Source organism: Tachyglossus aculeatus, chromosome 6 (genome assembly GCF_015852505.1).
Source record: "Tachyglossus aculeatus isolate mTacAcu1 chromosome 6, mTacAcu1.pri, whole genome shotgun sequence".
NCBI lineage: Eukaryota > Metazoa > Chordata > Mammalia > Monotremata > Tachyglossidae > Tachyglossus > Tachyglossus aculeatus.
Window position 1 is genome coordinate 39,433,052 of NC_052071.1, and position 247,239 is coordinate 39,680,290.

Here is a 247,239-nt window from a genome sequence, read left to right on the forward strand (position 1 = left end):
AGTAAGCGCTTAACAAATACCATGTTAAAAAAAAAAAATGGTACTGGTCACCTCAGTCCCTAAGGAAGCTAACTCCCTAAAATGCGATGTGGGCTGCAGAGGAGCTGAGACCCGTGAGTCTCTCACTGGCCACACAAAATAATAATAATAAAAATTGTGGTATTTAAGTGATTACTATATGCCAGGCACTGAATTAAGTGCTGAACTTAGCTGCGGTAGTAATCGTGGTATTTGAGCACTCACTAGGTGATAACATCAATTTTATTTATGTGCTTACTATGTGCAGAGCACTGTACCAAATGCTTGGGGGAGTACAATGTGGTTCTTTGTAAAGTGTTAGCAGAAGTGTGAGCTCTGTTCCCGGCCCAACCAGGGAGACTGGCTTTCCAGTGGCAGAGCCAGATAGAAGAAGACTTGGCCTCTGCAACACTGATGGACAAAAAAAGAGCGGTTACATCTCTCTCTTGGAGCTCGGGGAAGGTGGGATTCATTCATTCAATCGTATTTATTGAGCGCTTACTGTGTGCAGAGCACTGGACTAAGCGCTTGGGAAGTACAAGTTGGCAACATATAGAGATGGTCCCTACCCAACAGCGGGCTCACAGGGCCCAGAAAATTCTGGGAGCTACTCCCTGAAGAGAGTTACTGGGAAGGAGGCTTGAGGGCTTAGCCCCTGTCATGGCTACTGTCAGCCAAGCCCTTCTTCAGCTGACTTTTGAGCCCTTTCACCCTCCCCAGGGCTGTCTTTCAGTGCCCTTCTCCATTCCCTGCTTTTCATTCAATTCATTCAATCGTATTGAGCGCTTACTGTGTGCAGAGCACTGTACTAATCAATCGTATTTATTGAGCGCTTACTGTGTGCAGAGCACTGTACTAAGCGCTTGGGAAGTACAAGTTGGCAACATAGACAGTCCCTACCCAACAATGGGCTCACAGTCTAAAAGGGGGAGACAGAGAACAAAACCAAACACACTAACAAAATAAAATAAATAGAATAGATACGTACAAGTAAAATAGAGTAATAAACATGTACAAACATATACATATATACATATGTATACATTATATATATATACATATATACTAAGCGCTTGGGAAGTCCAAGTTGGCAACACCTAGAGACGGTCCCTACCCAACAGTGGGCTCACAGATTAGAAGGGGGAGACAGACAACAAAACAAAACACATTCTTTCTCAGGTCTCTCCTCTGATTTTTTTAATAATAGTAGCAATAATAATTGTGGTATTTTTTCATTCATTCAATCATATTTATTGAGCACTTACTGTGTGCAGAGCACTGTACTAAGCACTTGGGAAGTCCAAGCTGGCAACATATAGAGACGGTCCCTACCCAACAGCGGGCTCACAGATTAGAAGGGGGAGACAGACAACAAAACAAAACATATTCTTTCTCAGGTCTCTCCTCTGATTTCTTTAATAATAGTAGCAATAATAATTGTGGTATTTTTTCATTCATTCAATCGTATTTATTGAGCGCTTACTGTGTGCAGAGCACTGGACTAAGCGCTTGGGAAGTCCAAGTTGGCAACATATAGAGACGGTCCCTACCCAACAGCAGGCTCACAGTCTAGAAGAGGGAGACAGACAACAAAACAAAACATATTAATAAAATAAATAGAATAAATATGTACAAATAAAATAGAGTAGTATAATTTGTTAAACACACTGTTCTAAGTGCTAGGATGGATCATCAGGTTGGACACAGTCCCTGTCCCACAAAGGGCTCACGGTCTTAATCCCCATTTTACAGGTGAGGGAACTGAGGCCCAGAGAAGTGAATGACTTGCCCAAGGTTACAGCAGACAGGTGACAGACCTGGGTTTAGAGCCCACTGTTGGGTAGGGACTGTCTCTATATGTTGCCAGCTTGTACTTCCCAAGCACTTAGTACAGTGCTCTGCACACAGTAAGCGCTCAATAAATGCGATTGATTGATTGATTGACTCCGGGGCCTGTGTTCTATCCACTAGGCCTCTCCGCTTCTCTGAGCGGGGACCGCGACTCCCCTCTGAATCCAAGGCTGTGCAGTCCCATGCCCCCATCCTAGGATATTTGTGGCCGCCAAGACGAGCAGTCCAGATTACAGCGGAAAAGCCCTGGACCTGAAGATTTCCATTTCCGAACCTCAACCCCGGTTCTGTCTTCCCGCTCCTTCAGCAAGCCAAGATTGCCTCGAGTAAATCCATCAAGGGCATTTGTTGAGCACTTACTTTGTGCAGAGCACTGTACTAAGCACTTGGGAGAGTACGGTAGAGTTTGTAGACACAATCTAGTGGGGGAGAGGTTAAAATAAACGAAGATAAGGGAAGCAGAAGATAAGGATATAGTCATGAGTGCTGTGGGGAAGGAAGGGTGAGAAAAGAAGAAAGCTCAGTAAGCAAAGGCCTCAGTAAGGAAGCAGTGTGGCCTAGTGGATAGAGTACAGGCCTAAGAGTCAGAGGATCTGGGTTCAAAACCCGGATTCACCACATACCGGCTGTGTGACCTTGGGCAAGCCACTTCTCTGGACAATGGGGACTCATTCTGCAAAACGGTGATTCACTTCTCTGCAAAATGGGGATTCAATAACCTGCTCCTCCTACTTAGACTGTGAGCCCCATGTGGGACCTGATCATCCTGTATCTATCACTGCGCTTATTACAGTGCTTGGCACATAGTAAGCACTTAACAAATACCGCAGAAAGGCCGGATATGAAATGTTCTGCAGATGGAAGAAGCAATAAACCGTTAGGGGCAGACCCGTGGAGGTGGGAGAAAAATTGAAAATAAAGATCATTTCAGCCAAAATACCACTAAACTTCCCTCACCCCAGCTCCCTTTGTTCTGGGTCCGTCCCTGCTTTGGCAGCGTTTCTGCACGGATCTCCAAGTTGATTGATTCATTCATTCAAGTTGTATTTATAAAGCTCTTTACCGTGTGCAGAGCACTGTACTAAGCACTCGGGAAAGTGCAATACAAGCATAAACAGTGACATTCCCTGCCCACAGCAGGCTCACACTCTGGAGCGTTGAAGACTGACATCAATACAAATAAATAAAATTATTCCACCCACAGTGCTCTGCAGCAGAGCCCCTTCCTTCCTCTCCCCCTCGTCCCCCTCTCCATCCCCCCATCTTACCTCCTTCCCTTCCCCACAGAACCTGTATATATGTATATATGTTTGTACATATTTTTTACTCTATTTATGTATTTATTTTACTTGTACATATCTATTCTATTTTATTTTGTTAGTATGTTTCGTTTTGTTCTCTGTCTCCCCCTTTTAGACTGTGAGCCCACTGTTGGGTAGGGACTGTCTCTATAGGTTGCCGACTTGTACTTCCCAAGCGCTTAGTCCAGTGCTCTGCACACAGTAAGCGCTCAATAAATACGATTGATTGATTGATTGATTGAAATTCCCCTCAGGGCGCATTTCAACATGTGGTACAAAGAGCCCACAAACAGTAACAGAAATGAACAGGCCCAGGGTAATATTTTAGACTGTGAGCCCACTGTTGGGTAGGGACTGTCTCTATATGTTGCCAATTTGTACTTCCCAAGCGCTTAGTACAGTGCTCTGCACATAGTAAGCGCTCAATAAATACGATTGATTGACTGATTGATTGATAGGTGTGTCCAGGTTACTGGAAAGAAGTAAGGACTGGAAGTTAAGCATAATAACAATAATAATTGTGGTATTTGTTAAGCGCTTACTATGAGCTGTACTAAACGCTGGGGTGGTTACAAGCCAATCGGGTTGGACGCAGTCCCCGTGCCACGTGGGGCTCCCGGTCTTAATTCCCATTTTACCGATGAGGGAACGGAGGCCCAGAGAAGTCAAGTGACTTGCCCAAGGTCACACAGCAGACAAGTGGTGGGGCCAGAGCGAGAACCCGTGACCTTCTGACTCGCAAGTCCGCACTCTATCCGCTACAAGGAGCGCTCTGAGGCAGCTTGGGGCCAGCAGCCCTACTTCCAACGGTCGATAATAATGATGGCATTTGTTAAGCGCTTACTATGTGCAAAGCACTGTTCTAAGCGCTGGGGAGGATACAAGGTGATCAGGTTGTCCCACTTGGGGCTCACAGTCTTCATCCCCATTTTACAGGTGAGGGAACTGAGGCCCGGGGAAGTGAAGTGACTTTCCCAAAGTCACACAGCTGACAATTGGCGGAGCTGGGATTTGAACCCATGACCTCTGGCTCCAAAGCCCGGGCTTTTTCCAATGAGCCACGCTGCTTCTCTAAGTCGATGGAGTTTATTGAGCGCTTACTGTGGGCAGAGCGCTGTACTAAGCGCTTGGAGGAGTACAATATAACAGAGGTGGTAGACTTGTCACACCGTGAATCAGAATAAGGGCAGATCGGGCCCGGTGCCAGGAATGCATGCAGTTGGGTAGGGACTGTCTCTATATGTTGCCAATTTGTACTTCCCAAGCGCTTAGTACAGTGCTCTGCACATAGTAAGCGCTCAATAAATACGATTGATGATGATGGTAGAAGAAAAATTCCCAGAAGGGGAATTTCATGAGAGCCCCTGCTGTCTGCTGATAGTTTGGTCATCAGCCGCCATGGCCCTGCTCTGTCCGTCTATCCCACCTTGGGGCTGTGTGCCTGTTCTCTCCTGCCGTGGGTGGTTGGACACCTTTGGAAAGACCAGTTGCTACAATCAATCAATCAATCGTATTTATTGAACGCTTACTGTGTGCAGAGCACTGTACTAAGCGCTTGGGAAGTCCTAGTTGGCAACATATAGAGACAGTCCCTACCCAACAGTGGGCTCACAGTCTAAAAGAACTGCTACAGAGAAGCGACATTCCGAGAAGCAGCCCGGGATTTGGAGTCAGAAGTCATGGGTTCAAATCCCGGCTCCACCCACTGTCAGCTGGGTGACTTCGAGTAAGTCACTTCACTTCTCTGGGCCTCAGTGACCTCACCTGTAAAATGGGGATGAAGACTGTGAGCCCCTCTTGGGACAACCTATGTTTGGTTTTGTTCTCTGTCTCCCCCTTTAAGACTGTGAGCCCACTGTTGGGTAGGGACTGTCTCTATATGTTGCCAATTTGTACTTCCCAAGCGCTTAGTACAGTGCTCTGCACATAGTAAGCACTCAATAAATACAATTGATTGACTGATTGATAACCTGATCACCTGTATCCCCCCAGCGCTTAGAACAGTGCTTCACACATAGTAAGTGCTTCACAAATGCCATTATTATTATTGTTACCTTTTTTTTTTTTTACTTCCAGGTGGTTGTCTGTGAGTGTGGAACAAGGAGAGAATCTGAAACTGTTACCACCAAAGCCATGCAGATTGAAAAACATCGGCTCGTTTAAGAGGTTCTGGAAAAATGTACACAAGAGGGATTTAGATGATCTATATCTTTAATACCAAAGAAGGCCTCTAATACCATTCTGCCAAGCCTCCTGTTGGCACTATCAGGTGACTGTATAAATCTTCGATCTGACCAAGTGACATTTCTTAGATTTTTACGTGTGCCAGAATGGCAGGGGCACTATCAGGTGACTGTATAAATCTTCGATCTGACCAAGTGACATTTCTTAGATTTTACATATGCCAGAATGGCAGGGGCACTATCGGGTGACTGTATAAATCTTCGATCTGACCAAGTGACATTTCTTAGATTTTACGTGTGCCAGAATGGCAGGGGCACTATCGGGTGACTGTATAAATCTTCGATCTGACCAAGTGACATTTCTTAGATTTTACGTGTGCCAGAATGGCAGGGGCACTATCGGGTGACTGTATAAATCTTCGATCTGACCAAGTGACATTTCTTAGATTTTACGTGTGCCAGAATGGCAGGGGCACTATCAGGTGACTGTATAAATCTTCGATCTGACCAAGTGACATTTCTTAGATTTTAACGTGTGCCAGAATGGCAGGGGCACTATCAGGTGACTGTATAAATCTTCGATCTGACCAAGTGACATTTCTTAGATTTTTACGTGTGCCAGAATGGCAGGGGCACTATCAGGTGACTGTATAAATCTTCGATCTGACCAAGTGACATTTCTTAGATTTTACATATGCCAGAATGGCAGGGGCACTATCGGGTGACTGTATAAATCTTCGATCTGACCAAGTGACATTTCTTAGATTTTACGTGTGCCAGAATGGCAGGGGCACTATCGGGTGACTGTATAAATCTTCGATCTGACCAAGTGACATTTCTTAGATTTTACGTGTGCCAGAATGGCAGGGGCACTATCAGGTGACTGTATAAATCTTCGATCTGACCAAGTGACATTTCTTAGATTTTTACGTGTGCCAGAATGGCAGGGGCACTATCAGGTGACTGTATAAATCTTCGATCTGACCAAGTGACATTTCTTAGATTTTACGTGTGCCAGAATGGCAGGGGCACTATCAGGTGACTGTATAAATCTTCGATCTGACCAAGTGACATTTCTTAGATTTTTACGTGTGCCAGAATGGCAGGAGCACTATCACGTGACTGTATAAATCTTCGATCTGACCAAGTGACATTTCCTAGATTTTACGTGTGCCAGAATGGCAGGGGCACTATCAGGTGACTGTATAAATCTTCGATCTGACCAAGTGACATTTCTTAGATTTTTACGTGTGCCAGAATGGCAGGGGCACTATCAGGTGACTGTATAAATCTTCGATCTGACCAAGTGACATTTCTTAGATTTTACGTGTGCCAGAATGGCAGGGGGCAGGGGGGAAGCGTTCATTCCTGTCTACACCTCCCACCATCCAGGTGATTCAACTGGGCAGCAGCTGTGTGAAAAAGGAGCCGAAGGGCAGTGCCGCAGATATAAGGATTGACTCGACATTTCCAAGAGGGATTTGGGATTGGGATTGGAGTTGGTAAGCCATATTGAGGAAGAAGGTTTGCTTTGTTTGGCTCTTAGTCTGTCTCCATTTTCAGGACAATCCTATCTGGGGGGGCTTTCCCCCAATCCCTCCCCCCCCCCCCAATTTGTTTTTTTTGAAGGCAGGGAGCGTGACCACCAACTCTGTTACATGCGTGGCTCAGTGGAAAGAGCCTAGGCTTTGGAGTCAGAGGTCATGGGTTCAAATCCCGGCTCCGCCACTTGTCAGCTGTGTGACTTTGGGCAAATCACTTAACTTCTCTGGGCCTCAGTTACCTCATCTGGAAAATGGGGATTAAGATTGTGAGCCCCCCATGGGACAACCTGATCACCCTGTAACCTCCCCAGTGCTTAGAACAGTGCTTTGCACATAGTAAGCGCTTAATAAATGCCATTATTATTAGTCTATCAGGCACTTGTGCAGTGCTCTGCCCACAGATGTGTTCACTTAATACAACTGATTGATTGAGAAGCATCGTGGCCTGGTGGAAGAGCAACGGAGAGTCAGGAGGCCTGGATTCTAATCCTGCCTCTGCTGCTTTTTTTTAAATGCTATTTGTTAAATGCTTACTATGTGTCAGTGGGGTAGATACAAATTAATCAGGTCAGATGCAGTCCCTGTCCACCATGAGGCTTGCAGTCTAAGTTAGGAGGGAGAACAGCTATTGAATTCCCATTTTACAGATGAGGAAACTGAGGCACAGAGCTATTCAGTGACTTGCCCAAGATCACGCAGCAGGCAAGCAGTGCTTCCCAAGCGCTTAGTCCAGTGCTCTGCACACAGTAAGCGCTCAATAAATACGATCGAATGAATGAATGGAAGCAGTGGAGCTGGGATTAGAGCCCAGGTTCTCTCATTCCCGGCTCCTTCCTGCTTGCCTGCTGTGTGACTTTTGGCAAGTCACTTAATTTCCCTGTCTCAGTTTTCCTCGTCTGTAAAATAGGGATTATACCCATTCTCCCCCGTTCTCTAGGCTGTGAGCCCCATGTGGACCAGGGATTGTGTCCAACCTGAGTATCCTGTATTCCAGCATCTAGAGCACCGTGTTTAGCATATATAATAAGCCTTGAACAAATACGGTAATAATAATTATTATTATTATAAATGAGCAAATACCACCATAATAATAATAATAATTATTATTATAAAACCTCTTCCCTCCTCATCACATACAGTGTGGCTCCGACTAATTAGAGTGTCCCCCTTCCACTCTGTACCCCTAAACCCGAGTCCAAGTCCGAGGGCCCTCGCATGGGAAGCAGGGTGGCCTAGTGAGTAGAGCCTGGGCATCAGAAGGACCTGGGTTCTAATCCAGCGCTTAGAACAGTGCTTTGCAAATAGTAAGCGCTTAACAAATGCAATCATTATTATTATTATAATCTTGGCTCCACTACTTGCCTGCTGTGTAAACTTGGGCAAATCATTTAATAATAATAATTACAATATTTGTTAAGCACCAGGTATTTGTTGTGTGCCAGGCACTGTACTAAGCGCTGGGGTGGATACAAGCAAATAGGGTTGGATGCACTCCCTGTCCAACACAGGGCTCACAATAATAATAGTATTTGTTAAGTGCTTACTATGTGCCAAGCACTGTTCTGAGCACCGGGGTAGATACAGGGTAATCAGATTGTCCCACATGGGGCTCACTGTCTTAATCCCCATTTTACAGATGAGGTAACTGAGGCACAGAGAATTGAAAGGTCACACATCAGACGAGTGGCAGAGCCGGGATTAGAACAATCTCAATTCCCATTTTACAGACGAAGTAACTGAGGCCCAGAGAAGTCAAGTGACTTGCCCAAGGTCACACAGCAGACGAGGGGCGGAGTAGAATTAGAACCCGTGTCCTCAACTCCCAAGCCCGGGCTCTTTCCACTAAGCCATGCTGCTTCTTAATTTCTCTGGGCCGCAGTTCCCGCATCTGTAAAATGGGGATTAGGACTGTGAGCCTCAGGTGGGATAGGAACCGCATCCAACCTGATTAACTTGTGAGAAGCAGCGTGGCTCAGTGGAAAGGGCCCGGGCTTTGGAGTCAGAGGTCACGGGTTCAAATCCCAGCTCTGCCAATTGTCAGCTGTGTGACTTTGGGCAAGTCACTTAACTTCTCTGCGCCTCAGTTACCCCATCTGTAAAATGGGGATGAAGACTGTGAGAACCCCGAGGGACAACTTGACCACCTTGTAACCTCCCCAGCGCTTAGAACAGTGCTTTGCACATAGTAAGCACTTAATAAATGCCATCATTATTATTATTATTATCCCTTTTGTGTCTATACTTGACACACCCGCCTAACCAACGCCATCCTTAAGATGACCATTGGGCGGCACCACTCAGACGGGCCGCCCAACTGCGCAACTGCGACCGCCTCCGTGCGTCATCGACGCGGCCCCGAGCGTTTCTGGGACTTGTAGTCCTAGAACGGCTCAACGCTGGCCAGACTACATATCCCAGAAGGCTGTGGGGCCCCGGCCCGGAGGCGGGAATCCGGCCTGAGGGATTTGGTGCCCCCTGCTGATGCCCGCCGGGACCTGCAAGTCCCCTGGTAATGATGGCAGTAAGAGTAATAACAATAATAATGGCATTTGTTACTATGTGCTTAGCACTGTTCTTCCCAAGCGCTTAGTACAGTGTTCTGCACACAGTCAGCGCTCAATAAATACGACTGAATGAATCCCCCTCTCCATCCCCCCATCCTACCTCCTTCCCTTCCCCACAGCACCTGTATATATGTATATGTGTTTGTGCATATTTATTACTCTATTTATTTATTTATTTATCTTATACATATCTATTCTATTTATTTTATTTTGTCAGTATGTTTGGTTTTGTTGTCTGTCTCCCCCTTCTAGACTATGAGCCCGCTGTCGTGTAGGGACTGTCTCTATATGTTGCCAACTTGTACTTCCCAAGCGCTTAGTCCAGTGCTCTGCACACAGTAAGCGCTCAATAAATACGATTGATTGATTGATTGATCCCCCCCGCTTCACGTCCTTCCCCTCCCCACAGCCCCTGTATATATGTGTGTACAGATTTATTATTCAATCAATCAATCGTATTTATTGAGCGCTTACTGTGTGCAGAGCACTGGACTAAGCGCTTGGGAAGTACAAGTTGGCAACATCTAGAGACGGTTCTACCCAACAGCGGGCTCACAGTCTCTTATTTATTCTACTTGTACATATTTACTATTCTGTTTATTTTATTTTGTTAATATGTTTTGTTTTGTCGTCCGTCTCCCCCTTCTCGACTGTGAGCCCGCTGTTGGGTAGGGACCATCTCCATATGTTGCCAACTGGGACTTCCCAAGCGCTTAGTCTAGTGTTCTGCACACAGTAAGCGCTCAATAAATATGATTGAATGAATGAATGAATGATGGCATTACCATCATATATTACCTATATATATGTTTGTACATATTTATTACTCTGTTTATTTTACTTGTACATATTTATTTGTTTTATTTTGTTAATATGTTTTGTTTTGTTGTCCGTCTCCCCCTTCTCGACTGTGAGCCCGCTGTTGGGTAGGGACCGTCTCCATATGTTGCCAACTGGGACTTCCCAAGTGCTTAGTCCAGTGTTCTGCACACAGCAAGCGCTCAATAAATACAATTGAATGAATGAATGATGGCATTACCATCATATAGTATCTATATATATGTTTGTACATATTTATTACTGTTTATTTTACTTGCACATATTTATTCTATTTATTTTATTTTGTTAATATGTTTTGTTTTGTTATCTGTCTCCCCCTTCTAGACTGTGAGTCCGCTGTTGGGTAGGGACCGTCTCTATATGTTGCTGACTTGGACTTCCCAAGCGTTTAGTACAGTGCTCTGCACACAGTAAGCGCTCAGCCAATAGGATTGAAGTTTTGTTTTGTCGTTTGTCTCCCCCTTCTAGACTGTGAGCCCGCTGTTGGGTAGGGACCGTCTCTAGATGTTGCCGACTTGTACTTCCCAAGTGCTTAGTCCAGTGCTCTGCACACAGTAAGCGCTCAATAGATACGATTGAATGAATGAATGAATGAATAGGGACCGTCTCTCTATGTTGCCGACTTGTACTTCCCAAGCGCTTAGTACAGTGCTCTGCACACAGTAAGCGCTCAATAAATACGACTGTATATGTATATATATATGTATATACACACATATATATGTATATACAGACATGTGTGTATATATATATATATATATATATATATGCATATGTGTGTTGCCAACTTGGACTTCCCAAGCACTTAGTACACTCAATAAATACGATTGAATGAATGAATGAATAATAATAGACAATAATAATAATAACAATAATAGTAATAATAATAATGGCATTTGTTAAGCGCTTACTGTTGTCTACCAACAAACTTGGCATGACTGACTCCATCTTGTGCATACCAACAGTAACCCTTTATTTTGTGCAGCCCAAAAGCACTCCAGTGTTTGTAAAGTAACATTAACCAAAGTGGCTTCTCTCCCTCTGGAATGTCCCCATCCTGTGTTGACCGTTATCTCCTGATAACAGCTTGTAAACAGGGATTTTAACACTAACCAAACCATGACAAACAAACGGTTGTACTTTAACTTGGGATCTAGGAATGCCAAGACCTCACTTAGGGCACTACTCTCAGGAATCCTTTGTGTAGTTCAGATTTGAAACCCAGTAAAAGAGGAAGAAGCGGCTGGGATGGGGGCTGCTTGTCACTCGTACCTCTCCCGACCACTTTCCTTCTTTCCTGCTCTATCTGAACTCATGTCTCCGACTCATTTTTCCTCTCTGCGTACACGAACCCTGCGGCTGATATATGTATATATGTTTGTACATATTTATTACTCTATTTATTTTACTTGTACATATCCATTCTATTTATTTTATTTTGTTAGTATGTTTGGTTTTGTTGTCTGTCTCCCCCTTCTAGACTGTGAGCCCACTGTTGGGTAGGGACTGTCTCTAGATGTTGCCAACTTGTACTTCCCAAGCGCTTAGTACAGTGTTCTGCACACAGTAAGCGCTCAATAAATACGATTGATTGATTGATTTACACTGATTAACCTATTTTCCACCCTGTTGTCCACCAGCAGACTTGGCATGACTGACCCCATCTTGTGCATACCAACAGTAACCCTTTATTTTGTGCAGCCCAAAAGCACTCCAGTGTTTGTAAAGTAACATTAACCAAAGTGGCTTCTCTCCCTCTGGAATGTCCCCATCCTGTGTTGACCTTTATCTCCTGATAACAGCTTGTAAACAGGGATTTTAACACTAACCAAACCATGACAAACAAACGGTTGTACTTTAACTTTCTCCATCCCCCCGGCTCTCAACACTCTCTGCTACTCTCCCATCCTTCCCAGCGGTATCCTCAGAGGAACTCTCCTCCCTCCTCTCAAGTGCTACTCCGGCCACCTGTGCTTCTGACCCCATTCCCTCTCATCTTATGAAATCTCTCGCTCCATCCCTTCTCCCCTCCTTAACTACCATCTTCAACCGCTCACTCTCCACTGGTTCCTTCCCCTCTGCCTTCAAACATGCCCACGTCTCTCCCATCCTAAAAAAAACCCTCTCTTGACCCCACCTCACCTTCTAGTTATCGTCCCATCTCCCTCCTACCATTCCTTTCCAAACGCCTTGAACGAGTTGTCTACACGCGCTGCCTAGAGTTCCTCAACAACAACTCTCTCCTCGACCCTCTCCAGTCTGGCTTCCGTCCCCTTCATTCCACGGAAACTGCGCTCTCAAAGGTCACCAATGACCTCCTGCTTGCCAAATCCAACGGCTCATATTCTGTCCTAATCCTCCTCGACCTCTCAGCTGCCTTTGACACTGTGGACCACCCCCTTCTCCTCAACACGCTATCTGACCTTGGCTTCACAGACTCCGTCCTCTCCTGGTTCTCCTCATCTCTCCGCTCGTTCTTTCTCAGTCTCTTTTGCAGGCTCCTCCTCCCCCTCCCATCCTCTTACTGTGGGGGTTCCCCAAGGTTCATTGCTTGGTCCCCTTCTGTTCTCAATCTACACTCACTCCCTTGGTGACCTCATTCGCTCCCACGGCTTCAACTATCATCTCTACGCTGATGACACCCAGATCTCCATCTCTGCCTCTGCTCTCTCCCCCTCCCTCCGGGCTCGCATCTCCTCCTGCCTTCAGGACATCTCCATCTGGATGTCCACCCGCCACCTAAAGCTCAACATGTCGAAGACTGAGCTCCTTGTCTTCCCTCCCAAACCTTGTCCTCTCCCTGACTTTCCCATCTCTGTTGACGGCACTACCATCCTTCCCGTCTCACAAGCCCGCAACCTTGGTGTCATCCTCGACTCCGCTCTCTCATTCACCCCTCACATCCAAGCCGTCACCAAAACCTGCCGGTCTCAGCTCCGCAACATTGCCAAGATCCGCCCTTTCCTCTCCATCCAAACTGCTACCCTGCTCATTCAAGCTCTCATCCTATCCCGTCTGGACTACTGCACCAGCCTTCTCTCTGATCTCCCATCCTCGTGTCTCTCTCCACTTCAATCCATACTTCATGCTGCTGCCCGGATTATCTTTGTCCAGAAACGCTCTGGGCATATCACTCCCCTCCTCAAAAATCTCCAGTGGCTACCAATCAATCTGCGCATCAGGCAGAAACTCCTCACCCTGGGCTTCAAGGCTGTCCATCACCTCGCCCCCTCCTACCTCACCTCCCTTCTCTCCTTCTACTGCCCAGCCCGCACCCTCCGCTCCTCTTCCACCGCTCACCTCCTCACCGTACCTCGTTCTTGCCTGTCCCGCCGTCGACCCCCGGCCCCCGTCCTCCCCCGGGCCTGGAATGCCCTCCCTCTGCCCCCTCCGCCAAGCTAGCTCTCTTCCTCCCTTCAAGGCCCTGCTGAGAGCTCACCTCCTCCAGGGGGCCTTCCCAGACTGAGCCCCTTCCCTCCTCTCCCCCTCGTCCCCCCTCCATCCCCCCATCTTACCTCCTTCCCTTCCCCACAGCACCTGTATATATGTATATACGGTTGTACATATTTATTACTCTGTTTATTTATTTATTTATTTATTTTACTTGTACATTTCTATCCTATTTATTTTATTTTGTTGGTATGTTTGGTTCTGTTCTCTGTCTCCCCCCTTTTAGACTGTGAGCCCACTGTTGGGTAGGGACTGTCTCTATGTGTTGCCAATTTGTACTTCCCAAGCGCTTAGTAAAGTGCTCTGCACATAGTAAGCGCTCAATAAATACGATTGATTGATTGATTGATTAACTTGGGATCTAGGAATGCCAAGGCCTCACTTAGGGCACTACTCTCGGGAATCCTTTGTGTAGCTAGGATTTGAAACCCAATAAAAGGGGAAGAAGAGGCTGGGATGGGGCTGCTTGTCACTCGTCCCTCTCCCGGGAGGTGAACGGGCAGGGAGCCACTTTCCTTCTTTTCTGCTCTATCTGAACTCAAGTCTCCGGGTCATTTTTCCTCTCTGCGTCACCACCTTGGGTACACGAACCCTATTTTGCACCCTACTTGTGGATAACAGTAACTATTACCTGTATATATGTCTATCAATCAATCGTATTTATTGAGCGCTTACTGTGTGCAGAGCACTGGACTAAGCGCTTGGGAAGTCCAAGTTGGCAACATAGAGAGACGGTCCCTACCCAACAGTGGGCTCACAGTCTAAGAGGGGGAGACAGAGAACAAAACCAAACATACTAACAAAATAAAATAAATAGAATAGATATATACAAGTATATATGTATGTACGTATTAGTCTATTTATTTTACTTGTACATATCTATTCTATTTATTTCATTTTGTTAATATATTTTGTTTTGTTCTCCGTCTCCCCCTTCTAGACTGTGAGCCCACTGTTGGGTAGGGACCCTCTCTATATGTTGCCAACTTGGACTTCCCAAGCGTTTAGTACAGTGCTCTGCACACAGTAAGCGCTCAATAAATACGATGGATTGATTGATTGATTGATGTGCAAAGCACAGTTCTAAGCGCTAGCTCTAGTCCTCCCTTCAAAGCCCTACTGAGAGCTCACCTCCTCCAGGAGGCCTTCCCACACTGAGCCTCCTCCTTCCTCTCCCCCTAATCCCCCTCCCCATCTCCCCCGACTTACTTCCTTCCCCTCCCCACAGCACCTGTATATATTTATATATATATATATATATATGTTTGTATAAATTTATTACTGTTTTACTTGTACGTGTTTATTCTATTTGGTTTATGTGTTTTGTTTTGTTGTCTATCTCCCCCTTCTAGATTGTGAGCCTGCTGTTGGGTAGGGACCGTCTCTACATGTTGCCAACTTGTACTTCCCAAGCACTTAGAACAGTGCTCTGCACACAGTAAGCGCTCAATAAATACGATTGAATGAATGAATGAATGAATGAATGAATGAATGAATGAATGGGGAAGATACAAGGTGATCAGGTTGTCCCACGTGAGGCTCACAGTCATCTCCATTTTTTTACAGATGAGGTTAACTGAGGCACAGAGAAGTAATGATGGCAGTAATAGTAATAATAATAATAGATAATAATAATGACATTTGTTAAGCGCTTACTATGTGCAAAGCACTGTTCTAAGCGCTGGGGAAGATAAAAGATGATCAGGTTGTCCCACCTGGGGCTCACAGTCTTCATCCCCATTTTTTTACAGATGAGGGAATTGAGGCCCAGAGAAGTTAAGTTACCAAAGTTGGTAAAGTTAAATAAAAAGGTGAGAAAAAGAGACGGGGCCCATGATGGACAGGGGAAAAAAAATATCCAGGCATAAATGGACAGAGGATCAAAAAGGAGGGAAAAGCAGAAAAAATGGGAGGGAGAACTTAAAAGTGATGAGACATGGGAAACGAGAAAAGACTGTATTCATGGCCAGAGCCAGCATCTGGCAGCTATCATACGTGGGGCTCTGCGCTCCGTTATTTTCATCATTTTTGCTAAAATACTGTAATTTCGGCTTAACCTCAGAATTAGGGGAGGTACACAAATTTTGCCCAGATTTCCCAAAAATGCAATAAACGTACAAATCTCTGAAACTGAAAACCGCCGCAGCCGGCACCCTCCCAGAGCGGACTTGTAGAAACACCATCTGCACACCAGCTGGGGTTAGGAATTCAATAATCTGTCGGTCAACCTCTCTGGGCTGATTCTGCTCAGTCTCTTTCCCCAAGTTCTTTCTCTACCTCCCATCCCCTAAATGTGGGTGTCCCACAAGTCTCCGGTTGTTGTTTTAATGGTATTTGTTAAGGGTTTAATACCGGTCACTGTTCTAAGCGCTAGGGGTAGATACAGTGAATTAGGTTGGACTCAGTCCCCGTCCTCCATGGGACTCACAGTCATCATCATCATCAATCGTATTTATTGAGTGCTTACTGTGTGCAGAGCACTGTACTAAGCGCTTGGGAAGTACAAGTTGGCAACATAGAGAGACGGTCCCTACCCAACAGTGGGCTCACAGTCCAAGTAGGAGGAAGAACAGGAGAACTGACTTGCCCAAGGTCACACCGCAAGCTAGTGGCAGAGCAGGGATTCGAACCCAGGTCCTCTGACACCCAGCTCTTTCCACTAGGTTATGCTGCTGCTTTGTTCTTTTTTTTAATGCTACTTGTTAAATGCTTACTGTGTGCCAAACACTGTATTAAGCACTGAGGTAGAGACACCTGTATATATGTATATATGTTTGTACATATTTATTACTCTATTTATTTATTTATTTATTTATTTTACTTGTACATAGCTATTCTATTTATTTTATTTTGTTAGTATGTTTGGTTTTGTTCTCCGTCTCCCCATTTTAGACTGTGAGCCCACTGTTGGGTAGGGACTGTCTCTAGGTGTTGCCAATTTGTACTTCCCAAGCGCTTAGTCCAGTGCTCTGCACATAGTAAGCGCTCAATAAATACGATTGATTGATTGATTGATTGATTGGTTTTGTTCTCTGTCTCCCCCTTTTAGACTGTGAGCCCACTGTTGGGTAGGGACTGTCTCTATATGTTGCCAATTTGTACTTCCCAAGCGCTTAGTCCAGTGCTCTGCACATAGTAAGCGCTCAATAAATACGATTGATGATGATGATGATGACCACCTTCTCCTCATTTTACCGTCTTTCCCTCAGGGAGCTTATCCACTCCCGTGGCTTCAATTCCCACCTTCATCTAGATGAATCCCAAATGTCCCTTGCTGACCCTACACTGTTGGGTAGGGACTGTCTCTATATGTTGCCAACTTGTACTTCCCAAGCGCTTAGTACAGTGCTCTGCACACAGTAAGCGCTCAATAAATACGACTGATTGATTGATTGATTGACCCTGACCTCTCTCTCTGCAAACTAGCATTTCCTCTTACTTCCAGGACATCTTTACGTGGACAATTTGCCAGCGCAAATATGTCCAAAACTGATCTCTTCACCTTCCCTTTGACCTACCTTTCCCATTACTATGTTGCCAACTTGTACTTCCCAGGCGCTTAGTACAGTGCTCTGCACACAGTAAGCGCTCAATAAATACGATTGATTGATTACAGTTGATAGCTCGCCTCTAGACTGTAAGCTTATTGTGGGCACCGAATGTGTCTGTTCTATTGTGTCATGCTCTCCCAAACACTTAGTACAGTGCCCTGCCCACAGTAAGCACTCAAATACAACTGACTGATTCAGAACACCTCCATAGCCCCATTCCTTAAACTCCTTGATTCCTCCCTCTTCACCAATCATCATTCATTCAATTGTATTTATTCAATCAATCAATCAATCAATCATATTTATTGAGCGCTTACTGTGTGCAGAGCACTGTACTAAGCGCTTGGGAAGTCCAAGTTGGCAACACAGAGAGACGGTCCCTACCCAACAACGGGCTCACAGTCTAGAAGGGCTCACAATCCCATATTCAGTCTGTCATAGAACCTGTGGGCTTTTCCTTCATAACACTTGCAGAATCCACCCCTTTCTCTCCATCTGCCCAATAAGTACTATGAATTGATGACACTCTGCCTGATTAGTGGTATTTATTGAGGACTTACTATGTGCAGAGCACTGACCAGGATTGCTTCTAGGGCCAGGAGGAAATCATTCATTCATTCATTCATTCAATCATATTTATTAAGCGCTTACTGTGTGCACAGCACTGTACTAAGCGCTTGGGAAGTACAAGTTGGCAACATCTAGAGACGGTCCCTACCCAACAGCGGGCTCACAGTCGAGAAGGGGGAGACAGACAACAAAACCAAACACACTAACAAAAGAAAATAGAATAGATAGGTACAAGTAAAATAAATAAATAGAGTAATAAATCTGTACAAACATATATACAGGTGCTGTGGGGAAGGGAAGGAGGTAAGATGAGGGGGATCACTCAATCAATCGTATTTATTGAGCGCGTACTGTGTGCAGAGCACTGGACTAAGCGCTTGGGAGGTACAAGTTGGCAACATCTAGAGACGGTCCCTACCCAACAGCGGGCTCACAGTCTAGAAGGGGGAGACAGACAACAAAACCAAACATACTAACAAAATACAATAAATAGGATAGGTGCAAGTACAATAAATAAATAGAGTAATAATAAATAAACAGAGTAATAATAAATAGAGTAATGATAATAAGTTTCCCCCTTTTAGACTGTGAGCCCACTGTTGGGTAGGGACTGTCTCTATATGTTGCCAATTTGTACTTACCAAGCGCTTAGTACAGTGCTCTGCACATAGTAAGCGCTCAATAAATACGATTGATTGATTGATTGATTGAAGTAGAGCAATAATAGAGTAATATAAATAGAGTAATAATAGAGTAGTAATAGAGTAATAATAAATAGAGTAATAATAGAGTAATAATAGAGTAATAATAGGGTAATATTATAGAGTATAGAGTATACAGAGTATATATAGAGTATATAGAGTGTATAAAGTATATTATAGAGTAATAGACATCTATCCTATCTGTTTACTTGTTTTGATGCCTGTCTCCCCCCTTCTAGACCATAAGCCCTTCCCCGCCCTACCTCCTTCCCTTCCCCACAGCACCTGTATATTTGTATATATGTTTGTACGTATTTATTACTCTATTGATTTATTTTACTTGTAGATATCTATTCTATTTATTTTATCTTGTGGACTGTGAGCCCACTGTTGGGTAGGGACTGTCTCTACATGTTGCCAATTTGTAGTTCCCAAGCGCTTCGTACAGCGCTCTGCACACAGTAAGCGCTCAATAAATACGATTGATTGATTGATAGACGCTCAGTAAATACGAACGAATGACTCAGCAAAAAAAGGCGGCGACGCCCCCTGCTGGCTCAGCGGGGCGTGGGGGGGGGGGAGTGCGCAGGCGCCGGCGCCTCGCCTCTCTATGGTCGGTGGGTGGGCGGGAGCGGTCCTCCGGTCTCTATGGTCGCCCGGGTGGGGAGGGGCGCCGTATATAAGGAGTGCGCAGGCGCGAGGGGCCTCTCTTTTCCTTCGGCGAGGTGAGTGAGATGGCGGCGGGGTCGTCGGGGCCTTGCGGGTCCCTCTCCCGGACCACCCGTTCGCCATTGACCGCGTCTTTGTGTCCGTTCTTGCGTTTCAGCTCCCGCTGCCGCCGCCGCCATGGGCCGCCGCCCCGCCCGCTGGTGAGTGAGGCCGCCGGGCCCCCGCTCCCGCCGCACGCGCCCTCATCTCGCGAGAGCCTCTCCACCCGGGCCCTCATCTCGCGAGATCTTCTCCACCCGGGCCCTCATCTCGCGAGATCTTCTCCACCCGGGCCCGCATCTCGCGAGATCTCCTCGGCGGACGGGGCAGCCACGGACACGCTGGCCTCCTTCATTCAGTCATTCCGTCAACCAGTCGTATTTAGTGGGCGCCTACTGTGTGCAGAGCACTGTACTAAGCGCTTGGGAAGTACAAATTGGCAACATAGACAGTCCCTACCCAACAGTGGGCTCACAGTCTAAAAGGGCAAATTTTATCTCAGCACTCTTAAGTCATCTATTTTAAACCCTCCTAGGTATTTACAATCTTTTTTCAACTCTCGTACCAGAGGGAGGATTAGAACCCAGGCCTCCAACCTTTCAAGGCCGTTACTTTCCCTCTGAGCCACCCCAGGCCTCCCTCATTCGATCATTCCGTCAACCAGTCGTATTTATTGAGCGCCTACTGTGTGCTGAGCACTGCACTATACTATAGAGAAGCAGCGTGACGCAGTGGCAAGAGCTTGGGCTTCGGAGTCAGGTCCTGGGTTCAAATCCCGCCTCCACCTATTGTCAGCTGTGTGACTTTGGGCAAGTCACTTCACTTCTCTGGGCCTCAGTTACCCAATCTGTAAAGTCAATCAATCAATCGTATTTATTGAGCGCTTACTGTGTGCTGAGCACTGTACTAAGCGCTTGGGAAGCCCAAGTTGGCAACATAGAGAGACAGTCCCTACCCAACAGTGGGCTCACAGTCTAAAAAATGGGGATGAAGACTGTGAGCCCCCCCATGGGACAACCTGATCACCTTGTAACCGCTCCAGCGCTTAGTACAGTGCTGTGCACATAGTAAGCGCTTAATAAGTGCCATCGTATTAAACCCTTACTATGAGCAAAGCACTGTTCTTATACTACTAATGGTGGCGTGTATTAAGCACTTACTATGAGCACCGTTCTAAGCGCTGGGGAGGTTACAAGGTGATCAGGTTGTTCCATGGGGGGCTCACAGTCTTCATCCCCATTTTACAGATGAGGTCACTGAGGCCCAGTGAAGTGACTTGCCCAAAGTCACACAGCTGACAATTGGCGGAGCTGGAATTTGAACCCAGGACCTCTGGCTCCAAAGCCCATGCCGCTTCTACTAGTTATAATTACTAATAATGATAATGATGGCATTTATTGAGCTCTTACTATGAGCAAAGCACCGTTCTAAGCGCTGGGGAGGTTACAAGGTGATCAGGTTGTCCCTCAGGGGGCTCACAGTCTTTATCCCCATTTTACAGATGAGGTCACTGAGGCACAGAGAAGTGAAGTGACCTGTCCAAAGTCACACAGCTGACAATTGGCGGAGCCGGGATTTGAATAATAATAATGGCATTTATTAAGCGCTTATTATGAGCAAAGCACTGTTCTAAGCGCCGAGGAGGTTACAAGGTGATCATGTTGTCCCATGGGGGGCTCACAGTCTTTATCCCCATTTTACAGATGAGGTCACTGAGGCACAGAGAAGCGAAGTGACTTGCCCAAAATCACACAGCTGACAATTGGCAGAGCTGGGATTTGAACCCATGACCTCTGACTCCAAAGCCCACGCTCTTTTCACTGAGCCATGCTGCTTCTACTAATTATAATTAGTAATTACTACTAATAATAATGGCATTTATTAAGCTCTTACTGTGAGCAAAGCACTGTTCTAAGCGCTGGGGAGGTTACAAGGTGATCCTCCCTTCAAGGCCCTACTGAGAGCTCACCTCCTCCAGGAGGCCTTCCCAGACTAAGCCTCTTCCCCTCGTCCCCCTCTCCATCCCCCCATCTTACCTCCTTCCCTTCCCCACAGCACCTGTATATATGTTAGTACATATTTATTACTCTATTTAACTTGTACATATCTATTTATTTTATTTTGTTAGTATATTTGGTTTTGTTCTCCGTCTCCCTCTTCTAGACTGTAAGCCCACTGTTGGGTAGGGACCGGCTCTCTATGTTGCCAACTTGTCCTTCCCAAGCGCTTAGTACAGTGCTCTGCACACAGCGCTCAATAAATACGATTGATGATGATGATGATCAGGTTGTCACACAGCAGGCTCACAGTCTTCATCCTCATTTGACAGATGGCAGAACTGTTACAGAGAAGTGAAGTGACTTGCCTAGAGTCACACAGCTGACAAGTGGCAGCCCATGGCCTGTGCTCTTTCCACTGAGCCATGCTGCTTTTGCCATACTACTGCTACTACTACTAATAATAATAGTGATGGCATTTGTTAAGCGCTTACTATGTGCCAAGCACCGTTCTAAGCACTGGGGGGTACAATAAAAATAATGATGGTATTTGCTAAGTGCTTACTATGTGCCAAGCACTGTTCTAAGCACTGGGAGGGAGGTGCAAGGTGATCAGATTGCCCCACATGGGGCTCCCAGTCTTCATCCCCATTTTAGAGATGAGGGAACCGAGGCCCAGAGAAGTTGTGACTTGCCCAAAGTCATTCATTCATTCAATCGTATTTATTGAGCGCTTACCGTATGCAGAGCACTATACTAAGCACTTGGGAAGTACAAGTTGGCAATATATAGAGATGGTCCCTACCCAACAATGGGCTCACAGTCTAGAAGTCACCTAGCTGACGAATGGCGGAGCCAGGATTAGAACCCATGACCTCAGACTCCCAAGCCCGGGCTCTTTCCACTGAGCCACTAAGCGCTTGGAAAGTACAGTTTGGCAGCAGAGGGACAATTCCTACCCAACAGCAGGCTCACAAGCTAGAAGTGGGGAGACAAGAGACAAAACAGACAGGCATCAATACTGTCAGAATAGATTCCTCCACCGCAGCCTCCATTCCCAGGCGTGGAGAGATGCCCCACCACCTGACCAGGGTGTCCAAGACCTGAACCTGATCACCCTGTAACCTCCCCAGCGCTTAGAACAGTGCTTTGCACATAGTAAGCACTTGATAAATGCCATTATTATTATTATTAATGAGCCCAGCACCCACCCTCACCCCGTCTTTCGGTGCCTGAGAGCTTTATTGTCATTCGAGCCGAGAAGGGACCCCAAGGGTTGTGGGGGGTCTAATCCCAGTTCAGCCACTCATCAGCTGTGTGATTTGGGGGCAATTAACTTCTGTGCCTTAGTTACCTCACTGGTAAAGTGGGGATTAAGACTAAAGACTTAACACCCCCGTGGGTCAACCCGATAACTTCTTATCTACCCCGGCGCTTAAAACAGTGCCTGGCACATACTAAGCTTTTAACAAATGCCATTATTATTTTAATAGAAGTTTTTTGGCTTATGAGACTTAGTGTGTGAGGATTAGGGATGAGCTTGTTGTGGGCAGGGATGTGTTGTATTGTCCCAAGTGCTTAGTACAATGCTTTGCATACATTAAGTACCCAATAAATGTGACTGAATGAATTAATGCTGTTGCATGATAGCGGTGAGGGTCCACAGCAGATTTTCACCTCCCAGTTTTTGGTTCTTCCTTTCTTCAGCTACAGGTACTGTAAGAATAAGCCGTACCCGAAGTCCCGTTTCTGCAGGGGTGTCCCTGGTAAGTGGGAAAGGGGAGGTCTGGTTTCCTAAACTGGATCCCCGGGTCCCAGTGAGTTGAGCGCCTTGCCTTGGGGTAGGGGGGAATGGGGGACAACCTCTTGGCCAAGTGGTTTTTCCTTGGGTGAGCAATTTTAGAAACTACCATCACCTGAACTTTGATTTGAAGCTATGAGGATAGGGAAGGGGTCTGCTCCGTGTGCCTGCTTCTGATTCTCATCCTTTCCTTTTCCCAGATGCAAAGATCAGGATCTTTGACCTTGGACGGAAGAAGGCGAAAGTGGATGAGTTCCCACTATGTGGCCATATGGTCTCCGATGAGTATGAGCAGCTGTCTTCCGAAGGTGAGGGGCTACTGTCCAAGGGCCGGCCTGTCTGGGCTAGAGGAACCAGAGTTTGACGTGACTGCCGAGCATACGTGAAGCTGTCTAACTCTGCCTGCTGGCTTTACTACAGAGGAGGACGGCGCTTTCATTCCCTGTTGCTCAGGCCTATTGAGGATATTAAGCCAACTGACCTCTGCACTTCTTCCCTTGCAGCCTTGGAAGCCGCTCGCATCTGTGCCAACAAGTACATGGTGAAGAGCTGCGGCAAAGACGGGTTCCACATCCGAGTGCGCCTGCACCCCTTCCACGTCATCCGCATCAACAAGATGTTATCCTGTGCCGGTGCTGATAGGTGAGGGGGGCAGGGCGAGGAGCCAGACCCCCGCCCCGGGCAGCAGTGGTGGGCCCGAAGCAGGGGAAGGCCGAGCTAACCCAGATCTTGGGCCCGGATTAACTTCCCGAAGAAAGGCGCGGTAACTGGCTTTTCTTAGAACGGCCCCAAGTCCTAGCTCCGGCTCCTCGGTGGATTCTTATTCGCAGTCAATTAAGCCGACCGGCCCTTGCCTCCATCGGGGGTCGGTGTGCAATGGCTGCGGACAGCAGCCCTCCTTGGTTGTGTATGCTCCCCGTTCCCTGTATGGGGTGCTCTAAGGGACCTTGGAGACATCCCGAGAGCCTAGGCCGATCCCAGGCCTGCCCCGGGAAACACCTCACGCCTGCGCCTTCTCCCCGCAGGCTTCAGACCGGCATGCGCGGTGCCTTCGGAAAGCCGCAGGGCACCGTGGCCCGAGTTCACATCGGTCAGGTGATCATGTCGATCCGGACCAAGGTCCAGAACAAGGAGCACGTGATCGAGGCTCTGCGCAGAGCCAAGTTCAAGTTCCCCGGCCGCCAGAAGGTAACGTGGGCCCTCCTGGAAGATGCTGGACACCCCAGGGGGGCGGGAGGGGGACGGAGTGGGATCTGAGCTGTTCTGGGGGAGGCGAGATGCCACTGGGATGGGGGCTGGCTGAGTCAGATAGGAAGCGAAGCGAAGGAAAGTGCCTTGCCAACTCCTTATTTTTTTTCCCCATCGAGGTAGGTTAATTGAGTGCTTACTATGTGTAACTGAGCACCTGTTAATGCAGTATAGCTGCGGGAAATAATAAACGCTAGGGAGGTGGTCACTTGTGGAGGCCTAGCCCATGTCCAGTGACTCCTGGGTGGAGTCATTGGCTGGGGATGGGCTGTCCCCATGAGGGGCAGTTAGGCAAGAAGTCCCCCGCAGACAACTAAGCCGACTGGCCCCTGCCCCTGTCGAGGGCCAGTGTGCAGTGGCTGCGCACAGCAAACTCCTCGGTTGTGTACGTGCCCCGTCCCCTATACGGGGCGCCTTAAGGGACCTTGGAGACAGCGGGAGGGTGCCGTGGGAGACGAGGGGCTGACCCCCAGGGAAGACCGCCTAGGCTCACCTCCGCCCTTGACCCCTCAGATCCACATCTCCAAGAAGTGGGGCTTCACCAAATTCAATGCGGACGAATTTGAGGACATGGTGTCGCAGAAGCGCCTCATCCCCGACGGCTGCGGCGTCAAGTACATCCCGAGCCGTGGGCCCCTGGACAAGTGGCGGGCCCTCCATTCCGCCTAACCTGGGATGGGGATGTATATCTTTCCTCCGTGGCGAGGCTTTTGGGGGGTGCACCACTCTCAGCCCCAAATAAAGTTTTGCCTCTGCCCTGCCAGGGTCTGTGTGCTGCTCTATCTGGCTGGGGGTGGGCTGAGGCCCCTGGGCGGGGAAAGGGAGGGCTGCCTTCCACTGATGAATGGACTCAATCTTGTTGCTAACCTGTGGGGTGTGTTCATTGCTTGCAGAGTGTCCAGGTAGATACAGGATAGTCAGATCCAGCACTAGTCCCTTGTGAGGGTCACAGTGAACAGGAAGGGAGGCCAGATATTTTGCCCCTGTTTTGCAGAAGAAACTAAGGCACAGAGGGGTGCCCGTGGTCACACAGCAGAGCCAGAATTAGAATCCAAGTCTCCTGACTGCCAGTCCTGTGCTCTATCCCCTAGGTACTGCTGCTTCTCAAGCATTTTGCATGGCAGAGGAGCTCACTGGGAGAGGAAAAGAGGATTGACTGGTCCCAGAGGAAGCAGATTTTCCCCATAGGACTGACTTGCTCTGTGAAGTATACAAGCACCAATGTCTTGAAAGGGTCAAGGGTCTTGCCGTGGTCACTCTGGTCCTCCTGGGTTCCCCCGGCTCAAAGGGGCTCTTAGCGGACTGAGGTGCTTTTTTACTTCGGAGGGCGAAGGTGTGGTCTGGGGGCGAGGGGACTCAAAACTCCTGGTGCTTGTGGCCTGCGGCTCTCAGCAGTACCTCCACAGGGTAGTGGTCGCTGACTTCAAGAGCCTGAAATGGAGAGGAGAGGGGCCTGAGGATCCCTCTTCTTCAGCCTGTCACTCCGTGCAGGGGACTTCAAGGTGAGATGCAGAGAAATCTGATCCAGCCCACCCCAAACCTTAGCATATGACCCCTCTTCAGTGGCACCTGTGGTTCCTGAAACTGCCCGCTCACCTGCCTTAAAAGCCCCAGGCTCTGGATGGGTGCGTGCCATTCAGTCCCAAACCTTGCTGGTGGTTGGGTTAGGTGCAGAGAGAAGAGCCACCAGGCTGATGAGCGATCTGACTGTACAGCCACTCTTACCTCTTCCTCTGACAGGCCCAGTTGCTTCTTGAAGTTGTACGGTTTGGCTGAGCCAGGGACTATGGCCCGCAGGAGGGCCTCCCCATGCACCACTATCCTGGGGAGCAGGAAGAGGAATGGGCAAAGAAAGGAAAAAAAGCTTTTCTCAGGCAACCCTTCAGTGGGTCCAGGGCCCAAGAGTGAGCAGCTGTCTGAGCTGGGGTAGGGCTGAGGGCTCAGATACTCCCTCCTTTCTGCCAGAATCTAGTCTGGCAGAAGTGACAGTAGCAATTAGCCCAGTTTAGGCAAGCTCCTCGTGTTCAAGGACCCCACCCCTTCAGCTGTGGGGCTCACCCACCCACCTGTCATAGGCACAGTGGGTCTTGGAGCTGACAGTGGTGTCTTGGTCATCCCCGATGAGCCAGTGAAAGCCACGGTGGCTGTGCAGCTTGATGCCCGGCCAGGCCCTGAGGGGCATGTAAGCACAGGCTGCATTCAGATCCCCCAGTAGCATGATGTCCTAGGGGAGGGCAGAGGGATGGTGGCCATGCGGAAGAGGTACCTAAGTGGGGGGAGCAGCATCCTGCTCCTAAAGTGGGGAGGGGGCCTGATCCATTGCCCCAGCTCCACTGCAATTACCTCCACCCTCCAGTGCCGTTTGACCTCCTGGAACACGTGGTACAGCTGGTCTATCTCCCTGGGGGCATTCCTGGGGCAGGTGTGGTGGGAAACCAGCACAAAATCCTGGATGGCTGGAGGGGGGCAGAATGCGTACTCCCTCAGGCTCTGGGAGGATGGGACAAAGAGGAGGAATCACGCCCACCCAGGAGTGTAACCTCAGAGGGGAGACTTGCCCACCTCCCTGGGCCGGGCTCTGGAAGATGGTCCAGTACCCCATGCTTCTTGGGGGTGGGCACCTGTTGTTGGTGAGTGGAAGCGGACGATGAAAGGCTGGCGGGTAAAAGCAGCTGGCTGCTCCGGGCTGGGCTCCGGGTACTGGTACCAGTCCACGACTGTCACCACGTCTGCCCTGGTGAGGGGTGCCCGCAGTCAGCTCCCCACCTGACCCCCAGATCCATCCTCCCCAGGGAATCCCAGGGGATGCCCTTCAGTTGCCATCCCACTTGTTAATGCAGTGGGAAGCGGAAGAATTCAGGGTCCTAGTGCCTGGCACATGTAAGTGCTTAATAAATACCATAAAAAAAAAGGCAAGGCCCGCCTCCAGCCCCCCAGCCCTTCTTCTTCCCACCTAAGTACTCCCCTAGTGTTGTTGGGCTTTTAATAATGATAATATTTGTTAAGCACATACTATGGGCCAAGCACTGTTCTAAGCACTGGGTTTAGGATTGGATAGCTCGCTCCTGCTCTCCTCACCCCCAAACCTTTAAAGGAAGGACTCTGGCCATGGAGCCAGGAGCCGGGGGAAAGACAAAAAGGTAAGGAAGGGGAGTGTCAGGCTAGATGGGGGGTCGGGAGCCTTACCTGTAGATGAAGACGTTCTGCTCCTTGTAGCTGCCGTGACCCAATCTGCCACTCTCCAGGTGGGCATAGTGGTGAGCTGGGTCATGCCTAGCCAGGAGAACACGGCTGCAACCCCCAATCCTGCTCCCCGGTGCCGCTCCGGCCCCTCAACCCCAGCTCCCTTCCCTCAGACCTTCCTCATCCGACCACCAGAATCCCCTTTCCTCTCCTTTCTTCCAGGAGTCACTGACCCCAGGCTCGCCTTAGGATCCTTTCCTCACAACCCATCACCCTCTGCCAGCTCCGAGGGATTCCCTGCTGTCAGGTCAGTCCTGGGAGAAGCGGGGGAGACCTGACTCGCCCCCTCCCAAAGCAGGAGCTGGTCTGGAGTGGGAAGGGCATCCAGGCCCTGCCCCTACTCCCGGTACCTGTTTAGTTGCCTGACCAGGGCAGGAATAGCCTCCCCCTTGGCATCCCGCACTTCTTGGACCACGCAGATGTCACAACGGGCCACAACCTGTGCGCAGATTGGACTCTGGTTGGCCTCCTGGGTCCCCAAGCCATAGACCTAGACGTCCCCACTGTACCGCCTACTCCCTTGCTGGCCGGACAAGCCAAGCTCGGTGCCCTCGGAGCCACCCTGGGGGAGAGGGAGAGGGAGGTCTCACCTTGACCAGCACCCCCATGACCCGTGGCCGGCCTGCCTTGGCTTCCCCGAAGCTCTGGACGTTGAAGGCGCAGATGCGCAGGGGGCCGGCGAGCGGGGCTAGGTGTCCACACAGCAGGAGCAGCAGAGCACCCCTGAGAGGTGCCCGTTGGGACCGTGGGGCCATCGTGCCACTCGGGGCCCAGACCTGCAGGGAAGAGCTGGGTGGCAAGAGGGGCATCAGAGCGGCACCTCTGGGGGAGGGGCCGGGAGAGCCATTTTCCAGACCTCCCCAGCCTGGCTGTGACTCACCGTGGACCCGGTGCTACCGCAGCACCGCGGAAGTTTATAGGTCTGTTAGGGTCAGGAGAGCAGGGGGCCGGAGGATTCCCCTCCGGCACCCGGTGGCAGAACAGGAGGCAGAGTGGAGTGGGCCTGGGATGGGCAGCTGTCTCATCCCTGGGCTGGGCTACTGCACAGTCAGCAACAGTAGCGACTGGAAGCCCAGTCATTGTGGTGGTAATCCAGTGTGTGTGGGTATGTGGGGGTGGGGGGGGTATCAGTGAGGCCCAGACTCCCACCCCCAGCTCTGCCTAGCTTTTTCTGCAGGGGTTGACCAGCACTCGAAAGACAAATGGGGGGCGGGGGGTGGGGGGGATCCTTGGTGGGGGCCAAGGGGAGAAGAGCAGTTCCCTAACCTGGCTGTGCTTCTGGGAAGCATTCAGGGACAAGGGAGAGGGACTCCAGCTTCAGGCCCGCTCAGAGGAAAGTGAAACAATGTGGAGTGGGGGCGGTTGAGAAAGGGGGAGATGAGGTAAACACACCAGAAACAGACATGGAAGTCCTTGTTTATTTCTGGTCAGAGCAACGTGCCCAGAGACCAGGTTCCTGGCAGATGGCTCCCCGGTCCCGTGTCCGGACAGCTGTCCCCAGGATGCTTCCCCTTCCCCGGCCCAGCGGGCTGGGAGAGCTGTTGGCAAGGGGACCTCTTCTCCCCGCTCTCCTGTCCATCTGATCCAACCTCCAGCATCCAGCCACAGCGGAGGCAGGGACAGAGCCGGGACCAGGCCGCGGCACACATTGTTCTAACATCCAGTCTCTGGTGAGCGATCATCGGTTGGCATGGTTCCGTGGCTAAGGAGCAGAGGAGAAGGCCCCCACACCCCTGAGGCTGCAGGGGACTTGGGGTGGGAGGTGGAGGACTCTCAACTCCAGAGCTGGAAAGGGGTCAGTGCTTATTCCCCAGCTTCCTAGTCGCTGGGGGCCCTGACAGCCTTGCCCTCTTCCTTTCCCTCTCACGGGACTGGCAATAAGCACTTAGTACAGTGCTCTGAACACAGTAAGTGCTCAAAAAATACGACTGAATGAATAAATATAGGAGAAACAGGTCAGAGAAGGAAAGGAGTTTGACTCTCAGAGGCTCCTTCCCCACCTTAACTGCAGAGAATGGGGCTCCTGGGGTAATAATTAGGGTTCTTGTTAAGTGCTTACTATACAAAACAACCAGTTTGGACAGAGTTCCCGCCTCACACACAGGGCTGTTTGTCTAAAGGGAGAAATAGTGGGTCCTTGAGTACAGAGGAATCCTGAGCGGGTGTGGGTGGGCCCATTGGGGGTGTCAGTGAGTGGCCTCGGGGCCTGGGACCACAGGCGGAGCAGACCCGATGGGAATCGTCAAACGGAGAGGTACAGCAGAAGGAGCGGGAGCAGCAGGATGCCCGGGCTGAGGTCCCACTGCCTCCCACCGGCTCTGTTCAGCTCCACCTCCACTGGGTAGTGGTCACTAATCTCCAGGGCCTGCGAAGTCAAGCAGGGAGAGTGGGAGGCAGGTAAGTGGGGAGCCTGGACCCTCCACTGTCTCCCCATTTTAGCTTTAACCCACCCTCCGGGTCAGGAAGTTCTTCCATATAACCTCCAGCCCTCCAGCTGCAACTTCTATTTCTTCTCTCCTCCCAGAATGAGCGTCCTCTGTCCGGTTCAAGACCTGTGAGAGGCCTACCATCTCCCCTCAGGTCTTCGTCTCTAGACTCAACAAGCCCAGGTCCTTGAGCTGTCCCTCACGTTTTCTGATTCTTTAACGGCCTCGAGGTCTGTCCGCTGACCCCCAAGTTCTCCTGTTTGACCTGGGGGAGCCAGCAGTAAGCAGGACAGGAGTGAGGGCCTGGTGGAACTGAGGGTAACGGGCAGGTGATCTCTAGTCTTACAGATTCAGCAACCAAAATGTCCATCCCCCCACTCCCTCGGCCCCTGCGGTCCCAGGTTGAGCCGGCGCAGACGGCAGGAACGATCAGCCTCCCTTTGTGGCCCTTCCCACCTCTCTTCCTGTCCCGGCCCCTACCTGCGCCTCGGTGAGCCCGAGCCACTCGGGGAAGTTGAAGGGTGAAGCCCTCTGAACTTGGCTGAAGCAGTTCTCTCCGTACACCAGGATCCTTGGAGCGGGAAGCAGGGGAGGGAGGGAGATGCGGTCACCGTCACTGGGGTGGCTGATCGCTCCCAATCCCTTGGGGGGAACTTCCCGGCCAAGGAACCGAGATCCTTCACTTCCTTAGAGGGCTCCAGTTGTGGGGGTGCTGAGCCCTTTCAAAGTGGCGGGGGTCTGGGAGGGGCAACAGGACTAGACTGTGGCTGACACTCAGCCACTCCCCATCACAGGGGCTAAGTCATCGGGTTCTGGTCACCCCCCAAGCCCCCCTGCCATAACCCTGTTCCTCAGCCAGCCAATCAATTAGTGGTATATTTTGAACACTAACTTGGCGAAGAGCCCTGTACTAAGTGATTGGGAGAGAACAGTGGTTACCAGACAGCACCTCAGCCTTCGAGGAGCTGGGGTTTGGAGCTGGTTAAGGGGTCAGTGGGGGCAGGGATGGTTTTGACGGGGGTGTTTGGAAGGTGAGGGGTCTGATGGATGGGGGGGGCGTTGGGTAGCATGGCTTAGTAGATAGAGCAGGGGCCTGGGAGTAAGAAGGACCTGGGTTCTACTAGTGGCTCTGCCACATATCTGCTGTGTGACCTTGGGTAAGTCACTTCACTTCTCTGTGCTTCAGTTACCTCATCTGTAAAATGGCGATTAAGAGTGGGAGCCCCATGTGTCCACCCCGATTACCTTGTATGTACCCCAGCGCTTAGAACAGTGCTTGGCACATAGAAAGCGCTTAACGAGTACCATAATTGTTACTGGGGAGTTTAGTGGAGGGGGCAGGTGAAGGGGTCTGATGTGGGTGGAAGTGATGGGGTTTAATGGAGGGGGCAGGTGAAGGGGTCTGATGGGGGGGCGAGGAGGGAGCGGGCTTGGTGCGGACGTGGGCTGACCTGTCGTAGGTGCAGTGCGTGCTCTGGCGCACGGTGGTGTCCACCCCGTCGGGAATGAGCCAGTGGAACCCGGGCGTCGTTCTCAGCAGCAGCTCCTCCTGCTGCTTCTTGGTCAGGAACTTGCAGTCAGCATTGAAATCTCCAAGCAACATTATGTCCTGGGGGAGGAGGCTGGGGTCAAGGTCGGAGCCTCGTCCGGGTCACGGAGAGGGGCCGGAGCCCGGCCCAGATCAGAGGTTAGGACCCGACCGGACCCTGGGGGCCAGCAATCGATCACTGAGCACTTACAGTGTGCACAGCACTGTACTAAGCTCTTGGGAGAGTACAATACAACAGAGTTGGTGGACACGTTCCCAACCCACAGTGAGCTGGGAGGAGAGAGGAGGAGGAGGAGATTACTGGGAAGGAGATGGAGTTGATGTTTCCCATCAGAATTGAAGGATGGACCCCATTTCTGAGACGTCAGGTCCAGGAACCTAAATGGAGGAGTTGGTTACAGCACTGCATACGCTCCCTGGTCCCCATCAGTCTCCTCTAGACCATAAGCCCATTGTGGACAGGAAATGTGTCTACCAACTCTGTTGCACGGTACTCTCCCAAGTGCTAAGTACACTGCTCTGCACATAGTAAACTCTCACTGATGATGCTGATGACCAGTGTGGTCTTGGCCCACGATTGCCAGCTACAGCCCGAACCGAGCAGGGCTAGAACCCAGCTCTCCCGATTTCCAGGCTGGTGCTCTTTCCGCTGGATCCACAGCGGGACTAGTGATGATAGTGATGGGAGAAAGGAGTTGTGGGGAGGGGGCTAGGAAATAGGAGAAGAGGGGAGAGGAGGAGTTGAGGGGTAGGGGGAAGGGGAGAGGAGGGATAAGGGGAGACCTCTCTGGGGTCAGAGGGGAGGGGTGGGGGGGAGAATCAATCAATCAATCATATTTATTGAGCGCTTACTGTGTGCAGAGCACTGTACTAAGCACTTGGGAAGTACAAGTTGGCGACATATAGAGACAGTCCCTACCCAACAGTGGGCTCACGGTCTAAAGAAGAGAAGGCTGGGTGGGGAGAGCAGAGGAGAAGCTGGCTTACAGGAATAGAGATGGGGTTTGAGCATTCAGGGAGGATGTGGGGGGCAGTTGCAGGAGACACTCAGAGAATCCTCACAGGTGGGTGCAGCTGTCCGGTTGGAAGAGATCACCCGATCAAGGATCCATCCCAAAGCGAGCTTGCATTTCCCTTTCCAAGATGGCCAACTGGTGTCCAACCTGACGATCTTTTATCTACCCCAGTGCTTAGTACAGTGCTCGTCACATAGTAAGCACTTAACAAATACCATAGGCACTAATATTATTATTTTGACCTAATCAATCAATCAATCCCCTCTCCTCTCACCCCCTGCAGTTCGAGTCCCAGAATCCCCCACGCTGTTTCCCACCCAGCTCCCTCTGCCCCTCCATCTTCCCACCTCTCCCGAGACCCACTCTGACCTCTGTGTCCTTCTGCCGGGTGACATTGAGGAAGACATCGTACAGGGCGTTGATCTCGGCCCCAGCATTCTTGGGCGCCGTGTGCAGCGGCACCAACACCAAGGACGGGAGAACTGGTTGGGGCGAGGAAAGGGTTGAGGCTGAGGGGAGCGAGGGGGAAACCGATGGGGAGGGGGAGAGGCCAGGGAGAAAGGGAGGAGAGGGGAACAGAAAGGCAGGAAAATCCGGGGGCTGGGATGCCAGCTGGGAAGAAGGTTGCTCCAGGACCAGACCCAGGTGTCCTGACCCATAGGCCCTACTTTCACTCATCCCAAATCAAGGGCCTCAGAAGCCAGGGCGGTGAGACGGGGGCAGTGAGTGTTGTGTAGAAAAGGGAAGATTCTCTTCAGCCCCAGCCCCTCCCTAGTCTTGGAATTTTTCCCCGCTCCCAGCTTCCCTACCCGCACACCTTTGTTGGGCAGAGAAAAAACGGCAATGAAGGGCTCCCGGGCAAAGACGTCCGGCTTTCCTGGCTGTTCATCCTGGTACACGTAAGAGTCCAGCACCTTGGTCCTGTCCGACCTGGCTCAGAAGGTGGAGAAGGGTGGGAGGGGAGGAGGAAAGGGAGGGGACAGAGTCAATCCACCTAGGAGGAGGAGGAGTAAAGGAATTGACCGGGCGCAAAGCACTGGGGAAAGCTACAACAGATGCACGAGGCCCGTGCTGGAGGAGTTTACACTCCGCTGGAGGAGACGGGCCCTTTAGGAGGACCCTTCAAGGGCGAGGCTTCAGGGGATTGGTGACACCCTTGTGTCATCATCATCATCATCAATCGTATTTATTGAGCGCTTACTATGTGCAGAGCACTGTACTAAGCGCTTGGGAAGTACAAATTGGCAACATATACAGTCCCTACCCAACAGTGGGCTCACAGTCTAAAAGGGGGAGACAGAGAACAAAACTAAACATACTAACGAAGTAAAATAAATAGAATAGATATGTACAAGTAAAATAGAGTAATAAATATGTACAAACATATATACATATATACAGGTGCTGTGGGGAAGGGAAGGAGGTAAGATGGGGGGATGGAGAGGGGGACGAGGGGGAGAGGAAGGAAGGGGCTCAGTCTGGGAAGGCCTCCTGGAGGAGGTGAGCTCTCAGCAGGGCCTTGAAGGGAGGAAGAGTGTCAACTCTAAAAGAGCGGGGCTAATAGTTCGGGCCAGAGGTGCTGCTGTTCCCTCGCCCTCCCCCCTCTGGAAAATAGCTGTGACCCCATTGGCAACTGGGCCCGTGGTATCTGATGGTCATCGGCCGAAGTCCAGCCTGGACAGGGAGCTCAGCTATACGTCGGCCCCAGGCAGGGCTTAGGTATTTGTTAAGTGCTTACTATATGTCAAACACCGTTCAAAGCACTGGGTTAGGTACAATAATAATAATGGTATTTGTTAATAATAATAATAATAGTATTTGTTAAATGCTTACTACGTGCTGAGCACTGTTCTAAGCGCAGGTAGATACATGGCAATTGGATTGTCCCTCGTGGGGCTCACAGCCTTAATCCCCATTTTACAGATGAGGGAACTGAGGCACGGAGAAGTGAAGTGACTCGCCCAAAGTCACACAGCTGAGAAGTGGCAGAGCTGGGATTAGAACCCATGACCTGGAGAAGCAGCATGGCTGGAGAAGCAGCGTGGCTCAGGGGAAAGAGCCCGGGCTTTGGAGTCAGAGGTCGTGGGTTCATATCCCGGTTCCGCCAATTGTCAGCTGTGTGACTTTGGGCAAGTCACTTCACTTCTCTGGGCCTCAGTGACCTCATCTGTAAAATGGGGATGAAGACTGTGAGCCCCCAGTGGGACAGCCTGATCACCTTGTAACCTCCCCAGCGCTTAGAACAGTGCTTTGCACATAGGAAGCGCTTAATAAATGCCATTATTATTATTATTCTTATGACCTGTGACTTCCAAGCCTGTGCTCTTTCCACTACGCCACGCTGCTTAAGTGCTTACTGTGTGTCAAAAACTGTTCAGAGCACTGGGATAGATACAATAATAATAATAATGGTATCTGTTCAGCACTTACTATGCACCAGGTGCTGTTCTAAGCACTGGGGTAAATTCAAGATAATTGGGTTGGACACATTCCCTATCCCAAATAGGGCTCATAGTCTTAATCCCCATTTGACAGAGAAGAGAAGTGACTTGCCCAGGGTCTCACAGCAGACAAGTGGCAGAGCCGGGACTAGAACCCAGGTTCATCTGACTCCCAAGCCTGAGCTCTTTCCACTAGTCCAGTGCTTAGAACAGTGCTTTGAACATAGACTGTCTCTATGTGTTGCCAATTTGTGCTTCCCAGGCGCTTAGTACAGTGCTCTGCACATAGTAAGCGCTCAATAAATACGATTGATGATGATTTCCAAACCGGCATCACCCTGGCAAGCCAGACTGTTCGATTCCCAAAACCCCATCGGAGGAGGAGGGGTGGAGAGAGAAGCAGCATGGCTCAGTGGAAAGGCCACGGGCTTCAGAGTCAGGGGCTATGGGTTCAAATCCCGGCTCAGCCAATTGTCAGCAGGGTGACTTTGGGCAAGTCACTGCACCTCTCTGGGCCTCGGTTCCCTTATCTGTAAAATGGGAATTAAGACTGTTAGCCCCCCGTGGGACAACCCGATCACCTTGTAACCTCCCCAGCACTTAGAATAGTGCTTTGCACATACTAAGCGCTTAAAACATACCATCATTACTACTAAAATAATTATTAAAATAATAATGTTAATAATCATTCTCACCTGTCCCGCTGTCTACCCCGGGCCCATGTCCTCCCCCGGCCTGGAATGCCCTCCCTCCACACATCTGCCAAGCTAGCTCTCTTCCTCCCTTCAAAGCCCTACTGAGAGCTCACCTCCTCCAGGAGGCCTTCCGAGACTGAGCCCCCTCTTTCCTCTCCCCCTCCTCCCCCCTCTCCATCCCTCCCGGCTTTCCTCCTTCCCCTCCCCACAGCACCTGTATATATGCATATATGTTTGTACATATTCATTACTCTATTTATTTAGTTTATTTGTACGTATTTATTCGATTTATTTTATTTTGTTAATATGTTGAGTTTTGTTGTCTGTCTCCCCCTACTAGACTGTGAGCCCGCTGTTGGGTAGGGACTGTCTCTATATGTTGCCAACTTGTACTTCCCAAGCGCTTAGTACAGTGCTCTGCACACAGTAAGCGCTCAATAAATACGATTGAATGAATGAATGAATGAATGAATAAATGCCATCATCATTATTATTATTATTAGGCCGCACCGCTTCTCTACATGAATTAGGTTGAACACAGTCCCTGCCCCGCATGAGGCTCACGGCCTAAGTAGGAGGGAGAACAGGAGAACTGAGGCACAGAGAAGTGAAGTGACTGGCCCAAGGTCACACAGCAAACGTTTGGCAGAGGTGGGATGGAAACCGAGGCCCTCCAACTCCCAGGCCTTTGCTCTTTCCAGTAGGCCCTGCAGCCTGGCGAGCCCCACGTACCTACCGGTAGATGAAGACGTATTTCTCCATGTAGGTGCTGCGGCCCAGCTGCGGGCTGCTCAGGGAGCTGTACGGGCCGGAGTCCTTGTGAACGCTGGAAGCCGAGGAGACCGAAAGGCGAGGAAGAGCGTAAGACTTGTGGTATTTAGTTAGCGCTTCGGTCAAGCACTGTCTAAGCGCTGGGGTAGATGCCGGGTAATCAGGTTGGTTGGACCCGGTGAGTGCCCGGCCGGTGCCAGGGCGGGGGATTGCCCGCGGTGCGAAGCCCTGTTCTAGGCTGTGAGCCCACTGTTGGGTAGGGACCGTCTCTATATGTTGCCAACTTGTACTTCCCAAGCGCTTAGTACAGTGCTCTGCACACAGCGCTCAATAAATACGATTGAATGAATGAATGAATGGCACAAAGTCGGCCGGGGTCTGCCTGCTTCCCCCAACTGACAGCTCACCTCCTCCAGGAGGCCTTCCCAGGCTGAGCCCCCCGTTTTTCCTCTCCTTCCTCCATCCCCTTCCCCTCCCCACAGCACCTGTGTGTATATCTTTACATATTTATTACTCTATTTTATTAATAATGTGTATACAGCTATAATTCTATTTATTTTGATGGTATTGACGCCTGTCTGCTTGTTCTGTTTTGCTGTGTCTCCCCCTCCTAGTCTGTGAGCCCGTTGTTGGGCAGCGACTGTCTCTACAGGTTGCCGATTTGTGCTTCCCAAGCGCTTAATACAGTGCTCTGCACACGGTAAGCACTCAATAAATACAGTGGAATGAATGAATGAATGCAGTCCCTGACCTACAGGAGGCCGAGACAGGTACCGAATCCCTATTTTACAGAGAAGCTAAGCGACCTGCCCAGAGTCGCACAGTAAACAAGTGGCAGAGCTGGGATTCCTCTAGACTTTCAGCTCATTGTGGGCAGGGAACGTGTCTGTTTATTGTTGTATTAATAATAATAATAATAATAATAATAATGTTGGTATTTGTTAAGCGCTTACTATGTGCAAAGCACTGTTCTAAGCGCTGGGGTAGGTACAAGGTAATCAGGTTGTCCCACGAGGGGCTCACAGTCTTCATCCCCATTTTACAGATGAGGGAACTGAGGCCCAGAGAAGTGAAGTGACTTGCCCAACGACACACAGCTGACAAGTGGCGGAGCCGGGATTTGAACCCACGACCTCTGACTCCAAAGCCTGGGCTCTTTCCACTGAGCCACGCTGCTTCCCCTAATTGTATTGTTCTCTCCCAAGCGTTTTAGACAGTGCTTTGCACACAGTAAGTGCTCAATAAATACGACTGAATGAATGAACGAACTTTGTTTTATTGTAGTCTCCCAAGAGCTTAGGGCAGTGCTCTGCACCCAGTAAGAATTCAATAAATGCCATCTTCTAGACTGTGAGCCCCTTGTTGGGTAGGGACCGTCTCTATATGTTACCAACTTGTATTTCCCAAGCGCTTGGTACAGTGCTCTGCACACAGTAAGCGCTCAATAAATACGATTGAATGAATGAATGGCTTGAGTGATTAGAACCCAGGTCTTCCGTTTCCCAGGCCTGTTCCTTTGTCACTAGGCCACACTCCCCTGGTCCCCCACCACCTCCATTCCTCAGCTCCTGCCACTGGCTCTGCCCTGAGCCCACAATGGTCCAAACTCCTCGGGTTGTTCGTCTATCCCACTTGGGATGTAACAGGATGGTCACCCTGCTCCGTGGCATCTCTGCCTGGCTGAACTGGCACAAAAGGGGCACGGGGGTGGGGGCTGGGGACCCGTGGCAGAAGGGAGAGCTTGGGAGGGTGAGGCTAAAGAATCAATGGTATGAATTGAGCACTTACTATGTGCAAAATAGTACTAAGCGCTTGGGAGAGTACACTACATAAGAATTAGCAGACGCATTCCCTGCCCACAGTGAGTTTACGGTCTAGAGAACTAGGGAGTCTAGCACCCAGAGGGGAGATATTGTACTCTCCCAAGCGCTTAGTTCAGTGTTATGCATCATCATCATCATCAATCGTATTTATTGAGCGCTTACTGTGTGCAGAGCACTGTACTAAGCGCTTGGGAAGTACAAGTTGGCAACATGTAGAGACAGTCCCTACCCAACAGTGGGCTCACAGTCTAAAAGGGGGATTTCCCTAAATTTCCCTAAATGAGGGAAATGAGTAAGGCTGGCTTGGAGGAAGCTTTCATAAGACAATTCATATCTGAAATTCCTTAACTTCCACTTCACTACCCCCTTCAGACCTCCCAAGAATGCAGAACATAAGCGATTTAAAATATTTTCACATTCAGATACTGAAATAATGTAACTAGATGGTCCGAAGTTTTAGATTCATGGGATAAAAAATGGAAACCAGAACTACACCTGGAGAGAAAACAGCCAGTTCAATTGTACACCTGACACGCTAATGTTTAGATTAGTGCAGATAGTTTAAGGTGAAGTCGCATCCAATAACACGAGGGAATCAGTCAACTTTTTCTTAAAAATAGAAGGCAGATGATGAAATTGCACTTAATTCTGAATGAATTCAGAGAGGTCCTATCAATTCCATGTCTTGCTTAGTCAACACTTTCCTCACGGCTTCTTCCAACTCCCCCTTACGAAAAGCGCTCAGAACGAGCACTTGTACATCCCGTTTAACTTCCGACGTTTGGTTACGACAGGTCAGTGGACCATTCCCTTTTACCCTTATCTATCTTGCTGATAGGTGTCGGACTTCTTATCGTCAGAGACGGATAAATATGGTTGACTGACAGACTGAAGGTCCCAGGGTATCTTGTACATATTTACTATTTTATTTATTTTGTTAATGTTGTGCATCCAGCTTTACTTCTATTTATTCTGATGACACCTGCCCACATGTTTTGTTTTGTTGTCTGTCTCCCCCCTTCTAGACTGGGAGCCCGTTGTTGGGTAGGGACCGTCCCTAGATGTTGCCGACTTGTACTTCCGAAGCGCTTAGTACAGTGCTGAGCACACGGTAAGTGCTCAATAAATACGATTGAATGAATGAATGAATCCCCCCCGCCCTACCTCCTTCCCCTCCCCACAGCCCCTGTATATATGTTTGTACAGATTTATTACTCTATTTATTTTACTTGTACATATTTACTATTTTATTTATTTTGTTAATGTTGTGCATCCAGCTTTACTTCTATTTATTCTGATGACACCTGCCCATATGTTTTGTTTTGTTGTCTGTCTCCCCGCTTCTAGACTGGGAGCCCGTTGTTGGGTAGGAACCATCCCTAGATGTTGCCGACTTGTACTTCCGAAGCGCTTAGTACAGTGCTGAGCACACGGTAAGTGCTCAATAAATACGATTGAATGAATGAATGAATCCCCCCCCGCCCTACCTCCTTCCCCTCCCCACAGCCCCTGTATATATGTTTGTACAGATTTATTACTCTATTTATTTTACTTGTACATATTTACTATTTTATTTATTTTGTTAATGTTGTGCATCCAGCTTTACTTCTATTTATTCTGATGACACCTGCCCACATGTTTTGTTTTGTTGTCTGTCTCCCCCCTTCTAGACTGGGAGCCCGTTGTTGGGTAGGGACCGTCCCTAGATGTTGCCGACTTGTACTTCCGAAGCGCTTAGTACAGTGCTGAGCACACGGTAAGTGCTCAATAAATACGATTGAATGAATGAATGAATCCCCCCCGCCCTACCTCCTTCCCCTCCCCACAGCCCCTGTATATATGTTTGTACAGATTTATTACTCTATTTATTTTACTTGTACATATTTACTATTTTATTTATTTTGTTAATGTTGTGCATCCAGCTTTACTTCTATTTATTCTGATGACACCTGCCCATATGTTTTGTTTTGTTGTCTGTCTCCCCGCTTCTAGACTGGGAGCCCGTTGTTGGGTAGGAACCATCCCTAGATGTTGCCGACTTGTACTTCCGAAGCGCTTAGTACAGTGCTGAGCACACGGTAAGTGCTCAATAAATACGATTGAATGAATGAATGAATCCCCCCCGCCCTACCTCCTTCCCCTCCCCACAGCCCCTGTATATATGTTTGTACAGATTTATTACTCTATTTATTTTACTTGTACATATTTACTATTTTATTTATTTTGTTAATGTTGTGCATCCAGCTTTACTTCTATTTATTCTGATGACACCTGCCCATATGTTTTGTTTTGTTGTCTGTCTCCCCGCTTCTAGACTGGGAGCCCGTTGTTGGGTAGGAACCATCCCTAGATGTTGCCGACTTGTACTTCCGAAGCGCTTAGTACAGTGCTGAGCACACGGTAAGTGCTCAATAAATACGATTGAATGAATGAATGAATCCCCCCCGCCCTACCTCCTTCCCCTCCCCACAGCCCCTGTATATGTTTGTACAGATTTATGACTCTATTTATTTTACTTGTACATATTTACTATTTTATTTATTTTGTTCATGTTGTGCATCCAGCTTTACTTCTATTTATTCTGATGACTTGACACCTGTCCACATGTTTTGTTGTCTCTCTCCCCCTTCTAGACTGTGAGCCCGTTGTTGGGTAGGGACCGTCTCTAGGTGTTGCTGACTTCCGAAGTGCTTAGTACAGTGCTCTGCACACAGTAAGCGCTCAATAAATACGATTGAATGAATGAATGAACAGGGGGGTGGCAGGGTAGGTTTGGGGAGGCCGCAGGGGGCCGAGTCCGGGCACGGGGCAGCCCACCTTCTTCGGGTGGGCACTGCCCCAACTCACTTGTTGAGGTCTCTGAGCAGGAGGGGGATGGTGTCTCCCGATGTATCGATCACCTCTTGCAGCACGGTGATGTCACAGCGCGCCAGGATCTGGAGGGCAGGGACACAGGGGTGAGAGGGCTGCCGTCACCCCTGAAACCGGCGGGCACTCACTCGTTCATTCATTCATTCCTTCAATCATATTTATGGAGCGCTTACTGTGTGCTGAGCACTGTATTAAGCACTTAGGAGAGTAAAATACAACAATGAACAGACACATTCCCTACCCACAATGAGCTGTGCTTTAACCACTAGGCCAAGCTTTATACACATTATCCACTAGGCCCCATTGTTTCCTCTCTGTGAATGCCACTGGGCAATAATAATAGTATTTGTTAAGCGCTTACTATGTGTCAAGCACTGTTCTAAACCCCGAGGTAGATACAAACTAATCCGGTTGGACACAGTCCCTGTCCCACATGGGGCTCACAGTCTTAATCATCATCAATCGTATTTATTGAGCGCTATGTGCAGAGCGTAGCTTAATCCCCATTTTAATCTATATGTTGCCAACTTGTACTTCCCAAGCGCTGAGTCCAGTGCTCCGCACACAGTAAGCGCTCAATAAATACGATTGATTGATTTTACAGATGAGGTAGCTGAGGCACAGCGAAGTGAAGTGACTTGTCCAAGATCACAAAGCAGACAAGTGGCAGAGCCGGGATTAGAATTCCCTACCCACAGTGAGTTTACAGTCTAGATGGAGGGGAGACAATTTATTGATACAAATAAATTACAAATATGTGCGTTAGTGCTATGGGGCTGGGAGGGGGAAAGAACAAAGGGAGCGCTTGGATGGCCTGGCCCAAGGGTCCCGGGAGCTGGTTTCAACTAGGAATTTTCTAGCGGACTTGGCTCCTGCTGTTGGCGGATCGTCCGTCCCCATGGCCACCGATCTGGCCCTCTGTGTAAAAGACTGGTTTCTGCATCCACCCTTCCCCCTGTAATCCCTCAGACCCAAAGGACCTGGCACCTTTAGGCCGCAAGGAGGGAGCTTCCCATAATAATAATAATAATGACGGCATTTATTAAGTGCCTACTATGTGCAAAGCACTGTCCTAAGCGCTGGGGTGGTTACAAGGTGATCAGGTTGTCCCACGGGGGGGTGCTCACAGTCTTACTCCCCATTTTACAGATGAGGTAGCTGAGGCACAGAGAATCAATCAATCAATCGTATTTATTGAGCGCTTACTGTGTGCAGAGCACTGAACTAAGCGCTTGGGAAGTACAAGTTGGCAACATATAGAGACGGTCCCTACCCAACAGTGGGCTCACAGTCTAAAAGAGGGAGACGAGAACAAAACCAATCATACTAACAAAATAAAATAAATAGAATAGATATGTACAAGTAAAATAAATAGAGTAATAAATATGTACAAACCTATATCCATATATACAGGTGCTGTGGGGAAGGGAAGGAGGTAAGATGGGGGGATGGAGAGGGGGACGAGGGGGAGAGGAAGGAAGGGGCTCAATCTGGGAAGGCCTCCTGGAGGAGGTGAGCTCTCAGTAGGGCCTTGAAGGGAGGAAAAGAGCTAGCTTGGCGGATGGGCAGAGGGAGGACATTCCAGGCCCGGGGTCGATGGCGGGACAGGCGAGAACGAGGCACGGTGAGGAGATTAGCAGCAGAGAGGTTAAGTGACTTGCCTGAAGTCACCCAGCTGACAATTGGCAGAGCTGGGAGTTGAACCCATGACCTCTGGCTCCAAAGCCCATGCTCTTTCCACTGAGCCACGCTGCTCCCACCACCCACCACTGGGCCAGCCTCCCTGTCTCCCGGTCCTCCCTGGGCCCTCCCCGACCTGTCAGAGATGGTTCCCCAGTCTGTCAGGGTTTGTAGGCGGCCGCTTCCAGAAGCCGGCATCCGTGCCCTCCCGCTGCCCACTGGGGCTGGATGTGCTGGGGCCTGGTCCTGTGGGATTCTTCCATGCAGGGTTTGGGGAGGCTGCCATCCCCTCGCTCTCCTCGGTCAATTCCCAGGGTCCCCCTGCCCCGTGGCCAGACTCACCTTGACCAGGACGTCCAAGATGCTGACCTTGGCCACCTTAGCGAGGGTCAGGCGCTGGATGTTGAAGGCACAGATACGGAAGGAGGAGGAGGAGGAGGAGGAAGAGGCTGGCCCTGTCTGGAGCAGTAGCAGGAGCAGGAGCGGGAAGGGGCCCAGGAGGTGCATAGCTGCTGGCCACAGAGGACATGAGGGGCCAGAACAATTTCCACCCACCCTCCACCCCTTGACTTGATAGCCCTCCCCAGAACAGGGGCAGACCAATAATAATTATTATTATGGCATTTGTTCATTGCTTACTGTGTGCCAGGCACCGTACTACGCGCTGGGGTGAATACAAGCTAATCGGGTTGGACACAGTCCCTGTCCCACGTGGGGCTCACGGTCCCGACCCCCATTTCGCAGAAGAGGTAACCGAGGCACAGAGAAATGAAGCGCCTTGCCCAAGGGCACACAGCAGACAAGTGGCAGAGCCGGAATTAGAACTCATAACCTTCTGAATCCCAGGCCTGTGTTCGAAAATGCTGCTTCTCTAACTGGTCTGGGCTCAGCTTGGTGTCCAGCAGAGGCAGGGTGGCCAGGGAAAGGCCAGCTGTTCAGCCCGGGGCCAGTCCGGCTCTCTGGGGCCCAGGGGGAGGCAGGGACCGGGCCGAGGGTCCCACGGAGGTGTGGGATGAGGAGAAGCCTCTGGAAGGACCAAACCCTAGTCCTGGAAGAGAAGCAGCGTGGCTCCGTGGAAATCAATCGTATTTATTGAGCGCTTACTGTGTGCAGAGCACTGGACTAAGCGTTTGGGAAGTCCAAGTTGGCAACATCTAGAGACGGTCCCTACCCAACAACGTGCTCACAGTCTAGAAGGGGGAGACAGACAACAAAACCAAACATATTAACAAAATAAAATAAATAGAATAGATATGTACAAGTAAAATAGAGTAATAAATATGTACGACCCCGGGCTTTGGAGTCCAAGGGTCATGGGTTCAAGTCCCAGCTCCGCCAACTGTCAGCTGTGTGACTTTGGGCACGTCACTTCACTCCTCTGGCCCTCAGTTACCTCATCTGGAAAATGGGGCTTAAAACTGTGAGCCCCCTGTGGGACAACCTGATCACCTTGTAACCTCCCCAGCGCTTAGAACAGTGCTTTGCACATAGTATGTGCTTAACAAATGCCATCAGAGCCCACTGTTGGGTAGGGACTGTCTCTATATGTTGCCAACTTGTACTTCCCAAGCGCTTAGTACGGTGCTCTGCACACAGGAAGCGCTCAATAAATACGATTGATTGATTATTAAGAGGGGAAGAAGCTTCCTCCAAGATGCCTAGAGAGACGCGGTGTCTAGGGTATGGAGGCGGGGGGGAGGAGACAGACCCCTGGATTTGTACAAAATAGTACATATTTATTACTCTATTTATTTATTTATTTATTTATTTTGCTTGTACATTTCTATCCTATTTATTTTATTTTGTTAGTATGTTTGGTTCTGTTCTCTGTCTCCCCCTTTTAGACTGTGAGCCCACTGTTGGGTAGGGACTGTCTCTATGTATTGCCAATTTGTACTTCCCAAGCGCTTAGTACAGTGCTCTGCACACAGTAAGCGCTCAATAAATATGATTGATTGACTGATTGATTGATTTGGTTCTTCGTGGCCCTGTCTCACTTTCTCCAGGTTGATCCTTCCGACTGTAAGCTCACTGTGGGCAGGGAACGCGTCTCCCAACTCTGCTATACTGTGTTCTCCCAAGCCCTTAGTACAGCGTTCTGCACACAGTAAGCACTCAATAAATACTACTGATTGATTGGCCGATTGATTCCCTGGGAGTGTGAGGAAGGAGGGCCCCATCAGAAAATAAGCTCCCAGATGGCGGGGAGCGCGTATCGTCGGCTGGACTTTCCCCAGCGCTCAGTACAGTGTATTGCACTCAAGGGGCACTCAATAGATAGCATTCATTACTTAGAGAAGCAGCCCTGCCTAGTGGAAAGAGCACAGGGCTGGGATTCAGAGGACCTGGGTTCTAATCCCAAATCTGCTAATTGTTTCAAGTGTGGCCTTGGGCAACTCACTTAACTTCTCTGTGCCTCAGTTTCCTCAACTGGAAAATGGGGATTTACTTTGACTGTGAGTCCCATGTGGGACCTGATTAGCTTGTATTTACCCTAGGTTTAGAACAGAGTTTGACACATAGTAAGGGCTTGACAAATACCATCCTACTACTATTACTAGCAAAATGGAATAGTGAATAGAGCACAGTTCTGGGAGTCAGAAGGTCATGGGTTCTAATCCTGGCTGCACCACTTGCCTGCTGTGTGGAATTGGGCAAATCACTTTATTTCTCTGTGCCTCAGTTACCTCACCTGTAAAATGGGGATTCAGACTATGAGCCCTAGGCGGGACAGGGACTGTGTCCAACCCTATTTCCTTGTATCCACCCCAATAAGAGTTTAACAAATACTTTATCATTATTATTATTACTACTGCTACTACAACTAACCAGGAAGAGGGAGAGACAGGAACCCAGACTCCCCTCCACCCTCATCAACCCAGTCCCCAGACCCACTGTGCAATAACTGAGAAGCAGCCTGGCCTAATGGATACAACATGGGCCTGGAATCCAGAAGGGCCTGGGTTCTAATCCCGGCCCTGCCTCGTCTCTCCTGTGTGACCTTGGGCAAGTCACTTCACTTCTCTGTGCCTCAGTTTCCTCATCTGTAAAACAGGAACGAAGACTGAGCCCCATTTGGACTGTGTCCAACCAGATTATCTTCTATCTACCCCAGCGCTTAGTAGACACTCTCTTCCTCCCTTCAAGGCCCTACTGAGACCTCATCTCCTCCAGGAGGCCTTCCCAGACTGATCCCCTTCCTACCTCTCCCCCTCATCCCCCTCTCCATCCCCCTCACCTTACCTCTTTCCCTTCCCCACAGCACGTGTATATATGTATATATGTTTGTACATATTTATTACTCTATTTTACTTGTAACTATCAATTCTATTTATTTTATTTTGTTAGTATGTTTGGTTTTGTTCTCTGTCTCCCCCTTCTAGACTGTGAGCCCACTGTTGGGTAGGGACTGTCTCTGTATGTTGCCAGCTTGTACTTCCCAAGCGCTTAGTACAGTGCTCTGCACACTGTAAGCGCTCAATAAATACGATTGATGATGATGACGATAGTAAGCATTTAACAAGTACCATTTAAAAAAACCACCTGATAAACCGACTAGCCCAGTTCCCAACCCCTCCCTCGATACCCCCCCACCCCAGTTCCTGCCCCTTCAACCGCCCCCCCCCCCCCCACGCCCATCCCTGCTATCCCAGAAAAGCTGTAATCCTGATAATGATTAACTGGTCTCCAAGCAACTATCTGGGGCCTCCAGATAGAAGCTATGAAGATTGGGGGGTGCTGGGGGGGGGGGGGGGGTAATCGCCTCTGTGGAGTTTCCTTCCCCAGGCAGGGTACCAGCTGGACTTCCCAGTCAGTCGGTCAATCCTATTTATTGAGTGCTTACTATTTGCAGAGCGCTGTTCTAAAGTCTTGGGACACAGTATAACACTATAACAGACATATTCCCTGCCCACACGAGATCCAGTAGGTCCAAGTGAGTAGGAGTAGGGAGGGGGAGGCTTCTTCCTGGGGCTTCCTGGTCCCCTTGTGCCTCAGCTCTCCGTCTCTCCGCCTCAGAGCTATTCTGGGACTCGGTTTCTCCCTCTGGCTCCCTCTTTCAGGACAGCTGCTGCCCATTCCTGAGAGGTCAGGGGGCTGCAGGGCTCCTTGCCTGGACCAGTCACTCCAAACCCCTCAGTCTGTATCCCTCTCCTCTCCCTCCCCCACTGCTCCTGGGACCCCCAGGGGAGGAAATGATGATAATAAGAACATCGATTAAGCGCTGGGACAGATACAAGAAAATCCTATCAGGCAGCTCCTGTCAAAGAGGAAGGAGAACAAATATTTCATTCCCATTTTACAGATAAAGTGAGGCCCAGAAAACTGAAGTCAAGCTCATGCAGCAGGCAAGTGGGGAGGCAGGGACTAGAACAAACGCTTAGTACAGCGCTCTGCACACAGTAAGCGCTCAATAAATATGATTGAATGAATGAATGAACCCAGGTTTCCTGGCTCCCAGGCATGTGCTTTTTCCACTAGGCCCCACGGTGACGGTGGGAAAAGGAAAAATGAAGGGAGGGAGAAAGAGATGTGGTTCCAAGCTTCCTCTTTCGCGGCAAGATCGTTGCAGGCACAGCAAGGGAAGTCGAAAATGTGACTGGGACCTGCCCTGGACTCAGAGAGTCAGTGAGTGAGTGTATGTATGTGTGTGCGTGTGCACACTTAATAATTACGGTATTTATTAAGCGCTTACTATGTACTAGGAACTGGATGTGTTTGTGAGTGGCCGTAAATGTACCTGTGTGTACCTGCCTGAGTAAATTTGTGTGCTGATTCACACACAGATATGCAGAGGGTGGGACAATGATGTGTGTGTGAGAGACAGAAGAGAAAGAGGAAGAGGAAGAGAAAAAGAGAGAAAGAGAAAAGGGAAGAGAGGAGAAGAGGGGCTGGGAAGGTTTGGGGAAGTTGGGGGGTGAAGGTTCCCAGGCCTCTGGAGGTCAGTTTACCCCCAGAAGAGCTGGGACATTTCTAAACCCAACCCCAGGCACCCCAGAAGCTGGGGATGATGCTGGGGAGCACATCCTGAGCTGGGGATCCTCTTCTACCCAAAGATTGAGTCCAGAGTTTGGGGTTTCAGGCTCCAGGGATCTGCTCTGCCAGCCCTGGGGGGGTTCTTGGGAGGAGCCCCTTGCTCACCCCTCCTTTGGCTGCTTCCCAGTAATGGGGGCAGGGAACAGACACACACCTTTTACTGTTAATAATAATAATAATAATAATGGCATTTGTTAAGCACTTACTATGTGCAAAGAACTGTTCTAAGCGCTGTGGGGGGGGATACAAGGTGATCAGGTTGTCCCACGTGGGGCTCACATTTTTAATCCCCATTTTACAGATGAGGTAACTGAGGCTCAGAGAAGTGAAGTGACTTGCCCAAGGTCACACAGCAGGCATGTGGCAGAGCCGGGATTCAAACCCATGACCTCTGACTCCCAAGCCCAGGCTCTTTCCACTGAGCCACAGTGCTTCTCTCTACTTTCCCAAGCGCTTAATACAGTGCTCTGCACACAGTACGCACTCAATAAATACGACTGAATCCAAGGCCCTGCTGAGAGCTCAAGGCCCTGCTGAGAGCTCACCTCCTCCAGGAGGCCTTCCCAGACTGAGCCCCTTCCTTCCTTTCCCCCTCGTCCCCCTCTCCATCCCCCCATCTTACCTCCTTCCCTTCCCCACAGCACCTGTATATATGTATATATGTTTGTACATATTTATTACTCTATTTATTTATTTTACTTGTACATATCTATTCTATTTATTTTATTTTGTTAGTATGTTTGGTTTTGTTCTCCGTCTCCCCCTTTTAGACTGTGAGCCCACTGTTGGGTAGGGACTGTCTCTATATGTTGCCAATTTGTACTTCCCAAGCGCTTAGTACAGTGCTCTGCACATAGTAAGCGCTCAATAAATACGATTGATTGATTGATTGATTGACTGAATGAATGAATGGCAAGTTTCAGCCACTCCCACGGCCTCTCCCGTCTTTTGCCCAGAGTTGCCAGCCACTCTGCCAACGGTGCCCACCAAGCCCTGGGGCGCAAACGTGTCCTCCCCTCCCTCCCTTGCTTTCCCTGAAAGGGGGTTGGTAAGGGAAGGTCCTCTCGTCCCGTCTATGGGCAGGGGGGCTGAGGATGCAGGCTGGGTGGGCCCCGTTTGGGAGGAAGGGGCAGCCTCTTCCTGGACTTCCTGCACCCGCTGGGACATTCCGGGTGATCTGATCCTGCTGCTCTGCCAGGCTGGCCGGGCCACAACGGGGCATGGTTAGGGGCAGGGCTGAGGCAGGAGCCAGGGGAGGGGCAAGGGTAATCGTGATAATAATAATAATAATGATGGCATTTATTAAGCACTTACTATGTGCAAAGCACTGTTCTAAGCGCTAGGGAGGTTACAAAGTGATCAGGTTGCCCCACGTGGGGCTCACAGTCTTAATCCCCATTTTCCAGATGAGGTAACTGAGGCCCAGAGAAGTCAAGTGACTTCCCCAAAGTCACACAGCTGACAATTGGCGGAGCCGAGGTTTGAACCCACGACCTCTGACTCCAAAGCCCGTGCTCTTTTCCACTGAGCCACTTCCTTTGGATTTAGCCACTTCCTTTGGATTTTGGCATTTGTTAAGCACTTACTAGGTGCCAAGCATTGTTCTGAGCACTGAAGAAGTTGGGGCAGGAGATGGGGCATGTGCTGGGGCAGGAATTGGGGCCCAGGCTGGGACAGGGTTAGGGGCAGGAGGGGGGGCATGGACTGGGGCAGGGGCCAGGGCAGGAGTCGGTGCAGGCTGGGACAGGGTGAGGGGCAGGAGAGGGGGCATGGATTGGGGCAGGGGCCAGGGCAGGAGTTGGTACAGGCTAGGATAGGGTGAGGGGCAGGAGAGGGGGCATGGACTGGGGCAGTGGCCAGGGCAGGAGTTGGTGCAGGCTGGGAGAGGGTGAGGGGCAGGAGATGGGGCAGGGTTAGGGGCAGGAGAGGGGGCATGGACTGGGGCAGGGGCCAGGGCAGGAGTCGGTGCAGGCTGGGAGAGGGTGAGGGGCAGGAGATGGGGCAGGGTTAGGGGCAGGAGAGGGGGCATGGACTGGGGCAGGGGCCAGGGCAGGAGTTGGTGCAGGCTGGGACAGAGTGAGAGGCAGGAGATGGGCAGGAATTGGGACCCAGGCTGGGACAGGGTTAGGGGCAGGAGAGGGGGCATGGACTGGGCCAGGGGCCAGGGCAGGAGTTGGTGCAGGCTGGGACAGGGTGAGGGGCAAGAGATGGGGCAGGGTTAGGGGCAGGAGAGGGGGCATGGACTGGGGCAGGGGCCAGGGCAGGAGTCGGTGCAGGCTGGGAGAGGGTGAGGGGCAGGGTTAGGGGCAGGAGGGGGGCATGGACTGAGGCAGGGGCCAGGGCAGGAGTTGATGCAGGCTGGGATAGGGTGAGGGGCAGGAGACGGGCAGGAATTGGGGCCCAGGCTGGGACAGGGTTAGGGGCAGGAGAGGGGGCATGGACTGGGCCAGGGGCCAGGGCAGGAGTCGGTGCAGGCTGGGACAGGGTGAGGGGCAAGAGATGGGGCAGGGTTAGGGGCAGGAGAAGGGGCATGGACTGGGACAGGGGCCAGGGCAGGAGTCGGTGCAGGCTGGGACAGGGTGAGGGGCAGAGAGGTGGGCAGGAATTGGGGCCCAGGCTGGGATAGGGTTAGGGGCAGGAGGGGGGGCATGGACTGGGGCAGGGGCCAGGGCAGGAGTCGGTGCAGGCTGGGACAGGGTGAGGGGCAGGAGAGGGGCAGGAATTGGGGCCCAGGCTGGGACAGGGTTAGGGGCAGGAGAGGGGGCATGGACTGGGGCAGGGGCCAGGGCAGGAACTGAGGCAGGGGTTGGGGTAGGGGCTGTCTCTCTTCTCTCCTCCTCCTCGTCCTCCCCGCAGGACCCCGGCCCTACCTGGGGGTGCCCTTGGGTGGGACGGAGGGCGGGCAGGCGGGCAGGCAGGCCGGTCGGTTGGTCGGTCGGTCCTCCGGGCCTGGGGCGGGGACCGAGGCCGGGGCGGGGGCTGGGAAGGGGGAAGAGGAGGAGGAGGAGAAGGAGGAGGAGGGGCGGGGGCTAGCCACCGCTTAAACCGGCTTCCCCGCCCTCTCTGCCCTCTCTGCCAGCTGCCGGCCCACGCCGGCCCGGGCCTGGGGCTGGCAACCACTTGAGGTTCTTGGGGAGTTGGAAGACATTAAATGATTTTGTGGAAAAATAATCCAGGCAGCAGGGTGAAGTATGGACTGCTGAGCGCTTAGTAATAATAATAATGGGAGCATTTATTAAGGGCTTACAATGTGCAAAGGACTGTTCTAAGCGCTGGGGAGGTTGCAAGGTGATCAGGTTGTCCAACGGGGTGCTCACAATCTTCATCCCCATTTTACAGATGAGGGAACTGAGGCCCAGAGAGGTTAAGTGACTTGCCCAAAGTCACACAACTGGCAATGGGCAGAGTAGGGATTTGAACCCATGACCTCTGGCTCCAAAGCCCGTGCTCTTTCCACTGAGCCACACTGCTTCTATGCACACAGTAAGGGCTCAAGAAGCAGCATGGCTGAGTAGGTTTGGGAGTCAGAGGTTGTGGGTTCTAATCCCGACTTTGCCACTTGTCTGCTGTGTGACCTTTGGCAAGTCACTTCACTTCTAGCGAAGCAGTGTGGCTCAGTGGAAAGAGCAAGGGCTTTGGAGTCAGAGGTCATGGGTTCGAGTCCCGACTCCGCCACATGTCTGCTGTGTGATCTTGGGCAAGTCACTTAACTTCTCTGGCCTCAGTTACCTCATCTGTAAAATGGGGATTAAGACTGTGAGCCCCACGTGGGACAACCTGATCACCCTGTATCCTCCCCAGCGCTTAGAACAGTGCTTTGCACATAGTAAGCGCTTAACAAATGCCAATTATTATTATTATTATTATTATTCTCTGAGCCTCAGCTACTTCATTTGTAAAATGGGGATTGAGACTGTGAACCCCCGTGGGACCTGATCACCTTGTAATAATAATAATAATGGCATTTATTAAGCGCTTACTATGTGCAAAGCACTGTAACCACCCCAGTGCTTAGAACAGTGCTTGGCACATAGTAAGCGCTTAACAAATACCATATTTAGTTATTATTATTAATAAATACGACTGAATGAGTGACCGGAGCGGGGAAAGATAGGAGGCAGGAAGGTCATCATCAATCATATTTATTGAGCGCATACTATGTGCAGAGCACTGTACTAAGCGCTTAGCACGGTAAGGTCAGTGATGAGATGGATGCAGGAGTCAAGGCAGGGTAGAATAAGTGCTCGGATCGGCATAGGAGCAGTTTGAATGGAGAGAAAAGGGAGGATTTTAGGGAGGGGGTGATGGTAAAATGGACAGGCAACTTAGGTGAATTAGTTTGAGAAGTTGAATGACAGGGTGGGGGGAAGAAAAGGAAGCCAACTCTCAGGACCAAACTTCCACAAATAAATCAACCCAGGCCAGATGGAGGGAAGCAAGGATCACATCCCCCACTGACCCTTTCATTTCATTTCATTTATTACTCTATTTATTTATTTATTTTACTTGTACACATCTAATCTATTTATTTTATTTTGTTAGTACGTTTGGTTTTGTTCTCCGTCTCCCCCTTTTAGACCGTGAGCCCACTGTTGGGTAGGGACTGTCTCTATATGTTGCCAATTTGTACTTCCCAAGCGCTTAGTACAGTGCTCTGCACATAGTAAGCACTCAATAAATACGATTGATGATGATGATGATGATATGTGCAATAGCATTTATTAAGCGCTGACCATAAGCCAGGCACATACTAGGAGCTGGGTAAAGTACAGTAGAAATCCCAGATATGGTTCCTGCCCTCAAGCAGCTCATGGGGAAGTCCTGAGGATGCTTGTTTCCTCCAAACACTTTTCCTACTCTGTTTAGATTGAGGCGAAGTGTGACCTTGGGGAAGTCACTGAACTTCTTCATGCCTCAGTTTCCTCATCTGTAAAATGGAAATTCACTGCCTGTACTCTCTCCTACTTAGACTGTGAGCCTCGTATGTGACAGGGACTACGTCTGACTTGACTATCTTATAATCAAAGGGCTTGGCACGGGGTGAACTCTTTATAAATTATTAGAGGCACGGAGTTCTCCTTATGGGGCTTTCCTGGTGATATTTCTGCATTTTATCTCCGGTTCCCTGGAATGGGCAAAACCCTCCATGATAATAATAGTATTTATTCATTCATTCAATTGTATTTATTGAGCGCTTATAGTGTGCAGAGCTTGGAAAGTACAATTCAGAAATAGAGACAATCCCTGCCCACAGAGGGCTTACAGTCTTGAAGAGGGGAAACAGACATTGAAACAAGTGAACAGGCATCAACAGCATCAATATAAAAAAATAGAATTATAGATATATACACTTCAAAACACTGTTCTAAGCGCTGGGGTAGATACAAGGTAATCAAGTTGTCCCACGTGGGGCTCACAGTCTTCATCCCCATTTTACAGATGAAGCAACTGAGGCACAGAGAAGTTAAGTGGCTTGCCCAAGGTCACACAGCGGAGAAGTGTGATTTTTTTTCTGGTCTCCCTCCAGTCCAGAACAGACTGTAAGCTCACTGGGGGCGGGGATCACATCTGCTAACTGTTTTACCATGTCAATCAATCAATCGTATTCAACCGCTTAGTACAATGCTTTCCAAAGTAAGCTCTAAATAAATCTGACAATGAAAAACTGAATGAACTGAGCGCTCACTGTGTGCAGAGCACTGTACTAAGCACTTGGGAGAGTACAATACAACAATAAGAGTTGGTAGATATATTCCCTGCCCTCAACAATGGCACTCTACCAAGCGCTTAGTACAGTGCTCTGCACATAGTAAATGCTCAATAAATACCACTGATTGATAGGGCCGCTCTGATCATCCTTCTAGACTGTGAGCCCGTTTGGGGCAGGGATTGTCTCTATTTGTTGCTGAACTGTACTTCCCAAGTGCTCAGTACAGTGCTCTGCACACAGTAAGTGCTCAATAAATACGATTGAATGAATTGAATGAAGCATCTGCCCCAGTCCCTAGAGCGAGGACTGCAAAGCGTTTAGTACAGTATCTGGAACATAGTAAGCACTTAAATACCATAATTATTAATTATTATTATTATTATTTACTCGGGAAGCAGCGCGACAGTGGCAGGAGCCCAGGCTTGGGAGTCAGAGGTCATGGGTTCAAATCCCGGCTCTGCCACTTGTCAGCTGTGTGACATTGGGCAAGTCACTTTCCTTCTCTGGGCCTCAGTTCCCTCATTCGTACAATGGGGATGAAGACTGTGAGCCCCACGTGGGACAACCTGATTACCCTGTATCTACCCTAGTGCTTAGAACAGTGCTTGGCACATAGTAAGCGCTTAACAAATACCATTATTATTATTATTGTTATTATTCTCTGTGCCTCAGTCCCCTCATCTGTTAAAGGGGGATGAAGACTCTCTCTCTCCTGCTCCCCATCCCCCCAGCCCTACCTCCTTCCCCTCCCCTCAGCACTTGTATATATGTTTGTACAGATTTATTACTCTATTTATATTACTTGTACATATTTACTATTCTATTATTTACTTTATTTTGTTAATTTGTTTTGTTTTGTTGTCTGTCTCCCCCTTCTAGACTGTGAGCCCGTTGTTGGGTAGGGACCGTCTCTATATGTTGCCAACTTGTACTTCCCAAGCGCTTAGTCCAGTACTCTGCACACAGTAAGCGCTCAATAAATACGATTGAATGAATGAATGAATGACTATGAGTATCTATCCTAGCACTTAGAACAGTGCTTGGCACATAGTAAGCGCTTAACAAATACCATTATTCATTCATTCATTCAATCGTATTTATTGAGCGCTTACTGTGTGCAGAGCACTGTACTAAGGGCTTGGGAAGTACAAGTTGGCAACATATGGGGACGGTCCCTACCCAACAGCGGGCTAACAGTCTAGAAGGGGAAGACAAACAAAAAAAAACATATTAACAAAATAAAATAAATAGAATAAATATGAACAAATAAAATAAATAAATAAATAGAGAAGCAGCGTGGCTCAGTGGAAAATCAATCAATCATATTTATTGAGCGCTTACTGTGTGCAGAGCACTGTACTAAGCGCTTGGGAAGTAAATGTTGGCAACATATAGAGACGGTTCCTACCCAACAGTGGGCTCACAGTCTAGAAGAGACCCCGGGCTTTGGAGTCGGAGGTCATGGGTTCAAATCCCTGCTCCGCCACTTGTCAGCTGTGTGACTTTGGGCAAGTTGCTTCACTTCTCTGGGCCTCAGTTCCCTCATCTGTAAAATGGGGATGAAGACTGTAAGCCCCCGTGGGACAACCTGATCACCTTGTATTCCCCCCCAGTGCTTAGAACAGTGCTTGGCACATAGTAAGCGCTTAATAAATGCCATCATTATTTATCATTATTATTATTGTCGTAAGTTGTAGTAGTGGCCGGGTGGTTAAGGCGATGGACTAGAAATCCATTAGGGTTTCCTCGCGCAGGTTCGAATCCTGCCGACTATGTCTCTCCTTTTTTGCTCTCTTCCTCCCTTCAAGGCCCTACTGAGAGCTCACCTCCTCCAGGAGGCCTTCCCACACTGAGCCCCCTCCTTCCTCTCCCCCTCCTCATCCCCCCCGCCTTACCTCCTTCCCCTCCCCAAAGCACCTGTATATATGTTTGCCCACATTTATTACTCTATTTATTTATTTTATTTGAGAAGCAGCGTGGCTCAGTGGAAAGAGCCCGGGCTTTGGAGTCAGAGGTCATGGGTTCAAACCCCGGCTCCGCCAACTGTCAGCTGTGTGACTTCAGGCAAGTCACTTCACTTCTCTGTGCCTCAGTTCCCTCATCTGTTAAATGGGGATTAAAACTGTAGGTCCCATGTGGGACAACCTGATTACCTTGTATCTACCCCAGTGCTTAGAGCAGTGCTTTGCACATAGTAAGCACTTAATAAATGCCATTATTATTATTATATTTATTTTATTTTCATGTTTTGTTCCCTGTCTCCCCCTTCTAGACTGTGAGTCCACTGCTGGGTAGGGACCGTCACTAGATGTTGCCAGCTTGGACTTCCCAAGTGCTTAGCACACAGTAAGCGCTCAATAAATACGACTGTATATATGTATATATGTTTGTACATATTTATTACTCTATTTATTTTCCCTGTACATATCTATTCTATTTATTTTATTTTGTTAGTATGTTTGGTTTTGTTCTCTGTCTCCCTCTTTTAGACTGTGAGCCCACTGTTGGGTAGGGACTGTCTCTAGATGTTGCCAACTTGGACTTCCCAAGCGCTTAGTCCAGTGCTCTGCACACAGTAAGCGCTCAATAAATACGATTGAATGAATGAATCAATCAATCAATCGTATTTATTGAGCGCTTACTGTGTTCAGAGCACTGTACTAAGCGCTTGGGAAGTACATGTTGGCCCCACTGATCAGAGGTGAGGTGGAGACGTGGAAAGGGCCAAAAAAAGAAAAATGTCTTGCCCACCCAAAGCACACAGTGGGTCCGTATAAGAGCAGAAGAGGTCACAGACCTGGGACACTTTCTTTTTAAATGCCATTTAATAGGTGCTTCCTGTCAGTCAGTCAATTAATCGAATTTATTGAGCGCTTACTGTGTGCAGAGCACTGTACTAAGCGCTTGGGAGACTACAGTGAAACAATAAAAACATTCCCTGGCCATAACGAGCTTGCGGTCCAGAGGAGGAGACAGACATTAATATAACTAAATAAATTACAGGCATATAATAATAATAATAATAATAATAATAATGGCATTTGTTAGGTGCTTACTATATGCAAAGCACTGTTCTAAGCGCTGGGTTGGATACAAGGTGATCAGATTGTTCCTTGTGGGGCTCACAGAACCTGATCACCTTGTAAATTAAATTCCCCAGCGCTTAGAACAGTGTTTTGCACATAGTAAGCGTTTAATAAATGTCATCATTATTATTATTATTATTATTGATTGACTGAATGAATGAATGAATATTGTGGGGCCCTTGGAAGCCGCCAGCTCCCGGAGCGACCGTAAAGCGCGCCCGGAGCCGGGTGTCGTTTACGACCGGCCGGAGGAGGGAGATTTGCGACAGAGGGTTGGGGGGGCCGCGGCTCGGGCGCTTTACGGCCAGCCGGGGGGTTCGCGACGGCCCCGCTTTACGGCGGAAGCGGGGGGCAACGGTGAGTGACCTGTGGGGGGCGCTAGGGAGGGGGCGGGTACCACTCCCCTCGCCCACCCCCAGCCTTTGGCGGCAGCTCTTCCCGCCTGGCCGCCGTCTCCTTTCCCTCCCGGGATCCCCGGGGCTACGGGGATAACGGGAATGGGGGCGGGAAAATCCCCTCCTGATCCCGGGCCGACCCCCGGATTCCTGCCCATCGGGATCCTGCCCCGTCTTCAGGTGGCGCCCCCTCCTGGCCGTCGCGGCCGGCGCACGCCCCCTCCGCCCCGGTCGTGGCGCCCCCTCCTGGCCGTCGCGGCCAGTGCACCCCCCCCGTCGCGGTCTATCAATCAATCGTATTTATTGAGCGCTTACTGTGTGCAGAGCACTGTACTAAGCGCTTGGGAAGTACAAGTTGGCAACACCTAGAGACGGTCCCTACCCAACAGTGGGCTCACAGTCTAGAAGACTCTGTTCCTCCCTTCAAGGCCCTACTGAGAACTCACCTCCTCCAGGAGGCCTTCCCAGACTGAGCCCCTTCCTTCCTCTCCCCCTCGTCCCCCTCTCCATCCCCCCCATCTTACCTCCTTCCCTTCCCCACAGCACCTGTAAATATGTATATATGTTTGTACATATTTATTACTCTTTATTTATTTTACTTGTACATATCTATTCATTTTATTTTGTTAGTATGTTTGGTTTTGTTCTCTGTCTCCCCCTTTTAGACTGTGAGCCCACTGTTGGGTAGGGACTGTCCCTACATGTTGCCAACTTGTACTTCCCAAGCGCTTAGTCCAGTGCTCTGCACACAGTAAGCGCTCAATAAATACGATTGATTGATTGATTGATTAGAAGAGTGGGTTGGTCGTGGCGCCCCCTCCTGGCCGTCGCGGCCGGTGCACGCCCCCCCCCCGGGTCAATCAATCAATCAATCAATCGTATTTATTGAGCGCTTACTGTGTGCAGAGCACTGGACTAAGCGCTTGGGAAGTACAAGTTGGCAACACAAAGAGACGGTCCCTACCCAACAGTGGGCGTTTGTATCTACCCAGCGCTTAGAACAGTGCTTTGCACATAGTAAGCGCTTAATAAATGCCATTATTATTATTATTATTATTATTCGAAGAGTGGGTTGGTCGTGGCGCCCCCTCCTGGCCGTCGCGGCCGGTGCACGCTCCCCCGCCCCGGTCGTGGCGCCCCCTCCTGGCCGTCGCGGCCGGTGCACGCCCCCCCAATAATAATAATAATTATAATAATGATGGCATTTATTAAGCGCTTACTATGTGCAAAGCACTGTGAGCCCACTGTTGGGTAGGGACTGTCTCTATATGTTGCCAACTTGTACTTCCCAAGCACTTAGTCCAGTGCTCTGCACACAGTAAGCGCTCAATAAATACAATTGCTTGATTGATTGGGGTGGTTACGAGGTGATCAGGTTGTCCCAAGGGGGCTCACAGTCTTAATCCCCATTTTGCAGATGAGGTAACTGAGGCCCAGAGAAGTTAAAAGACTTGCCCAAAGTCACCCAGCTGACAAGTGGCGGAGCCGGGATTTGAACCCGTGACCTCTGACTCCAAAGCCCGTGCTCTTTCCATTGAGCCACGCCTTAGCCCCAGGCTGGTCCTCTGCCAACATTCATTCATTCAATCGTATTTATTGAGCGCTTACTGTGTGCAGAGCACTGTACTAAGCGCTTGGGAAGTACAAGTCGACAACATAGATGGTTCCTACCCAACAGCGGGCTCACAGTCTAACATCTTTTCCCCCGGGGATGGGGGAGTCCTGCAGGCCGCCGGACCCGGGCCCCCGCTGGGCGATGGGAAGATGCCCCTGAACGTGAAATGGCCTTTCCCTTCCGTGCCTCCGCTGCCCTGGACTCTGGCCAGCAGCATCGTCATGGGGTTGGTGGGCACCTACAGCTGCTTCTGGACCAGTGAGTGACTGGGCCGCCGCCACGGGCGGGGCAGGAGGGAGGTGCCCCCGGATAATAATAATAATGGCATTTTATTAAGCGCTTACTATGTGCAAAGCACTGCTCTAAGCGCTGGGGAGGTTACAAGGTGATCAGGTTGTCCCACGGGGGGCTCACAGCCTTCATCCCCATTTTACAGATGAGGTAACTGAGGCACAGAGAAGTGAAGTGACTTGCCCACAGTCACACAGCTGACAGTTGGCGGAGCCGGGGTTGGAACCCATGACCTCTGACTCCAAAGCCCGGGCTCTTTCCACTGAGCCACGCCTGGATGGCCCCCGGGGGACACCCCAAGAACCAAGCCACCCCCGCCACAGCTCATGTGATTAGGGGCGGGAGAAAGTAGTTAATTCACTCCCTCATTCAGTCGTATTTATTGAGCGCTTACTGTGTGCAGAGCACTCTACTTAGCGCTTGGAAAGCGCAGTTCAGCAACACAGTTCAGAGGTGATGCCACCTCCATCAGGTGTTTTGAGAAGCAGCGTGGCCCGATGGAAAAAGCCGTGTGACCTTGGGCAAGTCGCTTCACTTCTCCGGGCCTCAGTTACCTCATCTGTAAAATGGGGGTTTAGATTATGGACTCTGTGTGGGGCAGGGACTGTGCACATTGGCACAGTTTTCTACCCTGGCATTTAGTGTAGTGCCTGGCACATAGAGCTTAGCAAATACCCCCCCCAAGAAAACTGGGGAATAGAGCCACAGCACTGGTGGGTGGTCAGAGGGCCGGGGTGGGGGGTGCAGGCTCACACAAGTTGGGTGACCCCCGGCTCTGCTTGAGTTGAAGCTGGTGTAAGGTCAACGGAGCTGTAATGGACTCCTCTAGACGGAGCTCATATGGGACCACCCATGTAGTATTTTTGATGTCTTCCCACAGAGGCTTATAACTTTTTATCCCCTGCCCCTTGTTCCAAGGGCACGGATGTGTACCTACTCCATACTACTCTCCTATGCCTTCATTCAGTCGTATTGAGCGCTTACTGTGTGCAGAGCACTGTACTAAGCGCTTGGGAAGTACAAGCTGGCAACGTATAGAGATGGTCCCTACCCAACAGCGGGCTCACGGTCTAGAAGGGGGGAGACAGACAACAAAACAAAACAGATTAACAAAATAAAATAAATAGAATAAATATGTACAAGTAAAATAGAGTAATAAATATGTACAAACATATTTACTATTCTATTTATTTTGTCAGTGATGTGCATTTAGCTTTACTTCTATTTATTCTGATGCCTTGACATCTGACTACATGTTTTGTTTTGTTGTCCGTCTCCCCCCTTCTAGACTGTGAGCCCATTGCTGGGCAGGGACCGCCTCTATATGTTGCCGACTTGTCCTTCCCAAGCCCCTAGTCCAGTGCTCTGCACACAGTAAGCGCTCAATAAATACGACTGAATGACAATGAATGAAAATATACGTATATACAGGTGCTGTGGGGAGGGGAAGAAGGTAAGGCCGGGGGGATGGGGAGGGGGAGAGAAGCGTTTAGTATTGTGTTCTGCCCACAGCAAAGGCTCAGTAAATGCCATTGATTAGTCGACTGGGTGGCAGTTTGGCTGGGGGCAGGAGGGAGACCATTTCGCCCGTCTACATCACTACAGGTCAAGATGTCATCTCCATCTCTTTTTAGTGTCTCCTCTGGGTCTCGTCTCCTTCCCCGTTTTCTCCTTTCCTCTTTTCTTTCCTCCTCCTCCTCTTGCTCTTTTCAGCCAAAGAGACACCCTAGGCCCCATCCCGGTTGGCCTCCCCTTGGCTGGAAGCTCGCCCAGTTAGTCCCAGTTAGACCGCCTCTCCTCCCCCTCCCACCTCCTTATTGCAGCCCCCACTGTCTCTCCCCGCAGAGTACATGAACCACCTCACGGTGCACAACAAGGAGGTGTTGTATGAGCTGATTGAGAACCGGGCCCCGGGCACCCCCCTCATCACCGTCTCCAATCACCAGTCCTGCATGGACGACCCTCACCTCTGGGGTACGCCGGGGAAATGACCCTCCCCCCCAAACCAGAATATCCCTGTCTTCACCCCTTCCCCCTGAATTCCAGCTAGGGCCCAGGCCGAGACCTCTCTAGGCTTTTAATGGGGTGTCGGGGGGCTGGTGGGGGGAAGGACAGAGAGCAACCCAGATTTTCCTTGGCCTATGGTGGGTGTAATGGCTTAAGAAACAGTGTGCTTAGTGGATGGAGCAGAAGTATCTGGGAGTCAGAAACACCTGGGTTCTAATCCCAGCTCCGCCACATGTCTGTCACACTCCGTCACACTTTACTTCTCTGGGCCTCAGTTACCTCAATAAATACGATTGATTGATTACCTCATCTGTAGAATGGGGATGAGTGTGAGCCCCATGTGGGACAGGGGCTGTGTCCAACCTGATTAACTTGTATCTATCCCGGCGCTTAGCATATAGCAAGCACTTAACAAGTACCATAGTTCTTATTATTGTTGCTCTCTGGGATCCTCGGGCAGCCCAAAAGGGTACGCTACAGGTGGCCCGGGGAGGCTCCTCAGCCCGTATCCGGCTGTTGGGCCAGCGGGGCGTGACCCTGAGGGCAGCGGTGTGGGAGAAGTGCCCCCTTGCCCTTCCCTGGCAGCAAAGGATCAGGATTACCAGTGAAGGGGAAGGTACTTGCAGAGCTAAACCAACTTGGGGGGCGGTTGGCGAAGAGGGGCCCAGCTCTGGGACTCTCCTCGCCCTGCGCCTCCTTCCTGTATCCTTCCCCGCTTCCTTCGCACAGGAATCTTGAAGTTGCGACATATCTGGAACCTGAAGCTGATGCGGTGGTGAGTTACAGAGGGAAGAGAACTGGGATGTTGGGCCAGTGGGTTGCTTCCAGTATCTCTGCCCCCTGCCCCTTTGCCGTCCTCACCTCTGCCCGTGAGCCCAGGGAGCTTAGGCCAGACGGACTAGGGAGTGTGAAAAGGATGGGCAGGTGGCCATGGAAACGGGAAGCCCGGGCAGGAAGTGAGGCCGACCTCTAAGGAGACTTTGGTGGTTGGGGAAGACTTCCTGCATCCAGGCTGACTCCTTCAGTATGCACTACCAGGCCTCACTGCTGCTAGAATTGTATTGCTTACTGCAGCTGAGAGTGAGTGCCCCCACTCTCCAGGAGGTCTTGGGTCAGCCATTTGCCCTTGACCCTGCTGCTCCTGTCTCTTGGCGAGGGGCTTCCAGGGCCTCACTGCCTCCTACCCCACAGGACTCCCACTGCAGCAGACATTTGCTTCACCAAGGAGCTGCACTCTCGCTTCTTCAGCCTGGGCAAATGTGTCCCCGTGTGCCGAGGTGAGCCCCTGGAGGCCCCCAGGTTTTCCTCTGGATCCTTCCTAGCACGGGGAGGAGGGTGATTGGGGGAGAGAGGGAAGGCGATCCCATCCTGTCCTGCTTTCTACCCTGCATGCATTTCTTATCTTTTCTCCAGCCCTCGGGACCCTTCCCCAGGTCCCGGGCAGAGGAGCTGGGCCCCCTGGAGAGCTCTGGTAGCCTAGAGATGGATTGTGGGCTTGGGGTGAGGAGAAGGCCGGGTGCATTTGGGGGCGAGGGCTGACGGTACTTTCGTTTGCCAGGGGACGGGGTCTACCAGAAAGGGATGGACTTCATCTTGGAGAAACTTAACCATGGGGACTGGGTACACATCTTCCCAGAAGGTATCGGAGCCAGGAGCCAGATGCGGGGAGGGCGGGGGCCCCGGTCCCTGAGGCCAGGAGGAGGAGGAAGCTCCGTCCCTCCGTTTTTCCCCGTGTGGCGTCCCAGTTCCCTCCTGGTGGGGCGAGCCCCTGAGATTGCTCCGGGAAGGGTTGCCTGTGCCCTCTTCACTCGCCTCTCTGTTGGCAGGGAAAGTGAACATGAGCCAGGAATTCCTGCGCTTTAAATGGGGTAAGTGGATGTGGCCGCTTGGGTCGGGGTGAAGGCAGGAAGGGGCGGACGGTCGCTGCTTCTGAGGAGGGAGGGTCATCCTTCTCCTCCCTTCCCTGCTGTTCTGTCCAGCATCTCCCCCTGCCCGCCAAGACTCACTTCCCTGTAAGCTCATTGTTTGCACGGGACATCTGCTGACTCTTTTGTACACTCCCAAGTGCTTTGCACAGGGCTCCGAACTTAGTAAGTGCTCCATAAATACCACCGATGGATTGGTCTGTGGTCAGTCTTCCTAGTACCAGGAACTCAATCAGTTTGTATTAATTGAATACAACTGTAGCACTGTACTAAGAGCTTGGGAGAGTACAATGTAACTGAGGGGGAAGACACGTTCCCTGCCCAGAACAACCTTACAGTCTCGAGACTTCCCTCCCTGGAGCTGGTAGGTGGGCCAAATTGCTGCCTAATGTCGTTCCCCCACCCTCAGACCAGGCCCTGTCTTGGGACTACTGGGAATGTGCCCCCTCGCTTCCCGCAGCTTGTCACGTCCGCCTCTCCCCCACTCCCACAGACCCTCCCCCCGCAACCACCATCCCTCCCTGACTTACAGGAATCGGGCGCCTGATTGCTGAGTGTCGCCTGAACCCAGTCATTCTGCCTCTGTGGCACGTAGGTGAGCCTCAGCGGAGCGGCTTAAAGGAGGTCTCTGGCGGCAGGGTGGGGCTGAGGGGTGTGGAGGTTTGGGACCCTCCTCCTCTGTCCCCTTTTAGACTGTGAGCCCACTGTTGGGTAGGGACTGTCTCTATATGTTGCCAATTTGTACTTCCCAAGCGCTTAGTACAGTGCTCTGCACATAGTAAGCGCTCAATAAATACGATTGATGATGATGATGATGATGAGGCTGGGACGGAGGACGGGCAGGAGGTTCGAACCGCTGCTCTCGTCAATCCGGGATCTGGGTGATGTCCCGGGGAAGACTGCTGCGTTGCGGGGAAGAGAATGGCTCTTTCTGGAGGAGGAGGAGAGTGGGTGGAGAGGGAACGGGGGGATGTGACACTTACTTTTGTGGGGTGGGGGGGGGGGTGTATTTATTTGTTAATCGCTTACTATGTGCCAGGCAGTACTAAGCACTGGGGTAGATACAAGATAATCAGGTTGGACACAGTCCATGTCACCCATGGGGCTCCCAATCTTAATCCCCATTTTACAGATAAGGTAAATGAGGAACAGAAAAATGAAGTGAGTTGCCCAGAGAGCAGACAAGTGGTGGAGCTAGGATTAGAACCCAGGTCCTTCTGACTCCCGGGCCTGTGCTCTATCTGCTAGGCCGTGCTGCTTACTGTCTAGATCGTTCGTTCATTCATTGTCGTATTTATTGAGCGCTTACTGTGTGCAGAGTACTGTACTAAGCGTTTGAGAAAGTGCAATACGACAGTAAATGCATTCCCTCCCCACAATGAGCTTACAGTCTAGATGGGGGGAGATGTTGCCAACTTGTACTTCCCAAGCGCTTAGTACAGTGCTCTGCACACAGTAAGTGCTCAATAAATATGATTGACTGATTGATAAATAAATGAATGACAGATGTGTACATAAGTGCTGTGGAGCGGAGACGGGGGATGAATGAAAGAAGCAAGGCCGGGTGTCGCAGAAAGGAGTGGGAGACGAGGAAAGGAGGGCTTAGTCAGGGAAGGCCTCTTGAAGGAGACGTGCCTTCAAATAAGGCTTTGAAAGCCGGGAGAGGGATTGTCGGATTTGCGAGGGAGGGCATTCCAGGCCAGAGGGAGGACGTGGGCGAGGGGTCGGCGGCGAGAGAGACGAGATCGAGGAACAGTGAGAAGATAAGCATTAGAGGAGCGAAGTATTTGGGCGGGGTTGTAGTAGGAGAGTAGTAAAGTGAGGTAGGAGGGGGCAAGGTGACAGTGCTTGGAAGCCAATGGTGAGTTGTTATTTTTTTTGATGCAGAGGTGGGTGGGCAACCACTGGAGTTTCCTGAGGAGTGGGGAAACGTGCCCCGAACCTTTCTCTAGAGGAATGATCCGGGCAGCAGAGTGAAATATGGATTGGAGTGGGGAGAGACAGGAGGCTGGGAGGTCTCCCCGCCGGGCCTCTGGCGTTTGACCCAATTTCATTCCCTACCTCTTTGCCCTCCTACAGGGATGAATGATGTCCTCCCCAACGCTCCGCCATACTTCCCCCGCTTTGGACAGGTGGGTGCCAGCCCCCTGGGGTCACTGCGTCTGTCCTAACCTCTCCCACCCCTCAGTTCCTCACCGTCATCACGGCCTGCATCTTCCGCCTCCCCCTGCCCCGCGGGGCACCAGGAAGCGGTGCCGCTGGGAATCCCAACCGGGGAGCATCTGGCTTTGGGCGTGGGTTGCCCTCTTGCACCCATCGTCCCAGTCTCCCCTCTTGTGCCCTCCTCCCCAGCCTTGCCCTCTCACTCACAGAAAATCACAGTGCTGATAGGGAAACCCTTCAGCACCTTGCCTGTGCTGGAGCATCTCCGGGCCGAGAACAAGTCGGCGGTGAGTGAGATTCGCACCTCCCTCCCGTCCCCCGGCGCCGGGGAGGCCGGGATCCCGGGGTTGGGGTTGGCCGGGGGTGATGCCGAGGGATCCGTGTCGTCCCAGATGGAGATGCGGAAGGCCCTCACCGACTTCATCCAAGAGGAGTTTCAGACGCTGAAGACGCAGGCTGAGCTGCTCCATCACCGCTTCCAGTCCCAGAGATAGGGCTGCCGGGGTGGGGCCGGACAGGGCAAGGAGCTCAGAGCCTCCCAGCCTGGCCCCCATTGTCCCCCCGCCCCCATCCCCGGGAGGTGGCGGGAAGGTCGGGGGGCCGTCTTCTTCTCCCCGCCCAGGAAAGAGAACCTCGGCTTCTGGAAGCTGCCGGAGCACATCCTGTTGGCAGCGGGTGTGAGGAGGAGAAGGAGGAGGAGGCGGCGGCGGCGGCTCCCACCTGCAGGAACCCACGTCGATGCCCATCCCTGGTTCATCCCCGGAGGCTGTGCCCGCCGCTCCCTTGGGTGGCCGTGCCCGAGAGTCGGGGAAAACGACATTGAGCTGCGGATAAATGGGGTTTGACGCTTTTAGACGGTTTTGAACATTGTCACGGTTCCCTCCCTTCCCTGTGCAGCGACCAGGGACTATTCCTCATTTTGGTAACGGAGCGGCAGGCAGGTACCCACCGCCCCCTCCCTCGTGTGCCAAGAGCGCTCGCTCCCTATGGAACCGCTCCGGGGCAGCTCCTGAGCGGCCGCCGCTCCCTGGGTGCCCCACAAAAATGGAAGCCCCCTTTAAGCTCCTTAACCCTGTGGCTGGGGCAGGGTTCGCTCTTGTTTTTAATTCTGGTGTCGTGGAGGGAATGGCTGGGGTTGGGAAGACCCCTGAGGCAGACTCCGTGTCCTGATGGCTCAACATCCTAACCGTTTCCCGAGCTGCGATGGCGGGGAGACTCCCGGTAGGCCCGAGGTCTCTGCCGTCAGAGGCCTAGGCCTTATCGAGTCGGTGGCCGCATTGAGCGCTGACCCTCTCAGCGTCACCATCTGTGTCCGGCCAGGGACTTGTAGAACTTGGCTACAGCGCCCTTTTTATTTAGACTTTTGCTCCCCAGAGCCTGGGGTCTTTTGGAGGGGAAGTTTGGGCACAGCCTCATCTTCCTCCCATTGGGTAAGTAGGAGGAGATCCACTCATCAACTGTCGTGCCCCATTTTCCCCCTTAGATCAGCTGTGGATGGCTCTCCTCCCCCACTAGCCCTCCTGAGACCCTGGCTAGAGCACAGCCCATGATTCTAGTGGTCAGGCAACCTCACCCTGGCCCCTTTTGTTCCCCATGTCAGTAGGGCCTTCTGTCCCCTCACCTCCTTAGGAACTGGCCAGGAGCAGAGCCCAAACTCCATGACCGGCCGGGACGCCAGGCTATGCACCTGTTTGATGCCCGTGCATTTTGATACTTTTTCCAATAAAGGTTATGCCCATTCCCTGCTTCCGCTCTCTCCCGCTGCTCCTTATCTCTCCTGGTTCGGGATGGGATGGGTCAGATAGGATGATAGCCATACCTTGTCCTCTCCCGGGAGTGCCAAAAGTCGTAGAAATAGCCTGGGCCTTTATTACTGGGCCAGGTTGCTCGGGGCACTACACAATTTATTCCACAGGCGTCTAGGCCTCTGCATTGCTTGGACCACGTGGGTTCAATTATCCAGTTGAAAGGAAAGTTAGAAATCTAATCAATTGCATGTATCAGTCATTGTACTAAGTGCTTGGGAGAACACAATACAGCAGAATCAATCAACTGTATTTATTGTTATTGTTATTATTAATAATAATTCAGATATTTGTCAAGCTTACTATGTGCCAGGCACTGTTCTAAGCATTGGGATGGATACAAGCAAATGGGATTGGACACAGTCCCTCTCCCATGTGGGGCTCAGTCTCAATCCGCTCCTCTGCCGCTCACCTCCTCACTGTGCCTCGTTCTCGCCTGTCCCGCCGTCGACCCCCGGCCCACGTCCTCCCCCGGGCCCGGAATGCCCTCCCTCCGCACATCCGCCAAGCTAGCTCTCTTCTTCCCTTCAAAGCCCTACTGAGAGCTCACCTCCTCCAGGAAGCCTTCCCAGACTGAGCCCCCTCCTTCCTCTCCCCCTCCCCATCCCCCCTGCCCTACCTCCTTCCCCTCCCCACAGCACCCGTATATATGTTTGTACAGATTTATTACTCTATTTACTTTACTTGTACATATTTACTATTCTATTTATTTTATTTTGTTAATGATGTGCACCTAGCTTTACTTGTATTTATTCTGATGGCTTGACACCTGTTCACATGTTTTGTTGTCTGTCTCCCCCTTCTAGACTGTGAGCCCGTTGTTGGGTAGGGACCGTCTCTATATGTTGCCAACTTGGACTTCCCAAGCGCTTAGTCCAGTGCTCTGCACACAGTAAGCGCTCAATAAATACGATTGAATTAATGAATATGACAGATGAAGTAACTGAGGCCCAAAGAAATGAAGCGATCTACCCAAGGTCACAAAGCAGTATTTATTTTGTGCTTACTATGTGCAGAGTGGGCTAAGAACTTGGGAGAGAACAATACAACAATCAATCAGTCAATCGTGTTTATGTGCTATTACTATGTGCAAAGCATTGTACCAAAGGCTTGGAAGAGCCCAATACAACAGAATTATTCATCCATTCATTCAGTCGTATTTATTGAGCGCTTACTGTGTGCAGAGCACTGTACTAAGCGCTTGGAAAGTACAATTTGGCCACTGATAGAGACGGTCCCTACCCAACAATGGTCTCGAAGGGGAAGACAGACAACAAAACAAAACAAGTAGACAGGTTTCAATACCATCAAAATACATAAATATAATTATAGATAAGAATTAGCAGACACGTTCCCCGCTTCCAACGAGCTTACACAGCAGACATTCCCTGCCCATAATGAGCTTACAATCTAATCTTATTCCTTTATATAGAGGAGAGAGCAGGGAGGCCATGATGAAGGCTGAGAAGCAGTGTGGCTCGCTGGAAAGAGCCCGGGCTTGGGACTCAGAGGTCATGGGTTCTAATCCCAGCGTGGCTCAGTGGAAAGAGCAGGGGCTTGGGAGTCAAAGGTCACGGGTTCTAATCCCCACTCCACTACTTGTCTGCTTGTGACCTTGGGCAAGTCATTTAACTTCTCTGTGCCTCAGTTTCCCTCATTTGTAAAATAGGGATTGAGACTGTGAGCCCCATGCGGGACAACCTAGTTGACTTGTACTCCCCCAGTGCTTAGAACAGTGCTTGGCACATAGTAAGCGCTTAACAAATACCAACATTGTTATTATTATTATTATTATCCTGGCTCTGCCACTTGTCAGCTGGGTGACTTTGGGCCAGTCACTTCACTTCTCTGGGCCTCTGTGACCTCATCTGTAAAATGGGGATTGAGACTTGTGAGCCCCACATGTGACAGCCTGATTGCCTTGTACTCCCCCAGCGCTTAGAACAGTGCTTGGCACATAGTAAGTGTTTAACAAATACTAGCATTATTATTATTATTGTTATTATTATCATCATCATCCCAGCCCCACCACTTGTCAGCTGGGTGACTTTGGGCTAGTCACTTCACTTCTCTGGGCCTCAGTTCCCTCATCTGTCAAATGGGGATGAAGACTGTGAGCCCCACGTGGGACAACCTGATCACCTTGTATCCCGTGGCTCAGTGGAAAGAGCCTGGGCTTTGGAGTCAGAGGTCGTGGGTTCAAATCCCAGCTCCACCAATTGTCAGCTGGGTGACTTTGGGCAGGTCACTTAACTTCTCTGGGCCTCAGTGACCTCATCTGTAAAATGGGGATTAAGACTGTGAGCCCCCTGTGGGACAACCTGATCACCCTGTAACCTCTCCAGTGCTTAGAACAGTGCTTTGCACATAGTAAGCGCTTAATAAATGCCATTATCTCGCCCCGCAGTGCTTTGAACAGTGCTTTGCACATAGCGCTTAAGAGAAGCAGCGTGGCTCAATGGAAAGAGCACGGGCTTGGAAGTCAGAGGTCATGGGTTCAAATCCCAACTCTGCCAATTGTCAGCTGTGTGACCTTGGGCAAGTCACTCCACTTCTCTGGGCCTCAGTTCCCTCATCTGTAAAATGGGGGTGAAGACTGTGAGCCCCACGAGGGACAACCCGATCACCTTGTAACCTCCCCAGCGCTTAGAACAGTGCTTTGCACGTAGTAAGCGCTTAATAAATGCCATTATTATTATTATTATTCCATGTGCCTCAGTTCCCTCATCTGTAAAATGGGGATGAAGACTGTGAGCCCCACGAGGGACAACCTGATCACCTTGCATCCTCCCCAGCGCCACATAGTAAACGCTTAACAAATGCCATCATTATTGTCTTTTAGACTGTGAGCCCACTGTTGGGTAGGGACCGTCTCTATATGTTACCAACTTGTACTTAGAGAAGCAGCGTGGCTCAGTGGAAAGAGCCCGGGCTTGGGAGTCAGAGGTCATGGGTTCGAATCCCGGCTCTGCCACATGTCTGCTGTGTGACCTTGGGCAAGTCACTTAACTTCTCTGAGCCTCAGTTCCCTCATCTGTAAAATGGGGATTAAGACTGTGAGCCCCACGTGGGACAACCTGATCACCTTGTATCCCCCCAGCGCTTAGAACAGTGCTTTGCACATAGTAAGCGCTTAACAAATGCCATTATTACATTATTACATTGTACTTCCCAAGCGCTTAGTCCAGTGCTCTGCACACAGTAAGCGCTCAATAAATACGATTGATTGATCGATTATTATTATTATTATTATACCAATACTATTAACATTGCATCAATATTAATATTACATCGTACTATAATAATAATATATTAATAGTAATGTTATGTTATTAATAACATAATAACATTAATAACATTAATGTAATGTTATTAATAATAATGATTTGCCAATTTGTACTTCCCAAGCGCTTAGCACAGTGCTCTGCACATAGTAAGCGCTCAATAAATCAGATTGATGATGATGATGATGATAATACCATAAAAAGACGAGACGAAGCTTGTGCGCCTGCGCGATCCCTGCCCCGCCCCCCCGCCACCTCGTCCTGAGAGACGGGGGGGAGGAGGCGGGACCAATCGGGAAGACGGACGGGCCGGCGGCCAATCAGGCGGCGTCCTGTCGGCCGGCTGGGGGGCGGGACTACGCCCGCCTCCTCCCCTCAGTGATTGGGGAAGGGGGTCGGCCGCGAGCGGCCGCGGCAGCCAATAGGAAGAGGGGAGCCTGCCGAGCGGCGTGGCGGTCGGCCAATGGGAGGCGGGCGTCGGCGTCGGGGCGGGGTCACGGGCCTGCCGGGCGGAAGGACGGAGGGGCCGGCCGTCAGTCGGGGGCGGCGGCGATGGCGGGCGGCGGGGCCGGGCTGCGGTGGGGCCTCTTCGGGCCGCTGCTGCTCTCGCTTCTCCTCCCGCTCATGGCGGAGCAGCAGGTGCCGCTGCTCAGCTGGTCCAGCTCCAGGTGAGCGGCCTCCCCCGGGCCTGGAATGCCCTGCCTCCCCTCAAGGCCCTACTGAGCGCTCACCTCCTCCAGGAGGCCTTCCCAGACTGAGCCCCTTCCCTCCTCTCCCCCTCGTCCCCCTCTCCATCCCCCCCATCTTACCTCCTTCCCTTCCCCACAGCACCTGTATATGTGTTTGTACATATTTATTACTCTATTTATTTTACTTGTACATATCTATCTTATTTATTTTATTTTGTTAGTATATGTGGTTTTGTTCCCTGTCTCCCCCTTTTAGACTGTGAGCCCACTGTTGGGTAGGGACTGTCTCTATGTGTTGCCAACTTGGACTTCCCAAGCGCTTAGTCCAGTGCTCTGCACACAGTAAGCGCTCAATAAATGCGATTGAATGATTGATCCCCCTCATCTTACCTCCTTCCCTTCCCCACAGCACCTGTATATATGTATATATGTTTGTACATATTTATTACTCTATTTATTTATTTATTTTACTTGTACCTATCTATTCTATTTATTTTATTTTGTTAGTATGTTGGGTTTTGTTCTCCGTCTCCCCCTTTTAGACTGTGAGCCCAATGTTGGGTAGGGACTGTCTCTATATGTTGCCAATTTGTACTTCCCAAGCGCTTAGTCCAGTGCTCTGCACACAGTAAGCGCTCAATAAATACGATTGAATGATTGATCCCCCTCATCTTACCTCCTTCCCTTCCCCACAGCACCTGTATATATGTATATATGTTTGTACATATTTATTACTCTATTTATTTATTTATTTTACTTGTACCTATCTATTCTATTTATTTTATTTTGTTAGTATGTTGTGTTTTGTCCTCCGTCTCCCCCTTTTAGACTGTGAGCCCAATGTTGGGTAGGGACTGTCTCTATATGTTGCCAATTTCTACTTCCCAAGCGCTTAGTACAGTGCTCTGCACATAGCGCTCAATAAATATGATTGATTGATTGATTTTGCTTGTACATATCTATCTTATTTATTTTATTTTGTTAGTGTGTTTGGTTTTGTGCTCTGTCTCCCCCCTTTTAGACTGTGAGCCCACTGTTGGGTAGGGACCGTCTCTAGATGTTGCCAATTTGTACTTCCCAAGCGCTTAGTCCAGTGCTCTGCACACGGTAAGCGCTCAATAAATACGATTGATGATGATGATGATATTTATTACTCTATTTATTTTACTTGTACATATCTAATCTATTTTATTTTGTCAGTATGTTTGGTTTTGTTCTCTGTCTCCCCCCTTTTAGACTGTGAGCCCACTGTTGGGTAGGGACCGTCTCTATATGTTGCCAATTTGGACTTCCCAAGCGCTTAGTCCAGTGCTCTGCACACAGTAAGCGCTCAATAAATACGATTGATGATGATGATATTTATTACTTTATTTTACTTGTACATATCTAATCTATTTTAGTTTGTTAGTATGTTTGGTTTTGTTCTCTGTCTCCCCCCTTTTAGACTGTGAGCCCACTGTTGGGTAGGGACTGTCTGTATATGTTGCCAATTTGTACTTCCCAAGCGCTTAGTCCAGTGCTCTGCACACAGTAAGCGCTCAATAAATACGATTGGTGATGATGATGATGATGATATTTATTACTCTATTTTACTTGTACATATCTAATCTATTTATCTTATTTTGTTAGTATGTTTGGTTTTGTTCTCCGTCTCCCCCTTTTAGACTGTGAGCCCACTGTTGGGTAGGGACTGTCTCTATATGTTGCCAACTTGTACTTCCCAAGCGCTTAGTACAGTGCTCTGCACACAGTAAGCGCTCAATAAATACGATTGATTGATCCCCCTCATCTTACCTCCTTCCCTTCCCCACAGCACCTGTATATATGTTTGTACATATTTATTACTCTATTTGTTTATTTTACTTGTACATATCCATTCTATTTATGAGGCAGGGAGGCCGCCCTGGAGGCTGAGAGTCCGGTCCCGAGGCTGGGAAGCCGGTTAGGAGGCCGCTCTGGAGGCTGGGCGGCCGGCCCCCCTCTGTCCCCATCCGCCTTAACCCCCAGGCCTAGTCTCCCCCTCCCCGCCACCTCCTCCAGGTCCGTAGCCCACCCCCCTGAAGGGAGGAGGCTTAGGGAGCTCTTGGACTTAATACTAATGATGGTATTTAATAATAGTAATAATAATAATAATGGCATTTATTAAGCGCTTACTATGTGCAAAGCACTGTTCTAAGCACTGGAGAGGTTACAGGGTGATCAGGTTGTCCCATAGGGGGTGCACAGTCAATTCCCATTTTACAGATGAGGGAATTGAGTCACAGACAAGTTAAGTGACTTGTCCAAAGTCACACAGCTGACAATTGGCGGAGCCGGGATTCGAACCCATGACCTCTGACGCCAGTGTGGCTCTTTCCACTGAGCCACGCTGCTTCTCTACGCTTACTATGTTCTAGGCACTGTACTAAGCGCTGCGCTGGGGGGGTCGGGGGATACAAGCAAATCGACTCATACGCACCCTGTCACACTTGGGACTCAGTCTCAATCCCCATTTTACAGGTGCGGGAACTCAGGCGCAGAGAAGTAATGTGACTTGCCCAAGGTCACACAGCAGACAAGTGGCGGAGCCGGGATTAGAACCCATGACTGAGTCCCAGACTGAGCCCCTTCCTTTCTCTCCCCCTCGTCCCCCTCTCCATCCCCCATCTTACCTCCTTCCCTTCCCCACAGCACCTGTATATAGGTATATATGTTTGTACATGTTCATTACTCTATTTATTTATTTTACTTGTACATAGCTATTCTATTTATTTTATTTTGTTAGCATGTTTGGTTTTGTTCTCTGTCTCCCCCTTTTACACTGTGAGCCCACTGTTGGGTGGGGACTGTCTCTATATGTTGCCAGCTTGTACTTCCCAAGCGCTTAGTCCAGTGCTCTGCACACAGTAAGTGCTCAATAAATACGATTGATTGATTGATGGCCTCCTAACAGGTCCGGGCTCTATCCACTACACCACGCTGCTTCCCAAGAGGCTTGTGAGATTGGGGGTTTCTCTTGTACAGAACAGCTCGCCGGGCGCTGCCTCGGAAGGTGGGAGCGGTGAGGTTCCCCAGCCTGAGGCCCTGGCATCCTGGGCGGCCCTCCTTCCCTGCCCTTTCCTCCTCCCCTCGGGGGTCCCAACTAACCCGACCACCCCCTGGGCTCTCTTGGCAGCTCCCTCTGGGTCCCGCTGACCAACGTTCACGAAGGTCACATCACCACCGACTCCCAGCTCGCCTCCTACCTGGACCCCGCCTTGGAGAAAGGCCCCCACAATGTCTTGCTGTTCTTGCAGGAAAAGGTGAGCCGGGATCCTTGCCCCGCTCAGGAGCGGAGGGAGGTTGGGGCTGGGTCGTGGTGCTCAAATTCCCTGTTCCTGAGGAGTCAGGCAGTCCTGGCAGGTCTGTATTTCAAACTACCCTTAACATTGGGTTGCTAGCAGATATCAGTAAGTCAGGCATATTTATTGAGTGTTTACTGCTTGCAGAGCACTGAATATAATACAATGTAGTATATATAAATATGCTGAATATAGTGCAACATAACTGACACATTCCCTGCCCACAGTGAGCTTATAATCTAGAGGGGGAGACAAACAATATAAATAAATAAATGTATTAATATGCAGCTGTAGTAAATTAAAGATATGGGGTAGATCTGTAGCTGGGTATCATTCTGAACAACTTTTTTTTTTTAATGGTATTTGTTAAACCCTTATGTGCCAGGCACTGCACTAAGTATTGGGGTAGTTAACAAGATAATCAGGTTGGACAGTCCTTGTCCCACATGGGACTCACAGCTTTAATCCCCATTTTACAGATGAGTTAACTGAGGGACAGAAAAGTCGTGACTTGCCCAAGGTCACCCAGCAGACAAGTGGCAGAGCTGGGGTTGGAACCCAGGCCTGCGTTCTCTCCACTAGGTCACGTTGCTTCTCAGTGACAATGTGATTATCCATAATATTTACCGAGCGCTTACTGTGTGCAGAGCACTGGAGTAAGCGCTTGAGAAACTATAATTGAGCAGAGTTGGTAGCTTACAGTTCTAGCTTACAGTCTAGAAGGGGAGACAGATATTAACACAAGTAAATCATTTTGCGGATATGTACATAAGTTCTGTGGGACTGAAGCGAATACCAAATGGCCAAAGGATACGGATCGAAGCAGGCCCCCGGTCTGCGTCCTCCCCTTCCTGAAAGTAAGGTTCTTCTGGCTCCTTCTCTGGGCAGAAAGAAGCAGTGGTGGGAGGAGACTAATGCCTGGCCCATGACATCGTACTGAATGGGGAAGGGGAATGAAATGGACCATGGACTCGGGGAATTCGGGGGGGTTTGTATACTAAATATATGTTAAGCGGGCCTGTCAACACGGCCAGGTATGCAGAGGCCAAACCAGTAAATAAATCCAGTGTGGCCAGGGGCCTTGGACCATGGGGATGGGGAAGCCTGAAGCCAAGAGAGTGCTGTTTACTGAGTCCTCAGGCGTTTGTCTGGCCGTGTCCTGTTGGGGGGAGATGGGGCTGGAACCTGCAGGAGAGTTCAAGATAAGATCAGCTCCCGGAATTGTCGTGGGAGGGCCTCGATGACCAGTATAACTTGTTCTACACCCTTACCTCTTCTTTAGGGGGCGGGGGTCTGTGACCGTCTGGCTCCAAGGGCAGGTGGCTCTGGTGGGCCGGGCCGTGTGTCGGTCAGTTTGGTCCGGGAGAGGCCCGGCCTGTGCCAGAGAGGCCCAGCCGGGCACTGGGACAGCAGGGAGACAAAGCAGTCACCCGCATCTTGGAACGCTCTGCTCAACTTCTGGTGGGACCTGGGTCTCGATCCTCACTGCTGCAGCTTCTGCATCCTCACCCTGGGCCCCCTTTTAGAAAGCGATGAGGGGCAGCTGGGCCTCGGGATGGCCTTGATCAGCTTGCCGGAACAATCCTCTGGAACTCTGGTCAGATTTTCGCCCTGCAGAAAGTCTGGGAAGTGAGCAGGAGCCTTCGTGATGCTTGGGGAACTAGGCCTTTTGGACGCTTCCCCTTCCCCCCACCTTGCCCCCAACCAACTCCCACCATAGTTCCCTCCCTGGTCATGTGCCCTCCTGACTGGCATCCTCGAGGCTTGCCCAGCTGCTGCACTTCCTCCCGGCCCCTCCTCCCATCCTCGAGGCTTGCCCAGCTGCTGCACTTCCTCCTGGCCCCTCCTCCCCTGAGCCAGCCTCAGCTGAAGGTTCCTCTCCGGGCTGAGCGGGGATCGGGGGGCAGTTTCCTCTTCTCTGGCCTGCCTGATTCATAAGAGAGGGCAGGAGAATGGAGAAAAGGAACAACAAAGCCAATTCCGGCTTCCCCTCCCTCACCATGCACTTCCTTAGGAAAAGTTGGCCGTGGTGATACGAGAAGGGACCAGTTGGAAATTTGAGCTCCCTGCCCTACCAGGCTCCCCACCCACATAGGCGACCCTCACCTCATGATGCCCCCTCCCTCTCCTCCAGCTGAGCGTCGAGGATTTCACGGCATACGGAGGAGTGTTTGGCAACAAGCAGGACAGCGCCTTCCCCAATCTGGAGGTAGGAGGCCCCGAAGGGTTCCTGGCGTGGCTTGCGTCAGGGCCTTCTCTACAGGGTTAGAGGTGGGTTCCTGTTTGCCCCATCCAGTTCCCGTAGACTCTGTGGGGCGGGAGTAGGTAGGTGGCCGTGAGCGAGAGACCAGGCCTCTTGGGGTGGGGATACGGGGACGGGTGGGACTTAATCTCGGAAAAAAGGCCTTCAGTTTGTGCTGGGGGCCAATCAAGCGACCCTTGTGTTGCGCCAGGGCAGGGGAGAGCCTGCGTGCTGGCAAGTTCCGGGGCTGTTTCTAAAGTGTTTTGAGATCCACGGTGGAAAGGGATTTTGGCTTGGGGGATGGGGCGCTCAGATACCGGTCCTGGTGGTGGGTCATAAAGTGGGGGAGCTGTCAGTGGGGAAAGGCAGCGCAGGTGGGAGGGGTGTTGGCGATGATTGGTGGGCAGGGAGGGGAAGCCAAAACTGCTTCCGTTATCCTCGTTCCCCGACTAACTGCTCTCCTAAGCCCGTCTCCCCCGGGATCAGTGACTTAAAAATGGGGGGTGTTGATGGCTTTCTGAGCCAAGACCGTCCTTCCCCAGAATGCTCTGGAGTCAGCGGCCTCCTCCCTGGTGCTGCCTTCTGTGGACTGGTATGCAGCCAGCACTCTGACCTCCTACCTGAGGGAGAAGCTGGGGGTCAGCCCCCTTCACGTGGACCAGGGCACCCTGCAGGAGTTGAAGCTCAACGCCAGCCTCCCCTCGTTGCTGCTCATCCGGCTGCCCTACACCACCAGGTAGGTGCCCGCCGCCCGTCCCTGCCACCAGCCCCTGTGAGCGGTTGGTGCCACGAGGGGCGAGGGAGGTCCTGCCCCCAAGCTTGGCCCGTCGATTGTGGGGAAGGGGATTCTGCCCTCAGGAAGTCTCACCCAGCCTCTGTTTCCCAGCTCTGGTCTGATGGCCCCGAAGGAAGTCCTCACAGGCAACGGTGAGTCAAAGCAGAGAGGCGGCTCTCCTCGCCTCCTTCCCTCGGAACTTGCTGCTTTTCTTTTTCCCCGTCCTCCCGGTCCCCTCCGTCTTCGGGAGTATCGTGGAGGGAGACCTGCTCGGGTCTGAGCCGGGCCATCCTGAACTTTGGTCCCAAACACCCGGGCTTCTCTCCCCATTCCTTTCCCCTGCCGCCGGCAGCTGCTACGGTTCGGTCAGTGTGGTGTCTCCAGTCCCTTCCCTTCCAGTCCGAGGTGGAAGACTGGCTTCTCCCTCCCAGCAGCCCTCGTTATGTGGCGTCTCCATATCCTGGGCACCGATACATGGCGGTGCCAGTAGTGCCCACTTCTGAGCAGAGCTCGCAATGCTCATTCCTCCCAACCAGAGCTGGCCTGGGAGGGAAGGATGGCCCACAGTGCAGGGAAATGGGAGGGGAAGAGGGGGGAGTGGCTGTTTGCCTTCTCTGTTCCGTGACCTTAAGGGCAGTTGACATCTCGAAATTTGGGTCCACAGCAATGTCCGCGGCGGTCCCGGGGATCCGGGATGGGATGGCGGGAGGAGCTGCCGCTACCCCTGGGTAACTGACTTCCTCTCCCCTGCTACCAGATGAGATCATCGGGCAGGTGCTGAGTACCTTGAAGCTGGAGGACATACCCTACACGGCAGTTCTGACAGCCATGAGGCCCTCCCGGGTAGGTTCCTGCTCCCCTCCGCCCTGCCAGAGAGGAAACCAGCAGGCTAAGGGGCAGCAAGGAAGCCTGGACCAACATCAGAAGAAACTCCCAATCGGAAAGGCGGGGCTGAGAAGGAGCATAGCCTAGTGGAAAGAGCGTAAGCCTAGGAGTCAGGGGACCTGGGTTTTAATCCCCGGATCTGCCACTTGTCTGCTGTGTGACCGTGGGCAAGTCGCTTCACTTCTCTGTGCCTCAGTTTCCTCATCCGTTAAATGGGGATTAAGACTGCGAGCCCCCTGTGGGACAGGGACTGTGTCCAACCCGATTATTTTGCAACCATCCCAGCTTTTAGTACAGTGCCTGGCACATAGTAAGCCCCTTAAATACCACAGTTATTATTACTATTACCTCTGCCGGAGACTCCGGCAAGGGGAAATTCCGGGGTGGGGAAGAGGGTGATGGACCTCTTCTCACAGGTGGCCCGAGACGTGTCCGTCGAGGCCGGGGGCTTGGGCCGACAGCTGCTTCAGAAGGCGGAGGAGCCAGAGGAGAAGACCCTCCCACCGGTCATCTACAACGACACGGCTCCTCGCATTCTGTTCTGGGCCAGAAACTTCTCTGTGAAGTACAACCAGGAGGAGAGGGATCTGGCTGCCCTCACCTTTGGGGCCCCGGTCAACCTGACGGGTTCGAGCTGGAACGAATCCAGTGCCCAGTAAGGAGCTGGGGAAGGGCCAGGGGCGGCGGGACCCTGAACGATCAGATGGGCGAAAGGCCCGCTGTGGGGCTCATTTTGCCACGGGGAGTTGATGCCCAACGGGCAGGAGATGTGGGAGAGAGGCGGCAAAGCCCCGTGTGGAAGCGTAGACTGGCAGAGAGGAACTTCCCGTTGGGTTTTGTATAGGCTGAAGACAGACCTCCTCTCCCCGTGTGGCACAGGAGTGTGAGTCTAGGAGTCAGGAGGACTTGGGTTCTCTGCCACTTGTCTGCTATGTGACCGTGGACAAGTCACTTGACTTCTCTGTGCTCGTCACCTCGTCTGTAAAATGGGGATTAAGACCATGAGCCCCATGTGGAACATGGACTCTGTCCAACCTAATTAGCTTTTACCTACGCCAGGGCTTAGTTCAGTACCTGGTACAGAGTAAGCACCCTTTAAAAAAACAGTTACGTGAACAGATATGTGACGGGTGAGGGAGAAGGGAAAAACTGGATTCTTTCCCCCTGAAACCCTGGACTCCACCGTCTTCCAGAGATTCCAGACGAGGGGCCGGTGATCCCCTCTTCAGAGCACGGGGGTGGGGCCGGGAAAGGTCAGCCACTCGTCACTGGAGAGGTTGACACGGGCCCGGCAGAAGCACCCTTTCCTCCGCCCCTTCCATCAGCGTGGCTGTGATCTTTTGCCTTTCCTTCCCTAGCCTCATGTTGACGTACGACAACCTGTTTGGGTCAGTGGTGTCGTTCAGGTGAGGCCGGCGGGGAGCGGTCCGTTGCGGGTGGCTCTGACTGGCGGGCCCCCCGGCCGGTGCCGAAACCCAAACATCCTCCCGCCCCCTCCCAGGTTTGTCCTGTCCAGCCGCTTCTACGAGGTGTCTGCCCGCGACTGGTTCACCCTGGAGCGGCTGGAGATCCGGGCCAACGGCACCACGGCGGTCTTCAACGCCACCCAGGTGACCGGACCCAGCATCTACTCCTTCCACTGCGAGTACGTGAGCAGTAGGGCCAAGCAGGGCGCCCTGCTGGTGCCCTCGTCCCACCCCTCGCCCTGGATGGTGTCCATCGTTGACTTCCAGGTAACGGGGGCCGGGGGGTGGCCCGGCCAGCTCTGAGGGTGGGGAAACACCGGGACCCGGCCTGTTTGGAGGGGCCGGCGGGTGCCTGGAGCCCGGGATCATAGGTCAGGGGCCGGACTCGCCCCGACTCTTCCCTCGGGGTGGCGGGGAGCCCAACCGGCCTGGCGTCCGGCCACCGTCCCTCTCCCGGCTTCTCTTTGGGAAGACGGAGTGGCCAGGTTGCCTCCGGAAGGCGAGACGGACGTCGAGGTTCCAGTCAGCACAGGGGCCCTTCTGCCGGGGGTGGGATATGACAAGTGCTAGGCTGGAGCCAGTGTCTTTCCCAGCCCTCTCTCCGCCCTGCAGATCCAAGGGTTCAACGTCAAAGGCGGGAACTTCTCCTATGCCAGCGACTGTTCGGGCTTCTTCTCCCCGGGCATCTGGATGGGGCTGCTCACGTCCCTCCTGATGCTGCTCATCTTCACCTACGGGCTGCACATGATCCTCAGCCTCAAGACCATGGACCGCTTTGACGACCACAAGGGGCCCACCATCTCTGTGCCCCAGACTGAGTGAGGTGATGGGGGCGGGACCTGGGGAGGGACGGGGGTGGCCTGAGGGGAACGGTCCCCAAGCCCACCCACCCCCCACCCCAGTCCCGTGCCTCTGTAGGGAGTGTTTGGCTTCCCTGCCCCTTTCTCCCTGGTCACCAAACGCCCCTCTTGCTCTCCATTCCACATTTAGCCGTGTTAGTCCAGCCTCCCTCTCCCTCCCTCAACCCTCCCATCATGAAAGGTTAAGCCCCTACTGAAGGGAGACATTGCAGGGTGTTGCCCACGAGGGTAGCCCCTTCCTCCCCCGTTCTTTTCCCCCCAAAGCTTTCCCCAAACTCCCAAGAGGGCGAGAGTGGCCCAACCCGGATCTGTGCACTCTTTCCTCTTGTCCCCTTTTGGCTGAGATTTCCTCCTCTCCCTGCAAACGCTTAGAGAAGGAAAGGGGAACGGGGTGGTTGCTCTCTTCCTGCCATCTGCCTTTGGGGCTGGTGGTCGGGGTTAGAGTAGCTTCGGGGGTCCCAGGCACCAGGGCCCCCCACAGCCTCCTGGCTTCCCGTATCCCAGCAGGGATGAGTCCGGGTGAGAGTGCCTGACCATCACCCCCGACCCCAACCCTGGCTCCCACCCTGTCTGAAGTGTTGCATTGTGGCTCGTTCAAGATGTACACATTCTTTGACCTCACGGTGTCTGTATATAATGAAATTAATTGTCTTTTGGGGGGTGGTCTGGGGGGGGCTCCTTGAAATGATTTCTCCCCCGACTCCCCTCCAGCCTTATTTATTGAGTACCGCCCTCCGCGATCCCCTCCTTTGCCTGCTCCCCGGAATTGTGACTTGCTGTTTACCGTGCTTCGGTGTTGAGAAGCTGCCCCTGCCAATCGGAGTGCCCTTCCAAGCATCCTCTCCTCTCTCCCTCCCACCGCTGCAGCCGGCAGCCTCACTTGGGTGAGGGGAGAATTCATCTTAAGTTGGGGGGAGGAGGAGGGACCAAGTCTCCCAGTCTGAGGAGAGGGTTGGGGTCGATGGAGAAAGGCGCTTTGGGCTGCTGGCAGGGGGAGTGGGGCGGAGAGGTGCAGGATGCCGGGCTTGTTTGTCTCGGGGAAGGGGGGGATGCGGCAGGGCTTAGTGTTTTCAGATAAGGTGGATGTCGGCTGCGGGAGGGGGCTACCTAGACCAGAGGATCCAGCGGCAAGACCCTCCAAGATGCCATGTGTCCCAACTCCTGGCCTGCTTCTGAGGCTCCCCTTCCCCCAGTGCAGGGTGCGGGGAGGAGCGCAGGGGAAGGTTTAGTGGAGCAGCGTGAGTCGAGGGGTATTTGTGTGTCATCTCTTCATTGTATAAATTAAACTGAGGAAATAAAACTGATCACTTTACCTCGTCTTCTCATCCGTCTCAACACTCCTCCCAATTTGGCGGTGCCGGAGGGGGCGGTGGACTTGAGCACCCCCGATGATGTGGGGGAAATAGGGGGCCTGAGCATGGCAGGAATAATGATAATAATGGTGTGCGTTAAGTGCTTACTATGTGTTAAGTGCTGTTCTAAGTGCTGGGGTAGATACAAGCTAATCCCTGTCCCACATGGGGCTCACAGTTTTGATCCCCATTTTACAGATGAGGTAACTGAAGCGTCGAGAAGTTAAATGGCTTGCCCAAGGTCACGCAGCAGACAAGTGGCAGAGTCGGGATTAGAACCCAGGTCCTCTGACTCCCATGCCTGTGCTGTAGCCACTAGGCCATGCTGCTTCCCTGAGAGTAAGGGGCGAGGGGTAGGGGTGGGTTTGGAATCTGTGGGAGGAGGGGCTCCCTTTAAGCCGGCAGGGTTTGAAGGAATTCTTGGAGAGGGAGGGAAGGAAAGCCGCTGTCAAGCCCGAATCCAAGAGTTAACTTGCTTTGTGTCTCCCGGGTGGGAAGGAGTTAAGGCAAAGCCAAGGTCCTGTAGAGCCGGAGCTGGTCGGGACTGGTCCTGGGATGGGAGGGAAGCCAGGCCAGAGGGCTGCTTCCTCTGAGCTAGGATGACGGTGCTGCTGGGCCCGACTGCAGCTGCTGCTATCCAAGGAGGAGTCTGGCCTGCATAACCCTCGTCTCTGCTATCGGGCGGTGGGGCAGGGCTGATCGGGAATATTTATATTTCACAAGCACAACTAAACAGAACGTGGTGGCTAACCTAACGGCCCCCAGCATGGTCTGACGCTGCCCCTTTATTAGGGTGGGTGCCCAAAGAGGTGGGCAGGGAGATGGTCCTGCTACCATTCACTCCTAGGCCGTTCTTTCTGTAAATACGATTGATGCCTGGAATGCCCTTCCTCCCTTCAAGGCCCTACTGAGAGCTCACCTCCTCCAGGAGGCCTTCCCACACTCAGTCCCTTACTTCCTCTCCTCCTCGTCCCCCTCTCCATCCCCCATCTTACCTCCTTCCCTTCCCCACAGCACCTGTATATATGTTTGTACATATCTATTACTCGATTGATTTATTTATTTTACTTGTACATATCTAATTTATTTTATTTTGTTAGTATGTTTGGTTTTGTTCTCTGTCTCCCCCCTTTTAGACTGTGAGCCCACTGTTGGGTAGGGACTGTCTCTATATGTTGCCAATTTGTACTTCCCAAGCGCTTAGTCCAGTGCTCTGCACATAGTAAGCGCTCAATAAATATGATTGATTGATTGATTGATTTTACTTGTACATATCTATCTTATTTATTTTATTTTGTTAGTATGTTTGGTTTTGTCCTCTGTCTCCCCCTTTTAGACTGTGAGCCCACTGTTGGGTAGGGACCGTCTCTATATGTTGCCAATTTGTACTTCCCAAGCTCTTAGTACAGTGCTCTGCACACAGTAAATGCTCAATAAATACGATTGATGATGATGATGATGATGATGATGATGAGTAGGGAAGTTGCCCTGGGAGTCACTGGGGTGGGCGAAGGTGACAGTCTCAACACCTCCCTGCCTGTGGGGTCAAACTGGGATGTCTCCTGCTTTTCCTGCTTTCTTCCTGCTTTCCCACCTCCTGAGTCTTTCAGGGCGTGACCTCTTCAGGAGAGGGGGTTCCTGTGGGTTCCCTGGTCAGAGCCCACCATGTGATTCTGTGACTCAAGTTTTCCTTTCCTCTGCAAGCTCCTTGGGGGAAGGGAATGGGCCTACCGACTCGATTGCACTTTGCCTAGCGTTTAATACAGCGCTCTGCGCACAGTAATAATAATGACGGCATTTATTATTAATAATAATAATAATGGCATTTATTAAGCGCTTACTATGTGCAAAGCGCTGTTCTAAGCGCTGGGGAGTTTACAAGGTGATCAGGTTGTCCCACGGGGGGCTCACAGTCTTAATCCCCATTTTACAGATGAGGTAACTGAGGCCCAGAGAAGTGAAGGGACTTGCCCAGAGTCACACAGCCGACAAGCGGCGGAGCCGGGATTTGAACCAATGACCTCCGACTCCAAAGCCCGGGCTCTTTCCACTGAGCCACGCTGCTTCTTGTTAAGCGCTTACTATGTGCGAAGCGCTGTTCTAGGCGCTGGGGAGGTTACAGGGTGATCAGGTTGTCCCACGGGGGGGGGCTCACGGTCTTCATCCCCGTTTTACGGATGAGGTAAGTGAGGCACAGAGAAGTTAAGTGACTTGCCTAAAGTCACACAGCTGACAATTGGTGGAGCTGGGATTTAAACCCATGACCTCTGACTCCAAAGCCCGGGCTCTTTCCGCTGAGCCACGCTGCTTTTCCAATGTCCAATAAATACCATTGAATGAGCCCACTGTTGGGTAGGGACTGTCTCTGTATGTTGCCAATTTGTACTTCCCAAGCGCTTAGTACAGTGCTCTGCACATAGTAAGCGCTCAATAAATACGATTGATGATGATGATGATTATAATCTGGGAAGCTGTGAGCTCATGTGTGCTACGTGAAAACGGAACTGGAGAGGAAGGAGGGCAAGTAGGAATGTATTCTCTGGACTTTCCAACCTCCGCACCAAACCCCCTCATCCACCCCGTTACCCCTCGACTGCCCCGTTAAATCAACCTCCTTTCCTCGGCCTTTGCTGCTGGCTGAGAGGGAACCAGGATCTCTTTCTTCTAATTGGGGTCTCCAGCTAGTTCCTGTCCATATGTTGCCAACTTGGACTTCCCAAGCGCTTAGTCCAGTGCTCTGCACACGGTAAGCGCTCAATAAATACGATTGATTGATTGATTGTACTTCCCAAGTGCTTAGTACAGTGCTCGGCACACAGTAAGTGCTCAATAAATACGATTGATTGATTGATCAGTGGCATCTGGAGAAGTGGCGTGGCGTAGCGGACGGAGCACAGGCCCGGGAGCAGAAGGTCATGGATTCCAATCCCGGCTCCGCCACTTGTCTGCTGCGTGACCTCGAGTAAGTTACTTTACTTCTCTGGGCCTCAGTCCCCTCATCTGGAAAATGGAGATTGAGAGAGGGAGCCCAATGAGGGACTGCGTCCAACCCGATTCGCTTGTGGGTTAAAATAGAACAATATTTTGTGCAGAAAAGCACGTGTCACTTCGAAGGTTTTCAGAAGCTATTCTTGAGCCTCAAGATTAGTCATGGATTTAGATACAGTATTGCTCTTTATGATATGTTGTCTCGGTATCTGTGTTTGTAATGGGAATGTTTCTGACTGTATCGTTCATTCATTCAGTCGATTGTATTTATTGAGCGCTTACTGTGTGTAGAGCACTGTACTAGAGAAGCAGCGTGGCTCAGTGGAGAAGAGCACGGGCTTTGGAGTCAGAGGTCGTGGGTTCAAACCCCGGCTCCGCCAATTGTCAGCTGTGTGACTTTGGGCAAGTCACTTCACTTCTCTGGGCCTCAGTTACCTCATCTGTAAAATGGGGATTGAGACTGTGAGCCCCACGTGGGACAACCTGATCACCTTGTAACTTCCCCAGCGCTTAGAACAGTGCTTTGCACATAGTAAGCACTTAATAAATGCCATCATTATTATTATTATTATTACTAAGCCCTTGGTAATAGGATAGTATATAGTATATTACACTATAGTATAGCACAGTCTAGAGAAGCAGTGTGGTTCAGTGGCAAGAGCCCAGGCTTTGGAGTCAGACGTCAGGGGTTCGAATCCCGCTCCACCGCTTGTCACCTGTGTGACCTTGGGCAAGTCACTTCACTTCTCTGGGCCTCAGTTACCTCCTCTGTAAAATGGGGGTTTAGACCGTGAGCCCCACGTGGGACAACCTGATCACCCTGTAAATTCCCCAGCGCTTCGTACAGTGCTTTGCACATAGTAAGCGCTTAATAAATGCCATTATTATTATTATTATTACTGTACCCACCCCAATGCTCACTACAGTGCCTGGCACATAGGAAGCGCCCAACAAATATCATCATTAATATTATGTTATACTAAGTGCTTGGGAGAGACACTATCCCTGCCCACAGCAAGCTGGCAGCCAACAGTCATCCTGTTGGCTCCCATTTCCATACTGCTCTTCAGTGAAAAATCATTCGCCCCCCCACCCACCTCCTAGGCCACCCTGCCCCGCCCCAATCAATCAATCAATCGTATTTATTGAGCGCTTATTGTGTGCAGAGCACTGGACTAAGCGCTTGGGAAGTCCAAGTTGGCAACATCTAGAGACGGTCCCTACCCAACAGTGGGCTCACAGTCTAGAAGGGGGGGACAGAGAATCAATCAATCAACGTATTTATTGAGCGCTTACTATGTGCAGAGCACTGTACTAAGCGCTTGGGAAGTACAAATTGGCAACACATAGAGACAGTCCCTACCCAACAGTGGGCTCACAGTCTAAAAGGGGGAGACAGAGAACAGAACCAAACATACCAACAAAATAAAATAGGATAGAAATGTACAAGTAAAATAAAGAGTAATAAATATGTACAACCATATATCCATATATACAGGTGCTGTGGGGAAGGGAAGGAGGCAAGATGGGGGGATGGAGAGGGGGGCGAGGGGGAGAGGAAGGAAGGGGCTCAGTGTGGGAAGGCCTCCTGGAGGAGGTGAGCTCTCAGCAGGGCCTTGAAGGGAGGAAGAGAGCTAGCTTGGCAGAGGGGCAGAGGGAGGGCATTCCAGGCCCGGGGGATGAACAAAACCAAACATATTAACAAAATAAAATAAATAGAAATGGAGAGAGAGAAACAGAGAGACAAAGAGAGGAAGAAATGGAGAAATGGAGAGAGAGAGAAACAGGGGGCAGAGAAAGAGAGGAAGAAATAGAGAAATGGAGAGAGAGAGAGAGGGCAGAGAAGCAAGCCCCAGGCCCACTGAGGGCAAATTCCAGCTTGGCATCTCCGTTAGATATCGGACTCGCCTCCTTTTCCTCTCGGTCCCCTCAGCTAGGCCCCCCCTGCCTCAGTTTCCCTCCCTCCGTTCGGCCCCTCCCCAGCGGCCGAGCATCACCTCCCGGAAAGATGCAGGGGGCGCGGAGGGATCCGTCGTCGGGGCGCCTCACCGGCCCCATCCCTCCCCCTGCCCGGCCCGGGCCGGGGCAACCGGGAGGCCCCGGGGCACCGGGAGGAGGGCATCGCCGCGGCTGCCCCGTCCCCGCTCCCCGGGGGGGCCGTCGGTGGGGAGGGGAGGGGGGAGGAGGGGAGGGGGCCGGGACTCTTTGAGGCGGCGGAGGGGGCGGGCTGGGCGGAGGTGCTGCGGCCGCCATCTTTGGTCCATTTCAGCGGCGGCGGGAGGAGGAGGAGGTGGAGGAGGAGGAGGCGGTGGTGGTGGTGAGGGGAGCCATGGACGAGGAATACGACGTGATCGTACTGGGCACCGGCCTCACGGTGAGTCGGCCCCCAGCATCCCTTCCCCACCCAATTTCAGGGCAAACCTCATCCCTGGCTGTAACCATGGCAACAGGCCCCCCCCCATCCTCTTGCCCCCTGCCCTCCTCCTCCTCCCCCAGTGTGGGCCCTGCGGGTGGCTCCTGGAGGGCTCCCCAAGCCCGCCTTGCCCCAGCTTTTGGAGATGCAAGGAGTTGGGGGGCCAGGAGGGAAGGTTGAGGTCACCCCCCCCTTACACACACACCCCCCCGAGTGTGGCTGCATTTTTTTTGTTGCCCTCCCACCCTCCTCCTTCCCTCTACCTCTTTTCCCTTCCCCTCTGCCACCCCCAGCCCATCTCTGGCCGCTGCACGGTGGGTCCATCACCCAGCAGGTGATAATAATGATGATGGCATTTATTAAGCGCTTACTATGTGCAAAGCACTGTTGACCCTTCCCCTCCCCGGGTAGCCGGGGGGGTGGGGGAGAGCCAAGAGGGAAGGGCCATACGGAGCCCGGCCCCCCCGGGCGATACCATCCGTGCAGCTGCTAACCTTTCCTGCGCATTAGGGTGGGGTGGGGAGGAGGGGAGGGAAAGAATGGCCGTGCCCCTCCTCCTCCCCTCCCCTTCTGGATGCCATCTCCTCTGTAGGCCTGAGGGAAGAGGCCAAGCCTTACCCCTTGCCCCAGATCTGGAGAGGGCATAGCGGGAAGGGCCGTCTCCAGCACCCATCCGGACCTCCTCGGCAGCCCTCCCACCCACCCTTGGGTGAGACCGTTGGGTTTCTCCTTCTTGACAGGTCTGAGAAATGAGGAGGAGGAAGAAGGGGTGGCCTCTAGTATCACTTCCCTCCCTGTGCCCTACCGTAGAAAAATGGAGCCTTCTTGGGGCCCTGGGAAGCCCTGCCTATCCCAACGCCCCTGGGGCCGGGGAGACTCCCTGGGCACCCCCTGGAATAGGAGGCCTTCCCAGACTGAGCCCCTTCCTTCCTCTCCCCCTCGTCTCCCTCTCCATCCCCCCATCTTACCTCCTTCCCTTCCCCACAGCACCTCTATATATGTATATATATTTGTACATATTTATTACTCTATTTATTTTACTTGTACATATCTATCCTATTTATTTTATTTTGTTAGTATGTTTGGTTTTGTTCTCCGTCTCCCCCTTTTAGACTGTGAGCCCACTGTTGTGTAGGGACTGTCTCTATATGTTGCCAATTTGTACTTCCCAAGCGCTTAGTACAGTGCTCTGCACGTAGTAAGCGCTCAATAAATACGATTGATTGATTGATTGAATGCCCCTCTACCCCCGGTCCACACCCGGGCAAGGATCCCACAGGGGCAGAGGGGTGTTGGCGTATATGCGGCTCACCGCCCAGGCCCCCATTTGCCTCTGTTCAAATCTGGGGTAGTGGGGAGTGTGGTGTCTTCACGAAGGACATTGTACGGGTTCTGGGACCTTGACCCCCACCCCCTCATAATGCCCTGCTCCTTTTTTCAGGGGTGGAGGTTCAATCCTAGGAATTCTTAGCCCATCCCTCCTTGGAGGGAGAGAGAGGAAGCCCCAGGGCGGTGTCTTTCTAATTGGCCTCTGTGGGCACTGGTGGCTCTTGCTCTCTCCCTTCCCACCCGCCTCACTCGCTCCCAGGGATAAGATGTCAGAGTCAGAGGGCTGTGTCATCCAGAAACCCGGCTGTGGGCCCTCCCCCCACCCATTGCTTTCTCCCACTTTAACGCCTCTTCCCCCCACCCCCGCCTCTCTGTTGTCCCTCTGGCCTCTCGGCCTCCTCCCCACCCCGGGCCCAGCAGGTGGACTGCGCCTAGAAGGGTTAAAGGGCAGGTGGTGGATGTCGGTGGTGGATTCAGGAGGATGACTCTGGTTAGCCGATCCAGACTGTGGGGACCATCCGTGCGCTGGCCCCTGAGTTAACGGTGACCTGAGCAGGATCTGGGCTGCACTGGTTGACCAGAAGGCTGGGGCCGGGAACAGAACCGCTCGGAGGAGGCGGGCAGGGTGGGGCCCAGGTTGGGCTGTGTCACCCCACCCCTTCTCCTCTCTCCCTGCATTGCTCTCAAGGTCTGCCGGGTCTTCTATCTGAGGAGTGTAAATCGTTGCATCCCGGGCTGGCGGAGAGGCATAAAGGCTCCCGGCCAGGCCCAGCTGTGCTCGGGGATCCCCGGGGATGGGGGGAAGGGGCCGTTTGGGCGGGTGCAATCCTCCCCCCGCCCCAGGCCTGTGACCCCTACTCATCAACTCCCCCACTCCCTTCTGCTTCCTTCCTCGACCCCACCGCCTCTGGCCAGGAATGCATTCTCTCGGGCATCATGTCCGTGAACGGGAAGAAGGTGCTCCACATGGACCGGAACCCGTACTACGGGGGTGAGAGCTCCTCCATCACGCCCCTGGAGGAGGTGAGGCCGGGCCCTCTTGACCCTGAACCCCAAGCCCCCTTTCCGAGTGCAGAGCCCCAGCGGGAACGCGGGTGGGAGCTGAGCCCCTCGGTCCCCTCCGGCCCCCCGAATCCCCTTTGCTTCTAATTCCCCTTTACCTTCCCAAATGGACGGGGGTGGGAGAGGAGTCCTGGTGCCTGGAAGTCCGTGCGCATTCTGAGGAGGGAGGGGTGAGGATGCGGGGAGGGAATCAGTCTCTGTCCCCTTCCCCTGGGTCTCTCAATGCCTTTCGCCCCTTCCTTCAGCTCTATAAGAGATTCGAACTCCCAGACGGTCCTCCCGAGAGCATGGGCCGGGGCCGAGACTGGAACGTGGACTTGATTCCCAAGTTCCTAATGGCCAATGGTAAGAGGGGCCCTGGCAGGGGTGGTTGTGGGCAGGAGGTTCTCTTCCATGAGAGAATTTATTTTATGGTATTTGTTAAGCACTTACTATGTGCCGAGCCCTGTTCCAAGCCCTTAGGTAGATACAAGATAAGTTGGACACAGTCCGTGTCCCGAGTGGGGCTCACCGTCTTATTCCCCATTTTACAGAACGGAGGCACAGAGAATGACGATGATGGTATTTGTTAAGCGCTTACTATGTGCCAGGCATTTTACTAAGCGCTGGGGTGGGTACAAGCCAATCGGGTTGGACACAGTTCCTGTCCCATGTGGGCCTCACAGTCTCAGTTCCCCATTTTGCAGATGAGGTTAACTGAGGCCCAGAGAAGTGAAATGACTTGCCCAAGGTCCCACAGCAGACAGGTGGCAGAGCTGGGACTAGAACGTAGGTCCTTCTGACTCCCAGGGCTGTGCTTTATCCATTAGCCCACGCCACTCGTTGAGGGCAAGGAACGTGTCTGCTAATTAATAATAATAATAATAATAATAATAATGATGGCGTTTATTAAGCGCTTACTATAGGCAAAGCACTGTTCTAAGCGCTGGGGTAGATACAAGGCGATCAGGTTGTCCCACGGGGGGCTCACAGTCTTAATCCCCATTTTACAGATGAGCTAACTGAGGCACAGAGAAGTTAAGTGACTTGCCCAAAGTCACACAGCTGACAACTGGCAGAGCCAGTTCTGTTGTGTTGCACTCTCCCAAGCGCTTAGTACAGTGCTCTGCACACAGGGAGCGCTCAATAAATACGGTTGATTAATAATAATTGTGGTCCCTGTTAAGCGCTTACTATGTGCTGTTCTAGGCACTGTTCTAAGCGCTGGGGTAGATACAAGGTGATCAGGTTGTCCCACGTGGGGCTCACAGTCTCAGTCCCCATTTTACAGATGAGGTAACTGAGGCACAGAGAAGTTAAGTGACTTGCCCAAGGTCAGGCGGGATTAGAACCCACGACCTCTGAATCTTGCCGCATTGATTGATTGGGCGGGATCAAAGGCGGCCAGGCCAAGGATGCAGAGGGAACTGGGAAGGTGGGCAAAGGGCCAGTCCCTGAACTGGGATGATGGTGGGTTGTGCGGAGGGGAGCTTTCGGAAAGCCAGATGGATGGGGAAGGGGGCTGTTTCTCACACCTCCGTTGTGCCGCAGGTCAGCTGGTCAAGATGCTGCTGTACACGGAGGTGACGCGCTACCTGGATTTTAAGGTGGTGGAAGGCAGCTTTGTCTACAAGGGCGGCAAGATCTACAAAGTGCCGTCCACAGAGACCGAGGCCCTGGCCTCCAGTGAGTGTCCCAATCTGCCCCGGCCCCTCGGACACCGGCCGGGAACACCCATCTCCCCTCCAGCCTCTGGGGACTCCCCGCCCCAGGGAGGCTGGGGATACTGAGGCACAGGAAGGGGGGTCGTTTGCTCAGTTGCCCAGTGGCACCAGACCAAGCCCAGAACAGTCGTCGGACCTCCTGCTTCGTTGTCGGGGCCATCTGCCTCTCTTCCTCTGTGCTTGAGGCCGAGAAGGAGCGGGGATTTAAAGGCTTCAGCCCTTTCAGAGTCGTGACCTTTGATTCTCTGATTTGTCTGTCCTCCACCCCCTCCACATACACACATCCCGCTGTTAGAGTCCACTTGAGAAAAGGGAAGTCCGCGGGGCAGGGGAGGTCCTTGGGGCATAGGTTGGGGGGCTGGGGAAGATTCCCGGGGGCAGAGTTCGGGGGTGGAGGTGGGGAGGTGCCCAGCGTGGAGGTCGGGGGGCCGGGGAGGGCTCCCGACTCTCCCATGCCTCCCGCCAGACCTAATGGGCATGTTTGAGAAGCGCCGCTTCCGCAAGTTCCTGGTGTTCGTGGCGAACTTTGACGAGAACGACCCCAAGACCTTCGAGGGGGTCGAGCCCCAGAGCACGACCATGCGGGACGTCTACAAGAAGTTTGACCTGGGCCAAGATGTCATTGACTTTACCGGCCACGCCCTGGCCCTGTACCGCACGGATGAGTGAGCCCGGGGGGCCCGGGTGGGGAGAAACAGAGGGGTGCCCTGGGAGCGGGGAGGGAGGGCTGCTCCTCTGCTTCCCTTTCCTCCTTTCCGTAGCCCTCCACCTTCGCCACTTTCTTTCTCCCCTCTCCTTTTTGTTTTTAAGTGGTACCTGTTAAGTGTTCCTATGCACCAAGCACCGTACTAAGGGCCAGAGTAGATACAAGGCAGTCATATCGAATGTGGTCCCTATCCCCCATGGGACTCACAGCCTAAGCAGGAAGGAGTAGTAGGGTTTAACCCCCGTTTTACAGATGAGGAAACCGAGGCACAGAGAAGTGAAGTGATTTGACCGAGGTCACGCAGCAGGTGAATGGCAGAGCCGGGATTAGAACCCAGGTCCTCTGAGTCCCGGGCCCGTGCCCTTTCCACCAGGCCACGCTGCTTCTCATCCCGTCTCCACCTTCTCCCCGACTCTCGGGGTTCCAGCCCGTCTTCGACCATCGGCCCGCCAGCCTCCTTCCTCCGAGGTTACTTGGAGAGCGGCGGACTTCCCGTTAGCTGGAAGGGAGGGGCTCTGCGGATGGCCTGAGGGCAGAAGGGGAAGAGGAGGTCGGACCACCCTCCTCCCCAGAGTTGCCGGACCGCTAGCCTTCCCCCACAAATTGCTCGCCTCATGTTGCTTGACAGTTATCTGGACCAGCCCTGTCTGGAGACCATCAACCGCATCAAGCTGTACAGCGAATCTCTGGCTCGATACGGCAAGAGCCCGTACCTGTACCCTCTCTATGGCCTGGGGGAGCTGCCCCAAGGCTTTGCCAGGTGAGCGGGCAGCCCTCTCAGGGAAGGCCTGGGTACCCCGAGGCTGCGGGGGGCGGAGAGGGGGCGGTTAGGGCAGGGCCACTGGAGGGGAACCAGGACCCCGTGGGGATGAAGGGGAATTCAGAGAAATACATCCAGTTTGAGGTCCCGGATAAGGAAGAAGGATGGCGCGCCCCTGGCATTATGTCCTCCCTGGGGTCTTCTTCCCCCGCGGGACTCCCTTTCCTCTTCTCCCCAACCTTCCCTTTCCCCTCTCCCTCCCCTGCCCAGGCTGAGTGCAATCTACGGGGGGACCTACATGCTGAACAAGCCCGTGGATGACATCGTGATGGAGAACGGCAAGGTGGTGGGGGTGAAATCAGAAGGGGAGGTAAGCCGGGTTTCTCCCCCGAGGGTCCCCAAACTCAGGTTGCAGTCTCTGTGGAGCCGGAGAGTCAGAGAAAAGATGCTTTGAGTCCGTAGACGTGATCCCTGCCCACGAGGAGCTTGCGGTTTAGAGGAGGAGTCCTGTGGCCCTGTGGAGTCGGCCCCGAGCCTACCTCCACCCCCGGCCTGGTTCCTCTCTCCTACCCCCAGCCCAAGCCGTCACCGTTCATGGACTTGAGTGTGAATCCCTCCTTTCCTCCCTCCACAATCAGATACTCACAGCCTGAGTTGAATCACGTGACTGGGCTCGATCTGGAGTTTTCTCTGCCAGCGGCTTGGGCTCGGAGTCACCGCGGACTTGGATAGGGCCTAGTTCAGAGAAGGGATTCCAGGAAAACTAGGCTTTCATAATGCTTGTGGGAAAGGGAAGGGAAGGGAGGCTCTAGGCTGGGAACTCCAAGGCTGAAGAATGCCTCCCTGGGGCTTGCTGGGATCTGGACCATCTTGGAGATTTTTTTTGCCCTGGAAAGAACTGGGAGGAGGTGGGCAGACGGCTGGGGATGGAAGGATGAATCTTCGAGCTCCCCCAACCCCTCCTCCTCCACATCTGACCGCCCCTTACCCTCCAAGGTACCTGGGTGCAAGTAGGGGTGACCGTTGTTCCCAGAATTTTCCAGCTTTTTGGACCAGGCCCCATAGCCTCACTCATCCCAGGGCACTGACACAACCCGAACACTTCCAAGCTGGGATGAGAGGAGCCAAGTTTCCGAGCTGGGCTGAAAAGACACGATAGCGTGACCTTCTGACCCGTGAGCTCTCTGAAGCCTTACTGTTACTCACAAGGCTCCTCCTGCTTGCTCACTCCCTGCCCGCAAAAAATGGAAAGCTGCCCCCAACAACCCCTGGGCTTGGCCCTCCTCCCCAGGTGGCCCGTTGCAAGCAGCTGATCTGCGACCCCAGCTACGTGCCAGACCGTGTGCGCAAGGCGGGCCAGGTGATCCGTGTCATCTGCATCTTGAGCCATCCCATCAAGAACACCAACGACGCCAATTCCTGCCAAATCATCATCCCCCAGAACCAGGTCAACAGGAAGTCAGGTGGGCAGTGCCGGGACGCTAGCGGGAATGCCAGGTCCACAAGAAGGCTGGTGCGTTGGATGCATTATCGGTACTTATGGAGCGCTTCCTGTGGGTAAAGCCTTGGATGAAGCGCTCTGCAGAGGGCAAGAGAGTTAGTAGACCCTGCCTTCGGGGAGCTTACAATCTAGCTGTGTGCTGGGGACCAGGAGGTTGCCTTGGCGGTGCCAGCTAGTGTGCCCAGTGGGATGCTTGCAGTGGCAACAGGGTCTTGGGAGTAGTGGCTTCTTTAGTGACCTGGGAGAGGCAGAGGCCTGCACTGACTGTCTCCCTATGGCGGGGTGCCCCCCCCCCCCCCCCCCCCCACCAGACATCTACGTTTGCATGATTTCCTACGCCCACAACGTGGCTGCCCAGGGCAAGTACATTGCCATCGTCAGCACCACAGTGGAGACAGCTGAGCCCGAAAAGGAGATCGAGCCGGCGCTGGAGCTGCTGGAGCCCATCGACCAGAAGTGAGGGCCGGGGACCGGAAACCCACACCGGGGGCCGGGGAGGGCGAGGGGCTGGGCATGGCTGGGTTGACCGAGGGACGCTTGCCTCTTCTGTCCCCAGGTTTGTGGCAATCAGCGACCTGTTCGAGCCGACAGAAGATGGATCCGAGAGCCAGGTAACCACCTCCCTTCTTGTTCCTACAGACACCTTCTACATCCTTTTCCCTGGACTACCCTCCTCATCCCTGCCTACCTCCCTCGTTTTTCCCGTTCTTCCTCCAACTCCGACTGGGCGGCCCCTCTTTCAGGGACGGAGTCTTTTTCCTCAGCAAGAACCTGTCTCCTTCAGCCCCAGCGTCCTCCAAATTGGGCTGGGCACAGAGGGAAGGTCCTTGTTTGGTTGAGGTTAACTCCCTCACTTCCACCCCTCCTCTCCAGTCCCCTCCTCTCTCTCCTTTCTCCTTCCTTCCTCCCTCTCCATGCCGATGGGGCAACGCCACCACCTGCAACATGATAACGCTAAATCCTGGTATTCGTTAAGAGCTTACTATGTACCGGGCACTGTGTTAGGACAGCGTGTGAGGGAAGTCGGGTGAGAGGGCAGCAACCGCCCACACACTCCTTTCCGCCTTTGGTGCTGGGGAGGCAAAACTCCCTCCCAGAGTGCGTCTCCTCCACCCCACCCCACCCCACCTTCACCTCGGTCCCCAGGTGTTCTGCTCCTGCTCCTATGATGCCACCACCCACTTTGAGACAACCTGCAATGACATCAAGGATATCTACAAGCGGATGGCCGGGACAGACTTCGACTTTGAGAACATGAAGCGCAAACAGAACGATGTCTTTGGGGAGGACGAGCAGTGATGGCGGGTGGCTTGGCCGCTCCACCCCCACCCCCTCTCCCGGCACCCCTTTCCCAGCCCCCCTCTCATCTTCTGTTTCGGTCTTTCTCAGAAATCCCCGGGCCTTTGCCTGGCCCTCTCCTCTCTCCGCCACTCTCACTTTTCCTCTTTGATGTAGCGGAAGGAGAGAAGGTGGCCTGTATTCATTCCCTCCCTCCCCTTGCTCCTTCCCTCTGCCTGGCTGAGTTCCCCTCTCGCCCATCTCTTCCTTTTTGTTCTCATAGGGCAGCGCTCTTATTCTATTTGGTGACCAAACCCCTCTGCCCTACCCTGTAATCTCCCCTAACTCCCTGGGGCAGAATGGGGCTTGTGATCAGAGGACCAAGGCATCTTCCCCTTTGATTAGAAAGTCAGGTCCCAGAAGGCAGTGGTCTCCATTCACGAGTACCGTCACCTCGCCATTCCCTCCCCACCAACCCCAGCCCATCTGCGATGTGGGCTTGATGGATGGTGGGGACAGATAGCTAGGTGGTCTTCCTTCTTCCCCAAATCTTGTTAAATTGCAACGGCAGCCACTGCCCCCTCTCCCCTCATGCTGGGGCCCCTTCTCCCCATTTGACGCCCCTCCCTTCCATACCCCCAGAAGAAAGCTGGATTCACTGTTGAAAATCAGAGAAAAATTGTGGGGACGGGGGGGTGGTGTTCCTCGGGTTGAGCTCAGCATTGCCTAGCCTTTCGCGGTGCTGCCAGGATCCGGGGGCTTGACTCCTTGGCTCCCCCCGACACCTCCCCTCCTCATCTCTCTCCACCTCGGGAGATTTTCCTCCTGTCAGAGGGAAAGGACTCTCGGCCCCTCTCTGCCCTCAGTGCCCTCTGAGTTTGGGTGCTTTCTGCTGCCCCGAGGGAAGGCGGTAGAGACGGTGTTCCCAGATGGTGGGCACCGTCATCCAGGGCTGCGGGTGCTGGCTGGGGTTCAGGTCCAGTCTTCCAGTCAGTCCCGGGAAAACCCTAGATGGATGCCTGGAGGTGATGGGGCAGAGGTGGATGAAAGGGGAAATGAGCCTGGGGGACCAAAGGTACGGCGGCAGCGCCGCCCTTGGCTTTGCCGCCCCTCAAATTTCCGAGGGTCGAAAAAAGGAATAGTGTGTGTGTACCCCCGCTGGCGTGCTCTTTCTCTTTCGCCCCCTCCCTCTCATCCTGCTAAGGGAGGAGGTAGAAAGTCAGCCGGGTGTGGGATGGTGGCACCAGCTCCTCCATTTTTTTTTCCCCTTTCTTCCCTCTCGTGCCACTTCCGAGCTTGGGACCCCCCCTCTCTTGATGTCGGAGATTTCCTGGCTTCTCAGGCGGAAGCCACCCGACTCATTCCCGCCGGGTCACCCGGATTCCGCCCCTCCACCCTAGTTTAGTCATTTGCCAGCTGCCCCCCACTACCAACTGTAACTCATGTAGCCCTAACCGACCTTTCCTTCTGCTCTGTTCTGAGCTTCTCTCTTGAGTGCTGGAAGATGGGAAGAGGGAGGGAAGAGAAGACGTATTTAACCTTTCCACTCCTCGGACTAGGACCCCTCCTCAATCCCTTCACCTAATTTATTTTAACTTATTAACAATCGGTCCGTAGAATCATCCTAACCCCTTGAGCACAAGGTTGGGAGGGTTGGGGAGGGCAAGACGGCTACTCTGCCCTAGTCCCTTCTATACTGTTTTGAGTTGAGGCTGTTTCAATCTCATTTATCCAATCCTCCCTTCTAGGGATGGGGGGGGACCTGGCTGGGGTCCCGGATCCATAGCTGCTTTCCACCCCAACTTTTCCCTGCCCTTTCCCATTGAAGCATAGTAAGAGTGAATGGGTGATGGTGAGTTTGGGGGTCAGGGGTGGGCTGGCTGCTAGGTACCTGCCCCTGCCTAGGGGTGGGAGTGTGGGGGGGTGGCTGGGGAGGGTGTTTGTATTTTTTTTTTTTTGGGTGGGGTCAAACTGTGTGTGTTGTCCTCTATTCATTTCTGGAAGAGAAAAGGAGAAAAAAAAAACAGGGGTAGGTGGGGAAATGGATACCCTTCCCCCCTCCCCTCCCAAACACTACTTGGGGAATTTTTCTTGCAAAGTGAATGTGTCTCTCCTCCCCATTTACTGTGTATTTGACAAAAAATAAATTACAAATGAAAAAAAGACTGTGGAAGAATGAACGTGGCCCTAGCTGCCATGTGTCCAGGGGAAAAGGACCTCCAGAGTTAGGTGGGGGTGGAAAGAGGGTTGGGAGGGTTGAGGTCCAGGTCTGGGTGGTTATGACTTGGCCCGTGAGGTGAATTCCACGATTACCCCATCACCCACCTCTGACCCCGACCCGGCCCCGCAACCCGTCTTTGAGAGGCAAGATGGTGTGTGGTGGTGAGGGCAAATACTCCTGCTCGCTGCCTCAAACAGTGGTCTTTATTGAACGCTAACTGCGTGCAGAGCACTGTACTAATAAGCACTTGGGGGAGTAGAGTACCGTAAAGTTGGTTGGCATTCATCATTTGTATTTATTGAGCGCTTACTGTGTGCAGAGCACTGTACTAAGCGCTTGGAAAGTACAGTTCGGCAACAGAGAGAGACAATCCCTACCCAACAACGGGCTCACAGTCTAGAAGGCATGACCTCTGCCCTCAAGGATCTTACAATCTAGTGAAATTACATCTGGTTTTCCAAAAGGCACTTCTTGCTTTGCTAAGGTGGCGTCCAGAAGAGCCTACTCTAGAAGGGCAATGATTCCTCTCCCAAATTTGGGCGAGGGGAGGAGGTTTGCCCGATAATAAACAGTGTAGCTCAGTGGGAAGAGCCCGGGCTTGGGAGTCAGGGGTCTTGGGTTCTAATCCCAGCTCCGCCACATGTCTGCTGCGTGACCCTGGGCAAGTCACTTAACTTCTCTGATCCTCAGTTACGTCATCTGTAAAATGGGGATTAAGACTGTGAGCCCATGGTGGGACAACCTGATCAGCTTGTATCCCCCCCAGCGCCTAGAGCAGTGCTTTGCACATAGTAAGCACTTGACAAATGCCATCATTGTTTATTATTTAATAGGAGGGCCAGGGGAGAGGTGAGATGGGTTGGGAGTGAGAAGAAGCAATCCTCTATCCTGGGATCTCCATTCCTGTCATTCATTCATTCATTCGTATTTATTGAGCGCTTAACTGTGTGCAGAGCAGTGTACTAAGCAGTTGGGAAGTACAAGTTGGCAACATATAGAGACGGTCCCTACCCAACAGCGGGCTCACAGTCTAGAAGAGGGGGGCCGGAAAACAAAACAAAACATATTAACATATGTTAATATGTTAACACATGACATATTAACATATGTTAACATATAACATATTAAATACCAACACCATTATTATATGACAAAATAAAATGAATAGAATAAATATGTTGAAAGGTTAAATGGAATGCTGTGCCAAGGTCTCACCATGGAACTACCTATGCCTAATCATTTGATTTATTAACTCAGCGCTTAGAACAGTGCTCTGCACATAGTAAGCGCTTAATAAATGCCGTTATTATTAAAATACCAACATTATTATTAACAAAATAAAATGAATAGAATAAATATGTCGAAAGGTTCAATGGAATGCTGTGCCAAGGTCTCACCCTGGAAATACCTATGTTTAATCATTTGATTTATTAACTCAAGTGCTTAGAACAGTGCTTTGCACATAGTAAGCGCTTAATAAATGCCATTATTATTATTAAATACCAACATTATTATTATATTAACAAAATAAAATGAATAGAATAAATACGTCGAAAGGTTCAATGGAATGCTGTGCCAAGGTCTCACCCTGGAAATACCTATGCTTAATCATTTGATTTACTAACTCAGCGCTCAGAACAGTGCTCTGCACATAGTAAGCGCTTAATAAATGCCGTTATTATTATTATTAAAATACCAACATTATTATTATATTAACAAAATAAAATGAATAGAATAAATATGTCAAAAGGTTCAATGGAATGCTGTGCCAAGGTCTCACCCTGGAAATACCTATGTTTAATCATTTGATTTATTAACTCAGTGCTTAGAACAGTGCTTTGCACATAGTAAGCGCTTAATAAATGCCGTTATTATTATTAAATACTAACATTATTATTATATTAACAAAATAAAATGAATAGAATAAATATGTCGAAAGGTTCAATGGAATGCCGTGCCAAGGTCTCACCCTGGAAATACCTATGCTTAATCATTTGATTTATTAACTCAGCGCTTAGAACAGTGCTCTGCACATAGTAAGCGCTTAATAAATGCCGTTATTATTATTATTAAAATACCAACATTATTATTATATTAACAAAATAAAATGAATAGAATAAATATGTCAAAAGGTTCAATGGAATGCTGTGCCAAGGTCTCACCCTGGAAATACCTATGCTTAATCATTTAATTTATTAACTCAGCACTTAGAACAGTGCTTTGCACATAGTAAGCGCTTAATAAATGCCATTATTATTATTAAATACCAACATTATTATTAAATTAACAAAATAAAATGAATAGAATAAATATGTTGAAAGGTTCAATGGAATGCTGTGCCAAGGTCTCACCCTTGAACTACCTGTGCTTAATCATTTGATTTATTAACTCAGCGCTTAGAACAGTGCTCTGCACATAGTAAGCGCTTAATAAATGCCGTTATTATTATTATTAAAATACCAACATTATTATTATATTAACAAAATAAAATGAATAGAATATGTCGAAAGGTTCAATGGAATGCTGTACCAAGGTCTCACCCTGGAAATACCTATGCTTAATCATTTGATTTATTAACTCAGTGCTTAGAACAGTGCTTTGCACATAGTAAGCGCTTAATAAATGCCGTTATTATTATTAAATACCAACATTATTATTATATTAACAAAATAAAATGAATAGAATAAAGTCGAAAGGTTAAATGGAATGCTGTGCCAAGGTCTCACCCTGGAAATACCTATGCTTAATCATTTGATTTATTAACTCAGCGCTTAGAACAGTGCTTTGCACATAGTAAGCGCTTAATAAATGCCATTATTATTAAATACCAACATTATCATTATATTAACAAAATAAAATGAATAGAATAAATATGTCGAAAGGTTCAATGGAATGCTGTTCCAAGGTCTCACCCTGGAAATACCTATGTTTAATCATTTGATTTATTAACTCAGCGCTTAAAACAGTGCTTTGCACATAGTAAGCCCTTAATAAATGCCATTATTATTATTATTATTTAAATACCAATATTATTATTATATTAACAAAATAAAATGAATAGAATAAATATGTCGAAAGGTTCAGTGAAATGCTGTACCGAGGTCTCACCCTGGAAATACCTATGCTTACTCATTTGATTTATTAACTCAGCGCTTAGAACAGTGCTTTGCACATAGTAAGTGCTTAATAAATGCCGTTATTATTATTATTAAATACTAACATTATTATTATATTAACAAAATAAAATGAATAGAATATGTCGAAAGGTTCAATGGAATGCTGTGCCAAGGTCTCACCCTGGAAATACCTATGCTTAATCATTTGATTTATTAACTCAGCGCTTAGAACAGTGCTTTGCACATAGTAAGTGCTTAATAAATGCCGTTATTATTATTATTAAATACTAACATTATTATTATATTAACAAAATAAAATGAATAGAATATGTCGAAAGGTTCAATGGAATGCTGTGCCAAGGTCTCACCCTGGAAATACCTATGCTTAATCATTTGATTTATTAACTCAATTGATTAATTAATTGATTTATTAGGACAGTTCTTTGCACATAGTAAGCGCTTAATAAATGCCATTATTATTATTAAGATTTGGATTTTAGGAGGAATTGGTTTTTAGCGTCTGTCCCAGGTTGGCGTTGGGCCAAGGCGAAGGGAGCCGCCTCAGGGCGGGGCCCACGCGCGTGCGCGCTCTAACATCTCGCGTGACGTGATGAGAGCGGGAGGTTGGTTTTCCCCCGTCACGTGCCGAGGGGGGGCGTCGCGTGATGATGACGTCACACGGAGCTGTCAGCCGCGGGCGGAAGCGTGTCGGCCCGAGCCGCCTCCGCGTCTCCCGAGGAGCCGGTGTCGGCGCTCCCTTCCTCCGCGGCCCGGCTCCTTCACCGCCGCCGCCATCATGGCTCAGTACAAGGGCGCCGCCAGCGAGGCGGGCCGCGCCATGCAGCTGATGAAGAAGCGCGAGAAGCAACGCGAGCAGATGGAGCAGATGAAGCAGCGCATCGCCGAGGTGCGCGGGGCGGCGGGTCTCCGGCCGCGCATGCGCGCGGGTGTGGTCCCCCTCCCACGCCCGCGCATGCGCAATCTTAGCCCCCCCCCCCCACCAGCCCGCGCACGCGCAATCTTAATATTCATGAGCGCCGCTTGGGAAACAGGGAAGGCGCGTCGTGAATATTCATGTTTGGAGTCATGAATATTCATGTACGGGTTCCTGACCTTCCCCCTCCACCCTCCTTTCCTCCTTATAATAATAATAATAATGGCATTTGTTAAGCGCTTACTCTGTGCAAAGCACTGTTCTAAGCGCTGGGGAGGTTACAAGGTGATGTATATATGTTTGTACATATTTTTTTTTACTCTATTTATTTAATTTATTTGTACATATCTATTTATTTTATTTTGTTAGTATGTTTGGTTTTGTTCTCTGTCTCCCCCTTTTAGACTGTGAGCCCACTGTTGGGTAGGGACTGTCTCTATATGTTGCCAATTTGTACTTCCCAAGCGCTTAGTACAGTGCTCTGCACATAGTAAGCGCTCAATAAATACGATTGATGATGATGATGATGATGATCAGGTTGTCCCACGGGGGGCTCACAGTCTTAACCCCCATTTTACAGATGAAGGAACTGAGGCACAGAGAAGTTAAGTGACTTGCCCAAAGTCACACAGCAGGCAATTGGCGGAGCCAGGATTTGAACCCGTGACGTCTGACTCCAAATAATAATAATAATAAGGGCATTTATTAAGCGCTTACTATGTGCAAAGCACTGTTCTAAGCGCTGGGAAGGTTACAAGGTGATCAAGTTGTCCCACTTGGGGCTCAGAGTCTTAATCCTCGCTTTACAGATGAGGGAACTGAGGCACAGAGAAGTGAAGTGACTTACCCAAAGTCACCCAGCTGACAAGTGCAAGAGCTGGGATTTGAGCCCATGATCTCTGACTCCAAAGCCCGGGCTCTTTCCACTGAGCCACACTGCTTCTCTAATAATAATAATAATAATAATAAATGGCATTTGTTAAGCGCTTACTATGTACAAAGCACTGTTCTAAGCGCTGGGGAGGATACAAGGTGATCAGGTGGCCCCACGTGGGGCTTACAGGCTTCATCCCCATTTTATTCATTCATCATTCATTCAATTGTATTTATTGGGCGCTTACTGTGTGCAGAGCACTGGACTAAGCGCTTGGGAAGTACAAGTTGGCTGGGGAGGAAACAAGGTGATCAGGTGGTCCCACGTGGGGCTTACAGGCTTCATCCCCATTTTATTCATTCATTTATTCAGTCGTATTTATTGGGCGCTTACTGTGTGCAGAGCACCATACTAAGCGCTTGGGGAGTACAAGTTGGCAACATATAGAGACGGTCCCTACCCAGCAGTGGGCTCACAGTCTAGAGCGGGGAGACAGACAACAAAACAAAACATATTAACAAAGTAAAGTAAATAGAATAAATATGTACTAGTAAAATAAATAGAGTAATAAATATGTACAAACGCATATGCATTTTATACATTTTACAGATGAGGGAACTGAGGCCCAGAGAAGGAAGTGACTTGCCCAAAGTCACACAGCTGACAATTGGCGGAGATGGGATTTGAGCCCATGACCTCCGACTCCCAAGCCCGTGCTCTTTCCACTGAGCCATGCTCCTTCCCTTCCCGTGATTAGTCAAATCAATTTGTCGTATTTATTGAGCGCTTACATTGGGCAGAGTGCTGTGCTCAGCCCACGGGAGGGAAAATATAACAGCTATATTATGGCCACTCATTCAGTCATACTTATTGAGCGCTAACTGTGTGCAGAGCACTGTACCAAGCGCTTATTCATATTCATAATGATGATGGCATTTGTTAAGTGCCTACTGTGTGCCAAGTACTGTTCTAAGCACTGGGGTAGATACAGGGTAATCAGGCTGTCCCACATGGGACTCACACTTTTAATCCCCATTTTACAGATGAGGGAACTGAGGCCCAGAGAAGTGAAGTGACTTGCCCAAAGTCACAGAGCAGAAAAGTGGCAGAATCGGAATTAGAACCCACATCCCCTGACTCTCAAGCCTGCACTGTTCCCCCAGTCATGCTGCTTCTCGTGGAGTGGGGGGTGATTCCTTCCCTTCCCCCCTTTTTTAATGGTAATAATAATGGTATTTGTTAAGTGCTTACTATGTGCGAAGCACTGTTCTAAGCACCAAGGTAGATACGAGATGATCAGGTTGTGCCACGTGGGGCTCGCAGTCTTAATCCCCCTTTTACAGATGAGGTAACTGAGGCACAGAGAAGTTAAGTGACTTGCCCGTAGTCACACAGCAGAGAAGTGGCGGAGTCGGGATTAGAACCCACAACCTCTGACCCAAACCCGTGCTCTTTCCAAAGCGTTTACCGCGAACCAGGCACTGTAGTAAGTGCTGGGGTAGATACAGGCTAATCAGACTGGACGCGGTCCGTGTCCCAAACAGAGCCCAGACAAGCAGTGTGGCTCAGTGGATAGAGCACGGACCTGGGAATCAGAAGGACCCGGGTTCTAATTCTCGTTCCGTCACACATCTGTTGTGTGACTTTAGCCGAGTCACTTAACTTTCCTTCGATCTTATGTATTGAGCATTTACTGTGTGCCGAGCACTGTACTAAGCGCTTGAGAGAATATGATGTAACAATAAGCAGACACAGTCTTTCCTGGGCCTCAGTTACCTCATCTGTGAAATGGGGATTAAGAGTATGAGCCCCATGTGAGACAGGGACTGTGTCCAACCTGATTAACTTGTAGCACTTAGAATAGTGCTTGGCACATAGTAAACACCTAACAAGTACCATAATTATTATTGAGAAGCAATATGGCCGAGTGGATAGAGCCTGGCCCTGAGTTCTAATCCTTGGTCCTCCACTTGTCTAAGAGAAGCAGCATGGCTTAGTGGAAAGAGCACAGGCTTGTGAGTCAGAGGACGTGGGTTCTAATCCCGACTCTGCCAGTTGTCTGCTATGTGACCTTGGACAAGCCGCTTAACTTCTCTGTGCCTCAGTTACCTCCTCTGTAAAAGCGGGATTAAGACTGGGAGCCCCACATGGGACAGCCTGATCACCTTGCGCTTAACAAATACCATAGTTATTGTTATCATTGTCTGCTGTGTGGCCTTGTGCCCCTCACTTAACTTCTCTGTGCCTCAGTTACCTCGTCTGGAAAATGAGGATTAAGACTGTGAGCCCTTTGGGGGTCAGGGATTGTGTCCAACCCAGTTACCTTGTATCTACACCCCAGTGCAAAGTATAGTGGCTGGCACATAGTAAGCCCTTAATAAATACTACAGTTATTATTAGATCCTTTTGACTCCCAGCCCGTGCTACACCGACTAGGCCACGCCGCTTCTCAGAGCCCAAGATGTGCCATGGCTTATTCCCTGCCCCTGTGGGCCAGCATTGGAGTTGTGAGGCAGCCGTGAGGACTTGGTGGCATCCCCCGCACAATCTTGTCTGCCTTTCATTTATCTGAAGCGAGGTGACTGAGCAAGGAATTAGTCTGCCGCTGTCCCTACTAGGCTCTCACCTAAAATGTAGTTCAGCCCAATCCGGCGGCAGAGACCCCCAAACTTTGAGTAAAATCAAGGGGTATGTGCCCTTGGGCCCTGCCTCCACCCCTCACCCAAACCCCTATTCTTTCCTTTAAGTCTCACGGCACCACACTAGAAGGACTGCGGTGGGGTTGGGGTTCTCATCAACTTTGAGAGTATGTGGGAAACAAATTTGAACATCAGGTGGGTACTGAGGGGTAGGTAGGGAGGAGGTTCAATCAGAAAGATTTATTGAGCTCCTACTATGTGGCAAGCACTGTACTCAGCGCGTGGGAGAGTACGGTAGAGTTAGTAGACCCCTGCCCTCAGAGCTCACCATCGAGCAGAGGAGACGGACACTGAAGTAAATTACAGGTAAGGGAAAAAAACAGAAATAACCTACTCAACCCAGGGAGAATGAGATCTTTAACCCTTGCTGGTTGGAAGGTGGTTGCGAGAGGAATGGGGGTGAAACCGTTGCAGCGTCCACTGAGCTCAGGGGGCCGGACAGCAGGGCCGCTCCCCGGAGCTGAGCTTGGCACCTGTTCTCCGGGGCCTCCCTACAGGAAAACATCATGAAATCCAACATTGACAAGAAGTTCTCAGCACACTATGATGCGGTGGAGGCAGAGCTGAAATCCAGCACCGTAGGTAAGTTGGGGAGCGCTCTGGTCTGCCCACCAGCTTTGCACCTTTGTGTTCCCCGTCGGAGGCGATGAGCTTTCCTGGCGTTCTGGACTGTGGTAGGCAATTCCCCCGGCCGCGTGTGTCTGGGTTAATAGCACCGATTGAACGCCCGCCGTGTGCGGAGCTCCGTTCTAGGGATATGGGGAATGTATAGAAGAGTTAGAGTGACAGGTCTGAGTTTTCCCCTTCCCTCCCCGATCTCCTTGCGCTCTCTGCTGTATCAGGTTGGTTTCGGATACCTTCGTTTCCCCAGTCAGGGGAGGGTTGGCCGTATTGTGTAGTGATCTCTAGCCTCCGTCGTCTGCCAAATCGTTTGCTCCAGAAGAGCCCTGGATGTAGTTTGGGCTGGTGGGGAGGGGAACAAGGGAGGTGTATATAGAGGACGGCTGGGAGTAGCGCCCAGCTCATCAATCAGTGGTATTTATTGAGCCCTTATTGTGTGCTGAGCTCTGTAGTAAGCACTTGGGCGAGTACAGTATATTAGAGTGGTGCCCTAGAAGCCGAAGTAGCCCCTAGATGGGTCAGCGAAACCTGGCTCCAGCTCCCAGCGAGGCCCAGGGTCTCCCGACCTCCTGTGTGAGCCTGCAGGGACTCCCCACTCCTCCCCACCACCATTCTCAGGTCCCCAACTTCCAGCGCAGAGCCCCAGTTTGGTGCTTGATCATTTAGCATCATCTCATTAATACTAATAATTCTGATACTACTAATAATAGTAATTGTGGTATTTGTTAGGCACTATGTACCATTCACTGTACTAAGCGCTGGGGTAGATACAAAGTAATTGGACGTAGTCCCTGTCCCACACAGAGATCAAGTCTTAATCCCTGTTTTTCAGATGAGGGAAACGGAGGCACCGAGAAGTGACTTGCCTGAGGTCACACAGCAGAGAAGTGTTAGTCAGGATAAGAACCCAGGTCATCATCATCAATCGTATTTATTGAGCGCTTACTATGTGCAGAGCACTGTACTAAGCGCTTGGGAAGTACAAATTGGCAACATATAGAGACAGTCCCTACCCAATAGTGGGCTCACAGTCTAAAAGGGGGAGACAGAGAACAAAACCAAACATACTAACAAAATAAAATAAATAGAATAGATATGTACAAGTAAAATAAATAAATAAATAGGGTAATAAATCCGGCTCCCAGGCTTGTGCTGTATCCACCAGGCCTAGATGCCTCTGTAATCTTCTAGTTGTGTGAAGCTGCTCCCCCTTCTCCTTCCCCCAGCCTGGGCCCCCTGCATCTCCCGAGGGGGTTGGGGCAGTTAGCCAGCATGTCTGGCCTGAGAGGCCGGCCAGCTCCTAGATTTGGCCCTCCCTCCGCGTCTTCCCCTCAGGTCTGGTGACTCTCAATGACATGAAGGCCAAGCAGGAAGCCTTGGTGAAGGAGAGGGAGAAGCAGCTGGCCAAGAAGGAACAGTCCAAGGAACTGCAGCTGTGCGTGTGCCCACCCTTCTCAGATGCCCACCCCTCTCAGGCACCTCGCAGGGTTGTGGGTCCCGCCTTCCTTCTCCTCTACTGCCTGCCCTGCCGGGCTGGGGCCGGAGATGACGTGGGGCAGGTCAGGGCCGGCCCAGCCCGCCTGACCTCAGACTCTTGCCTGCCCTGAGGGAGGGGAAAAGCGTACTGCCCCTTCTCATCCCATTCGATGGTGTTGTCTCGTGCAGCGCGCTTGCCATTCGACCCCCTGAACCTCGAATTTTTCTCCAGAGAGACCGGATTGCAGGTCCCCGCCGCCCCCAACCTCATTTCAGAGCCATGGCATTCTTTTCCAGATCTGTTTCCATTGGGTGGGGGATTCTTCACTTCTGTCTGCTGTGGCCTCCACCACTCGATTGCCTTCAGTGGCGTGCCCCAAGGCAGTTTCCTCACTGGCTTGCTGTCTGAAGCTAGCCGGGGTGGTGGTGGGAGATTGACTGCCAACACAGCTTGGATGCAGTTGTGGATTTGCCTGGGTAGGGGCCTGCTATGTGGTAACCCAAGGCATGGAGACTGGTACTCATTTTGGTGGGAGTCTAGGATTCTTTCCTCCTCTTCTGCTGTCCTCAGGGTCCTTTCCCCTGTGGTTCCATATCCTGCCCTCGGTTTCCTCCTATTAGCTCTGACCTCCCCAGATGGGGGGACAGGACCCTCTGACCCTCTCTCTCTTCCATCAGTGCACTTTTCTCCCCTTCATCTGGGTACTCCTTTTTCCACTTCTGCCACCCCACAGCCCAGACTTCTGAATCTGCTCCAGAATTTTTTGTCCCCACTATTTTTTTTTTCCTGCCTTGTAAATACGTCCCGGCTTCTTTTTCTTCAGGGAATCTCCCTTTGGTCTCTGCCCCTTACCTTTCCCTCCACTCAAATCCTCGCATCTGATCCTAAGTACCCAGAGCCCTCCTCTCCATTCTCCATAAAGAGCACACAGAGGCTTTCCGACCTCACTCTGGGCCTTGGACGTCACCGGTCCTTCGGCCCTGTCAGGGAAGGCATCCCGGGGCCGGGCACTCGGGGATGACCGACCTCGTTAGGGGCCAGCGGGGGTGGGGGGGGTGCCCCAGGGCTGGACGTAGCCTGAGGCCTGACAGGCATCTCTTCAGGAAACTGGAGAAACTGCGGGAGAAGGAGCGTAAGAAGGAGGAGAAGAGAAAGATCTCCAGCCTGTCCTTCACCCTAGATGAGGAGGAAGAGGCCGACGAAGAAGAGGAGGACGACGTAGACGAGGAGGAGCTGGAGCGGGAAGGTGAAGGGAGGCCCCGGGAGCGTGATGGGCTGGGTCAGAGGGGATTTGAGAGGCATGATGGTCAGCCTTCCTCTGGGCTCTGTGTTTCCCAGCAGAGATTCCCACAAAGAAGAAGAAACTGGGGAAGAATCCCGATGTGGACACGAGTTTCTTGCCTGACCGAGATCGAGAGGTAAAGGCATCATGGCCCCTCTTAGCCTCCGGCCCTCCTCCTGCTGCCGTCCGTTTTATTAGCTCCCAGCTAGGCCTAGTTCTGGTCCGCTGGGCTCAGGCCTTAGCCAGGGGACATATGGTGTCAGTATATCAGACCCTGAGGTGGAAGGAACCACCCCAAATCGGTCTGTCCTTGCGGCTGGGACTCTAGCCCCAGCAAGGCTCAAGTTCACACCTGCACCTCCAGAAGTCGGTTGGGGCCAAACCAAAGAAAGAATCGGTGTTGGGCTGGGTAAGGGCTCCCCGTCCGTTAGCCTCAGCTCGGGTTGGATTAGGGAGGGTTCAACCCTGCTCCATCCCATCATTTCAGGCTCCTCAGGCTCCCTTCCTTGTCCTGCTCCAGCTCCCGTTGTGGAGGCATTCACCTGACCATCCCATAGGGAGAGGTGATGAGGGGAGCAGGGGAGGGGGCATGGTGAGGGTCTCTGGACATCTCTGGGCCTACCTCACTTCTGGTCCCCTTGCGCAGGAGGAGGAGAACCGGCTGCGGGAGGAGCTGCGGCAGGAGTGGGAGGCCAAGCAGGAGAAGATCAAGAGTAGGTGACTGGGTGAACTGGGCCTTCCCTGAGGCTGCTGGGGAGTCCCCCTCCTCTGGACCTATTTGCCAGTGGGGTTGGGTGATGGTTTGAGTAGCAGTTCCCGCCCCTTCTCCCCTCCCCTCACTCTCCTGGGGGGTTTCATCATCAAAACACCCCAAAGAAAGGTCTCCCCTGGGCTGGGCTGGGCCAAGGACATTCTCCCACCCAGACCAGTGGGTTTCCACCCTCCTTCGCGGAATGTGTCCCATCTAGAGGGCCCTGAGAAGAGGCATCCCGTGACTTAAGGTTGAGCTCCCAGAGCTGGGCTTGTTCTAATAACAATAAGAAGTATAATAGTTACGGTATTTGTTAAGTACTTACTACATGCCAAGCACAGTTCCAAGTGCTGGGCTAGACGCAAGGTAATCAGGTTGGACACAGTCCCCGTCATTCATTCATTCAATCGTATTTATTGAGCGCTTACTGTGTGCAGAGCACTGTACTAAGCGCTTGGGGCTCACAGTCTTAATCCCCATTTTACAGATGAGGGATCTGAGGCACAGAGAATCAATCAATCAATCAATCAATCGTATTTATTGAGCGCTTACTATGTGCAGAGCACTGTACTAAGCGCTTGGGAAGTACAAATTGGCATCACATAGAGACAGTCCCTACCCAACAGTGGGCTCACAGTCTAAAAGGGGGAGACAGAGAACAGAACCAAACATACCAACAAAATAAAATAAGTAGGATACAAATGTACAAGTAAAATAAATAAATAGAGTAATAAATATGTGCAACCATATATACATATATACAGGTGCTGTGGGGAAGGGAAGGAGGTAAGACGGGGGGATGGAGAGGGGGACGAGGGGGAGAGGAAAGAAGGGGCTCAGTCTGGGAAGGCTGAGAAGTTAAGTGACTTACCCAAGGTGTCACAGCAGACAGGTGGCGGAGCCGGGATTAGAACCCACAGCCTCGGCCTCCCAAGCCCGTGCTCTTGCCACTCTCTGGCTCTGCCCGTTGAGCACTGGTCGGTGGGGGCCTGTCTCCAAGGGATTGTGCGGCCCCAGCATAGACGGGCGGAACCACGACGCAAGGCACCAAGACCCACAGACTTTCCACTGAATCGAAAAATCGGGTCTGAGGTTGTAAGACCAGTCCTCGATAGCAGTTAGATAACCAGGCTGTATTACATAGAAAAACCCATAAAATAAAATCCAGTCACAAAGTGAAAGTCCTTCCCTGGAGTTAAGCCCATGGTTTCTTAAGGTGTTTTCCAAGGTGATTTCCCAGTCCGTGGCCTCAGTGGGGGCAGACCTTCCCAATGCAGGTGGAAGCTAGCCCCTCAAATCCCAGGGGCCTGGGCAGGCAGGAAGGTCGGGAGGCAGGGGGCCTGGGTTGCACTCCCTAGGTGAAGAGATCATATGGGTTTCACTCCTTAGGTGAAGAGATCGAGATCACTTTCAGTTACTGGGATGGGTCCGGGCACCGTCGGACGGTCAAGGTAGGCGCTTGGGCCAGGGTGCCAGGTCGGGTGGCTGGCCAGATCCACACCGATCCCCGGGGCAGCGTCCAAGGCTCCCTCCCACCACCTGCTTGTCTTGGCCCCTCGGTTTCCCCAGGCACCAGACAGTTTTCTGAGGCTGGGCCACCCCCACCGTCTCCAGGATCCCCAGGAGGCGGGCGGGGTGGCATAATCCTGCTCAGGGAGGTCCCCTCTCTCCCCCCACAAACTTATCCTTGCCCTTAATTAGGCCTGACCACCTGAAACATAGGTGGCACCCAAGGAGAAGCCAGAACCTGAGACCCCGTCCTCAGCCCTTCTTCCTGGGGGCTCATTCGACCCCTGGATCTTCCTCTGCTGCTCTCTTGTGTAGATGAAGAAGGGGAACACGATGCAGCAGTTCCTGCAGAAAGCCCTGGAGATCCTGCGGAAGGACTTCAGCGAACTGAGGTGCGGCCTCAGGGAAGGCAGAAGGAGGGTGGGAAGCGTCCCGGCCTGGGGAAGCAGGCCAACCAGGACCCCCGCTCACTGCTCGTCCTCCCTGTTCCCTGCCCCCAGTGATGCTCCCCCACCCCTATGAGTGCCCTGGGACACTGTTGGCCTGGCTACTGGCAAGCCCTTTCCTCTCTTCCCCTATAACCCTCCCAGGCAGCTTTCCTTTCTTCAACACATTCCTGGAGAAAGGGCAGTGTGGAAGCCGAGACCGAGCACCGTTGACTTCTCTCCCTAGGTCCGCGGGGGTGGAGCAGCTCATGTATATCAAGGAGGATTTGATCATCCCTCACGTAAGTGTCCGTGGACGCGCTCGGCTCCCCCGCCACACGAGCCGACTCAGCCGCCCAATCTCTGGAGCCACTCCCCGCCCTGGGAGGGTTGGATTTCGAGCAAGGAGTCGTTCCCCCACCATCTATCTAGGCTCTGCCCTGCTTCGGTTCTCCTCTCACTCCTTCCCAGAGCTCTGGCCAAGGGGTCAGGCAGCGGTGACAGCCCGAGGTCGCGGCCGTGACCCTGCCTTTCCTCCTCCCTTTCCAGCACCACAGCTTCTACGACTTCATTGTGACCAAGGCCCGAGGCAAGAGTGGTGAGTCATCCCAGCGGCCTGGCCCGGCCTGGCCGTTCTCCACTGGCTACCTCCCCTCGTCTGGGTGGAAGGTTGAAAAAAGGTCTGCCCCTTCCCCTCCCAACCTGATCCCTCTCTGTGGATGGGCCCCACCATCCATCTAGCTCCAGTTCATCGCTTCTAGGCCAGGCCCCATTTCTTGCTTAATCGATCGGTGGTATTTACTGAGCACCTATTGTGTGCAGAGAACTGGACTGAGTGCTTGGGAGGGTGCAGTACAACCGGGTTGGAAGGCATGTTCCTTGCCCACAAGGAGCTCATAGTCTGTAGGGGCAGCCTTTGAAGGGACTGGGGGTGTGGAGGCGGGAGAGAGATGCCCCCGACTTGATCCCTCTGCTGGGAAGGAGAGTCTTTTAAGCTCCCTTTCTCGGCTACCTCTGCTGTCCAAGGCTCCCCCGGGACTGCTCTGGGCAGGGAGCCGGACCGTGACGCCCGGTCTGCCGTCTCTCTCTCCGCTCCCTAGGGCCGCTCTTCAACTTCGATGTTCACGATGATGTGAGGCTGCTCAGCGACGCCACTGTGGAGAAGGATGAGGTACGGGGCTCTTAGTCGGGTGGCCGCCGCCGCCACGGGAGCTTGGGGGAGAGGGCCGCAAGGGAGCTAAGGCTGGCGGGAGGCGGCCCAGGCTCGGCTGGCCCATCTCTGGGGATGGTTCTTCCTACAGTCTCACGCGGGGAAGGTGGTCCTGAGGAGTTGGTACGAGAAAAACAAGCACATCTTCCCCGCCAGCAGATGGGAGCCCTACGACCCTGAAAAGAAGTGGGATAAGTACACGGTCAGGACCGGAGGGCGTGCTGCGGGCAGGGGGTGCGAGGGGTGGGCCGCCGCCACCCTGGAGTCCTCTCTGACTCCTCCCCCAGCTCCCCTCCAGCTTTACTGTGGACAGGGTGGGAGGGCTGGGCCAGGGAAGCTGGAGGTCGGTGGGGACGAAGCACCTGCCTTTCCCTCCGGCTGCTCCCCCCGTCCCTCCCTGCCTTGTTCCACTGTCGTGGTTAGGGGCAGGACGGTACTACTGACCACTGCTTCTCACTCACCCTTTTTTTATTTCTCTGTGTCTCTTCCACCCCTCCCTTCCCTCCTTTGCTTTTTCTCCATGCGTGTGCGTATGCCTCTGTTGCTTTCTCTCACCCGCAGATCCGATGAGCTCCTGAGGAAGGCAACAGACCACCGTCCCCCCCACCCTCCCACCTCTGCCCACCCCCGTCACTGCTCAGGCCCGGCAGTGAGGTCAGCCAGCACCCCCCTTCCCCAGCCGAGTGAGATCCCGCAGCCGGCACTGCCGATTCTCAAGGTGGGGCTCTGGGCCTTGCCATTCCCCTCAGTTCCTTGTCTCCTTGGCTCTGCAGAAGCTGTGGGGTCCTCCGGTCAGTGTCCCCGGCTGAGGGGCTGGCCCCGGGGTGGTGGGGAGGGGGAGTTAGGGGAGTTTGCTCTAGGATTCACCCCCACCCAGTCTCTGCTCCCGAGGCCTTGTGATTCCCAAATTAATTATTTAAGAATAAATGGATCTTTGGGTCCGGCGTACGAGTCCAGTATCTAAAACCTAAGCCTTAGCTTGAGAACAGGATGGGTGTGTGCGTGCGCGCCCCCCCCTTTCCCACACTGTTTCAAGCAACGGGGTGTCAAAAATCTCTTCACTATCTCACATACACTGGAAATCTGGGGCTCGGCTAGGCCCAGCTCCTTACCATTCATGCCCAGACTTAGCCCACTCCCAGCCCTTGCCTCTGCTGACCTGGCCAAACCCAGTACCAGCTGTGACTGAGCAGGAGACAGCCAGGAGACACCCCCACTACACACCAAAACCCAGCTGAGCAAAGCTGGTGGAAGCAGCCTTGACTGCCTGTTGCTGGTTAATAATAATAATGATGGAATTTATTAAGCACTTATATATGTGCTAAGCACTGTTCTAAGCACTGGGGAGGGTACAGGGTGATCAGGTTGTCCCACGGGGGGCTCACAGCCTTAATCCCCATTTTACAGAGGAGGTAACTGGGCAAGTCACTTAACTTCAGTGTGCCTCAAAGTCACAACAGCCGACAGTTGGCAGAACTGGGATGTGAACCCGTGACCTCTGACTCCAGAGCTCGTGCTCTTACCACTGAGTCACGCTGCTTCTCAAATGGTTGCCCCATTTGGCTCGGGAACTGAATTCAGTGCCACTTTCACGTGTGGGGTGAGCTACTCTTCCCCTTCCTCCCCAGTGCCCGCCACTATTTAAAATGATAATGGGAGGCCATGCCATCCTGAGCCACGGACCCTGGCCCCGTTCTACTTCTTCCGTCCCTTATCTTGACAGTCGGTGGAGACGCTAGGGGGCGCCAGCATCTCGGTGCCTCAATTTCTCCTCCTTCCCGTCCCCCGTCCCCACCCCCGGGGGAAACTGAGTCATAGGCCGCCACCCCAGGAGCTGGGCATGGGGCTCCGGACACAGGAGAAGCCAAGCTACTTCTCCAATTCCCTCCTGCTCCCCGGAAGACACATTCCGCCTCCTTGCACCCGGGGGCCGACCAACCCTTAACCCCCGTTAACCACAACCTGGGAGGGAGAGGGCTCCACCAGGCCAAGGCCCTCCCAATGACAGCAGGGAGGCAGGACAGGGCCCCTCTCGAGGAGGGAGAGGTCCAGACGGGAGCAGGTCCCTGGCAGATGGGGGACAAAGGATCCCCCTCGAAGACAGAGGGCCAGGGTCAGGGCCTGCTGTCGATTCTAAGACCCCGTCGTCCCCGCCTTGCCCACATGGCAGGCCCCCATTATGGCCTCAGTCCAGGAGCTAAATCCTCCATCCCTTTCTCCTCTCCTTTCTCCCACTCCCAGACGGGGTCACTCTCAGGGGACCTCAGGCAAGACAGCTCCTGCCCTGGTTGGGAGTGAGAAGCAGAGCAAGGGTGAGAGCGGTGTCCTTGTTCTCCTTCCCTGAGGTCTGAGCAGCAGGAATCTTGGCTGCTCCCATCCCCTGGCCTTTGACCCCGCCAACTCCCAGGTTGCCACCATGGGCCCGATTCCAGACCGGTCCGTCCCCGTGTCGGCTTTGGCGTTCCTAACCTGGGGTTGCTTCCTTTCTCCTCTTTCTGGCTAGGCCATCCCTCCCTCTCGTCTCCCTGGCAGTTGTCCCCCAACGTTCCCCTGTCTCCAACCCCCAACACCCTGCTCTCTCTCAGCAGCTGGGGAAGTGGGAGCAGAGCGGGGGGCTCAGTTCTGCCCACCCCAACGTGGCTCAGGCGTCCTCTGCGGGCGGCCCTCGGCTGCCCTCCCCTTTGTGCTGCGGCTCCCCCGGCCACAATGGACTGGCTGTTCTCAGGAGGCCTGCAGACCTTCCCTTCATGAAGAGGAATGCCTCCCCCTGGTTGGGAAAAGGCCCCTCTGTTCCTCAAGCCCTGGACACAGCCTCCAAGCCCTGAGGCTTTTCCCAGCTTCCCTTCTCGGAACTCTGATGTGAGAGACCTTGGCGTCGTATGCAACAATAGTCTTTAGACAGCGGGAGACCAGCCTTCCCCCCTCTTTTCGGCCCCCCCACACCATTCCCCCTCCACCCAGCCCTCCCCGCTTACTCTCCAGCCCCCGGCCCCAACCTTGCTTGGAGGGGGGTGGTCTTCCTTGGCTCCAACCCTCTCCTGGGACCCCTCTCCTGGCTGAATTTACAACCGAGCTATCCCAGTGAGGGTGGGGACGGGCCACCCCTGGGATCTTAGCTCTTTGGAGCCTCTGACAGCACCCACGTCTCCCCGGGGGCTCACAAAGAAAATGGCCATCTTATCTTGGGATTGGGGAGCAACTGGGGACCAGGGCTGCCTCATTCCTGCTCTCATCGCTTTCAGCCCTGTGTGGCCACTTCCTTGAGAAAGGCCCAATCCTCTGGATGCAGGGGGTCGCAGCTCTCTAAGGATGGGGGAGGCGTGGAGTGTATGCCCAGGAGCCCGCTGCTTGTGAAGGGGCATGGAGAGCCGTGCACCCTTCCGGCCCACCCTAAATCTTTGAGCAGTCGGGGAGCAGGGGATGTGGCCCGGGGGAAACCTAGGAAGCTGTCCTGGAAGCAGTGACCCCCGACCCCAGCCCGTCTGCCTCTCTGCCCTTTCCGATTTCTCGTGGGGAGGGCCGTAGTCCCTCACCCTTCTGCCCTGGCTTCACTTCTCAGCCTGTCCCGTCTCAGCCCCACACATTTCCAATCAACCTCTCCCCTCCAGGCCCACTGGGGCTCATTCTTCACTGGGGGCTGTTTGGGGGATTGAGGAGGGGCTTTTGAGAACAAGTCAAGAGGGGGGAAAGATAGAGTTGCTTAAGCTCGGGGCCACGGGTAGGAGGAGTGGGTGCCCCCGGCCCCCCCAGGCTCCAGCTTGGCGGGAGGGAGGCAGAGGGGTGGGGTGGGAATGGGAATAAAGAGGAGGAGACCATGAGCCCTTTCTCCTCTGCTCCCAAGCCGCCCCTCCGGACTCCTGCGTTGCTCCCAGCCAGCTCTCCGTTGACCCTCTCTTCCCCCCCATCCCCCAGCGGCATATGCTGGGAGGAGATTGATGACTTTTTTCAGGGTAATGGGCTTAGCAGAGGGGGGAGAAGCCTTTTAGTCTATATCACTTACCATTGCGGCCAGCTGTTCCCGTCCCCCTGCCCTCTCCTCCCTAGGGCAGGGCCCTGACAGGGCTGGATTGTTACATGCCACTTACCTTTCAACAAAGACATCTGCCTGGGGTGAGGGCGAAGGGGAGCCCCGCTGGAGGGGCCTGATGGGGGAAGGAGCCAAGGCAGGGAAGGACATTCCAGTGCGGCTAGAGGAGTCCAGCCATCGGTAGCCCTGGGCTGTGGTGGCTTCCAGATAATAATAATGATGCCATTTGTTAAGCGCTTACTATGTGTGAAACACTATTCTAAGCGCTGGGTGATAATGATAATAACTAATGATAACTGTGGTATCTGTCAAGCACTTACAGTGCCAGGCACTGTACTAAGCACTGGGGTGGATACAAGCAAATAATAATTATGGTATTTGTTAAGCACTTACTATGTGCCAGGCACTGTACTAAGCACTGGGGTGGATACAAGCAAATAATAGTTATGGTATTTGTTAAGCACTTACTATGTGCCAGGCACTGTACTAAGCACTGGGGTGGATGCAAGCAAATAATAATTATGGTATTTGTTAAGCACTTACTATGTGCCAGGCACTGTACTAAGCACTGGGGTGGATGCAAGCAAATAATAATTATGGTATTTGTTAAGCACTTACTATGTGCCAGGCACTGTACTAAGCACTGGGGTGGATGCAAGCAAATAATAATTATGGTATTTGTTAAGCACTTACTATGTGCCAGGCACTGTACTAAGCACTGGGGTGGATGCAAGCAAATAATAATTATGGTATTTGTTAAGCACTTACTATGTGCCAGGCACTGTACTAAGCACTGGGGTGGATACAAGCAAATAATAATTATGGTATTTGTTAAGCACTTACTATGTGCCAGGCACTGTACTAAGCACGGGGGTGGGTACAAGCAAATAATAATTATGGTATTTGTTAAGCACTTACTATGTGCCAGGCACTGGACTAAGCACTGGGGTGGATACAAGCAAATAATAATTATGGTATTTGTTAAGCACTTACTATGTGCCAGGCACTGGACTAAGCACTGGGGTGGATGCAAGCAAATAATAATTATGGTATTTGTTAAGCACTTACTATGTGCCAGGCACTGTACTAAGCACTGGGGTGGATACAAGCAAATAATAATAATTATGGTATTTGTTAAGCACTTACTATATGCCGGGCACTGTAATAAGCACTGGAGTGGATACAAGCAACTCGGGTTAGACACAGTCCCTGTCCCATGTGGGGCTCACATTCTCAATCCCCATTTTTCCCCAATCCCCTTCTAGACTGTGACCCCCTTCTAGACTGTGAGCCTACTGTTGGGTAGGGACCGTCTCTATATGTTGCCAACTTGTACTTCCCAAGCGCTTAGTCCAGTGCTCTGCACGCAGTAAGCGCTCAATAAATGCGATTGAATGAATGAATTTTTCAGATGAAGTAACTGAGGCCCAGAGAAGTGAAGTGCCTTGCTCGAGGTCACACAGCATGCAAGCGGTGGGTCCGGGATTAGGACCCATGACCTTCTGACTCCAGATCCACCGGCCCGATTCCAGCGGCTGAGCGCCCGCTATCTGATACGGCACCGGTTTGGGGAGAGGCTTGAAGAGCCCACGGGTTGGGCTGGATGGTATCATCATCATCATCATCAATCGTATTTATTGAGCGCTTACTGTGTGCAGAGCACTGGACTAAGCGCTTGGGAAGTACAAGTTGGCAACATATAGAGACAGTCCCTACCCAACAGTGGGCTCACAGTCTAAAAGGGGATGGTTTGGGATGGTATACCTCCCTTCTTCCGTCTCTCCCTTCCCCTCCCTCCCTCCTCCATGACTAACCCAAGAAGAGGGAGCACCCATTGGGTCCCTCCCCTCCTCTTCTCCTCTGTGGGCAGCTTGATGGAGAAATCACATGAATGCCTCGGGCCAGGCAGATGGACGCAGACGGGCTGGGAGACTCCGGAGCTGGAAATAGGAAGGGTCTCTGAGGTTGTTTTTGGACTGGGAACCGGGGTGGTGGCTTTGGGTAGTCATCAATCCCTGGTATTTATGGAGCACTTACTGTGTGGAGGGCAGTATACTAAGCGCTTGGGAGAGAACAATTTTTTTTTAATAATAATAATAATAATGATGGCATTTATTAAGCGCTTACTATATGCAAAGCACTGCTCTAAGCGATGGAGAGGTTACAAGGTGATCAGGTTGTCCCACCTGGGGCTCACAGTCTTAATCCCCATTTTACAGATGACGGAACGGAGGCACAGAGAAGTTAAGTGACTTGCCCAAAGTCACACAGCTGACAAGGGGTGGAGGCGGGACTTGAACCCATGACCTCCGACTCTAAAGCTCGTGCTCTCTCCACCGAGCCACGCTGCTTCTCTTCTTCTTTATGGTACCGAGGTGGTATTCACGTTCCCTGCCGACAACAGACTGGGAGTCTAGTAGTAGTAAAAGTAATTAGGAAGCAAGTGAAGCAGCATGGCTGGTTGGAAAGAGCCCGGGTTTAGGAGTCAGGGGTCATGGGTTCTAATCCCAGCTCCTCCGCTTGTCAGCTGTGTGACTTTGGGCAAGTCACTTCACTTCTCCGTGCCTCAGTTACCTCAACTGTAAAATGGGGATTAAGACTGTGAGCCCCACGTGGGACAAACTGATCACCTCATATCCCCCCTGGTGCTTAGAACAGTGCTTCGCACATAGTAAGTGCTTAGTAAATGCCATCATTAATTAATTTACTGTGTGCAGAGCACTGTACCGAGCACTGGGAGAGAATACCCAGGTGGAAATTAGACATGGCCCCTGTCCCTTGAGGGGCTCCTCACCAACTATAGTCTGAGTAGTCAAAGTAACCGCAGATCCCGGCTCCACTGCTTGTCTCCTGCGTGACCTTGGGCAAGTCATCATCAGCATCATCATCAATCGTATTTATTGAGCGCTTACTGTGTGCAGAGCACTTACTAAGCGCTTGGGAAGTACAAGTTGGCAACATATAGAGACAGTCCCCACCCAGCAGTGAGCTCACAGTCTAAAAGGGGGGTTTCCTTCTCTGGACCTCCGTTCCCTCATCTGTAAAATGGGGATTAAGACTGTGAGCCCCATGTGGGACTTGGACTGTGTCCAACCGGATTAGCTTGTATCTCCCCCAGCACTTAGAACAGTGCTTGGCACATAGTAAGCGCTGAGCAACTACCATTAAAAAAAAAAGAGTGAATAGCCGCCCTGGCTTTGGTATTGTGGGATGGCAGAGTTTTTGAAGAGATACACAGTCCCTGCCCTCGAGGAGCTGACTGTCAAGCGGGAGATCAGTTCTAATAGAAGTTCACAGAGGGAAGAGAAGAAGGATGGGCTACAGGAATGACACTGGCAGAGGATGAAGGGGAGGGTGGATTGGGTGCTTTGGAAATAAGGGGATAGGAGGTGGCAGGGGCATGCCTGCCTGGACCAAGGAGTGGAAGCAGAGAGTGGGGGACGAGGGGGAGTTGAGTGTCGAGGAAGCAGTGGTCTGGGCCTAGAGCCCAGGGCTAGACTGGCCCGGAGCCAGCAGTGTGGAAAGAGCACGGACCTCTGAGTTAGAGGTCCTGGGTTCTAATCCACTTGTCTGCAGTGCGACCTTGGGCAAGTCCTTTCCCTGTGCCTCAGTTACCTCATCTGTAAAATGGGGATTAAGGTTGTGAGCCCCATGCGGGATTGGGACAGTGCCCAACCTGTTTATCTTGTATCTACCCCAGCGCTTAGTACAGTGTCTGGCAAATGGTAAGTGCTTAACAAATACCGTTAGAAGATAAAAAAAAGACTTGGAAATCCTTGGTGGTGAGACCTTGTGAGGATGGAGTCTGCCCTGCTCTGTGCTGAGATTCACTCATTCAATTGTATTTACTGAGTGCTCACTATGTGCAGAGCACTGTACTAAGTGCTTGAACAAGCGCTGGAATGAATCGCATTCCCTCCTCTCTTTCTACTTTTCCTTCTCCCTCCCCCCCATACTGGCAGGCCCCCGCCCCACCCCTCAGCCACCGGCCAGACCCTCAGGCCTCAGCTTCAACTTCCCGCTGCTTGTCCTCTCCACCTCCCTGAGCTATGAGGGGGGCCTCTCCCCTGATGGCGATGGTGTGGTGGCTGGATGGGCGGATGGGCCTCGTGTGCTCACCACAAACAGCGGCAGCCTGATGCGCCTGTCCCCCCCAACCACAGGCATCCCCCAAAGTGGAGGGCGGAGTCATCCCAAAGCCTCCACCCAAGGCTATTTCCAGCCTCCTTCCAGCCTCTGCCTGGGCCTCCTCCTCTGTAATTGGCCTTTCTGTGGGCTCCCCCCTGCAATCTCCCCCGCCCCGGCTGTGCCGAAGGGGCCCAGCCCACAACCCCACAACCCCCTCCCCATTTGTTGTCCCTTTCCCCTCAGCCAGAGGGGATGGCCCAGGGCAACAAAGAGCCCGTCTGCCCACTGGGCTTCAGGGGACATTTCTGGGGACCGGCGGCCAAAGATGAACATTTGGCCGAGGGTTGGACTAGGATCATGGCAGGCAGAGGGGCTGGGTCACTGTTGGGGTGGACCCCTTCCCAGACAGAGCCCCCTCCTTCTTCTCCCCCTCGTCCCCCTCTCCATCCCCCCCATCTTACCTCCTTCCCTTCCCCACAGCACCTGTATATATGTATATATGTTTGTACATACATATTACTCTATTTATTTATTTATTTTACTTGCGCATATCTATTCTATTTATTTTATTTTGTTAATATGTTTGGTTTCGTTCTCTGTCTCCCCCTTCTAGACTGTGAGCCCACGGTTGGGTAGGGACTGTCTCTCTATGTTGCCAACTTGTACTTCCCAAGCGCTTAGTCCAGTGCTCTGCACACAGTAAGCGCTCAATAAATACGATTGATTGATTGATTGATCTGTGCCAGCTAGCTGAGGGCAGGGGAAGTCTGAGCTAACCTGTCAGGGCGTCAGGCAGCTGTTTCGAAGGTGGCAAAGCACCAGACACTTCTGGCTGACCTGGGGCTGGTCCCTTGCCTCTCAGTGTCAGGAAATCCTTACCCTGTGGGCCGACTCGGGGGCACAGGGGTGTGGTCAGCTCTCTGCCCAGCTCCTTGGCTGCCATGCCAAACTAATGGTCTGGCCATGGAGTCAGGCTCCCCATCAACCTTGCCCAACTGCCCCCAGGCCACGTCAGCGGAGCCTCTGCCAAAAGTCATCCAGACTCCCCCCCGCCCAAATTCTTCCAGCCCATAATTAAAAGGACCCAGATTCCCGTCATGTGGACTGGGTCTCGCCACTGAAACCTGGCCCTCCCCCAGCCAGGCAGCCAAGTCCTCAGGGTCAAGGGAGCTGGGAGATGCGGCTGGAACCCAAGTCAGAGCCAAAGCCAGAGCCGGCTGAGGAGGGAGGCTAACCGGGGCCATGGACAGGGCTTCAGGGGGCAAGGTGAAAGGGGCTCAGGTGGAGAGGGCTCAGGAGGAGAAGCTGGAGGGAGTAGGGAAGTGGAAATGTTTGAACTTTTAGACTGTCCCCTTTTAGACTGTGAGCCCACTGTTGGGTAGGGACTGTCTCTATATGTTGCCAATTTGTACTTCCCAAGCGCTTGGTACAGTGCTCTGCACATAGCAAGCGCTCAATAAATACGATTGATGATGATGACGAACAGGACCGGGCGACTGGATTTCAGAATACAACGGGCTGGAGGGTCGGGGGAGGCCTCAGGGGCACACTGCTGCCTTCCCATCTCATCATCATCATCATCAATCGCATTTCCTGAGCGCTTACTATGCGCAGAGCGCTGTACTAAGCGCTTGGGAAGTACAAATTGGCAACATATAGAGACAGTCCCTACCCAACAGTGGGCTCACAGTCTAAAAGGGGGAGACAGAGAACAAAACCAAACATACTAACAAAATAAAATAAATAGGATAGATATGTACAAGTAAAATAAATAAATAAATAAATAAATAGAGTAATAAATATGTACAAACATATGTACATATATACAGGTGCTGTGGGGAAGGGAAGGAGGTAAGATGGGGGGGATGGAGAGGGGGACGAGGGGGAAAGGAAGGAAGGGGCTCAGTCTGGGAAGGCCTCCTGGAGGAGGTGAGCTCTCAGCAGGGCCTTGAAGGGAGGAAGAGAGCTAGCTTGGCGGATGGGCAGAGGGGGGAATCTCTCCCTCTCCCATCTCCCCCTCTCCCTCCCGGGCATCCCGGAGGGCACTGCTCAGGGAAAGGAAAGGCAGAATGAAGGTCTCTGTGTAAGGCAGCTAGCAGAGAGTGAGTGACACTGAGTAAATAAAAGTAATCATCACTGTGGTATTTGTGAAGACTTACTATGTGCCGAGCATTGAGCTAAGCGCTGGGGTAGGTACAGTGCCATCAGATCGGCACAGCCCCTGCCCCACATGGGGTTCACAGTCTAAGGGAGAGGGAGAGCAGGAATCGATCAATCAATTGTATTTACTTTTTCTTTATTATTATTTTTAATGTTATTTTTTAAATAATAATAATAATAACGATGGCATTTTCTAAGCGCAGTTCTAAGCACTGCAGGGGTACAAGGTAATCAGGTTGTCCCACATGGGGTTCACCCATCCCCCTTTTACAGATGAGGTAACTGAGGCACAGATAAGTGTTATATTGTTCTCTCCTAGAGCTTAGTACAGACCTCTGCACAGTCAGTACTCAATTAGGGGAAGCAGCGTGGCTCAGTGGAAAGGGCACGGGCTTTGGAGTCAGAGGTCATGGGTTCAAATCCCAGCTCTGCCACTTGTCAGCTGTGTGACTTTGGACAAGTCACTTAGCTAATCTGTGCCTCAGTTGCCTCATCTGTGAAATGGATATTAAGACTGTGAGCCCCATGTGGGACAACCTGGTCACCTTGTAACCTCCCAAGTGCTTATAACAGTGCTCGGCATATAGTAACCACTTAATACATGCCATTCTTATTCTTATTACTATAAATACCATTGATTAATTGATTGATTTTGGGCAACTACTGCTCTGTAAAAAGGAAAGTCCCCATGCTTAGAAACCTAGCATATGCATATCCTTATCTCCTCCATCAATATGTAGTTAAGGAGGACCACCTCCCTCCACAGAGCACTTCTGTACTTCTCTTTAAGCTCTTGCTTCCCCCTGCCTGTAAAATTTATTTTAATATGAGTCTTCCCCACTAGGTTGTGAGCCTCTTCTGGGCAGGGATCATCAGTTTTCCACACACTTAGTGCAGTGCTCTGCACAGGGTAAATGTTCAATAAATATACTGATTGATACTCCCCCTTTTAGACTGTGAGCCCACTGTTGGGTAGGGACTGTCTCTATGTGTTGCCAATCTGTACTTCCCAAGTGCTTAGTACAGTGCTCTGCACATAGTAAGCGCTCAATAAATACGATTGATGATGATATCCAGAAAACTGGGTTACCAAATTTTTGGTTGTGATAAACATTTAGAGGGGTGTACTATCTATATTCAAGTCACTATGTATATATGTTTGTACATATTTATTACTCTATTTATTTTACTTGTACATATTTACTATTCTATTTATTTTATTTTATTTTGTTGTCTGTCTCCCCCTTCTAGACTGTGAGCCCGCTGTTGGGTAGGGACCGTCTCTATATGTTGCCAACTTGTACTTCCCAAGCGCTTAGTACAGTGCTCTGCACACAGTAAGTGGTCAGTAAATATGATTGAATGAAAGAATGAATGACTTTCTCAGTCACATAGTTGACAAGCGGCGGAGCCGGGACCTCTGACTCCATAACCTCTGACTCCCAAACCCGGGCTCTTTCCACTGAGCCATGCTGCTTCCCTATTAGTTAAACTCTTACTGTGTGTCAAACACTGTTCTAAGTGGTAGGGAAACGTTCAAGCAAATTAGTTTGGACACAGTCCCTGTCCTTCGTGGGACTCACAGTCAAAGTCTGAGTCTAAGTAGGTGGGAGAACAGGAGAACTGAAGCAGGGAGAAGTTAAGCGACTTGTCCAGGATCATCCAGAAAACATTTGACAGAGCTGGAATTAGAACCCAGGCTCTCTGACTCCCAAGTTCATGCTCTTTCCACTAGGACAGTGATGGACGGTCCCTAGCACCAACTAGGGCTTCTTCTTTGAGCACTTACCCGGTGCAGATCGCTATACTAAGCGCTTGAAGGTTTTCTTCACAAGTCTCCGGAGGGGTGACCTGAGGGTGGTTCTGAGAAACTCCCCACTGCCAGCCATGGGATACAGGCTGAGATGGGGGGGGCCCCCTTAAAACGCTTCCATTGCTGACTGCTAAGAAAGGTTGGGAATGCAGTCATAGGGGTCTCGTTTCTGGGAGGGCTGACCACCCTGTCCTTCCCCGATCCAAAGCCTCTCCACTGGCTGCCTCCCCAGCAGGTCTCCATCTCCATTCAAAGGCCGGGGGAGAGATTTATCCTTTTGCTCTTCCTCCCTCCCAACACCAAAGTACTTCTGGACATATCTGTCATTTTATTTACTTATATTGATGTCTGTTTTCCCTACTGTAGACTGTGAGTTCGTTGAGGGCAGGGAATGTCACTGTTTATTGTTATAGTGTACTTTCCCAAGCACTCAGGACAGTGCTCTGCACACAGAAAGTGCTCAATAAATACGACAGAGTGAGAGAATGAGATGTAGAGATGTGGGACTGCCCAGGGTCTGTGTGAGCGGGTGGGCCGTCTAGACCCTTTTCCCCTTGCTTCTGAGCTGATCCTCCTCCAGAGCAATCTGCCTTCCACTTGGCAAGGCCCATCTGGCACAGGATCGGAGGCGCAGGAGGGCAAGGGCAGGCGGGTGAGCCCAGGGAATTGGTCTGGCACGGGCGAGGGGCACGGGCAGAGCTCTTTCCCCTTTGAAAACAGAAATAGTCTTCCGTCGGAAAGGCACTCCTGCCAACTTCCCGTGTTCCCTGCCAGCCTCGCCACGCTCCCTGCCACCAGGCCTGCCCTTGAGTGGGCCCGGACCCAGGCGCTCTGGGCCTCCCGCAGGCTGCAGCCCTGCCCCCTGGCACCTGGTCACACCCCCTGCTCACTCAGCACATGCCAGGACTCGGTAGCCCGGCAGCATCTGGATCCCATAAAGCCCTCTCCGGAGGTGTTGAATTTCAGCTGTTTATGAAGTTGGGATAGGCGGGGAAACCGCAGTGCGGGGCCTGGGCCCCTCCTTTCCCGGACCCCCGGACCCCTCCCCGCCCTGCCCCTCCTCCCCCCAAAACTGGAGGGCAGGAGGCTGCTTGGTCTGCCCACCCTGCTTCCCCTTTCCCCCTGCCCCTCACCCCTCCTCTTCTCCCCATCTGTGCCTTCCTCCTCCTTCTCCTCCTCCTCCTCCCAACCCCAGCTTTGTCTTTGAGTCATCCTTGTGCTGGAATCCCCGGGCTGTTCTTCTGAGGAACCGAAAGTCCGGTGTCCTGAACGCGGGGTGAGAATGGGGCTGGCCGAACAGAAAGCTGGGAAGTTGGTTGGTGGTTCAGGGGGGATGTCCGGAATGAGGAATGGGGACTCCCCAGATGGGGCTCACACTCATCTCTCCAGCCCAAGGACAGCCGTCACCACCTCTGACCCCGGGCCCAAGGGGCTAGGAGCCCCCGGAATTGGGCCTCCACAGTGGTGGCCACCGGGCGAGACCGCTGACCACCTGTGGAGCTGGGAAAGTCCATCCCAAATCAGGCTGGGATGCTGGTGACCTGGATCCCCTACTAAGGACCGCTTGCTGCCCAGGACTCACAAGGCTTAGAGTCACCTGGGGGGTGGGGGTGGGAGGCGGATGGGGAGGATTTTTATTGTCCTCCTGCCTGTCTGTCTGCTGGTCAAGGCAAGTGATTCATCCAGATGGCCACAAGCACCCTTCCTCCCCTCCCCGACCCTTCTAGAGCCAGAACCTGGCTTTCCCAGGTCACCTCCACAGGCCCTCCCCTGCCTGCCCTGATTTTGTTCCCTGGCACTTCATTCACACCCCTGCTGACTCTCACCCACTGCTCACACGCTGACACCCAGCTCTGACGCCAGCCCCCGATCCTGCTGCTGCTCCTGCTGAAAAAGGAGCGGGGGGTTGGGGACAGGAGGGGTGGGGCCTGGGAGTGGGGTGAAGGAGCAGGAGCAGGTGAGGGGGGCTGTGAATGGACAATGCTCCTTTGCAGTTCCTGGCTCCAGTGGTCCTAGCAGGGCGAGGGATGGAGACGGAGCTTCAGGAGCAGCCTGGACCTCATTGGTGGGGGCAGGGTTGGGGATTAAAAGGTGGAAATGCTGCCCTCAGATCTCTCTTCTCCTTTCCCATCCCACAGATCAGGATCCCAAGGCACTTCACCACCCTCTCATCTCTTCCCGCAGGCAGGCAGACAATGGGGGCACCAGGACCCAGGTTCTGCCCTCCCCCATCAACCCAACCCAGCCGCAGCAGCTCGACCAGGAAGGGAAACCCCCAGCTCTGGCCCCGACAGAGAGCAGGGTCCAAGGCAATGCCTTCAAATGGCCCTAAGGTCAAGGGACGAAAAGAGAAGGGACCCGAAGAGAGGGCAGTTGTGCTTCTCTAAACTCCCGCTGACTGGCCTAAAGGGACCTCGGGGGAGGGGGGGGGGGGGTAGGGGAGGGGAAGGTGAGAAGAAGAGCCAGCTACTGCCTGCTGGGTAGGGAAGTGGAGGGTCTTTTTCCTTTTTTTTGCATCATGGGGAGGAGAACAGATAAGCAAAGGTGTTGCGGTGGGAATAGAGTTCTCTTGGACTGTGTGTGTGTGTGTGTGTGTGTGTGTGTGTGTGTGTGTGTATGTGGTGTGGGGGGTTGCTACAGTCTGTGAAAGCCCCACACCTCCTCACGGGTGTTTGCCCTCCCCCCCACCCCGTCCGCTACCCCCCAGCAGCCTTCTGCCTGGCCGGCCTGACTGCTCCTGTCTACTGGCAGGGAGGCTCCCAGCCACTCTGCCTGGTAACTCGAGTTGGCTCTTCCTCTTCTCCCTGAGGCTCCAACAGAACATGGGTGTGGGTGGGGGGAGTTATGGCAGCAGGGAGGTCTTCCCCTTGCCAACCACCACCACCTTGTTATAATCAAATCACTCCTCCACCCACCCTGGGTAGGAGGAGAGTTACACACTCCCCACCCCACCCGCCTCATCCCCAAGAGCTTGGCTGAGTGTGGGAGTGTGTTCCTCTGTATTCAGAGTTGCCCTCTAGGAGCTGCGCCCTCTCTACCCATATTGTCCTCCGGCCCCCAGCCACGATTACCCACCCGCGGCCTGGGAGGCAAAGTGCCTATGGGGGCCTGAGCCCTCCTCAGGGTGGAGGGGAGGTGGGGGGGGGGAGCCGACCCACAAGTTAATTCTTTCCATCTCACTGTGCATTTTCCTCTTTGCACAGCGGGATTGTAGGACGGGCTGAGCCCGCCCTGTGGTTAGGAGGGGATGGGAGAGGGAACTTGCCAGAGGTCTTGTGGCCCCTTTCTCCATTCCAGGGGCCACTCAGCTTCCTTTCGCTGGCCCTGGGAGGGAGTGGGAGAGTTGGGAAGCTTTGGTAGGAGGGAGGACTCTGGCCATTGTACGCCCTTGTACTTCTCTCTAACCATTCCTCTCTCTCTGGGACTGAACACTGCCATGCCTGGGAAGGCCTTTGAATTGGGCTAACCCACCACTGAGCAGCTCCCTCCTTCCCTCCCTCTCTCCCTCCTTCCATCTCCCCTCCTTCCTTCCATCCCCTTTCGATCCCGCCCTCTCCCCCTCCCCTTCCCTTCCTAACACATACTGGGCTGGTTACGTGGGGTAGGATGAGGGGGCATGGGGTACAGAGGAGTCAACCTCTCCCCCTCCTTACATGGTGGTCACCCTGTCACTCCTTCTTCACCTACTCCCACATGCAGAATTCCCCATTGGGGATGGGGGAGGTGGAGGGAAGGAGAAAGCCTGTGGGATGACCCCGGGGTGGGGTTGGGGGGATAGGAGGTGGAGGGGGGGAGAAACTTTGGAATATGCTATCTCTGACCTCCACTAGTGGTGTTTCATGCAGAGGGTCTGCTGGGGGCAGTGGGCAGTGGGCAGTGGACAGGTTAGGGGTGACAGCGTCCAATCTGAACCGGGTTTGGGGTTCTTTCTGGTCGCCATCACCACCTCCCCACTGCTTCCTGGATTCTCCCTTCCTCCCTCTCCCAGAAGGGTCCCAAATTCCTCCCAGAAAAGAAGGAGGGCAGGGGAAAATGGTTCAGGTCTTGGATGCCCTAGGGATATGCCCTTCCACTCACCTGCCTCCGTGGTTACCATGGTAATCCAGCCCCCCTCCCCCCCAGTGAGAAACACAAAAAAGAATCCCTCCGGATGGATGGGGGCTATTGGGGATGATTCTGCTCTATGTCAGTGTGGAGAATGGAGAGGTCACTTTAGCAAGAACCTAAACAACACTAATGTAAATAGGTGGTTGTCCCTCCCATGTCGCCCCCCCCGCCCCCCAGAAGGTTTAGAGGGATGTCTTTATGATCCTTCACACCAGCTGATTTTGCCTCTCCAAGCATAGGAGGATTTAACAATCCTTCCCCCTCCCCTATACCCTTCCCCACCCCCCACCCCAATCCTGCTCCAGGCAACCCCTGGGCTCTTCTTTCCCCTCTCCAGGTCCTCCTGGCCCATGTGTATGCCAGGCAGAGGGGCAGCCCAGCCCAGTGGATCTTGGTGCTGCTGCAGGCTCTGTAGTTCATCTCCCGTTGCTATGGAAACTGGCCCTGGTACGGTGTGTGGTGTCTAATTGAGCTCTCTCTCTCTCTCTCTCTGCTCCCTTATATGGTAGGAGGCAAGGGGAGCGGGAGAGCCCAGCTTGGGGAATGGAGCGGGGAGCACTAGGAAAGGGGGTGCTCTGCCTGGGGAGGGGGCCCTGTCTGGGCTCCTTGAAGGGAAGAGTTTGTGGGCATGAGGCTAACGAACCAACAGCGAGAGGGATGGGAGCCTCCAGGGTTCACAAGTATGTATGGGAGCCTGAGCGGATCTCTGCCTAGGATTGCTGCTAGAGACTCCTACGTACCTAATGGCCCCTCCAGGCCAGAGACTGCAGGGTCTCTCAGGAGGATGTGATTTCTCCAGAGGTGGAAGCTCTAAGGTCTGGGGGGACCTTGTGGACAGAGACCAAAGTGCCGGAGCTCCATTAACTCACGACTCACCCCGCCATCTGAGTAGGAAGGAATAGGAGAGGGTGGAACTTGGATACTCCCCCATTCCTTCCCCACTGCACTTTTGTACATATATCCTTTATTGATTCTAATGTCTGTTTCCCCATGAGACTGTAAGCTCCTTAAGGGCAAGAACTGTGTCTCCCAACTCTACTGTATTGTACTCTCCCAAGTGCCAATGCTCTGTATGCACTAAGTGCTCGACAAATACAACTGATTGATTGAAATCTGGATCTCACTCTCCCTGCTTCCCTCCCTCCCCCTGGGAGGGAGTTTCTATGCCGGGAAACTCACTGAGGAAGAAGTGTTGACTAGTGCTCTGGGAGCAATACTCTCCTTGGGTGAAGAGGGGCTTCAAGGGAGGTAATAACTAGGGTATCTTGAAGGGAGTTATACTCAGGTCACTGGGCATCCAGTCCAGTTCCCCTCCTGTCCTCTTCTGGAAATTTCTCTGTAAGTGCTCTCAGCGACCAGAGAGCCCAGAGAATTGGCCCAGAGAGGCCTGAGCCACTATTTGTGGGAAACCAATGTGGCTTAGCCGAAAGACCACAGATCTGGGAGTCAGATGACCGGGATTTTAATTCCAGCTTCACCACTTCTTTGTTGTGTGACCTTGGTCAAGTCACTTAACTTCTCTGTGCCTCAGTTGCCTCACCTGTAAAATAGGGATTAAGACTGTGAGACTCAAGTGTCCAATCTGATTATCTTGTCTCCACCCCAGCACTTAGTACAGTGCCTGGGACATAGTAAGCGCTTAGCAAATACCATAAAAAACCACTGACTCCTACCCCAGAGCCTCACAACCTCCTTTTCCTTTGCTTTTCTTTGCCCCCCTACTTGCACCCTAGAACATCCCAGCACAGGGACAAGGGACAAAGCAGTCTAGTCTGGGTCCAGCCCTAGTCCTAGGAACCCAGTGATTAAACCCCCCAATTAATATGTGTGTGTGTGCGCATGCGCAAACGTGTGTGTGCATGATCGTGTGAAGGAATGCTTTGGAATAAGATTGCATATCAAAAATACTGGCAGGGGAATTAAGTCTCCCTTCTGTCTGGGCAGCAGGAGCTTGGGTAGGTCTGATGGATACATGTGACACACAAATAGTAATACCTTGAATTCAAAGAGCGTGCTCATTTCCCGAAGTTTTCCACATTACTTATTTCATGTTTTGTCCTCACAACATCCCTGCAAGGTAGGGGAAGCCAGGTGTCATTACCCCCATTTTACAGATGAGGAAATTGAGGCATAGACCCAGGAAGCGACTTGTTTCGAGTCACACAGCAGGCCGGGGTCAGGGCTGGAACTAAAACCCGGGCCCCCTGAGCCCCAGGACCCTGCTTTTTCCATTCTTTTGCCTTCCACGGATGAAAGCGCATAAAGGCAATAGAAATGAGAGTGTGTAGGCAATCAATCCAACAAATGTGTGTGACTGTGTGTTGATGAAATATAGTCACAACCTCAGCGTGTGTCGCCCCGGGAGCCATCTCAGGCTTGGAGCTTGTTGGCGTTTTGACCTGTTTTCATCCCCGTTCTCCCTCACGGTCGCCTTTAGGGCTAATTAGTTGCCACCTCTGAGGGACGTGAGGGTCACTGGGGATCGTGCTTTGGGTACCCAGCGTGGCTCAGTGGAACAGAACACGGGCTTTGGAGTCAGAGGTCAAGGGTTCAAATCCCAACTCCGCCAATTGTCAGCTGTGTGGCTTTGGGCAAGTCACTTGATTTCTCTGTGCCTCCGTTACCTCATCTGTAAAATGGAGATTAAGACTGTGAAGCCCCCTGTGGGACAACCTGATCACCTTGTAACCTCCCCAGCGCTTAGAACAGTGCTTTGCACATAGTAAGCACTTAATAAATGCCATTATTATTATTATTATTACGGGTTCAAATCCCGACTCCGCCAGTTGTCAGCTGGGTGACTTTGGGTAAGTCACTTCACTTCTCTGTGCGTCACCTACCTCATCTGTAAAATGGGGATGAAGACTGTGAGCCCCCCCATGGGACAACCTGATCACCTTGTACCTCCCCAGTGCTTAGAATAGTGCTTTGCACATAGTAAGCGCTTAATAAATGCCATTATTATTATTATGGGTTCAAATCCCAACTCCGCTAATTGTCAGCTAGGTGACTTTGAGTAAGTCACTTCACTTTGTGCGTCAGCTACCTCATCTGTAAAATGGGGATGAAGACTGTGAGCCCCCCCATGGGACAACCTGATCACCTTGTACCTCCCCAGTGCTCAGAACAGTGCTTTGCACATCAATCAATCTATCGTATTTGAGTGCTTACTGTGTGCAGAGCACTGTACTAAGCGCTTGGGAAGTACAAGTTGGCAACATAATAAATGCCATTATTATTATTATGGGTTCAAACCCCGACTCCGCCAATTGTCAGCCGGGTGACTTTGAGTAAGTCACTTCACTTCTCCGTGCGTCAGCTACCTCATCTGTAAAATGGGGAGGAAGACTGTGAGCCCCCCCCATGGGACAACCCGATCACCTTGTACCTCCCCAGCGCTCAGAACAGTGCTTTGCACACCAATCAATCAATCAATCGTATTTATTGAGCGCTTACTGCGTGCAGAGCACTGTACTAAGCACTTGGGAAGTACAAGTTGGCAACATAATAAATGCCATTATTGTTATTATGGGTTCAAATCCCGACTCCGCCAGTTGTCAGCCGGGTGACTTTGGGTAAGTCACTTCACTTCTCTGTGTGTCAGCTACCTCATCTGCAAAATGGGAAGACTGTGAGCCCCCCCGTGGGACAACCCGATCACCTTGTACCTCCCCAGCGTTTAGAACAGTGCTTTGCACGTAGTGATCGCTTCATAAATGCCATGATTATCATTATCAGGCGGTCCAGTGGGCCGGCCCTCACGCCTTTAAATGGCTTCAGAATGAAGGGCCCGGCTTCGGGAATGAGAGGGGAGTCGGAGGGCTGTACCACTTCGAAGGAGGGGGGGACCCCGTGTCTCTAGACCTACGGGCCTGCCCTTTTTTCCGCCTGGAGCTGCAAACGGTTTGCTCGACGGGTTTTCGAGTTGTTTAAAAAAGAGAGATATCGCCGTCGGAAGGGCGGGTTATCCGCTCTGCCTGCGGCTTGGAGACTCGTCGCCTTTCGGTCTCCCCCCTCTTGGCGCGATGGTACCGTCCCGGTTTAAAAGGGGGAGCCCAGCTGGGCGGGCGCAGTGTGGAGGCGGCGGGAGGAGGAGGAGGTTGGGGAGGAGCTGGTGGGCACCGGTGGGCACCGGTGGGCAGCGGGCACCGGGACGGAGCCTCCGGGAGGCTGAACAGGAGCAGGTAGGGCCCGGACTCCGACCTCTCGGGGTCCTCCTCCGACCCCAGGGACTGAGAGACACCCCCCCCCATCACCCCCCAAGGCCCGGGGGAGTGCCAGGTGATGCCATCATCTTCATCATCATCAATCGTACTTATTGAGCGCTTACTGTGTGCAGAGCGCTGGACTAAGCGCCTGGGAAGTCCAAGTTGGCAACATCTAGAGCCAGTCCCTACCCAACAGTGGGCTCACAGTCTAAAAGGGGGAGACAGAGAACAAGGGGTGGCCCCTCACCCTGGGGGGCTGGGAGGGGGTCTCCCTGCCAACCCCGTCCTCCCCCTGGCCCGGAATGCCCTCCCTCCGCACATTCATTCAATCGTATTTATTGAGCGCTTACTGTGTGCAGAGCACTGGACTCCGCTCTCTTCCTCCCTTCAGAGCCCTACCGAGAGCTTTTAGACTGGGAGCCCACTGTTGGGTAGGGACTGGCTCTATATGTTGCCAACTTGGACTTCCCCAGCGCTTAGTCCAGTGCTCTGCACACAGTAAGCGCTCAATAAATATGATTGATTGATTGAGAGCTCACCTCCTCCAGGAGGCCTTCCCACACTGAGCCCCCTCCTTACCTCCTTCCCCTCCCCACATCACCTGTATCTATCTATATATGTGTGTACGCATTTATTACTCTATTTTATTTGTACGTATTTGTTCTATTTATTTTATTAATATGTCTTGTTTTGTTGCCCGTCTCCCCCTTCTCGACTGTGAGCCCACTGTTGGGTAGGGACTGTCTCTATATGTTGCCAACTTGTACTTCTCAAGCGCTTAGTCCAGTGCTCTGCACACAGTAAGCGCTCAATAAATACGATTGATTGAGCGCTCACCTCCTCCAGGAGGCCTTCCCACACTGAGCCCCCTCCTTCCCTCCTTCCCCTCCCCACATCACCTGTATCTATCTATATACGTTTGCACGCATTTATTACTCTATTTTATTTGTACATGTTTGTTCTATTTATTTTATTAATATGTCTTGTTTTGTTGCCCGTCTCCCCCTTCTCGACTGTGAGCCCGCTGTTGGGTAGGGACCGTCTCTAAATGTTGCCGGCTTGGACTTCCCAAGCGCTTAGTACAGTGCTCTGCACCCAGTAAGCGCTCAATAAATACGATTGAATGAGTGAATGAATGAACGCCGGGCTTTCTCGCTTGAGGAGGGGTGGGGTCCCGGTGAGAGCCCCCTCCCCGTGTGTGTGTGTGTGTGTGTGTGTGTGTGTGTGTGTGTGTGTAGGGGAGGGGGTCGCAGGCAGGAAGGGGAGAAGCCGGGGGGTCTTAAAGGGGTGGTTTTCTGGGCTCAGCCACAGGTAGCCGGGGGTCCCTCCCCCTCCTCCCGGTCCAGGGACGGGACGGTGAGACCCCCTCCCCACCCCGGGACCCCTCCCTGAGTGCTATTCCGGGAGACAAAGGGAACCCCTGGGGCTGGGGGCTCCCTCTGGGCCCCCTCCATCATCATCATCATCATCATCAATCGTATTGATTGAGCGCTTACTGTGTGCAGAGCACTGGACTAAGCGCTTGGGAAGTCCAAGTTGGCAACATGTCATCATCAATCGTATTTATTGAGCGCTTACTATGTGCAGAGCACTGTACTGAGCGCTTGGGAAGTACAAATTGGCAACATATAGAGACAGTCCCTACCCAACAGTGGGCTCACAGGCTAAAAGACTGTCCTGGCGGTCGCCCCCCAGCTCACCTGTCTGTCACCATCCCGCCTGCCCTCCCTCCTTCCACCCGGGGATAACCGGGGTCTTGGGGAGCTTAGGGGGGTCCCGGGGGTCTGTTTGGGCCTGGCATCTCGGGGGGCCAGGTAGGAGGGGTCCTTGGGGTCTCCGAGGCCCAGGGCTGGATCAGGGGGATGCCAGAGTGACAGGGGCCAGGAGGATTTATGGAGGAAGGGAGAGGGGGCCCCCCATCTCTGTTGGGACCTTGCCCCGCAGCTGGGGGGTCCTGGAGGGTCCCCCTCCCCAACCTCCTACAAGAAACCCAGCAAGGCCTAGGATTAGGAAAGTGGGGGCCGCAGCGGACAGAGAGGGGGTCCTGGCCATGCCCCTGCCCTTTCCCCCCCTCTCCCACCCCCTGCCCTCTCCTCCCCAGCCCCATCCTACCGCCCAGCGCCCACCCCGCAAGGGGGGCTCGAGGTGGGACGGCTGACTGACAGATTTGATGCCTGGCATCTTGGGCGAAGGGTGCATAGAGGCATGGGTTGGGTCAGAGCGTGTGGATTTGTGTGTGTGTGTGTGTGTGTGTGTGAGGTCTGAGATGTGGAGCGGGTGTCTGTGTGTCTGGAGCGGGTGGGCGCAGGGTGGGAAGACCGTGCATTTGTGTGTCTGGTGGGGTGGGCGTGTGTGGTCGTCTGGGCCTTTGTGTGCAGTTCTGGGCAGAGGGCAGTGGGTTTGTGTGTCGGAACAGGGAATGAGTGTGTGTGTCTGCTGGATCTATGTGTCGGAGGAGAGGAGAGGGGACATTTGTGAGACAAGGGGGTCGGTGGGGGGTTGTTGGACACTTGGGGTGTGAATAGGGAGTGGCCATGGGTGTCTGGAGAGCCATGAGTGACCGTGCCGTAGGAGTGATGTGTGTGTGTGTGTGTGTGTGTGCGTGTTAGGGGTGGGTGAGAAGCAGCGTGGCTCAGTGGGCTTTGGAGTCAGTGGTCATGGGTTCAAATCCCAACTCTGCCAATTGTCACTGTGTGACTTTGGGCGAGTCACTTCACTTCTCTGGGCCTCAGTTACCTCATCTGTAAAACGGGGATTAAGACTGTGAGCCCCCTGTGGAAAAACCTGATCACCTTGTAGCCTCCCCAGCGCTTAGAACAGTGCTTTGCACATAGTAAGCGCTTAATAAATGTCATTATTATTATTAGAACCTGCACATGTACTGTATATTTCTGGAGGGGGGGAGGGGGAAGAGTGTGTGCATCTCAACTGTTGTGAATTGGGGAAGATCTAGAAGCTGTCACATGGTCTTAATACATTGCCCCGCGCACAGTAAGCGCTCAATAAATACCATGATTTTCCCCACTTGGCCCCTTCCTTGGCTTTTTGGGTGTGTGTCTGGGGACCCTCCTTTCCTGCCCCGATCCCCGGAGCCAGGTAGGTGGGCCCCACCTCAGCTTCAGGGGGTCCAGGCCCCGGGGAGCGAATAGCACCGAGCACAGATGAGGGCAGAGAGGGGCACATATGTGGTGCCCAGTTGTGGGGAGGGTGGTTGTCGTTGGGTTCTCAGTGAGGAAAGAGAACCTGGAGACCCTATGGTCTCCCCAGCTGCACCTTGGCCTGTTACTCTGCCTGCAGGGGCCGGTTTTCCAGGTCCAAATTCCTTCTCATTTATTTATGAACTTTGTGGGGAATCTGGCAAAGACCGGGAACAAGGCGGAAGACTTTTCTTTCTTTCTCTCCTCCTTTCTCCCTCTCTCTCCCAGAGGAAGGAGAGTAGAGGGAGGGGGGGCAGGGAGCCGAGGTTCTGACCCAGCTAATAATACACACAGATATATTTTTAATCTTGCCTGAAACTTTGCAGGTTTGTCTCTCGGCGCCTGCCTGCTTCCCGCTGCTTTCTGTTTATCTTGGGAATGATTTTCTCTTTGACTCTGGTGTCCACCTCCCCCCTCCCCCCCGACCAACACACAACCCCGACCCGCTCTCCTGGCCCTGTTTCCAGAGGCTCTGTGCCTGGCTGGCCTCGTCGTCAGGGGTAGAACCGGGGCAAGGAGAGATGGGGAAGGGAGTTACTTATTATTTCCTCCTTGGGAGGCTGAATGCACCCCATCTTCTCCTCGCCTGGCTCTTCACCAGCCTTGCCCTATTTCGTGTGGGCAGCAGAGGCAAGGCCTCTATACCCTGCCCACTGCGTACTGAGAGGCAGGGAGGCACAGTTTTTTAGACTGTGAGCCCACTGTTGAGTAGGGACTGTCTCTATATGTTGCCAATTTGTACTTCCCAAGCGCTTAGTACAGTGCTCTGCACATAGTAAACGCTCAATAAATACAATTGATGATGGTTGATGATGATGAGGGGTGTGTGGCACTGGCCCAGCAGTGGGCATATGGGGACATTATACCTACTAACTATACTGTCCCCTGGTACGGGCTTAGTCCAGTGCTCTGCACGCAGTAAGCGCTCTATAGGTTACCAGTGAGGGACCAGGCCCCATGGACACCAGTAGAGATTTTTTTTTCAGTCCCAATGGGCAAACAGACCCACTCCAGGGTGACTGTTTATCCCCCAGAGGGGAGGCTGGGCCCACCTTGCCCATCTCTGGCCTGTGGGATGTCCATTGCACCCTTACAGGGGGTGACGGGGCCGTGCTTTGTCCCTGCGGTGCCCCTCCACTTCTCTGCCTCGACCGTCCCGTTCTGTGTCCTCACTCTCCTCCGTGATGCCAGGGTGCGTCAGCGGCGGCACCAAGGCTCCCCAGGGATCGCCGAGGTTGGTGTCAGCCCAGGCGGAGAGCCATCTTGAAGAGACGCTTGTGGAGCCAGCGGTGGTCTCCTGAGCGGAGGATTGGGTGGGTCTCGGGACATCGTCTGGGAGCTAAATTCCCTCCTAGCCTTGTCAATCAATCAATGGTATTTATTGAGCGCCTGCTGGGGACAGACCACTGGACTGGGCGCTTGGGAGCCAACAGGAGAGTTGGTAGACACGATCCTGGCCTTCAAGGAGCCCCGTCTCTTGGTCACTTGGCTGGTGGCAGAGGGGCAAAGCAGGGCCCGAGATCCCTATCTTTTTCCCTGCCCCTTGCCCTCCAGATGACGTTTTTGTTTCTCTTCTTGGACACGCCTGCCCCCAACCAGAGAAAGACCTCCAGTGGGACCCCAACAGGTGACCCCCGCTTCCCCTACATGACGGGGGAGGTGTGGGATGTGACCTCCAGCCTGTCATTTCTGGATCCAAGCCTTGGCAGAAGCGGATTGGGCTGGGGCATACTTTTGGCCTGATCCAATAATGACCGTCCTCAGGGCGTTAAGAGGTCCAGAGGTTCATGGAGGACAGCCGTGGGCAGCCGGGAGATGGCAGAGATGGTAGTGTGTCCGGTCGGGGGGATGTGGGAGGGGAGCGAGGACTGAGAGAGTGATGGGCAGGTGAGAGAGGGCGGGGGTGGAAGGAGAGTGTGGGGAGGGAGTCTGGGAGAACCAGGGAAGTTTAAGGGCATGGTGGATATCAATCAATCATATTTACTGAGCGCTTACTGTGTACAGGGCACTGTACTAAGCGCCTGGGAGAGTACAACAGAACAATATAACAGACGCAATCCTTGCCCGTGACAAGCCTACAGTCGTCATGATCTGGGGCTTGGTGGGCTGTTGACCTGCTGTTGGAGGTAGCAGTACACGTATGTACACACGTGTGCCGGGGAGGGGGGGTGCCCAGTCCACTGGGCTGTTTTGGAGGAGAGAGATTAAGGCCCGCAGTTTGAGGGATGGGAAACGGGTGGGATGAGGTCAGAGATTGAGGGTTTGGGCAGAAGCAGAGGAGGAGGCGGCAGCAGTGACAACAAGCTGGTCAGCCTGACTCTAGCCCTTGCTCTGGATTGCTGGGCTGAGTCTGGGGCTGTGGGTACCTGGAATAAGGATATTAATAGTCACTTTGGTATTTGTTCAGCACTTAGTAGGTGCCAGACGCTGTGCTAATCACTGGGGTGGATACAAGCACGTCAGATTGGACACAGTCCCTGTCCCACGTGGGGTTCACAGTCTTAATCCCCATCTTACAGGTAAGGGAACTGAGGCCCAGAGAAGTGAATAATAATGGCGATATTTGTTAAGCGCTTACTATGTGCCAAGCACTGTTGTAAGTGCTGGGGTAGATACAAGGTAATCAGGTTGTCCCTCGTGGAGCTAACAGTCTTAATCCTCATTTTATAGATCAATCAATCGTATTTATTGAGCGCTTACTGTGTGCAGAGCACTGTACTAAGCGCTTGGGAAGTACAGGTTGGCAACATATAGAGACAGTCCCTATCCAACAGTGGGCTCACAGTCTAGAAGGGGGAGATAGAGAACAAAACAAAACATATTAACAAAATAAAATAAATAGATATGTACAAGATAAATAGAGTAATAAATACGTACAAACATATACATATATACAGGTATATATATACCTATATATATAGATGAGGTAACTGAGGCACAGAGACGTTGAGTGACTTGCCCAAGGTCACACAGCAGACAAGTGACGGAACCGGAATTAGAACCCAGGTCCTTCTGACTCCTAGGCCAGTGCGCTATCCACTAGACCACGTTGGGGCTGGGATTGGGTAGGTCCCCCCCCCGCCCCCTCCACCGACACCCGTTGACTACACTGTTCCCCGACCAGGTGGAAAGTTGTGGGAGGGCCTTCGGTGCCCATCCTGGAGTGGGGTTGGGGTGAGGGAAGGGGCACCTCTCTCCAGCATAAAATCACTCTAGATAAGCAGCATGGCTCAGTGGAAAGAGCATGGGCTTTGGAGTCAGGGGTCATGGGTTCAAATCCCAGCTCTGCCAATTGTCAGCTGTGTGACTTTGGGCAAGTCATTTAACTTCTTTGTGCCTCGGTTACCTCATCTGTAAAATGAGGATTAAGACTGTGAGCCCCCCGTGGGACAACCTGATCACCTTGTAACCTCCCCAGTGCTTAGAACAGTGCTTTGCACATAGTAAGCGCTTAATAAATGCCATAATAATGATAATAATAATAATAATAATAATAAAATCACTCTAGATAAGCAGCATGACTCAGTGGAAAGAGCATGGGATTTGGAGTCAGGTGTCATGGGTTCAAATCCCAGCTCCGCCAATTGTCAGCTGTGTGACTTTGGGCAAGTCATTTAACTTCTCTGTGCCTCGGTTACCTCATCTGTAAAATGGGGATTAAGACTGTGAGCCCCCCGTGGGACAACCTGATCACCTTGTAACCTCCCCAGTGCTTAGAACAGTGCTTTGCACATAGTAAGCGCTTAATAAATTTCATTATTATTATTATTATTATGGGAATTAAGACTGTGAGCCCCCTGTGGGACAACCTGATCTTGTAACCTCCCCAGAGCTTAAAACAGTGCTTTGCACATAGTAAGTGCTTAATAAATGCCATCATGTTGTCTGTCTCCCCCTTCTAGATTGTGAGCCTGCTGTTGGGTAGGGACCGTCTCTATATGTTGCTAAGTTGGACTTCCCAAATGCTTAGTACAGTGCTCTGCACACAGTAAGTGCTCAATAAATACAATTGAATAAATGAATCCTTTCTCCCAAGCTAAACGCTCATGCCTGAGCTAACGGAAGGCTTTGGGCTCCAAATCCAATGCTCTGCGCACAGTAAGCGCTCAATAAATACGATTGAAGGAATGAATTAGTATTTATTTATTTTATTTGTACATCTTTATTCTATTTATTTTATTTTGTTAATATGTTTTGTTGTCTGTCTCCCCCTTCTAGACTGTGAGCCCGCTGTCGGGTAGGGACCGTCTCTAGATGTTGCCAACTTGGACTTCCCAAGCGCTTAGTCCAGTGCTCTGTGCACAGTAAGCGCTCAATAAATACGATTGAAAGAATGAATTAGTATTTATTTTGTTCTATTTATTTTATTTGGTGAATATGTTTCATTTTGTTGTCCGTCTCCCCCTTCTAGACGGTGAGCCCGCTGTCGGGTAGGGACCGCCTCTAGATGTTGCCAACTTGGACTTCCCAAGCGCTTAGTCCAAGCACAGTCCAAGCACTGTGTGCCAAGGCTCTGCACACAGTAAGCGCTCAAGAAATACAATTGAATGAATTATTATTATTATTATAAGACTGGGCAGCCTGGGCTTACTTGGGGGAGGGGAGTGGGGTCTGTTGGTTCTGGGGAGGGCACCCCATCACCCACCCCTCTCATGGAGCTGCTGCCAAGGAAGGTGGCTGGGGCAAGGGAGGGTGGGGCTGTCCTGCCACTGGGGGAGGGAATGATTTAACCTTTGCCCTTTAAACTCCCCCCACCCCACCCCCCTCCCGGCTCCAGGCCCTGTCTTTCGTCCAGCCGTCCTCTCCTGATACAGCCCATGGGGGCAGAGAGGTGGGCCCCCAGGTCACCTGAGGGCCAGAAGGGGTCTGCGGCCAGGCCGCCTACGATGCCACTGGGCCGTCCAGGTTAAGAGCAGGGGCAGCTGTGCCCATAGAGTTAATTCTGCTGAATATAGACAAGCTGAACCCTTAAGGCAAGGGAGGAGAGCCCCCTCCACTCTGCTCCCCACCCCAGCCAGGCCCCTCCAGAGCAGCCATTCCAGCTTGGCGGGGAGGCTGTCTTTCCCAGCTCCGTAGCCATCCCCCCCCAAATCAACCCCAGCTCCTCCTCCTCTCCTTCCCCATGCCGCCAACCTCTCCCATCTCCACCAGCCTCTCCAGCTCATCTCGCTTTTCCCTGCCCCAGTTTCGGGGCCAACCCCAGAAGGGGCCAGGGGCTCTTGTTCCTCTGCTATTCCTTCCTTCTGCCTCGAGTGTGTTGGAAGTGGATGTAGGAGAATGGCCAAATGGGCCTTCCTCACTTGGGCTACGGCTTGTGGTGTGGGAGATGAAGGGGCAGTAGAGGATGTTGTGGGGGAGATACCCAGCTGGGTTCATTCATTCAGTCATATTTATTGAGCGCTTACTGCACTTAGAACAGTGCTTGGCACATAGTAAGCGCTTAACAAATGCCATCATCATCATTATTATTATTATTACTGTGTGCAAAGCACTGTACTAAGTGAGAGAGTACAATGCAACAATTCATTCATTCAATTGTATTCATTCATATTTATTGAGCACTTACTGTGTGCAGAGCACTGTACTACTAATAATAATACTAAGCACTTGGGAAGTACAAGTCGGCACCATCTAGAGACGGTCCCTACCCAACAACGGGCTCACAGTCTAGAAGGGGGAGACAGACAACAAAACGAAACATGTAGACAGGTGTCAAAATTGTCAGAACAAATAGAACTAAAGCTATATGCACATCATTAACAAAATAAATAGATTAGTAAATATGTACAATAAAACAGAGTAATAAATCTGTACAAATATATACAAGTGCTATGGGGAGGGGAAGGAGGTAGGGCGGGGGGGACGGGGAGGAGGAGAGGAAAAAAGGGGAGATCAATCTGGGAAGGCCTCCTGGAGGAGGTGAGCTCTCAGTAGGGCTTTGAAGGGAGGAAGAGAGCTAGCTTGGCAGATGTGTGGAGGGAGGGCATTCCGGGCCAGAGGAAGGACGTGGGCCAGGGGTCGATGGCAGGACAGGCGAGAACGAGGTACAGTGAGGAGCTTAATGGCAGAGGAGCCAAGGGTGTGGGCTGGGCTGGAGAAGGAGAGAAGGGAGGTGAGTAAGGAGGGGGCGAGGTGATGGACAGCCTTGAAGCCGAGAGTGAGGAGTTTTTGCTTGATTCGTAGGTTGACAGGCAGCCACCGGAGATTTTTGAGGAGGGGAGTGACATGCCCAGAGCGTTTCTGCACAAAGATGATCCGGGCAGCAGAGTAAAGTATAGACTGAAGTGGGGAGAGACAGGAGGATGGGAGATCAGAGAGGAGGCTGATGCAGTAATCCAGTCGAGATAGGATGAGAGATTGAACCAGCAGGGTAGTGGTTTGGATGGAGAGGAAAGGGCGGATCTTGGCAATGTTGTGGAGGTGAGACCGGCAGGTTTTGGTGACGGATTGGATGTGTAGGGTGAATGAGAGAGCGGAGTCAAGGATGACACCGTGGTTGTGGGCTTGTGAAACGGGAAGGATGGTAGTGCCATTTACAGTGATGGGAAAGTCAGGGAGAAGGCAGGGTTTGAGAGGGAAGATAAGGAGTTCAGTCTTGGACATACTGAGTTTTAGATGGTGGGCAGACATCCAGATGGAGATGTCCTGAAGGCAGGAGGAGCTAAATAAACAATAAGCAGATACATTCCCTGCCCACAATGAGCTTACAGTCTAGAGTGGGGGAGACAGACATTAATATGAATAATTGAATTAGATGTGTACGTAAGTACAGAAGCAGTGTGACTCAGTGGAAAGAGCCCGGAATTGGGAGTCAGAGGTCATGGGTTCTAATCCCGGCTCCACCACTTGTCAGTTGTGTGACTTTGGGCAAGTCACTTAACTTCTCTGTGCCTCAGTTACCTCATCTGTAAAATGGGGATTAAGACTGTGAGCCCCAGGTGGGACAACCTGATTACCTTATATCTACTCCAGTGCTTAGAACAGTGCATGGCACATAGTAAGCGCTTAACAAATACCATTATTATTATTATTATCATTAGCGCTGTGGTGCTACCTTCCATCTCCTCGGGCCATGGGGACTTCTCAAACCCCAGAGTCCCTGAGTTACGCAGCCAGGGGGTGGTGGGGGAAGGGTTATATGTGTGTGCGTGCGTGCGTGTGTGTGTGTGTGTGTGTGTGTGTGTGTGTGTGACATTGTGAAGCCTCTGCCTTGTCATCTGTAATTGGTGACAGTGGCCCAACAGACCAGTGGAGGGAAGGGGACTTGGGAGACTGAGTCTCTTTCCAGACTGGCCAATATTTGGCCAGAGACTCAGAATCGGCTTCTGGGACTCCCAGAGGGCTCTCCAACCTCCTTCCCCAGGCTCCCCCTCAGCCCCTTCAAGAAATAGGGTTGGAGGGGGGCCCAACCGCCCAGTGGATTGGGGGAACTCTGAGCAAGGCGTCTCTCCCCACCCCCCACCGCTCCCCACTGCCTCCCCTCCGGCTTGCGGGGAGCTGGAATGACGGAGGGAGAGAGCTGGGCTCAGTAATGAGTTGATCTCACCAGCCTATTCCCTGGTGGCCCCCGGGATTGATTTACCGCGCTTCTCCATCGACGACGAAGACGACGTTGTCACGGCCACCCGCCCGCCTGCCCCCTGACTGATTGCTGATTCTGGAGAAATCATACAGCCACTGCACGTCCCTCCCCCCCAGCCCCAATCCCACCCCCCGGCCAACCTCCTTTCCCCGCCCCTGCACCATGCCCGATCGGTCCCCGTATCTCCTCCCAGCCCTCGCCTTCTCCTGATCCTCCACACCAGGCCGTCCAGGCTGCCTCCTTTCTGGCCTCTGCCCTTCCCCTGCCCCCTTCCTCCCCTTCCCTCCTCCTCCAGTCACACCTTCTGCCCTTTGTCCACTGTGCTCTGAAGCCACTGAGGTCCCTTCTCAGCCGGCCTGTTCGCCCGGGGTTGGGGGGGATGAAGCGGACGGTGGTGGGAGTCCTTGAGAAATGATCCCAGGCTGGGCATCCCCATCAGGCCGTGCTCCCCGCCTCCCCCAAACAGGGCTCAGGATCTGGATGAATCCGGTGGCCCTGAGACCCGAGCGGGACTTGCAACAGCCGGAGAGCCCGCAGACCCCGCCGCGCTAAAGATGGGGCTGTGGGCCCGGTCATTTTGCCGGACTTCTGCCCCACTGCTGCTGCTGCTTCTGCTGCTGCTGCCGCCGCCGCCCGCACAGCCGTCCCCGGGAGCCCGGGCCGGCGAGCCCTTCCGCGTCTTCTCGGTCTCGGAGACGACGCTGACCCACCTGGCTGTGCACCGGCACACCGGCGAGGTGTACGCCGGGGCCGTGAACCGCGTCTTCAAGCTGTCCCCCAATCTGACGGAGCTGCGGGCCCACGTGACCGGGCCCATCGAGGACAACGCCCGCTGCTACCCGCCCCCCAGCATGCGCCTGTGCTCCCACAAGCTGGCGCGGGCCGACAACGTGAACAAGCTGCTGCTGATCGACTATCCGGGCCGGCGGTTGGTGGCCTGCGGCAGCGTCTGGCAGGGCGTCTGCCAGTTCCTGCGGCTGGAGGACCTCTTCAAGCTCGGGGAGCCCCACCACCGCAAGGAGCACTACCTGTCGGGTGCCCGAGAGCCGGACGCCATGGCCGGCGTGATCGTGGAGCAGGGCGCCGCGCCCAGCAAGCTGTTCATCGGCACCGCCATCGACGGCAAGTCCGAGTACTTCCCCACGCTCAGCGCCCGCCAGCTGACCCGCGACGAGGAGAGCGCCGACATGTTCAGCCTGGTGTACCAGGACGAGTTCGTCTCGTCCCAGATCAAGATCCCCTCGGACACTCTTTCCCTCCACCCGGCCTTCGACATCTACTACGTGTACGGCTTCGTCAGCTCCTCCTTCGTCTACTTCCTGACCCTGCAGCTGGACACCCAGCAGACCCTGCTGGACGCGGCCGGGGAAAAGTTCTTCACTTCCAAGATCGTGCGCATGTGCGCCGGCGACTCCGAGTTCTACTCGTACGTCGAGTTCCCCATCGGCTGCGCCAAGGACGGCGTCGAGTACCGCCTGGTGCAGAGCGCCTACCTCAGCAGGCCCGGGCACCGCCTGGCCCGGGCCCTGGGGCTGCCCGAGGACCAGGACGTCCTGTTCACCGTCTTCTCCCAGGGCCAGAAGAACCGGGCCAGTCCCCCCCGGGAGACCCTGCTCTGCCTCTTCACGCTGAGCGACATCAACGCCCGCATCCAGGAGCGCATCCAGTCCTGCTACCGCGGCGAGGGCAAGCTCTCTCTGCCCTGGCTGCTCAACAAGGAGCTGCCCTGCATCAACACGGTCAGTGTGGGCGTGGGGTGGTGGATTGGGGTCCCCCCTTCCCAGCCCGAGGCCCGGCCCCGGGACTCTCGTCTGGCCCGAAGGAGGCTGCGGGGTCTCTTCATCGGGGGATCTTTGAGTCCCCGAGAGACTGCAGTCACCAAGCTGCTTTGGGGACAGGCACCCAAAGCATGGTCGCGGGGAGGGGAGAGCTTTCCATCTTCAGTTTCCCGGTCAGAGAGGAGAAGGCGGTTCAGTGCTGGGCGCCTGCTTGGGTTCTCTCACCCTCGCGCGTGCTCGTGCGTACCCTCCCTCTCGCTCTTTCTCCGTCTCCCTCCCTTGTGCTGCCTCTCCAAAGCGTAATGTAATTAGACATTGATTTTTCTGGGACGAGGCTCCCAGCTCTTTACGTTACGAGTGGCAATGATCACATCTCCAGAAGGAGCAACAGTTTGCCCAGGGTGGTGGGGGGAGGTGGTTTGGATCCCCAAGGGGAGAAGGGGGATCGGCTGAGGACGGCTCTGATTTGTCTGTGCCCCCTGGAAGGAGGGAGGGTCACTCGACCGGCTACAGGGTGGCCGCGGCCTGGCGGCTGGCTCCATCCTGGGCAGTTGGTGATGCCCTGCCTCCTCCCGCCCTCCTCCTGCTCCAGCCAATGCAGATCAACGGGAACTTCTGTGGTCTGGTGCTGAACCAGCCGCTGGGCGGGCTGCAGGTGATCGAGGGGGTGCCGCTCTTTGAGGACCGCACCGACGGCATGGCCAGTGTGGCCGCTTACACCTACCGCCAGCATTCCGTGGTCTTCGTCGGCACACGCGCCGGCCACCTGAAGAAGGTAGGGAAGGGTGAGGGTGGGGCGCGGAGCCGGCAGGTCCGGTCTCCAGGGAGGGGAACTGCCCAGTTTGGACTCTGGCAGCTGGCAGGTTGGGAAGGGGAGACCTCGATCTGGGGGCCTCTGAAGGCTACCCCAGTTCGCTGGGGCCTATGTGCCTCCTGCACCCCACCTTTCCCTGGCAGGGAGGTGAGCCGACTGGTGCCCGGCTTGGTGGTTTCAGGCCTGCTGGTTGCCTGGTGGCCGAGTGGATGGCGCCTGAGCCTTTGGCAGGCCGGGGAGCGGGATGGGCAAAGAGCTCCGTTCCCCTGCTTCTTCTCCTCAGAGCCTCAGCTCCCCAGCTATCCCCCAGTTTGTCTGCCCGGAGTCTGGGATGCCCCCAGAACTCCCCCGACCAAGCTGAGATGTGGACCTGTTGGAGACCCTCCCTGGAGCCAAGCGGGCTCTGTGGGCCAGGTTTCCACCCATTTCCCTCACCTCCCCAGTACCAGTCCCGGGGCAGGAGGGACCCTGTGGCTCCCCTCTTCTTGGTCTTCAGGGAGCTGCCAGTTCTGTGCTCCCCTTGCCTCCTCCCTGCCTGCCAGGCAGTGGGGGAGGGGACCTCGGCTAAGCATCAACGTATGCTCACACGTGAGTGCACCGGGCCCCCACTCCGTGAGCGTGCTGGCAGGCAGGGGCCCGTGTTGGCACCCTTCCCCTGGCACGGGGCTTGTCCGGATGGGCCAGGAAGTGGGGCCGGGCCCATTTATCGCGATCCTTTCCTGCCTGGCTGGCTCAGGTATGACCGGGCCTCCCCAGGGTGAGGGCTCTCCGTTGGCACCGTGGGCGGGCCAGGGCGGGGAGTGGTGCCTCTCGTCAGTGTTCAACCGTAGCAGTGGCTGCTGCCGAATCTGTTTCTCCGGCAAGCTGGAATGGGGCAGCCTGTGGAGTCACAGGCAGAAAATATGCACGAGTTTGGGGGCTTGGCCCGGGTTGAGTGGAGCAGGCAGAGCCGACCAGGACAGCCAGGGCCCCGGCCCAGCTCGGAAACCTCAGTGAAGGGGAACTGGATGAGGGGAGAGAGGAATCTGGTCCAGCCCTTCCACGGCTTCCAGTATCCCCCAGCTAGTTGCCTGTGCCCCTCCCTCAGGAGGTTCTGCAGACTCAGCCCGGGCCATTTGGGGATTTCTGCTGCCTCTCCAGAGTCCACTTTCCAGGCCGCCCGGTTCTTCTCCCGGATGGTTTCATTTCAGAGGTCAGAAAGTACCTCCAAGTCCCCTTTCCTTTCAGTTTTGCTTGTCTCACTGCCCTGGCCAGGAGCTGTACCCTGGGCTGAGGAGGTGGAAGGGGGGCTGGAAGGGGCTGTCAGATCCCTCCCTCCATCCCTCCCTCCTGGACTCAACCGGTGGTGACTGGGGAGCCCCGGAGTGGTGCTGTGACCCCAGGAAGGAGGGGAAGGATTGGAGGAGGGGAGGAGAGGCTTCCTTGCCACTCGGTCTTTAGAGAGGTTATGACCCCGCCAGATAAAAGAAATTCAATTAGTTAAGAGCAGCAGTCTGGGGTGGGGGAAGGGAAAGGGCAGAGCTTGTTCTCCCGGGTTCAGGTTGGGTCCTTCCCCTCTGCACGCTCTCCCCCCACCACCCCGAAAACAAGAAGTGTATGCGGGGGCGGGGGGCGGAATAGAGGGTTGTTGAGAGCAGAAGAGCTTTGGGGAAAAGGAGGGGTGTTTCCAAAGTTGCAGATTATTCCGTTGCTCTGCCTCCTGACTGGAGAGGGGCAGGGGGCTGGGCACAGGGTCTGTTGCCAGAAGGAGCACCAGTGGAGTGGAGGGGCTGGGGCAGGAGGCTGTAGTCTGCTGTGCTGCTGGCCCTGTTCCTTCACCCTCTCTCCCCTCCTAGCTCAGCTCACCCAGATCTTGGGATCCCATATCGGGGAGGGGAAAACTCAGACCCTGCCCTCCCTTCCCCTCCCCACCCTTATAATAATAATGTTGGTATTTGTTAAGCGCTTAGTATGTGCCAAGTGCTGCTCTGGGGTAGATACAAGGTAATCAGGTTGTCCCATGTAGGGCTCACAGTCTTCATCCTCATTTTACAGATGAGGTCACTGAGGCCCAGAGAAGTGAAGTGACTTGCCCCAGGTCACACAGCTGACAAGCGGCAGAGCCGGGATTAGAACCCATGACCTCTGACTCCCAAGCCCGGGCTCTTTCCACTGAGCCTTACCCCCCCACCCCTCCTTGACTGGCTCCGTAGGGGATCTTCCCTGCTTGCAGGGGCAGAGACTGTGGGTCTCTGTCTCCACATACCCTGTCCCCTGTGTTGCAGTGCATGGGGGTGCAGACGCATAATAAATAGTGCTTAATAAATGCCATTATTATTATTATATACACACACACACAAGCTCGGGGCCCTGCCTGTGGGGCCCAGGAGTTGATCTCGGGGTCACCCCTGTGGGGAAGAAGTCCAGGGACTCCAGGAGATGCTGCGAAAAGCCTTTTCTGTGTCCCTAGGGTGGGAGCGGAGTCAGAGACCCAGACCAATGGTGGGCTGCCCCAGCTCATGCCCTCCTCTCTCCCCCATACACTCTGTGGCTCGGCTCCCTCCTCAGGCCTCTGGGCCCGGCTCCATCTGGGCAGTGCCTCAGGCAACTCTGCCCCTGATGATGATGATGATGATGGTGGTATTTGCTAAGCACTTGCTCTGTGCCAGGCACTGTTCTAAGCGCTGGGGTGCATACAAGCTAATTAGGTTGGACACAGTCCTTGTCCCACATAGGGCTCACAGCATTAATCCCCACTATACAGAGGAGGTAACTGAGGCAAAGAGAATAATAATAATAATAATGTTGGTATTTGTTAAGCACTTACTATGTGCCAGGCACTATTCTAAGCACTGGGGAGGTTACAGGGTGATCAGGTTGTCCCACGGGGGGCTCACAGTCTTAATCCCCATTTTACAGATGAGGGAACTGAGGCCCAGAGAAGTGAAGTGACTTGCCCAAAGTCACACGGCCGACAAGTGCTGGAGCTGGGATTAGAACCCATGTCCTTCCCACTCCCAGGCCCGTGCTCTGTCCACTAGGCCATGATGCCCAGCCTCCCGACTTCACCTGTCCCCCAAATTGGGGTGGTGGGTTGGGGGAGGGGGAAGGAAAGCAGGCAGGAAGGCGCCCTCTCCTCTGCCCACCATCCCACCGTGGGGACAGCGACTGTGCCTGATGGTTGTGAACCTGAAAGTTGGTGTGGGCAGGATGGCCTGGTGCAGACTGGGGGCACGTTTCACACCAGTGACCGCAGAGGTGTCTGGGGCGTGGTTCGTGTGAGGGAGATGGGGCCCGTGACATGCGACCACTGAGTGTGTTTTTGTATATGCAGGCATCCATAGTGCCCAGTGCACAGTAACCATAACGATCGCCTGGTCGTGGCTTTGAGGAAGGCTTGGGTACAGTTGGGCCTGTGGGTTTTTCCAAGTGGGCATCTCCAGACAGGTTGATTTCCACGCCTGGGCTGGGGTGGGGCGTGTTTTGTACTGCTCTTTGGTCTGGTTCCTAGCATTGAGACACTGAGCCCTCACCCTCTCTTGTCTCGCCTTACCCATTTCACATCACTAGCCCATTCCTCACCCTGCAATGTTGGGGCCAAGCGGGGTGGGAGGTGTGTGTGTGTATGTCCATGTCCACCCGTGGTGTGAGACTCCCCCAGCTCCAGGGCCTCTGCTGCATCTGGGGAGTGGAGATGTGGAGACGAGGTTGGAGCAATGCTGGAGTTTTGAATGGGGAGCCAAGGAGGTGGCTTGGGTTTGGATGACATTGGGTGGGTGGAGACGGGAGAGTCAGGGGGCCACTACCCCTTCCCTGCCAGGACTCCTGGATGGCAGTGGGGGCATTGTCCATCTAAAGAGCCACCGGGTGGGCCGGGGAACCTTCTGGTAAACCTCCCCTGGCAGACCACAATGAGGCAAAGAGTCCGGCACTCTCAGCTGGTACCTGATCCCTACGGCCCCTGCCTCCTCCCAGATTCGGGTGGACGGAGCCCAGGAAGCCCAGCTGTACGAGACCGTGCCCGTGGTGGAGGGGCACCCCATCCAACGAGATCTGCTCTTCAGTCCTGACTACCGGTACATCTACCTGCTCAGTGATAAGCAGGTGCGTGAAACGGGGGGAATCGAGGGGAGCCCGGAGGGCGGGGCTGTGGGAGAGAGGAGGAGTCTGGCCTGGAAGACACTCAGTAGATAGAGAGTCTCCAAGAGGTGTGGGAGGGGAGGTAAAGTTTCAGTGAGCAGGGAACGGGTGTTGTATTCCCCCAAGTGCTTAGCACAGTGATCTGCACACAAGTGCTCAGTAAATGCCATCAATTGATGCCCAGGGGGTGGGTTTGTGCTGTTTGGGGAGGCACCCCTGGGCCTGACAGCCGTCTCCCCACAGGTGAGCCGGGTGCCAGTGGAGACCTGTGAGCAGTACCGGAGCTGCGGGGCCTGCCTGGGCTCAGGAGACCCCCACTGCGGCTGGTGTGTCCTCCACAACAAGTAAGGCCCAGCCCGGGGAGCACTGGAGCTGGTTGGGTCGTCACCTTGGGGTGCCCGCATCTGCGGGGCCCGGGGCAGCCCTCTGCCTGCTTCCCTAGAGCCTTCGAGCTGAGGTGGGGCATGGGCTTGGGGACCCCTGGGATCAGTTCCTTCTCCCCACAGTTCCCGAGGGCCTCGGAGCCATGAGATAACATCACCAGCCCCATTCTGGGGTCCCCGTCCAGGGCCTAGCAGGAAGGGAAGGTTGACGGGGGCAGAGACCTGTCTCGGGAGACACCAGCCTAGCTAAAATAACCCCCCGGAATCCCAGTGCGCAGCACCAACCTCTCCCCACTCCTTCAGCTGCTGCACCAAGACCTGTGCCCGTTGTGCCGAGCTCCGGCAGGCTGCCCTCTGGCCTCCCCTTCCAATGGCTCATATCCCCCTCCCAGTCAGTTTCCTCTCTGGACACCGCTACATTCCTGAAGAACATTTTTTCCCACGAGCCTCGGGCACTAGGGGCCAGTGGGCCACACCTCCCTCCCCGCCTGCCTCGAGGAGGAGAGAAGGCAGAGCGGGCAAACCCCTGAGCGGCATGGTATGGTGTTCCTTCTTTGGGGTGCCAGGCACATCTGCACTGGGCCTGGCTGGCAGCTCCCCATCCCCCTCGCTTCCTCTGATTGAAGGTCCAAGACAGCTAGTGGCCTTGACTCTCCCCTCCGCCCCTCTCCCCCAAGAAGCCCTGGCTCCCAGGGAGATTTCCCGGGATGCAGCAAATGGAGCCAAGGGAGCTTGGGGAAGGGGGGGGGGTGTTCTTGGAGAGGGTGGGACTGGTCTCTTAGGCCTTGATGGAAATGAGACTCTCTTCTTCCACCCCTTCCCACGAGAATGGAAGGATCCAGACTTGTAGTGGTTGTCCTGAACTGTTTTTCTGTGACAGAAGACATGTCCATTCCTGAACCCTCAGTCCACCCTGCTGCCCCTTTCCTGGCAGGAGTATCTGCCTTCATCTCCCTCGACAAGAGGCCAGGCCTGGCCTTCTCAGTGGGAGCAGTGTAGAGGAAAGGGGAGACATCCAGTTTTCAGGTAGTTCTCAGTAATAATAATAATAACTGATTTTTGTTAAGCGCTTACTATGTGTCAAACACCGTTCTAAGCGCTGGGGAAGATACAGGATAATCAGGTCAGCCCCAAGCCCTGCCCCTTATAGAGTTCACAATCTAGGTAGGAGGGAGAACAGGGATTGAATCCTCATTTTACAGATGAGGTAACCGAGGCACAGAGAAGTTAAGCGGCTTGCTCAATACCTGGACTAATACCCAGGTCTTCCGATTCCCAAGTCCAGGGTCTTTCCACTAAGCTGTGCTGTGATCTGAAATTTTACCCATTGGTCAGTGGAGTGAGGTGTGTGGGGGGAGGGATCCTTTCCCCTGATTCCAGGGGGGCTGACTGGTGGCCCAGACCGGCGGGGAGCTTCCCTGTTGGCCACCCAAGACTCCTCCCTGCATATCCCCTGCCCCAGCGCCAACTCCTTTCCCTGCACTTGCAGGCAGAAACCCCTCCTTCTCTTCCTCTGCCCTTGCAGTACTGGAGGGGCTGAGGAGAGCTGAGCCAAGCCTGAGGCAGGAGTGAGGGGTGGGAGCAGGGGGTGGGACCCAGGCTTCCCGGGCTGGGAGGGGGCCGTGACAGATTAGTCAGAAGGGAAGCCAGTAGGAACCAGTGAGATTTATGAACTGGCGATGAGGAGATTACAAAGGGCTTTGAGCCTGGACTCCAGGTTGCTTATTGACACAGCTGGGCCAGGCACACAGGAGCGGGAGGCACGTGCCCTAACCTTGCACCCCGCCATCCCTGCTCCCCCCACCCCATTTTCCCACATGCTTCTGGGGGCTCCATCTCCTGCAGCCCTTGCCTGAGGAGGGGCACTGGACCATTGCCTCCAATTGTAGAGCCTCAGAGGGGGCTGAGGAGGGTGAGGGGTGGGGGGAGGCACAACCTTCCTTCTCTGACCGTGCCCGCTAGCCACTGTGTATGTGGCACCTGCTGGGCCTGAGGGGCTCTAGAGCTAACAGTCAAGCTTTCCCTCTCCCCTCCCCCTTCCTCCTTCTCCCCATCTCTCCCTCACTCCTTCTCTCTGTCTCTCCCCCCTCTCCCTCCCTCCTTCTGTCCCCCCCACTCCTTCCTTCTTTCTGTCTCACCTCCTCCCTCCCTTCCTTCCTCTCTTTCTCTCTCCCTCCCTCTCCCCTCTCTCTCCTCTGTCTTTTTCCAGCCATCCGCTGCTCCCTTTGTGGCCAGGAGCCAAAGAGTACGGCTATTTCATCCCGCCTTGGGCGCCTGAGCGGCCATAAATCGCAGCTCGGTGGCCCTGCAGCCCTAGATAGGCTAACGAGCAGTTAATCATGGCGGGGGAAGGGCCAGCCGGCCTCTGCGCCAGGCGCAGAGGTGGGGGAAATTCATTTGGGGGTTGCAGGAAACTGGACATGGGTAAGGGCTTTGGGGCCCACCATGGGAGGGGCTTGAGACTCAGCCCAAGGTAGGGTCTGGGCAGATGTCTCCATCCCTACTGCCCAAGGTATTGGGTTGCTGCTGCTGCCTGTCCCTGATTACCCTGTGGTGTGGGGCTCCTTGCCCCACTCCGGGGCTTGGTGCCCACCCTCAGGGCAGCCTCTCCCCCAGGGAGTTTGGGGGTCAACTGGACTAGGGGCTGCCCCTCTGGCCTTGGGTGAGGGAGTAGGCAGGGCCTAGATGGCCCATGCCCATGAGGGGCCATCTAAAGGTTGGAGCTTGGTCACCCGCGGCAGGGGTGGGGGGACTGGGTGCTGGTGCCCGTTGCAGGGGGAGAGGGCATCAGGGGAGCTGCTATCGCCCACTGGGATGCAGGGCTGTGGCCCTGGCTCAATCCCAAGAGAGCAGGGAGAGACATGGGTATGTGTCTAGTGTGGAAATGCACACAGTAGAAATGCCTGATTTGCTGGCATGGGGATTAATAATAATAATGATATTTGTTAAGCACTAACTATGTGTCAAGCACTGTTCTTAGCGCTGGGGTGGATACAAGGTAATATCAGGTTGTCCCACATGGGGCTCACAGTCTTAATCCCCATTTTACAGATGAGGTAATTGAGGCACAGGGAAGTGAAGTGCCTTGCCCAAGGTCACGCAGCAGATTAGTGGCGGAGTCGGGGTTAGAACCCACGTCCTCTGACTCCTGGGCCCGTGCTCTTTCCACTAAGCCACACTGCTTAACATGGGGCTTCCCTCTCCCCAAGGCTCCCCCTTCCCCAAGTCTCCCCTCCCAGTAGCTGCATTGCTGGATGGAGTAGCCACTGGAAGTCCTCACAAGCAGCCAGGCTTGTGCTAGAGCCTCATGCCAGCAGCGCAGCGCCTCGCCGTATTTCCCCCTCTGAGGGGCACAGTGCCAGGGCCCAGGCACAGTCCGGCTCACTGCCACCTCCCCCTTCCTGTGCCATTCAATTCTCTCTGCCCCCCAAGCCTCTCCTTGTTTCCCAAGAGCTGGGGAAAGAGCCTGCAAAAGGAGGCAGTCTACTGAAACCCCCTTGAACACCCCAGTGCCAGGAGTCCCCAAAGATTATTATTATTATTATCATTATTATAATCAGAGATCACCAGGATCAGGACAGTGCTTCCAGAGGCTTCAGCCTCCCTTCTCCCCCTGACACATGTGGCAGCTGTGTGTGTATGCTTGCACATGCATACACATGCATACATGTGGGTCTGTGTTTTGCTGTGTTGTCTGAGTGTCTCTGCCCTCACCCCTGGGTGACAGGGGGCCTGGGATGCAGTGCATCTTGACAAAGTGAAATCCTTCTGCTTTTTCCCAGCACGAGGAGCCAGCTGTGCCCCAACTCTCCCAACCTGTAGCTTTCCCGTTTGAAATCCTTCTGCTTTTTCCCAGCATGAGGAGCCAACTGTGCCCCAACTCTCCCAACCTGTAGCTTTCCCGTTACCCATCTCTGCTTAGGAGCTTGCTCTCTCCCTCCTCCTCCAACTAACCACACCCAACTGGCAGTCTGCTGGGACCCTGTCCCCAATGGAAATGGGGGTCTGGGGGCAGGCTAGGTACAGTCTCCACCTCCACCCTGGGGCTGCGTCCCTCCCCAGGTGGGCCCCAGGCTGACCCTCAGCCCTAGAGCAGCAGATTCTGGAACAGAGGGGTATCTCTAGATTGTGAGCTTGTTAAAGGCGGAGCATCTCCTAATTCTGTTGTATTGTGCTGTCCCAACCTCTTAGTACAGTGCTCTGCACATAGTAGGCACTTAATAAATACCATTGATTGATCCTCAGGAACCAGGGGGGGCCTCTAGTTCAGTGCTCTGCACACAGTAAGCACTCAATAAATACGATTGAATGAATGGAGGAGCCCGGATCCCTGCGACTAGGTCCAGAGGGCACAGGCCCGGACTGAGGATCATCATCATCATCAATCGTATTTATTGAGCGCTTACTGTGTGCAGAGCACTGGACTAAGCGCTTGGGAAGTACAAGTTGGCAACATATAGAGACAGTCCCTACCCAACAGTGGGCTCACAGTCTAAAAGGGGGTGACAGAGAACAAAACCAAACATACTAACAAAATAAGGAGCTGTCTTGACCCCAGTGTCTGGTGGGTGACCAGCTGTATCTTGCCAGAAGAGGGGGCGGGGCAGGCTGTTCTGGGGAGTTGTCTTGGTGCCTTTCTGGGGGAGCCCAGCCCAGTTCCCTGCCCCTGCCTTGGGGGGTTAGGGGCAGCCAGCCAGCCCACCCTCCACTCTACCCCCACCCCGGCTTTTCCAGTTGTGCTTCCCAGAGCCCCAGCTGTGCACCCTGCCGCCCCCGGCTGGGCCTGGCCTGGCCCAGAGCCAGCCTCTCCTTGAGTCCCCCCAACCCCGCCTGGAGCTCTCCTGCTTCCTCCTGCTAACAAGCGGGGGCCGAGGTGGTAGCGGAAGCACTTGCCTTAATCAAGTCCCCCGGCAGGGTCTTTTAACTGGGGACCTGGTCGCCCGGCACCATGGCCTCCCCCGACACCTCTCCCCCGGGCACACTGATGCCACAGCAGGCAAGAGAGGGCATGAGCACCTGGCTCTCAGATGAGGGATGGGGGAAATCTCTCCCCATCTCCCGCTTCTAGCTGACCCCTTCCTGCTGAGGTGCTGCTCGCTGGGCCCGTGCCAGTGGGAGTTTCTGCCCAGTCGGGCACTGCCAGGTCACCGCTCTCAGAGACCTGGCTGCCACGCCCCTGCCCCCGGGACTAGCTGAACCTGTTTGCTGGTGGAGAGGGCCTCAAGCTCCAGGGGGCTGCGGGGTCCAGTCCCACCGGGAGCAACTCTGCTGCTGGTCTGAGCCCGGAGCCCGGAGCCCGGAGCGATTTCCTCCCTTGGGAGGCCAGGGCTGATTGGTCCGCAATCCCAAGCCCGGTGTCTGCACCCCATCTCTCTCCGGGAGCTGCCGCTGTCTGGGCCTGGCTCCCGTTGCCGTGGCTGGCAGGCTGGTTGCTAAGGACTTGGCTGGGAGGAGAGGAGGGGAGGGCTAGTGGGCCTTGTAGATTGGCTCTTTCCTGGCAGTCTGATGTTGCCATGGTGATGTAGCCCTGGCTCTGACTGGCACCAGCCCAGACCTGGGGAAGACCCTTTCCCTCAACTCCCTCCACTCTCAAACATGAACCCTGACCCCTCCACAATCTCCCCCACCCCAGTGGACTGTAAAAGTCCCGAACCTAGAGAGGCCTGCATCTTAAGGGGAAGAGTTGGGGGCCACCCCCGGGAGGAGACGAGACTGGGAATCGGGGCCCTGGCGGCTCAGTCTGGCCCGCTGTGCCCGCCTGCTCAGGTGCTGCCGGGAGGGGGAATGCCCCAGGGCTTCGGAGCCGCACCGCTTCACCGCCACCCTGAGCCAGTGTGTCCGCGTGTCCGTGCAGCCCAGCAACGTGTCAGTCACTGTGCCGGACGTGCAGGTGAGTCTGGGGGTGAGGGTGGGGATTCCAGGAAGTTTGGGGTCAGCCCCGAGACCCAAAGTGAGGGAGGAGGCTCAAGGCACACCCACCCATGATTATAATCTCCTTGAGAACATAATAATAATAATGATGGCATTTATTAAGGGCTTACTATGTGCAAAGCACTGTTCTAAGCACTGGGGAGGTTACAGAGTGATCGGGTTGTCCCACGGGGGGCTCACAGTCTTAATACCCATTTTACAGAGGAGGTAACTGAGGCCCAGAGAAGTGAAGTGACTTGCCCAAAGTCACACAGCTGGCAATTGGCAGAGCGGGATTTGAACCCATGACCTCTGATTCCAAAGCCCGTGCTGTTTTCCACTGAGCCATGCAGCTTCTCTATAATAATAATGATGGCATTTGTTAAGCGCTTACTATGTGCAAAGCACTGTTCTAAGCGCTGGGGAGGTTACAAGGTGATCAGGTTGTCCCACATGGGGCTCACAGTCTTCATCCCCGTTTTACAGATGAGGGAACTGAGGCACAGAGAACTTGTGCCTTGCCCAAAGTCACACGGCCGACAAGTGCTGGAACTGGGATTAGAACCCATGACCTCTGACTCCAAAACCCGTGCTCTTTCCACTGAGCCATTTCCTCTTCTCCCACTCCCTTCTGTGTCACCCTTAGACTTGGATTTGCATTTTTATACAGCCCTCCCTCAGCCTCACAGTACTCGAGTACATATCTGTAATTTATTGAATTTATATTAATGTCTGTCTCCCTGTCTAGACTGTAAGCTCATTATGGGCAGGGAACACGTCGGCTAATTCTACTGCAGAGTAATCTCCCAGTAAGTGATCCGTAAATACTACTGATGGATTGAAAGGGATCCTCACTTCTACCCCAAGCGCTTCATCCCTTTCTCCACACCTGGTAGCGACTCAGTAAAGGCGATCGATGATGACGATGTTTCCCCCTCCCCAACAGCTGACCGTTTCGGTGCAGAACGTGCCAGACCTGGGGGCTGGGGTCAGCTGCTCCTTTGAGGATGTCGCCGAGAGCGAGGCTGTGCTGCTACCCCACGGAGAGATCCTCTGCTCCTCTCCCTCCCTGCGGGACGTCCCCGCCATCACCAGCGGGCACGGTGAGCAGGCTGGGCGGGGTTCGCTGAGAAGGCGGGTTGACTGGGGTTGGGGGATGTTGCCCTGCCTGAACCCCGCTGGGGTCCAGCGGCCTTGGGGACCGTCCTGCCCACTCGGATCCCCCGGACGTCCGGTGTGCCCCCAGGAGCCACGCGGACTGTCCGACTCCACCTGCGCTCCAAGGAGACGGGGATGAAGTTCGCTGGGGCCGATTTCGTCTTCTACAACTGCAGCCTCCTCCAGTCGTGAGTGCCCACATCCGAGTCCCTGTCGCGCCCAGGCACAGACCCGGGGCCCGGGCTCCGGCCCCGAGGGTGGGTGGGCAAGGGAAGGCTGGGGGCCCTTCCCCAACTTCCTCCCTTATAGATAATACTACTACTACTACTAATAATAATTTTGGTATTAAGCGCTTACTGTGTGCAAAGCACTGTTCTAAGCGCTGGGGAGGAAACAAGGTGATCAGGTTGTCCCACGTGGGGCTCACAACCTTAATCCCCATTTTCCAGATAAGGTAACTGAGGCCCAGAGAAGTGAAGCGACTTGCCCAAAGTCACACAGCTGACAAGCGGCGGAGCCGGGATTTGAACCCATGACCTCTGACTCCAAAGCCCGGGCTCTTTCCACTGAGCCACACTGCTTCCCCCCCGCCAAAAAAAGGCCTACAGCACCCGGTATTCCCAGGCGGTCTCCCATCCAAGTACTAACCAGGCCCGACCCTGCTTAGCTTCCGAGATCAGACGAGATCGAGCGCGTTCAGGGTGGTATAATAATTGTGGCATTTGTTAAGCGGTTACTAAGTGCCAAGCACCGTTCTAAGGAAAATAGGGATTGAGACTGTGAGCCCCACTCCAACCCGATTTGCTTGTATCCACCCCAATGCTTAGCACAGTGCCAGGCACCCAGTAAGCGCTTAACAGGTACCGTTATTATTATTACCATATTATTATTATTATTGAGAAGCAGCGTGGCTCAGTGGAAAGAGCAGGGGCTTGGGAATCAAAGGTCATGGGTTCTAATCCCGGCTCCGCCACATGTCTGTGGTGTGACCTTGGGCAAATCACTTAACTTCTCTGAGCCTCAGTTACCTCATCTATAAAATGGGGATTAAGACTGTGAGCCCCACATGGGACAACCTAATCACCCTGTATTCCCCCCCCCCCCCAGCTATTAGAACAGTGCTTCGCATATAGTAAGCGCTTAACAAATGCTATCATTATCATTACCGGCAAATCGAGTTGGGCACAGTCCCTGTCCCCCATGGGGACAATCTTCATCCTCGTTTTACAGATGAGGTAACTGAGACCCAGAGTAGCGACTTGTCCAAGGTCACACGGCAGACAAGTGGCAAAGCCAGGATTAGAACCCAGGTCTTTCTGATTCCCAGACCCGGGTTCTATCCACTAGGCCACGGTGCTTCCTGTTACAGATGTCTGTTACGTTGTCTGTCTCCTAAAGTAGCATTCCCCTGTGTACTCTGCTCCCGTCTCCTCCTGGCCTGGGATCAGGCCCTGAAGGCTGAAATCCAAGCAGGGAGGAGGCGGGGCGGGGCAGAGCCTGAGGAGGGGGAGTAGAGGAAGGGACCCAGTGCTCTGATGTCGGTATGTACAGAAGGCTGGATTTGGCAGATGCGGGGCGGTAAGAGCAGCTTGAACCTGACCCTGCCTGCTTCAGGGACTTGGTGTCCTCTTCATTCCGCTCTGTGGCTCCTGGGTCCTACGGGGGCTGTGAAGGCTCTCGCCGTGGGGCTGAGGTCACTTGCCCACCCCATTTGGCCCTGGTCTGGCACCAATTTCAGGCCTTTGTTTGTGGTCAGAACTCTTGCCATTCCCAGCATCTGCCAGGGCAATCCTGCCTGTCCTGAGCTGAGGTGCCAGCTTCCTGCAGGGCTTGGGGGGACCCAGCCAGGTCTGGGCCTGCCTCTTCCATCGGCGGCCTCCAGTACCTCTGCCAAGGCGCCTCTCTTCTGCCCCTCAGGAAGGGTCCTTGGCCCCGGGCCGGTTATGTGTGTGGGTGTGGAGTGGTGTTGCCCAAGGGATTTGTTTATATGCGTGTGTGGCGGCGCGGTGGGAGCGGTGTGAGATGTGTGGCTGGGTTGTAGGGGTGCTTGCCTGGAATTTTGCTGGAATGATTGGGGGGCTGTTCCCTAGGCAGTGGATGAATAAGGCTGGGTTATGTTGACAGAACTCCCCCGGGGGAAGGTTAGGGTTAGGGCTGTGGTGTCTGTGTTGCCTGGGAATGTGCACGCTTGGGTTCATTCCTTCTCGTCTCCTCTTTGGCGTGTGCCATCCGCTGCAGCGTCAGTCTCAATTATCTGTGCAGCCGAGTCTCCCTAATGAGGCTGGGGCCGGCCGGCGGGATCCTTCCAGCTGGTGGGAGCCGAGGCGGCAGCAGCTGCTGCTCCCGGCTCCGGCGTGCCTGCCGGGAATCGGATCCACCGGTCAGCCGGGGCCCACCTCTCTGCCCCACCCCACCCCCTGTTCCCACCATGCCCTCCCTCCCTGGCCACCTCCTTCCGGAGGATCTGGCCCTTGTTCCCGAACCACTTGTTTCCTCGCTCTTGCTAAGCACTTGGCCGCGGGTGCCCTACGAACCCGTCCCACTCCTGGGGGGATGGGATGGGATCCAGGGAGGTAACCCCTGCTTCGGCTACCCTGGCCCTGGGGCCCAGCCTCCCTGCCCTGCCAGGAAGGCTTGTGATAAACATGGAAAGGACAATGAGACTGGAAACAATTGTGGGGGAAGCTGAAGGGGGCAGGGGCACTGCAGCAGAGGTCCCTGGGGGATAGAGGTGGACAATGGCACAAGAAGGGCGTGCGGGGGTTGGCTGTTCAAGATGCCTGGGGAACAAGCCAAAAGAGCCACCAGCAGACTGTCTTCTCCCCCGCCTACCCATGCCGCCAGGATACCCAGCCCCTCCACCCCTCGGCACCGGGAATGGCTTTGTGCCCCCCTCCCTTCTCTGTCTCTCTCTCTCTCCTTCCCCCTCCCTCCCTCGCCACCTCTCCTCCCCCTCCAGCTTCCCCCTGCCCACCCCCCAGCCTCCCTCCCTGTGCCCATCTGTGTCTGTGGGGCGGAAGTCTGGCTGGGCCCATCTGTGCCAGTCTGTCTGCCTGCGTGGCTGGGCATCCTGGGGGCCCAGATGGGGCTGGGGGTGGGTTTCCCTAAGCAAGATGCCACTTGCGTGATACCGTCTTTGGAGCCGTGGGAGGGGCCGTTTACCTCAGACCTTCCCCGTCTCACCCACAGCACCAGCGATGGGGTTTGCACCGGGTAGCCGCTCTGTCTGGGGCACCTAGGGTGGGCACCCCTAAACCCAGCCACCGTCCTGCCTGTGTGCCTTGGCTTTGCCAGACGTGACTCTACTGCCTTCTCCTTTACCGCTCTCCCTTCTCTGTCCATCTCAGGTGCCTGTCCTGCGTCAGCAGCCGCTACCCCTGCCACTGGTGCAAATACCGCCACATCTGTACCCATAATGCCAAGGAGTGCTCCTTCCAGGAGGGCCGGGTCAACACTACTGAGGTAGGGGGATCAAGCCCTTGTCGGGCGGGGTGGGGTCTCAGCCGTGGGGTCCGGGGGCTTCCTGCTCTCTCTGCCTCTCTTTCCGTTGGCTCTCTGTTCCTTTCTGTCCCATGTGGTAGTGTGTATGTGTGTCTCCCAGTCTATCAGCATTGGTGGGTGTCTGTGTATGTAGTAATAATAATAATAATAATAATGATGGCATTTATTAAGCGCTTACTATGTGCGAAGCACTTCTAAGCGCTGGGGGGGATACAAGGTGACCAGGTTGTCCCACGTGGGGCTCACTTAATCCCCATTTTACAGATGAGGTAACTGAGGCTCAGAGAAGCTAAGTGACTTGCCCAAGGTCACACAGCAGACAATGTGGCAGAGCCGGGATTGGAGCCCATGACCTCTGACTCCCAAGCCCGGGCTCTTTCCACTGAGCCACGCTGCTTCTCATAAGCATGTGTATGTGTGTGTGGGTGGCGGGGAGGGGGGTGGTCAGGCGTTTCTTTGTGTGTTCCCCTCTGTGTCTTTGAACAGTGGGTGTCTGTGTGTATCCCCCTCAGTCCGGGTCACGTCTGGCTTTCTGTCTAGAAGTGGGAGTCTGTGAATGTGGTTTTTCTCCCTGCCTGTGTTCCTTGCCTGATGGTCCCTTCTGCTTCCGGGCGCCTTTTCTGGCTGGGTCCGAGTCGGTCTGCATCTGCTTCTGGGTCTGAATGGGCAGTGTCTCTCCCCGCCTCTCCTCGCCTGCTTCCCTGTGTCACCTCCCCTCCTCCCCAGCCTTTCTTCTCCGGGCCACTGCGGTAGGTGCATGGAGGTGGCCTTGAGGCCCGGACTAAACCTTGGTGGGTAGCAGCAGTGGCCGGTCCTAAAGGGGCAGTGGCCCCCCCAGCAACCACTGGCAGCCCCTGCAGATGGGCTCCCAGGGGGTGGGTAGCTGACGGGATGGGGGAGGGCTTTGCTGTCCTGGGATGGACAGTCACGGCTTGGAGTAATAATAACTGTGATATTTAAGTGCTTAGTATTGCCAGGCACTGTCCTAAGCGCTGGGGTGGATAAAAGCAATTGGATTGGACACAGTCCCTGTCCCAACCGGGGCTCACAGTCTTAATCCCCATTTTCCAGATGAGGTAACTGAGACATAGAGAAGTGAAGGGACTTGCTTACGGTCACCCAGCAGACAAGTGGCAGAGCCGAGATTAGAACGCAAGTCCTTCTGACTCCCAGGCAGTCAGTAACTCGCAGTCAGGACAGCGGGCGGGCCCCAACTCTGGGATTTGGGAAGCAGTTTCCTCCCACCCCCTGGCCCTCGTGGCTGGGGGAGCCCGGCGGCAGGTGGAGGGTGACAGGTGGCGGGCTCTGGCCCGCTCGGCTGTGCCGGCTCCCCCAGGGCAGCAGGTTCCCAGCCCTTCATCTGTCGTGGCTAAATTTAACCCCGGGGCCCGGCGGGCGGAAGTGAGCTCGGCTAATTGAATTGTTCTTGGACGCAGAGCCAGCTTCCTCTCGGCACTGGCCCTGGCCTCCCCCTGCCCGGGATGCTCCCAGCCTCCCTCCCGCAGCCACTCCCGACAGGCCTGTCCCCTGCTCCCAAAGTCTTGCCCGCCTCTGGGAGAAGACTGGGGGAAGCGGAAGGGGATCGGAGGGGGAAGGGGATGCACCTTGAGCAGAAAGCAGCTGGGCTCTGAGGCATTACCCTGTGCCCCTGGATGGATGAAGGCTTCCCGGGCCCAGCCCCCTCCTCTCCTAGCGCTGCGCCCACCCCATCGCACAGTCGTCGCTCTCAGCCCCAGCGCGGTCCGGCAGCAATTAAACACTCTGGGGTTGTCATGGTGATGGCAGCTCAGCACACGCCGCCTGGCTCCTCGCGCTGTCTGGGGCTGAGCCGGCCCGGGGGGAGGGGAGACTCTGGCTCACACTCGCCCAGAGGCTGGGGAAGAGTGAAGGTGGGGTCCTGGCTTGGCCAGAGCTTCCTCTGGGTCTCCCACTCATCTCCATCCGTTCTGTTCGGGGGTCGGAGTGGCGGAGGTCGGGGACCTGGCCCTGCCTTGCCCATCCCAGGACCGGATCGGCTTCCTCCCACCTTCACCGGGGCAGACTGGACCCCGGCTTCCTCGAGTGCGGCTCTCCCTGCTCCCCCCAAGCCCCGTATGTGGTTCCCCCTATTCCTCCAGGGCCTATGGTAGGAGGGGTTTCATGAGGCAGGGAAGTGTGGGAGAGGAGAAGGAGAGGTGGGAGCTGGCTGCTTCCCCTGCTGTGCCCCACCAGGGCTGCCCGGAGATCCTGCCCAGTGGGGAGATCCTGATTCCAGTGGGCGTAGTGCAGCCCCTCACCCTGCGGGCCAAGAACCTGCCCCAGCCCCAGTCGGGACAGAAGAACTACGAGTGCGTCTTCAACATCCAGGGCCGGCAGCAGCGCGTGCCTGCTGTGCGCTTCAACAGCAGTAGCGTGCAGTGCCAGAACACCTCGGTATGGGACTCTCCTCCCACCCCCACTGGTCCCCTCCCGCCAAACCCTCCATCCTCGCCACGCTCCCTCTGCCCTAACTGGACCCTTCCAACCCCACATCCAGGCCATGTCCCCTCTGCCCTGACCGTCCCCCAACACCGTCAAATTCCCAACCGGGTCCCCTCCATCCTGACCATCCCTCGCACCTCCTCATCCCAACCAGACCCCCACCGTCCTGACCCGGCCCCTCTCCCTCCTCTCCAGTGCCCCTTGCACTATCCAACAGTGGGTATCCAGGCCCCCCGGCAGGATCCTGCCCGGCTGGTATTCTCTGAATGAGGGGAATAATTCATGAGGGGGAAATGTCACCGCACCCCTGAGCTGAGGGGAGAACGTCTGTGAATGTGACTGGGCGGCGAGTCCGTGGGCCCAGGAGGGTGAGGGACTCGGGTCTCTCTGGATGTAGATGTGTGGCAGACGGTTGATGTGAATTCACACCTGACACAGCTGGGAAAAGGGGAGGCTAAGTTGCTAGGTGACAGGATACAGCCCGCCCTTCCATTGCTATGGAAACCCTAGGGTGCGAGGCTCCTCTTGGCCTTTTTTCAGCAGCCTCCTGCAAGCGCATCAACGCCCTGTAGCCTCCAGGAAGGAGCGGGGACCTCTCGGCTCCAACCTAAGCGCTTTCCTGCTTGTGCCCCTGTCCTCCCTTTACGCTGTGTACCTTTCCACTCCCAGCCCTGACTCTACTCCAACCCAGCCCACCCTTCCCCACGATGGGGCCTGTCTCCTCCCTGTTCCCACTGAGCTGGGTTCGGGGCCTGGGTCCTAAAGTCCACCCCCCGGACCTTTGAAACACTACCCCTCTCAGTATTCCTACGACGGGGATGAGCACGGAGACATGACCCTGGACTTCTCAGTGGTGTGGGATGGAGACTTCTATATCGACAAGCCTGCCAACTTCAAAGGTGGGTGCCCTGCCTTCCCTTCTCCCTACCTCACCATTCCCGGTTCCCCAGAACTGACCTCTGCCTCCCGTTTCCCGGTCTCCATTAACCTGGTATTTGTTAAGCGCTTACTATGTGTGGAGCACTGTGCTTAGCGGTGGGATAGATGCAGATTATTAGGCCCCACGTGGGGCTTACAGCACAAGTAGGAAGAAGAACAGGTATTGAATCTCCATTTTACAGATAAGGAAACCGAGGCCCAAAGAAGTGAAGTGATTTGCCCAAGGTCATACGGCAGACAAGGGGAGGAACTGGGAGTAGAACCCAAGTCCTCCAACTCCCCGGCCAGTGCTCTTTCCACTAGGCAACACTGCTTTTCAGCTGTGCTTCCTTGACTCCGGCTTGCTCCCAAAGTTCTCCCAGGCTCTGCTCCCTCACCCCCTTCCCTGCACCCGGTTCCATGTCCTCACCTTCCCAAGCTCCAGTCTCCCAAACTCCTGGGTGCCCACAGTCAGTCAGTAAGTCAATCATATTTGTTGAGCGCTTACTACGTGCAGAGCGCTGTACTAAGCGCTTGGGAGAGTACGAGATAATATAATGGACACGTTCCCTGCCCACAACGAGCTTACAGTCTAGACGGGGAGTCGGACGTTAATATAAATAAATAATAATGAGATAAATACTATGAATAGCAATAACATGACCCACCCCGGCCATGTCCTGTTCCCACAGCCCTCCTGTATAAGTGCTGGGCTCAGCGGAAGAGCTGCGGGCTCTGCCTCAAAGCTGATGCCCGTTTTGAGTGTGGCTGGTGTGTGTCGGAGAGGAAATGCCAGCTCCGAGCCCATTGCCCTGCTCCGAAGGCCAACTGGATGCACCCCAGCAAACGCAACCCCCGCTGCAGTCACCCCCGCATCACCCAGGTAAGACCCCTCCACCCCCGTCTCAGGCAGACCCTGCCACCCTTTGGGAGACAAACTTGGCACCCGGGTTCCACCGTCAGGGGCTTCTGTGACCCAAACCACCGTAACCACCCGAGGCTCCTCCTGGCAACGAGGAGGTCTGCCCGCTTTCTGGGTCACCCCCACCATGCTCCTGAGGGCTCTGGAGAAAGCCCATTAGTACTGGGTTTCTCTGGGGGTCCCTTTTGACACCTCCCGGCCGCAGTCCCACGCAACCAGGACCCTTCTGGGAGTTCCCCTCTCTCTCCAGGATCCCAGAGCAGTAGTCATCACCGAGGCATTTATTGCGCACCCACTTGGTGTGGCTCACTTTACTAGTTGCTTGGGAAATCTAGAATAAGTTCCCCACCCGCCAGGCACTTCCCCTCAAATGGGGGATCTAAAATGATTGGATCGGGGTGATCTGCCCCACCGCGGTTCTGAAGTCACCAGAGAGCCCGGGACCAGCAGAGCACAACCCAAGCCCTCGCTTAGAGGGTCAGTAGAGGGGTGAGGTGGCCCCGACCAGATCTTTCGTGTCCTCTGATCATGCCCCCTCTATCCTTACCTCCTCTTCGTCCAGAAATGAAGGTTGAAAAGTTCTTGCACCTCCAGGGAGAGGTGAGGTCGGGCTGGGGGGGGGGCTTCACCGACTCCCATTTCCCACAGATCCAGCCTGCTACAGGCCCCAAGGAAGGGGGCACCCGTGTCACGGTGTCGGGTGAGAACCTGGGCCTGACATACTTCGAGGTGGCCGTGCGGGTGGCCGGCGTTCGCTGCAACTCCATCCCTGCCGAGTACATCAGCGCTGAAAGGTGCGGGCAGGGCCGGAGAAGCTGGCGGGCGGAGGTGGTGGGGGGCGGGGGGATCCTCGGCTCTGAGTGTCTGTGGTTTGGCTGGTCAGGCCACGGCCGCCCCGCAGCTCCCCGGGGCCTCCTCCTCGGCCGAACCCATTAGCGGAACAGGGCCGGGCACCGCAGGCCGTGGTCCAGACCGCTCTCCCTCCCGCCCGTCCAGTCGGCCAGGAGCCTGCACAGCCGGGAGCGGGGTGGGCTAGGGGATGGGTCGGGGGCTGGGCTGCTCCTCACCCTGCCCTGCTGCCCAGGATCGTGTGTGAGATGGAGGAGTCTCTGGTGCCCAACCCTCCCCCCTGGACCCGTGGAGCTCTGTGTGGGGGACTGTTCGGCCGACTACCGCACCCAATCTGAGCAGCTCTACACCTTCGTGGTATGCATCCCCGGGCATCCTCCCCTCAGCTCCTCTATCTCTGGCTCCCCTACTTTGGGCTCCCTTACCCCGGATCTCCCCGTCCCCCGGTCCCCTGCCACCCCTTCCCCCCAACCCCCAGCTCCCTTCCACCGTCTTCTCCTCCCTCTTCTCTCTGTTCCTCCCCAAGCTCCTTCCCCAACTTTCTTCCCTTTCTTCCTCCTCTCCAACACTCACTCTTCCATCCTCCTTACCTTCTACCCCGGCAGCTCCCCTATTTATCTGCTTTTCCCCTACTCTCCTACTTAGCTGGTTTCCCCCACACTCCCCTATTTACCTGCTTCCCCCCCAGCTCCACTTTCTTTCCATTCCTCCCTGCCCCCCAGCTTCCCCTTCCTTCCGTCACTGCTCCCCTCAGGGCCAGGATGGGAGGACCTGATCTGGGTGGAGGTGGGAGCTGCCCTTGGGGAGCAGAGGCCTCAACCTCCCAGTGGGGTTGGGGAATCAGAGGACTCTGTTCCCTCTCTTGTCCTGGGGGAAGCCCAATCCCCAGCCCCCACCATTGAGACCCCCTCTGCTGAACCCCTTCCTCTGAGCCCTTCCTCTGCGCCCCCTCCACAGACCCCGAGTTTCCACCTCGTGAAACCTAGCCGGGGTCCGGCCTCCGGCGGTACCCGCCTCACCATCTCAGGCAGCCACCTGGATGCGGGCAGCAGGGTGACTGTGGCCGTGCGGGATGGGGAGTGCCAGTTTGTGAGGTGGGTGAGGGCCCTGGTGGGGCTGCAGAAGGGCTATGGCTTGTTCTGCGGTGGGTGGGACGGGAGGGAGAAGGGTTGGATGTGGTTAGAAAAGAGGAAATGGTTGACACAGGCAGGCAGGCTGTGGGCCCCGAGACACTGAGGCAATACGGGCAGAGCCCTTCATGTGGCCCTCAGGGAGGACAAGTTAATAATAATAATAATGGTATTTGTTAAGGCTTACTGTTGTGCCACACACTGTTCTAAACAGTGGTGTAGGTGCAAGGTCATCACGTTAGACACAGCCCCTGTCCCACTTAGGGATCGCAGTCTTCATCTCAATTTTCCAGTTGAGGCAACTGAGGCCCAGAGAATTGAAGTGACTTGCCCAAGGTCACACAGCAAACAAGTGGCAGAGCTGGGATTAGAACCCAAGTCCTTCTGACTCCCAGCCCCTTGGTTTATCCACTGCCTAGTGGATGCTGCTTGCCTGCCGTTCTCATCCAGTCAATCGATCAGTCAATTGCATGTGCTCAATAAATGCCATTGATTGATTTATTGAGAGTTAACTGTGTGCAGAGCACAGTACTAAGCGCTTGGGAGAGTACAATATAATAGAGTTGGTAGGCGTGATCCCTGCCCACAAGGAGCTTACAGACTATAGGGGGAGGCGGACTTTAAAGTAAATTTCCAATGGGGGAAAGCGCCGTGTATAAAGTTGTGTGAAAAAATGCTGTGGGGCTGGGGTGAGTATCCCAGTGCTTAAGGGTGATGTGGAGTTAGGGTTGGGAGTGTAGTGCGCGGGACTGAGTTGTAAGTAGGAAATCGGCGAGGTTAGATCCGAGCGGAGAGCTGATGGACTTCCTTAAAGCTGATGGTAAGGAGTCTCCATTTGGCCTGGAGTTGGATGGACAACCACTGGAGGTTTTTGAGAAGTGGGGATACGTGGACTGAATGTTTTGTAGACAAATGATCTGGGCGGTAGAGTGAAGTACGGACTGGAGTTGCGAGAGACAGGAGGCAAGGGAGGCCAGAGAGGAGGCCGATGCAGTACTCAAGGCAGAATATGAGTGCTTGGACGAGCACGGTAGTAGATTTGGATGGAGAGGAAGGGATGGATTCCAGAGATGTTAGGAAGGAAGAACCAACAGGATTTGGTGACTAGCCGAGTGTGTGGGTTGAATGAGCGAGATGAATCGAGGATACTGCCAAGGTTATGGACTTGTCAAACAGGGAGGGGAGTGGTGCTGTGTGTAATGATGGGAAAATTTAGGGGAGAGGGTAGGATGGGGTTTGGGTGGGAAGATGAAGAGTTCTGTTAAATTGGAGGTGTCGGCAGCCATCCAAGTAGAGATAACCTGAAGGCAGGAGGAAACGCGAGACTACGGAGAAGGAGAAAGATCGGGGCTGGAGAGGTGGATTTGGGAATCATCCACATAGAGATGGGAGATGGGAGCGAATAAGTGTAAGTTTGTTGTGGGCAGGGAATGTGACTGTTCTTATATCGTTCTCTCCCAAGCGCGTAGTACGGTGCTCTGCACACAGTAAGCACTCAGTAAATATGACTGAGTTTTCTGGGGGAGTGGATGTAGATGGAGAACAGAGGGGGTCCCAGACCTGGACTCCCCTCCTATCCTTGCCCACCCCGCTCCCTCCCTCGTGCCCCGGCAGGAGGAATGCCCAGGAAATCGTCTGCATCTCACCGGCCTCCGCTCTGGGCCCCAGCCAGGCCCCCGTCACCCTGAGCATCGATCGGGCCAGCGTCCCCAACCCGGGTCTCTCCTACACCTACGCCCAGGACCCGGCCATCGCACGCCTGGAGCCCGCCTGGAGTATCTTCAAGTGAGTTCCACCTCCTCTCCCCTCTTCGGCTTTCCAGGATCGGGGGAGGGGAGGCGGTGCGGGGGCTGTGGGCGGGTGGCAGGACTCAGAAGGGGCTCACCGGTGTCCTTCCTCCCCGCCTCCGCAGTGGCAGTACCACCATCACGGTGACCGGCACCCACCTGCTGACCATCCAGGAGCCCCGCGTGCGAGCTAAGTACAGCGGCATCGAGACCATCAATGTGAGTCCTCTGGGCTTGACGCTGGCCGAAAACGTGGCTTCCTTGAACCCAGGGCGTATCGCCTACGGGCCAGGCCTGCTCTAGGGGTCGGGCCTCGGTTTTCCCGCTGGCCCCCTTAGTGACCTATCCCCCGTCCCCGTTCCCGGGTGTCTCGGCTGTCCCCCGGCAAGGGCCCGCAGGCATGGTCAGAGGTCACACCCTGTGCGACCTGGCCCCTGACCCCGCGGCTTTGGCCCGCAGACATGCCGCGTGCTGAACGACACGGTCATGCTGTGCAAGGCCCCGGGCATCTTCTTCAGGAAGCCCCGCCCACCCCTGGAAGGCGAGCACCCCGACGAGTTCGGCTTCGTGCTGGACCACGTCCAGGCCGTGCGTGCGCTCAACCGCTCGGCCTTCACCTACTACCCCGACCCCAGCTTCGAGCCCCTCGGCCCCGCCGGCGTCATGGACATCAAGCCCGGCTCCCACATCGTCCTCAAGGTTGGTGGGCCCCGGGGGTGGAGGGGCCAGGAGCATCGGGGCCAGGGAAGCAGCCACAGGTGGGCTGCTAGGCCTGAGGAAGATTCTGCCAAGCACTTAATACAGGGCCCTGCCCAAAGAAAGTGCTCAATAAATACAATTGATTGATTGGATGGGGACCCTGACAGCTTGTGACTCCATCCTGGCACCTCTGGCCATTCTGAAGGGGGGCCTTAGGACATGGAGAAGCAGCGTGGCTCAGTGGAAAGAGCACAGGCTTTGGAGTCAGAGGTCATGGGTTCAAATCCCAGCTCCGCCAATTAGCTGTGTGACTTTGGGCAAGCCACTTCACTTCTCTGGGCCTCAGTGACCTCATCTGTAAAATGGGGATTAAGACGGTGAGCCCCCCGTGGGATAACCTGATCACCTCGTAACCTCCCCAGCGCTTAGAATTGCACATAGTAAGTGCTTAATAAATGCCATCATCAGTATTATTATGTGCTCGTGTCTGTTACATCGTTAGATTGTACTCTCCCAAGTCCTCAGTACGGTGCTCTGCACAGGGTAAGCACTCAAGAAATACGATTGCCTGAGATGGGGGGGCGGCCCTCATGTCTCTGTTCTCTTGGGGGCGGGGCCCGTCCACCTGGTGCAGGGGAAGAACCTGATCCCCGCCGCCTCAGGCAGCTCGCGGCTCAACTACACGGTGCTGATTGGGACGGAGCCCTGCGCCCTCACGGTCTCCGACAGCCAGCTGCTCTGCGATTCCCCCAGCCAGACCGGGAAGCGGCCCGTCACGGTCAGGCCCCGCGGGGGGACTCAGGCGGGGGGTGTGGGGGCATGGTGGCACGCCCTCCCCTCCCCGCTCATCCCGCGCCCCTCTCTCTCCCCGTGCAGATCCTAGTTGGGGGGCTGGAGTTCTCTCCAGGGACGCTGCACATCTACGCGGACAGCGCCCTGACCCTGCCGGCCATCGTGGGGCTGGGGGCCGGCGGGGGGCTGCTGCTCCTGGCCATCGTCGTGGTGCTCATCGCCTACAAGCGCAAGACCCGGGACGCCGACCGCACCCTCAAGAGGTTGCAGATGCAGATGGACAACCTGGAGTCCCGGGTGGCACTGGAGTGCAAGGAAGGTATTGGTCGACCAGCCGGGCGGCAGGAGCACCCCGAGTAGTGGGTGGCGCGGGATGGGGACCATCGCTCCGGGGGGTGGGGGAGACTCCTAGGATCCCTGACAGCGATCTGGATCGGAAGGAGAGTTCTCCACTTCTCCGCTAGCCTCCCCTTATCCTGAGGGTGCTCTGCCCCGCCCCGTGGTGCCAGTGCTTTGCGTACCTAACGTGCTCTCTGCCCTCCGTGCCCCCTCCGCCTGCCCTACGTTCTACCCTCCTCCCAGCATTCGCCGAGCTGCAGACGGACATCAACGAGCTCACCAACAACATGGATGGCGTCAAGATCCCCTTCCTAGATTACAAGACCTATGCCATGCGGGTGCTCTTCCCGGGCATAGAAGAACACCCAGTGCTCAAGGAGCTGGATGTGAGTGTGTCCCATCCCCAGCCCCGCCCCTGCCCCTCTGCCCGCTCCCCGGGGTGACGGTCGCCCTCTCCTCCCACCCTTCACCCCGCAGACGCCGCCCAACGTGGAGAAGGCCCTGCGGCTGTTTGGGCAGCTGCTGAACAGCAAGGTGTTCCTGCTGACCTTCATCCATACGCTGGAGGCTCAGCGCAGCTTCTCCATGCGGGACCGCGGCAACGTGGCCTCGCTCACCATGGTGGCCCTGCAGGGCCGCATGGAATACGCCACCGTGGTGCTCAAGCAGCTGCTCGCCGACCTCATCGAGAAGAATCTGGAAAACAAGAACCAGCCCAAGCTACTGCTGCGCAGGTCTGGATTCCTGGACTCCTGGGTCTCCTGGACTGGGGCGTCCCCTCCTCCTCCAGCTTGGCTTCCGTCCTCCTCCCTCCATTCCCATTCCTCCCCCTCCTTGTCTCTGGGGCGTAGCTGTGGGAGGGGCCGCACATCAATCAATCAATCAATCGTATTTATTGAGCGCTTACTGTGTGCAGAGCACTGTACTAAGTGCTTGGGAAGTACAAGTTGGCAACATACAGAGACAGTCCCTACCCAACAGTGGGCTCACAGTCTAAAAGACATCGCGGTCAGCCCCCTCTTACTTCCCACAGTCAGCCAGCGGGAAGGAGGAGGGTCTGAGGCTGTGGGCCAAGAGACACTAGGAAAGGAGTGGAGTAGGGCCTAAGTCCCCTATGAACCCACAATCAATCAATCATATTTATTCAGTCAGTCAGTCATATTTATTGAGCACTGTACTAAGCACTTGGGAGAGTCTGATATAGTAGAGTTGGTAGACATGTTCCCTGCCCACAAGGAGCTTACAGTCCAGAGGAGGAGTGTACAGGACTGCTTGACACCCCTACCATGCATTCATGACCTGTGGCCAGTTATAGTTGGGCTTCTGGCTTTGGGGGTAGAGATCCTGGCTCTGTCACCTCTCTCCCGCGATCTGCATCCTGCCTCTAGGCCATGATAAGCAAAGGGCCTAAGGGAAAGAGCACATGAATTAATCAGTCGATTGCAATTATTGATTGCTTACTTTGTGCAGATCACTGTACTAAGGACTTGGGAGACTTGGGAGAGTACAGTGTAACAGAGTTTTTAGTCACGTTCCCTGCCCACAACAATCTTACAGTATAGAGGGGGCGACGGACATTAATATAAATAAATAAGTGTTGTGGAGTTAAGGGTGTATAGAGGATGCAGATCCATGTGCAAGGAAGTTACAGGACCAGGGTTCTGATCCCGGCTCTGCCACCTGTTTGCCATGTGACCTTGGGTGAGCTTCTCTATGCTTCAGTTTTCTTATCTGTAAAATGGAAATCCAAAACCTGTTCTCCCTTCTAAGTGGAGTCTGAACCCCATGAGGGATGGGGATCGTGTCGGACCCGATTGTCCTGTGTCCGTCTCAGCGCTTAGTACAGTTTCCGCCACATAAAAAGCCCTTACAAATACCACAATGATTATTTTTACCCCTAGGGGCCTTACATCTGGGCTTTGTCTTCCCCATTCCCATACGGGCCCCTCCCTCGCTTTGTCTTCCCACAATGGGGACTGAGCCCTCCCTGTCTTTGCTCCCTCAGGACTGAGTCCGTGGCTGAGAAGATGCTCACCAACTGGTTCACCTTCCTCCTGCACAGGTTTCTGAAGGCGAGTTCACAGGCAGTGGGCTCCCAGGGCTGGGTGGGGGGTCTGGGGGTCGGCAGCGGGAGGGACATGACAATCGGACATCTCTCCACCAACTTCCCACCCCGGCTGCACATTCGGCTGAGCTCAGGAACCCCAGGCCCAGCATAGGTTGGAGCAGAAGGCAGGGCGAGCTGAGTTCCCTGGCCTGGATAGGGCTTCCCTGCCTCAGTTTCCCCTAAAGGGGCTGTGGGTCCAGTTGAGAAACGTGTGCCCCTGCCCTACCCAGGAGTGTGCCGGGGAGCCACTGTTTATGCTGTACTGCGCCATCAAGCAGCAGATGGAGAAGGGCCCCATTGACGCCATCACAGGCGAGGCCCGCTACTCCCTGAGCGAGGACAAGCTCATCCGCCAGCAGATCGACTACAAGACCCTGGTGAGGGCTGGGTGTAGGACGCAGGCACCTTGTGCCAGACTCTCTGGGGGCATGCAACTCGGTGCCGGGATCTCCTGAGGCCCGGGGAAAGGTGGTGGTCAGGGTCAGCTTGCCCGGCGGGGACGCCCGGGAAGATGGGAGCTGCCAGCCCTCTCCTTCCCTTCCCTTCCCTTGTCCTCTTTTTCCCCCGTCCCTGCCAGACGCTGAACTGTGTGTGCCCAGAGAGCGAGAGCGGCACGGAGGTACCCGTCAAGGTGCTCAACTGCGACAGCGTCACGCAGGCCAAGGACAAGCTGCTGGACACGGTCTATAAGGGCCTCCCGTACTCCCAGCGCCCCAAGGCCGAGGACATGGACCTGGGTGCGAGAAGCAGGCGGGAGCAGGCCTCCTCCCAGCTGCTCCTGAGGGGCCCGGGGACGGTGGGGTTGGGGCGGGGACTGCCGGGACCCGGGGGGGTCAAGAGGAAGCAGAGAGCTTGGGGAGCGGGGCCACCTCAAACCACAGTAGCCATGCAGCAGTCCATCATCATCATCATCATCATCAATCGTATTTATTGAGGGCTTACTGTGTGCAGAGCACTGTACTAAGCGCTTGGGAAGTACAAGTTGGCATCATATAGAGACAGTCCCTACCCAACAGTGGGCTCACAGTCTAAATGGGGGAGACAGAGAACAAAACCAAACATACTAACAAAATAAAATAAATAGAATAGAGTCCAGTTGCTCTCCGATTCAGCCTCGGGGAGTCCCTACGCTTTCCTCCCCTCCCCAAGGGATAGTTGGGGAAATGGCCAGGTCGGGGTGGGCGGAAGCAAGCCGGAGCCTGCCTTGAGGTAGGAGCCCTGAGGAGCTCCCAATTCACTCATTCATTCGATCGTACTTATTGAGCGCTCACCGTGTGCAGAGCACTGTACTAAGCGCTTGAGAGAGTTCAATATAACAGTAAACAGATACATTCCATGCCTACAATGAGTTTACAGTCCGAGGTCGCTTGGGGCTGTTCCAGGTAAGCTTCAGTGTGGACCTGGTGCCCCCAACCAAGCCCACTCCCAAACTGGCGACCGCCTTTCCCAGGGTCTCTCGCCTCTCCCCCAACTTTTTCCCACCTGAGGGTTATCATGACTGCTTTGTTAAATGCTTACTGTGTGCCAGGCACTGTACTAAGCCTCCTGTCTCCTGGCAGTGGTTCAGGTTCTGGGATTGGAGGGGTGAGGCAGCCCGGGCTGTGCGGCCCCGGGGGTCATCATCATCATCAATCGTATTTATTGAGCGCTTACTATGTGCAGAGCACTGTACTAAGCGCTTGGGAAGTACAAATTGGCAACATATAGAGACAGTCCCTACCCAACAGTGGGCTCACAGTCTAAAAGAGGGAGACAGAGAACAAAACCAAACATACTAACAAAATAAAATAAATAGAATAGATATGTACAAGTAAAATAAATAAATGGAGTAATAAATATGCACAAACATATATACATATATACAGGTGGTGTGGGGAAGGGAAGGAGGTAAGATGGGGGGATGGAGAGGAGGACGAGGGGGAGAGGAAGGAAGGGGCTCAGTCTGGGAAGGCCTCCTGGAGGAGGTGAGCTCTCAGTAGGGCCTTGAAGGGAGGAAGAGAGCTAGCTTGGCGGATGGGCAGAGGGAGGGCATTCGTGGGCCGGGGGTCGATGGCGGGACAGGCGAGAACGAGGTACGGTGAGGAGATTAGTGGTGGAGGAGCGGAGGGTGCGGGCTGGGCTGGAGAAGGAGAGAAGGGAGGTGAGGTAGGAGGGGGCAAGGGGATGGACAGCCTTGAAGCCCAGGGTGAGGAGTTTCTGCCTGATGCGCAGATTGATTGGTAGCCACTGGAGATTTTTGAGGGTCCCAGGCCGCCCTCCCCTTCGCTGCTCAGGAGGGACTGGCCAGCGGCCATTCCCTTTCCGGCAGCTCCTCTGCCCGTGTCCGGCAGGGGCTGGGCCGGTGGGGCGGGCGGGGGCAGGGATCAGAGTGGTGCCACAGGGCCGGGCTGCCCCGGTGATCGTGCTGTGCCCCCCGCAGAATGGCGCCAGGGCCGCCTGGCCCGGATCACCCTCCAGGACGAGGACGTCACCACCAAGATCGAGTGCGACTGGAAGCGCCTGAACTCACTGGCACACTACCAGGTGGGTGGCTAGGCCTGGGCCCTCAGTTCGTGCCCCCCGCAGCTCAAGGGCTCTGACCCCACCCCGGGGCCTCATCACCCAGGCATCCCCCTCTGTGGGTGCCAAGAAAGTCCTGGCCCCCAGCCAGTCTCCAGCTGATGAGTCGCCCCCACGATTCACAACCTCCCTCACCCACCCCGAGCGCGTCAAGCGGAGAGCTTGCCGGCCCCTCCCTGCAGGCCCCCAGGAGGTCAGTCAGTCATTTGTATGTAACGAGTGCTTACTGAGGTGCGGAGCACTGTACTAAGCGCTTGGGAAAGTACAGTATAACACTATAACAGACACATTCCCTGCCCACAACGAGCTTACACTCTAGAGGGGGAGACGGACATTAGTACGTAAGTGCTTGGGACTGGGAGAGGAGATGAATAGAGGGAGTAAATCAAGGCGATGCAGAAAGGAGTGGGAGAAGAGGAAAGGACAGGCCTCTTGGAGATGTGCCTCCCCTCATCACCACCCCGAGCCCCAGGCGAACTGTTCGAACTGGCTCCCTGCAGGTGACGGATGGATCCATCGTGGCGCTGGTCCCCAAGCAGATCTCGGCCTACAACATTGCCAACTCCTTCACCTTCACCCGCTCACTCAGCCGATACGGTAAGCCCCGCGCAGGCTGCTAATAACAGCCGTGATAATGGTGATGATGATGATGATAATAATGATGGCATTTATTAAGCGCTTACTATGTGCAAAGCACCGCTCTAAGCGCTGGGAAGGTTGCAAGGTGATCAGGTTGTCCCATGGGGGGCTCACAGTCTTCATCCCCATTTTACAGTTCAGGGAACTGAGGCCCAGTGAAGTGACTTGCCCAAAGTCACACAGCTGACAATTGGCGGAGCCGGGATTTGAACCCTCGGGCTCTGACTCCAAAGCCCGTGCTCTTTCCACTAAGCCACACTGCTTCTCGTGATGGGATGATGATGGGATGCGTGCCAAGCATGGTACTGAGTGCTGGACTAGATACAAGTTAGGTGGGACACAGTCCCTGTCCCTCGTGGGGCTTACAGTCTAAGAAGGAAGGGCAGCAGGTCTTAACCCCCACTTTTTACAGAAAAGGAAGCTGAGGCCCAGTGAAGTGACTTGCCCGAAGTGCAGGCAAAAGTGCTGTTAGCTCTTCCTTCTGCCCCCAGAGCCCTTCCCCATGGGGGTCGGCTCTCCGCCTGGGCCCAGCGCCCTGGGCCACTCTGAGCTGTCCCCTCCCTCGGCAGAGAGTCTGCTGCGCACCTCCAGCAGCCCGGACAGCCTGCGTTCCCGCGCCCCCATGATCACCCCTGACCAGGAGACGGGCACCAAGCTGTGGCACCTGGTGAAGAACCACGACCACAACGACCACAAGGAAGGGGACCGGGGCAGCAAGATGGTGTCGGAGATCTACCTGACCCGCCTGCTTGCCACAAAGGTGAGGGCCTGGCTCCGGCCTAGAGCCGGGGAACCGCCCCCGCCCCGGTCGGAACCCGGCGGGGCGGAAACCACTCCGGGATCGGGCCTGAGGGTGGGCGGGAGACCCCACCGTTGAGAGGGGCGTCCCGGCCCTCGCCCACCCCACAGGGCACGCTGCAGAAGTTCGTGGATGACCTGTTCGAGACGGTGTTCAGCACGGCTCACCGAGGCTCTGCCCTGCCCCTCGCCATCAAGTACATGTTCGACTTCCTGGATGAGCAGGCTGACCGGCGGCAGATCAGTGACCCTGATGTGCGCCATACCTGGAAAAGCAATTGGTATTTCCACCCGCGGCCCCTCCCTTCCCCCGGCGGACCCCGGAGGCCTCGCGGTACCCCGGACTTTTCCCTCCCCTCCTCGCTTCTCCAGCCCTTTCCAGACCTCAGTATGCTCCCGTCCAACTCCGTTGGCCTCGCTGATAACTGTGGTACATGTTTAGCACTCGCTATGTGCACTGTACTTAGCATCATCATCATCATCAATCGTATTTATTGAGCGCTTACTGTGTGCAGAGCACTGTACTAAGCGCTTGGGAAGTACAAGTACTTGGGATAGATCCAAAAAATCAGGTTAGACACAGTCCGGATCCCATATGGGGCTTACAGTTCATAAGTAGGAGGAAATGACTTCTAGACTGTGAGCCCCTTCTAGACTGTGAGCCCACTGTTGGGTAGGGACCGTCTCTATATGTTGCCAGCTTGTACTTCCCAAGTGCTTAGGACAGTGCTCTGCACACGGTAAGCGCTCAATAAATACGGTTGAATGAATGAATGAAAAGTGAGATTTAATCCCCATTTGGCAGATGAGGAAACTGAGGCACAGAGAAGTTGAGTGACTTGGCCAAAGTCACATAGCAGACCTAGTGGAAGAGCCAGGATGAGAACCCACGTTGTCCGAATCCCAGGCCCAGCCTCTTTCCGCTAAGCCACACAGCTTAAAATCCCCCGGAGGCAGGGAGCACCCCCCAACGGCTGCGGGCAGTGGGGGATTTAGAGGAGTTCAATCAATCAATCGTATTTATTGAGCGCTTACTATGTGCAGAGCACTGTACTAAGCGCTTGGGAAGTACAAATTGGCAACATATAGAGACGGTCCCTACCCAACAGTGGGCTCACAGTCTAAAAGGGGGAGACAGAGAACAAAACCAAACATACTAACAAAATAAAATAAATAGAATAGATATGTACAAGTAAAATAGAGTAATAAATATGTACAAACATATATACATATATACAGGTGCTGTGGGGAAGGGAAGGAGGTAAGATGAGGGGGATGGAGAGGGGGACGAGGGGGAGAGGAAGGAAGAGGCTCAGTCTGGGAAGGCCTCTTGGAGGAGGTGAGCTCTCAGCAGGGCCTTGCAGAGACTTGCTGAGGTCACCCCACTCGCCAAGTCTCCGGACCCCTCGCCCGTTCTCCATCCAGGAGCCATTATTCTCCAGGGAGGTGGAGCTGGGGTCAGGTTGCTGGGACCCCTTCCTTGGCCCCTGCCACTTCCCCATCAGCCTGAGGACTCTTCACTCTCTTCTCCCCCACCACCCCCTACCCCCCTTCAGTCTCCCTCTGCGCTTCTGGGTCAACGTGATCAAGAACCCCCAGTTCGTGTTCGACATCCACAAGAACAGCATCACGGACGCCTGCCTGTCGGTGGTGGCCCAGACCTTCATGGACTCCTGCTCCACCTCGGAGCACCGGCTGGGCAAGGACTCCCCCTCCAATAAGCTGCTCTACGCCAAGGACATCCCCAGCTACAAGGCCTGGGTGGAGAGGTGGGCAGTGGGGCGTCGGGGCAGGGCCTCGGACAGGGCTCACTTTTCCCGTCAGCCGGCGCGGCGGCCGACCCCCATGTCCAACCCGCTGGGGTCAGACGGGGCCCGGCAGTGCCGAGACCCCGGGCGGCGGATGAGAAGGATGGAGTCGACGGTGCCAAGTGGTGAACAAAGCTGCCACCCTCACCGGCCGCCTCACTCTCCTGGCAACGTCATGTGACAGCTGGGCCGGCGGGCCCGGCAGACGGCACCCTGAGAGAGCCAGGAAGAGAAGAGGGTTGGCCGCCCTTGGGGCTGGCGCCATCCCTTGTCCCTGTGCCGAGCCGGGCGGGGGCTGAGGATGGGAGGTGGGCCTCTCCTTGCCCTGCCATCCCCTTGACCAAAGACGACCCTGGGGTCGGGGGGCCCCGAGAGACCATTGCAGGGTGATTCCTCCCCTTCCCCTGGGGCAGAGCACGACTTCATCCATCTGCCGTCCAGGCCCCCGGCTCCCCCTTGAAGGATTAAACGAGGTGGGGGTCTGAGGCCTGGTGGGCGAAACCCCTTTGATTTCACAGGGGGCAGGTTTGTGGGGGGAGGTGCCTCTACTTCTCCCTTCGGCTCCGCTACCCCTCACCGTTGCCCCTCCCAGGTACTACCGCGACATCTCCAAGATGACGGCCATTAGCGACCAGGACATGGATGCCTACCTCGTGGAACAGTCGCGGCTCCACACCAACGAGTTCAACACCCTTAGTGCCCTCAGCGAGCTCTACTTCTATATCAACAAGTACCGGGAGGAGGTCTGTCCAACGCCCCCCCCCCCCCCCCTTAGCCCCCAAGTCAACCTCTGCCCGGCCCAAGCTTTGGCCCTGTGGTGGCTGTTCCAGGAGCCACGTGGCCCCCTGACCCCCATCTCCTCCTGGCCTTCTGCAGATCCTCACCGCCCTGGACCGCGATGCCTACTGTCGGAAACATAAACTGCGACAGAAGCTGGAGCAGATCATCAGCTTGGTATCCAGTAACAGCTGAGAGGGGCCGTGGGGGGAGCCAGCCGGTGGCCCCCGCCCTCCAGACCCCCCTCTCAACCCTGGAGCCTGGAACCTGGCCCCCTCCTCTCCGCTTTCCAGCCTCCGGGACCCACTGGCGGGTGGAGGGGGGAACCGGCACCCAGCGCAGTGAGACAAACCTGGCTAGGGGGTGGGGTGGGGAGAGATGTGGGCAGACGCTCCCTCCCCACACCGACTCCTCTCAGCAGCAGGACGAAGCGGGCACCCTCCCCGCCCACCTCTAGGTCTGGCAGAATGTGAGTTTATGGGCAGCGACCCCACCCCCAGGACATTCCCTCCCGCTCCAGACGGATCCCACCAGTGCCTCCGCCTGCGGGGCCTCTGGGGGGATCCGTACTTTGTGCCTTTCTTCCAGGGCCCAGGTGGCTGGGCGCAGCGGCCGGGGGGCCCCGGGGGGACCTGCCTCCCCTCACTTACCTCCAGAGCTGTATTTTCCAACAGCAATATCCTACCCCAGCCTCTAGCCTGGCCCTTTGGTCCTCCTAGCCTCCGCACCCCCTATCCCCTACCAGCTCCTCAGCATGGGCGAACCAGAGCGGAGCGTGGCGGGGGGACCGGGGCCAGGCTTGGGCAGAGTCTCTGAGTGGATGCCCCCAGATCCAGGGCCAGCTGGAGGCTCCCCTGCCTCCCGGGAAGAGCAGGGTTCCCCGGGCAGCAGCCCAATGCCATCAGGAGTTGGGGGCTCCCTCCCAACCTCCCCTTCCAAACCCAGCTTCCATCCAAGATGTGTGAGCGGCAGGCAGGTCTCCCTGCTCCCTGCCCTATTTATGTCTCCTTCATCCCCTCCCTTCTCTATTTATTTAATTTAATCACCCCCTCTATACACACTCCTGCACAGCTTGTAACAACCCCGGAGTTGGGGGCTCAGGTGGGATGGGGGCCCTGGGAGCATCGAACTATGCTGCCTGCCTCTCTCCCTCTCCTGTTTGGCGTGGGGTGGCCGGGAGCCAGGGAGAAGGCTTGGGAGCTTTACCAATCCCCGATGCCACCCCCAGAGGTGCTGAGGGAAGCCCCTTCTCTCCTGTGCTTGCCTGCCTCCACTCCCCTTCTGCCTCCCGGATCTCCTTGCTTGCCCGTGACTCTGGCCGGTGATGATGCCCCCCTCCGCTCCCCACCCTCCCCCGGTGCTGGCTCCTCCCTACGTCCTCTTCAGCAGACTGGTCCTTGGAAACCAGCAACCTAAATGCCCTCTGGACCCCCATGCCCTTGACCCCAGGAGGGGCTTGGGTCTGGGTTGGGGTGGAGGGGAGCTGGTGGTACCGGGGGAGGAGGGTGAAGCGGAGCAGGCCATGGCCCTGGGACTCGATCTAGGGTGGGGGTTTCCCGGGTTTGTTGTCCTCTGGCCACCCGCTGGAGCCAGCTGGCCCCTGAGGCTCAGAGCCTTCAGTCCCAGTGGCCCAGGGCAAGTGAGGTGGGGGTGGGGGCAAGCTGCGGATATTCCCCGACCCAGCAAAGCAATAACACGGAGCCTGGCAAAGCTGCCATTGCCCGCCAGCCTGGACTGAGATAGTTGGGGCTCTGGGTGAGCCTCTCCCCTTCCCCACCCCCTCCCTTGCCAAGGGTCCCATGTCAACCACCCTGCCCTATCTAGCAGCAGTGCCTTTCACCTGCTTTATACCCATTATCTCTGGTAAGGTTGGAGCTGGGGAAACTGAGGCAAGGAGCCTCCCCTATCTCCCCCCTCCCCCAAATCTGCCCAGAGAGGTCAGCGTTGTCTGTTCCCTGTTATCCTCGGCCCCATCTGAGAAGGCCAAGCTGCTCCCCCATTCCCCGCTCCCCAGATTTCTGCCTCAGTTTCCCACCCCCAGGACCCCCCAGCTGGGAAGCAGGAACCTCAACCCCACCCAGAGCCTGAATCTGAGCCGAGTCTGCCGGAGCCGGGCCACTGAGCCGCGCAGTATAGAGGCATACATATATATGTATATATTTTATATATATATATATATGTATACATGTGTATATATATAGTCCATAGAGCTATAAATATTGAGCGAGAGAGAGAGACTAAGAGGCCCCAGAGACAGTTTGTGTTTCCTTGTGACGTATATCGAGTAGTTTCGATGGAGAATTTAAAAAGTGAAAAGAAAATGTGTAAAGGGCAAATCCACCAAAACCCCGGGGTTGGACGAGGTGCTCCCCTCCCCTTCCCCCCTCACCCCCCCGGGGCTGGGACCCTCCGAGAGGGTGTGTGTGCCCAAGCCCCCTGCCCCCTCCCTCCCCATTCGCTCTGGTGTCCTGTGAAGCAAAGGGACGGTGCCTTATTCCTTAATTTATTCAGTCTTGTAGGGATCCGTGTAAATTATTCCTGGATGTAGAAATTCCCTGTACAAAGCGGGGTCCGGCCTGAGGACCGAACCCCTGTAAATAGCGTCCGTCCCCCCCAGCCCGGGGGCTCCCCGCTCCCGGCCGCATGAGCTTTTTATTTTTTCAGTTTCTGATTATTTTCTTTTGCTAATTAAATGCTGGAAACAGTGCGTGGTGTGACCGTTGTCCGGGCCGAGGGCTACTGGATTCTCCTCCACACCAGGTCTGGCTCTGGGGCCGCAGCTGGGCAGGGCTGGGCGCACGGGGCCCGGAAAACGTTCCCGGGGCAGGACCGCTTGTGGCTTCCAGGAGTGGGGCCGGGGTGGGATGGTTTGCGCTCCTGAGCAGGAGCCCATAGTCAAGGTCCGTTTGGCCCCTTATCACCACCCTGGGGGATCCCAGAAACTGGTGGTTCTTCCCGTCACATCAGTTGATTCCCCAGGGTTCAGCAAGCAAAGGCCTGCTTGGAGATAGAGCACTGACCTGGGCCTGTGGGAGGGAACGATGCAAGACAGAGCCCCTGCCCCAGAAAGGCTTCTAATCGCTGGAGGATGGTGGGCTGACAGGCCCAGGAGAAGGCCTTAGCCCCAAGAAACTGTCCAAAATCCTACCCCGTCCTGCAGCTAATACCTGGGAGCAGCCCCAGGTCTATGCCCCCTGAGTCTTTTAGACTGTGAGCCCACTGTTGGGTAGGGACTATATATGTTGCCAACTTGTACTTCCCATGCGTTTAGTACAGTGCTCTGCACACAGTAAGTGCTCAATAAATATGATTGATTGATTGAGGCTGGCCTGCTGGAGGTGGGGGCTCGGGCCGATTCAAGCTTCCCCGGCCCCCGCTCCCACTTTCTCCCAGAAAGGGAATGGTGGTATTTATTAAGTGCTTACTATGTACTAAGCCCTAGGGGAGCTACAAAATTATCAAGTCAGACACAGTCCCTGCCCATATAGGGCTCACAATCTCAGGGGGAGGTTATTGAATCCCCCACTTACAGATAAGGAAACTGAGGCACAGAGAAGTTAAGTGACTCGCCCAAGGTAAGTGGCAGAACCAGAATTTGACTCCAGACCTGGGCTCTTTCCACCGGGCCGCACTCACAGTCACCACCCCGGGGAAGTGAGGAGGGCTGGGCTTTCAGCCTATGTGGATTGGGGACCCTGAGCTGTCTCCCAGGAGGTGGGGGAGGTTAGTGAGTAGGGCAGGTAGGTGACAAGTGTTCCAGGGAGCCCCTTGCACCTTCTATTTCCACAACGCCTCCCGGGGCTGGGCTAGGAAAGGACTTGAGGCTGAGAGCAAAATTCCAGATGAGGAGTTCTTGACATGACATATGTTACCCCAGCCCCACAGCGTAACGTGATGCTATCGCGTGCCCTTTGTGGAGCCACGCTGACTTTACATGATCCTAGGGTGCTTTTTTTTTTTAATGACATTTGTTAAGCACGGAGACACTGTACTAATTGCTGGGTAAATATAAGATGATCGGGTTGGACCCAGTCCCCGTCCCTCATGGGGCTCACGATCTGAATTCCCATTTTACAGATGAGGGAACCCAGAGAAGTGAAGTGACTTGCCCAAGGTCACCCAGCAGACAAGTGGCAGGATTAGAACCCAGGTCCTCTGACTCTCAGGTTCTCCAGGGGGACCCCCAAGATCCCCCTCTTGTGCTGGAGCTCTTGGGGATTCTGGTACCACATCTGAGCCAGAACCCGGATGCCCAGGCAGAGGGAAGCTGGCACAGGAAACCTGCAAGTGGGCATAAAAGTGGTGGTTCTGTGATGGCACAGCGTGGGACGGGGCTGTGCCAGTTGAAATCTGGGCTGGGGGTTGTAAGACCACACAAAGCCCACTTGAGCCTCTAGGAAAGGCAGTTGGAAGGAGGAGGAAGGCGTGTGAGGAGAATGGTAGGGTGAAATGAGGGACGGGGGAGACATGTTAGGAGAATTGTAAGATGGAGGATGCAGGGAGAAGGAGACGCTTTGGGCTGGAGCAGGAGCTAGATTGGGCTGTGGTCGCCTCCCCACCAACACTCTCTCCGGAAAGACCCTCCCCGGCTCCAGAGAGGCCAGGCAAGGGTTAGGGTTAAGCTGAGGGCCCAGAGGCAGGGGATGGGGACCCTCCGGATCAGGGGTGGGAGTGGGGGGCTGAGCCCATTAGCCACTGACCAGTCCTCCGTCCCAGCCATCCCCGGCTCCTCCTTCATCCCTGAGCAGAAAAGGGGGAGTGGGAAGGGGTTGTACAGGGCCTCCCTTCACCACCAAACGAGAAGCCCCTAGTTTGGGGTGGTGGAGAGGAGTTCAGGTGCTTGGTTCCCTTCTGCTTGGCTCCTCTATCTGAGATAGGAGTCTCAGCAAGCTGCCATCTCCCCCCACCCCCAGTCTACTTCCCTTCTGTTCATCAGCTGGGGCCACTTAGCTTTGTCAGCAACCCCGTGCCGCTCACTAAATGAATGATGGTGGCAGGGGAGGGAGGAAGCGGGTGTAGATTCATTCATTCTCCCTCTCTCTCCCTGAATATATAGCACAGCTGCTTCAGGAGGATCGCTAAGCATTTAGAAAACATAGGCTCCTCTCTCCCTCTGCTTGCCCCTTCCTAATTCCCATCTTCAGGCCTCAAGAAGCACTCACCTTTCCTGGTCAATATGAGGCTGGGGAACTGAGGTCCAGGCTCCCTGCAGCTGAAGCTTCGGGGTAGGTGGGGGCTGCAGTCAGGTTCATTCAATCGTATTTATTGAGCGCTTACTGTGTGCAGAGCACTGGACTAAGCGCTTGGGAAGTACAAGTCAGCAACCTGTAGAGACGGTCCCTACCCAACAACGGGCTCACAGTCTAGAAGGGGGAGACGGACAACAAAACAAAACATGTAGACAGGTTGGGGAGTGTCTTTCTCCGGAGAGCTCTGCGAGTCAATCCGCCTGCCTGGGCTGGGTTTGGTCTGAGGCAGGGGGATGGATGACATGGCAGGCAGCCTACCAAACCTCCGGTCGTTGGGTGTTTCTGAGAGGAGTTTGTATTGCCACATCCCATCTGCCCTCCAGAAACTGTGGTTGGGTGGAAATGGGGAGCAGGGGCTGACCGAGGCACTTTCTTCTCCTCTTCTCAGCCTGCCCGGGCCGGGGGCAGCCATCTGGAGGCAAGTGAGCCAGCCAGGCTGTTGGCCAAATGCCTCCCCATGCCAGCCCCGGGGCAAGCACACTGCCCCACGCTGCCCTGGTGTGGCTCTTTTTCCCAGGCTGCATGGGGGCTAATTGGTTCATTAAACCCACTTCATTAGGCTAATGAGCACCTGGATTGGCAGGCTTGTCTGACTTTATCTGCCCTGTCTCCGGGCCCCACCCTGTTTGCTGCCTCAGTTTCCCTTCGACGAGGGCCTCGGGGTCTACTTATACAAGAGAGGGAGCAGCCTCCAGGGTGAGTTGAATTCTGTGTGAGCGGCCTTGGGGTGTTGTCCAGTAACGGTAATCCAGCACCTGACTTCCTCTGTCCCCCTCCTGTTTGATGGAGCCCAATTAGTTTCCCTTGGGCAAGGGGCCTTGCGGGCGAGGAGGAGGAAGTGGACAAAGAATCTCTGTGGCCCCTGGCATGGTGCGCGTGGCATCACTGGGTGGCCAGGCCCTCTAGCTAGGCCCCTGAGGTCCTCCATGCCAGCTCCTTTCACCTGAGAGAGCCCAGCTGGTGCCAGGCCATGGCAGGTAGGGAGGAGGGAGGGGGTAGCTCTGACCCTCCCTCTGCCAGGCCGTCTCTGGCAGAGCCCAGCAGTGCCATCTCCGCTCCTTTATATGGTGGGCAGTCTTAGTGGTCCCGGGACCACCCCCTGCCAACCTGGCAGGGACCAGTCCAGGCCGAGAGCTGCCAGCTGGATACCCCTCTGCCCTGCTGTCTGTCCCTCTATTTATTTATTTATTCTCTATTTATTTATTTATTTATTTGTTTTATTTGTACATATCTATTCTATTTATTTTATTTTGTTAGTATGTTTGGTTTTGTTCTCTGTCTCCCCCTTTTAGACTGTGAGCCCACTGTTGGGTAGGGACTGTCTCTATATGTTGCCAATTTGTACTTCCCAAGCACTTAGTGCAGTGCTCTACACATAGTAAGCGCTCAATAAATACGATTGATGATGATGATGATGTCCCTCATGACTCTAGTCTTAGGGGCTGCCACTCAGAAAAGGAAATGAGGGCTGACATCTCCCATTCCCTGTCCTCCCCCTTCCCTAGCCCCCGGCTTTGGGACTCTTGCTGAGAGGAAATCTGGGAATCTGCCCCGTTCCTGGAGCTCCTCCCTCCTCCAAAGGGAACCGGGACAGAGCTGAAACTACACTGTGAAAGATTTAGGTTAGACAGGCCCCGGGGAAGCTGTGATATCCTCTTCCCACGGGATCTCCTGCCCCCCTCAATCAATCAATTGTATTTATTGAGCATTTACTGTGTGCAGGGCACTGTACTAAGAACATGGGAGAGTATGGCACCATATAGCAGATAAGTTTCCTGCCCACAAAGAGTTACAGTCTGGAGGGGGAGACAGAGATTAATAAAAATAAATATATTATGGATATGTCCATAAGTGCTGTGGGGCTCGGGGCGGGGGTGGTGAATAAAGGGAGCAAGTCAGGACGATGTATAAACAAATTGGGAAAGGAGGAAATGAGGGATTAGACAGGGAAGGCCTCTTGGAGGAGATATGCCTTCAGTAAGGTGGGGAGTGTAATTGTCTGCTGGATATGAAAAGGGAGGGTCTTCCAGGCCAGGGGCAATATGCGGGTGAGAGTTTGGGGGTGAGATAGACTAGATCATCATCATCATCATCGATCGTATTTATTGAGCGCTTACTGTGTGCAGAGCACTGTACTAAGTGCTTGGGAAGTACAAGTTGGCAACATATAGAGACAGTCCCTACCCAACAGTGGGCTCACAGTCTAAAAGGGGGAGACAAAACCAAACATACTAACAAAATAAAACAATATAACAATATAACAAAATAGATGGAGGTACAGTGAGTTGGTTGGCATTACAGGAGCAGGGTGGGTGGGCTGGGTTGAAGGAGGGGAAAAAGTGATTGAGTGTTTTAAAGCCCATGGTAAGGGAGTTTCTGTTGGATGCAGAGGAGGGTGGGCAACCACTGGAGGTCCTTGAGAAATGGAGAAACACAACCTGAACGTTTTGGTAGAAAAATGATCCGGGCAGCAGAGTGAAGTATGGACTGGAGTGGAGAGAGACAGGCAGAAGGAAAGTCAGCAAAGGAGGCTGATACAGTAATCAAGGTAGGATTACTTGAGTGCTTGGTGCTTGGATTAACGTGGTAGTTTGGATGGAGGGGATTTTAGCGATATTGTGAAGGTTGAACCAACAGGATTTAGTGATGGATTGAATATGTGGGCAGGCAGGAGGGGGAAGAAGGAAGAGTCTGGGGGCTTTGCCAGCACTGACAGGGAGATAGCTGGGTTCCAGCTAACCCCCAGGCCGCAGCTGAGGGCCCAGTCGATGAGCTTCTCTGGGCCGGGCAAGGGGGCAGGGGGAGTGGGATGCACCAGGCTGAGGCCCAGAAGGGACCCTGTGGGCCAGCCTGTCTACACTAGGTTAACTGGGTTTGTTGCTGAACTGTACTTTCCAAGCGTTTAGTACAGTGCTCTGCCCACAGTAAGCGCTCAATAAATACGATTGAATGAATGAATGAATGAATGAATGAACTAGGTCTGTTTACTTGTACTGATGTCTGTCTCCCGGCCCCCTCTGGACTGTGAGCCTGTTGTGGGCAGGGATTGTCTCTCTTTATTGCTGTATTGTACTTTCCAAGCACTTAATACGGTGCTCTGCACACAGTAAGTGCTCAAGTAAATACGATTGAATAAATGAGTGGGTCCATTACCCCTGCTTTAGTCTAACCTAAATCCTTCACAGTGCAGCTGCAGTGCTGCCCTCGGCCCACTCTGCCCATCCCCATTGGAAGAGGGAGGAACTCCAGGAGGAAGGCAGTCTGGGAATTCAGGCATTCCCTGACCCCCTCAGTCGTATTCACTGAATGCTTATTGTGTGCGCAGAGCACTGTACTAAGCACTTTTAAAAATGGCATTTATTAAGCGCTTACTATAATAATAATAATAATAATGGCATTTATTAAGTGCTTACTATGTGCAAAGCACCGTTCTAAGGGCTGGGGATCAGCGCTTACAAGGTGATCAGGTTGTCCCACGGGGGGCTCAAAGTCTTCGTCCCTTTTTACAGATGAGGTCACTGAGGCACAGAGAAGTGAAGTGACTTGCCCAAAGTCACACAGCTGACACTTGGCAGAGCCGGGATAGCGCTTGGGATAGTACTATGTAACAATAAAACAGATCCATTCCCTGCCCACAGCGAGCTTACCGTCCCAGAGCCCATGTCTGCTGCGTGACCTTAGACAAGTCACTTCACTTGTATGTGCCTCAGTTCCCTCTTCTGTAAAATGGGGACTAAGAGTGTGAGCCCCATGTGGGACAGGGACTGTGTCCTACCTGACTACTTCGTATCCACTCCAGTGCTTAGAACAGTGCTCGGCACATAGTAAGTGCTTAACAAGTTATTATTAGCCACCCCCATCACTTGGTACAGAGCTTGGCATAAAGTGTTTTAACACCATAAAAAAAAGAAAAAAGATTTGGAGGCATCCAACTCCCAACTTGTACTTCCCAAGCGCTTAGTACAGTGCTCTGCACACAGTAAGCGCTCAATAAATACGATTGATTGATTGATTGATCCTGCAGGAGGTGGAACTCGAGCAGAAAGGCTGTGATTCCCGGACCCCCTGGAACCCGTAAGACCCCCTCAGCCCCACTCCCTCAGGGATGGGGGCTCCCTGCTTCCCGACCCCTTCTAGACTGTGAGCCCGCTGTTGGGTAGGGACCGTCTCTATACGTTGCCAACTTGTACTTCCCAAGCGCTTAGTACAGTGCTCTGCACACAGTAAGCGCTCAATAAATACGATTGAATGAACCCTTAGAGCCCCAGCGATTGCCCCCAGGGCCCAGACCCCTGCAGACCTGCGAGGCCGCCACAGAAGAGTCTGGAAAACGTCAGGATTTTTTTTTTTCCTTCAAGTCGAAAATTTGCCGAGGGAAATGGGCAGAGAGAGGGGATCTGGGAAGAGAGAAAGCTCTGGCTTCCCGTCCGCCCCTCCCACCCACCCCCACAACCTGTAAATCTCCTCCTAGCAGGCTCAGGAGGGAGATCTCCTAATGGGAGTCGCATAGAAGTTCAAACCTGCCTCGTAAAGATGAATTACGACTGAGGGGTCTTTTAGCCTATTATTATTATTATTATATCACTTATTAAGCGCTTACTATGTGCAAAGCACTGTTCTAAGCGCTGGGGAGGTTACAAGGTGATCAGGGTGTCCCAAGGGGGGGGGGGGCTCATAGTCTTCATCCCCATTTTACAGATGAGGGAACTGAGGCCCAGAGAAGTGAAGTGACTTGCCCAAAGTCACACAGCTATTTGGCAGAGTCGGGATTTGAACCCACAGCCTCTGACTCCAAAGCCCGGGCTCTTTCCACTGAGCCATAGGCCTTCAGGCAGAGCAGTGCAGAACAGGGCAGAGCTGTCCCCTTCCCCCAGTTCTGGGGTTGGGGGGGCTCTCGGGGCTGCAGTGAGGGGGCTGAAGCGGCAGGGGGCGCTCGGAGCTGCGGTGATGCAGGACTCAGCCGGCAGGGGGCGCCCGCGGGGGCGATGCAGCGCGGCTAGGGGCTGAGGCAGCAGCGGGAGGGGCTCGGACCTGCAGTGGCGGGGGTTGAGGCGGCAGGGGGCGCTCGCAGCTGCAGTGGTGCAGGGCTCAGCCGGCAGGGGGCGCCCGCGGGTGCGATGCAGCGCGGCTACGGGCTGAGGCAGCTGCAGGTGCTTGGACCTTGTTATCACCAAGTTAACAACCTCATTCGCACCTACTCAGCCTTCCTGTCCCGCCATCGACCCCCGGCCCACGTCCTCCCCCGGGCCTGGAATGCCCCCAATCCCTCTGCCCATCCGCCAAGCTAGCTCTCTTCCTCCCTTCAAGGCCCTGCTGAGAGCTCACCTCCTCCAGGAGGCCTTCCCAGACTGAGCCCCTTCCTTCCTCTCCCCCTCGTCCCCCTCTCCATCCCCCCATCTTACCTCCTTCCCTTCCCCACAGCACCTGTATATATGTATATATGTTTGTACATATTTATTACTCTATTTATTTTACTTGTACCTATCTATTCTATTTATTTTATTGTGTTTGTTTGGTTTTATTCTCTGTCTCCCCCTTCTAGACTGTGAGCCCACTGTTGGGTAGGGACTGTCTCTATATGTTGCCAGCTTGTACTTCCCAAGCGCTTAGTACAGTGCTCTGCACACGGTAAGCGCTCAATAAATACGATTGACTGGATTGATTGACATGCAGTGGCGGGGGTTAAGGCAGCAGGGGGCGCTCGGAGCCGCAGTGACGCAGGACTCAGCCGGCAGGGGGCGCCCACGGGGGATTCATTCAATCAATCAATTAATCAATCAATCGTATTTATTGAGCGCTTACTGTGTGCAGAGCACTGTACTAAGCGCTTGGGAAGTACAAGTTGGCAACATATAGAGACGGTCCCTACCCAACAGTGGGCTCACAGTCTAAAAGGGGGAGACAGAGAACAAAACCAAACATACTAACAAAGTAAAATAAATAGAATAGATATGTACAAATAAAATAAATAGAGTAATAAATATGTACAAACATATATACATATATACAGGTGCTGTGGGGAAGGGAAGGAGGTAAGATGGGGGATGGAGAGGGGGACGAGTATTTATTATTATTATTATTATTATTATGGCATCTGTTAAGCGCTTACTATGTGCAAAGCACTGTTCTAAGCGCTGGGGGGATATAACATGATCAGGTTGTCCCACGTGGGGCTCGCAGTCAATCCCCATTTACAGATGAGGTAACTGAGTCCCAGAGAAGTTAAGTGACTTGCCCAAGGTCACACAGCAGACATGTGGCGGAGCCGGGATTCGAACCCATGACCTCTGACTCCAAAGCCCGGGCTCTTTCCACTGAGAGCGCTGTATTTATTAATAATAATAATAATAATGATGGTATTTGTTTAGTGCTTACAATGTGCAAAGCACTGTTCTAAGCGCTGGGGAGGTTACAAAGTGATCAGGTTGTCCCACGGGGGGCCTCACCGTTTTAATCCCCATTTTACAGATGAGGTAACTGGGGCATAGAGAAGTTAAGCGACTCGCCCAAAGTCGCACAGCTGACAGTTGGCAGAGCTGGGATTTGAACCCATGACCTCTGACTCCAAAGCCCGGGCTCTTTCCACTGAGCCACGGTGCTTCTCTGAGCGCTTAATGTGTGCAGAGCACTGTACTAAGCGCTTATTCGTTCATTCATTCAATCGTATTTATTGAGCGCTTACTGTGTGCAGAGCACTGAACTAACCGCTGAGGCAGCGAAGCTAGGGACTGAGGCAGCAGGAGGTGCGGGACTCATTCATTCAATCGTATATTACAAATTTACTATTCTGTTTATTTTATTTTGTTAATATGTTTTGTTTTGTTGTCTGTCCTCCCCCTTCTATACTGTGAGCCCGCTGTTGGGTAGGGACCGTCTCTAGATGTTGCCAACTTGGACTTCCCAAGCGCTTAGTACAGTGCTCTGAACACAGTAAGCGCTCAATAAATACGATTGATTGGACTGCCCAAGCGCTTAGTACAGTGCTCTGCACACAGTAAGCGCTCTATAAATACGATTGAATGAATGAATCCCCCTCATCCCCTCCCCCCTCAGGCCCAGGGGGTCCCGGGTGGGGTGGGGCCAGGCCTGCGACTGATTTTGCTCCCCCCCGCCCCCTCCCCATAGCACCTGAATATATGTATTTATGTTTGTACGTATTTATTACTCTATTTTATTTTTACATATTTATTCTAATTATTTTATTTTGTTAATATGTTTTGTTTTGTTTGTACATATTTATTACTCTATTTTCTTTGTGCATATCTATTCTGTTTATTTTATTTTGTTAGTATGTTTGGTTTTGTTCTCTGTGAGCCCACTGTTGGGTAGGGGCCGTCTCTATATGTTGCCAACTTGTACTTCCCAAGCGCTTAGTACAGTGCTCTGCACACAGTAAGTGCTCCATGAATACGATTGATTGATTGATTGATTTTGTTGTCCGTCTCCCCCTTCTAGACCGTGAGCCCGCTGTTGGGTAGGGACCGTCTCTATGTGTTGCCAACTTGTACTTCCCAAGCGCTTAGTACAGTGCTCTGCACACAGTAAGCGCTCAAGAAATACGATTGAGTGAATGAATGAATAATACGATGGAATGAATGAATGAATGAGGTGCTTGGGGCTGCAATGGGGGGAGTTAGGCGGTAGGGGGCGCTCGGAGCTGCAGTAATAATAATAATAATAATAATGGAATTTATTAAGCGCTTACTATGTGCAAAGCACTGTTCTAAGCGCTGGGGAGGCTACAAGAGTATCAGGTTGTCCCTCATGGGGCTCACAGTCTCAGTCCCCATTTTACAGATGAGGTAACTGAGGCCCAGAGAAGTGAAGTGACTTGCCCAAAGTCACCCAGCTGACAATTGGCAGAGCCGGGATTTGAACCCATGACCTCTGACTCCAAAGCCCGGGCTCTTTCCTACTGAGCTACGCTGCTTCTCTAATTGTACTTTCCCAAGTGCTTAGTACAGTGCTCTGCATACAGTAAGCGCTCAATAAATGTGATTAAACGAATGAATAATGATAATGATGGTATTTGTTAAGCACTTACTATGTGCCAAGTACTATTCTGAGGGCTGGGATAGATACAAGGTAATTGGGTAGTCCCACGTGGGGCTCACACTCTTAATCCCCATTTTACAGATGAGGTAGCTGAGGTGCAGAGAAGTTAAGTGGTGACGGCTGAGCCGGCAGGGGGCGCCCGCGCGCGCGGGGTGGGGGGGGGGAAATGCAGTGAAGCATCACGGGTTCTAATCCTGAGTCCGCTAATTGGCAGCTGTGTGGCTTTGGGTAAGTCAGTTTTTTTTTTAATGGCATTTATTAAGCGCTTACTATGTGCAAAGCACTGTTCTAAGCACTGGGGAGGTTACAAGGTGATCAGGTTGTCCCCCGGGGGGGCTCACAGTCTTAATCCCCATTTTACAGATGAGGTAACTGAGGCCCAGAGAAATTAAGCTAGCTCTCTTCCTCCCTTCAAGGCCCTACTGAGAGCTCACCTCCTCCAGGAGGCCTTCCCAGACTGAGCACCTTCCTTCCTCTCCCCCTCGTCCCCCTCTCCATCCCCCCATCTTACCTCCTTCCCTTCCCCACAGCACCTGTATATATGTATATGTTTGTACATATTTATTACTCTATTTTACTTGTACATATCTATTCTATTTATTTTATTTTGTTAGTACGTTTAGTTTTGTTCTGTGTCTCCCCCTTTTAGACTGTGAGCCCACTGTTGGGTAGGGACTGTCTCTATATGTTGCCAACTTGTACTTCCCAAGCGCTTAGTACAGTGCTTTGCACACAGTAAGTGCTCAATAAATACGATTGATTGATTGATTGATTGTGACTTGCCCAAAGTCACACAGCTGACAATTGGCGGAGCCGGAATTTGAACCCATGACCTCTGACTCCAAAGCCCAGGCTCTTTCCACTGAGACACGCTGCTTCTCTTCACTTCTCTGGGCCTCAGTTACCTCATCTGTAAAATGGGAATTAAGACCGTGAGCCCCCCGTGGGACAACCTAATTACCTTGTATTTCCCCCAGTGCTTGGCACATAGTAGCGTGGCTCTGTGGAAAGAGCACGGGCTTGGGAGTCAGAGGTCGTGGGCTCTACTCCCAGCCCTGCCACTTGTCAGCTGTGTGACTTTCGGCAAGTCACTTCACTTCTTTGTGCCTCAGTTATCTCCTCTGTAAAATGGGGGTGAAGACTGTGAGCCCCACGTGGGACAACCTGATCACCTTGTATCCCCCCAGCGCTTAGAACAGTGCTTTGCACATAGTAAGCACTTAACAAATGCCATTAGTATCATTATTATTGTTTCTCCCCCAGCTCTTAGGACAGTGCTCGGCGCATAGTCAGCACTTAACAAATACTATCATTATTATTATTATAGTAAGCACTTAACAAATACCAAGAGAAGCAGCGTGGCTCAGTGGAAAGAGCGCGGGCTTGGGAGTCAGAGGTCATGGGTTCTAATCCCGCCTCCCCCACAGGTCTGCTGCGTGACCTTGAGCAAGTCACTTAACTTCTCTGAGCCTCAGTTACCTCATCTGCAAAATGGGATGAAGACTGTGAGCCCACTGTTGGGTAGGGACCGTCTCTCTATGTTGCCAATTTGTACTTCCCAAGCGCTTAGTACAGTGCTCTGCACATAGTAAGCGCTCAATAAACACGATTGATGATGATGAGTATGCCCGTGGGACAACCTGATCACCTTGCATTCCCCCAGCGCTTAGAACACTGCTTTGTACATAGTATGTGCTTAACAAATACCATTATTATTATTATTATTATTAAGACTGTGAGCCTCACGTGGGACAACGTGATCACCTTGTATCCCCCCCAACGATCAGAACACTACTTTGCACATAGTAAGCTCTTAACAAATGCCGTCATTATTATTATTATTATCATTATTATTATTACTATTATTAAAATAGGGGCTGAGGCAGCAGGAGGTGCTTGGAGCTGCAGTGGCGGGGGTTGAGGCGGCAGGGGGAGCTCGGTACTGCAGTGGAGTAGGGATGAGCCGGCAGGGGGCGCCCGCGGGGGGATGCCGCGGAGGCTGCGGAGGGCGCTTGGAGCTGCTGAGACGGCAGGGGGCGCCCGGGGGCTGCAGCGGCAGGGGGCGCTTGGAGCTGCAGTGCGGGGCTGCGGCGGCAGGGGGCGCTTGAAGCTGCAGTGCGGGGATGAGGCGGCAGGGGGCGCTTGGAGCTGCAGTGCGGGGCTGAGGCGGCAGGGGGCGCCCGGGGGCTGCGGCGGCAGGGGGCGCTTGGAGCTGCAGTGCGGGGCTGAGGCGGCAGGGGGCGCTTGGAACTGCAGTGCGGGGCTGAGGCGGCAGGGGGCGTCCGGGGGCCCAGCTCCAATCAATCAATCAGTCAATCAATCAATCGTATTTATTGAGCGCTTACTGTGTGCAGAGCACTGGACTAAGCGCTTGGGAAGTCCAAGTTGGCAACATATAGAGACGGTTCCTACCCAACAGTGGGCTCACAGTCTAAAAGGGGGAGACAGAGAACAAAACCACATATACTAACAAAATAGAATAGATATGTACAAGTAAAATAAATAAATAGAATAATAAATATGTACAAATATATATACAGGTGCTGTGGGGAAGGGAAGGAGGTAAGATGGGCTGGGAGCTCATTGTGGGCAGGGACTGTCACCGATATTATTGTATTAGTTCTTTCCCAAGCGCTTAGCACAGTGCTCTGCGCTCAGTAAGCGCATAATAAATACAATTGAATGAATGAATGAATGAATGCCCACCCCGTATCTCTCCAGCCGGGAGGAGAGAGCCCAGCCCTGCTTCTGCTGCAGTAGGTCTGGGCACTGCTCTGAGGGTTGCGGTTGAGATGATAATAATAATAATAATAATAATAATAATAATAATAATAATGACATTTATTAAGCGATTACTATGTGCTTACTGTTCTAAGCTCTGGGGAAGTTACAACGTGATCAGGTTGTCCCACGGGGGCTCACAGTCTTCATCCCCATTTTCCAGGTGAGGTAACTGAGGCCCAGAGAAGTTGAGTGACTTGCCCAAAGTCACACAGCTGCCAAGTGGCGGAGGCGGAATTTGAACCCATGACCTCCGACTCCCAAGCCCGGGCTCTTTCCACTGAGCCACGCTGAGAGGCGGGCGGTCTTGAGGAAGAGGCGGAGGAGATTTCTCAGGTGGAGGGTCCTGGAAGTGTCAGCCAGTCACTCAGTCAATTAATCCTATTTATTGAGCGCCTACTCGATGCAGACCACTGTACTATGCACTTGGAAGAACCCAGTATAGCAACAGAACAGACACATTCTGGAGGGGGAGACAGGCATAAATATAAATAAATGAATTACAGATATGTACACAGAACTGTACATAGACTGTAAACTAGACTGTAAACTCCTCCTCTAGACTGTAAGGTCGTTGTGGGCAGGAAATGTGTCAGTTTATTGTTATATCGTACTCTTCCAAGCGCTTAATACAGGGCTCTGCACACAGTAAGTGCTCAATAATAATAATAATAATAATGTTGGCGTTTGTTAAGCACTTACTATGTGCAAAGCACTGTTCTAAGCGCTGAGGGGGGATACAAAGCGATCAGGTTGTCCCACGTGGGGCCCACAGTCTTAATCCCCATTTTACAACTCAGAGAATGAATAATGATAATAATTATGGTATTTGTTAAGCACTTACTATGTTCTAAGCACTGGGGTAGGTACAGGGTCATCAGGTTGTCCCATGTGGGGCTCACACTTTTAATCCCCATTTTACAGATGAGGTAACTGAGGCCCAGAGAAGTGAAGTGACTTGTCCGAGGTCACACTGCAGACAAGTGGCGGAGCCAGAATTAGAAGCCACGTGCTCTTTCCAGCAGGCTGGGGCTGGGCCCTTGACCCTTGGCTTAAAAGATGGGGGGGATAGGAAGGCTGGGTGCCAGCCAAATGGAGGCGGGGCTGGGGGTCAGGCTGGGGGCCCCACTCATCATCATCATCATCATCATCAATCGTATTTATTGAGGGCTTGCTGTGTGCAGAGCACTGTACTAAGCGCTTGGCAAGTACAAGTTGGCAACATAGAGAGACAGTCCCTACCCAACAGTGGGCTCACAGTCTAAAAGGGGGTTCTCACTCCTGTGAGAACGGTCAACAAGCATCCTCCCTCCCCTCCCCAGGCGCATGCCCCCTGCTCCTTCTACTCTAACCCCCTTCTCTCCCAGGCGCAACCAGTTGTTTGGGTTGGCTGGGCTCAGGGACAGACCGTCTACCAGCAAGCAGCGCAGCAGAGAAACTGGGAGAGCGGGGCACCAGGGATGGTGCCAGGGAATAAGGAGATGAAGCCCGCAGGGGCTGGATTATTGCTCGTCATAAGTACCCACCGAGCCCTGAGCCCCATGGGTACCGCAGACTGGCAACATATAGAGCCAGTCCCTACCCAACAGTGGGCTCACAGTCTAAAATGGGGAGACAGAGAACAAAACCAAACATACTAACAAAATAAAATAAATAGGATAGATATGTATAAGTTAAATAAATAAATAAATAATATGTACAAACATATATACATATATACAGGTGCTGTGGGGAAGGGAAGGAGGTAAGATGGGGGGGATGGAGACCCCTGCAAACACACTAACAAAATAAAATAAATAGAATAGATATGTATGTTAAATAAATAAATAAATAAACAGTATGTACAAACATATATACATATATACAGGTGCTGTGGGGAAGGGAAGGAGGTAAGATGGGGGGGATGGAGACCCCTGCAAACACACTAACAAAATAAAATAAATAGAATAGATATGTATGTTAAATAAATAAATAAATAAACAGTATGTACAAACATATATACATATATACAGGTGCTGTGGGGAAGGGAAGGAGGTAAGATGGGGGGGATGGAGACCCCTGTAACCTCCCCAGCGCTTAGAACAGTGCTTTGCGCATAGTAAGCACTTAATAAATGCCATCATTATTATTAGTAGTAGTAGAAAAAGCACAAGCCAGAGAGTCAGAAGGACGTGGGTTCTAATCCCAGCTCCACCACTTGTCTGCTGTGTGACTTTGGGTAAGTCACTTCACTTCTCTGTGCCTCAGTTACCTCATCTGGAAAATGGGGATGAAGACTGGGAGCTCCACATGGGACCTAGACTGTGCCCCACCTGAATAACTTGAATCTACCCCAGCGTGTAGAAAGGTGCCTGGCACATAGTAAGTGCTTAACAAATACCATAAAAAAAGGCTATCTGAAGTTCCCAAAGAGCTGCCTTCAAAGCTATCCAGGAGTCAAACCATTGGCCTGGGGACACTGAATAGCAACTTCCTCCAATACTTGTCTCAAGGCAAGAGTAATGGGGGATGCCTTTGTTAGGAACCTGACTCCCCAGAAATCCTCTGAATTTTTTATGGCAGGGGAGGGACACAGGGGAGGGAAGAGAGAGCTGGGAGAGGGGACTAGGGCCTGCCCCATCAAATTCGTAGAATTGTGTAATATGTCCTTTCAAAGTCTGCCTTAAGGTAACTCCTCAACTTTCTTTGTGAATTTTCATAAAAAAGAACAAGGTCTAACATAGCAAAATCTCATTTTACTAAAACCCGTTATCATTTTAGTAAGAACTATTACTTTCTTGAAGGCTTTCTCCCTTCAAGGCCCTACTGAGAGCTCACCTCCTCCAGGAGGCCTTCCCAGATTGAGCCCCCTCCTTCCTCTCCCCCTCATTCCCCTCTCCATCCCCCCGTCTTACCTCCTTCCCTTCCCCACAGCACCTGTATATATGTATATATGTTTGTACATATTTATTACTCTATTTTACTTGTACATATTTATTCTATTTATTTTATTTTGTTAATATGTTTTGTTGTCTGTCTCCCCCTTCTAGACTGTGAGCCCACTGTTGGGTAGGGACTGTCTCTATACATTGCCAACTTGTACTTCCCAAGCGCTTAGTCCAGTGCTCTGCACACAGTAAGCACTCAATAAATATGATTGAATGAATGAATGAATGAAGAATTCAATAGACTTTTCCCCATAAGATAGAGAAACCACTCATTGAGGGTACATATTGGATCCCCCCAGAAAAGTTTGAGAAGTCATCTGTGTTCAAATGAAAGACTATTCCTCTTGAAATTAATTTTATACTTTGAACTATTGCTTTAGAAAGTTCTGGAAGAGTGAAGTACAGAAAAAGAGAATAAAACACACTTCTTTGAGGGCTCTGAGGTCTTGGCTTGAAGATTGCCATTACTTCCCTCTATGAGTTTCTTCACCCATAAAATTGGAACAGTAACAGAATAACTCTTGAATAACACTTACCTATAATGTTCTTTGAAATGGTTACAAATTATTAATATTTGAAGATGTAATTTAAAAGAAACATTAGCATTACTGCAGCACAATTTGGAAAAATTGAGCCACTGATCACAAGTGGGGAGGAATCATTAATTGATTGTCCGAGTTGTTTTACCAAAAGACGTATTAGCTATCATTTTATTGTGACTGATTTGCTGCATTTAAAAAAGGATGATTCTAGACCAATTAATGGTTAGTTACCTTTTTTGGCCCCTCTCAGGGTCGCAACTGGAGAGTTTTCCAGGACTCTACCAGCCTTGATTATGGGACAGAGTGTCAAGCAGAGGCCTGTCCATTCCATTCCTAGCTTGGGCAGTGGCTAGCGAGTGAAAGGCCATCTGCTACAAATCAAAACTGTAGAAACAGTGTGGCTCAGTGGAAAGAACCCAGGCTTTGGAGTCAGAGGTCATGGGTTCAAATCCCAGCTCCGCCAATTGTCAGGTGTGTGACTTTAGGCAAGTCACTTCACTTCTCTGGGCCTCAATTAAAATGGGGATTAAGACTGTGAGCTCCACATGGGACAACCTGATTACCCTGTAATCTCCCCAGTGCTTAGAACAGTGCTTTGCACATAGTAAGCACTTAATAAATGCCATTATTATTATTATTATTATTATTATTATTATTATTATTATTATTAAAACTCACCTGTTCTGGGCAGCAGCAGCAAGCTGAGGGCTGAGACTCAAGTTGACTGCGCGGAAGGAGGTCATGGTAAACCACTTTTGTATTTTTTACCAAGAAAACTCTATGGATACACTACCAGAACGATTGCAGATGGAGGTGGGGCATTCTGGGAGAGATGTGTCCATTGAGACAACAGCATAAGACAAGACCTTTTTTGACAAATAAAAATGTCACTAAATCGACACTGGCAATTTTAAAAAAATTGAAATTTCCACTAGAAAAAAATCCTTCATGTTGATAGAAATTAAAGAATACAACCAGAAAGCAGCGTGAAGCAGCAGAGAAGCAGCGTGGCTCAGTGGAAAGAGCACGGGCTTTGGATTCAGAGGTCATGGGTTCGAATTCCGGCTCCGCCACATGTCTGCTGTGTGAACTTGGGTAAGTCACTTAACTTCTCTGAGCCTCAGTTACCTCATCTGTAAAATGGGATTAAGACTGTGAGCCCCATGTGGGACAACCTGATCACTTTGTATCCCCCCCCCCCAGCGCTTAGAACAGTGCTTTGCACATAGTAAGCGCTTAACAAATGCCAACATTATTAACATTATTATTAGAAATGCCAGGTAAATGCACAGTGTAGAGTAGCAGAACATATTCCAAAATATCAACACGGCAAAAGCCAATGATAAATGCCGTACCACTAGTGATTTTAGTCTTATGATTTGACAAAAAATCTCAAAATCGCCAGTCTCCTAGAGTTTTGAATTTAAAAAATCTTCTTCGTTGTGCAGAGCCCTTTCCTCTCTGCCCCCGAGATGGGGTGCCCCGGGGTGTCTGCCTCCCTCACTCGCGATCGGAAGCCAGCCTTGAGTTGGGCTCAGCTCTTCTGCACTGCTCGGCATGTAATAATAATTGTGGAATTTGTTAAGTGTTTACCATGTGCCAGGCACTGTTCTAAGCACTGGGGTAGATACGAGATAATTAGGTTGGACACAGTCCCTGCTCCACATAGGGCTCATGGTCTTAATCCCCATTTGAGGCTCAGGAAAGGTAAGTCACACAGTAGAGAAGTAGCAGAGCTGGGATTAGAACCTAGGTCCTTTGAATCCCAGGCATAGGCTCTTTCATCATCATCATCATCATCATCAATCGTATTTATTGAGCGCTTACTATGTGCAGAGCACTGTACTAAGCGCTTGGGAAGTCCAAATTGGCAACATATAGAGACAGTCCCTACCCAACAGTGGGCTCACAGGCTAAAAGACTTTTTTCTAAAAGTCTTTCCGCTAAACCATGCTGCTTCTAATAATACAGTATATAATATCACTATTTTGTTATGTAATGAGCATATCATTCATTCAGTCAGTCATATTTACTGTGCACAAAGCACTATACTAAGCACTTGGGAGAGTATAACATATCAGACACATTCCTGCCCACAACGAACTCGCAGTCTAATCATTATACTATAACTATTATTTATCATTATAGTATATTATAAGTGCTTAGTAGAGTGCTCTGCACACAGTAAGTGCTCAATAAATATGATTGAATGATTAATTATATTGTGATTGTATTATAATTAATAACATAATAATTGTTATTACTGTGGCATTTGTTAAGGATTTACTAGTGCTTGGCACATAGTAAGCGCTTAACAAATACCATCATTATTATTATTACTATGTGACAAGCATTGAGATAATGAGGTCGGACATAGCCCCTGTCCCACATGGGGCTCGCAGTCTGAGGAGGGAGTAAGAGGAGGGAGTAATCCTTCCTCTCCCCCTCGTCCCCCTCCCCATCCCCACCGTCTTACCTCCTTCCCTTCCCCACAGCACCTGTATATATGTATATATGTTTGTACAGATTTATTACTCTATTTATTTATTTTACTTGTACATACCTATTCTATTTATTTTATTTTGTTAATATGTTTGGTTTTGTTCTCCGTCTCCCCCTTCTAGACTGTGAGCCCACTGTTGGGTAGGGACCGTCTCTATATGTTGCCAACTTGTACTTCCCAAGCGCTTAGTACAGTGCTCTGCACACAGTAAGTGCTCAATAAATACGATTGATTGATTGATTGATTGATTTAATCCCCATTTTATAAATAAGGATATTGAGGCACAGAGAAGTTGAGTGGCTTGCCCAAGGTCACACAGCAGACATAGTAGCAGAGTCTCGATTCTAACGCAGGTCCTCTGACTCCCAGTCCTGGGCTCTTTCCACTGAGTTTTGCAAGCATGCAAACAAAATCATTCTGGGAGTGCAAAGATGGCAGAGGGGCTGGGAGCACCTTCTCATCGGTCCGGAACCCTGAAAACTTAGGCCACGGCCCAGGCCAGCTCGGCTCTGCTGATTCTGAGTTTTGCAGCGTGGCTTGGTGGAAAGAGCCTGGGTTTGGGACTCAGTGGACATGATTACATGACCTTGGGCAAGTCACTTAATTTCTCTGTTCCTCATTTTCCTCACCTGTAAAATAGGGATTAAATACCCTTTCTCCTTCTTCGTTTGACTGTAAACCCAATATGGGACAGGGGCTGTTGTCTAATCCAATTACACTGTATCTACCTCAGTGCTTGGTACATAGAGTTTACCAAATATCATATTATTATCAATGCCAAACCAACTTGTCTGCAGTGTGACCTTGGGCAAGTCACTTTACTTCTCTGTGCTTCAGTTCCCTCAACTGTAAAATGGGGATTAAGACTGTGAGTCCCATACTAATAATAATAATTGTGGTTTTTTTAAGCATTTACATGGCGGAGTGGATAGAGCACGAGCCTGGGAGTAAGAAGGTCATGGGTTCTAATCCCGACTCTGCCACTTGTCTGCTGTGTGATCTTGGGCAATTCACTTCACTTCTCTGAGTCTGTTACCTCATCTGTAAAATGGGGATTGAAACTGTGAGCCCCACAAGGGACAGAGACTGTGTCCAACCCAATTTGCTTATACCAACTCCAGTGGTTAGTACAGTGCTGCCACGTAGTTAAGTGCTTAACAAATAGCATTATTATTGTTATTATTATTGTGTGACAGGCCCTGTACTAAGCACAAATAAATCATGTTGGACACAGTCCATGTCCTACATGGGGCTCACAGTCTCAATCCCCATTTTACAGATGGGGTGACAGGTCCAGAAAAGTGAAGTGCCTTGCCCAAGGACACACAGCAGACAAGTGGCAGAGACAGGATTAGAACCCATGACCTTCTGACTGCCCGGTGCTTAGAGAAGCAGCGTGGCTCAGTGGAAAAGAGCGCTTAGAACAGTGCTCTGCACACAGTAAGCGCTCAATAAATACGATTGAATGAATGAAAGAGCCGGGGGATTGGGAGTCAGAGGTCATGGGTTCAAATCATCATCATCATCAATCGTATTTATTGAGCACTTACTATGTGCAGAGCACTGTACTAAGCGCTTGGGAGGTACAAATTGGCAACATATAGAGACAGTCCCTACCCAACAGTGGGCTCACAGTCTAAAAGGGGGAGACAGAGAACAAAACCAAACATACTAACAAAATAATAAAATAATAATAATAAAATAATAACAAAAATCACAACTCTGCCACTGAGCTGTGTGACTTTGGGCAAGTCACTTAACTTCTCTGTGCCTCAGTTGCCTCATCTGTAAAAAGGAGAGGAAGACTGTGAGCCCCACGTGGGACAACCTGATCACCTTGTAACCTCCCCAGCGCTTAGAACAGTGCTTTGCACATAGTAAGTGCTTAATAAACGGCATCATAATTTATTATTATTGCCTGGCACATAACAAGAGCTTAACAAATGCCATAAAAACAGCAGAAAACAACAAAAAACCCCACACCCCATTGTAAAGTATTGCCCCTTTAATATAAGGTGAACGGGCCCCGTGGGCGGGGCCTTACTGACCGAGGGGTGACGTCACCCTCCCCCGTCAGCCACGTGACACACGCCAGTCCCACGACGCCACCAATTTGGCAGTCACGTGACGCCCGGCAGTCCCATGACGTCACCAGTTCGTCGGTCACGTGACACTGTCAGGGGCGCGGGAGCCCCCCCGGCAGTCACGTGCTCCGGCCGAGGGGCCCGAGCATGCGCCCACAGCTTCAGGCCCTAAGGCAGTAATAATAATAGTAATGATAATAATAATAATAATAACATTTGTTAAGCGCTTACTATGTGAATTTTATTTTCTTAATATGTTTTGTTGTCTGTCTCCCCCTTCTAGACTGTGAGCCCACTGTTGGGTAGGGATCGTCTCTATATGTTGCCAACTTGGACTTCCTAAGCACTTAGTACAGTGCTCTGCACACAGTAAGCGTTCAATAAATACGATTGACTGATTGATTCTAAGCGCTGGGGAGGATAGAAGGCGATCGCGTTGTCCCACGGGGAGCTCACAGTCTTCATCCCCATTTTACAGATGAGGGAACTGAGGCCCAGAGAAGTCAAGTGACTGGCCCAAAGTCATACAGCTGACCAGTGGCGGGGCTGAGACCTCTGACCCCCATTATTTATTTATTTATTTATTTACTTGTACATATCTATTATATTTATTTTATTTTGTTAATATGTTTGGTTTTGTTCTCTGTCTCCCCCTTCTAGACTGTGAGCCCACTGTTGGGTAGGGACTGTCTCTGTATGTTGCCAACTTGTACTTCCCAAGCACTTAGTACAGTGCTCTGCACACAGTCAGCTCTCAATAAATACGATTGATTGATTGATTGATTCCACTGTGCCACGCTGCTTTTCTGTAATAATGATGATAATAATACTTGGGGAATCTGTTAAGTACAGGGCTCTGCACACAGTAAGCGCTCAATAAATATGATTGAAGTGCTATGTGCCATGCACCATGCACTGTTCAGCGCTTAAAACAGTGCTCAGCGCTTAGAACACTGCTCTGAGCATAGTAAGCGCTTAACAAATGCTATCATTATTTTTTTATTATTACTAAGCGCTGGGGTAGATATAATATGATCAGGTCCCACGTGAAGCTCACAGATTAGGTAGGAGGGGGAACAGGTATTGAATCCCCATTTTGCAGATGAGGGAACTGAGGCAGAGAGAAGTGAAGTGACTTACCCAAGGTCGCACAGCAGACAGACAGTGGAGGTGGAAGTAGAACCCAAGACCTTTCACTTCCAGGTTCATGCTCTTTCCACAAGGCCATGCTGAGATGAAAATGTGCTCCCTAATGCTTTTAAAAGTTTGTACACTTTATTGTGGGAAATCGGTTTTCTATGTATTAAAATCTTTTACATTGTCTTCTTACTTAACTTCTGAGTTCACATCATCCCCCTCTGCTCAGGAGTCGCGGCCTAATAATAACCATGTTGGCATCTGTTAACCACTTATTAAAGCCCAAGCACTGTTCTAAGTGCTGGGGCAGATACGCGCTAATCAGTTCAGACACAGTCTAAATAAGTCAGTCAATAATATCTATTGAATGCCTACTTATGTGCAGAGCACTGTACTAGGCACTTGGGAGGGTACAATATAACAGTATGACACATTCCCTGCCCATATTGAGCTTACAGCACAGAGGGGGAAACAGACATTAATATAAATTACAAACAGGTACTAAAGGGCTATGGGGGTTAGTACAGTGCTCTGTAAGAATAATGATAATAATAATATTATAATAATGGCATTTGTTAAGTGCTATGTGTCGGGCACTGTACTAAGCACAGGGGTGAATACAAGTAAATGGGGTTGGACACAGTCCCTGTCCGACACGGGGCTCACAGTTTCAATCCCCATTTTACAGATGAAGTAACTGAAGCCCAGAGAAGTGAAGTGATTTACTATTCTATTTATTTATTTTGTTAATATGTTTTGTTTTGTTGTCTGTCTCCCCCTTCTAGACTGTGAGCCCGCTGTTGGGTAGGGACCATCTCTATATGTTGCCAACTTGTACTTCCCAAGCGCTTAGTACAGTGCTCTGCACACAGTAAGAGCTCAATAAATACGATTGAATGAATGAATGAATGAATTTACCCAGGGCCACAGAGCAGACACGTGGAGGAGACAGGATTAGAACCCATTACCTTCTAACTCCCAGGCCTGTGCTCTATATCTACTACGCCATGTTGCTTCTCATAGTACGCAGTAAGCACTCAATAAGCATGATTGAATGAATGAATGGGGCTGGAAGGGGGGCGATGAACAAAGGGCTTAGGGTGACACAGAAGGGAGTGGGAGAAGAGGTAAGGAGGAAACCGTTACCTCAGGGAAGGCCTCTTGGAGATGTGCCTTCTATAAGGCTTTGAAGGAGAGGGAGAGTAATTGTCAGATTTGGGGAGGGTATTCCAGGCCAGAGGCAGGATGTGGGCAGGATGAAATGAAGGTACAGTGAGAAGATTAGCATTTGAGGAGCAAAGTGTGTGGGCTGCATTGTAGTAGGAGAGTAGTGAAGTTAAATTAGGATGAAGCAAGGTGACTGAGGTCTTTAAAGCCAATGGTGAGTTTTTGTTTGATGGAGAGGTGGATGGACAACAACTGGAGGCTCGAGGAGAAGGGACACGTGGCCTGAACGTTTTCAGGAGTCTCGGAGTAGAAAAATTATAGAAAAGTAGAAAAAGGATCATTGTTCTAAGTGCTGGGGCAGACACGCGCTAATCAGGTCGGACACAGTCTCAATAAGTCAGTCAATAATATCTATTGAATGCCTACTTATGTGCAGAGCACTGTACTAGGCACTTGGGAGGGTACAATATAACAGTATGACACATTCCCTGCCCATATCGAGCTTACAGCACAGAGGGGGAAACAGACATTAATATAAATTACAAATAGGTACTAAAGGGCTTTGGGGGTTAATACAGTGCTCTGTAAGAATAATAATGATAATAATAACATGGCATTTGTTAAGTGCTATGTGCCGGGCACTGTACTAAGCACAGGGGTGAATACAAGTAAATGGGCAGCAGAGTGAAGTATGGACTGAAGTGGGGAGGCTGAGAGGTCGGCAAGAAGTCTTAGGAGGAAGGAGAACAGGTACTGAACCCCCAATTTACAGATAAGTTAATTGCCCAAAGCCCCCAAGTTGGCCCGAAGGTTCCCAGGCAACACTAAATGCAGGGTATAGAAACAGCCGTCTGCTGCAGGGGCCCCAGAGCCAGAGACGGGGAGAGAGGCAGAGACAGAGAGAGGTGGGGGAGACAGGAAGAGAGAGATAGAGACAAAGAGACACCGGATCAGCCGGGGGCCCTGAGCTGGGACTAAAGGCTGGCTTCCAGGGGCAAGGGAGGGGTGACGGTCATGTTCGGGGAGAGGGAAGAAGGGAATACCTGGAGAGCTCCCATCTCACCTCAAAATCTACCCCCTCCAACTTCCCCTCTGTCCTCATCCCTTCAGACCTCATCAGGCCTTAGAGAAGCAGCATGGCCCAGTGGACAGATCACGCACCCGGAAGTCTGAAGGCCCTGGCCCTGCTACTTGTCTGTGTACCTTTGGGCAACTCATTTAACTTCTCTGTGCATCAGTTACCCCATCTGTAAAATGGGCGTTAAGACTATGAGCCTCATATGGGACATGGACTGTGTCCAAACTGATTAGCTTGTATCTACCCCAGCCAGCAGTTAGTACAGTGCTCTGCACATAGTAATCAATCAATCAATCAATCAATTGTATTTATTGAGCACTTACTGTGTGCAGAGCACTGTACTAAGCGCTTGGAAAGTACAAGTTGGCAACATATAGAGACAGTCCCTACCCAACAGCGGGCTTACAGCCTCAAAGGGGGAGACAGAGAACAAAACCAAACGTACTAACAAAATAAAATAAATGGAATAGATATGCACAAGTAAAATAGAGTAATAAATATGTACAAACATATATACAGGAAGTATATAGTAAGCACATAGTAAGCACTTAATAAGTTCCATTAGTATTATTATTAATATTATTATTACTACAGTGCCTGGCACATAGCATGCACTTAACAAATCCCATAAAAGAGAAGCATAATAGAGAAGCAGCATGGCTCAGTGGAAAGAGCACGGGTTTGGAAGCCAGAGGTCATGGGTTCTAATCCCAGCTCCGCCACTTGTCGGCTGTACGACTGTGGGCAAGTCACTTCACTCCTCTGTGCCTCAGTTACCTCGTCTGGAAAATGGGGATTAAGACTGTGAACCCCACATGGGACAACCTGATTACCTTGTATCACCCTCGGTTCTTAGAACAGTGCTTGTCACATAGTAAGCGCTTAACAAATACCATCATCATCATTAAAAAAAAAAGTTTGCCCCCGCCTTCTTCTCCCCCTAGCTGCCATCTTCAATTGCTCACTCTCCAATGGCTCACTCTCCAATGGCTCCTTCACCATTGCTTTCAACCATGTTCGTGTATACCCTAACCTGAAAAAAAAGCCAGCAAAAAACCCCCAACAACAATAACAAAAAAAACCTCCTTTGACCTGAAGGGCGCTTCCAGTTATTGCCCCAACCCCCTCCTACCATTCCTCTCCAAACTCCTTGAGTTGTCTATACCTGCTGCTGCCACCTCTTATGCGCCAATTCTCTTTTTGACCCCCTCCAATCTGGTTTCTGTCCCCTTCCCTCGATGGAAACTACGCTAAGGTCACCAATGACTACCTTCGTGACAAATCCGATAGCCTCTATTCCATCCCAGTCTTCAACCTCTCTCAGCTGCCTTTGACAGCGGCCCACCCCCTACTCCAGGAAACACTATCTAACCTTGGCTTCACTGTCCTGGTTCTACCACCTCTCTGGTCACTCCTCCTCTGCCACCCATCCCCCAGCTGTAGAGATCCCTCAAGACTGAGTTCTGGGTCCCCTTCTAGTCTTCATTTACATCCATCCCCTGGAGACCCCAATCGCTCCTATGCCTTCGACTACCATCTCTAAGCAGATGATTCCCACATCCCCAGGCTCTGCAATTTCACATTTCCCCTTGTCTTCAGGACATCTTTTCCTGGATGTCCCACTGACACCTCAAATTAAGCAGGTCCAAAACAGAAATCATCTTCCCACCCAAACCCTGTCCTCCCCAACTTTCCCATTACTATAGCACAACATTCATGTCTCCCAAACCCATAACCTTGGCATTACCGACTCATCTCTCATTCAACCCACATATTCAGTCTGTCACCAAGTCCTTCGTTCTACCCAACATCTCCAAAATTTGCCCTTTCCTCTCCCTCCAAACTGCTACCACGTTAATCCAAGTATTTATCATGTCCCAGTTTGACGCTTGCCTCTCCCCACTCCAGTCCAAACTTCACTCTGCTGCCTGGATCATTTCTTTAAAAAAAAGTTCAGTCCATGATTCCCTACTTCTCAAGCACCTCTGGTGGTTGCTCACCCACCTCTGAATTAAACACAAACTCTTTACCGTGGGCTTTAAGGCAATCAGTCACCTTGCCCCCTCCTACCTTTCCTTGTTGAGTTCCTACAACCCAGCCCACACAATCCGCTCCTCGAACGCCAACCTACTCACCGTACTTGGATTTCGTCTGTCTCGCTGCCGACCGCTTGCCCAGGTCCTTCCTCTGGCCTGGAATGTCCTCCCTCTTCATGTACGAGAGTGGGTGATCGACAGATTACCACTCCCACCGCCTTCAACGTTTTATTTAAATCACATCTCCTCCAAGAGGCCGTCCCTGACTATTCAACCCACCTTATGTACTTACATATATATCCATAATTTATTTTAATGTCAGTCTGTCCCTCAAGCTGTAAGCTCTTTATGGGCAGGGAATGTGTCTACCAACTCTGTTGTATTGTACTCTCCTAAGTGCTTAGTAGAGAGCTCTGCCCGTAGTAAGTCATCAATAAATACCACCAAATGACTGATCATGTCTCCCAACTTGATCATCATCATCAATTGTATTTATTGAGCGCTTGGTGTGTGCACAGCACTGTACTAAGCGCTTGGGAAGTACAAGTTGGCAACATATAGAGACAGTCCCTACCCAACAGTGGGCTCACAGTCTAAAAGGGGGTCGCATTCCACTCTCCCAAATGCACAGGTCAGTGCTCTGCACACGGTAAGCGCTCAATAAAAACCGATGATTGATTGATGGATTGAGAGTTTCCTTCCTGCCAACCCCCTGGCTCTCCGTGAAGCCGTGAGCCGGATCCTTTTCAGGAAAGGCTGCGGAGCAAAAAAAGGGTGGGATTGAGGGGAGGTGCAGCAGGAACATTTAACCCACTTTGTCTGAATAGCGGTGGATGCTGCCAGTTTAAAGAGGAACGAGGGAGGGAGTGGCAAAGACAGGCTCAGGCTTTGGCCAAATGTTTATTTCCCCTGGTAGAATCTCATTTCTGAAGGATGAACTGAATGCCATGCGTGACCTAGGCCGGGCCAACTCGTTCGCATCCCCGGCGACCACCCCTCTCCACGGGAGTCTCAGGGGACTCCCTCGAGGCAAGCCCAGCTCCCAGAATTTCCCAGATGCTGCCCTAGAGCCAGGCCCGGCCCCTAGTCAGTCCGCAGCCTGGGAAAAACGGCCCCAGGCTTTCCCCCAGGCCTCCCCTCCTTCACATCACCCAGGAACTCCATCCCAAATGGCCCCCTGGGCAAGAGTTGGGAAGGCCAGCCTCAACTTCCTGGAGGATGGCGGGGAGGAGCTCCAGGCTGGTGTGGACTGGAGCCCCCCCAGGATCCACAGAGCCCTTTGGCCTCAGGGCCCGGCTCCGGGGTGGGGGTCTTCAGCGGGGCACGGGGGGCCCGAAGCGCTCCATGGTCAGCAGCACCAGGCTCAGGAGGTCCAGGAAGGAGCTGATGGACACGCGCAGGATGCGGGCCTCTTCTGCGCTCCAATGCCTGAGGAGATGGGGGCAAGAATCAGGAGGTGAAGGGGTGAGTGGTGGGTGTCGAAATCGGGGCAACCCCAGAGGGAATGGCAACAACAGAAGCAATGTGGCTTCATGGAAAGAGCAAGGGCTTGGGAGCCGGAGGTCGTGGGCTCTAATCCCGGCTCCGCCACTTGTCAGCTGTGTGGCATTTGGTGAGTCACAACTTCCCTGGGCCTCGGTTACCTCACCTGTCAAATGGGGATTAAGACTGTGAGCCCCAGTGGGACAACCAGCACGGCCTATGCGGAAGCAGCATGGCTTAGTGGCAACTGCCCGGGCTTGAGAGTCAGAGGATGTGGGTTCTAATCCCAGCTCTGCCACCTGTCTGCTGTGTAACTTTGGACAAATCACTTAACTTCTCTGGGCCTCAGTTGCCCCATTTGCAAAATGGGGATTAAGACTGTGAGCCCCACGTGGCACAACCTGACTACCTTGTACCTACCCCAGCGTTTAGAACAGTATTCAGCACATAGTAAGCGCTTAACAAATACCATCATTACTAGTATTAATAATAACAATAATGATGGCATTTATTAAGCGCTTACTATGTGCAAAGCACTGTTCTAAGCGCTGGGGAGGTTACAAGGTGATCAAGTTGTCCCACGGGGGGCTCACAGTCTTAATCCCCATTTTACAGATGAGGTAACTGAGGCCCAGAGAAGTCAAGTGACTTGCCCAAAGTCACACAGCTGACAATTGGCGGAGCCGGGATTTGAACCCGTGACCTCTGACTCCAAAGCCCGGGCTCTTTCCACTACGCCAGGCTAGTGTTAAAATGGGATTAAAGTTTGAGCCCCATGTGGGACAGAAGGCATGTCCAACGTGATTACCTTGTATCTCCCCCAGTGCTTAAAACAGTGCTTTGCACATAGTAAGCACTTAACGAATACCGTAATTATCATTATTACCTTGTATCTACCCCAGCGCTTAAAACAGTGCTTTGCACATAGTAAGCGCTTAACGAAAACCATAATTATTATTACCTTGTATCTACCCCACTGCTTAGAACAGTGCTTGGCACTTAGGAAGTGCTTAACAAATACCAACATATTATTCTCTGAGCCCACTGTTGGGTAGGGACCGTCTCTCTATGTTGCCAACTTGTACTTCCCAAGCGCTTAGTACAGTGCTCTGCACACAGTAAGCGCTCAATAAATATGATTGATTGATTGATTGATTGATCATCAGTCCGGGGTCCCTCACACCCTGCTCCGCCCCCCTACCCCAGCCCACTGCCCACCCTGCAGCCCGCAGGCCTGGGTTGCCCTCAAGACTAAGAGGAGCAGCGTGGTCTAGCGGCAAGAGAGCCCGGGCTTTGGAGTCAGAAGCCGTGGGTTCGAATCCCGGCTCCGCCACTTGTCAGCTGTGTGACTTTGTGCAAGTCACATCAATTCTCTGGGCCTCAGTTCCCTCATCTGGAAAATGGGGATGAAGACCGTGAGCCCCTCGTGGGACAACCTGATTACCTTGCATCTACCCCAGCGCTTAGAACAGTGCTTCGCACATAGTAAGCGCTTACCAAATACCAACATTATTATTATTATTATAAGAGTCCGGGGCTTGGGAGTCGGAGGTCGTGGGCTCTAATCCAGGTTGGCTGCCAGTCTGCTGTGTGTCCTTGGGCAAGTCACTTAACTTCTCTGTGCCTCAGTTCCCTCATCTGTAAAATCGGGGTGGAGACTGTGAGCCCCTTGTGGGACAATCCGATGACCTTGTATCTACCCCAGCGCTTAGAGCAGTGCTGGGCACATAGTAAGCGCTCTCCCCTGGCCCTACCCTCTTTCCCTCCCCACAGCACTTGTATAGTAATAATAATAATGATGGCATTTATTAGACACTTACTATGTGCAAAGCACTGTTCTAAGTGCTGGGGAGGTTACAAGGTGATCAGGTTGCCCCACTTGGGGCTCACAGTCTTAATCCCTATTTTACAGATGAGGTAACTGAGGCACAGAGAAGTGAAGTGACTTGCCTAAAGTCACACAGCTGACAAGTTGCGGAGACAGGATTTGAACACATAATAGTAATAATAATAATAATGATGATATTTGTTAAGCACTTACTACTTGCAAAGCACTGTTCTAAGTGCTGGGGGGATACAGGGTTATCAGGTTGTCCCACGTGGGGCTCACAGTCTTCATCCCCATTTTACAGATGAGGGAACTGAAGCCCAGAGAAGTGAAGTGACTTGCCCAAAGTCACACAGCTGACAAGTGGCGGAGTCAGAATTAGATCAACCTGATCACCTTGTATCCCCCCCCAACGCTTAGAACAGTGCTTCACACATAGTAAGCGCTTAATAAATGCCATCATTATTATTAATAAATACGATTGAATGAATGAATGAATTCAATGAATGAGAAGCAGCGCGGCTCAGTGGAAAGAGCCCGGGCTATGGAGTCAGGGGTCGTGGATTCAAATCCCGGCTCTGCCAACTGTCAGCTGTGTGACTTTGGGCCAGTCACTTTCATTCATTCAATCGTATGTATTGAGCGCTTACTGTGAGCAGAACACTGTACTAAGCACTTGGGAAGTACAAGCTGGCAACATCCTTCCCTTCCCCACAGCACCTGTATATATGTATATATGTTTGTACATATTTATTACTCTATTTATTTATTTAACTTGTACATATCTATTCTATTTATTTTATTTTGTTAATATGTTTGGTTTTGTTCTCTGTCTCCCCCTTCTAGACTGTGAGCCCACTGTTGGGTAGGGACTGTATATGTTGCCAACTTGTACTTCCCAAGCGCTTAGTCCAGTGCTCTGCACACAGTAAGTGCTCAATAAATACGATTGATTGATTGATAAAGAGACGGTCCCTACCCAACAGTGGGCTCACATGTCACTTCTCTGGGCCTCAGTTCCCTCATCTGTAAAATGGGGATGAAGACTGTGAGCTGCACGTCGGGCAACCTGATCACCTTGTATCCCCCCCGACACTTAGAACAGTGCTTCGCACATAGTAAGCGCTTAATAAATGCCATCATTATTATTAATAAATACGATTGAATGAATGAATTCATTCATTCAATGAATGAGAAGCAGTGTGGCTCAGTGGAAAGAGCCCAGGCTTTGGAGTCAGGGGTCGTGGGTTCAAATCCCAGCTCTGCCAACTGTCAGCTGTGTGACTTTGGGCCAGTCACGCTCATTCATTCAATCGTATTTATTGAGCACTTACTGTGTGCAGAGCACTGTACTAAGCGCTTGGGAAGTACAAGCTGGCAACATCCTTCCCTTCCCCACAGCACCTGTATATATGTTTGTACATATTTATTACTCTATTTAACTTGTACATATCTATTCTATTTATTTTATTTTGTTAATATGTTTGGTTTTGTTCTCTGTCTCCCCCTTCTAGACTGTGAGCCTACTGTTGGGTAGGGACTGTCTCTAGATGTTGCCAACTTGTACTTCCCAAGTGCTTAGCACAGTGCTCTGCACACAGTAAACGCTCAATAAATATGATTGATTGATTGATAAAGAGACAGTCCCTACCCAACAGCGGGCTCACACGTCACTTCTCTGGGCCTCAGTTCCCTCATCTGTAAAACGGGGATGAAGACTGTGAGCCGCACGTGGGGCAACCTGATCACCTTGTATCCCCAACGCTTAGAACAGTGCTTTGCACACAGTAAGCGCTTAATAAATGCCATCATTATTATTAATAAATACGATTGAATGAATGAATTCATTCATTCAATGAATGAGAAGCAGTGTGGCTCAGTGGAAAGAGCCCGGGCTTTGGAGTCAGGGGTCGTGAATTCAAATCCCGGCTCTGCCAACTGTCAGCTGTGTGACTTTGGGCCAGTCACTTTCACTCATTCAATCGTATTTATTGAGCGCTTACTGTGTGCAGAGCACTGTACTAAGCGCTTGGGAAGTACAAGCTGGCAACATAAAGAGACAGTCCCTACCCAACAGTGGGCTCACATGTCAGTTCTCTGGGCCTCAGTTCCCTCATCTGTAAAATGGGGATGAAGACTGTGAGCCGCACGTGGGGTGACCTGATCACCTTGTATCCCCCCCGACGCTTAGAACAGCGCCTCGCACATAGTAAGCGCTTAATAAATGCCGTCATTATTATTAATAAATACGATTGAATGAATGAATGAATTCAATGAATGAGAAGCAGCGTGGCTCAGTAGAAAGAGCCCGGGCTATGGAGTCAGGGGTCGTGGGTTCAAATCCCAGCTCTGCCAACTGTCAGCTGTGTGACTTTGGGCCAGTCACTTTCACTCATTCAATTGTATTTATTGAGCGCTTACTGTGTGCAGAACATTGTACTAAGCACTTGGGAAGTACAAGCTGGCAACATCCTTCCCTTCCCCACAGCACCTGTGTATATGTTTGTACATATTTATTACTCTATTTATTTAACTTGTACATATCTATTTTATTTATTTTATTTTGTTAATATGTTTGGTTTTGTTCTCTGTCTCCCCCTTCTAGCCTGTGAGCCCACTGTTGGGTAGGGACTGTCTCTATATGTTGCCAACTTGGACTTCCCAAGTGCTTAGTACCGTGCTCTGCACACAGTAAGCGCTCAATAAATACGATTGATTGATTGATAAAGAGACGGTCCCTACCCAACAGTGGGCTCACCTGTCACTTCTCTGGGCCTCAGTTCCCTCACCTGTAAAACGGGGATGAAGCCTGTGAGCCGCACGTGGGGCAACCTGATCACCTTGTACCCCCCCCAACGCTTAGAACAGTGCTTTGCACATAGTAAGTGCCTAACAAATGCCATCATTATTATTAATAAATACGATTGAATAAATGAATGAATGCATTCAATGAATGAGCAGCAGTGTGGCTCAGTGGAAAGAGCCCGGGCTTTGGAGTCGGGGGTTGTGGGTTCAAATCCCGGCTCTGCCAAGTGTCAGCTGTGTGACTTTGAGCCAGTCACTTTCATTCATTCAATCGTCTTTATTGAGCGCTTACTGTGTGCAGAGCACTGTACGTCACTTTCATTCATTCAATCGTCTTTATTGAGCGCTTACTGCGTGCAGAGCACTGTACGTCACTTTCATTCATTCAATCGTCTTTATTGAGCGCTTACTGCGTGCAGAGCACTGGACTAAGCGCTTGGGAAGGACAAGCTGGCACCATAAAGAGCGCTTAGTCCAGTGCTCTGCACGCAGTAAGCGCTCAATAAATACGATTGATTGATTGATTGATAAAGAGCCGGTCCCTACCCAACAGTGGGCTCACCCGTCACTTCTCTGGGCCTCAGTTCCCTCACCTGTAAAACGGGGATGAAGGCTGTGAGCCGCACGTGGGGCCACCCCATCACCTCGCATCCCCCCCCCCAACGCTTCGCACATAGCAAGCGCTCAGCAACCACCACCCTTCCTCTCGTTCCTATGAACGGTTGGGAGGGTCTCGGTGGGCCCCGGGCCCACTCACACGGTCATCTGGCTGCCGGAGACGGCCAGCTCCTTGGCGATGCCGCCCTTGCGGGGCTCCTCGTCGGGGGCCAGGGCGCCCAGGGCGATCTGGGCCTCCAGCGGGCTGGGGAAAGGCACCGTCAACGTGCTAAGTGCGGGATGGATAAGGAACGGACGGGCACGCCGCACGCCGGAGGGGGACCCGACCCCCGACCGACCCCTGACCCCTGACCCCTGACCCCTCCCCGGGCAGGCCCCCTACGCGAGTCCGGGCCCGCGGGAAGGATACAATTGGTGTCGGCGCCCCCCGCTCTCCTCTGGTCCGCCGTCTCCGCTCTGTCCGGGCCCGGACACTGTTGGGGGCCGCTCCTCCTTCTTCTTCTTCTTCTCCTCCTCCTCCTCCTCCTCCTCCTCCATCTCCTTCTTCTCCTTGGCCGCCGCCGCCATGGCCCCCGTGGCTCCGGCCTCCTCCTCCCCCACGCTGCGACCCCGCCTCCCCAACGGCCCCCCACGCCCCTTTTCATTCATTCATTCCTTCCATCGTATTTATTGAGCGCTTACCGTGTGCAGAGCAGTGGACTGAGCGCTTGGGAAGTCCAGGTTGGCAACATCAATCAATCAATCAATCGTATTTATTGAGCGCTTACTGTGTGCTGAGCGCTGGACTGAGCGCTTGGGAAGTCCAGGTTGGCAGCATCAATCAATGAATCAATCGTATTTATTGAGGGCTTACTGTGTGCAGAGCACTGGACTGCTCTCCCCCTCGTCCCCCCCCCCCCTTACCTCATCAGCAATCGTATTTATTGAGCGCTTACTACGTGCAGAGCACTGGACTAAGCGCTTGGGAAGTACAAATTGGCAACATCTAGAGACAGTCCCTACCCAACAGTGGGCTCGCAGTCTAAAAGGGGGAGACGGAGAACAAAACCAAACGTACTAACAAAACAAAATAAATAGAGTAGATATGTACAAGTAAAATAAATAGAGTAATAGAGTAATAAATCTGTACAAACATATATACATGTATACAGGTGCTGTGGGGAAGGGAAGGAGGTAAGATGGGGGGATGGAGAGGGGGACGAGGGGGAGAGGAAGGAAGGGGCTCAGTCTGGGCCCTTCCCCACAGCACCTGTATATATGTTTGTACATATTTATTACTCTATTTATTTATTTTACTTTGTACATATCTATTCTATTTATTTTATTTTGTTAGTATGTTTGGTTTTGTTCTCTGTCTCCCCCTTTTAGACTGTGAGCCCACTGTTGGGTAGGGACTGTCTCTAGATGTTGCCAACTTGGACTTCCCAAGCGCTTAGTACAGTGCTCTGCACACAGTAAGCACTCAATAAATACGATTGATTGATTGACTAAGCACTTGGGAAGTCCAAGTTGGCAACATCAATCAATCAATCATATTTATTGAGCGCTTACTGTGTGCAGAGCACTGGACTAAGCCCTTGTACTAAGGCAACATACGGAGGGCCCGAGCTTCCGGACCCCGCCTCCCCAACGGCCCCCCACGCCCCTTTTCATTCATTCATTCCTTCCATCGTATTTATTGAGCGCTTACCGTGTGCAGAGCACTGGACTGAGCGCTTGGGAAGTCCAGGTTGGCAACATCAATCAATCAATCGTATTTATTGAGGGCTCACCGTGTGCAGAGCACTGGACTAAGCGCTTGGGAAGTCCAAGTCGGCAACATAGAGAGCCGGTCCCTACCCAACAGTGGGCTCACAGGCTAGAAGGGGGAAGACAGACAACAAAACCAAACACATTAACAAAATAAAATAAATAGAATAAAGGGAGACAGAGAACAAAACCAAACATATTAACAAAATAATATAAATAGAATAAATCTGTACAAATGAAATAGAGTAATAAATACATACAAATATATACATATATCAATCAATCAATCAATCGTATTTATTGAGCACTCACCGTGTGCAGAGCACTGGACTAAGCACTTGGGAAGTCCAAGTTGGCAACATCAATCAATCAATCAATCAATCAATCGAATTTATTGAGTGCTTACTGTGTGCACAGCACTGGACTAAGCCCTTATACTAAGGCAACATACGGAGGGCCCGAGCTTCCGGACCCCGCCTCCCCAACGGCCCCCCACGCCCCTTTTCATTCATTCATTCCTTCCATCGTATTTATTGAGCGCTTACTGTGTGCAGAGCACTGGACTAAGTGCTTGGGAAGTCCAGGTTGGCAACATCAATCAATCAATCAATCGTATTTATTGGCTTACTGTGTGCAGAGTGCTGGACTGAGTGCTTGGGAAGTCCAGGTTGGCAACATCAATCAATCAATCAATCGTATTTATTGAACGCTTACTGTGTGCTGAGCACTGGACTGCTCTCCCCCTCGTCCCCCTCTTACCTCATCATCATCATCAATCGTATTTATTGAGCGCTTACTATGTGCAGAGCACTGGACTAAGCGATTGGGAAGTACAAATTGGCAACATATAGAGACAGTCCCTACCCAACAGTGGGCTCACAGTCTAAAAGGGGGAGACAGAGAACAAAACCAAACATACTAACAAAACAAAATAAATAGAATAGATAGGTACAAGTAAAATAAATAAATAAATAGAGTAATAAATCTGTACAAACATATATCCATATGTACAGGTGCTGTGGGGAAGGGAAGGAGGTAAGATGGGGGGATGGAGAGGGGGACAAGGGGGAGAGGAAGGAAGGGGCTCAGTCTGGGCCCTTCACCACAGCACCTGTATATATGTATATATGTTTGTACATATTTATTACTCTATTTATTTTACTTTGTACATATCTATTCTATTTATTTTATTTTGTTAGTGTGTTTGGTTTTGTTCTCTATCTCCCCCTTTTAGACTGTGAGCCCGCTGTTGGGTAGGGACTGTCTCTATATGTTGCCAACTTGGACTTCCCAAGGCTTCGTACAGTGCTCTGCACACAGTAAGCGCTCAATAAATACGATTGATTGATTGATTGATTAAGCACTTGGAAAGTCCAAGTTGGCAACATCAATCAATCAATCGTATTTATTGAGCGCTTACTGTGTGCAGAGCACTGGACTAAGCACTTGGGAAGTACAAGTTGGCAACATCAATCAATCAATTGTATTTATTGAGCGCTTACTGTGTGCAGAGCACTGGACTAAGCGCTTATACTAAGGCAACATATGGAGGGCCCAAGCTTCCAGACCCCGCCTCCCCAACGGCCTCCCACGCCCCTTTTCATTCATTCATTCATTCAATCAATCAATCAATCAATCGTATTTATTGAGCACTTACCGTGTGCAGAGCACTGGACTAAAGGCTTGGGAAGTCCAAGTTGGCAACATCAATCAATCAATCAATCAATCGTATTTATTGAGCACTTACCGTGTGCAGAGCACTGGACTAAGCGCTTGGGAAGTACAAGTTGGCAACATATAGAGACGGTTCCCACCCAACAGTGGGCTCACAGTCTAGAAGGGGGAGACAGAGAACAAAACCAAACATACTAACAAAATAAAATAAATAGAATAGATATGTACAAGTAAAATAAATAGTGTAATAAATACGTACAAACATATATACATATACACAGGTGCTGTGGGGAAGGGAAGGAGGCAAGGCTGGGGGGATGGAGAGGGGAAGGAGGGGGCTCAGTCTGGGAAGGCCTCCTGGAGGAGGTGAGCTCTCAGTAGGGCCTCTCCCTCCCTCTACTCTACTCCCTTAATGATAGCATTTATTAAGCGCTCACTTTGTGCTCCCTTCCCCTCCCCACAGCATAGGTATATACTTGTACATATTTATTTCTCTATTTTATTAATTATTAATTTAATTAAAATTAATTTATTAATGATGTGCATATATTCATCCAATCATATTTATTGAGCACTTACTGTGTGCAGAGCACTGTACTGTGCATGTACCTAAGAGGAGCACTGTGGCTCAGTGGAAAGAGCACAGGCTTGGGAGTCAAGAGGTCATGGCTCCACCAATTGCCAGCTGTGTGACTTTGGGCAAGTCACTTCACTTCTCTGAGCTTCAGTTCCCTCATCTGTAAAATGGGGATTAAGACTGTGAGCCCCACGTGGGACAACCTGATCACCTTGTATCCTCTCCAGGGCTTAGAACAGTGCTTTGCACATAGTAAGCGCTTAACAAATGCCATCATTAATTAATCTATTTTGATGGTATTAATAATAATAAAATACCGGTGGCATTTGTTAAGCGCTTACTATTTGCAAAGCACTGTTCTAAGTGCTGGGGGGCTACAATAATAATAATGACATTTATTAAGCGCTTACTATGCAAAGCACTGTTCTAAGCGCTGGGGAGGGTATAAGGTGATCAGGTTGTCCCACGTGGGGCTCACAGTCTTCACCCCCATTTTACAGGTAAGGGAACTGAGGCTCAGAAACTCAATCGTATTTATTGAGCATTTACTGTGTGCAGAGCACTGTACTAAGCGCTTGGGAAGTACAAGTTAGCAACATATACAGTCCCTGCCCAACAGTGGGCTCACAGTCTAGAGAAGTGAAGTGACTTGCCCAAAGTCACCCAGCTGACAAGCAGCAGAGACGGGATTAGAACCCGTGACCCCTGACTCCCAAGCCTGGGCTCTTTCCACTGAGCCACGCTTGATGCCTGTCTACTTGGTTTGTTTTTGCTGTCTCCCCCTTCTAGACTGTGAGCCCGTTGTTGGGTAGGGATTGTCGCTATCTGTTGCCGAATTGTTCTTTCCAAGCGCTTAGCACAGTGCTGTGCACACAGCGCTGCATAAAAACGATTGAATGGTTGAATGAATGAATGAATGAATGAATGAATTATTATTATTACTCTATTTATTTATTACTCTATTTATTTATCTTACTTGTACATATCTATTCTATTTATTTTATTTTGTTAGTATGTTTGGTTTTGTTCTCTGCCTCCCCCTTTTAGACTGTGAGCCCACTGTTGGGTAGGGACTGTCTCTAGATATTGCCAATTTGTACTTCCCAAGCGCTTAGTACAGTGCTCTGCACATAGTAAGCACTCAATAAATACGATTGATGATGATGATGAATGAATGACCGAGAGGAACCACACTTCCGGCCCCGTCCCACGCCTCCCCTACAGGCTCCGCCCCCAAACCCCGACGGAGGAGGCCACACTTCCGGCTTCGCGCCACACTTCCGGTATCGCGCCACACTTCCTCTGTAAGCTCCGCCCCCGATGGCCGGGCGCGCCCTCACCTCACCTACAGGCTCCGCCCCCAAACTCCGACAGAGGTGGCCACACTTCCGGCTCCACGCTACACTTCCTCTTCAAGCCCCGCCCCCGATGACGCAGGGCGGCCCCACTTCCGGCCACGGGCCACGCCTCTTTTGAAGGCCCCGCCTTCTCCACAGGCTCCGCCCCTCCGCGCCCAGCGCGCATGCTCGTGGCCTTAGTACAATGCTACTTAATAATAATAATAATAATGGCATTTATTATTATTAATTTATTTATTATTCATTTATTATCACTCTATTTATTTATTACTCTATTTATTTATCTTACTTGTACATATCTATTCTATTTATTTTATTTTGTCAGTATGTTTGGTTTTGTTCCCTGCCTCCCCCTTCTAGACTGTGAGCCCACTGTTGGGTAGGGACTGTCTCTATATGTTGCCAACTTGTACTTCCCAGGCTCCTAGTACAGTGCTCTGCACACAGTGAGCCCTCAATAAATACTATTGATTGATTGATTGATTAAGCGCTTACTATGTGCAAAGCACTGTTCTAAGCGCTGGGGAGAGTACAAGGTGATCAGGTTGTCCCACGGCGGGCTCACAGTCTTTAATCCCCATTTTACAGGTGAGGTAACTGAGGCCCAGAGAAGTGAAGTGACTTGCCCAAAATCACACAGCTGACAATTGGCAAAGCTGGGATTTGAACCCATGACCTCTGACTCCAAAGCCCGGGCTCTTTCCACTGAGCCACGCTGCTGCCTACTTCTTAGGCGCTTACTGTGTACCAAGCACTGTTCTAAGCACTGGGGAGGATACAAGGTCCTCAGCTTGTCCTACGTGGGGCTCACAGTCTTCATCCCCATTTGACAAATGAGGGAATTGAGGCCCAGAGAAGTGAAGTGACTGGCCCAAAGTCACACAGCAGACAAGAGGCAGAGCCGGGATTAGTACCCATGACTTCATTCATTCATTCAATCATATTTATTGAGCGCTTATTGTGTGCAGAGCACTGTACTAAGCGCTTGGGAAGTACAAGTTGGCAACATATAGAGATGGTCCCTACCCAACAGTGGACTCACAGTCTAGAAGAAGAATAATAATGGCATTTATTAAGCGCTTGCTATGTGCAAAGCACTGTTCCAAGCGCTGGGGAGGTTACAAGGTGATGAGGTTGTCCCATGGGGGGCTCACACCATTTTACAGATGAGGTTACTGAGGCACAGAGAAGTGAAGTGACTTGCCCAGAGTCACACAGCTGACAAGCGGCGGAGCAGGGATTTGAACCCATGACCTCTGACTCCCAAGCCCGTGCTCTTTCCACTGAGCCACGCTGCTTCATACGAGGCTCGCAGTCCAAGAAGGAGGGAGTGAGGATTTAATCCCCATTTTACAGATGAGTTAACGGAGGCCCAGAGAAGTTAAGTGACTTACCCCGGGTCACACAGCAGACAAGTGGCAGAGTTGGAATTAGAACCCAGGTCATCTGCCTTCCAGGCTCCCTGCTCCTCCTACTAGGCCCTGCTGGTTCTCCCTCTGTCTCGCCTTCTGTCAGCCTCAGCAGGGGGACGCGGGGACGGCTCAGACACCCAAACCACGTGCAGCCAGAGCTCCTTGGAGACACGGGATTCCAGGGGATGCAGAATCTAATCTTTGTTCTGTCTCTTGTCTGTTCTTTCACCTTGGGCTAGTTGTCATCTCTGGGCCTCGGTTTCCTCGTCTGTAAAAAGGGGATTGAGAATGTGAGCCTCACATGGGACAGGGACTGTGTCCAACTCGATTTACTTGTATCCATCCCAGCGCTTAGCACAGTGCCTGGCACATAGTAAGCGCTTGGCAAATACCATTATTATTACTATTACTCGAGGGCTTGGGGTGCCCTGAGCCACCCGTGCCTGGCACAGGACTTGGGGACCCAGGTGGTAGCCGTGTGGTGGGCAGGAGCTACAGCTTCTGACCCCTCCTCCCAGCTCCCCTCCTCTTGCCAAGAGCTTGGTGCCCTAAAAGCAGAGGACTGGCCCTCCTGCCATCCTCTGCAGGAGCCCCATTTCCCTAGGAAACTGTGCCCCTGGCCCTGCCAGACTGGCATGCCTGGGAGCATTTCCTCAAAATGGGAAAAAGATACCCAATCTCTCTCCCTCTTAGACTGTGAATGCTGTACAGGAACAGGGACCGTGTCCAACCCGATTTGCTTTACTGACATTGTCCTCCCCTGGTTCTCCTCCTCTCTGGCAATTCATTCTCAGTCACACTGGCAGGCTCTGCCTCCCACCCTCAAATTGTAGGGTTCCCTCAAGGCTCAGTTCAGGGTTCCTTTCTATTCTCCAACTACACCTTCTCCCTTGAATTACTCTATTTATTTATTATTTATTTTACTTGTACATTTCTATCCTATTTATTTTATTTTGTTGGTATGTTTGGTTCTGTTCTCTGTCTCCCCCTTTTAGACTGTGAGCCCACTGTTGGGTAGGGACTGTCTCTATGTGTTGCCAATTTGTACTTCCCAAGCGCTTAGTACAGTGCTCTGCACATAGTAAGCGCTCAATAAATACGATTGATTGATGGATTGATTGATTGAAGAATTCATTCACTCCCATGGCTTCCAACTACTGTCTCTGCAGAGATGATTACCAAATCTACCTCTCCAGTCCTGGCCTTTCTCCTTCTCTGCAGCCTCGCTCTTCCTCCTGGCTTCAGGACATCTTTATTTGGATGTCCTGCCGACACCTCGAACTTAAGGTGACTGAAACAGAACTCCTTATCTTCCCGCCCAATGCCTGTTTACTTGTTTTGATGTATATATATATATATATATATATAAAATATATTATAATATTATTATATATTATATTGTATATTATATAATTATATATATTATTATACTATATAATATTATATTATAGTATTTTATTATATATAATATTATTATATATTATATATAATTCTGTTTATTTATATTGATGCTATTGATGCCTGTTTACTTCTTGTGATGTATGTCTCCCCATTTCTAGACAGTAAGCCCGTTGTGGACAGGGACTGTCTTTATTGATGAATTGTACTGTCCAAGTGCTCAGTACAGTGCTCTGCACACATTAAGCGCTCAATAAATACGATTGAATGAATGAATGAATGAATGAATGAATGGGCCGTTAGGCCTGGACTCCATTTTGTCTGGCCATGCTGCCATTTCCTTAAAGTGGGCACATCACACAACCTTAGTTTCACCCTGTGCAAATGTGTGCCTCATCTGGGAGCTTGGTATGCCAAAGTCTTGAGGCAGGATGGAACCTTTCCTCCTTTGGCAAGGTCAGGATCCCTGGCCAGCTACACTGAGTAAAAGTTTACTGCTGCTTGTCCTAGAAATATATACCTTGGATCGCGCTCTTTGATCACGTGTGACGCTCGGATGCTGTACCAACTGTCAATAAAGAAAGTGTATTGCATGGAATTGAGTTGGCTTCAACTAGTAGCCAAGCTACTGGGAAGCTTGGCTTGCCTACTGGGAAGCAGCGTGGCTCAGTGGGAAAGAGCCTGGGCTTTGGAGTCAGAGGTCATGTGTTTGAATCCCGGCTCCGCCACTTAGCTGTGTGACTTTGGGCAAGTCACTTAACTTCTCTGTGCCTCAGTTCCCTCATCTGTAAAATGGGGATGAAGACTGTGAGCCCCACGTGGGACAACCTCATCACCTTGTATCTCCCCAGCGCTTAGAACAGTGCTTTGCACATAGTAAGTGCTTAATAAATGGCATCATTATTATTATTAGTAGTAGTAGTAGTAGTAGAGGAAACTCTGCCTGTCAACCACTGTTCCCTACTAGAGCTAGTAGGAATAAACTTGTCTCTCCACTCCTTAAAAACCTTCATTGGTTGCCCATCCATCCCTGCATCAAACAGAAACTCCTTACCTTTGGCTAAAACGTACTCAAATCAGCTCTCCCCCGCCTACCTTACCTTGCTATTCCCCTATTACAGCCGAATACACACACTTCCCTCCTCTAATGCCGGCCTGAATGCATGTACCTCAATCTCATCTATTCCACTGCTGACCCCTTGCCCACGCCCTTCCTCAGACCTGGGACTCCCTTCCCCTTCATATCTGACTGCCCATCACTTTTCCCAACTTCAAAACCCTCCTAAAATCACATCTCCTCCAAGAAGCCTAACCCAAGGCCTCATTTCCCCTACCTTCCCTTCCCTCTGCATCCCCAGGCACTTGTCTGTGTACTCAAGTGCTCTGATGCTCACCCTAGTCCCACAGCATTTATGTCCACATCCTTATACTCTACTCTTTCCCCTCTCTTGTAAGTTATTTTAATGTTTGTCTCTCCCTGTAGACTGTAATTTCCTTGTGGGCAGGGAATGTGTTTACCAACTCTCTATATCGTCCTTTCCCAAATGCTTAGTTCGGTGTTCTGTACACGGTAAGTGCTCAATAAATGCCATTGATTGATTATCTCATATCTATCCCAACACTTTATACACAGCAGAAGCTTAGTTAAATGTCTCTATTGGATTCTCCCCCTAAATGAAGACTAAGGACAATGCCGGGAAGCAGGGAAGGGAGGACTACAGCCTGACAGACAGTACTCCATCACCATAATAACTGTGGTATTTGTTAAGTGCTACTATGTGTCAAGTACTGTTCTAAGCGCTGAGGAAGAGACAGGATGATCAGATCAGACACAGCCCCTGTCCCACATAGGGCTCACAATGTAAGTAGGAGAGAGATCAGGTATTGAATCCCCATTTTACAAAGGAGGTAACTGAGGCACAGAGAAGTAACATGACTCCTGGAGGAACCTGAATTAGAACCCAGGTTCTGTGACTCGTGGGCCCATGCTCTTTCCACGAGACAAGGCTGATTCTCACCATAGTGTTGAGTCAACCTTTCAGAAGGAAATAAAAGGTGAGGGAAAAGTTGGCTCAAAAACAATGGAAACTTTACACAGAGAGGGTTAATGACTGCCTGACTTCTGTCACAATGGAAAACAAAAAAGTCTTTTAAGGCTTGCTTCAATCAGCCTGATTTCCTAAAATGACTGGAGGCTGTCCCAACTAAGGATGGGCATGGGAGAGAGCGGGTGTCATGAAAAAGCCGATGGCTTTTTCTCAGAAGAAGGAATGGGCTTGGATGAATTTCACCCTGGCCATCTAAGAACCCTGAATCCTAGTACTGCGCATCCAGGAAAGTCTTTATTTCATTTAACTGTGCATCAGATTATTTATTTTGATTACTCCAGTTGTAAAAATGCTTATATCTGCCCCCCATCACTAGGGTGTAAGCTCCTTGTGGGTGCGGATATGTCACTTTTTTGAGCTGTGCTGGCCGAGCCCTTAGTACAACGTACTGCTACCAGAGGCTGCTCAATCAGTCGATCACTCAAGGGCAGTGCTCTGTACTAAGTGCTTAGAAGAGTTTAACAGAATTAGTAGATAAAGTCCCCGCCTTCAAGGAACTTATACTCTAGCAGATCGATCAGCCAACCAATCAATCGTATTTATTGAGTACTTACCTTATGCGGAGAACTGTATGGGAGAAGCAGTGTGGCTCAGTGGAAAGAGCCCGGGCTTGGGAATCGGAGTTCATGGGTACTAATTCCGGCTCCGCCACATGTCTGCTTTTAGACTGTGAGCCCACTGTTGGGTAGGGACTGTCTCTATATGTTGCCAATTTGTACTTCCCAAGCGCTTAGTACAGTGCTCTGCACATAGTAAGCGCTCAATAAATACGATTGATGATGATGATGTCTGCTGTGTGACCTTGGGCAAATCACTTAACTTTATCTGAGCCTCAGTAACCTCATCTGTAAAATGGGGATTAAGACTGTGAGCCCCATGTGGGACAACCTGATCACCTTGTATCCCCCCGCCAGCACTTAGAACAGTGCTTTGCACATAGTAAACTCTTAGCAAATGCCATCATTATTATTATTACTAAATGCTTGGGAGAATACAATATAGCAGAGTTGGTAGACATGGTCCCTGTCCTCAATGATCTTACAGTCTAGAGGGGGAGATGGGCATTAAAATAAATTACAGAAATGTACATAAGTGCTGTGGGGTTGAGGGTGGGGTGAATAAAGGCTACAAATTTATGGGCTAAGGTGACCCAGAAGGGAAGGGGTAGGGGAAAATGAGGAATTTGTTGGGGAAGGCCTCTTGGAGCAGATGTGAACTACTACCCACTACCACCTAGGAATCCTCAGAGGAGGATAGGCCACAGCCCGGAGCAGGAACCCAGAAGAGTTGGGTGTCTTCAGAAAGTTGACGTCTCAGTAATTTCTGGAAGATGTGAGAAGCAGTGTGGCCTAGTGGATGGAGCCCAGGCCTGGGTATCAGAAGGACCTGAGTTCTAATTCCGGCTCCACCACTTGTCTGCTGTGTGACGTTGGGCGAGTCACTCCACTTTTCTGTGCCTCAGTTACCTCATCTGTAAAATGGGGATTAAGACTGGGAGCTCCACGGGGGACATAGACTGTGCCCCACCTGAATAACTTGTATCTACCCCAGTGCTTAGTAACTGTACTAAGCACATAGTAAGTCTTAATAAATGCCATTACAAAAAAACCCATAGATTCCACCCCAGGGCTGAGGCTCTTCCCCTCAGGACCCAGGCCTGTCTGCTCTTAGTGGAGATGTGGCGGAGAAGCAGTGTGGCTTAGTGGAAAGAGTATGGGTTTAGGAGTCAGAGGTCATGGGTTCTAATCCCAGCTCCGCCGCTTGTCTGCTGTGTGACTTTGGGCAAGTCACTTAACTTCTCTGGGCCTCGGTTACCTCATCTGTAAGATGGGGATTAAGACTGTTAGCCCCATGTGGGACAACCTGATTACCTTGTATACCCCCCAGCGCTGAGAACAGTGCTTGGCACATAGTAAGCGCTTAACAAATGCCATTATTATTATTATTATCATGTGGGGTGTGAAGGCCCACAGGAGAGAGCCCCAGGACCCTCTGCCCTGTTTATCTACACATATCCTTATCTACCAGTATCCAGTTATCCTTTGGTTCAGAGATGTCGAAGCTGGTGGTGAGACTGTTTGCAAATGGCAAACTGAAACTCTTGCACCCTTGGGCCACGTATATACCACAGTACGCCTTTCCCGGTCGCTCTCATTCGGAATAAACATTGCCCAGATCGTGGAAAGTGATATATCTTACTCCCAGTTTTTACAGTAGCAGTGATGGCTTGCATGGGGCCATCCACACTCCCTGCCAAGAAGCACGCCTTGTGAGGCAGCTGGTAAGGGGAACGGACGCAGCCTGAGGTCACAGAACAGAATCTCTCTGAAGCTTCGAAGGCAGTAGACACCACTAAGCCCTCACCCCCCGGGTACAGAATAAGCAGATTATGAGGGAGCTGGGAAAAGAAGAGGGCAGAATGGCATAGAGCACAACCAATCATCATCATCAATCGTATTTATTGAGCGCTTACTGTGTGCAGAGCACTGTACTGAGCGCTTGGGAAGGACAAATTGGCAACAGGCTCCTCCTCCCTCACCCCCACAGGACCACTGTGGCCTTTGAAACAGCACGGCGTAGGGGCTAGAGCACGGGCCTGAGAGTCACAAGGTCACGGGTTCTAATCCCGGCTCCGCCGCTTGTCTGCTGTGTGACCTTGGGCAAGTCACTTCACCTCTCTGGGCCTCAGTTACCTCATCTGTAAAATGGGGATTGAGACTGTGAGCCTCACGTGGGACAGGGAATGTGTCCAACGCGATCTGCCTGTATCCGTCCCAGTGCTTAGTGCAGTGCCCGGGGCATAGTAAGCGCTTTGCAAATACCATAATTGTTACTATTATTTGAGGGCTTGGGGTGCCCTGAGCCACCCGTGCCTGGCACAGGACTTGGGGACCCAGGTGGTAGCCGTATGGCACAGGACTTGGGGACCCCTCCTTTCAGCTCCCCTCCTCTTGCCAAGAGCTTGGTGCCCCAGAAGCAGGGGACTGGCCCTCCTGCCATCCTCTGCAGGACCCCATGTCCGTATGTTTGGTTTTGTTCTCTGTCTCCCCGTTTTTAGACTGTGAGCCCACTGCTGGGTAGGGACTGTCTCTATATGTTGCCAACTTGTACTTCCCAAGCGCTTAGTACAGTGCTCTGCACACAGTAAGCGCTCGATAAATACGATTGATTGATTGATGGATTGACCCTAGCACACTGGCATGCCTGGGAGCGATGCAGGAGGCACTGCCGGACACGGGGGCCTCCCCATTTTCTGTCACCTCTCTTTCCTAACCAGCTTGTTTTTCGGTTGTTTTCCCCTGTGGCTTGGCACGGCCCAGTTTACCTCCGGTGACCATCCGGAGGGTAAACAGCCAGAGAGGAGAAGGAACCAGAGCCGCTTCAGAGAGGGGACAACAGGGCCGAAGCCACCGGCGGGAGACGGGGGTGGAGTAACGGCAGGAGTGAGGGAAGGGTCCCCAGTTCGGGGGGACGCGAACATGGGGCGGCCGAGGTAGACGCGGGGTTGACCCCGGGGGGCTGGAATGCCGCCCGCTCTCAAGGGCGCTCATCACCTCCTGTTCCCGGGCCTGGTCACCCCTGCTGACGCAGGCCCCCGCTGCCCTCTGACCCCGTGTGTGTTTGAAGTTTGCGAAACCTCGGCCGAGTCCACCTGGGGGGTAGGGGGAAAGAGGGACGGGGGAAAAACAGCTCCCGAGGCCAGTGGGGGGGGACGAGGGAAGAGAAAAGGAAGCGACACCCCCCACCGCCCCCGTCGCACCCCAAATACCCCTCCCGGACCCCCGGGCCCTTCCGAGCCGGCGGTGGGACAGGGCACTCAAGCAGGCTGGATGGGGGGGGGGGTCCTGGGACCGACCCTGGGAACCCCGAGGAGGGAAAGGCAGGGGGTGGACCCGGGGGACCCCAGCACCCAAATCCAAGGTGTGCTGGCAGGCACCGCCCACCCCCTCCATCCTACCCAACCCGGGGAGGCCTTGCAGCCTTAGGTTAATCATTCCCCGGGCGCCGAGCTTTACCAGGCCTCCAAGGGGAGGGAGAGGCACAAGTGGTGAGGAGCAAAGGCTGAGCCTGCCAACAAAACGATTTCAGGGGCCCAGGGATTTCAGGCCTCACTGCCCCCCGCCTGCCCGCACCGTGACAGTGAGTTATCCGCTGCTTCACCTGGGCCCCGGGCGGCCTGGTGATCGGGCAGGGCTGGGAACAGGACTCTCGGGGTCCCCAGTGAGGGGTTTCGCCCAGAGGCCGCAGCTCCCGTCCCCCAGTTTATGCCTCGGTTTCCCCGCCAAGGTGGGAGGGCGACGGCCCTTGGAGGACAGGAGGGCTTCAGGATGACCTCCGCCCTCTCCCCCGGGCCCAGGTCCACAGAGCATAGAGTGGGTGGCCTCCGGGACCCAGCGAAAAAGTTGCAGCAGGGCAGGAGCCTGGCGGAATCCCACGGACACTCCCCTGTGCCCGCGTGGCTTTGGGAATTAGACCGGATGCGGGCAGAGGGTGGGGGGAAGCTAGGCTCCTGGCTCTGGGAACCAGGCAGCTGCGAAAGGAGAGGCCCTTGTCCACCCCCCCCTTCCAGCTCCTCTCCCGCCCCAGCCCAGATGCAGCCCCAATCAATCGTATTGATTGAGCGCTTACTGTGTGCAGAGCACTGTACTAAGCGCTTGGGAAGTACAAGTTGGCAACATATAGAGACGGTCCCTACCCAACAGTGGGCCCCAGCGCTGGGCCAGACAGGGAGGGCCCTCTCCTGCAGACTGGGAAGGCCTTAGGTGGCCCCGGGGCAAGTTACCTCTTTCTGCTTCCATTTCCTAGGGGAATGGGTCCTCTTAGGGGGGGAGGTGATGGGCACCCACTTCCCCTCCCCATAGTGCCCATCATGCCACCTGTTGTTCCCCCACCTGCCGTGCCCGCCCTTGCTCCCGCAGGTGCCCCCCGAGCCAGCCGTCCGATGCGCTACCCCAGCGACAGCGAGACTGGCACGATGAACTGCCTCTGCGCGGCGGGGGTCCCGGCCCCCCTGCCCGCGGGCCCGCAGGACCCCTCCAGGGGCAGCCGCCCCCAGCGCCCCGACTCCATCCTCCAGTTCCTGCTGTCGCAGGCCGCGGCGGGCGGGGGGCCCCCGTGGGGGCCGCCCCGGGAGGGGGTCTGGGAGGCCGGGGAGGCCGCCCCGGGCTTCCAGCCCACCCTGGACGAGATCGAGGAGTTCCTGCAGGAGAAGATGAGGCCGGCGGAGGCCCCGGCCCCAGCGCCGCCCGGCCCGGCCGCCCCGGTTGTGGGCTGCGTGCCCGTGCTGGTGCAGCTCCGGCCGGCCAGGGACGCCAAGGGGACGGGGGTGTTGCCGGGACCCCCGGATCTCAGGGTCACCCGGGTGCTGCTGCAGCTCCAGAGCTTCGCCCTGCTGCCTCCGCCCGCCGCCTCCGCCGCCCCGCCCTCCCGCCAGTTCATCCGCATCGCCCCGGTGCCCAGCCAGGGTGCCCAGAGCGAGCCGGGGCCCGGGGCCCCCCGCCTGCCTCGCCTCAGCCCGGCCGAGCTCCTCAAGGTGCACAGGTGTGGCCACCCGGGCTGCGGGAAGGTGTACACCAAGAGCAGCCACCTCAAGGCCCACGGCAGGAGGCACACGGGCGAGAAGCCCTTCGCTTGTACCTGGCCCGGCTGCCACTGGAGGTGAGTGCTCACGGAGCGGGGCAGGAAAGGGCAGGGCAGGGCAGGGGGTGAGCGAGCGAGCGGGCGCTGCCCACTAGCAGGAGAGAACGGGGCACTGGAGGTCAGTGCTCACGGGGCAGGGCAGGGGGCAAGGGGACGCTGGGCAGAGAGGGAGGAGGGAAGCAGGGTGTGGCTTCATGGGCAGAGCCCGGGCATCAGAAGGACCTGGGTTTGGATCCCAGCTCTGCTACTTATCTGCCCTGTGACCTCGGGCGGGTCACTTCACTTCTCCACGGGCCTGCTCCCTCCTGTGTAAAATGGGGACTGACCGTGAGCTGCATGTGGGAGATGGGCAGCGTCCAGCCTGATGAGCTTATATCTACCCCACTGCTTAGTACAGTGCCCAGTGTGCAGTGAGTGCTTCAATATATAAAAAACAAAAAGAGGGCATGGGGCCCCAAGAGAGTTGGCACAGGACCCCCGGGGCAGGAGGTGGGGGGTCCGCAGCCCTCCGAGGCCCACCCCCTCCCATAGCCGGGTCTCCCCTCAGATTCTCCCGCTCCGACGAGCTCCTGCGACACCGGCGCTCTCACTCGGGCGTGAAGCCTTACCCCTGCCACGTCTGCCACAAACGCTTCGCCCGCAGCGACCACCTGGCCAAGCACAGCAAGGTCCACCGTTTCCCCCGTGGCCCTCGGCCCGCTCCGCGCTGACCCTAGCCCCCCCCCGGCCCTCCCCCACCCCAGCCGCCCCCAAGGGGAGGCCCAGGCCGCAACTGGAGAGAAGGCGGTGGGGCCCCCGACTGCCCCGGCCCGGACCGCCCCTGGAGCTCAGTCGCACTGACGAGGATATTTATTGGGAAAACTCGGCACACTAAGAACAAGCTATTTATGGAGACAGAGGTGGCCCCCCCCGGGGCCACTCGGGAGAGCAGGCCAGAGATGAGGCTCCGGCTCTCCAGGACTGAAAAGGCTGACTCCAGCACCGAATCCCCCCTCCCTGCAAACAGCGGGAGATCCCTACCAGACCACCTGACTCCTCCTGCCACGTGCCCTTTCAGTGGGCAGGGGCCGGGCCTCCCTCCTAGATGGGGGACTCCAGAAAGTGGGCTTCCTGGCTCCATGGGGGAGGGAGCATGGCGGCTGTTTGTACATTAAAACAGGGTGGCGAAGGCAGTCTTTTCTGCCCCTGCCTTCCTTGAGTCCCTAGGAGGGCTGGTGGAGGGGGCACCTCTGGGGAAAGGAAGGCCCCAGGTTGTCTCGTGACCCTTCTTCCCCCCGGCCCTTCCAGCTTGCTGGTCTGATGCCTGGCTTGCCACCAGGCAGGACCCGCCAAATAGAGTCCGGCCCCCAGCCGCGTGGCCGGCCTTAGCCTCCCCGGGCGGCTCCGGGAACGGAACTGGCCCTGGTGAAGCAGCGGTCGGCCCAGCCAACCCTGGCAGCCTTCCCCTGGGGGAAGGTGTGTGGGTGTGTGCGTGGGCAGGCTCCCCTCCCACACCTTTAGTTGGCTCCCCCAACCTTCTCCTAAAGACCACTTGTCAAAGCCCCTGGATTCCCCAGACCAACACCAACTGGCCACTCCACCCTATCCCCTTCCATCCTGGGCCCTCCAGCCAACTTCGCCTCTACCTGCCCCGCACCCGTCCCATCCCTCCCCCGAGGCTGCCCGAGACCTTGCTTCCAACCCTGCCCTGGCCCCCAGAAGACCCTCCCCACCTCCGGCCCTGGGGCCACCAGTCACGCACTGAGAGCTGGTCACGTAGGTGCCACCTTTAATACTGAGGAGCCATACCACAAAGAGGCCCGGGGACTGGTGGCTTAAAGTGGGTTCGGGAGCTGGGGTGGCTTTGAGTCAGCAGCCGTCCACCCCCGTCCCGCCCGCAGTGAGGCCTAATCCAGGAAGCCCATCTCCACAGCCTCGGCCACGGAGGGGTTCAGCAGGCGGCAGGCCAAGCGCTCGATGTCGTCTAGGCTCAGCAGGCGCAGGTTCCTCTCATAATCCTGGGAAGGGGGAGGTGAAGAGAAGAAAAGGGAGGGAGAAGAGGAGATGTTACAATAGCCTTTGACCTGCTGACAAATTCAGTCTACGACCACTATCCCCCGTCTCTCATCTCTGAGATCAATTAAAGAACTCGACTGAAAAGGAACGTGGCCGAGTGGATAGAGTCTGGGCCCGGGTGACAGGAGGACCTGGGTTCTAATCCCGGCTCGGCCACTTATCTGCTGTGTGAGCTTGGGGTTCAGCACCCTCATCTGTAAAATGGGGATTAGGGCTGTGAGTCCCATGTGGGCCATGGAATGTATCCAACCTGCTTGGCTTGCATCTCCCCCACTGCGAAGTACTGTGCCTGGCACATGGTATATGTTTAACAAAACCCATTAAAATAATAATAATGATACCGACGGCAGAGACAATGGAGCCGTGGCCCGGTCCCGCTGCCCTCCCTTCTACCCCAGGAGGCAGTAGTCAGGGCATTGCGGGGGGGAGGGAGGACTTCCTGCTCCCCCCCCCCCCCCCGCCCAGCCCACACATGCACTCACACGCGCGCGCACACACGGGGGAGGCCCACCTTCTGCAGCTGCTCCAGGACCCTCTCTGCATCGGCGGTGCTGAAATGGCGGGCCAGCACCTGGGCCACCACGCACCACAGGCCGTGGGGCTGCGGAGAGATCGGACGGGCCGGCTCCTCGGGAGACGCCCTCTCCGCAGGTTTGATCACCAGGTTCAGTTTGGAGTCAGGGCCGATGTTGTAGTCTGACAGCAGGTTCTCATCTGCGGGGGCCAGGCTGGCTACTGTGCGGTGGGCACCTCCTCATCCCCCAAGAGGTCCTGCCCTACGTGCTCCCCCCCGCCCCACTTCAGGCAACCCTAGTGGGGCGTAGTTGACAGAGCCCGGGCCTGAGAGTCGGAGGACTGGGGTTCTAATCTGGCTCTGCTTCTTTTTTTTTTAATGGTAATTATTGCTGCGTGGCCTTGGGTGAGGCACTTAACTTCTCGGTACCTTAGTTACCTCAAGTATAAAAATGCAGATTAAATTCACCTGCATCTGGTTTAGACTGCGAGCCGCATAAGGGACGGGACTTGAGTCCAACCTGATTACCTAATATCTACCACAGTGCTCGGCATCTAGTAAGTGCTTAAAACCATTAATAAAAAAAAGCCACCCTACCGAGAGGTGAGTTGCTCTCCCATTACAGCCCAGGCGGCACACTTCGCTCCCCTAACTAAGGCTCACCTTCTCACCGTACCTCGATCCCGTCCATCTCGCCGCCGACCTCTCGCCCGTGTCCCGCCCCCCCTTTCCATAGCTGCCAGCCAATGGCTCTCCCCTCTTCAAAGCCTTACTGAATCTCATCCTCCAAGAGGCCTTCCCTAACTAAGGCTTTTCTCTCACTCCCTTCTGCGTGGCTCCGATTTACTCCCTTCTTCACCCCCTCCCTCGGCCTCACGGCGCTTCTGTACGTAGACGCGGTTTCCGGGTCAGTCCGTGCCCGTCCCTGTGGGCGGGGAACCCGCCTACCCTGCCTGTTCCGCTCTGCACGCGGGGTCTAAGCGCTCTCGCTCAAGAGGGCTGACGGAGAGGGGCCTCGGTGCGGCGGGGTACCTGCCAGGGCCTTCCCCTTGTAGAGCAGGCGCTGCTGGGCGACCGGCACGTTCAGCTTCTCAGAGACCAGGCGCTTCAGCGTGGAGACGCGCTCGTCCTCCGACACCTGGGGGGGGGGGGGGGGAGGGGCCGGAGGAGTCGGGTTCCCGGGTTCCCGCCTCCCCACGGCCCCCCTCGGGCCCCGGGCCATCAATCCATCCGACCGTCAGTCAGTCAGTCAGTCAGTCAACCGACCACCCAACCTCGCGGCCGAGCAACCCGTCGCACGTGTTGCCGGGGGCGGGGCGGGGCGGGGCGGGGCGGGGCGGGGACACGACCCCGAGCCGCGGCCGGGGCCTCCTCCCCCACCCGCCGCGCCCCCTAGCGCCGGCCGGGGGCTCCCCCCCGCGCCCCTTAACTGACGCCCGGTGACTCCTCCCCGCCCCCTAGCGACGACCTGGGGCTCCCCCCCGTGCCCCTCAACTGACGCCCGGTGCCCCCTCCCCTCCCCGCGCCCCCTAGCGACGGCCGAGGGCCTCCTCCCCTCCACGCGCCCCCTAGCGACGGCCTGGGGCTCCTCCACGTGTCCCTTAACTGACGCCCGGTGCCTCCTCTCCTCCCCGCGCCCCCTAGCGACGGCCGGGGGCCTCCTCCCCTCCCCGCGCCCCCTAGCGCCGGCCTGGGGCTCCTCCACGTGCCCCTTAACTGACGCCCGGGGCCTCCTCCCCTCCCCGCGCCCCCTAGCGACGGCCTGGGGGACGCCTCCTCTCCCCGCGCCCCCTAGCGCCGGCCGGGGGCCTCCTCCCCTCCCCGCGCCCCCTAGCGCCGGCCGGGGGCCTCCTCCCCTCCCCGCGCCCCCTAGCGCCGGCCTGGGGCTCCTCCACGTGCCCCTTAACTGACGCCCGGGGCCTCCTCCCCTCCCCGCGCCCCCTAGCGCCGGCCTGGGGGACACCTCCTCTCCCCGCGCCCCCTAGCGACGGCCGGGGGCCTCCTCCCCTCCCCGCGCCCCCTAGCGACGGCCTGGGGCTCCTCCCCTTGCCCCTTAACTGACGGCCGGTGCCTCCTCCCCTCCCCGCGCCCCCTAGCGCCGGCCGGGGGCCTCCTCCCCTCCCCGCGCCCCCTAGTGCCTGCCTGTGGGCCTCCTCCTCTCCCCGCGCCCCCTAGCGACGCCGTTGGGCTCCGCCCCTCCCCCCGCCCCCTAACGACGGCCTGAGCTTCCGCCCCGCCCCCTAACGACGGCGCGGCCCCCTCCCCCCCCCCCCCCCCACTGACAGAGCCCAGCCCCCCCTCACCAACGACAGCCCTGGCCCCCCCTCCCCCCGCACCAACGGCAGCCCGGTCCCCCTCCTCCCCCCCCCACCAACGGCAGCCGAGACCCCCGTCCCCCCCCCCCAAACGCCAGCCCGGGCCCCCCAACCCCTTCCCCTCGACGCCATCCCCCAAAGACATCCCGAGCCCCCTTCCCCTCGACGCCATCCCCCCTCAACGACAACCCGGGGCCCCCTCCCCCCCCCCCAGGGCCCCTTCCCTCAGCGCCGGCGCGGCCCCCCGATGCTCCCCAACACCGACGGCTCCCCTCCCCTCAACCCCGGCCCGGCCCGGCTCCCTCCCCCCAACCGGGATCCCGGGGACCGAGGCCGAGGCGGGCAGCCCCACCGTCCCGGGCCGAGCCGTCCCCGTCCCCGGGGATCGGGTGACTACTACCTGGAGGACGCACTCGCGGCCCTGGAGGGCCTTCACCGTCACTTGCATGGCGAACGCCCGGGTCCCGACCCGATCCCAGCCGGAGAACCACTGACACACAACCGCACCCTCAGCACCCGAGCGGGAGCCTGAGCGCCAACGGCCGCGCGCCGCGCTTTTATAGGGTTCCAGCCATAGAACCTGGGCCCCCCAAGGGGGGCTAGAGGGGCCCCCGCGGCGCGGACCCTCGCGCCATCCACAGAACTTCCGGCCCAACGGAACCGCAGGCGGCCGAGAGCCGGCGAGAGCCGGCCGGGGCCTAGAGGGGCGAGGCCGCGGGAGGCGACACCGCCCCCTGCCGGCCGGGAGGAGCTCGGGGCTCCCAGGGCAGGGCGGGCCCTCCAGGCCCGACTCGGGCGCATTGCTCTTCATCAATCGTCAATCGTATTTATTGAGCGCTTACTGTGTGCGGAGCACTGTACTAAGCGCTTGGGAAGTACAAGTTGATAACATATAAAGACAGTCCCTACCCAGCAGTGGGCTTACAGTCTAAATGGCGGGGGGGGGTCGGGGCTGCTCTTCAGGAGGTCCGAGGGGAGGGCGTGAAGGGATGAGGCCGATTTTCCATTTTTATTCATTCATGTCATTCAATCGTATTTATTGAGCGCTTACTGTGTGCGGAGCACTGTACTAAGCGCTTGGGAAGTACAAGTTGGCAACATCTAGAGACGGTCCCTACCCAACAGTGGGCTCACAGTCTAGAAGGGGGAGACCGAGAACAAAACCAAACATAGTAACAAAATAAAATAAATAGAATAAATATGTACAAATAAAATAAATAAATAAATAGAGTAATATCCGGACATTTAATAATAAATAATGACGATGGTATTTGTTAAGCGCTTACTGTGTGCCAAGCACTGTTCTAAGCAATGGGGTAAATACAAGGGAAATACAAGTAACTTGTACTTCCCAAGCGCTCAGTCCAGTGCTCTGCACACAGTAAGCGCTCAATAAATACGATTGAATTAATGAAAGGTTATCAGGTTGCTGGTTCAGTCTATTACTCTATTTATTTATTTATTTATTTTACTTGTACATATCTATCCTATTTATTTTATTTTGTTAGTATGTTTGGTTCTGTTCTCTGTCTCCCCCTTTTAGCCTGTGAGCCCACTGTTGGGTAGGGACTGTCTCTATGTGTTGCCAATTTGTACTTCCCAAGCGCTTAGTCCAGTGCTCTGCACATAGTAAGCACTCAATAAATACGATTGATGATGATGATGATGATGATGATCCTATCCCGACTTGATCACTGCATCAGCGTCCTCTCTGATCTCCCATCCTCCTGTCTCTCCCTTTAGTCTATACTTCTCCTTTTAGACTGTGAGCCCACTGTTGGGTAGGGACTATCTCAATATGTTGCCAACTTGTACTTCCCAAGCGCTTAGTCCAGTGCTCTGCACACAGTAAGCGCTCAATAAATACGATTGATTGATTGATTGATTGATGATTGATTCTCTCTGCTGCCAGGATTATCTTTGTACAGAAACGCTGTGGGCATGTGTTGTCCACCTTAGCCGCATACTCCAGCAGAAGCGGCATTGACTGCATTTTCCCTAAAGGCTTAGCATAACCGACTCCACTGTGTGCTCAACGACCAGATGTGGGAGGAATAGGCGGGGGCCTCACGAAAGATCCTGTAATCGAGGAGGGCTGACACTGATCAAAGCGGCTACGCCCTGTCTGAGACGACCCCATCCTGTGTGGGCGATAGTTTCTGCTAACATCTCCTGTTAAAAGGGTGCCAGACTTTCGGGCGCCCGGGAATCGGGGAACCATATAATAATTGTGGTATCTGTGAAGCGCTTACTATGTGCAAAGCGCCGGGGAGGATACAAGGTCCTCTCAAGGCCCTGCTGAGAGCTCACCTCCTCCAGGAGGCCTTCCCAGACTGAGCCCCTTCCCTCCTCTCCCCCTCGTTCCCCTCTCCGTCCCCCCCATCTTACCTCCTTCCCTTCCCCACAGCACCTGTATATATGTATATATGTTTGTACATATTTATTACTCTATTTATTTTACTTGTACATATCTATTCTATTTATTTTATTTTGTTAGTATGTTTGGTTTTGTTCTCTGTCTCCCCCTTTTAGACTGTGAGCCCAATGTTGGGTAGGGACTGTCTCTATATGTTGCCAATTTGGACTTCCCAAGCGCTTCGTCCAGTGCTCTGCACATAGTAAGCGCTCAATAAATACGATTGATGATGACAAGGGGATCGGGTTGTCCCATGTGGGGCTCCCAATCTTAATCCCCATTTTACAGATGAGGTAACTGAGGCCCAGAGAAGTTAAGTGACTCGCCCAAAGTCACACATCTGACCAGTGGAGGCGGCGGGATTTGAACGCATGACCTCTGACTCCCAAGCCCGTGCTCTTTCCACTGAGCCACGTGGGATCCGGGCTGTTGGTCCCTCGTACCTCTCGGGAGGTGAACGGGCAAGCAGTCAGCTTTCCTACCTCTACTGCTCTATCTCAACTCACGTCAGCAGTGTGCGTGGCTCAGTGGAAAGAGCCTGCGCTTTGGAGTCAGAGGTCATGGGTTCTAATCCGGCTCTGCCAATCGCCAGCTGTGTGACTTTGGGCAAGTCACTTCACTTCTCTGGGCCTCAGTTACCTCATCTGTAAAATGGGGATGAAGACTGTGAGCCCCCCTGTGGGGCAACTTGATCACCTTGTAACCTTCCCAGCGCTTAGAACAGTGTTTTGCACATAGTAAGCACTTAATAAATGCTATCATTATTATTATTATGTCTCCGAGTCTGGGCATGTTACTCCCCTCCTCAAAAATCTCCAGTGGCTACCAATCAATCTGCGCATCAGGCAGAAACCCCTCACCCTGGGCTTCCAGGCTGTCCATCCCCTCGCCCCCTCCTACCTCACCTCCCTTCTCTCCTTCTCCAGCCCAGCCCGCACCCTCCGCTCCTCCGCCGCTAATCTCCTCACCGTTAGGCCTCGTTCTCGCCTGTCCCGCCATCGACCCCCGGCCCACGTCCTCCCCCGGGCCTGGAATGCCCTGCTCCCTCTGCCCATCCGGCAAGCTAGCTCTCTTCCTCCCTTCAAGGCCCTACTGAGAGCTCACCTCCTCCAGGAGGCCTCCCCAGACTGAGCCCCTTCCTTCCTCTCCCCCTCGTCCCCCTCTCCATCCCCCCATCTTACCTCCTTCCCTTCCCCATAGCACCTGTATATATGTATATATGTCTGTAATATTTATTACTCTATTTATTTTACTTGTACATATCTATTCTATTTATTTTATTTTGTTAGTATGTTTGGTTTTGTTGTCTGTCTCCCCCTTTTAGACTGTGAGTCCACTGTTGGGTAGGGACTGTCTCTAGATGTTGCCAACTTGTACTTCCCAAGTGTTTAGTACAGTGCTCTGCACACAGTAAGCGCTCAATAAATACGATTGATTGATTGATTGATTTTTCCTATCTGTGTCACCACCTTGGGTTCTCGAACCCTGCGGCCGATTTACACCAGTTAACTTATTTTGCTCCCTACTTGTTGATAACAGCATGTCACTCCCCTCAAAAATCTCCAGTGGTTGCCTGTCAACCTTCCCATCAAGCAAAAACTCCTCATTCTCGGCTTCCAGGCTGTCCATCCCCTCGCCCCCTCCTACCTCACCTCCCTTCTGTCAATCAATCAATCAATCAATCGTATTTATTGAGCGCTTACTATGTGCAGAGCACTGTACTAAGCGCTTAGCACTGTACTAAGCTCTTAGCACTGTACTAAGCGCTTAGTACAGTGCTAAGGAGGCCTTCCCAGACTGAGCCCCCTTTTTCCTCTTCTCCTCCCCATCCCCCCCACCCTACCTCCTTCCCCTCCCCACAGCACTTGTATATATTTGTACAGATTTATTACTCTATTTTACTTGTATATATTTACTATTCTGTTTATTTTGTTAATGATGTGCATATAGCTATAATTCTATTTGTTCTGACAATTTTGGCACCTGTCTACATGTTTTGTTTTGTTGTCTGTCTCCCCCTTCTAGACTGCGAGCCCATTGTTGGGTAGGGGCCGTCTCTGTATCTTGCCAATTTGTACTTTCCAAGCACTTAGTACAATGCTCTAAGCCTCACTTCCCTCATCTGCAAAATGGGGAATCAATATGTGTTCTCCCGCCTCTGCCAGTTATCAGCTGTGTGACTTTGGGCAAGTCACTTAATCAATCAATCAATCGTATTTATCATCATCATCATCAATTGTATTTATTGAGCGCTTACTGTGTGCAGAGCACTGTACTAAGCGCTTGGGAAGTACAAGTTGGGCAACATAGAGAGACAGTCCCTACCCAACAGTGGGCTCACAGTCTAAAACTTCTCTGTGCCTCAGTTACCTCATCTGTAAAATGGGGGATTAAGACAATGAGCCCCACCTGGGACAACCTGATAACCTTGTATCTATCCCAGCGCTTAGAACAGTGCTCGGCACGTAGTAAGCGCTTAATAAATACCATTATTATTAGATACAATCTAATCAGGTTGTTCCACATGGGCTCACAGTCTTAATCCCCATTTTACATATGAGGTAACTGAAACCCAGAGAAGTTAAATGATTTGCCCAAGGTCACACAGTAGACAAGTGGATGAGCAGGGATTAGAACCCATGTCCTTCTGACTCTCAGGTCCAATCAATCAATCAATCAATCAATCGTATTTATTGAGTGCTTACTGTGTGCAGAGCACTGTACTAAGCGCTTGGGAAGTACAAGTTGTAGGTCCAGACTCTACATTTATTTATTTATCTTAATATCTGTCCCCACCTTACCCATGAGGCCGTAAACTCGCTGTAGGCAAGGAATGTGTCTATCAACTCCGTCATATTGTACTCTCCCAAGTGCTTAGTGCAGTGCTCTGCACATGGTAAGAGTTCAATTAATATGATTGATTGAAAGATCATGGGTTCTGATCCTAGCTCTGCCACTTGTCTGCTGTGTGACCTTGGGCAAGTCATTTAACTTCTCTGTGTCTCAGTCACCTCATCTGCAAAATGGGGAGTAAGACTGTGAGCCCCACGTGGGACAACCTGATTACCTTGTATTCATTCATTCATTCAATCGTATTTATTGAGCGTTTACTGTGTGCAGAGCACTGTACTAAGCGCTTGGGAAGTACAAGTTGGCAACATATAGAGACGGTCCCTACCCAACAGTGGGCTCACAGTCTAGAAGGGGGAGATGGAGAACAAAACCAAACATATTAACAAAATAAAATAAATAGAATATGTACAAATAAAATAGAGTAATAAATACGTACAAACCTATATACAGGTAATCTATCCCAGAGCCTAGAACAGTGCTTGGCACATAGTAAGCACTTAAAAAATACCGTAATAATAATTATTATTATTAAGTACAGTGTAGGAGTTCAGAGAGTTGGCAATGAGGTTCAGTTAGAAGGCCTGTTACGGAGGCGTGAAGCTGAGATGTAGCGGGGTAAAAAGTAGGCAGGTCAGAGGAAGCCAGCTGAGGGACAGCCTTGAAATAAGGGTCAGGAGTTTCTGTTTTATACAAGTAGCAACGGGAGATGAATTGAGGAAGGAGGGAATATATTTGATTCTGTGTTTTGGTGCAGTTTATTCAAAGAACTGCAGGGAAGCAGCTGGAAACAGTGATGGGTTAGGAGGCAGTGATAGCAGAGAGGTTAATAATAATCATAATAATAATAATGGTATTTGTTAAGCACTTACTACGTGCCAAGCCCTGTACTGAGCACTGGATTAGATATAACAATCAGGTCCCACATGGAGCTCACAGACTAAGTAGGATGGTGAACGGGTATTAAATCCTCATTTGTAGCTGAGGGAACTGAGGCACAGAGGAGTAAAGTGACTTGCCCAAGGTCATCCAGCCTGTACATGGCAGAGATGGGATTAGGACTCAGGTCCTCTGATTCCCAGGCCTGGGGTCTTTCATCAGATCTGCAAAGTAATGAGGCAGAACGGACCGTGCCCCTTCTGCTGACTAAATGTGAGTGCAAGAAGTCAAAAATGACACCACGGTTGTGGACTTGCGGGGCCAGAAGGTTAACAGGAACAGAAAAATAGGGTTTTCTGTCTATCCCAGTTCTTAGCAAAGTGTTTGGCACACTGGAAGCCCTTAATAAATGGCATTGCTAATTTAAGAGGGATGATGAGGACTTCACTTTGGCAGGGCAGGTCATTCAGATGGAGATATCCAGGGAGACCTAAGAGGTTTTGTTTTTTTTTAAAATAGTGTATTTGTTAAGCGCTTACTATGTGCCAGGCACTGTACTAAGCTCTAGGGTTCATACCAGCTAATCAGGTTGGACGTAATCTATGTCCCTCATGGGGCTCACAGTCTTAATCCCCATTTTACACATGAGGGTACTAAGGCACAGAGAAATTAAGTCACATGCCCAAGGTCACACAGCAGAGAAGTGGCAGACCGGGACTAGAACCCAGGTCCTTCGGATTCCCAGATCCTTGCTCTTTCCACAAGGCCATGCTGCTTCCCTGGCTCCAGAGGAAGTGAAAGTCAGATGTTTGCACAGAGGTGATAGTTTTGTTTTTTTATTAGTATCTGTAAAGCGCTTCCTATGTACCGGGAACTATGCTGAGTGCTGCGCAGATACACGGTCCCTGTCCCACATGGGGCTCGCAGTCGAAAATTAACATTGGATGAAACTGTGAGAGTGGACAATTTTGGTCCCAGAGTGGACCAGAGAAGTTAAAAGCCAAGGGGAGGGATGAAGAGCCCCTGGAGGATTAAAAACTCCTTGAGGCCAGGGTCGTGTCTACTTACTCTCATACTCATCCAAGTGCTCAATACAAAGTAGGCGCTCAGCAAGCATCCTTGATCAAAACCAGGGTCCGAGAGAAATCCTAGGAGACGAGGAGCGTAAACTATAACAAAACTGTCAGTAAGCTCAAGAAAGATCAGCTCGTAGGCAGGCAATGCGTCTGTTTATTGTTGTACTCTGCACGCAATAAGTGCCCCAAAATTACAATTGACTAAGTGTGAGTGAAGCCTAGAAGGATTAGGGCAGGGAAGAAAAGCGAGAGCGAGATCTAGGTTTAGGACAGAAGAAAAGCATCGGTGAGGTCTAGAAGGATTAGGAAAGAAAGGGAAGGAGTGAGTTAAGTCTAGGAGGATTAGGACAGCGAAGGAAACCATGAGTGAGGTCTAGAAGGATTAGGAAAGAAAAGGACAGAGTGAGTGAAGTCCAGAAGGATTAGGACAGAGAAAGAAACCATGAGTGAGGTCTAGAAGGATTAGGAAAGGAGACTGTGAGCCCACTGTTGGGTAGGGACTGTCTCTATATGTTGCCCAACTTGTACTTCCCAAGCGCTTAGTACAGTGCTCTGCACACAGTAAGCGCTCAATAAATACGATTGATGATGAGTGAGTGAGGTCTAGAAAGATTAGGTCATAAGGAACGGGGGAGCAAAATCTAGAAGGATTAGGACAGAGAAGAGGCTTTAGGTGATACTGGATGGAGATTATCAGCTATCTTGGAGATAAGGAGATCAGTGGAGTGAAGACGGCACAATCCTGGTAGCAGGGGAGCTCACCCAGGTGCTTAGTACAGTGCTCTGCATGCTGTCCATGCTCAGGAAATGCCACTGATTAATGGGGAGCTAGAAGCTAGAGCTGTATATATGTATATATGCTTGTACGTATTTATTACTCTATTTTACTTGTACATATTTATTCGATTTATTTTATTTTGTTAATATGTTTTGTTTTGTTCTCTGTCTCCCCCTTCTAGACTGTGAGCCCGCTGTTGGGTGGGGACCGTCTCTAGATGTTGCCAACTTGGACTTCCCAAGCGCTTAGTACAGTGCTCTGCACACAGTAAGTGCCCCATAAATATGACTGAATGAATGAAAAGGGAGTGGGAAGAGAGGAAATGTTAGGAGCATGGCCTAGCGGATACAGGGTGGGCCTGGGTGTCAGAAGGACCAGGGTTGTAATCCTGGCTTTGCCACTTGGCTGCTGTGTGACCTTGGGCAAGTCACTTCACTTCTCTGGGCCTCAGTTACCTCCTCAATAAAATGGGGATTAGGACTGTGAGTCCCATGTGGGACATGGACTGTGTCCAATCTGATTGGCTTGCATCTACCCCAACGCTTAGAACAGTACCTGGCGCATAGTAAGCGCTAAATACCATTAAAAAAAAAAGTGTACGTTGCGGTGGGCTGTAAACAGACCGGTGAGGAGCTGCAAGGGAGGTAGATGGGGGTTCTCCCCTCTTCGCCCCAGCCCAAATACGTTTGGTTTTGTTCTCCGTCTCCCCCTTTTAGACTGTGAGCCCACTGTGGGGTAGGGACTGTCTCTATATGTTGCCAACTTGTACTTCCCAAGCGCTTTTAGACTGTGAGCCCACTGTGGGGTAGGGACTGTCTCTATATGTTGCCAACTTGTACTTCCCAAGCGCTTAGTACAGTGCTCTGCACACAGTAAGCGCTCAATAAATACGATTGATGATGATGCTTAGTACAGTGCTCTGCACACAGAAAGCGCTCAATAAATATGATTGATTGCTCCCTCATCGCTCCCAGGAGCCTAACGGCGTGTTGGTAGCCGTAGCCCCTCTCGCTCCCTGACCCCCAGATCCTCCTCACAGTCCAGAGGGGAAACTGAGGCAAAAGCCCTGCCCGGGCCAGGGCCACAGCCATGCTCACCAACACGCCCTCTCCTCCTGCTCCCCTCATCACCCCGTGGGCCGTCCCAGAGGAGAAGCCTGCCTGAGAGTCCCCCTGCCCTCAGAGTGGCCTGGCCCCCAAATCTCCACCCCCGTAGTGCCGGAGCACTTCTTCCTGGGCTGGGCTGGCAGGCCGCGCTGGACCGGCAGACCAGGGACAGAGACGGAATGACTCCTTCCTTCCGACTCCCGGGGCGGTCCTCGGCCCCTCGTTTGCTGTCCTCCTCCTCTTCCCACCTCGTCTGTGCACAATCATCCCGGTGAGGTAAGGGAACTGGCAGTTCCCAAGGGTCGCTCCGCTGGGAAACTTCAGTAACCCTGAAGCTCCAGGAAGGCCAAGCCTCCCCGGGCCTGCTTAGCAGCGGGCGCTGAAGGCAGGGTCCCGGGTGGGCAGCTTGACCAAGGTCTGCAGAAACCAGGCGAGGGGGGGAAAGATGAACAGGGGCCGAAAACCAGGAGAAACCACCCTGCCGGCGTGGACCCCTGGCTAAAACAAAGTAGGCCGCACTGGGTCTCCTTCCGGAGGGCGTGGAGGGTGATTTTTACTTTTGGGGAACTCCCCTAAGCACTTGCTCCGCACATAGCAGGTGCTCAGAAAAGACCACCAATTCCCTAGAGGCCCCCCACTCTATTCCCATCCTCTAGACATACACACGGGCGAAGGGAATTGGAGGCGTTTAGGTTGTACGCTCTTTGTGGGCAGGGAACGTGTCTGTTATATTGCGTGATACTTTCCCAAACACTTTGTACAGTGCTCTGCACGCAATAAGCGCTCAATAGAAACAACCGACTGAGTGGGCTGGAGACCCCCCCAGCCTTTTCCAGATTCTAGAAAGTCACCCAGGGAGCAGCGGTCCGCCCCACTGTCTTCCCAGACTTCCCAGGGCCCCGAGTCCTGGGGAGGATACCTCGTCACGCCCGCCTCAGGCCGGACGGGATGCGGTCAGCCCCTCCGGC

The 247,239-nt window shown here is 52.7% G+C and overlaps 11 protein-coding genes, 3 non-coding genes and 1 pseudogene across 21 annotated transcripts; 10 read left to right on the forward strand and 5 right to left on the reverse strand.

Annotated features, from left to right (window-relative positions):
* The first annotated feature begins 19,389 nt into the window (after positions 1-19,389).
* Positions 19,390-25,090, forward strand: RPL10 (ribosomal protein L10). Its single transcript, XM_038747955.1, has 6 exons — positions 19,390-19,442; positions 22,986-23,044; positions 23,280-23,387; positions 23,583-23,721; positions 24,105-24,267; positions 24,841-25,090. The coding sequence occupies exons 1-6, from the start codon at positions 19,420-19,422 to the stop codon at positions 24,994-24,996; spliced, it is 648 nt and encodes a 215-aa protein (XP_038603883.1). The 5' UTR covers positions 19,390-19,419; the 3' UTR covers positions 24,997-25,090.
* Positions 23,904-24,038, forward strand: LOC119930313. The gene has a single exon (XR_005451793.1). It is a non-coding gene; the product is annotated as a small nucleolar RNA SNORA70 (small nucleolar RNA).
* LOC119930314 lies at positions 24,631-24,764 on the forward strand. Its single transcript, XR_005451794.1, has one exon. It is a non-coding gene; the product is annotated as a small nucleolar RNA SNORA70 (small nucleolar RNA).
* A 593-nt stretch (positions 25,091-25,683) lies between the features above and the next one.
* On the reverse strand, positions 25,684-28,650 carry LOC119929557 (deoxyribonuclease-1-like). The gene is made up of 9 exons (XM_038747729.1): positions 28,451-28,650; positions 28,161-28,359; positions 27,921-28,039; positions 27,514-27,600; positions 26,949-27,061; positions 26,671-26,783; positions 26,394-26,551; positions 26,053-26,149; positions 25,684-25,758 (listed from the first exon to the last, which is right to left on the reverse strand). The coding sequence occupies exons 1-9, from the start codon at positions 28,648-28,650 to the stop codon at positions 25,684-25,686; spliced, it is 1,161 nt and encodes a 386-aa protein (XP_038603657.1).
* Positions 28,651-28,985: 335 nt separating this feature from the next.
* LOC119929748 (deoxyribonuclease-1-like 1) lies at positions 28,986-50,780 on the reverse strand. Its single transcript, XM_038748012.1, has 9 exons — positions 50,747-50,780; positions 43,185-43,351; positions 41,139-41,227; positions 36,434-36,523; positions 33,379-33,491; positions 32,931-33,043; positions 31,448-31,605; positions 30,477-30,567; positions 28,986-29,935 (listed from the first exon to the last, which is right to left on the reverse strand). The coding sequence occupies exons 2-9, from the start codon at positions 43,347-43,349 to the stop codon at positions 29,813-29,815; spliced, it is 942 nt and encodes a 313-aa protein (XP_038603940.1). The 5' UTR covers positions 43,350-43,351; positions 50,747-50,780; the 3' UTR covers positions 28,986-29,812.
* A 4,499-nt stretch (positions 50,781-55,279) lies between these two features.
* On the forward strand, positions 55,280-55,361 carry TRNAS-AGA. The gene has a single exon. It is a non-coding gene; the product is annotated as a tRNA-Ser (tRNA).
* Positions 55,362-56,966: 1,605 nt separating this feature from the next.
* TAZ (tafazzin) lies at positions 56,967-66,813 on the forward strand. Of its 6 annotated transcripts, XR_005451606.1 has the most exons (12): positions 57,161-57,247; positions 58,796-58,940; positions 60,819-60,947; positions 61,710-61,755; positions 62,172-62,257; positions 62,539-62,619; positions 62,807-62,848; positions 63,438-63,500; positions 64,985-65,037; positions 65,278-65,355; positions 65,461-65,907; positions 66,698-66,813. XR_005451606.1 is itself a non-coding variant. In XM_038748365.1 (11 exons), the coding sequence occupies exons 2-11, from the start codon at positions 58,832-58,834 to the stop codon at positions 65,560-65,562; spliced, it is 789 nt and encodes a 262-aa protein (XP_038604293.1). In that variant the 5' UTR covers positions 56,967-57,029; positions 58,796-58,831; the 3' UTR covers positions 65,563-66,813. The 6 variants fall into 6 exon arrangements, 4 of the variants coding, with proteins under 4 accessions (XP_038604293.1, XP_038604295.1, XP_038604294.1 ...); XM_038748365.1 differs by lacking the exon at positions 57,161-57,247 and adding an exon at positions 56,967-57,029 and having other exon boundaries at positions 65,461-66,813; XR_005451607.1 differs by lacking the exon at positions 66,698-66,813 and having other exon boundaries at positions 57,159-57,247; positions 65,258-65,355; positions 65,461-65,553.
* ATP6AP1 (ATPase H+ transporting accessory protein 1) lies at positions 66,727-81,702 on the forward strand. Its single transcript, XM_038747730.1, has 11 exons — positions 66,727-66,796; positions 70,426-70,825; positions 74,001-74,127; positions 76,301-76,375; positions 76,951-77,144; positions 77,295-77,335; positions 77,941-78,026; positions 78,485-78,723; positions 79,427-79,474; positions 79,570-79,801; positions 80,147-81,702. Exons 1-11 carry the CDS (start codon positions 66,727-66,729, stop codon positions 80,354-80,356), a joined length of 1,722 nt encoding a protein of 573 aa, XP_038603658.1. The 3' UTR covers positions 80,357-81,702.
* Positions 81,703-87,041: 5,339 nt separating this feature from the next.
* On the forward strand, positions 87,042-97,662 carry GDI1 (GDP dissociation inhibitor 1). Its single transcript, XM_038748236.1, has 11 exons — positions 87,042-87,108; positions 89,392-89,499; positions 89,784-89,883; positions 91,069-91,203; positions 91,708-91,906; positions 92,576-92,707; positions 92,978-93,077; positions 93,999-94,170; positions 94,520-94,664; positions 94,765-94,819; positions 95,355-97,662. Exons 1-11 carry the CDS (start codon positions 87,064-87,066, stop codon positions 95,505-95,507), a joined length of 1,344 nt encoding a protein of 447 aa, XP_038604164.1. The 5' UTR covers positions 87,042-87,063; the 3' UTR covers positions 95,508-97,662.
* A 3,875-nt stretch (positions 97,663-101,537) lies between these two features.
* On the forward strand, positions 101,538-113,549 carry FAM50A (family with sequence similarity 50 member A). Of its 2 annotated transcripts, none has more exons than XM_038748501.1 (13): positions 101,538-101,730; positions 105,828-105,912; positions 107,287-107,386; positions 108,532-108,674; positions 108,767-108,846; positions 109,357-109,423; positions 110,851-110,912; positions 111,286-111,362; positions 111,643-111,697; positions 111,945-111,993; positions 112,496-112,566; positions 112,697-112,807; positions 113,167-113,549. In XM_038748501.1, the coding sequence occupies exons 1-13, from the start codon at positions 101,620-101,622 to the stop codon at positions 113,173-113,175; spliced, it is 1,020 nt and encodes a 339-aa protein (XP_038604429.1). In that variant the 5' UTR covers positions 101,538-101,619; the 3' UTR covers positions 113,176-113,549. The 2 variants fall into 2 exon arrangements, with proteins under 2 accessions (XP_038604429.1, XP_038604430.1); XM_038748502.1 differs by having other exon boundaries at positions 101,541-101,730; positions 108,770-108,846.
* Positions 113,550-132,989: 19,440 nt separating this feature from the next.
* Positions 132,990-181,609, forward strand: PLXNA3 (plexin A3). Its single transcript, XM_038747990.1, is given in 33 exon segments — positions 132,990-133,024; positions 144,294-145,566; positions 146,198-146,380; positions 150,374-150,502; positions 150,782-150,882; positions 156,688-156,811; positions 157,778-157,934; positions 158,078-158,177; positions 161,337-161,451; positions 163,702-163,902; positions 164,753-164,849; positions 165,561-165,751; positions 166,439-166,584; positions 166,875-166,914; positions 166,916-166,996; positions 167,597-167,733; positions 169,384-169,554; positions 169,682-169,775; positions 170,016-170,255; positions 170,890-171,033; positions 171,132-171,366; positions 171,630-171,772; positions 171,864-172,120; positions 173,392-173,458; positions 173,724-173,870; positions 174,071-174,230; positions 175,913-176,016; positions 176,553-176,649; positions 177,261-177,451; positions 177,601-177,770; positions 179,046-179,258; positions 179,890-180,040; positions 180,174-181,609. Coding segments are annotated over 32 exon segments (5,667 nt in total). The 5' UTR covers positions 132,990-133,024; positions 144,294-144,381; the 3' UTR covers positions 180,270-181,609.
* Positions 158,589-158,707, reverse strand: LOC119930140 (annotated as a pseudogene).
* Positions 181,610-210,514: 28,905 nt separating the features above from the next.
* Positions 210,515-216,933, reverse strand: LAGE3 (L antigen family member 3). The gene is made up of 3 exons (XM_038747731.1): positions 216,776-216,933; positions 216,506-216,634; positions 210,515-211,061 (listed from the first exon to the last, which is right to left on the reverse strand). The coding sequence occupies exons 1-3, from the start codon at positions 216,931-216,933 to the stop codon at positions 210,947-210,949; spliced, it is 402 nt and encodes a 133-aa protein (XP_038603659.1). The 3' UTR covers positions 210,515-210,946.
* A 13,657-nt stretch (positions 216,934-230,590) lies between these two features.
* On the forward strand, positions 230,591-233,961 carry LOC119929993 (Krueppel-like factor 15). Of its 2 annotated transcripts, XM_038748397.1 has the most exons (3): positions 230,591-230,782; positions 231,562-232,300; positions 232,830-233,961. In XM_038748397.1, exons 2-3 carry the CDS (start codon positions 231,585-231,587, stop codon positions 232,990-232,992), a joined length of 879 nt encoding a protein of 292 aa, XP_038604325.1. In that variant the 5' UTR covers positions 230,591-230,782; positions 231,562-231,584; the 3' UTR covers positions 232,993-233,961. The 2 variants fall into 2 exon arrangements, with proteins under 2 accessions (XP_038604325.1, XP_038604324.1); XM_038748396.1 differs by lacking the exon at positions 230,591-230,782 and having other exon boundaries at positions 231,352-232,300.
* A 72-nt stretch (positions 233,962-234,033) lies between these two features.
* UBL4A (ubiquitin like 4A) lies at positions 234,034-237,793 on the reverse strand. The gene is made up of 4 exons (XM_038748398.1): positions 237,567-237,793; positions 235,884-235,989; positions 234,849-235,051; positions 234,034-234,279 (listed from the first exon to the last, which is right to left on the reverse strand). The coding sequence occupies exons 1-4, from the start codon at positions 237,612-237,614 to the stop codon at positions 234,169-234,171; spliced, it is 468 nt and encodes a 155-aa protein (XP_038604326.1). The 5' UTR covers positions 237,615-237,793; the 3' UTR covers positions 234,034-234,168.
* Positions 237,794-247,239: the final 9,446 nt, after the last annotated feature.

Coding starts and splice junctions, on each gene's coding strand:
- RPL10 (XM_038747955.1), top strand. CDS start 19,420: ATGGGCCGCCGCCCCGCCCGCTG. Junction 19,443..22,985: donor GGCCGCCGCCCCGCCCGCTG/GTGAGTGAGGCC, acceptor TCCTTTCTTCAG/CTACAGGTACTGTAAGAATA. Junction 24,268..24,840: donor AGTTCCCCGGCCGCCAGAAG/GTAACGTGGGCC, acceptor TTGACCCCTCAG/ATCCACATCTCCAAGAAGTG.
- LOC119929557 (XM_038747729.1), bottom strand. CDS start 28,650: ATGACTGGGCTTCCAGTCGCTACTGTTGCTGACTGTGCAGTAGCCCAG. Junction 27,062..27,513: donor CAGAACGTCTTCATCTACAG/GTAAGGCTCCCG, acceptor ACCCCTCACCAG/GGCAGACGTGGTGACAGTCG. Junction 26,150..26,393: donor ACCCACTGTGCCTATGACAG/GTGGGTGGGTGA, acceptor CCTGCTCCCCAG/GATAGTGGTGCATGGGGAGG.
- LOC119929748 (XM_038748012.1), bottom strand. CDS start 43,349: ATGCACCTCCTGGGCCCCTTCCCGCTCCTGCTCCTGCTACTGCTCCAG. Junction 36,524..41,138: donor CTGCTCAGAGACCTCAACAA/GTGAGTTGGGGC, acceptor CTCGGCTTCCAG/CGTTCACAAGGACTCCGGCC. Junction 31,606..32,930: donor CCCGGCAGAAGGACACAGAG/GTCAGAGTGGGT, acceptor CTCCTCCCCCAG/GACATAATGTTGCTTGGAGA.
- TAZ (XM_038748363.1), top strand. CDS start 57,170: ATGGGGGCGGGAAAATCCCCTCCTGATCCCGGGCCGACCCCCGGATTC. Junction 61,756..62,171: donor AACCTGAAGCTGATGCGGTG/GTGAGTTACAGA, acceptor CCTACCCCACAG/GACTCCCACTGCAGCAGACA. Junction 65,356..65,460: donor GGGCCGAGAACAAGTCGGCG/GTGAGTGAGATT, acceptor GTGTCGTCCCAG/ATGGAGATGCGGAAGGCCCT.
- ATP6AP1 (XM_038747730.1), top strand. CDS start 66,727: ATGACCGGCCGGGACGCCAGGCTATGCACCTGTTTGATGCCCGTGCAT. Junction 66,797..70,425: donor TGATACTTTTTCCAATAAAG/GTTATGCCCATT, acceptor TCGTCCTGAGAG/ACGGGGGGGAGGAGGCGGGA. Junction 77,145..77,294: donor CGGCTGCCCTACACCACCAG/GTAGGTGCCCGC, acceptor TCTGTTTCCCAG/CTCTGGTCTGATGGCCCCGA.
- GDI1 (XM_038748236.1), top strand. CDS start 87,064: ATGGACGAGGAATACGACGTGATCGTACTGGGCACCGGCCTCACG. Junction 91,204..91,707: donor GACCGAGGCCCTGGCCTCCA/GTGAGTGTCCCA, acceptor GCCTCCCGCCAG/ACCTAATGGGCATGTTTGAG. Junction 92,708..92,977: donor CTGCCCCAAGGCTTTGCCAG/GTGAGCGGGCAG, acceptor TCCCCTGCCCAG/GCTGAGTGCAATCTACGGGG.
- FAM50A (XM_038748501.1), top strand. CDS start 101,620: ATGGCTCAGTACAAGGGCGCCGCCAGCGAGGCGGGCCGCGCCATGCAG. Junction 107,387..108,531: donor CAGTCCAAGGAACTGCAGCT/GTGCGTGTGCCC, acceptor GCATCTCTTCAG/GAAACTGGAGAAACTGCGGG. Junction 111,363..111,642: donor AAGGACTTCAGCGAACTGAG/GTGCGGCCTCAG, acceptor TTCTCTCCCTAG/GTCCGCGGGGGTGGAGCAGC.
- LAGE3 (XM_038747731.1), bottom strand. CDS start 216,933: ATGGCGGCGGCGGCCAAGGAGAAGAAGGAGATGGAGGAGGAGGAGGAG. Junction 216,635..216,775: donor GGGGGGCGCCGACACCAATT/GTATCCTTCCCG, acceptor TCCCGCACTTAG/CACGTTGACGGTGCCTTTCC. Junction 211,062..216,505: donor TCCGGCAGCCAGATGACCGT/GTGAGTGGGCCC, acceptor CCATCTCCTCAG/GCATTGGAGCGCAGAAGAGG.
- LOC119929993 (XM_038748396.1), top strand. CDS start 231,453: ATGGGTCCTCTTAGGGGGGGAGGTGATGGGCACCCACTTCCCCTCCCC. Junction 232,301..232,829: donor TGGCCCGGCTGCCACTGGAG/GTGAGTGCTCAC, acceptor GTCTCCCCTCAG/ATTCTCCCGCTCCGACGAGC.
- UBL4A (XM_038748398.1), bottom strand. CDS start 237,614: ATGCAAGTGACGGTGAAGGCCCTCCAGGGCCGCGAGTGCGTCCTCCAG. Junction 235,990..237,566: donor GCCGCGAGTGCGTCCTCCAG/GTAGTAGTCACC, acceptor CCCCCCCCCCAG/GTGTCGGAGGACGAGCGCGT. Junction 235,052..235,883: donor CAAGGGGAAGGCCCTGGCAG/GTACCCCGCCGC, acceptor TGGCCCCCGCAG/ATGAGAACCTGCTGTCAGAC.